The sequence below is a fragment of the Symphalangus syndactylus genome, chromosome 15 (assembly GCF_028878055.3).
Source record: "Symphalangus syndactylus isolate Jambi chromosome 15, NHGRI_mSymSyn1-v2.1_pri, whole genome shotgun sequence".
Lineage (NCBI taxonomy): Eukaryota > Metazoa > Chordata > Mammalia > Primates > Hylobatidae > Symphalangus > Symphalangus syndactylus.
Genome location: NC_072437.2, coordinates 7,454,681 through 7,741,377, shown reverse-complemented (window position 1 = coordinate 7,741,377; position 286,697 = coordinate 7,454,681). Strand labels below are relative to the sequence as shown.

Here is a 286,697-nt window from a genome sequence, read left to right as displayed (position 1 = left end):
ACCTAAAACTGGGCAAGTCTTTGCTCTTTCCTAATGATTTTATTTAACTACTAAATCTCTAATATTTGGTAGATTTTGTTTTTTTAAAACTTAGAAGATATGAAGAATTCCATATAACGATCCTAAATGTGCCAGGTGTGGTGGCTCACACCTGTAATCCCAGCGCTTTGGGAGACTGAGGCGGGCAGATCACAAGGTCAGGAGATCGAGACCATCCTGGCCAACATGGTGAAACCTTGTCTCTACTAAAAATACAAAAGAAATTAGGCGTGGTGGCATGCGCCTATAATCCCAGTTACTTGGGAGGCTGTGGCAGGAGAATTGCTTGAACCCAGGAGGCAGAGGTTGCAGTGAGCCGAGATCGCGCCATCGCACCCAGCCTGGGCAACAAGAGCAAAACTCCATCTCAAAAAAAAAAATCCTAAATGTTAGTAACAGTCACAAATTTATCATGCCTAACACTTTTATCTTGGCTTATGGAATGGGGCCAAAGCTAACATACACAGAGTGAAAGGAAAGCAGAGAAGGAGGAAGGGAGAAGAGGGCAGAGGGAGGTTGGAGGGAGAGAGGCTGCTCTGCTCTCTTGATTGATATCAATAATTGGTTTCTGCTTTCTTCATCCCAAATTGGTGCTCTAACTCTCCTATTCTAGAACCAAGAGCTAGAACAGAGACTGTTAACACTGTCCACTTCCTCTGTTCAAATTTAGTCCTCCCTGGGATCCTATAGCAGTTTTCCAGTCAAAAAATGTGTTAATGTTGAACTAATAGAATCGCTATTTCCAGTGAGAAAACAATCCAGTCAAATTCAAATGCTTTGCTCCCATTTGACCTACCAGTCTCTTATTAGGTTTCATTCTAATCTTTAGAGTCTTGTATTATGGCTTTTTGTTTTCAATTCATGCATTCTTTTTATATTTCCAAGGTTTTCTTTTGTTATCTTTTAGTTTGAGAAACTATCTTCAAATATTCACCAACAAACTTGATTGTTTTGTTGTTGAGACAGGGTCTCACTCTGTCATCCAGGCTGGAGTGCAGTGGTGTCATCACAGCTCACTGCAGCCTTGACCTCCCAGACTCGAGTAATCCTCCCACCTCAGCCTCCTGAGTAGCTGGGACTACAGGCATACGCCACCATACCCAGCTCACGTTTTAATTTTTTGTAGAGATGAGGTCTTGCCATGTTGCCCAGACTAGTCTCGGACTCCTGGGCTCAAGCAACCCACCCACCTCAGACTCCCAAAGTGCTGTAATTACAGAAGTGAGCTACCATGCCTGGCCCAAATTTATTTTTATTTCATTGGCAAAAATAAGTTTTTTCCTGCTCCTAAGATAATAAACGTGCACAGAAAAATTTGGAAACCACAAAAAATACCTAAAGGATAAAAGTCAGGAGACAGCCCTGGTAATGGGTTAGTGCTGTCTGCCCAGTCTCTCTCCATCGCGTGTGTGCATACACTTGTGATTGCACTACACATGATATTTTATAACCTCCCTTTTCACTCAATATCATATCTCATATTTTTCTGTGTCATCAAAAAGGCTAACCCTTGGCTATTAAAGGCCTCCTAATACCCCACCCATCAAGTGGATGTGCTGCTCTTTATGGGATTAATTTCCCTCTTCAAACATGACATCCGGCTTGTCTTTACATTTTTAAATTTTTCACTATTACATATAAAGAAAGTGAAAGCCATTCTAAAAGCAGCTTGGGGCCGGGCATGGTGGCTTATGCCTGTAATCCCAGCACTTTGGAAGGCCGAGGCGGGCAGATCACTTGAGGTCAGGAGTTTGAGACCAGCCTGGCCAACATGGTGAAACCCTGTTTCTACTAAAAATACAAAAAAATTAGCCGGGCATGGTGGCAGCCACCTGTAATCCCAGCTACTTGGGAGGCTGAGGCAGGAGAATCACTTGAACCCTGGAGGCAGAGGCTGAAGTGAGCCAAGATGGCACCACTGCACTCCAGCCTGGGTGACAGAGCGAGACTCTGTCTTAAATGATAATGATAATAATAATAACAACAACAACAACAGCTTGGGACCCAAACCATTGGCTGAAGTCCACCTGTAAAGCCATGAATTTGGAGTAGACGATCACACAGGGTCTTTATCCCAGTCTTTCCGTGGAGCCGAGGCTGTCTGTCAGCCACCTCTTCAGAAGTCGGAATGCCTGTAGAGCCCTTAGTCCACGTGTCAGCTGCGCCTCCGTCTTCTGCCTCCACTTTGTCCTCCACCATTTGACCAGGCAGTGCTGGGAAGCAAGGAGGGGACCAGGCTGGAGGCTTAAGTCCTGGCGCAGCTGTCAACTGTCAGTGCGGCCACTGCAAAGCGATGTAAATGTCCCAGAATGGGGCAGCTGGTCGGTAAGACAATGTCACAGAGGCCTGGGAAGAGGAATGCACTGGATAAGACGCTGCGTCACTGAACTCTTATTCACAGCCCTGAGCATCCACCTTTGATTATATTCATAGCCTTGAGGAAGAGCTGGAGATGAGGCACCTTTCCTCACGGAACAGCCGACACAGATATTACAGCCTGGCTTTGGGCGTCAGGAGACGGGCTCAGAGACATCAAGTGCTCTGCCCAAGATCACACAGCAGTGAGTGGCTGAGCAGATGCTTTGTAATGGCGGCTACAATCACCAAGACGGACTGAATTTCAAAGCCTCTATTTAAACAATGATGAGCTACAAAATGCATTCTTACTTCTTAGGTTAACACTTTACTAATAAATTAGGAGATAAAAAGTCGATATAAAATGTATAAAAAATCTTCACCAGATGACTTCCACCGTGTCAGGAAGCTGCTATTTCTGTTACGTTTTACGGTTCTCTTCCCCAAATCCCTGGCGTGTTGCCTGGAAATTCGCGATTTTCTGTAACTCTTCATCTAGCTCCTAGGATTTCGTTTGAAATTCCTGCCACAGTCAGAAACATTTTGGAAGACAGCATTTGAACATTTGATGCAGAAAAAACACACTCCTGGTTACCAGCAAGATCGCTGTGTGGAATGAGGCACTTGAGAAAATCTACATTTGGCTCTGAATTGTCTCAACCTGTTTCTTTTCTCCTGGGAAACAGAAGAGCGGAAACGCGCCCTCTCCTTCCCTCAGTCTGAGGCTTGTGCCCGCCAGGCCCTTCCCGACTCCGCCCATGCCACGGGCTGCCCCACCCACCCCGGCAGCCTGAGGGGAAGCGGCGGCGCCGCCCGCGCGGGTCCGTCCCTGAGGCGGCCTGGTGCTGCCCCCTGGCGTCCAGCGGTAATCGCAAACGATTTCAGAGACTAAATCTACTAAGAATAACTGTCAGATCAGTAGGAGGGTTCTCCTAGTTCTACAAATGAGTCTATTTGATCGTGGTCCACAATCCTTGCCTGACTGAAAAAGGCGGTTTTCAGAATGCGGACGAGGTCGTTCCACCCTGTCACGAGCGAGAGAACGTTGGAGGCTGCAAGGTGCCCTGCAAAGCCCTTCAGAAAGTCCTGGTGAAATCCCAGTGCCAGAGACGACTCCGAGAGAGATACTGCTTTGGACTTCCGTGTTCCAATCCTCAAAGTAGATTTAACTTGCAGGATTTTGAGAGGTTTAAAAAATACCTGGCAAGCATCTAAAAATGGCAGCAGTAAAAGAGGTTATGGAATTTTTATTAGTAGATTTCAATATATGAACTTTTTCAAGATTTTATGAATAAGATCAATAGAGAGATTCACTTTAGCATACTGAGTCTGTTTTTAAGTGAACCTTAATTTAGCATTATACATATGTCAGGATTGCATTATTTTATATATTAAAAATTAATCCAAGATTAATGGGAAAATAGAGAATCTAAATGTATCCAATTATTTCAATAGTAGTACTTAATAAACAAAGGTCTGGCTGTAGAGATTTATTGATTCAGCAAACAGAGATGGTCTCATCTCCATAGCACAAGAAACCCTGTGCATCACAAATGAGTATCACGGGTATAAAGTAAAATTTCTAGTAGCCATTTTTTAAAAGTGTAAAATTAATTAATGAAGATTGTTTTATCTTGTATCTTACTTTCCAACCAGTAACGTTATGGCTTCAGAGCCACAATTCCTAAATTTGAATCCAAGACTGGCCTCTAGGCAAACACCTCTCAGATGCTGGATGGTGCCTTTGAAATAGACACGTGTTATATAACCCAGTGTGCACAGAGGCCTCATGCCCACAAACTATTGCTACCTGGGAATGTCAGATAGTCCTGCCTGCCACTGTCACCCCAGAACTGTATGACTTGTTTCTTCTCCTATGGCCTTGACTCTTGGCTCTCGACTCTGGTATTCACTTGGCCCTGGTGTCATCCATACTAACATGTTGTATATAAGATGCATGTGTACAGTGAGTTTTTATTTTTCTAGTTACAAAATGAATAGATGCTTATTAAAATGTTGCACCTTGCTGCTATCTGAACTAGACCAGATTAGCCTTGCAAGGCTCTGAAAACCAAATTGTTACTGGAATTACAGGTCACAAAAATAGGCCAGATCCTATACACTGAACCTAAACAAAGCTACTGTCTGTTAAAAATCAGAAACTTAAATAGGATCAAGAGTCTTGGCATAATATTCAAAGTGTGCAGGATACAAGCAAATATTGCTTGTCACAACAAGAAGCAGGAGAAACACAACTTGAATAAGAAAAGACAATCAGTTGACACCACAGTAAAATAAATCAGATGGTGGAGTTATAAGATGCTCAAAGCAGCCACAACAATGCTTCAACAAACAATTATGAAATCAGTTGAAATAAATGAACAAATAGGAAACTTAGCAAAATGAGAAGTTATTTTAAAAGGACCAAGTAGAAATTATAAAACTGAAAAGTAAAATAACAGAAATTAAAACATGCTAAATGAGCTTAATAGCAGAATGGAGACGAAAGAGTTTAGACCCAGTGAATGTGAAGACCGAGCAGTAACGTTTACGCTCTCTGAACAACAGAAAGAAGATGGACTAAAAAAAATGAACAGAGCCTCAGGGTCTGTGGGGCAGTAAGAAAAGATCTAACATTCACAGCATTACAGTTCCATAGGAAAGGAGAGTGTGGGAATGAAAAGAAATTATAGCTGAAAATTTCCAGATTTGGCAAAAGACATAAATCTACAGATTCAGGAAACTGAGAGAATACCAGTTAGGATAAACTCCCCACAAATTCACACCAAGACACATCAGAATAAAACCTTTTCAAAGACAAAGAAGCAAGCTTAGAAATCTGAAACCATGGAGTCCAGGAGGAAAGCAGCTGAAAGAAAAAGACTGTCGGCTGCAAATCCGAGACCTGGCAAAATGAGTCTTCAGGAGTAAAAGGGAAATAAAGACATTCTCAGACAAAGGAAAACTAACAGAAATGGGCTGAAAGAAACCCGCTGAACATAAAGAAAATGTTAAAAGAAGACCAAAAATTGACTGGGCACAGTGGCTCACACATGTAATCCCAGCACTTTGGGAGGCTGAAGCGGGTGGACACCTGAGGTCAGGAGTTCGAGATCAGCCTGGCCAACATGGGAAACCCTGTCTCTACTAAAAATACAAAAATTAGCCAGGTGTGGTGGTGTGCACCTATAGTCCCGACTAGTCGTGAGGCTGAGGCAGAAGAATCGCTTGAACCCGGGAGGCAGAGCTTGCAGTGAGCCAAGATTTTCCCACTATACTCCAGCCTGGGCAACAAGAGCGAAACTCAGTCTCAAAAAAAAAGAAGACCAAAAATTTCATCAAAAAGAGAAGAGCAATAAAACTATTCTTTTTTTTTTTTTTGAGATGGAGTTTCGCTCTTGTTGCCCAGGCTGGAGTGCAATGGAACGATCTCAGCTCACCGCAACCTCCACCTCCTGGGTTCAAGCAATTCTCCTGCCTCAGCCACCCAAGTAGCTGCGATTAAAGGCATGCACAACCATGCCTGGCTAATTTTGTATTTTTTAGTAGAGATGAGGTTTCTCCATGTTGATCAGTCTGGTCTCGAACTCCTGACCTCAGTTGATCCGCCTGCCTCAGCCTCCCAAAGTGCTGGGATTATAGGCATGAGGCACCGTGCCCGACCAATAAACTATTCTTTATCTCATAAGTTTCTTAAATAATATTTTATGGTTAAAGCAAAAAAAAAATAACAACCAAAAACAAAAACAAAACATAACCCCAGCCTGGCCAACATGGTGAAACCCCGTATCTACTAAAAGAAAAACACACAAAAATTAGCCAGGCATGGTGGCACCCACCTGTAATCCCAGCTACTCAGGAGGCTAAGGCAGAATTGCTTGAACCCAGCAGGTAGAGGTTGCAGTAAGCCAAGATCGCGTGCCACTGCACTCCAGCCTGGGCAACAGAAGAGACTCTGTCAAACAAACAAACAAATAAAAACATAACCCCATCTCGTGTGGTGTACAATGTATGTAAAGTAAAAACTTGAGACAATCGTATTTTAAAAGTGGGTAGGGTAGGGCCTAACACAAGCAGCATTTCAAGTCTTGACCTGAAGTGGTGAAACGTTAATACGGTAGCCTGAGATAATTTATTTATGTGCACTACAGCACCTAGAGCAAGTGCTAGAAAAATTACACAAAGTGATATACTGAAGAACTGTTATAGATCAATTCAGATATATTTCCAAAAAAAAAGTTCAAATGATTCAAGGCAGAAAAGAGAAACAAAGGAATAAGAAACAGAAAAAACAGACACAAATAATAAAATGGCAGACTTAAGGCCTAACATATCAATAATTACCTCAAATGTAAATGACGTAAATATACCAATTAAAAAAAGATTAGCAAGCAGGAGAAAAAACACAACTCAATTATATGCTGTCTATAAAAAGCTCACTTCAAATATAATGATTTACTATATTAGTCCATTTTCACACTGCTATAGAGATACTACTCAAGACTGGGTAAATTATAAATAAAAGAGGTTTAATTGACTCACAGTTCCATATGGCTGGGGAGGCCTCAGGAAACTTACAATCCTGGTGGAAGGCGAAGCAGGCACCTTCTTCACAAGGCAGCAGGAGAGAGAAAAAGAGCCCAGGGGAACTGCCATTTATACAACCATCAGATCTCGTGAGAACTCACTCACTATGGCAAGAACAGCATGGGGGAAACTGCCCCCATGACCCAGTCGCTTCCCACCAGGTCCCTCCCTCAACACCCGGGGATTACAATTCAATATGAGATTTGGGTGGGGACACAAAGCCTAACCATATCAAAAGGCATAGGGATACTGAAGTAATAGAATGGAAAAAGATATATCATACAAACATTAATTTAAAAAAAACAGGAGTACCTTCATTACTTTCAGATAAAGTAGACTTCAGAGCAAAGAAAATTACTAGGGACAAGAAGAGAAATTGCATAACAATAAAAGGATTAATCCACCAAGAAGAAGTAGTAATCCTAAATCTGCGGGCACCAAAAACCCAGTGCTTCAAAATACAGAAAACAACAACTGACAGAGCTGGAAAGAGAAATAGCCACATCCAAAATAGTTGGGGGTTTCAACATCCAATTCATTGAAATAAATAGAACTATGAGACAGAAAATCAGCAAGGGTATGGAAGAACGAAGTAACACCATCAACCAGCAGGGTCTAGCTGACATTTTTCAAACACTGCATCCAACAGCAGCAGAATACACATTATTTTCAAACATCATTCCTGCCAATCACCAGGATACAGTAATGTAGGTCACAAAACCAACCCTAATAAATGTAATAGAATTTAAATCATACAGAGTATGTTCTCTGACCATAAAGGAATCAAACTAGAAATCTAAGACAATAGGAAAATCTCCAGCATGTGGAAACTAAACAACATACTGCTAAATAATTCATGGGCCAAAAGAAGTCATAAAAGAAAATCTGAAAATACATAAACTTGTAAGACAATGAAAATACAACATACCAAAATGTGTGGGATGTAATAAAGCAGAGCTAACAGAGACCTCGACAGCTCTAAATGTTTACATTAGAAAAGACGACAAGTGTCAAATCCATAATGTAGGTTCCCAATTCAAGAAGCTAGGAAAAGAAGGAAATAATAATAAAAGCAGAAACTAGTACAACTGAAAACAGAAAAAGTAGAGAAAATGAATGTGTTACAAAGTTAGTTCTTTGAAAAAGTCAGTAAAATTGATAAACCTCTGAGGAAGATAGGAAAGATAAAGAGGACAGAAATCACCATCAGGTATAAAACAGCAAGGATCAGCCGGGTGCAGTGGCTCACATCTGAAATTCCAGCATTTTGGGAGGCCGAGGCAGGCGGATCATTTGAGTTCAGGAGTTCAAGACCAGCCTGGGTGATATGGCAAAATCCCGTCTGTACAAAAAGTGTAAAAATTAGCCCCTTGTGGTGGCACACACCTATAGTCCCAGCTACTTGGGAGGCTGAGGCGGGAGGATTGCTTGAACCTAGGAGGCAGAGGCTGCAGTGAGCCGAGATTGCACCACTGCACTCCGGCCTAGGCAACAGAGCGAGACTCTGTCTCAAAAATAAATAAATAAATAAATAAACAAACAAATAAAACAGCAAATATAACTGCAGATCCTGCGGCCGTTAAGGATAAAAAGGGATTACTATGAACATACCTACAACTTACACTCGTGCATGTGGCAACTTCGAGGGATTAATCAAATCGTTAATCCTTGAAGAGATGCAAATGAAAACTGGTTCTTTTTTTTTTTTTTGAAACGGAGTCTCGCTGTCGCCCAGGCTGGAGTGCAGTGGCGCGATCCCCGCTCACTGCAGGCTCCGCGCCCCAGGGTTCACGCCATTCTCCTGCCTCAGCCTCCCAAGTGCTGGGACTACAGGCGCCCGCCACCTCGCCCGGCTAATTTTTTTTTTTTTGTATTTTTAGTAGAGACGGGGTTTCACCGTGTCAGCCAGGATGGTCTCGATCTCCTGACCTCGTGATCCGCCTGCCTCGGCCTCCCGAAGTGCTGGGATTACAGGCATGAGCCACCGCGCCCGGCCGCAAATGAAAACTGAAGTGTGATGCGACTTGACACTAAAATGACCAACACAGAAAAGATGATAATATCAGTTAGCAAAGGGTGTGGAGCAGCTGGACCCTCTCCTGCCATTGGGATTGTATCATAAAATGGTGCAGTTACTTAGAAAATGTGTCACATTTCTTATACAGCAAAACATACACCAATCTTATGACCCAGCAACTCTCTTAGAGAAATGAAAGTATACGCCCACAAAAAAAAACTTTACAACAGTGTTTAGAGCAGTTTTATTTACAATAGCCTCAACAGAAAGCAATATCCATCAACAAGAGAACAGACACACAAAGTGTGGTGTGATCATACAATGGAACTCTATTCGGCAATTGAAAAAAGAAAGAACTATTGGAGCATAAAAATGTAGGATGAATCTCAGAAACGTTATGTTGAACAAAAGAAGCTAGAAACACTCAGAACTTTGGGGGGCCAAGCGGGGTGGATCACCTGAGGTCAGGAGTTCGAGACCAGCCTGACCAACATGGAGAAACCCCATCTCTACTAAAAATACAAAATTAGCCGGGCATGGTGGTGCATGCCTGTAATCCCCTCCAGCTACTGGGGAGGCTGAGGCAAGAGAATCGCTTGAACCCAGGACGCGGAGGTTGCATTGAGCCGAGGTTGTGCCATTGCACTCCAGCCTAGGCAACAAGAGTGAAACTCCGTCTCAAAAAAAAAAAAAAATGAGCCAGAAACAATCGTGTGTTATTGCCTTTATGTGAAGTTGAAAAGACACAAATCTAATCAACAGTGATAGGAATCAGAACCGTGGATGCTCATGTCCTGAAGAGGTTGGGCCTGACCAAAATGAAGCACGTGGGAGTTTCTTGACTGACGGAAAAGTTCTATATCTTTTTGTTTGTTCATTCAAGTCAGGGTCTGGCTGTATCACCCAGGCTGGAGTGCAGTGGCCCCATCTTGGCTCACCACAACCTCCATCTCCTGAGCTCAAGAAATCCTCCCACCTCAGCCTCCCAAGTAGCTGGGACTATAGGCACGCACCATCATGCCTGGCTAATGTATTGTATTTTTTTTGTAGAGAAGGGGTTTCACCATGTTGCCCAGGCTGGTCTCAAACTCCTAAGCTCAAGCGATCCTCCCACCTCAGCCTCCCAAAGTGCTAGGATTGCAGGTATGAGCTGCCACACCCAGCCACGTATCTTGGCTGCAGTGCTGGTTACCTGGGGACACACATGTGTCAAAACCACTGAATAGGACACTAAAGCTCCGTGCATATCACTGTATGCAAATTTTACCTCACTAAAGCAAGTGCATGCACTTAAAAACAAACATTTAAATGTTTTATTGGCCAGGCTCAGTGGCTCACGCCTGTAATCCCAGCACTTTGGGAGGCCAAGGCGGGCGGATCACTTGAGGTCAGTAGTTTGAGACCAGCCTGACCAACATGGTGAAACTCCGTCTCTACTAAAATAGAAAAATTAGCTAGGCGTGGTGGCGCATGCATGTAATCCCAGCTACTTAGGAGGCTAAGGGAGGAGAATCGCTTGAACCCGGGAAGCAGAGGTAGTAGTGAGCTGAGATTGCGCCACTGCACTCCAGCCTGGGTGACAGAGCAAGACTCCATCTCAAAAATAATAATAATAATAGATAAATGTATTATTAAATAAATTCTTAAAGAGAATCCTTATATGGTATATATAAATATTTCCTTTAAGATTAGGAATAAAATGAAGATGCTTTGTTGATTGCATGGCCCTGAAAGCCCTGTTGCAAACTTTAGGTAAGTAAGAGGTGAAGTATTCAAATAAATAAACACAATTATAAATATGTTTGTGGCCATTAGTCCTTTTTCAGAGTGGCCTTGCTTGGGGTTCTGTGTATGGAGGCATATGGTGGGCTCGGACCTCTGCTCCTATGCCAGACAGTCACAGTGAAGGGTGCACATAAATTAAATAGCCAGAAAGGGTCCCTCAGATTTACCTTTATCACTTAGAATCCTGCCATCTCTTAACACGCAGTTACATGTTCCTTTCTATATATTAAAAAATGTCTCAAGATGCTTCAAAGCAGAAGGAAAGTTGTCTTCTATTTTCGGTCAGCTGAGTGGTAGCTGGCCCAAGGTATGTCCTTCCTGTCCACCTCAAGTTCCTTTTAGCATCTGGTTGAGATGAAGAGAAAATAGTCCTCTGATAGTAAATCAATATCTAAGCAGGATAGAAAGAGTGTTTTATATCAAGTTTCCATAATGCCACTGTTGGGTATGCAATAATGCTTAAAAATGATGCTGCTGCCCCTGCCAACAATAGACTCAAAAGTACAATTTTGGCAAAACAAATAAAATGATGGTTACAAAAATGATTTTCTTTTAAGGTGATCTCATAGGACACAACATTTGAGAAGCAAGGGCAGATTTCTTGCAAAGCTTGTAGAATCTGTGGGAGATGGTTGAGAAGTTAAAACGTGGAAGGAACTAAAAGATGCTGGAGAGGAACAGAAACTTCCTGTGTGCCCACTGATTGCAGGCACTTTACATAAATCACCTTCAAAGTCATCCCGAGCTGTGCTCACCCGTGCGTGGACCCAGCACTCCCAATTCCGGCTGTGCAACTCCCAGCAGTGCTCTCTAAAAGACCATCAAGATCTCTGCAGGTTGAACTCAAGGCAGGTGTTTTTGAGAACTCCTCAAAGGCTTTGAATCCAAGGTTTCATCTCCTGGGGTCGCAGAGACCCACCTGCTATCTCAGCCCTGGGTCCGCCCCAGCTTTGAGCTCCCACCCCTGCTCCTTTTCTTCTTTATGGAGCTTGTTCTTGACCACCTGTGCATCTCTGTTCTTCCTCCTGATCTCTGAATCATGTCGCACTAAGGAAGAACCTAAATGCTTCTTCTTTATGTGCACCTGCTGTGTGGCGCCCCAAGATATCACATTTGGGCCGTGTAGAGGACACCTCGCCCCACCCCGGCCCCAGTGGGCCCTGTCTCCAACCTCCCCTCAATTTTTTTTTTTTTTGAGACAGTCTCACTCTGTTGTCACCCAGGCTAGAGTGCAATGATGCCACCTGCACTCACTGCAACCTCCACATCCCAGGTTCAAGTGATCCTCCTGCCTCGGCCTCCTGAGTAGCTGGGATTACAGGCATGTACCACTACGCCTGGCTAATTTTTGTATTTTTAGTACACACGGGGTTACCACGCATTCCTAGCCCTGATTCCTTCCATATCCCTTCAAAGAGCTGCTCTGCTGGCCTGTCCGAGGTCACCGTAAGCTCCTCCGTGCCCGGTCAAAAGTCTGTGTTGGATTTTTATCCTACCTGAGCTCTCCCCAGCACTGGACAATGACCGCTTTGGAAGCTCTCTGTTCTTGGTGTCAGGAACACCACTCTTTCCTGGTTGTATAAAACTAATTGACGAATGGTTCCTCCTGTTGACTATCCCTTAAATGGCAGGTTTCCAGGCTTCCATCGGGGCACTGTTTGGCTTCTGTGTATCTTCATCCCTCCGACCTGCTGGTGATCTGGATGCTGGGTAATTATCCACCAAGTCTGTGGGCTGCTCCCAGGGGTGCTAACCCCACTCCCTTTGCCCCACCAGCCTCCTAGGCTGGGTGGACCTTGGCAGCCGGAGGGAGCCCTCAGGAAGGAGCCCAGGTACTTGCAGCAGCGGCCCTCGGTGGGTGTGCCCGGGGCAAGGCAGGGCAGTGAAGGCAGCCTCAGCACAGAACCTCACCACTCTCGTGTGATTCATCCACTTGACTCTGAGCTCCTTGAGGGTGGAGGCCATGCTTTATTAATACCTGTCTCACAGCATCGATATATTGCCATTCAATAAATGTTTGCTATGAATAAGTAAATGAAGGCTTATTAAATGTGAGTCAAAAGGCACTTAGGGGAAAGACCTTCAGTGAATCATAAATATTCAGAGATGGGGCCAAATAGGAGGGATTCTTCAGCATTTTACAAGGCTAAGAAAAGATACTTTTACTCCCTAAGTTTGGCTTTTGTGAAATAACACAAGTGATGTGTGATATTCATGTGTTTGGCATAAAACCAATAACTTGCAAATGGCTATTTCTTCCCATTGAAAAGAGCGTCGACCTGTCAGATGCATGCAGTTTCCATGCAGTTGGTGGCCAGCCCCTCTTTGCAGGGCACAGAGTTATCGCCGCAGTCACTCACAGTCACCCCAGCTCCGGGTGCTGGGATCTTACAATCACGGTACAAACACTACATTCGGGAGTGACCCAGCCCCTCTTTGCAGGGCACAGAGTTATCGCCGCGGTCACTCACAGTCACCCTAGCTCCGGGTGCTGGGATCTTGCAGTCACGGTACAAACACCACATTCGGGAGTGATCCAGTGGTGCCAGAGCTGACAGCAGATGGTTAAAAGTCCCAGCTGTCCTCAAGGGTATTTTGTCTCCATCAACAACTAATTTATTTAATCCTTTTAATTCTTCCTGTTATTAATTATAGCATTAGGAGTTTCATTAATTTACTTATTATAAAAGCTCAATGCTTTCTTTGAAAAGTAGTGGATTTGCCTCTTCCAAATTAAAGAGAGGTCCCCCAAGTGCTGGGATCTGGGTTTGGTGACGAGCCTGAGGTCCTCCTGACTCTACAGAACTCAATGTTGCCTTCAAAGGCTTCCTATTTTAATCCATCTCTCGTCGACTTTTCTTCCCCCAGAAATGACCATTGCAATTGGCCGTCTGGCAATGTTTTTCTCGCTTCCTCCGTGCCTGGAGGTGCGTGCCTGGAACTGCTCCTGGCACCTCCGCAGGGGACGTACCTTGGTTTGGCCTGGAGTATGACAACGAGCACTAAGCTCTGACCACTGCTTTGCACTCCAAATTCCTTCCTAAAGGACCTGGCAACAGTGGCATCTGTAGACCATCAGCCTTGCTAAGAGGCCACCCTGACCCCGGGAACTGTGGCTCGCTCTGGCAAGGCTAGCAAACTTTCTTATCTTAACTAACACATGGTAAAGTCAAAAGTGGGACATTCCTTTCTGTTGATCCCAAGTTTTAGACAAAGCCTTGCTCCTTCAAACAATTTCGAAATTAAGAATCTCAGAATCCACCTAGGACCTGGAAGTCCCTACTTCAAGACTTCCTGCCTTTTTGGCCAAGCCAACGCATAACCTCCATGTGTCGATCTGCGACTTTGCCTGTAAGGGTCACACGTCCTGGAAATGTGTGAGGCAGTTACAAGCTGTCCACCTTGGGAGCACTGGATCAGGATTCTAGAGCTTGTGTTTCCCTGGGCTGCAGTCACTTATACTGGCTGAGAATAAACCTCTTTAAGTATTTTGCAGAGTTTGGTTTTTCCATTGACACGTAAGTGTGGTATTGTGTCTTTAATACCGCTTTGGATGGCCTAAAGCATTTTGTTCTTGCTGTGCTCATAGATTGGTGTTTAAAAGACATCAGATACAAAGTATTTTCGATAATTTAAATTACCTGCCACAACACATGCAAACAGATTACATCTGAGATCCAGCCAAGCCCATCCACTCAGTTTTCTAGATGCAGAAAACCCTCTTTATTTCAGGTCACACAAGCACAGGACTAGGAGGAACCTGGGCGATGCCCTGATTCCTTTTCTTCCCTTCAGGCAGGACCCAATTAACTGACCCAACACAGGTAGAAACCAATTCTGTCATTAAAGACCTTTAGGGAAGGTGGTTCCATCTTCTTCCCCTGTAATCAATTCTTACTGCAACGTAAGACCTGAATACATCAAACCTATCAGGAAGAATCGTCTCTGCCAGAAGCTCTCTCCCCAAGGGACTCCAAGAGGAATCCCATGGTTTATGGCCCCTCATTCTTCACCAGGTCAAGGTGCAGAGCCTCTCTCTCCCATGAGCTGGGAGGCGGCTTTGTCAGTCCAGAGGCCGGGGGTTCACGCCTGGTGGCTGGAGTTCCACTGTCTGTCTGTCTTTGTTGGGAGGTGCCTGTCTGGCTGCAGACGGGGCTGAATGTGGACACCAGTCCTGCTCCAAATGCGGGCTGCTCTCTCGGGCTTCAAGATGAAGGTGAACGCAGCAAGACCTAGGGCACCCCCTCCCTCCAGGGCCCAGTGACCCATCCAGAGCTGAAACAGATCAGAAGAGAAGGAAAGAGCAGGAGACCCCTGGCCAGGTCACAGCAGAGCTCCCTGGGAGATAGAGGTCCCTGTCCTGCAGACAGCATTGACCCTTGGACTCTGCTGGGCTAGAAGACAGCCTGCCTGAGACCTGGACACATGCCACACCCACGCCCACTGAGACTCTAGCCCAGAAGCCGCCACTCAGTGCCCGTTCACTGTCTTCCCCGGACATAATCGTCCCAGTGCCTCAGCCTTTCCACAGGGGAGAAATTCATGGAGAGGTCCTCTTTCACAGGACGTGCTATAGTGTGGGGTCACCCATGAGTCCATGAACTAGCCCAGCCCCCAGCACCACGCTTCTCCCCACCCCTCATTACAAACTCTATTCTTTTTGCAAATTCTCTTGGTAGAGACCCATTGCATCTCTACTAAGACATAAACTCAAGAACTGTCTAATCAGCCAGTAAATAATTTCTGAGTTCCTACCCCGTGCTAACTCAGGCCTTGAGAGGAAGCTAACGAGACGCTGAGCCCTGGGAGGGTCCCCTTGAAGCTCTTGACCTGTGCTCCCTCTTGGGGGCCTGGACACAGTGACGTCATCCCAAGCTGCACAGAGACAGCAAGTGGCAGCCACAACAGGAGGGCAAGTGGCATCTCCCTGGACCCAGCCACCCCTGGCCTCTCGGCCCTTGGCAATGAGAAGAGCAAGGGGCCTGAGGCCGGATGCCGGTCGGCAGAAGTCCAAGTTCACCACATTCTAGCTGTTTCATCCTGGGGGAGTTCCTCAATCTTCCTGAACTTGAGTATCCTTACCTATAAAGTTTTGTGTCTCAAAGTTGGGACAAATTCTTTTTGTTTGTTTGTTTTGAGATGGAGTCTCACTCACTCTCACTCTGTTGCCCAGGCTGGAGGGTAGTGGAGAGATCTCGTCTCACTGCACACTCTGCCACGCGGGTTCAAGCAATTCTCGTGCCTCAGCCACCCGAGTAGCTGGGATTACAGGCACCTGCCATCACGCCTGGCAAGTTTTTGTATTTTGAGTAGAGACAGGGTTTCGCTACGTTGGCCAGGCTGATCTTGAACTCCTGACCTCAAGTGACTCGCCTGCCTCGGCCTCCCAAAGTGCTGGGATTACAGGCGTGAGCCACCGCGCCTGGCCGGTTGTGATACATTCTAATGGTTTCTACTGTTATCATTCCTAAGATTCCTTTTGACTCTGGTTGGCACCTGGGGACTCGGCCACTTTGGGCAGAATGCTGGGTTCATCCTGCTGTGCACGCTTCCACCACCAGCCCCTGTTTTTCCTAAACCATGAACGTTTGGGGTTTAGGAAATGGAATAAATTAAAATTCATATATATTCTGTTCTGTCTATATTTTTATGAGATACATTGTAAGGGATACATTTACATTAACGATTCTGTATTCTTTATTGCTGAAAGGTGAAGAATAAAGATTCTCTTCTATTTTAGAATGCACAGGTAGGCATGTCTTGTGTACCAAATTTAAGTATATTACGTATGCCAACCTACTTGATTGCCGATCTCCTGACAATCCGGTGAGGTAGGCATTATTATTATCCCCACTTTAAAGATGAGGAAGAGGCCCACGTGCGGCAGGAGAATAGGGAATGAGGGTAACCAAGGGATAAGGCAGAAGCAAAAGAACAGCAGGTGCAGCCAGTTCTGGGAAGGATCAGGCAGCACTCAGGCCACAGCCTCCCTCCTGAAATAACGAGACTGTCTCCACTTCAGCCTCTGATTGGCCATGAGCTGCCTCCACTTCAGCCTCTGATTGGTCGTGGGCCAATAGGATGTAGCCAATTGGAAGCCTCTATAGGGCACCTGGGGTTGTTACCAAATTCTTTTAGCTTAATAACATCCCTCACGGGGGACTCTGGAGCCGCTGGCGCAAGTTCCCTCCCACTCGGTGGAAGTACTTTTGCTTCAATAAATCTGTGCTTTTGTTGCTTCTTCTTTCGTTGCTTCATTCTTTTGCTGCTTTGTTTGTGCGTTTTGTTCAATTCTTTGTTCAACGTGCCAAGAACCTGGACAGTTCGCAGTTGAGACCCTTCATTTGGTGACGAATGGATGTTGAGTGAGTGCTCAAGCTCAGACAGCTGCCTAACAAGGTTCTCGAAGTCCCCCCCCCACACACACACCTTTTTTTTTTTTCCTGTATAGATAACTAAATGAGAGACAGAGGACTGTGCTGTATTCTCCAAGGCCCAGGAGGGCTAGTGCAGAGTGCCATGCTTCTTTCCAATGCAAATTTGAAAAACCTCAGTGCACCGGGGGTCACCTGCACGGCCACCTTAGGAGTGAGTGTTGTTGTGGCACGGCCTGCACTCACGACTAGGTTTATCATCAAGAACCTGGCGGGCTGCCTCTAAAGAGAGGGTTACCTGCCTATGGGGCCCATGTACGTCTTTCCACTGTAGCTAGACAAGTCCCGAATTCAAATGACGATTACGCATGTTAAAAGCTTGGACTAGGCCGGGTGCGGTGCCTCACGCCTGTAATCTCAGCACTTTCGGAGGCCAAGGCGGGCAGATCACCTGAGGACGGGAGTTCGAGACCAGCCTACCAACATGGATAAACCCCATCTCTACTAAAAATACAAAATTAGCCGGTTGTGGTGGCACATGCGTGTTATCCCAGCTACTTGGAAGGTTGAGGCAGGAGAATCGCTTGAACCCGGGAGGCAGAGGTTGCTGTGAGCCAAGATTGCGCCATTGCACTCCAGCCTGGGCAATAAGAGTGAAATTCCGTCAAAAAAAAAAAAAGCTTGGACTAGTTATAAAGTCAACACTTATTTTTGCAATGAAAAGACATTTCCTGGCAGAGACCAGCCTGAGCAACATAGGGAGACCCCATCTCTACAAAAAAAATATGCAGACAAAAAATTAGCCGGCCAGGCACAGTGGCTCACGCCCGTAATCCCAGCACTTTGGGAGGCCAAGACAGGTGGATCACCAGAGGTTAGGAGTTCGAGACCAGCCTGACCAACATGGTGAAACCCTATCTCTACTGAAAATACAAAAAAATTAGTCAGGCATGGTGGCACATGCCTGTAATACCAGCTACTTGGGAGGCTGAGGCAGGAGAATCACTTGAATCTGGGAGGTGGAGGTTGCAATGAGCCGAGATGGCGCCACTGCACTCCAGCCTGAGCAACAGAGCAAGACTCCATCTTAAAAAAAAAAAAAAAAAAAAAAGTGGACCAGGGAAGCACAAAACGTGCCAATGTATGAGTACTTTAGATAAACCCAAGCAACTCATCTATTATGAAGAATGCTGTCAATTCGGATTTTATTGATTGTATAGTTTCGTCTTATTTGATTTGTTGTAAATATAAAGAGTTCATACATAATTTCATACTTAGGTATAGTTAAGTCATAGCATAATTTTAAAATACTTTGTTGAAAATATAAAGCCATAGAAATATTTTTTTCAAATGGGATCCATTTATTTCTCAAGTTCAACACAAAGTAATAAAAATAGCTTACATATATGTTAATGTTTGTTGGCTCTAATCTATCTGGGGGGGGCTAACAAACTTCAAATTTTTTATTGCTGAATGTGTTAATACTTCCTTTGTCTCAAAGGTTCTGCCGGCTACAAATTGAGTGATGACTGCAAGTTAATTTCTAGAGCTTACTCTACTCACATATCATGCTGAGATAACACCAACATCACGGGGAATCTGTGAGCACTTAGTTTATGACGTGTGTGACTGCACCCTGTAGACTCCTAGCATAATGAGATTTATCGGTGTATGTTCATGTGTGTGTATGTGTATTTTTACTGAATTTATTCACATTAAACTTAGCTACAGACTTCAGGCAGCTCTCTAGCCTTCCTTTTCTGAAATTAGGTAAACGAGTATTATTAATCCACTAATCATTACATTTTCCTAAGATATATCTTTTATTTTCAAACTTAAAACTCAAATATTTTCTTTTATCAGTCTTTCGATGAAAGCTCTCTGTATGCATGAGAACAGTAATTGCCTTCCGGACTTTTCCTCACTTTAGTATGTATTTCTCAAGTTCGGCAACGAAAAGAATATATAGATTTCCAGGTGCAGAGATAGGCAGGAAGACGCGTTCTGCTGTTTCCAGCGTCCTTCCTGATACAGCACAGCAATATTTGCTGATGTTTTTGTTGACCGCAGCCGTACCCTGGGTTTGGATTTCATCTGCCTGTGCTGGGACACTCCACCTGGAGGCTTCTCTTAACCGAAGACCCATCCTCTCTGGAGGGAGGCCTCCCATCGCTGCCACCTGCCTCCCCACGCTGTCCCCGTGTCCTTCCCATCACACGCCTTTATTCCCCTCACCCAGTTCCTGTCACCAGGTCCCTCCGTTCTCCCTGCCGAGGTCCTGGCCCACCCTTTCCTTTCTGTATCTGCTGCCAGACCCCAGGTCCTCCACACATTCATTCAAAAGGTTTATTTAGGGACTATATATGCCAGGCCCTCTGCTGGGGTGGGAGCCGGGACGAGCACTCACCATAGACCCTGTCCCCAGGGAATCCATACGTCAGGCACAATTGTGACAGGTCCTGAACAACAGGACAACTGGTATACTGGGTGAGCCAAGGAGCCACAAGCTGGGCCAGGAGGAGGTGCTCCTGGTCTGCTTCGTTCAAAGAATCCTTCCCAGAAAAGTGGGTGCCTAACGGAGGATGTTAATGATGAGTATTAGGAACGATCGAGGAAGAGAAGGTAGAGAGGAGAAAATACACACAGACGGGTGATCCATTCCCCCTCACCTGATCTGCAAAACTGAGCTAATCATTGCTCTTACCTGGTGAGGTTGTTGTGAGAATTAAATCTAATGGAAAAATACGTGCAAAGTGTTTGACACCCGACACGGAGGAGGCACCCATACCTGTTGGCTGTTATTATCATTCAGACTGTACAGTCTTTTGGGGAAAAGAAGACATACAATATGAGAAGTTTTTCAGGGATAAAAATATCTAAATAACACACTAACCTTCTCCTGGGCAAAGGGCTGAGGTGAGCATTCTGCCTGCAGCTTCTCTCCATGTTATTCCTCCACTAATTTACAACAATCAGCCGCCCACAGCCGCCCGCATTACCCGCATCCCTGCTGGGCCCTGCGGACTGCTGGACGCTTTGCACGTGTGGTTTTGAATCCTGCCATCATCTGTGAGGCATATGTCATATTTCCACTCGTGGATAAAGAAATTAAACCTCACTTTGATAAGGAGCTGCCCCATCTCATAGGTATCTGGGCTAAGATTTGAACCCCGCCCGTCTGCCTGCGAGCACAGGCTCCACCAGCAGTGACCTGGGCTAAGATTTGAACCCCGGCCCGTCTGGCTGTGAACACAGGCTCCACCAGCACAGTGAGCACACATGGGAAGCCGTTCTTCATCACCCGCCTCCTCCAGGAATAGCTCAGGAGGACGTCTCTTGGGTTCTTCAGCCATTTATGAAAGTGTTCAACCAACTGGTCACAGAAATGTCTGGGCAGGGACCCCTTGGGATGGCAGAACCATGGCTCTGTCAGAAGTGGGCCAGACTATTCTGAGGATAGTCTGTTATCAGGAGTTCACGTGGGTACCAGGCACTCCTTGGAAAGATGTGATGGGAAGGGCACTTCTTTCCAGAAGCCCAGTTGAACCATGGGTAGCACATCAGACAAACCCAAATCGGGGTACTTTCTTCAAAACACAGAATGGTCCAGGTCATGACAGACAAGGAAAGGCCGAGGACTCGTCACAGACCGGAAGACGCTAGAGAGACAGGATTTCCACATGCAGTAGGCACCTTGGAGGGGATTCTAGGACAGAAAGGGGGCCTTCGTGGAAAAACGGGTGAGGTCAGTGAAGTGTGGAGGGTAAAAGCAGCAATGTGTGTGGAAGCTCCGTTTCCTCTTGTGTTTCCGGGGCGCCTATGCATGGCCCCGTCTGGACGACCCGAGGGGCCTGGCCTATGGGGAAGGTGCAGGACATGTGCCGGTGCCTCACGCAGCAGCACTTGTTCCTGGAATGGAGGCACCACTCAGGGGTCAGCTCAGAGCACCGGCTCAGTCCTGCGGCCAGCGCTGCTGTGAAGTCCTTAGAAAAGCTTGGCAGTCGTCCGTTCATTGCCAGCCAGTGAGAAAGCGTCAGCTGAGAGTGTTGTCTCACTGTCTTGCACGACTGTGCACCCGGCTTTGCAGCTCAGACACACTGTGGGGGGTGCCACTGCCTGGGATCTACTTGCACCTCCCAATTTACGCGGAGGGAGTCATTCCACTTAGAGCCCGAGGCTGGGGAGGGCAAGTGGCATTTGGGTTGTAAAGACTGAATGCCTACTGTGTTTGGAGCAAAGCAGTGAGCCCCCAAGTCACAGCCCCTGGTGTGGACAGAAACGCCATCGATGGGAACCCCTGAGTATCTTCAGGGTTCAGAAGAGGGAAGAGCAGCTGGACTTTGTAGACCTGGGAAACCTCATGGAGAAAGTGGAGTGTTCAGGGTTATTCCAGTAGGGAGAGAGAAGGGAGGAACACCAGGCAGGATGAACACATTGTGGCCATAGCGGGCTTGGGGAGCAAGGCACGGAGGTGCTGTTCCTTTGTTTAGCCCACATGTTGAACCTACTCTGTCCGATGCTATGCTGGGTGACTTGCATAATAGTGAACATGCAATCAATACATGTCTCTGGCTAGCTGGACATGTAGTTCAAGGAATCAGAAAGACAGTCAACAAGTAAACAACATTGTAGCTACAAATTGTGGGGAATAAAAACATGAGGGAAGTAATCCCAAGAAGAATAATGGGGCCTCCCTGTGGCACTGGGCAGTTGGCCGTCTGAGAGCTGAAAGGGGAACAGAAACCAGCCAAGTGGAGCTGGTAGAAGGTCACTGCAGGTGCACTGGCCTCCTCTGTGGCCCTGCCCCAACCTCCCGAGTCCCACCTCGTGTTCTCATCCTTACCCTGGTGGTCAGTGTCACACAGCTCCTCTCTGCAGCCCTCGCTTTTCTCTGGGGAATTCCTGATGCAGGGGGGAGGATCCCCGGGCTGGACACATGAGGGCATCAACACTCCCTGTGGCAATGCTTGGACATGAGGGAATAGGGGCCCAGGAGTAACGGGACTCCTCCCGCCCCACTGCATGGTGGACAGGGCTCCCCTGAGGCCTGTCACCAACAGTGGTGGCCAGCCTGGCAGCACACGCCTAATTTGTCCTTCCTCCCTGCTGGCTCCACGCTTCCCGGTCTCCCTCTCCTGCCCCCAGCCTCCCTTCCCAAATCAACCACTCTCACACAGGCCCTTGTCTCCAGCTCTGCTGTCTGGGGGAACCCAGAGGTGGCCTGAAAAATGCATCCTCAGGATGGGTTTGAGAGCTCACTGCTGATGGTACGGGAAGTGGTGTTTTAGTCAGCCCAGGTTAGTATGATACAAACACCACCTGGGAGGCTCAATTTCTCTCTCACCGTCCTGGAGATGGGGAAATCTAAGATCAAGGTGCTGGCAGATTTACTTTGTGATCAGGGCTCTCTTCCTGGTTTGCAGGCAGCCACCTTCTTTCTGTATCCTCACATGGCAGGCAGAGAGAGAGAGAGAGAGAAAACACAGTGCTCTATCTTCCTCTGCTTATAAGGAAAGGAGCCCCACCATTGTGATCGCACCTAAACCTACATAATGCCCAAAGGCTCACCTCCAAATGCCCTCATGCTGGGGGTTAGGGCTTCAGCATGGGAGGTTTGGAGGGACACACACACTCAGTCCATAGCAGGTGGTGACACACAGGAACATGCAGCTGAGGCTCATACTGTGACCCTCCCGGAGGTGCTCAGGGTGAGGTGCAGGTGGAAAGAAATGCGTTAGCTTCCTCGGTCACTGTGGTATTGAACGGAATGGAGGAAATGACTCTGTAAAGACCGTGGAGTTGGCTGACTTTAGACGCCCCTAAGAAAGGAAACAATGGGCTTGGCAAGCCAACCTCAGCTCAAGGCTCCCTGTGAAAGCCAGAAAGTTCCAAAGGCAGTGTTGACAGAGGCCTCTGCCTCCTGCGGCTGCTTGGGAAGCTGCAGAAGGTCAGGCCCAAGGGCTGATTGAAGAGTAGCAGAGCTAAAAGAAAACAGAACTTACAGCCTTGACATATCTCCTGTGCCAAGTCAGGGCCCTGTGATGAGCAGCCCCCTGCGACATGGGAAGAAACACCTGCTGTCCACGGCCTGAGGCTCTTGAATGCCTGATACCCCTGAACCCCCAGAGTGGGCAGAACAGCTCCCTCCTCCTGCTAGAGGAGGCAGACGGGAGTGAACACGGAACCTGCAAGTCTGTGTCTCACATGAACACTCTCCAGAGTGTCCACTCCAGAGAAGGAACTTAGCCCCGGGTTACAATATGATGTGTGTGCCTCCCTCAAATGTATATGTGGAAATCCTGACCCCTCAGGGAGTGGTACCAGGAGGTGGGGTCTCTGGGAGGCTAATCCCATGCTCCACCCTCATGCATGGGATTAGCATCTTTTTTTTTTTTTTTTTTTTTTGAGAGACAGTCTCACTCTGTCACTCAGGCAGGAGTGCAATGGCGCCATCTCGGCTCACTGCAACCTCTGCCTCCCAGGTTCAGGTGATTCACCTGCCTCAGTCTCCTGAGTAGCTGGGATTACAGGCACCTGCCATGATGCCCAGCTAATTGTTTTGTATTTTTAGTAGAGACGGAGTTTCAACACTTTGGCCAGGCTGGTCTCAAAGTCTTGACCTCAGGTGATCTGCCCACCTTGGCCTCCAAAGTGCTGGGATTACAGGCCTGAGCCACCGTGCCCGGCCAGATTAGCATCTTTAGAAAAGATGTGCCAGGGGCTTGGGGTGCCCGCCCGCCACTTGAGGCTCTGCAGGAGGCACGGTCTGTGAATCTGCCGGCACCTTGGTCTTGAACTCCCCAGCCTTCAGATCCAAGCAACACATTCTTGTCTATAAATTACACCATCAATGACATTTGCTTATAGCAGCCCAATCGTGCCAAGCTGACCAGGAAGACAGAATGAGCTGTGGGTGTCGGCAGGCCCCTCTCAGCACTGGTGCCTTCTGGGCCGGTGATGGCGCAGCAGGGTTTGGGGGGAGGCGGGTGCAGACCCACACAGGGGCTCCCTGTCACCCATTCTACTCCTGGTTCTGCCCACAGCGCCCGACCCTGATGTGGCGTCTCCACTGAGGGAACAGCAGGCTGTGCACGTATTGATCACCTGGGAAGAGGTGGCTGTCTGCACTAGAGTCGCCTCCACTCTGTGTAGAAGGGAGGCTGCTCTGCTAGGTGATGGGCAGTCACAGCAACACCAGGGACTTTGAGAGAACCCGCCCAGCTTACAGGCATGAGGCTCCTCAGACGGAGGCTGCCCTGAGGGAGGCTGGGACAGCGCTGGGGAATCCGGGTCACTGGAAGTTGTGTGTATGTGTGTGTGTGTGTGTGTGTGTGTGTGTGTGTGAGAGAGAGAGAGAGACAGGGTCTTGTTCTGTCAGTGAGGCTGGAGTGCAGTGGCACGATCACAGCTCATTGCAGCCTCAACCTCCTGGACTCAAGCAATCCTCCCACCTCATCCTCTTGAGAAGCCGGGACCACAGGCACACGCTACCATACCCAGCTAATTTAAAAAAAAAATTTTTTTTTTTTTAGAGATGGGGTCTTGCTGTGTTGCCCAGGCTGGTTGAAAACTCCTAGCCTCAAGCAGCCTCCTGCCTTGGCCTCCCAAAGTGCTGGGATGACAGGTGTGAGCGACCATGCTCAGTGGAATTTTGCTTAATTGCTTTTTTCAACTAAGCAAAAACTGATTGAATTGGCCACCATCAGATGCACATGAAAGAAACACTAAAGGGAGTATTTGCTGCAGAGGGAAAATGATCCCAAATAGAATCCCAGTGATAAAGGAATAAATCGACAACTTCCAGTGACCCGGATTCCCCAGCACTGCCCCAGCCTCGCTCAGGGCTGCCTTCCTCTGAGGGGCCTCATGCCTGTAAGCTGGGCGGGTTCTCTCAAGGCCCTGGTGCTGCTGTGACTGCCCATCACTTAGCAGAATCTAAATAAAAATAATTGTATAATGAATCTAATAACTGTATAGTGAATCTAAATAAAAATAATTGTATAAAATTAACAATACATTATTTTTAAACATACAGAAAATTAAAATTCATGAATCTGATATCATGTAGGTCTGGGTGGGGTGTTCTATGGGGAAAAGAGCTCTAGGGCCCTTGCATTGCCTCAGAAGGGGAAAGGTGCTCTCTCACTTCTATTAGAGCTTAATAAGTCAAGGATACATGCCATAAACTGTAGGCTGACCACTAAAAATAGCAAAAGAATGTCTAACTAATAAACTACTAGGAAGAAATGTGTGATAAAAATTTCTTAAGAGCTGGGCACTGTGGCTCACGCCTGTAGTCCCAGCACTTTGGGAGGCTGAGGCAGGCGGTCACCTGTGGTCAGGAGTTCGAGACCAGCCTGGCCAACATGGTGAAACCCCGTCTCTACTGAAATGACAAAAATTAGCCAGGTGTGGTGGTGGGCACTTGTAATCCCAGCTACTCAGGAGGCTGAGGTGGGAGAATCGCTTGAACCTGGGAGGCAGAGGTTGCAGTGAGCTAAGATCACACCGCTGCACTCCATCCTGGGCGACAGAGCAAGACTCCATCTCAAAAAAAAAAAGTTATTAATGAAAAGGTAATCAATAAAAGAGAAAAGGGGATGGCAGAGGAAATGTGAAAAATAGTAAGCAAATAGTAAACTGATAGATTTAAACCCAACAGCTTCTATAATTACACAGAATGTAAAATAGCTAACTATACTGATTTAAAAAATAAAGATTAACACGGAACAACAACAAAAAAAACCCAAACCATAACAATTGGGTGTTTCCTAGAAGATGAAATATACCATAAAAATTATGTACTAAAAATAAAAGAATGAGAAAAAATATATGATGCAAACACCATCTCTACAGGAATGGCGGTGTAGTTACTCCAATATCAGACAAGTAGACCTTACAGCAAGAAGGTTTACTAGAAATAAAGTGGAGTGTGATGAGAAAAGTGCAAATTAACAGGGGAGCTGCAGCTCTTCTAAATTTGCATGTGGCCAATAAGAAAGTCTCAAAAGTTATAAAGCATAATTGAAAGACACGAAAAGAGAATTGGACCAACTGACAATCATAATGAGGACCAACTGACAATCTTAATGATCTTCCGGTGGCTGAGGAGCATAAAGAGGAAATGGAATATTCCTCTTCCGGTGGCCGATGGAACACGTTGACCCCCTCCCTCCTCCCCTCCCGCAAAAAGACTAATTGTGTGGCAGATTTAAACAATCTCAGGAACATAAGTAAGCAAGTATAGAATATTGTACCCAATAGCTATGAAATACACATTCTTTTAAAGGTCCTTTGAACAGCTCTAAAGCAAGTCATGGTTCAAAGCAGTGCAATGACACAAAGTAGATACTCTTTTTTTTTTTCTGAGACGGAGTCACGCTCTGTCACCCAGACTGGAGGGCAGTGGCGTATCTCGGCTCACTTCAACCTCTGCTTCCCAGTTCAAGCAATTCTCCTGCCTCAGCCTCCCAGGTAGCTGGGATTATAGGCGCCTGCCACCATGCCTGGCTAATTTTGTATTTTTAGTAGAGGCGGGGTTTCACCATGTTGGCCAGGTTGGTCTTGAACTCCTGACCTCAGGTGACTTGCTCGCCTCGGCCTCCCAAAGTGCTGGGATTACAGGCGTAAGCCACCATCTCTGGCTGAAGTATATACTCTTTAACCTCAGGTTTAAGCCAGTGTTTCTCCATCCTTTTTCATTATTATTCTAAGGATAAAAATTACACTTAATTTAATTAGTTTAGATTAAATTAAATTTCTAATGAGAGAAATGGGATACTAATGAATAGGATTTTGTCAAAGTTGAGCTTCAGAGGGCAAAATGTAATACTGAAGGATTTTTTTGGTCCCTGAATAACCATTTTTTACCACTTCAGTGATGATGTCACCACTAAACCCTGCCCGACTGAGACTGCATGGTTTAAATGAAATAAAAATCCCCAAATATTCTGAAATTAAGTAATATTTTAATTGTTCATGGCTAAGAAAAAAATTTTGGAAATTTAAAATATTTCAACTAAATGAAAATAAAAATAAGGCTTTTTGAAACTTGCGGCATGCAATTAAAGCTAGACTTAAAAAAAACTACATAAATGTAAATGCATACTTTAAAGAAGGCAGAAAGCCTAAGAGGTATCTAAGTATCTATCTACCTTCAGAAGTTAGGGCTGGGCGCGGGGGCTCACGCCTGTCATTCCAGTACTTTGGGAGGTCAAGGTGGGCTGATCACAAGAGGTCAGGAGTTCAAGACCAGCCTGGCCAAGATGGTGAAACCATGTCTCTACTAAAAATACAAAAATTAGCCAGGCATGGTAGCAGGCACCTGTAATCCCAGCTACTTGGGAGGCTGACGCAGGAGAATCGCTTGAACCTAGGAGGCGGAGGTTGCCGTGAGCTGAGATTACGCCATTGCACTCCAGCTTGGGCAACAAAGCAAGGCTCCATCTCAAAAAAAGCTAAGAGGGGAAAGGAGATGAAACATAAGAAAATATGAAAAAAGTAATGATAAGAGCAGAAACTATTGATGTGGGGAAAAATAAAGAGAACCAACTAGGTAAAAACTTATTTCTTTGAAGAATTTTTAAAACCCAGACAATTGGCAAGATTGATAAACATAAATTTAAAAAGCTACACAGACTACCAATATCAGAAATGAAAAATGAAACATCACCGCAGCTCTTACACGTACAACAACAATAACAAAATTTATTTTGAACTGTTTTATGCAAGTACTTTCACATCTTAGATGAAATGGACAAATTATTTGAAAAACACAATTTACCCCAACAGAGGCAAGAAGATATAGAAAATCTGAATAGTCTTTTTCTATTAAGGAAATTGGCATCCATAATTTTAGAACTTTTCACAAAACAAAATCCAAACCTATATGCCTCTCCAGTGAATTCTTCCACAACTTTAAGGAAACACAGTGGTCTCACATGTGCTGATGGAGAGAGAAGAAAGACGAGGAAAGTGCACCAACTCGTTTTTGGAACCAGGATAGCCTTCATACCAAACTTCTAAACACATTGCCAGAAGTAAAACTTACAGACCAACACCCCTTATTTTTTTTTTTTTTTTTGAGTCGGAGTCTTGCTCTGTCACCCAGGCTGGAGTGCAGTGGCGCAGTCTCGGCTCACTGCAAACTCCGCCTCCCGGGTTCACGCCATTCTCCTGCCTCAACCTCTCGGAGTAGCTGGGACTACAGGCGCCCGCCACCATGCCCGGCTAATTTTTTGTATTTTTAGTAGAGACGAGGTTTCACTGTGGTCTCGATCTCCTGACCTCGTGATCCACCCGCCTCGGCCTCCCAAAGTGCTGGGATTACAAGCGTGAGCCACCGCGCCCGGCCACCAACACCCCTTATAAACACAGATGTAAAAATCATATTAAGAATAGCAAACAGGTGGCCGGGTGCAGTGGCTCACGCTTGTAATCCCAGCACTTTGGGAGGCCGAGGCGGGCGGATCACGAGGTCAGGAGATCGAGACCACGGTGAAACCCCGTCTCTACTAAAAATAAAATACAAAAAATTAGCCGGGCGTGGTGGCGGGCGCCTGTAGTCCCAGCTACTCAGAGAGGCTGAGGCAGGAGAATGGCGTGAACCCGGGAGGCGGAGCTTGCAGTGAGCAGAGATTGCGCCACTGCACTCCAGCCTGGGCGACAGAGTGAGACTCTGTCTCAAAAAAAAAAAAAAAAAAAAATAGCAAACCGGCTGGGCATGGTGCCTCACGCCTGTAATCCCAGCACTTTGGGAGGCCGAGGTGGGCAGATCACAAGGTCAGGAGTTCGAGACCAGCCTGACCAACATGGTGAAACCCCATCTCTACTAAAAATACAAAAATTAGCCAGGCATGGTGGCACATGCCTGTAATCCCAGCTACTCAGGAGGCTGAGGCAGGAGAATCGCTTGAATCTAGGAGGCGGAGGTTGCAGTGAGCCGAGATCGTGATGGAGACTCCATCTCAAAAAAAAAAAAGAATGACAAACTATGTGTAGTAATTCTAATTAAAATGATGATACATTATGACCAAATATAATTAATCCCAGGAATGCAAAATTAGTCAATGTTAGAAAATCCATCAATATAACTCAGGACAGTAGCAGAACACAGGAGCAAAATGTGTGACAATCTCCAAAGATGCACAAAACATAAAATTCAACATCCATTCATGATCAAAGTTCTCAGCAATTAATATGGCAACACTTTAAATCTGAAAAATATAATTTACAGAACAACTACAACAAGCTTTCTACTTAATCACACAACAGTAAACAGTGTTACCCTGAGATCAGAACAGAAAGCAGGTTTACTGTTACCACTTATGCTCTCGCCTTTTAACTGGAGTTCTAGACAGAGAATGAAAGCAAATAATAATAATAATAATAATAATAATAATATATTAAGGATTGGAAATGAGGATATAAAACTGTTTTTACTCATGGAAAAAATTATTTTATATGTAAAAAAGTTAAATACAGATGAAGATGTCTACAGGTCAATATTCAAAAATAAACTGTGGGTTGGGCGCAGTGGCTCACGCCTGTAATCCCAGCACTTTGGGAGGCCGATGCAGGAGGACCACTTGAGGTCAGGAGTTCAAGACCAGCCTGGCCAAAATGGCAAAACCCTGTCTTTAATAAAAATTCAAAAATTAGCCGGGCGTGGTGGTGCACTCCTGTAATTCCAGCTACTCGGGAGGCTGAGGCAGGAGAATTGCTTGAACCTGGGAGGCAGAGGTTGCAGTGAGCTGTTATTGCACCACTGCACTCCAGCCTGGGTGACAGAGTGAGACTCTATCGCAAAAAACAATAACAATAAATAAATAAACAAACAAACAAACTATGAAGATCTGTCTCTAGTGATGATCAAGTAAGCTCCTGTCAAGCCAATCCTCTTGCAGAAAGTACTATAAACTCAAGACAAAGTTAAAAAAAAAAAAAATCAACTACCTGGTCAGGCACAGTGGCTCACACCTGCAATCCCAGCACTTTGGGAGGCTGAGGCTGGGGTATTGTTTGAGCTTAGGAGTTCGAGACCAGCCTGGGCAACACAAGACCCCATCTCCACCAAAAATTAAAAATTAGCCAGGCGTGGTGGCACGAGCCTGTGGTTCCAGCTACTCAGGAGGGTGAGGTGGGAGGATCTCTTGAGCCTGGGAAACGGAAGTTGCAGTGAGCCGAGACTGTACCAGTGTACTCCAAGCTGGGTGATAGAGCGAGACCCTGTATCAAGAAAAAAGAAATAAAAATTCAACTACCTGAAGAATGACTCAAAAGAAGACAAATTCTAGAGGGAAATTGACACTTAGAAAAAGGAAACAGCTGCCCAGTATGTTAGTTTGCTGGGGCTTTCATAACAAAGTCCCACAGGCTGTGTAGCTTAAACAATAGATATTTACTTTCTCACAGTTCTAGAGCCTGGAAGTCCAAGGTCAAGGTGCTAACAGGACTGGTTCCTTCTGAGGCCTCTCCCCTTGGTTTGTAGACAGCTGTCTTCTCCCTGCGTCCTCACCTTGTCTTCCCTCTGTACATGATATAGTGAGGAACAATTATTCAAAGAACAGCTAACTCCTCATCAGAAACAGCAAGGCCAGAGGAGAGTGGAATAATACTTTTTTTTTTTTTTTTTTGACAGAATTTAGCTTTGTTGCCCAGGGTGGAGTGCATTGGCGCTATCTTAGGTCACTGCAATCTCTGCCTCCCGGGTTCAAGTGATTCTCCTGCCTCAGCCTCCCGAGTAGCTGGGACTACAGGTGCCCACCACCACGCCCAGCTAATTTTTGTACTTTTAGTAGAGATGGAATTTGCACCATGTTGGCCAGGCTGGTCTTGAACTCCCGACCTCAGGTAATCTGCCCGCCTCAGCCTCCCAAAGTGCAGGGATTACAGGCGTGAGCCACGGTGACCAGCCTTAAGTATTAATTATTAAACACTTGAATTAAAAGGCAAACATTATCAGAGTGGATTTCAGAATGCAAAGCTCACTGTATGCTGTCCTCAGGAGCTCCCCTTCAGATATAAAGAGTGGGCTAGGAACCAGTGATGACGAAGGATGTACCATACAAATAATTAGCGTGAGAATGCTAGACTATCAGCTGTCCCAATCTCAGTAGACTTCAAGGCAGAGAATTAAGAGAAACAAAGACACATTTCAGGCTGGGCGCGGTGGCTCACGCTTGTAATCCCAGCACTTTGGGAGGCCGAGGTGGGCGGATCACGAGGTCAGGAGATCGAGACCACAGTGAAACCCCGTCTCTACTAAAAATACAAAAAATTAGCTGGGCGTGGTGGCGGGCGCCTGTAGTCGCAGCTACTCGGAGAGGCTGAGGCAGGAGAATGGCGTGAACCCGGGAGGCGGAGCTTGCAGTGAGCCGAGATCGGGCCACTGCACTCCAGCCTGGGTGACAGAGCAAGACTCCGTCTCAAAAAAAAAAAAAAAAACAAAGACACATTTCATAATGTTTGAGGAAAAAAAATTCTGTTTTTCTCTACTCTTACAGAACGTTACTGAAACCAAACAGGGAGTTTTTCCCCCATACCAACCAACCTCCAGTGCTCCAGACACCAATGCAACGTCCTAAAACTCAGTCATGGCATTACTTGGAGCTAGTGGGACCCCATGGGTTGAGGGCTCAGTCCTGCAAGACTGCCTCTTCAGACACCAGTTTCAAGCAGTGGGTCCCCAAGTGAGTCCCACTTCTGCCCAATGTAGCTACATATTAGGGGCTCCCACGAACCCCTCTTTAGGTTTCATAGTTTGCTGAGAGCTCACAGCACTCAGGGAAACACTTACGTTCACTGATGTATTATAAAGACTATGGATGAACTCTCAGATGAAGAAAGTTGACAGTGCAGGAGCTGGAGTGCACCCCCAACAACCCCACCTGCCAGCATGTGGGGGTGCTCACCAAACCGGAAGCTCTCCGAACCTCCTAGTTGAGGATTTCACAGAGGTCTCGTCATGTGGGCGTCATCAGTTATGAGCTCCATCTCCAGCACCCCCGGGGGGTTGGAGCTGAGAGTTCCAGGCTTCTCATGACGGCTCGGTCTTTCTGGTGACCAGCCCCCCTCCCACAGGCCACCAAGAGTAAGAGTCACCTCATTAGAACAAAAGGTGCTCCTGTCACTCCAGAAATTCCAAGGAGTGGAATTCCAGAAATGCCAGGAACTGGGGACAAAGACCAAATATATATTTCTTGTTATTTCACAATATTACATCTCAAATTAACTTGGCAAATGAGGCAGAAATGTGAAAACTCGTGCCTTGGTCACTAGAAATGGAACCTGGAGGAAACGATGAGAGAGAAAGTGCAACTGTGTATCTTTTAGACAGATGTTTCTCCTTGATACATCACAATTCAGCCCAGAGCCTTGAAACTTCTTGCTCAGAAACTTGCAACCTTATAGAAAATCTGCAAGAAAAGCACAAAGAATATCCAACCCTTTCCCCGATTCATCTACTGTTAACATTTTGCCCTATTTGCTTTAGCATTTGTTTTGCTCTCTCATCTGATATATAGGTATATAAAATGTGTAAATATATACATAAAAAAGAATAAAATATCCTATATAAATATATATTTTCCCCTAAGTTATTTGAGAATAAATTGCATACATTGTGGTGGCCTCTAAATACTTTATTTAGCCTCTAAACATTTACCTTCTAAATATTTCAGTGTCTTTCCTAAAACCAAAGGCATTCTCTAACATAACCACAGCACAGCTATCAATGTCAGTAAATTTAACATTGATAAAATATTTTTATCTAATCTACTGCCTGTGTTCCAGGTTCACCACAGACTGATAATGTTCTCCAGTGTCTTCTTTCCCCCAGCACAGGATCTATTCTAGGATCATAGATGGCTTTTAATTTTCTTGTTTTTTAATCCTCAGCCTTCCTGTCTTTGATGGCATCAGTGCCATGTTTGCTTTAATGATAATACAGGATGCGTTTATGGCATTGGAGCTACTCCTCTGGTGAGAAGAGGAGAGCCAGAGTCAGGGACTTCTAGGGTGGGGCGGGCACCCCCCCCAACTCTCTCCAACCCAGCAGAGCACCAAGCATCAACAGCCCTCACCTGGGACCCCTCCCCTAACTCTTTCTTGAATCCATTACAGGACCTGCAGGGCAGACGGCCTGCAGTCACAAGGTGTGTATCTCGTCTCATGCAGGGCAGCCTGTCCCTTGCTCCCACTTTCTGCCCACAGGTGTCAGAGGAAGGGAGGAAAAGAAAGAGGACTTCTGGGACCCCAAGACCCCACCCCAGGCTTAGAGGAGGCAGGAGGCAGCAATGCCATTCTTGATAGCAAAGGCATCCTGGATGTCAGAGAAACAGAAAGACGGGCTCTGATAACAGGAGACTCCCTCACGTTCTCCCGTCCTACAGCCACGTGTGCTCCCACCCTGACAAAGGTTCGTGGAGCTCAGACTCCAATCCTCGGCTTATCTGAAACAGTCAGAGAGAACTGTGAGCGATCTGCCAGAGGAAAACATTCAAAACCAGTTTTTAGGTGGTATTTAAGTTATTTCAGGCTATCTGAACTCTGGGCTAAACCCAGTTATTTCAGAATTTGAAAATCTTCAAAGGAACAAAAGAAATCCCTAGAGGCATTATAGATAATTATAATAAAACATGAGTGACATTTTTAATTGCAAAATTGCTCAAGAAATAGCATCTTCAAAATGGGAATTGATCTACAGCTGATACTGACTATCGCCTGTGGCTGGTTCCAAATTAGATTCTGCCCCTGACGTTTTTCCGATGGAAAAATCAACATCTCTTTCAAAGATCTTATCTTGTGTTTTCCTTAATTGAGCATCTAAATGATTTGCCCCTTCCAGTGGGTTCTTTTTCTGTCTTCATTCACCAGCGGGTTTCCATTTCTATTCTGCAGCGCTGCTTGCTAGCAGTTTCTGTCAAGCCAGTGCTCAAAGTTTGTCAATTACTCGTGCAAATGAGCTTGGTTGCCAATCCAGAATTAGAAGAACTGGGTTTCCCTTTTTATTTCAAGATGGTGCTAGAGTGCAGGGAAAACCAGCTGTGTCCGTCAGAACGCTTTCAGCTGCAAGGGACAGAGAACCTCACGAGGGGAGCTCAGCCAGTCGGGAGAACGGGTCACTTCAAGTCGCAAGTCCGGGGGGAGTGCAGGTCTGGGGACCCTGAGGAATTCAGGGGCCACAGACACCACAATTCTTCCCTGTCTCTGCTGTAGAATCCAGGCTCCCTCCTCCAAGGGGTGCAGCTGAGATCAGCCCCACCGCTCCCAGCTGCAGGACTAGCAAGGGCTTCATCTTTAGGTCCCGTCCCCTCCAGGGAGGATGGGGGATGACAGCCAATGCCCTCAGGTGTGCTCCATGGCCAGGACACTGCCCCAACACAGGCCATTCTTTTGATGACCCTGAGAGTGTGCACGATGACTGACTCCCGTGTTACAGAGGAGGAGCCAGGAGCACGGAGACGTCAGGAGTCATCCAAGACCACGCAGCCCGGGAGCCAGGATCTGCTCTGCCTGCGCTTTGCACCGACAGCCCTCGCTGTCGGCACCTCACGGGGTTGTCTGGGTCCCGGGGTTTGCATGAGTAACACGCAGGGCAGGCACGTGGTAATGTTATCCACTGCCAGCTACCAGTTTTCCGAGCACTGTCCCATTTCTTTCCTGGTTCCCTGCTTGTCCCCATGTGGCACCTGGGGGCCAAAGGCAAATCTGGGGGTGTACATGACACGGGCTTGGGTGGGAACTCCGCCCGCAGACACACCCACCCTCCTGACGCCCACGTCTGCTCTAGGGCGAGGCCCTGGCTTCCATCGGGTCCACGACAGGCAGGGCTTGAGGTGTCATTATTTCAGCCCACAGCCCAACGTGCTTCTGTCAGTCGGCGGTTTTTACTCCAGCGAGCAGCATCGCCCTTAAAAAGGTGGCAGAAACATGGGAGACAGGTGGGAGGAGGGCAACAGAGCCACCGTCTGCTGCCGTCACCCATGCACAGCGGCTCTGCCACCTGGCAGTCGAGGCCATGCAAGATTCTGCAGAAAAAGCCCATGGCCATGGGGAGGAGGAGTGGGCACAGGAGCCCACGGAAGAGGCCGGGCAGGGGGGAAGGAGGAGTGTGAGGCCCAGGCCATTCTCTTTCCCACTTTGGTGCTGGCAGACGGATCCGAGGAGCTGCTGCCGGAGCGGCCTCCAGGCCGCCGAGAAGAATTCCTCGGAGGTTTTGCAAAGCCAGGGTTTCCTTCACGCAGTGCCACCGTCAGAGGCGTTCGAGCCAGAGCACCTCCATCTTGAGTGAGGCTGGAAAATGAGGCTGGGCCTTGCTGGGCTACGCTCTTAGGACGTCAGGCATTCCGAGCCTCTAGATGTTTACGGTTCAGGGAACAAATTAACAACGTTTACTAAACAGACCCAGACTTGGGAGTGTCCAGATATCCCCATATCTGGAGAACAAAGGCATTCCTAACTTTGTTTTAATGCGAATATCTATTCTTGTAAAATATAGGAATTAAGAAAGTTAATCCTTTATCACAAACCCTTGCAGCAGAGCACATCTCCCCATATATACAAGCATTTTCCCAGGGTGGACGCGTCCCTCCTCTTACTTTCCGGAACATTCTCCTCTGTCTGTGGAGCAGCTGCACGTTCACCACTTTGCTTTCTTAAGAAACTTGCTTTTACTTTGCACTGTGGACTTGCCCTGAATTCTTTCTCACGCAAGACCCAAGAACCCTCTCTTGGGGTCTGGATTGGGTCCCCTGTCCTGTAACATATTTCTGGCAACCACAGAAGGGACGATAGTGCAGAATCCCTGACCTAATGGCCACCTTAGGGTACGTGGTGGGTCCTATAACACCCCTGCCTGCCCCACTGGCCACCTCTGCTGCAGGGGGCTTCAGCTGCCACCTCATGGCAGAAAACGTCTCGCTGTGGAAACGAGGTGAGTTCTGCAGGAACCAGGAAGATTTGATTTGATTGCAGTGGTGAAGACAGAAACGGTCAAAGCTGACTCTGGCACAGGACAGGCTGCCGAGGACGAGGTCGATCGCGTGTGCACCTTGACCTTTCCTGTGCCCTTGCCCTGCCCAGCCCAGCACGATCTGGCCTACATTCTACACAGACAGCAAATGAGGGCCTGAGTCTTCATGTCTTTCCCCTGGAGCTATGCTTCCCTCCTGGGAAGCTTTCAAAGCAAACTGGCTGGGACTCCACTCTCAGGTTTGATTCCGTCACCTGGGGTGTGGCCCCATCATGGTGCTTCCGACAAGTTCCCAGGTGACGAGGTGAAGCCAGCTGCAAAGCTCTGCTCTAGGTCTTTCTTTTGCAGTTTGGAGTAGAAGCATCAACAACTCAGTTAAGCACCAATTCAATGACCCCCTATTTAGTACCTGGCATATTATGTACTGGGCATGGGACTTGGTTATTTTGCCCCAGGTAATTACAGGGTACAGTCCGGGCTGAGAGCCACTTCCCTGGGGATACACACATCCAGCCCCTGCCTAGGAGGTGTTCCTGGTGGATCTACCTCTTCCGTCAAGTTTACTGCTAAGGGGAGGGATGATTTTTATAGAGAAGGGAGAGTTTTGAAAATGCCAAGTCTCTTAGCTCAGTGTCCGTGCCAGACCCCGCCCTGCTCCAACAGCCCTAGGGCCCCTCTTTCCTGTTCCCTTCAGCCTCTGTTCTTGCTTTGTTGCTGAATCAGCACAGCATAAAAGTGTCATCACATCAACTAGCATCTCCTCGATGCCATGGCCGTGTAGGTAGGCAGTGGCTTCTGTCCCACCAGCCACATGGCCACAGTCATCCAGTTGCCCAGGAGGGGAAGGTGAGTGTAGCATTGCTGTCACCACCCTCAGCAGCCTCTCACACCATGTCCTGTGACTCAACCCGCATAGCCCTCCCCTCCCAGTGCCCCATCTGGAAATGTAACTCATCTGCCTCTCAAGGGGCTAAAAATCTGGTAAGTTAATTTCCTTTTAAGATATAATTGGATTGATAAAGCTTAGTACAGTTACCGTCTTAGAGATGCCTCTATTCTGTTGGCCATAGTACCTCCATGTTGAAAGCGTGAAGATTCTGCAGTGCACATTGGGAGAGAATTCCCCACAGGTCTCTCAAATTGCTGCATGTCTTGCAGGCAAGGCACTAACTGCCTTTGTCCAAAGCTGTCTTTTCTAGAATGACTATATAGCAAACAGCCTTGAAAGATACAGATAGTTTCTCTCTGGAGCAAAGGGTAAGCATGTTTCCTGCCTATGATAAAAGATTTGTATCTTCTGAGCTCAGGGTTTCTCTCTGTAATGCACCTGCTCTGTGTGGGGGCACCCACCTGTGCCCATCCACTTCCAGTACCCCATGGCACTGGAAGACAAGAGGAACTGCCGTAAAGATGCAGATGCCTGTGCTGCCTGTGCCACGAGTGACAGGCTTTTGTCTCTGACCTCGGAATCTCATGCCTCCTACAGAATCTGTGAAACTGGCAGGCTGATGTATTAGCTCACAAGTGGTGAAATCTCAGCTTTTCACAGTTTTTGGCACTATGTTTATACGGTGGATAATTACACAGCTGTCAAAATGAATGCGCTGCAGTGAGACACAACATGGTAAAACTTAGCAATGCAATAGGAAGGCAAAAAATAGTCTAAAACCACTACAGAAAGCACAGTACCACGTTAGCAAAGTTAAGCACGTCTATATTCACACGCTTTTTAGGAATACACATGGAGGCAAAACTATCTTTTAAAAAGTGAAAGTGGGGGAGCAGCGACATGGGATTTAGGATGATGGTCACCTGGGGGTGAAGAGCTAGGGGACGGTGCGGGAGCATGGGATGAGGTGGAGCCTTGTGGTTTAAGGTAGGTTACAGCCAAAATCCTGGCTTTTGTTTGGGTTATAGACACTCCATCCACATTATCAAAATAAAACTAGTAGCTCACCGTATTGGCCAATGAATGAAACTGTATATGTGAAGCAAGGATTATTATTAATTTAGTTTGTTTACCTGAAAATAGTTAGATAAGAATGGACAGATAAATAGATTAAATAAATAAATGCATGGATGAATAGACAGATGGATGGATACATAAACAACAGACAAAAAGCTTGGCTGAAAACCTTCTTGAGGAAGTTTCTTACTCAGGAACTCTTAACCTTTCTTACCTTCCTTAATCTAAAGACGAAATGAGACATCTTATCCGGAATATTGGTTTAGAGGACTGAGTATCAACGCCACGTGGCAGCGCTTTTTTTTTTTTTTTTTTGCATAAACACCTGTGATAGCACTTTCTTACACTGCGGAGCCCAGAGACATCGTTCAAGCCCACCAGTCTGGGCGTGGTGAACTTTGCTGTATGTTCAGGGAGACCCAGCCACAGCATTGAGGGAATTTCTAGAAAAACTCATCAGCTGACCTCTTTGCCTGGCTCCCTGAAGTCCCAAAGAGGCTGAGAGACCCTGGGAACAACCGGCATTGCGGGTTTCTCCCTTAGGGCACTCGCGGGCCTGGGCACAGCACGATGGGGAACGCAGGTGCCGCCCACCCAGGCAGCAATTCCAGGCCTGCACGGCCGTGCACTCTGCCCCCAGGTGGTGCTCTTGGGATCTGGCCCACATGGCGGGGTCCTTTGGCTCAGCTTGTTCTGGGCCCCCAGAGCATGCACTGCCTGTGCCAATGTCCCCCTGACAGGGATGTCAGTTTACAGACTTTTCTAGGCCTCTAAGCTTGAGATAAATCTTACAAGTTAATTTCCTTGAAAGACAGAACTGCTGTGGGTGAAGAAAGGCTTGTATGGCCTGAGCCAGGAATGAGGTGTGTAATTTAAAATTACTTCATGGCTGGGCATGATGGCTCACGCCTATAATCCCAACACTTGGGGAACCTGAGGCAAGCAGATCACCTGAGGTCAGGAATTCAAGACCAGCCTGGGCAACATGGTGAATGAAACCCCGTCTCTACTAAAAATACAAAAATTAGCCGGGCATGGTGGCGCATGCCTATAATCCCAGCTACTCAGGAGGCTGACGCAGGAGAATTGCTTAAACCCGGGATGTAGAGGTTGCAGTGAGCCAAGATTGCACCACTGCACTCCAACCTGGGCAACAGAGCAAGACTCTGTTAAAAAATAAATAAAATAAAATAAAATCAGTTCCTAGAAAATGAAATATCAACCATTGAAATGTGGAGTTTCTGAGGCTACGCAGCCCAGGCCCCGGCTGGAGATTTGTGCTAATAAGCCTCGCGACCCCGGGCACAGCCCAGCTTTATCACCTTCCCTGTGGGTCAGATGCGGAGGCGGCAGCCAGTCTCCAAGGCTGCTGCCAGTGCCGAGATGCCGTCATTCCTGCTTCCGCATCACGCCCTGGTCCTCACTGCAGGTGTCCGTTTCGCAGGCCCCTGAAAGAGGAACTGGAAGATAAGGATTCTATTTCAGGCATGATGGCCACTCTCTGATCCAGCAAGGGCACATAGCTCCTTTGAGGCTGTTGTTTTTCATCCGAGGCCTTCGGTTCACGATGCCCATCACGCCTCCAGTCCAGGAGGATTCATTAGACAATGTCTGTGAAGGGCTGACCTCATCAAGGGAAAGTGCTATATGAATCTGAGGCATTAAAAATAGAAGTGAAGCCAGAAGATGTTTAATCTCAAGGGTAAACGTTTCCTGTGCTGCTCGATAAACCGCTTGTGTTCAAAGAGGAGCAGGCAGCATACTGCAAGGAGGAGGACAGCGTCTACACGGGAATGAAAGCTGGCCAGCCCATCAGGCGCTGGAAGAAAAGGCACCCCCGTGCTTACAGGCCCACTGATGACGAGAGGGGCTGTCCTGGGGCCCACATAAGCAGGAGGTGAACGGCATCCCAGTGCATTGCTCGGCGTTTCCATGAGGCGTCAAGGCAACCCTAAGCGGTGGACGTGCCCCGCAATGGGAAGGCGGGGATGGGGCCCTAACCTTTCCCTGGACCTTGGGCAAGCACTTCCTGCCTCTGAGTCCCGTCTTGGAGAGGAGGGCTGGCCATACACTTTCCAGTTCGCACGAAGGCCTCTAAGTCCCGTCTTGGAGAGGAGGGCTGGCCATACATACACTTTTCAGTTTGCACGAAGGCCTACGATGCCTTTGCTGCATGAATTCCATCAAAGCCATCCCTGCCTGAGAGGCGTCGGAGCACCGTGGCCAAGAACCCAGATCCTGGAGCCTTGGTTCAAATCTCAGTTCTGTCACTTAATATTTCCCCCAATATTTTGTTACGAAAAAATTTAAACACAGAAAAGCTGCCAGAATGGCTCAGTGAGCACCTGCCCACCGCCACCTGCCCGCCACCCACTCCTACATGCTAGCAATGGACATTTTATCACATCTGCCTGTATGTCCAATGCTCTGTCCACCAACCCATCTTGCTTTCAGGTATTTCAAATAAACTTTAGGCCAGGCAGCCTTCCTATCAGGAAGACCGAGGCGTTGGCCTCCCATGGCTGCTCCAGCAACGTCTCCAAACCAACAAACAACTCTGCCCAAGAGCAACCAGAGTCGTGTGGATTTCACTTTACAAGTAAGATGCCAGATTAGGGAGAAGGATTACAAATGGGTAGGAAAGCCAGGGATGGTCCCCGTGTGCCTGAGTGCTGTCACTAAACAGCAGCGGGCATCGTGATTCCGATGGCCACATCAGAGCCCTTCTGAGCACCAGGCAGGCGGCATGTCCAACACTCCCGCACCCACCAACAGATGACTTGGAAAGACTGGGCTTTTCCTGAAATATCTGTACCAAGAAGTCATCTGCTAATAGTTTTCTTTGTCAGACTCTCTGTTTTCAATGTTTCATCATGAGCAATCTCAGCTTTAGAGGAAGTCTGGAGAAAAATAACCCATTGCCCACACCTAACTATTTATTTTTATATTTATTTATTTATTTATTTATTTGCTGGGCCACTTCATGAGACCTCATGTGGTTCACCCTTGGCAACCTCAACATGTCTCTGAAAAACAAAGATGTTCTCCTGCACAGTCAAAGTACCATTCTTACACCTAAGAAAGTTAGTAATGATTCCTTAATACCATCTCCTATCGTGTCCAAATTCAGAATGTCCCCATTGTCCCCACGTGCCTTGTATTACAGAACCAGTCAAAGATCATGCATTATATTTTGTTTTTCTGTCTCTATTGCCTCTTTATTTTATTTTATTTTATTTTATTTTATTTTATTTTATTTTATTTTATTTTATTTTGTTGAGACACAGTCACACTCTGTTGCCCAGACTGGAGTGCAGTGGTGCAATCTTGGCTCACTGCAACCTCCGCCTCCCGGGTTCAAGCAATTCTGCTGCCTCAGCCTCCTGAGTAGCTGGGATTACAGGCATCCGCCACCAGGCTCAGCTAATTTTTTGTATTTTTAGTAGAGATGAGGTTTCACCATGTTGGCCAGGATGGTCTCGAACTCCTGACCTCGAGTGATCCGCCCACCTCAGCCTACCAAAGTGCTGGGATTACAGGCATTAGCCACCACGCCTTGCCTCTATTGCCTCTTTTAGTCTAGAATATCCTCCCAAATCCTTCTCCCCGTTTCTTGTCACAGTGCTGGCTTCCTGCAGAGGCCAGGCCGGTTTTCTTGTAGAAGGTCCAGTGTTCCAGGTTTATGCAATTTCTTCCTTGTTACCCTTTATCTCATGCCCTGTATTTCCCAGATACTAAAAATCATCTGCTGGTTTTAATTTCTAGAGTTGGATACAAAAGCATGTTTTTCTTTTTATTTTTTAATATTTGAAGGTTTTTCTCTCTCCAGGAGGAAATTCAGGTAAGGTTAAGCAAGGAAAATGAGCAGATAAATAGAAACAAGGTTTATGAGGTAATTTACCTGTTTTTTTTTTTTCTGAGACAGAGTCTTGCTCTGTCGCCCAGGCTGGAGTGCAGTGGTGCAATCTCGGCTCACTGCAAGCTCCGCCTCCCGGGTTCACGCCATTCTCCTGCCTCAGCCTCTCTGAGTAGCTGGGACTACAGGCGCCCGCCACCACGCCCGGCTAATTTTTTTGTATTTTTAGTAGAGACGGGGTTTCACCGTGGTCTCGATCTCCTGACCTCGTGATCCGCCCACCTCGGCCTCCCAAAGTGCTGGGATTACAAGCGTGTGCCACCACGCCTGGCCTAATTTACCTGTTTACGGAAGCTAAGACTCAAATTATCCCTCTAGTTTTCTTTAGGGTACGTTTTCCCCTTATTGAAACAAGTGTGATCTCAGTTATCCCACAAAAAATTATTCTCAGGTTTAACTCAGAGCACACAGACACCGTGTTTCCCTCTATGGCTGTGAATCAGCTGCTAGTTCTGGCTGGAGGAACAACAAGAGCAGTGATAAGCTCAATGCTGGTTCCTGTAACTTTTCTACCTGACATAGGAGAGAGTCATTGTTGTTCTTTTTTTTTTTTTTTTGAGACTGAGTCTTACTCTGTCCCCCAGGCCAGAGTGCAGTAGCACTATCTCCGTTCACTGCAAACTCCACCTCCCAGGTTCAAGCAATTCTTCTGCCTCAGCTTCCAGAGTAGCTGGGATTACAGGCGCCTGCCACCACGCCTGGCTAACTTTTATATTTTTAGTAGAGACAGGGTTTCACCATGTTGGCCAGGCTGGTCTCGAACTCCTGACCTTGTGATCCGCCCGCCTCAGCCTTCGAAGTGCTGGGACTACAGGCATAAGCTACCTCGCCTGGCCTGTTGTTCTTTTAGAATGATTCTGCTTCCTCGTTATTTTTTGACTTCTGGACCCTTAACACAACTGAAAAAGGACACAATTAGTAGGAGCTGAAAATCTCCAGGGCTGTGACGGCAGCGCAGTCATTTCCCAAGTCAGAGATTTTCCCCCACTGGGTTCCCATGAGTGAGGAAAAATAGTTCATTTTATTTTATTTTATTTTATATTTTGTATTTTATTTTATTTCATTTTATTTTTATTTTGTTTTGTTTTATTTTATTTTATTTTATTTTGATTTGAGATGGAGTCTTGCTCTGTCACCCAGGCTGGAGTACAATGGCGTGATCTTGGCTCACTGCGACCTCCACCTCCCAGGTTCAAGCAAGTCTCCTGCCTCAGCCTCCCAAGTAGCTAGGATTACAGGCACCCACCACCACACCCAGCTAATTTTTGTATTTTTTTTTTTTTTTTTTTTTTTTTTTTTTTGAGACGGAGTCTCGCTCTGTCGCCCAGGCTGGAGTGCAGTGGCGCGATCTCGGCTCACTGCAAGCTCCGCCTCCCGGGTTCCCGCCATTCTCCTGCCTCAGCCTCTCCGAGTAGCTGGGACTACAGGCGCCCGCCACCACGCCTGGCTAATTTTTTTTTTGTATTTTTAGTAGAGACGGGGTTTCACCGTGGTCTCGATCTCCTGACCTCGTGATCCGCCCGCCTCAGCCTCCCAAAGTGCTGGGATTACAAGCGTGAGCCACCGCACCCGGCTAATTTTTGTATTTTTAATAGAGACAGGGTTTTACCATGTTGGCCAGGCTGGTCTCGAACTCCTGACCTCAGGTGATCCACCCACCTCGGCCTCCCAAACTGTTGGTGGCGTGAGCCACCATACCTGACCTAGAAAAATAATTTACTCTTTAAATTTGATTGGATTTTAACAAAAGTATGTTCATGCCTCCTCAATACATCTTCTATGAGAACTGCATACAGACGTTCATCTGTTCACAAGAAACTTTAGTAAATTATTTAAATGTTACTGTGCCCTCCCTGGATTGGACTTTGGAATTTGCCCTTCATTAACACAATACAGTCTGACATGGGGCTAAAATGTAAACACTGTCTCTATTTTAAAATAAGTGAACCTACTTAAAATTAGCAAAATGGAACCCTGTTAGGCTGTGAAAATGAAGTGCCCAGTTGGACGTCAGGCAAGTGCGGCCTCCCCATCGTCTGACCGTCCACCAGTCTCCCTGGAGTGGCGGCCGCTGCGTCTGACCCTGACTCAGATGTTAGTTGACTCCAGAGTGTCCCAAGTTTGCCGGCTTCCTGTGCAAGGTTAGCATGAGACAGGCAGGCAGCCAGGAACGCACCTGCAACAGATGCCCATCGGATGGAGTTTCTCTCCCGGCTTCCCTGCCCTGCTCCTGGAGTCTCCCAGGTCCTAGGCCCTCACTGCCTGAGGCCACAGCCCTGAGTACGCATCAGCTTTTCCTCCCTGAGCTGTGCCAGGGCCCTGAGCCCACCTCATACCCCCAGGATCCCATCCCTGTCCTCTGGCTTCAGGCTAGAAAGATGGCGGTGTCAGTGGCCCCTAAAATGGTCATGTCCACTAGAAGGTGTGAATGTGACTTTATTTGGAAATAGGGTCTTTGTGGGCTGGGCGCAGTGGCTCACACCTGTAATCCCAGAACTTTGGGAGGCCAAGGTAGGTGGATGACGAGGTCAAGAGATGGAGACCATCCTGGCCAACATGGTGAAACCCCATCTCTACTAAAAACACAAAAATTAGCTGGGCGTGGTGGCCTGCACCTATAGTCCCAGCTACTCAGGAGGCTGAGGCAGGAGAATCACTTGAACCTGGGAGGCAGAGGTTGCAGTGAGTCGAGATCACGCCACTGCACTCCAGCCTGGTGACAGCGCGAGACTCCGTCTCAAAAAAAAAAAAAAAGGAAATAGGGTCTTCGTGGGTGGAATCAAGTTAAGGTGAGGTCACACTGAAGTAGGGTGAGCTCGGATGCAACCACTAGTGTCCTTAAAGGAAGGAAATTGGGCCGGGTACAGTGCCTGTAATCCCAGCACTTTGGGAGGCCGAGGCAGGTGGATCACCTGAGTTAAGGAGTTCGAGACCAGCCTGGCCAAAATGGCGAAACCCCATCTCTACTAAAAATACAGAAATTAGCCTGGTGTGGTGGCAGGCGCCTGTGATCCCAGCTACTGAGGAGGCTGAGGCACAAGAATGGCTTAAACCCAGGAAGCGGAGGTTGCAGTAAGGTGAGATGGTGCCACCGCATTCCAGCCTGGGTGACAGAGCGAGACTCCATATCAAAAAAAAAAAAGAAGAAGGAAATCTGAACACAGACACACACACACACACACAGGGGAGACCAGCAAGTGACGATCAAGGCAGAGGCTGAAGCGATGTGTCCACCAACCAGAGGACACCGAGGATGGTGAGGACGTCTGGCAGCCAGCAGGGGCTGGGAGAGGGGTGAAGGGTCTTCCCCAGAGCCTGCCAAGGGGGCATGTTTCTGCCTACACCTTGACCTTGGGCATTCGGTCCCCAGAACAGTGAGAGAACGCACTTGTGTTGTGTACACTATGCAGTGTGTGACACTTTGTTACAGCAGTCCTAGGACGTGAACACAGGAGGCGTCAGTGACTGGCCAGGGTGTCCTTTCGAAGAAGGTTTTAAAGCAGGACAGTGTCTCAGCTCAGGAGGAAACATCTAAAATTGTGAAGGCATCGGATCAGCTACTCAGCAGGAAGAAATCATATCTCAGAATGCAAGAGGAGAATTTGAGAAAACTGCTTTGATCTGCAGGTTTTGAAGGAACCCTGGGCATTCTGATGTCACTTTTCTGAGCAATTGTGCTCAAGGCGACTATGTAGACATGGGAAGGCATAACTCTCTCTTTCTAAGCACGGCTGGTAACAGACACCCCTGATTAGACAACCCGATTGTTCCTCATCCCAGGCCTCCCCCTTTTCCTGCCGAGGAGATGCTGGCCAGGAAGAGGCGAATTCACTCAATAATTCAGCAAAATAACTCGATGACTTTTTTTTTTTTTTTTTTTGAGACAGAATCTCACTCTGTCGCCCAGGCTGGAGTGCAATGGTGCCAGCTCGGCTCACTGCAACCTCCACTGCCTCCCAGGTCGAAGTGATTCTCCTGCCTCAGCCTCCTGAGTAGCTGGGACTCCAGGAGCCTGTCACCATGCCTGGCTAATTTTTGTATTTTTAGTAGAGACAGGGTTTCACCATGTTGGCCAGGCTGGTCTCAAACTCCTGACCTCGGGCGATCTGCCCACCTTGGCCTCCCAAAGTGATTTAAAAAGGAAACATTCCCTCCTCACTTTCATCTCTTTGTTCACATACTAATTCTGAGAAACGCAGCCATTGCACTTTGAGACTAATTATTCCATTTCTTACAATCTTTAACCAACACTCTGACAAATTGTTAATTTAAGAAGAATTTGCAAAGGAAGTAACCCTGCTATGTTTTTTAAAAGGCAGACACGAAAAGAGTGTGTGAAAGTGTCTCTTACTGTAACCTTCCCTGGAAGGGTAAGCCTTTTAAAATCACAGCCTAACAAACCTGAATTCTGCATCCAGAACTTCAGCTTTCTGTGGTGTGTGACCATATAATACAAGCTGCATATTGTGGTGACCTACCAGTTTGGGTTGAATTAAATATTGAAAGCAAACTCCAGAAATATCTAAAAGGAAACACACCAGCAATATTGTATTGATTGTGCTAGGCTGCTTAATAATTAATTCCCTCACCTCGGTTTTTGAATGTCGTTCTGTTTATGCCTCAGTACCAAAAACAACTGAGAAAGTGGCCGCAGCTCCGGCCTTCATCTGCTATTGCAAATTCGGAGCAGGGTGCTAGTGGGGGTGGGGAGTAAAGAGAACGGGCTCTTTCTTTGTGTGTCCACTTCATAGGAACCCAGGCAAGAGTACTCAAGCAGACCTCTGCTTAAAGCAAAAACAGACCGGAGTTGTTTTCCCCTTAATACGGTGACCATCCCCAGGTTTAGCAGAGAGAGAATCTAAACAATAACCCTTGCAAACACAGCAAGGATACCGACAAAATGCTGGAAAGCTCAGCTGTAGAGTTTTAGTCGTGGCCAAGTTTAGGTGGCCTTGCTTCAACCTGATCAGGGTTTTGAATGCCATCGGGGGGAAGACGCGAGTCTGCTCATGTGGTGCCCAAACCAGAAATGCCAGTGTCATGTCCGCATTCCCGCTTCTTTGGAGAAGGGACCTGTCTCACACATCCAGCCAGAGCTTCTGAGCTGGAGATGAAGCCCTGCGAAAGAGAAGCCCTGGTTTGTAATCACACCAAACTTGGGCAAGGAGGCTGGAGGAGGTCGGTTCTATGTCTGGGGTGGGGCCTTGCTTAATTCTTTTTTTGTTTGTTTTTTTTTGAGATGGAGTTCCGCTCTTTCACCCAGGCTGGAGTGCAATGGCACCATCTCGGCTCACTGCAACCTCCACCTCCTGAGTTCCAGTGATTCTTCTGTCTCAGCCTCCCAAGTAGCTGGGATTACAGGCATGTGCCACCATGCCCGGCTAATTTTTGTATTTTTTAGTAGAGACAGGGTTTCACCATGTTGGCCAGGCTTATCTCAAACTCATGACCTCATGATCCACTTGCCTCAGCCTCGCAGAGTACTGGGATTACAGGCGTGAGCCACCGTGCCAGGCCTCCTTGCTTAATTCTTAAAAGGCCTGATCGAGTTACGGATTTAACAACTGAATTAGTGAAAATAATCTTACTGGAAGGATTTTGCCAACAGGAAGAGTTTGGGATTGTTCATGGGCATTTTTTGTTTTGTTTTATTTTCCTCATCACATACAAAGCCTTCCTCATTCCACCCACGGGTGGGAGAGGGACGGGTCTTTTCCTGACCAGGTTGTCAGGGCTCACGGAGGGCACACAGACCCTTCGGTCAGCTCCTACCTGCAGCCGGGAGCGGTACTGAGCGCCCAGCTTCAGGTTTCATGGATCTCGAGATGATCCCGACAGGTGCAGCAGCAGGGGCCCAAGCAGGGTGGTGACTGCCCTGGGAGGCTCGGATAAAGCCAGCAGCACAGGAAAGCATAGAAGGGGGAGGTTTGTAAAGCAAGGGTGATGGTGAGGGGAGGTGACCACATGGAGCCTGGGGCCGGGCCAGGCAGGAGAAAGAGGGCCTCATTCTGTTTTTCTAACTTTTGTTAGTTTCAGGTTTTAAGTACTGTGAGTATTCAAATTTGGGCTCCTTGCATTACCTGGTTTATGCAAGTAGAATGTAGAATACTGTGCATCAGGCCAAAAGACCAATGAAAGCAACATTTCCTACATTCATTCTTTTTTTTGAGACAGAGTCTCACTCTGTCGCTCAGGCTGTAGTGCAGTAGCGTGCTCTCGGCTCACTGCAACCTCTGCCTCCCGGGTTCAAGCACTTCTCCCCCCTCAGTCTCCCGAGTAGCTGGGATTACAGGTACGTGCCACCACGCCTGGCTAATTTTTGTATTTTTAGTAGAAATGGGGTTTCACCATGTTAGTCAGGCTGGTCTCGAATTCCTGGCCTCACGTGATCCACCTGCCTCAGCCTCACAAAGTGCTGGGATTACAGGAGTGAGCCACCACACCTGGCCTCATCCATTCATTCATTCGTCCATTTAATCCATATTTCTCAAGCACCATCTAAGATCCGGGCCCTGTACTGGGCCCTGGGTGTGTGGGAAGCTCCGCACAGAGCTGCGCTGAGTCCGGTCCTTCCCGGGGCCCCCTCTGGGATTGGTCAGCGCTGCCTCCGACGCGATGCTGTCTCATCGGCGCACCTCCGAGCACACACTGGGTTCTCTTGGCTTTGTGCTGGGAGTCCCGTCATTTGGTAACTGACATTGATAACTCGCGTAGGCACCCGAGACTCTACTTCACTGGCTGACATCGCTGATCTAAAATTGGGCGCGCGCCCACTCACTCCCGAGACCGCCCAGTTCCTAATCTTGCTGCAATTCCGCGAGAGGCCGTTTGGTCTGGGGCAAGGTGGCCTCTGGGTAGCCAGCCTCCACTTCAGCACAGCGTCTGCGAGGTTCAGAAATGCTCACTTCTCTCCAGAAGGCAGGGTGGGTCCTTGCCACGGTGGGACCCCTCCATCTGACGCTAAGAACTGCAGCGGTGGTGTCTCCTCTTGGCCCTTACGTGCCGTGTCCCCAGGGGCCTTCTGTTTCCCACCCAGGCACTAGACAGATCCTGCCCTCCTTCTCCTTCTGCCCACACCTAGAGGCCACACCCAGCCCTGGCCCCGTCCCCGCTCCCAGAAGCAGATCCAGTATCACACTCAGGAATGAGAAATTTTTACGGAAGATTAAGGGGCCGGGAACTCACCCTCTCTTCATGCAGCAGAAGGTAACCTGATTCCTCCTGGGCAGTTGTGTTCCCCTCCTAAGTTCTCTCATTTTGCTCATCCCCACAGTCTCTATGTAAAGCACTGACCTCTGTCTCCCTCGTTGTGAACCATTTACCTCTGAGCTCAGCTTCTGGGCTCCATTCAGCCAAACAAAAGTCACGCTGATACTCGGACCATCTGTGGTACTTCAAGGTTGCCCCTCGATGGTCTCAGCCTCCACACCCCTTCCCATCACAAGATGATGGAAATATTTTTTCAACTAACAAAATATAAGCAAACAGGCCGGGCACGGTGGCTCTCACCTGTAATGCCAGCACTTTGGGAGGCCGAGGCAGGCAGATCACATGAGGTCAGGAATTTGAGACCAGCCTGGCCAACATGGTGAAACCTTGTCTCTATTAAAAATACAAAAATTAGCCAGGCATGGTGGCGGGCGCCTGTAATCCCAGCTGCCCTGGAGGCTGAGGCAGGAGAATTGCTTGAACCCAGGAGGTGGAGGTTGCAGTGAGCCAAGATTGTGCCACTGCACTCCAGACTGGGCAACAGAGAGAGGCTCTGTCTCAATAATAATAATAATAAGCAAACAAAAATGTCCTGGCTGGAATGCTATTGCGAAGGAAACATGTTCTCCTTGACATGGGTGGGTAAGGCTTGTCCTGTGACCTAGCCTTGCACCCTTGGGTCACTGACTCTCCCTGGGCCTCAGTTTTCCCAGCTATACAAGGAAGGGATTGGCCTCATAGTCTCAAGTTATAACTGGATCTGGAGCAACCAGGGACCACCATGGGAGAAGCGTCACTTACAGAGAGAGACACAATGGCCACCTCTTCCCAAACGGAGTCATGGAACTGTCTTCGGACCTGTTAGCTGAATAGTCCTCATTCTCTGCATCATCTGGCTAGAGATGTCTAGAAAGAGACAGAATTCCAGTTGTGTGCTAGGTGCCATAAAGAGACCCCTGCACAGGTGGCTGAGGGGTTGCCATTCCGTCTCCCTGCAGGGCACTGACTTTCACACTAACAGTGTCAACTCACCGACAACCCTAGGTGATTCTCCAGAAGTTCACGGCCAGCTCTCTGTTCTCACTGCACAGAACCAATGCCTGTTCCCTTTTCCTCTAGCTCTGCCATTGTTTCTAAGTCACGTGCTGGTCCATCGAGCTCCCTGCATTTTAATGGTTGTTTTTCTGTTTCTTTGAGAGTGGAGGTTGCAAGAGAAGGCTGGTGTACAGCTTAGCAGGGGACAAGACCGAGCCCATGAATGCCGCTGCTGTGCTAAAGCTTCCACACAGATCTTCTCTGGGCAAAGCCAGAACCTCATGCCTGTCAAACAAGTCAAAAGGGGTTTCTCTAAAAGCTTTGAAATGCAAGACTGATTCAAGGTAGAACTCAAAAATAACAATGACAACAGCTCCCGAAAGGGCCCAGTCTCTATCTAAAGCCGTGGTCAGCTTGTCCATCACTCCAGAGCATGTAAGCATGCACAACACTGCCCCGTGATCCCAGGCCCTATAAGCAAGGAAGGCGCTACCCTTGAGGGAGGAGCTGTGTGTTAATTCCCATTTTAAAGCAAGTAGAAACCCAGGAAGGTAGAGTGATGTGCAGAAGAGAATCCTGTAGGTCAGAGACTGAGAGGTGCTGGGTCACACAACAAACCCAGGTTTCACCCTGTGCTCTGCCCATCCCCAGGCCCTGGGACACAAACGTCATAAAATACTCATGCACTTCCCGGGGCTCAGTGTAAACGGCGCACTCTTGGCAAACCTGATTTTAACACTTGTCAAGCAGATAAGGCCTTGAGAAAATTTAGAAGAACAATGATTGGCATTTTGCCACTTAAAACCTTAAATGAACTCCCACTTTAAGACGTCAGCCTTTGAAGTTTATTATCAGGCAGCCTCTTCCACTGGAAAGCTTCTCTGTTGCACTGAGGTCTCAGGCTTCACGTGCTGTACAAGAAAAGCACAGCTATTGTGCAAGGAGAATGAGAGGAGCAAAAATGAATAAGAATCTGCTGCAAAATGCCCTCCTGATACTCATGTCTTATTCGTGAATGTGCCTCATCAACATTGAGACCACAAGGAAATTTGTACTATAAGTAGAAATTCTAGAGAAAGTGGCTAACTTAAATTTTCTTACTTTAACCAGCTCTTGATGAATAATGCATAATATACAAGATGCTTACCAAGTTTGACTCAGAAAATGAGAAAGTAAATTTACTGAAATAAGAAGGGGAGAAAAAAAACTCCAAATTATTCAAGGACTTGAGATCTACAATAACAACAAAATATGACAAGCACTTTAAAAAAACTGACCAAGAGAAATTCCTCTCCTTAGTCATTTAGTCTACATGGAAAAAATCATCGTCATTTATGGAGAAGTTTATTTAATAAAATAGGCTGGCTGTGTGTAAAACACCCTCTTGTCCTTGGTTCCTGTCAGCAAAACAAAAATTCAACTTCTGCCTAACACCAGATGCCTAGAGGGACTGCAGTTTCCCTTCTGGCTGTCTGACAACATTGAACAGACAAAATCCTCCTTTAAGAAACAGTCAGAGAACTTTTAAGAGTCTGTCAGGCCAAAGAAGTTCTGCTTCAAAAATTAAAGATCTGCAATTCTATTAGGACAAAAGGGAGCTTGGGAGTTCCCATGGGAAAGATTCCATGTCTAGTCTGCAGAGCATCAGGCTTTGATGGGAAACTGGAACACTCAGCGCCATCTCCCCCACCAGGAGACAGCCACGGACAGAGGTCACCTGCTCCTGCAGCTGTCGTGGCCACTGGCAGGTCTCAGCAGCTCTCATGGTCCCTCAGTCCTGGGGGTACCTGGGCATGAGAGGACAGGGACTCAGACTGGAAGAGAGAGATGCCAATAAAAAGGAGAGAGTCAGATCCAAGTGACAGAGAGAGACAGAAAAGAGAGCGACTCGCCAACACCAGCACACTGAGGGCCCTTTGTGAACCCCAGATATCTGAGACAGACAGCTCTCAGTTAATTTAGAAAGTTTATTTTGCCAAAGTTAAGGATTAGTGCCCGTGACTCAGTCTCAGGAAGTCCTGGCATGTGCTCAAGGTGGTTGGGGCACAGCTTGGTTTTATACATTTTAGGGAGACATAACACATCAATCAACATGTGTGAGATGTATGTTGGTTCCGTCCAGAAAGGCGGGACAGCCTGAAGCAGGGAGGGGGCTTCCAGGTCATAGGTAGGTAAGAGACAAAAGGTTGCATTCTTTTGAGACTCTCATCAGCCTTTCCAATTTCAGCCATCAGATATGCATCTATGTTAGTGAGCGGAGGGCGGGTTTGAGTTCTGTCTGTCCTTTGTCCACAGGGAAATTCCTTATGAGGGAGGTATGTCACTTTTTTTTCTTTCTTTCTTTTTTTTTTTTTTTTAATCTTAGTAGCTTCCTTTTTAAGGAATAGAATGGGATGCAGCTTTGCCCTAAGCAGTTCTCAGCTTGACTTTTCCCTTTGGCTTACTGATTTTGGGGTGCCAAGATTTATTTTCTTTTCACACCTTTCACGGCAATCCTGCTCTGTCTGCAGAGATGACAGAAAGCTGCCCTCAAGCGGGACCCAGCCCCTTTCCATTATAGACGCAGAGAACTGAGGCCCAACACAGTCCCAGCACCCAGCCCCCTTTCCATTACAAACTCAGAGAACTGAGGCCTAACACAGTCCCTCGGCTGCAGAAGAGAAAGAAAATGAGAAAACCAGGAAGAGCAAGAAAAGGAGGAACAGGAAAGGGAGTTTATCAGTTTCAAATAACACTGTTTAATGAAGCAATTTTTAACTCATTTTTATTTTATTAAGTTGAACCTAATTCAATGTTTTATGTTGAACCATATGAAATAGCCATTTTTGCCAGTAAAACTGGAGAATTTCATGTAGTTCCACTTGACGTATCGTTGGTGGGAGTCAATTCTGACTTGATATATCGTTGGTGGGGGTCAGTTCTGACTTGATATATCGTTGGTGGGGGTCAATTCTGACTTGATATATCGTTGGTGGGGGTCAGTTCTGACTTGATGTATCATTGGTGGGAGTCAATTCTGACTTGATATATCGTTGGTGGGAGTCAATTCTGACTTGACATATCATTGGTGGGGGTCAGTTCTGACTTGATATACCGTTGGTGGGAGTCAGTTCTGACTTGATATATCGTTGATGGGAGTCAGTTCTGACTTGATATATCGTTGGTGGGGGTCAGTTCTGACTTGATGTATCGTTGGTGGGGGTCAGTTCTGACTTGATGTATCGTTGGTGAGGGTCAGTTCTGACTTGATGTATCGTTGGTGGGGGTCAGTTCTGACTTGATGTATTGTTGGTGGGGGTCAGTTCTGACTTGATGTATCGTTGGTGGGGGTCAGTTATGACTTGATATATCGTTGGTGGGAGTCAGTTCTGACTTGGACCCACATGTTTAGACCCTCTGGGTCAGGAATTCACAGACTTTTTCAAATTACCAAATTCAGGAATGAAAGAGTGGATGACACTGTTGACCAACCTTACGGAAACAGAAAGGGATGTGATGGAGATTGCTAGGAGAACTGTGTGCCAATAAAGTAGGTAACTAAGAGGAAATGGAAATTTTTATAATAATAAAAGCTACTGAAATGAACTCAAGAAGAAATAGAAAATCTGAATACACCTATAACAAGTAAAGAGACTTAATTAGTAATTTTAAATTTTCCTACAAAGAAAAGCCCAGGCCCAGATAGAAGTAATACCAAAACTTCACAAACTCTTCCAAAAAATAGAAGACCACTTCTAAGGAACACCTCCTAATTCACTGTATGAGGTCAGTATTACCCCAATACCAAAAGCAGGCTAAGACTGTGATCACAAGAAAACTACCTCAATGAATATAAATGCAGCCGGGCGTGGTGGCTCATCCTGTAGTCCCAGTACTTTGGGAGGCTGAGACGGGTGGATTTTCTAAGGTCAGGAGTTCAAGACCAGCCTGGTCTCTACAAAAAAATTGCACCTCCTTATGAGATAAGGATCACACCACTCAGAAGGGAGGACATAAGTGCCACAATATGATTCTTTATCTTTGACTCTACGTTGCTTTAGTTCACCTTCATTATGACTTAAAACATATGTTAAGGGTTGGAGTTGATGGTATCTTTTTAGTTGCATGTATTATTTATTGACCAGAGGTCTTCGGACATGGCTGAATCAAGATGTCCCCCTTGGGCTGTCTACTTGGGGATACAGAGCAAGAATAATTTGGATTTTGGGAAAGGTAGGACTCAATCCCAGACCCGGGATTCCTTTGTCCAAGATATTTAGGTTATAAAAAAAGTGATTTGCAGGCCAGGCGCGGTGGCTAATGCCTGTAATCCCAGAACTTTGGCAGGCCGAGGTGAGCAGATTGCCTGAGATCAGGAGTTTGAGACCAGCCTGGCCAACATGGAGAAACCCCATCTCTACTAAAAATACAAAAATTAGCCAGGCGTGGTGGCGACACCTGTAATCTCAGCTACTGGGGAGGCTGAGGCAGAAGAATCGCTTGAACCCAGGAGGCAGAATTTGCAGTGAGCCAAGATGGCACCATTGCACTCCAGCCTGGGTGACAGAATGAGACTCCGTCTCAAAATAATAATAATAATAATATTGATAATGCAATTTGCTTTGCTTTTTCTTTTACATTGGCTAATTACAAGACACATCAAGAAGGCACTTGAGCACAATTAACTGGGGGATGAGGGAGAGGGAAGGCCGGAGGCAGACAGAGCTGTAGTGATGATCCTGTGGGTTGAGCCGTACAGTCTAGACTGGCACGAGGGCGTGCACACGGATCTCCTCTCCTGGCTTGCAATCCCACCGGCCTCGCACCGCTGTAAGGTGCTGTCTTCAAGATTATTATAAATAGCAGCGCTGAGGGACTGCACGACCAAGGACCTGGATGTACTCAGTGTGATTGATTACAATGTGATGTGATTACAAAAACTTAACGTTTCAGCCGGGTGCGGTGGCTCACACCTGTAACCCCAGCACTTAGGGAGGCCAAGGCGGGTGGATCACCTGAGGTCAGGAGCTCAAAACTGGCCTGGCCCACATGGTGAAACCCCATCTCTACTAAAAATATAAAATTAGCCAGGCATGGTGGCACATGCCTGTAATCCCAGGTACTTGGGAGGCTGAGGCAGGAGAATCGCTTGAACCCAGGAGGTGGAGGCTTCACTGAGCCAAGATCACATCATTGCACTCAACCCTGGGCAACAGTGAGACTCTGTCTCAAGAAAAAAAAAGTAACATTTCTTAGCATAAAGAAAAAAGAGAATACTTCAAGGAAAAAGACAAGTATCAAACTGCAAAAAAAATTTGCAAACATATGACAAGAGGCTAATTTACTGATGCAACAAATTTTACAAAAGAGAAAACCACAGTAGTAAAACTGTCTGAATATGCATCCAGAAATAAACAAAATGGCCAATTGACCAACTTCACCATGAATCTGAGAAATGTCAATTTAAACAGTGATGAAATATTTCACACCTATTTGATTAGGCCCTCAGCATTGGAGAGACAGGGAGGTGAATCAGGAACTCTCCTTTGCTGCTGGGGGAGAATAAATTGGTGGAATCTTTTGGGGAGAAATTTGACTTTATAAATCAAAATCATCTATTAAGATGCACACTTTTAAGATGGAGATTCCACTTAAGACTTCACCCTGAGACAATGGTGATCTGTATGGACAAAGGTTCACTCTGGCATATTTTGCAATAACCAAAAATGAATACAATATGGACATCTGACTGGAGAGATGAATATGATAGAGCAATATAATTCAATATGGGTTTTATTTTTTATTTTTATTTTTATTTATTTATTTTTGAGATGTAGTTTCACTCTTGTTGCCCAGGCTGGAGTGCAATGGCGTGATCTCGGCTCACTTTAACCTCCGCCTCCTGGGTTCAAGCAATTCTCCTGCCTCAGCCTCCCGAGTAGCCGGGATTACAGGCAAGAGGGGGCCGCCATCTTGAATATTATTGGCACAACTGCCCGCATCTATGTCTGCAGCTCGATTTCACAGGCTGCTCTTTGTTAGGAAAATGATTTGGGGCTGATTTTCATTAAAAGGAAAACCGTACCGAGGACTTCCACACCCTTACTATCTGCCTAATTTCTTCTTAACTCCTGTATCAACAGTAGACTATGAAAAGATAAATTTATTTAAAACATTTTTCTAAAATCAAACAAAGCTTTTCTACACTAATTGTAGTAAATTATTCTCAAAAAGACCCAAAAGCATCAATGTCAGTGGAAATAACTTTTTGTTTTCCTAGGACATGCAGTATTTGGGGCTGTGGGGTGGGCTGCTTGATCCATTTGGCCAGCAACAGTTTTCCTTTATTCATTGGCACTGAAATTGTGCAGTTGTACTTTCTGCTTCTACCCACCCTAGCTTTATCTCAGATCTTGAGGTCAGATCAGCCACTGGGCTGGGAGTGTTTAGCAGTGATAAATAAATGCTTAGTAAACAAGGCACCCACATCAGGCCCCCAGGCAGGAGGCATCTGTCTCCTAGGTTCTTTGCTTTATTCCACTGCTGTGGGATTCTCCCAAGGAGAAACGTTCTCTCAGATGATTGTGACCTTTTCTTGTGGTAATTCCTCTCCCTCTCATCTCCTGTCCACCTGGAGCTAGGAGGGGTTTTGGCTGCAGGGAGGTATCAGGTCCTCCTATGCTACTAAAAAAAAAAAAAAAAGGCAGAGTTTGGGAGGCTGAGGCAGGCAGATCACCTGATGTCAGGAGTTTGAGACCAGCCTGGCCAATATGGTGAAACCCTGTCTGTACTAAAAATACAAAAAATTAGATTAGCCGGGTGTGGTGGCAGGCACCTGTAATCCCAGCTACTTGGGAGGTTGAGGCAGGAAAATTGCTTGAACCAGGAGGCGGAGGTTGCAGTGAGCCGAGATAGCGCCACTGCCCTCCAGCCTGGGCGACAGAGTGAGACTCCATTTCAAATAAATAAATAAATAGAGCAGGACTCAATTACAAATCCGAAAAGTGCTGGTGCTCTCAGACAACAGTGGAGGAAATTACCTCTCAATTCTCCTTTAAGGCAAACGGGTCTTTTCAAGGTCAGGAAGAGCAAATGCGTCTCCACTCAAAGGTGAGATTCAGAGCTGCCAGTGGCTGGGGCCCCATCTGCAGCCTTCCCTGAGCTCCCCTGTGAATGCTGTGGGGATTGTTCAGACAGAGATCACTGAACACCTACTGAGCGCCAGGCGCCTTGAGGAGCACGTCACTGAACACCTACTGAGCGCCAGGCGCCTTGAGGAGCACGTCACTGAACACCTACTGAGTGCCAGGTGTCTTGAGGAGCACGTCACTGAACACCTACTGAGTGCCAGGTGTCTTGAGGAGCACGTCACTGAACACCTACTGAGTGCCAGGTGTCTTGAGGAGCACATCACTGAACACCTACTGAGTGCCAGGTGTCTTGAGGAGCACTTTCCACCGATTTTGTCCCTAATGGCAGAGCCACTGTGGGACTCAAGGTCATAGAATTCTCTTCATCACACAGACAAGGACATGGAGGGTGGAGATGGCCGAGGGTGGCTGCGGGCATCTTATCAGGAAGGAGTCTGCCTGGGACCCCACTCAGGGCTCACACCCACACACACACTCTTCATGCCTGGGACCCACAGAGGGCACACATACACACACACACACACACACAAACACACACACATCCTCCACCCGATTCTTCTGCCTCCAGGATTCTGTCTGGGGCTGAGACCCAGGTAGTGGCCAGCACCAGGTGTCCTTCTGAAGCAGCCAGTACGGAGACCCAAGACAAGGCCCTGGGGCCTCCTTCCTGGTGGGGCCTCCTTCCTGGTGGGACCTCCTTCCTGGTGGGGCCTCCTTCCTGGTGGGACCTCCTTCCTCATGGGGCCTCCTTCCTGGTGGGACCTCCTTCCTCATGGGACCTCCTTCCTGGTGGGACCTCCTTCCGAATGGGGCCTCCTTCCTGGTGGGACCTCCTTCCTCATGGGTCCTCCTTCCTGGTGGGACCTCCTTCCTAGTGGGGCCTCCTTCCTGGTGGGACCTCCTTCCTCATGGGTCCTCCTTCCTGGTGGGACCTCCTTCCTGGTAGGGCCTCCTTCCTCATGGGTCCTCCTTCCTGGTGGGGCCTCCTTCCTGGTGAGACCTCCTTCCTCATGGGTCCTCCTTCCTGGTGGGGCCTCCTTCCTGGTGGGACCTCCTTCCTCATGGGTCCTCCTTCCTCATGGGTCCTCCTTCCTCATGAGTCCTCCTTCCTGGTGGGACCTCCTTCCTGATGGGGCCTCCTTCCTGGTGGAGCCCGTGGGGAGGAGGTGGGGACGGGACTCCCCCTCCTAAGGAGTCTGTCTGCCATGTGCATAGAGACACCTGACACCAGGGTCACAAAGGACCCGCCTTCCCCTTAGCGCCAAACTGAGGGGTTCCCAGAAGGATGGAACTTGCGGTGTTAAAACCAGGAATGTCCCGGGGAGGTGGGAGTGAGCCCAGAACCCAGGCTTTTGCTAGAGCCCCCAAGTTGCAGGGCAGTGGCCTGGACTATCTCACCAGCTGGAGGGACACTGCCCCCTGCCAATGGCGGCACTGCTCATTTCCAGTCACCGCAGTCAGCTAAGATTCATCCTACCCGCCTAGGGGCCAGGCCTCAAACCCACGTCATCTGGGGTGTCTGCAGCTGTCAGCGTCTTGGAATGTGCACTCGCAGGGCTCACACGCTGAGCGAACTTGGCTGTATGATTAGAGCCGCGGGCTTCTGTGTGAAGATTTAATTTCACTTGTTAAATAATTTACAGCTCTGGCAGGCAGCTGAAGAAGTTTCGTTTGCAAATGCCAGTGTTTTTAGCTTAGCTTTTTCCCTCAAAACTCTTGAGTTTGAAAGAATAAACTTAAAAAGGATACGTTTCCAGGCTTTCTTCTCCCTTCATTGAATGGTGTTTCTTCACGTAGCTTGAGGAAATGGCTTGGAGTCAGGTGCAGGAAATAAAGTGAAACTTAGACACTCACAGCCATATTGGCAAGAATGAGAGACAGACAGAGAGGAAGGTGGGAAGAAAGGAAGGCACGTAGAAACCTAGGTTTGTGTTATATGTGTGCACACACATGTGTAACCCTCTAGTACATAACGGGAATATGGAGGAGATATAGGGACCCCCTGTGAGACGCTGCACCAGTTTGAGACGATACATTGTGTATTTGGAAATAGAGAACACGCTATGAGTTGTATCTACGTGCTATTTTGTTTATTTGTTGTTGTTTTTCCCTGTCAGCAGCAGAATATGTGATATTTTGTCTAAACGTGACTATGTCCACATGTGACAGGCCTGAGGGGAAGCGTGGTGTTTCTAACCTGCCTCTCCCTCTTCACTCCCTGCCCCACCTCCTGCCCCTCCCTGTCTGCCAGACCCTTCCCAGGCCTCTTAGGCAGAACGTGGTGGCCAGCAGAGGAAAAGGGGAAAACAGGATTCCAGAACAGTCATGCCAACTCTTTCAGACAAACACATGTTGTTAATACCAGCTTCCCTAACTTAAAATAAATTCATACATATCATCTACCCTCACAGACAGTTTTCAAAAATCTCTGTAGCGCCCAGACTGAAACAGAAAATAGAAGCCAAGATAAACCAAAGATCACAGGGATCCCCGAACCTCTCCAGTGCAGGGATGACCCTCCCCGGGGTCGGAAATTCCCAGGTAACTTTTGACTCTCCAGAAACTTAACTACTGATAGCCTCCTGCTGACCGAGAGTCAATTAACACATATTTTATACGTTATATGTACTCTATGTTATATGTACTCTATTGTATTGTTACAATAATTGTTACAATATTGTATTATACGTTATATGTACTCTATTGTATTGTTACAATAAAGTAAGCTAGAGAAAATAAATGTCATTAAGAAACTCAGAAGAAAGAGAAAATGCATTTATAGGACTGTACTGCACTTGTGGATGCCATAAGTTAACTTTCTTTATAAGATGAATCGTCCATCTGAAATAGCGGCAACCAAAGCTGCAGACCTCGATCTACAGTACATACCAAGCATTTCCACTTTTTCCTGTTCTGTCGTGACCTTTTCTGCTTCTTGGGGGCACTTCCAGCATCACCAGTGGCACTTCGTATGGGTCCTATGGTGCTATTCAAACAAGATAAATACGTGAGAACTGCAAGAGGTCACTTTTTCCTACTGAATGCAATTTACTGAAGAGACGCCTGTTCACGTGGAGATGATTAGCGTCACACAGAGTTTTAAGGGATTCCTCAGGATGCTCACGCTCACCATGACAGCTACAGGAGGTGGCTGCAAAGTCATTGCAGTAGCACAGTACTCACTACAGTTAATTTTTATTTTATTATTATTATTTTTTTTGACACAGAGTCTCGCTCTGTCGCCCAGGCTGGAGTGCAGTGGCGCGATCTCGGCTCACTGCAAGCTCCTCCTCCTGGGTTCTTGCCTTTCTCCTGCCTCAGCCTCCAGAGTAGCTGGGACGACAGGCGGCTTCCACCACGCCCGGCTAATTTTTTTGTATTTTTAATAGAGACGGAGTTTCACCATGTTAGCCAGGATGGTCTCAATCTCCTGACCTTGTGATCCGCCCGCCTCGGCCTCCCAAAGTGCTGGGATTACAGGTGTGAGCCACCGAGCCCGACACTCACTACAGTTAATTTTATGCAGTTATGACATCACGCTGCATCTTTTTTTGTTTTTGTTTTGTTTTGTTTTGTTTTGAGATGGAGTCTTGCTCTGTCGCCCAGGCTGGAGGGCAATGGCGCAATCTCAGCTCACTGCAGCCTCCGCCTTCTGGGTTCAAGCAATTCTCTTGCCTCAGCCCACCAAGTAGCTGGGATTACAGGCGTGCACTACCACGCCTGGCTAATTTTTGCATTTTTAGTAAAGACGGAGTTTCACCATGTTGGCCAGGCTGGTCTCAAACTCCTTGCCTCAGGTGATCCACTCCCCTTGGCCTCCCAAAGTGTCAAGATTACAAGCATGAGCCACCGCGCCTGGCCTCACACTGCATCTTCATATTGGTTTACATTTCTCTCAACTGTGAGTGGCACCATGTACAGTCTGTGTGTGTATTCGTTTTCATAAATTTTAACTTTTTATAATCATTTGTGTATATTTTATTTTGGCAAATAATAAAATGGACTGGTATCTACATATATTTTATGTATTCATGAGCTATCTAACCTTTTCTTAATTTTTTTTTTTTTTTTTTTTTTGAGACGGAGTCTCGCTCTGTCACCCAGGCTGGAGTGCAGTGGCGCGATCTCGGCTCACTGCAAGCTCCGCCTCCCGGGTTCACGCCATTCTCCTGCCTCAGCCTCTCCGAGTAGCTGGGACTACAGGCGCCCGCCACCACGCCCGGCTAATTTTTTGTATTTTTAGTAGAGACGGGGTTTCACCTTGGTCTCGATCTCCTGACCTCGTGATCCGCCCGCCTCGGCCTCCCAAAGTGCTGGGATTACAAGCGTGAGCCACCGTGCCCGGCCCCTTTTCTTAATTTTTAAAACATTTCTAGGCTACACATTTTATCTGCAAGTTTTTGCAAATTCTTGCCCATCTCCAAAGTTTTCCAGTACATTTATTGAAAAAAATCTGTGTGTAAGTGGACACATGCAGTTCAAACCTGTGTTGCTCGAAGTCACCTGTAGTAGTTTTGATTTTTATTTATTTTGGATTTCTAATCATTATTTTTATTTTTAATTGATAGAATAATTGTACGTATTTATGGGGTGCAATATGATTTTTTTAACGGAAAGCAAGTTTATTAATAAAGAAATTAAAGAGTGGCTACTCCATCGACAGAGCAGACATGATATGATATTTTGATACATGTACACATTGTGTAATGATCAAATCAGAGTAATTAGCATATTTATGACCTTAAATTCTTATCATTTTTTATGATGGGAACATACAAAATCCTGTCTTCTAGCTAGTTTGAGATATATAATACCTTATTATTGATTATATTCAACCTACCATGCAATAGGACACCAGAATTTATACTTTCGATCTAATTGTAACTTTGTACCCATTGACCAATCTCTCCCTATTTCCCCTTACTAACACCCTCCCCAGCCCCTGGTAACTGCTATCCTACTCTCTACTTCTACGAGATCAGGATTTTTAGGTTTCACAGACGAGTGAGACACGGGGTATTTGGCTTTCTGTGTCTGGCTTACTTCACTTAACATAATGTCCTCCAGGTTCATCTATGTTATTGTAACTAACAGGATTTCGTTCTTTTTATGGCTGTATAGTACTCCATTGTATTTATATACCACATTTTCTTTATCCATGCATCTGTTGTTGGATACTTAGGTTGATTCCATATCTTGGCTTTTGTGAATAGTGCTGCAATAAACATTGGAGAGTAGTCATCTCTTAGACATACTGATTTCATTTCCTTTGGATAGATACCCAGAAATGGGATTGCTGGATTATATGGTAATTCTATTTTTAATTTTTTGAGGAGTCTCTGTACTGTTTTCCATAATGGCTATACATTCCCACCAGCAATGCACAAGAGTTCCTTTTTCTCCACATCCTCGTCAACACTTATTATCTCTTGTCTTTCCAATAATAGCCATTCTAACAGGAATGAGGTAATGTCTTATTGTATTTTGATTTGCATTTCCCTGATGATTAGTAATGTTGAGTATTTTTTCACATGCATGTTGGCCATTTTTATGTTTTCTTTTGAAAAATGTCTGTTAAGGTCTTTTGCCCATTTTTACAACTGATTTTTTTTTTTTTTTTTTTTTTTTTTTTTTTGCTGTTGAGTTGTTTGAGCTCCTTATATATTCTGGATATTCATCACTTGTCAGATAGTCATTTGCAAATATATTCTCCCATTCTATATGCTGTCTTCACTCTGCTGATTGTTTCCTTTGTTGTACAGACACTTTTTAGTTTGATGTAATCAAAATTGTCTATTTTTGCTTTTGTTGCCTATGCTTTTGAGTCTTTTTTTTTTTCTTTTTTTTTTTGAGACAGAGTCTCACTCTGTTGCCCTAGCTGGAGTGCAGTGGCATGATCTCGGCTCACTGCAACCTCTGTTTCCTGGGTTCAAGCGATTTTCCTGCCTCAGCCTCCTAAGTAGCTGGGACTATAGGTGCGTGCCACCACGCCTGGCTAATTTTTTGTATTTTTATTAGAGACAGGGTTTCACTCTGTTAGCCAGGATGGTCTCGATCTCCTGACTGCATGATCTGCCCGTCTTAGCCTCCCAAAGTGCTGGGATTACAGGCGTGAGCCACTGTGCCCAGTGCTTTTGAGTCTTATTCAAAAAAAATCCTTGCCTAGTCTAGTGTCATTAAGTATTTCTTCTATGTTTTCTTCTAATCATTTCATAGTTTTCTGTCTTACATTTAAGTCTTTAATCCATTTTGAGTTGATTTTTGTATATAGTGAAAAATAGGTGTCCAGTTTCATTCTTTGGCCTATGGGCATCCAATTTTCCCAGCACCATGGATTGAAAAGGCTATCTTTTCCTTAATGTGTGTTTGAGCATCTTTGGTCTGAGTGTTTGTTTTTATATCAATATCCTGCCATTTTGTTTACTACAGCTTCGTAGTATATTTCAAAGTCAGGTAGTGTGATGCCTCCAGCTTTATTTCTATTAACACAGGATCACTTTGGCTATTCTGGGTATTTTATGAATGTGAACTTTAGAATTTTTTTTCTGTGAAAAATGTCATTGGCATAGGAATTGTATTGAATCTGTGTATCACTTTGGGTAGTATGGACATTTTAATAATATTAATTCTTCTAATCCATAAATACAAGATATCTTTCCATTTATTTGTGTAAACTTCTATATTTTTCGCCAATGTTTTATAGTTTTCAGCATACAGATCTTTTACCTCCTTGGTTACATTTATTCCTAGGTATCTTTTTTTTTTTTGGTAGCTATTATGAATGGGATTGTTTTCTTGATTTCTTTTTCAGATACTTTGCTGTTAGTGTACAGAAGCACTACTGATTTGTTTAGGTTAATTTTGTAAACTGCAACTTTACTAAATGTGTTTATTAGTTCGTGTTTTGATAGAGTCCTCAGGGAAATATATCAGTAATTGTGTTGCCTGCAAACAGGAACACTTGAGTAAGATCAGAAGCAATACTGTGCAAGAAGTGGAGAAAAAGGGTACAGTGGTACAAAGGGCTACTAGAATTTTTTAAAACTCTGTATAGTTTGCATTTTTAAGTCACGCAAAAATGCTTTCTGTTTAGGACGGGCACAATGGCTCATGCTTGTAATCCCAGCACTTTGGGAGGCCAAGGCGGGCAGATCTCTTGAGGTCAGGAGTTCGAGATCAGCCTGACCTATATGCGGAAACCCTGTCTCTACTAAAAATATAAAAATTAGCTGGGCATGGTGGTGTGCGTCTGTGATCCCAGCTACTCAGGAGGCTGAGGCTGGAGAATTGCTTGAACCCGGGAGGTGGAGGTTGCAGTGAGCTCAAATCATGCCACTGCACTCCAGTCTGGGTGACAGAGCCAGACTCCATCTTAACAAAAAACAAACAAACAAACATGCAGGCCAGGTGCGGTGGCTCACACCTGTAATCCCAGTACTTTGGGAGGCCGAGGCAGGTGGATCACGAAGTCAGGAGTTTGAGACCAGCCTGGCCAACATGGTGAAACCCTGTCTCTACTAAAAATACAAAAAAAAATTAGCTGGGCATGGTGGCGCATGCCTCTAGTCCCAGCTACTCAGAAGGCTGAGGCAGGAGAATCACTTGAACCCAGGAGGTGGAGGTTGCGGTGAGCCAAGATCACGTCACTGCACTCCAGCCTGGGCAACAAGAGCAAAACTCCGTCTCAGAAAAAAAAAAAAAAAAAAAAAAAAAAAAAAAGCTTTGTGTGTATATGTAAACTGGATAAGGTCTAGACTCAGAGAATTATAAGGTGCCTCTGCTGCTGCATGAAAGTCCTGGGTGACACCGAAGACACCTAAATGAAAGCCAGCATCCCTGGCGCCACTCACTAAATGCCCTTAGACTACTGACAACAGAAATGCCTCGGTATGTTTCCAAAATGCCCCCGGGAGGTGCCACCACCTCTGTTGAGAAGACTGACATCTGAGGGTGGAGAATTACTACTGTGAGAAGGAAAACAAAAGGTGTGTCCTTGAATGAGCTGCTGCAGTGTCCAGTGTCTCATAGGGTCCCAAGTGTGTGACCCACCAAAGAGAAAGTGATGGGATATGTATGAGTCGATCTCGTCAATGTCCCCACCTTGAAAAGTACAATCCAACGTTGGAACCACTTCCCACCAGCCTTTCGCTTCTTTCTCCTCAGCTGGGAAAAGAGGGTGGCATAAATCAGTGAGCCCAGGCCAACAGCGTGCCCATCTCATCCCAGACAGCTTAAACTTGGCTGCTCACAGCACCATCCACTCCAGTGGCAGCAGCATTACCCAGACACGTTTTAGAACCATGGAATATCAGGCTCTGCCCCAGACCCACTGAATTGGAATCTGTGTTTGCACAACATCTCCTGGTGATTCTGTACACGTGGAAGCGTGAGAAGCACTGCCTTAGAAGATTCAGATGAGGAGCTACCTTCCTCCTGTGGCAGATGGAGTGAACCCTGATCATCGTTGCTCAAGACGTCCCGGCAGTTAACAAATAGGATGCTCTGTTGCATCCCACATCTGGTGGGTTCTCCCTGATAACAAGGCTGAGCGAAGCTCCATCCCAAACGGAATGGCCAGGTGTGGTTCTGCATGCATTCTGGCCACTCGCAGCTGGGGCGTCCTCAGGGGTGTGATGCTTACGTGAACACGGATGTGCTCCTCACTCTGCACATCCTTGGCCTGCAGGAACTTGGTGAACCTGCATCGTTGGCAGAGCTGTGCGTGCACCACCCCCCTCCAGGTTGGGCTGGGTTGCAGGCTGCTCCCTTTCCCTGCACGGGGCCATGCTCTGCACTCAGCACTTCTCCTGGAAGCCTCACCAAGCCTGGGTCTGCTGCAGCAGGTGCTTCTCTGGTGGCTTCTGCATCACAGGGTCCCCCTGTGATTCTCCTCCACTGTCTACTGCTGAGTTAAGGGAAGAAATATTTCTCAATTCTTTCTTCCCAGGTTTGATGTTTCTTCCTGATGTTTGCACTTTACCAGCTGTCCTGGTCAGATGAAGCAAGTATCAAGGCACTAATAAAAGGGTTGTGCTTTATCCTTAAAATTATAATTACAAGTCCCACATATTTTCTTTTTCAGCCTTTACCAAATAAGTTTTCGGCTTTTACCAAGTAAGTTTTCCCCGTATGCTCACCATTCGATGTTCCAGTGCTTCCCTAGTGGCAGATGTAACCCAGGTATCATCTATGGTCTCCCTGCCCTTTGAAATTGCTGAGAAAACTTGGCTCAACCCTCTCTCTTGCTGTTTCCTTCTCCAGATTCAGTAAAGCTCTGACAACTGAGTAAATAAAACAAGGCAGCTTGTGTATGTGGGTGTGAGAGGAAGTGTGTGAGTGAATGCAGGCCTGTGTGCAAGTGCAGTCATGAGTGTGTGGGAGTGTGTAAGGATGTGTGTGTCCACGTGTGAGTGTGTGGGAGTGTGTAAGGATGTGTGTGTCCACGTGTGAGTGTGTGGGAGTGTGCAAGGATGTGTGTGTCCACGTGTGAGTGTGTGGGAGTGTGTAAGGATGTGTGTGTCCACGTGTGAGTGTGTGGGAGTGTGTAAGGATGTGTGTGTCCACGTGTGAGTGTGTGGGAGTGTGTAAGGATGTGTGTGTCCACGTGTGAATGTGTGGGAGTGCGTAAGGATGTGTGTGTGTCCGTGTGTGTGGGAGTGTGTAAGGATGTGTGTGTCCACGTGTGAGTGTGTGGGAGTGTGTAAGGATGTGTGTGTCCACGTGTGAGTGTGTAAGGATGTGTGTGTCCATGTGTGAGTGTGTGGGAGTGCATAAGGATGTGTGTGAGTGTGCAGGAGTGCATAAGGATGTGTGTGAGTGTGCAGGAGTGCATAAGGATGTGTGTGTCCACGTGTGTGTGGGAGTGTGTAAGGATGTGTGTCCATGTGTGAGTGTGTGGGAGTGCATAAGGATGTGTGTGTCCATGTGAGTGTGTGGGAATGTGTAAGGATGTGTGTGTCCACGTGTGAGTGTGTAAGGATGTTTGTGTCCATGTGTGAGTGTCTGGGAGTGTGTAAGGATGTGTGTGTGAGTGTGCGGGAGTGTGTAAGGATGTGTGTGTGTCTGTGCATGTGTGGGAGTGCATGAGGATGTGTGTGCCCATGTGTGAGTGTGTGGGTGTGAGGATGTGTGTGTGCCCATGGGAGTGCACGAAGATGTGTGTGTGTCCGTGTGTGTGGGGGAGTGCGTGAGGATGTGTATGTGTGTCAGTGTGTGAGTGTGCAGGAATGAGGATGTCTGTGTCCATGTGCAAGTGTGTGGGAGTGTGTAAGGGTGTGTCTGTGTCCATGTATGTGTGGGAGTAAGAATGTGTGTGTCCGTGTGAGTGTGTGGGAGTGTGTAAGGATGTGTGTGTCCATGTGTGAGTTTGTGGGAGTGTGTAAGGGTGTGTGTGTCCACGTGTGAGTGTGTGAGTGTGTAAGGATGTGTGTGTCCACGTGTGAGTGTGTGGGAGTGTGTAAGGATATGTGTGTCCACGTGTGAGTGTGTGGGAGTGTGTAAGGATATGTGTGTCCATGTGTGGATGTGTGGGAGTGTGTAAGGATGTGTGTGTCCATGTGTGGATGTGTGGGAGTGTGTAAGGATGTGTGTGTCCATGTGTGGAAGACAGCTTCAGGAGTGAGCTGGGGCCGTCTCAGCCAACCGCGACAGGTTTCCTCTGCTCCCGATGGTCTAGGGTGGACTGGATCACATCAGTTTGCTCCCCTAAATCTACTCTCCATATTTTCCCCACCATTTTCTCTATGAAAAACATTAGCAGAGCCCCTGGCTCCCCGGCAACCTTCCGGGTTTGGCTAGTGAAGGCCCCTGCAGCAGCCGGGAGCCAAGAGGAGTTGGGGTAGGGCCGTTGCTGACCCCTCCTCTGCTGGGGCTCCTCCCTCCCTCCAACGCCCAGGGACCATCCTCCCTGCCTGCTCCTGCACACTGGCGGGTCCGAACAGTCTCCTCCCAGCCATAGGGTCGCACATTAGCTCTTGCTTTTTTCCTTAACTTCTGTCCTACCTTCATTGGTATCTTGATTGCTCTATCTTCAAATTACGCAGTTTGACATCTGCTTTCTGTCTGATGACCCAGTTCTGACCAATGGGAAAATGGGAGATTCTGCAGGGGATGCTGAGAAAGATGTTATTTTCTTTTTTCTTTTTTGAGACAGAGTCTTGCTCTGTCGCCCAGGCTGGAGTGCAGTGGCACAATCTCTGCTCACTGCGATGTCCGCCTCCCGCGCTCAAGTGATTCTCCTGCCTCCGCCTCCCAAGTAGTTGGAATTACAGGCACCCGCCACCACGCCCGGCTAATTTTTTGTATTTTTAGTAGAGACGAGGTTTCACCATGTTGTCCAGGCTGGTCTCAAACTCCTGACCTCGTGATCCACCTGCCTCGGCCTCCCAAAGTGCTGGGATTACAGGCGTGAGCCACTGCGCCCGGCCAAAGATGTCATTTTCATCTCCCCAAAAAGCCAGTGCCGTGGGAAGAAGGCCCCTCCAGCCACCCCTCCTCCTGCCTTGAACAAGGCCATTCTGGACCTGATGCTGAGAACTTCAGCAGGCATCTTGCAGCTGCTCAAGGACGGCAGAGCAGAAAAATGCAAACGCCCCACTTCTCACTGACATATCCGAGCCATTGCACCAAAGCTGAAACTGCTCACCACCAGTTTTTGTTCATCCAAGATAATTAAATGTGTATTGTTTAGGCCACTGTCCGACGGGTACCCGGTCATGCGCAGCTGTATGTGTCATAAGGGACACACGACTAAGAATCTGAACGGCAGGGAGTTCATATCCCCAATGTTGGTGTCTAGCAAAATCTACAAAGAGGGGCTTCCGGCGGGGCACAGTGGCTCATGCCTGTAATCCCAGCACTTTGGGAGGCCGAGGTGGGTGGATCCCCCGAGCTCAGGAGTTCGAGACTCGCCTGGCCAACATAGTGAAACCCCATCTCTACTAAAAATACAAAATTAGCCGGGTATAGTGGCACATGCCTGTCATTTCAGCTACTCGGGAGGCTGAAGTGGGAGAATTGCTTAACCTAGGAAGCAGAGGTTGCAGTGAGCTGAGATCACGCCATTGCACTCCAGCCTGGGTGATAGGGCAAGACTCCGACTCAAAAAAACAAGCAAACAAACAAGAAAACAAAGAGGGGCTTCCCGGGGCACAGTGCAAGTGCAGAGGCAGCGTCTACACCGGTGGCAATCAACCCCGCGCCTTCCTGATCTGGACGGCCAAGTGAGTCCTGCGAACACTGGTCTGGTCTGCACTCCGCAGCAGCATTTGCACGCTGTCACCTGCAGTCACTGGGTTCGAGCCTGTTCCCCAGCTGCCGAGGGCCCACTCTGCGCAGTCTCTTCTGCCTCCGCCTCCTCCATCGGGATTTGCCGTTTCCGTCTCACTGTCCTTCAGCCTGGGACTGGCCCCCGCCTTTCAGCTGTTCACATCTGGGGTCGCAGGAAGGGCTACCTGACAGAGCAGCTATGTGCGCCCAGCCTCTGCCCCTCCCTCTCCATCTTGGGAACACATTTAATTCCTTTCCACATGCAGAGCAGTCCAGCAATCATCTTTGGTTGCCTGGATATATTCTTGGGTCTCACCCTACCTCAAGAAGCTCATCAAAGTATTTCCTCTGAAAAAAATACATTCTTCCAAAGAAGAATTTTAGTAAATAAGACTTTTCTCCATCTTGTTATGTATTTCTCAGTTATTATACATTGTGATCAGTTCATGTATGACTCAAATTTTTTAAATGTGTATTTCCAAATAAGTGAGTTTACAGAAAAGACAGAAGCTTAGGCCACAAGAACGGCACACGCTGGCTCCCGGTCCTTCCACGGCTGTGCCCTACCCATACCGCCAACGTCCCGGGGCCCCATCTCCAGCTCGCCATTGCTGGCTTCTTCCTTCCTCTCCTCCTCTCCCATGACTGCTGGCTGTAGGGACCACTGAGAGGCTGATGGTTTTATAAAGACCACTGAATGAGATGAAGGACAGGACAGGGCTTTGGGCACCTCTACGCATCCTCACTGTTATTTATAGGCCTCATGGAAGTGTATTTCCCCAAGTAGCCTTGATCGCTGTCTGCATTCAACTGTAAAATCAAGAATATCAAGGTTGGAAGGAGCCATAAAGATCCTATTACCTGGCTCTCCTAGGTTAAGTTGCCTTCTGAGACATTCCCACACAGTCATCTTCCTGATACTGAATGTCTCTGCAGAAAACAACTCAAGACCTGCCAGGCAGCCCATTCCATTTAATCTGCTTTGCCTATTGGAAAGTTTCTTTCTTTCTCTCTTTCTCTCTCTCTCTCTTTCTCTCTTTCTTTCTTTCTCGCTTTCTCTTTCTTTCTCTTTCTTTTTCTCTCTCTTTCTTTCTCTCTTTTTCTTTCTTTCTTTTTCTTTCTTTTCTTTCTTTCTTTTCTTTCTCTGTCTCTCCTCTCTCTCTTTCTTTCTTGAGTAGTAAAGTGCAGTAGTGAGAATGAGAAAGAGTAGAACAACGAGCTGGATCTGTAACTGACTGTGAACACTCAGTTGAGATAACTCACCACCTTCAGACCAGCCTGAAAGTTCTTTCCTACAATGAGTCAAAACGTGCTCCAAACAGTTCTGCCAATGACCCCTCAAGCAAAACTTCTTTCTTTTTTTTTTTTTTTTTTTTGGACCAGTGGGATGGCAAAAGTGAGATGAACTAATATTAACATGTCAGTTGGTTTCCTTAAAATTGGTTCAACGTGTTCTCAACTTGGACATAACAAAATTCCAGCGATGAGGCTCATCAGTGTCTCTAAGCCCTGGCGATGCTACCTAGGACACCCCGAGCCTGATTCTGATTGAGGCTGTGATTTGGCCTCTGCAGTGGGCACGCCATGGGAGAGGAAACCATCCCAACATCTGGCTCAGGTCTGCGAGCTCGTTCATACCTAGGAGATCACTGAAAGCCAAACTTTCCCAGCCTAAACGCTACCCACATTCTGGACCAGACGGTCTCTGTTGCAGGGAAAACAGTCCTGCGTGTCACGAGACATTCAGCAGCATTCCTGGCCCCTGCCCGCCGGCTGCCAGAGCACTCTCCCTCGTCCCAGGTCACAAGATCAAAAGTGTCCCAGATACTGCTAATGTCCCCTGGGGGACAAAGTTAGCCCCAGGTGAGAGCCACTGGTGTGGGCTGTGTACACGGCCTCCTTTGGTCTCTGTTTAGTGCCTTTAGTGATCCCTCTTAAAGAGAATATGCTACCAAGGATCTTAGCTGAACTTCTTAGGGGAGAGCCAGATATTGTTACACTGAGACCATGAATTCTTTTTCATTACATAAAGAAAACTGACTAAGGCGCCGGGCACGGTGGCTCACGCCTGTAATCCCAGCACTTTGGGAGGCCGAGGTGGGCAGATCACAAGGTCAGGGGATCGAGACCATCCTGGCTAACACGGTGAAACCCCATCTCTACTAAAAATACAAAAAATTAGCCGGGCGTGGTGGTGGGCGCCTGTAGTCCCAGCTACTTGGGAGGCTAAAGAAGGAGAATGGCGTGAACCTGGGAGGCGGAGCTTGCAGTGAGCCGAGACTGCACCACTGCACTCCAGCCTGGGCAACAGAGCAAGACTCCATCTCAAAAAAAAAAAAAAAAGAAAACTGACCAAGGAAAAATGTGTATTTTTCTTCCTCTATTTCAATTAAGATTGTCCACTGTGTTGCACATGGGCTTAGCTCCTATTTGTTTGGCTATTAGTGTAGTAGTTCTGCTATTTTTTTGTGATTTTTCTCAACCAACATGAGGACACCTTTGAAGGAGTAACAACGTCACAGTTTCCATTTGAAGCTTGAGGTTAGAGGACACTTAAAATCAGGTTTGATCAACAGCATAATAATGATTAAAAAGTCATTTTTGGTTTCTTAAAAGGCTATTGGAACAATTTATCATAGCCAGTCAGATAGTCAATATAAACAAGACTTACTGGAGAAAAATAATCACTAGTGTAGGTAATACAAATTTAATTGATTTACATTTATTACTAAAAATGAATGTATAATTTGTCAGAGTTAAATATTTATAGCCCCAATTTTAAAAAACTGATCTCTATGCTTTGTACTTGTAAACTAAACTGCAAGGTATACTCAGCATTGTTTGAAATGATGCCTGAAAAGCAGCTGCATGTGACCTAGTATAATAGGTGATGGCGAAGGTTTTCTATTTTCCTAATTTTATTGTTGTTTTTAAATTTTAAACTTAATTTTTACCTATACATATTTTCTTTTCAGTTTATTTAAAAATGGCTTACTGTAAATTTAATGTGTGAGTGTTAAGTAGAGACTTTAACTGTGTAGCCTTGGAGCTGCGGCATTTCCACATGGAGAGAGAAGTTGGAAAATAATATTTGCAATTAAAGTGTATTCCACGTGCCAGGGAATTTCCTACAGTCACTTCACTTTCTGTATAGATCCCATTTTACCAGAAGGAAGCAGAGATTCAAAAAAAGTTAAGTAATTTGCCTTCAAAACCCATAGACAACGTCTACAACAGAACTAAGTGACAAACTATTTCCACGTGCCCCAAAATGTGAGCAGGTGAGAATAGTCACCAACAACTAAAAAGCCCTCCTAGTATCAGCATCTGTGTCCAAAACCAGGGGACACCTCGCGGTCTCGAGAGCGGAGGAGGCCTCAGGCAGCCGGGGTACGGCCTGAAAGGCACAGTGCAGCACACAGAACAGAAGTACAAACCAGCATGGGGGCTGCAGACTCCAATTTTACTAAGAGACTGCAGTTGGCCCTTGGTAAACTCTGGAGGGGCAAGGTGCCTGGAGCCCGTAAACGACTGAAAGGTTCCTTCCTGAGCAGAGCTCTGTTCTGGGGGAAAAGTGCAGAGATCAGAAGCAAATCAAGCAGGATGGAGACACTAAGAGCAAAGGGAAAGAAAGCCCAGACCACAGTGATGGAGAACAGAGGAGGCTCATCTCAGAAAGTACGAGGCCATCTTTTCATTCACTTTGTGGACACAATAGAAGTAACAGAAGATGAACCTCTCTGCCAGCAAGTTATATAACTTAGGTAAAATGAGCCAGTTCCTAGAAAAACAGAAACTGCTAAAAGAGACTCAAAAAGAAATGGAAAATCAAGTAGACTAACAACAAATAGAGGTTTAATTAGTAATTAAAACTTTTCTGCAAAGAAAAGCCCAGGCCCACATGGCTTAACTTGTAAATTCTACCAAACATTTGAAGAAGAAGAATACCAAACCTTCACAAATTCTTTCAAAAAGAAAGAAAAATAGAAGAGGAAGAAACACATTCTAACTCATCCAATGAGGTCAGTATCATCCTAACACCAAAATCAGACTGACTTGTGACCAAAGGAAGAGAAAACTACAGGCCAATATCCTCATTGAGTATCAATGCAAAATCCTCAAAAAAATACTAGCAAACCAAATCCAGCAACATCGAAAAAAGATTATACAACACAGCCGAGTGGGATTTATCTCAAGAATGCAAGGGCAGTTCAATAGGCAAAAATCAACATAACACAACACTTCCAAAGAGTACGGGACAAAAACCACGTGGTCATCTCAGTAGGCACAGAAAAAGCAGTTGAGAAAATCCAACACCCCTTCAGAATAAAGCACCTAAAAAAATGGGAATAGAAGAGAACTTCCTCAGCCTGGTAAGGGGCATCTACAGAAAAGCCACAGTTACAGACAAGAATCTGAATGCTTTCCCTGTAGCTTAGGAGCAGAAGGAGGAGGTCTGCTCTCCTGTTTTTATTTAATGTTGTAATGGAGGCTCTAGATAAAACAGTTAGTACAGAAGAAGAGAACGAAAGACAGAAAGCGAGAAAGAAAGGCAAGGTCTCCATGCTGGAAATGAAGAAGTGAAATTATCTCTTTCTGAAATTTCATAAGAACAGTGCAGACCGAGGCAGGGTGGGCACAGTATAAGTGGAGCAGGGTTGGCCAGGAGCTGATAATGATGGATGCACTTTTCCTCTAATTTTTTATATGCTTAAAATTTTATGCAAACTTTGGCCAGGTGCGGTGGCTCACACCTGTAGTCCCAGCACTTTGGGAGGCCAAGGCAGATCACCTGAGGTCAGGAGTTCGAGATCAGCCTGGCCAACATGGCAAAACCCTGTCTCTACTAAAAATACAAAAATTAGTCCAGCATGGTGGTGCATAACACCTGTAATCCCAGCTACCTGGGAGGCTAAGGCAGGAGAATCGCTTGAACCTGGGAGGCAGAGGTTGCAGTAAGCCGAGATCATGCCACTGCACTCCAGTCTGGGCAACGGAGTGAGATTCTGTCTCAAAAAAAACAAAAACAAAAACAAAATTTTATGTAACTTAAAAAAAATTTAATATTGGAAGATGTTTTTCAAGGAATAATACACATTATCAGAAAATTCAGAGATTTCTAAATTAAAAGAGAAACCATGCCACCTTTTCCTTGTTCTTTTTGAGGCAGGTTAGACCCAGTTCATGATTGGGGTCTAAAGCTATTGGTTAATTTTACACAAATCAGAACCCATTAGCTTTTCATTTAATCCAAGTCTATCACAAAACATCTAGTGAAATATTTACTTATTTTATTTTATTAATAGGGAAAAACCCAACAGCCCATGCCCATAACCAACAGGCATGTAGAGATGTCAGTTGTTGCCACTGTTTTCCCCGTCATTCTTCCTTACGGAACATGAATAATTCACAAATCCAGTCCCTCTCCTCTTCCCCTAATTAACCTGTAATTAACCCAATGAATTCTTTAAGAACTCGGTTCCGATGTCACTCTCCTGGGGATTGGCTTACCAGCGCTTCCTGGCTGGGTCTCAAGCCTCTGCCACACGTAGGAGGCTCCGTCACTTTTCCCCAGCGTCTAACTCAGGGGGTTGCCGCAGGCTCCTTCGTAAGATCAGGGGGCTGCGGCGGGGCTCCCTCACCGGCCTGTGTCTGTCCTTACTCTGCCAAGGGCTGTGCCTGGCACACACAGGACGGGGGATGAGCCTGGCAGGGCTGAGTGAGAAGATGTGAGAAGGGACAGATGAACAGGCAAACGAACTCACGTGTTGTCACTCGCCAATGCCTTGCCCGTCGTTACTGTATACCACACAATATACAAAAAGGAAGTTTTCATGTTTTTCAGTATCTTCTCAATACCTTTATAAAGTACATCAAACTTAGCCATTTACACTTATTTATTTGGTTCATGATCCCTCTGTTTTTAATCTTTTAATATTTCCGTGTACTCGATAGGATACTTCCCTTTGATCATTTTATATGTTTATCCAAGTAAAATTCTAGGCCAGGCGTGGTGGCTCACACCTGTAATCCCAGCACTTTGGGAGGCTGAGGCAGGCCGATTACCTGAGGTCGGGAGTTTGAGACCAGCCTAACATGGTGAAACCCCATCTCTACTAAAAATACAAAAATTAGCCAGGCATGGTGGTGGGTTCCTGTAATTCCAACTACTCAGGAGGCTGAGGCAGGAGAATCTCTTGAACCCAAGACCGTGCCATTGCACTGCAGCCTGGGTGACAGAGTGAGACTCCGTGTCAAAAAAAAAAAAAGTAAAATTATACTTGGCCAGAACTATTATTAGGTTTTATTTAATGTCATGGTTTAATTAATTAATTTAACTGACCCCTTCCAAAAGGAAGCTTATTAAAACATTTAATAGCACCTTAAAGAAAATCCTCACTTGTTGTATTTATTTTGTTAAATTGGTTTGAATTTAAGAAATCCTCATTGAAGCTTTACTTCACTTACAGAATGTCAGTAAATTTACCAGGAGAAACACTTGTACTGTCATTATGTGAGTGAGCCCCAGAAGATGAGGGTGCTTCATAATTAATGCCTCCAGCTCTTAACATATGCAGCCATCTGTGCTCTCCCCCACGCAGTCTGCCGGTTTGTTAATAATGTATTCGCGTTTGTCTGTAGCCCATACGAGTTGTATGACAGGAGAGATCAGAAAACACAACCCATTTCACGTAGTCTAAGTTGCCAGTCGGGTGTGGAGAACAGGTCAGGCTGGAAGTCCCGAGGATCCCAGTCTCCATCCAGCTCACCTTGCTTTGAAGACAGCGCCACCACTGTCCCAGCTCCCAGTGACATGAGAGTGGATGGGGTCACCCTGGCTCCTGCCTGGGCGCCCTCGTTCTTCCCCGGTCTCTGCTGCATTTCTTGGATAATTCATTCTCCATCCAGGCTCCTGTCAGAGAAGGCCCTGGTGCTGTCATTGCCAAGTTTTTTCTTTTCTTTTCTTTTCTTTTTTGTGAGACAGAGTCTTGCTCTGTTGCCCAGGCTGGAGTGTAGTGGCACGATCTAGGCTCACTGCAACCTCCGCCTTATGGGTTCAAGCGATTCTCCTGCCTCAGCCTCCCAAGTAGCTGAGATTACAGGCACACACCACCATGCCCAGCTCATTTTGTATTTTTAGTAGAGACGGGGTTTCACCATGTTGGCCAGGCTGGTCTTGAACTCCTGACTTCAGGTGATCCGCCCACCTCGGCCTCCCAAAGTGCTGGGATTACAGGTGTGAGCCACCGCACCCAGCCCCCTGAATGTAGTCTTAATAGATTAACAGTCCTCGTTCCCAGCTCAGATAGGAGAGCCGTAAGACCGGTTCCAAGTTGCCCTGTGCTGTGAGGAGGAGCCGTGATTGCTCCACTGAGGCTTGTGAGACGACCTTGGAGTGGGGAGGGTTAGAGAGCAGGCCAAGGGTTGTCCGGTCACAGTAGGAAGTGAAGTTGGCATGATTCCAGTTGCCATCAACTCCCTGCTGGGATGTAATCTGCATGCAGGTTGGAGTCATCAGAAACCAGAACATTCTCTGACAGAAAACAGGGAAAGCACAGAGCACCCGTCTTGTTGACAGCGCTGTCCGGGGCTCGCTCCTAAAGAGGCTGTGAGATCCAGGGGTGCGTGTGATCTTCTGGCTGGGGAGGTACCAAGGCCAAGGACCCCGACACCTGTGCAGAACCAGGTACTCCCTGTCCAGGCTTGGTGCACTGGAGGGAATGAAAATAAAGAACCTCTTAACATTTAGTTGGAGAAATAATAAAATATCGTTTTCCATAGTCAAACAGAATAGGAAGAAACAACAGCAAACGCTTCTCTGACACAGTTCCGAGAGCCTTGTGTATAGGAATTCATGCAATCCCACAGTCATCCAATGAGGCGAGGACTGTCACTGTCCCTGCTTCACAGACAAGGGGCCGAGGGCTCCTCTAGCTTTCCCATACCTCACAGCTGGTACGTGCAAACCCAGTGCTTGAGCCCCAGCAGTGTGGCTCGGGTCAGCGGCACTGACCCATGTCCAAGTCGTTATGTGCACAACGGATGCTACAGATGTTTATGAGACACACGCGGTGGTGGCTGTTATACATTATCACTGGAGAGCTGAATCCATCAGGGGCCCCCGATTATAAAATACAATTATTTTATAATTGTATTATAGCAAACTGAAACAAATCATGCTATTGCTTTTTTTTTTTTACGGAGACAGAGTCTCACTGTCGCCCAGGCTGGAGTGCAGTGGTGCAATCTTGGCTCACTGCAACCTCCGCCTCCTGGGTTCAAGCGATTCTCCTGCCTCAGCCTCCCGAGTAGCTGGGACTACAGGCGCCTGCCACCACGCCAGCTGATTTTTGTATTTTTAGTAGAGATGGGGTTTCATCATGTTGGCCAGGCTGGTCTCAAACTCCTGACCTCAGGTGATCTGCCCATCTTGGCCTCCCAAAGTGCTGGGATTACAGGTGTGAGCTACTGTGCCTGGCCAAATCATCCTATCTTAAGAGTCAGAGGGAATTAACTGAAAGGATACAGAAGCTCACAGAATTGAAGGAAGCCAGAAAGCCAGGATTAGAAATGGCTCCGAAAATTACCAAGAGAGGTGGAGGGGCTGAAGCCGCAGGCAAGTCTGGCTGAGTCTGAGCTGCAAACATTCCTTTAGGTCCCCGGTCCAAGAATAACATCCATGAGCTTTGGTCCAACACCACGCACTGGCTGTCCCAGGGAACAGCAAGAGGAGCCTCTCTCCTCACATTCCTTGTAGTCAAAGACCGTACCTTGCCCGTTCCACATCAAATGATCCCCTCCCGTATCAGGTCCCAAAGGGGGTGCATGAGGAAGAGCCGCTCACCTGAAGCAGTAAGGGGCGAGTGGCTGTTGGAACGATCCTCCATCTGAGGCCATGCACAGTGGCACCTCCAGGAGGGAGAGCAAGGCTGCAGAGGCAGGCATGGGTGCCTGCTGGGAAAAATGGAAGCCCAGAAACCATCCCACGTTCCCCAGCAGGCCCCACCAAGAGGAGGAAGCTGAGTCCAGCCTCCACAGGCAGAGGGAACGTGATACACAGTTGACGTGTCGGGGGAGCAGCTGGGGTGAACAGGGAGGGCATGGAAGACACCAAGAGACATGTCCCAGTGCCCCACAGCCTGGGGGGCTCACACCTGCAACAGGGATGACTGTCAGGGTGGGGCTTTGCCAAAAACGGTGGCGACGTGAACGTCCCTCCACCGAAGGAATTCACAAAAGCAGTGCAAGAGGCCATCACAGCATCAAAGAATTAGTTCTAGCACTCTCTCTAGCAGAGAAGGCCACACCATGTGCCACAGGATACCTGTCTTTGTTTCTTTTTTTTCTTTTGAGATGGAGTCTTTCTTTCGTTCTTTCTATTTCTTTCTCTCTCTTTCTCCTTTTTGAGATGGAATTTCTTTCTTTCTTTTTCTTTCTTTCTTTCCTTTCTCTCTCTTTCTCTTTCTCCTGGAGATGGAATTTCTTTCTTTCTTTCTTTTCTTTCTTTTTTCTTTTTCCTTTTTGAGATGGAGTTTCCTTCCTTCCTTCCTTCTTTTTTGAGACAGAGTCTCGCTCTGTCGCTCAGGCTGGAGTGCAGTGGTGCAATCTTGACTCACTGCAACCTCCGCCTCCCGGGTTCGAGCGATTCTCCTGTCTCAGCCTCTCGAGTAGCTGGGATTACAGGCACCCGCCACCATGCCCAGCTCATTTTTGTATTTTTAGTACAGATGGGGTTTTGCCATGTTGCCCAGGCTAGTCTCAAACTCCTGAGCTCAGGTGATCTGCCCGCCTTGGCCTCCCAAAGTGCTGGGATTACAGGCGTGAGCCACTGAGCCCGACCCCTGTATTAGTTTCTTTTTGCTGTATAGCAAATGATTCCAGGCTTAGGTGCTTAAAACCACACACATTTCTCACTCTTCGTTTCCATGGGTCAAGAGTCTGCGTGTGACCAGCTGGGTCCTCTGATCGGGGCCTCACGAGGCTGAAGTCAAGGTGCTGCTGGGACCAGGTGCTCATCCGAAGGTCAAGGTCACCTTCAAGCTTACTGGCTGTTGGCAGCATCCAGGTCCTTGTGCTTGTGGGACTGAGGCCCCTGTTTCCTGCTGCTGCCTGCTGGGAACTGCTCTCAGTTACTGGAGGCCCCTCTGCTCCCTCTCATGTGGCGCCCCACAAAGCAGGGTGGTTTGCTCCCTCAAGGCCCACAGGAGCACATCTCTGCAGCCTCGAATTGCTCTAACTTTCCCTATCCTTTATCCAGGTCCACCCAAGATAACCTTCCCTTTGACTAGCTCAAAGTTGACTGATTAGGGATCTTAATATGCAGAATTCCTTCATATTTACAAGAGAACGCAGCCTGATCAGGGGAGAGACATCAGGCTCCGCTCCCACCGAGAAGAGGGGACTGCATGGAGCCCCCGAGCATGGGGTGGGAATGTTGTGAGCCCCATCAGAACTGTGCCTCCCGAAGTCCCGGAGACAGAGGCGGTTCAGGAACGAGGGCAGTGCTGCAGCACTGAGTCTACAGGGTGGATGAGGTTTGCCCAGCACGGGAGGAAGATGTTCCAGGAGGATGAGACAGCAATGCTGAGAAAGGAAGGAAATCCAGGTAAATATGTAGAGGTTGGCCACATTATGATACACTGTGACAACCAGTTGGAGAAGTTTGTATTTCATGCTATAAAAAGCAACCAAATCTAGTTAATATACCCTAAGTTGGGTAATAGGATCAGATTCTTTACAGTAAGGCTTACAAAAGTAAAATTATTTTATAATTGTATTATAGCAAACAACAGGGTTTAAAAATGGTCCCTTAAAAATGAGCCTTAAAAATAAGCAGCCACTTAATACTCATTTGGGCCCGAAAGCCACAAAGCTATTGACATTTTCTTTCTGCTGAGGAAGTCTTGGTGGTATCGATTCTCATACAGCAGAGATCAAGACGAACATCTTGTACCTCCTCTTCCCCACCTGCCTCTAAACCAAACGCTCGTCTGATGACATTGTCATGAGGCCTTCTTGCCCTCAGCAGCTTCCTACTGTGCCCTGGGTGTGGGCGTCCAGTGCCAATAAATGGAGGAAAATGGGCAGACAGGGAGAGGTGGGAGGAAAGGAAGGGGGGAGGGAGGGAGGTGGAGAAAGGCAAGTTTAAGGGGAAAGTGGGGCATCCGGTCACGCTAAGGTCACGTTAAGGTTCACGGAGTGTCAAGAGGTTCCCAGCCCTGCCCGCCGCTGACGGCAGCTCACACGGCCTCACCAGCGTTGCATCAGTCACAGTTCCAAGTCCTCAGGAATAACAACAAGAAGAAGAGTTATTATTTTTTATTTTCCCATTGTAATTTATATGGAATTCTGAACAATGGAAAATCAGAGCCCAAACAGGTGACAAAGAAGTTCATTAAGGGCCCTGCGAACCTGAGAGCACATCCAGAATCCCTCTCGCACTTCCATTTGTGAAAGACACGACCTCTGGCCAGTCTCCCGCAGACACTCCCCATTCCCCATCACGCGATGTGATGTACTCACTGCGACCGCAGGCCTGTTCCTGCTTCCCATCACTTCACCCGTCCTGTTCAGCAGATGCTCCCCTTGAAGAGCTGGAAAAAACTGGTGTTTAGGAAAGGCCTTGAAGATAGAAATGAATGCAAATGCTGTTATTATTATTAATAATATTTCAAAGTGGGCACATGGAATTCGATGACATTTTAATTGTTTGATTTTATTGGACAGGGGGCAAAAGACTTTCTTTTTATCTTCAAAGCCTGAAGGCACGTCAGGTGCACAGACTGCAGTAGGGTTTGCTCTGGGTGTTGGGTTCTGGCTGACCATGTTTGCTCTAAAGCTCATTTCTTACGGCTTCTGAAAGTAGACTGAAGAAAGCACTCCCCACCGTAGCCTCCGTGGTGCACAGATTTCTCCAGGCATTTGCTTTTCATGTGAGATGTCACACTAACCCAAGCACTATAATTTTACTACCTCCTGCTAAGCTAGTCCAGAGACTGATCATTTCTATCCACAATTGGCAAGCCTCCCTTCCTTTATATTTCAGATTGAAGAGCAGGAGAAAAATTTCAGAAGATGGTTTATAGTGGAAAGGTACTGGTTTAAACTTAACCTACTTGCTATTTGAAACAAGTTCTTTTAGTTAAAGTGAAATTCTCTGTGTAAAATATCATTTTAAGAAATTTTCATAATGCATTTTGCTTTTTTAAAGTCTTGTATTTAGTAAAATGCAAAAAGTCTAGTCCTTCTGAAGATTCCCTTATCACACCTCCTCCCACACCCACTTGTGCTCACGCCCCCAATCCAAAGGTTCGTGGGGATACTTTATCTAATTTTGTTGTCAATGTGATTCATAGGTTTTTGGTTTTGTTACCTAGTTGCTCTGTTTTAATTTTGGGATTTAGCAAGATTAAACACTATGCCACCACCACCTTTCACTTTGAACATTCTGAAGACAAATATTTCCTACCTGTGACTAACATACCCAGCCAAATTATCCATCACTATAAGGTCAGAAAAATATTTTAACTGTTGATGTTTCATGCACCCTTTCCCAGGAAGCTACTAGAGAATACATTCCACTAAATTAAACCGATAAATCAAGGAGAAAGACGTCATGGAATGCAGAAAATAAGGGCTTATGAGAGAAGTGGAGGGAATTCCTGATACCTGTGTAGTACAGCCGGAGTATAGAAGTACACAGCAAGTTTAGAAAGTCACCATCAGATTGCGGCAGGATGCCAAAGGGTGACAGGAGGATGTCTCCAGAAAAAAAATAGAATGGCGCCAACAAATACGAGTGTATGGCTGTGAACGAGTAGAAAGTGTACAGAAAGCTAAGAAAATGAGGCCGGGCACAGTGGCTCACACCTGTAATCCCAGCACTTTGGGAGGCCGAGGCAGGAGGATCACTTGAAGTTAGGAGTTCGAGACCAGCCTGGCCAACATGGTGAAACCCCGTCTCTACTAAAAATACAAAAATTAACTGGGCGTGGTGGTGGGCACCTGTAACCCCAGCTACTCGGGAGGCTGCGGCAGAAGAATCGTTTAAACCAGGGAGGTGGAGGTTGTCGTGAGCTGAGATGGCGCCACTGCACGCCAGCCTGGACAACAAAGCGAGACTCTGTATCAAAAAAAAAAAGAAAGAAAGAAAGCTAAGAAAATGAAAGATGGAGGCAATGATTATCTTCAAGGATAAAAGGTGGTATAAGAAAGAATATGCAGTGAGAATGCATGAGCAACACAGGGGCGGCGGGATGCAGCTATGATCATGTAATCGTGTTACTGTCATAGGCAGGGATTGAATGGAGACCGGTGTGGCCTCTGTGGGGACACGTGCAGTAGAGCAAGGTAGAGGTAGGAGCATGAATGAGCTAAATATTTATCTTCCTATGTAACTGGTGCTATTGAAATTTTCAGCACAAATATAAGCACATAATTTGGAAATACGGACACAATAAAGGTAGAGGAACAAAGAGCTTTGAGTGATTGTCTGCAGGGGGTCCGGAGTGGGCGATGAAAGGACATCAGGTTATTCTTACAGGCTGGGTAGCACTATTTTCTTTTAAAACTACGCAAATGCGGCCAGGTGCGGTGGCTCATGCCTATAATCTCAGCACTTTGAGAGCCCGAGGCGTGTGGATTACCTGAGGTCAGGAGTTCGAGGCCAGCCTGACAACATGGTGAAACTCTGTCTCTACTAAAAATACAAAAATTAGCCGGTTGTGGTGGCACGTGCCTGTAATCCCAGCTACTCGGGAGGCTGAGGCAGGAGAATCACTTAAACCCAGGAGGTTGCAGTGAGTTGAGATCACACCACTGCATTCCAGCCTGAGCGACAGAGCAAGACTCCATCTCAAAAAAAAAAAAAAAAAAATGCATTTATTTGGCTAAAATTAAAATAAAGTTTTTACAAAGTTTCATTGTAATACGGAAAATAAACTCTTGGTGTCCCCTTGTAGGATTACACAGGAGAAAACCAACCATTCGATGCCTTTCTTCTTCCATTCCCAACCAGAAGGTTGTTTCTGACCCATTGAAATATTGCCTACAAAGAAGACGGGAGCCTCCTGCAGCAGTCTGGAGTGATCTGAGAGCTGAACCAAGGTTTGAGGCCCATCTCCAGGTGGTCCTGAATATCCGTGCATCCTGGGACCTTGTTACGATGAACTCACCAGAGGCGAGGTTCTGGGTTGCTCAATGCAGAGACTCTTACCCGGGGTGTCAGCCTCTGAAAGATACACGTGCCTGGGCCTCTTCCCTGAAGATGGGCCCGGCAGTTCTGGAGGGAGGCGCCTGTGATGAGCCGCTGATCCGAGCTCGGGCTGCGTCATGGGACCAGCCACAAGGTTGCCTGACCTAGAAAGGTCACAGGAGTGCCTCAGGGAGACAGTAGCAGTTATAGCTGCGAGGTGGGGGCCGGGGAGGGCTCCAAGCTGTGGCTGCAATTTGAAAACTGTGTGGAACCTCAGCGGGAATGTGAGCTATCAGGAACCTGCCGCTGGACTACGGTGACCAGGGGAACACGGGTTCTGTGCCTCCGATGGAGGGACCAAGCGGAAAGGAAAAGCCTTGCTAAGCAGACTGTGCGCTGGGCAGCCTGCTGGCCACTTTATGCAGATTCTGTCATTCAGCTGGCGTCTCTCTGCTCCCTGATACTAACCACACCCCCAGACCATCTTCCCTCCAGCTGGGGAAACATGCCACAGAGCCCTTTACCTTCCAGAGCCTCAGCCCATCTGGCTCTCCTCATCACCCTGGGCGAGGCCTATCACTCCCGTTTCATGCTCGAAGGCAGTGAGGTGGGTGCCAGGCTCCCCTCTCCCGCATGGTGCCAGCGTCTCAGGTTGGACCAAGCCCAAGCCCAAGCCCGTCTGTCCTTGGTCCATGCACTTCTCAACCCAGCCTTGCCTCTCGACACCTTCCACTGGACAGTGAGCCGCAGCAATGCTTAATAAAAGGCGAGTGGGGGGACATGTGGAGTGGGAGGCCTCTCTCCCGGACCTGCTTAAACCTCTCTCCATTTTTCCCAGACTGATGCTGCCAAGTGTGGAGGAACAGCAGGGGTGGGCGATGCCCTCCTCCCCTCCTGCATCTGCCCTGCTCACTGCAGCAAAGGGTGGGCGGGCCAGGGTCACAGGAGAGGTGTCCCGGAGGCAAGACCAGTGCTCGTAGGTGTCAGGAGTCATCGAGTGGTGGGGAAATGCAGGGCCCTGGGACCTACGCCGGGAGGCACTGCCATCCTGCTTTCCACATCCACGGGAGGGTGGCAGGGCAGGACCTGGAGGAAGAGGTGGACCTGGGCCAGGGCCTTCCCTGGACAAGGCGGGGAAAGCCAAGGAGACCCAGCCGGACGGGTGAGAGGAATGCGCTTGGGGAAGGTGGTCCCTAGTGCCCGGCCTCAGGCAAAGTCTTTTTCTGTGGATCCAAGAAGTAGGTGGCATGATTGTGCCATTTGCAGACAGGCAAGCAGGGGCCTCGGCAGGCTGAGGCATTGCTGCAGGATGCAACGTGCCCTCCCCTGACTGCAGAGCCGATGTTCTCAATTCCCTCTTGTTCCATCTTAGCAAGATGGGCCTTGGAGGGAAGTGGGGGAGTGAGGGAGAAGCAGGTGTGTGCCAGAGACCACCGACACCCACTGTGGGTCCCAGCTGTCCTGAGGTGGGTCAGCCCAGCGGACCGCAGGGACCGGGCTGGGAATGGCTATGATTAGGGGACAGGTGATCCAGCCACAAGCCTGTGGTGGCCTTGGGATCCAGCTGACCTGGGGGTGATTCCTGCCTTCACTTTCAAGCAGTAGGATTTTGGACTTAGGTTTCCTCATCAGAAAAACCGGAGCAGTGGAGCCCACCACTCATGTTGCCGTCCGTTTACAGAAGTGCACAGAGGTGGGTGTGAGATTCCTGGCACATAGCCAGGTCTCCAGCGCCAGCTTCTGTCTCCTCCTTAAAGTTATCTAAGCTGAAGCATGCACCAGTGCAGCCTGTATCACGACATTCAACGTGGTGAGGCTGTGGGCTGCCAACACAACTACGGCAGCATCAGAGTTTTTCTTCACGTGTGTTACTAAGGCAGAAATTGGTCTCGCCGATGTTGTTTTGTTTTTGTTGTTGTTTGGAGACAGGGTCTTGCTCTGTGGCCCAGGCTGGAGTGTAGTGGCATGATCACAGCTCACTGCAGCCTCAACCTTCCAGGCTCAGGTGATCCTCCCACCTCAGCCTGCTGCGTAGCTGGCACCACAGGTGTGAGCGACCACACCCAGCTAATTTTTTTTTTTTTTTTTTTTTGTAGAGACCAGGGTCTTCCTATGCTGCCTAGGCTGGTTTCGAATTCCTGGGTTCAAGTGTTCTGCCTGCCTCGGCCTTGCAAAGCGCTGGGATTTCAGATGTGAGCTACCGTGACTGGCTGGTTTTTTGTTTGTTTATTTTGTTTGTTTTTTTGAGACAGAGTCTCACTCTGTTGTCCAGGCTGGAGTGCAGTGGGGTGATCTCGGCTCACTGCAACCTCTGCCTCTCAGGTTCAAAGGGATTCTCACGCCTCAGCCTCCTGAGTAGCCGGGATTACAGGCACCTGCCACCACACCCGGCTAATATATATACATACACTTTTAGTAGAGACGGGGTTTCATTATGTTGGTCGGGCTGGTCTTGAACTCCTGACTGGTTCTAAGAGCTTTCTTCTTCATGAGCTCTGTCTTCTGAAATGGAACTCAGAATAATTGAACATTAACATAAAGTTATCTCTGGTTCTGGAAACACTATTTTTTAATTTTAATTTGGTAAAATATACATAACATACAATTTGCCATTTTAACCATTTTAAGTGCACAGTTCAGTGGCATGAAGTATTAGACACTCACACTGTTGGACAAGCACCGCCATCCATTCCAGGACTTTTACATCATCCCAAACTGAAACCCTGTGCCCGTCGAATCCTCCCTTACCCCAGCCCCTGTCAAGCCCCATTCTATCACACTTTCTGTCTCCATGGATTTTACCTCTCTGGGGATCTCATATCAGTGGAATCTTACAATATTTGCCCCTTGAGTCTGGCTTCACTTAGCAGCATATATTCAAAACCATTACATTTTTTTCATACTTTTTTGGCTTTTTGAGTAGACTGAGATAATTTCCAGTTATCTAAGAATATTTAAGTATTCTTATAAGTTACAATAGATGAAAAATATTTTAAGGGAAACCATTTTATCTTTCTGTTTAAAAAAGTAAAGGGGTGGCCGGGCGCGGTGGCTCACGCCTGTAATCCCAGCACTTTGGGAGGCCGAGGCACGTGGATCACGGGGTCAGTAATTCAAGACCAGCCTGGCCAACATGGTGAAACCTGTCTCTACTAAAAAAAAAAAATACAAAAATTAGCCAGGTGTGGTGGCAGGTGCCTGTAATCCCAGCTACTTGGGAGGTTGAGGCAGGAAAATTGCTTGAACCTGGGAGGCAGAGGTTGCAGTGAGCCGAGATCGTGTCATTGCACTCCAGCCTGGGGACAGAGCAAGACTGGGAAAAAAAAAAAAAAAAAAAGCAAAGGGGTGAGTTTTCAGTTTTCTAGAAAGTAAACAGTTTAGTTTTACCTTTAAAAGTAAAAAGTTTGGTTTTCATAAATTGAACATTCATTAAAGTGATGTTATGTAATATCTAAGCAACTTGCTTGAGCAAAGGTACAAATTACTTTGAATAATGCTAAATGTCTAATTATCATCCACCTCTTATTTCAGATACCTTATCATCTTTACTTTGTTGGAGAGGAGCTGTAATAATCTATATTAAAGTTACTGTTCAGACAGATGATTCCAACAAATTGCTTTCATTACTTTATTGGTAATTTTAAGCACTATAGAACTTAGTTGTTTTTTTCTGGAAGAAAACTGGAATTAAAATCACTGATCCTTTAGAGAAATAAAACAAAGGAGAAGGGAGTATACAAAATAAATAAGAAAAGAATTCTTAGCATACTTTCCTGTATTCTCACTGAGAAATAAAAAGTAAATAGGACATTGAGAAGCAAAATTAATCCTGATTAGGCTCGCTTTGGGACAAGCAACCACTTTGCATGATTCACTGTCAGGTGTGAAACGGAGCCAATGATTGCTTTGTCGAGGAGAAAAGACCTGGAGGCCATGGAGGCCACAGCTTATCCAGCCTCACTCCCGACCTGCATCTGAACACATGAAGGAGGAAACTTTTAGAAGAAAAAGACTTCAAGTGACAGAGGAGACAAAAGTCTCAAAGGTGCAGAATTCAAGAACTCATTGAGTCTCAGGATGGGTGTGAAAGTAACAAATATGAGATCCCGTGACAACTAAACCCAGGCATGTCCAGGAGTCCCAGGATGCGGTGAAAGTTTTCTCCACGGAGCTCACACCAGCATTGTCTGGAAGATTAAATGTTGTTATGCTTTGAGATTGGCACTCATGCCATTCACATTTTTTTATTAAGAAGTACAATGAAATTTAACTTATTCCATTTTTGACACCAATGTAATTACCAAATTAAACTAGATTTTCAAAAATAATCAGAGGCCCTGCCCCACAAACTCCTCCTGGGCACGGGGAGAAGTGGGGCCAGCCAGTAGTGACTCCCTCCTGGGTGCTGATCCACCATGCTGACTTCAGACCGGCGCCAGTCCCCTGAGCGCCTCCCAATTCCTATGTGATTTCCTGTCCCTAGTGTAGGAACATGTCGGCCTTGATGTGATCACACAAATCATAGGCCATGACACATCTACCACTCTTGCCTGTTCCGAAGGGCTGCCTTCAGTTGTCTTGCAAAGAGCACTTATACCTCTTCCCTACGGCACAGGAGCCCTGGGTCTGGGGTGACAGGGGCAGAGACCTACCTGTCCTCCAGCCACCCAAGACCATGCTTCTGTCTGTAAGTTCCCCCAATAAAACACCCTTTACTGACAAATTTCATTGGTCTGGCTTATTGTTTGGTTTCTCAGCTCCTTCGGCATTTGGGGGCTGTGTTGAATATGTGGCCCTTTCCCGGAACAGGAGACAATGTTCTACGTCACGTTCCAGGACAAATGGCCTGGCAGAGCATGGCAGAGGATTTCAGGGGGCGTTTGAGCAGGACCTCACTCTCTGCAGCTCTCCTTCCCGGTGACAGGAGTCATGTGGGATGGATGGCCTTGCACAGGGCACTTTTCACTCTGCGAGTGCTCACACCTTACGCTCTTCATTTTGTTAATGCTCATTGGCTAAAACAGCAGCTTATGAGGTTTCGAACAGAGATTCTTATGAGCTCATAAGAATTAGATTCTTTCAGCATCTGTTGAGCACCACGCTTTGCCTGAGGAGGGAAAGGTTGATAACTGATGATAACTGATCATCCAACAGGTTCACGTTCAGGTGGGAGACAGACACTGAGATGAATGAGTCTGAAACCTGCTACACTGGGAGCTTTTACAAAAGCTTAGACCTCACTCCAAACCAACTGGGTCAAAGTGTCTGGGAGAAACCCTGCCTGGGAAGTGCTATTTTATTAGTATTATTATTTGAGACAGTCTCACTCTGTCACCCAGGCTGCAGTGCAGTGGCATGATCAGAACTCATTGCAGCCTCAACCTCCCGGGCTCAAGCAATCCTCCTACCTCAGCTTCCAGAGTAGCTGGGACTACAGGTGTGGGCCACCATGCCCAGCTAATTTTATTTTTTTGTGTTTTTTTGTAGAGATGGGGTCTTGCTATGTTGTCTAATCGTCCCACCTTGGCCTCTCAAAGTGCTGGAAATATAGGCGTGAGCCACCACGCTCAGCCTGGGTAAGTGCTATTGGTTAAAAAAAAAATCCCTAAGTGAGTTTAATCTATAACTGGGGTTGAGAAATCCTGCTGTGGAAAAATAACTAAGCTTTACTAAGTGGTGCCATTAGGAATGCTAAGCGGGGAAGTGATTAATTATAACCGAGCCGGAACCCAGGCAGGTGTAGGGAGAGATGGCATCTGAGAGTGACTAAGAGGGGCCAAACATGGGGTGGGGCAGACGATTCCAGACCAAGGGACCAGGGAGGTTAGAGAATGGCCTGCGGAGGGGCAGAAAGTGACGTTTCTGCCATTGAAGAACTCTAGGGGCTGGGTGCAGCGGCTCATACCTGTAATCCCAGCACTTTGAGAGGCTGAGGCAGGTGGATCACCTGAGGTCAGGAGTTCAAGACCAGCCTGGGCAACATGGCGAAACCCCATCTCTACCACAAATTCAAAAATTAGCCAGGTGTGGTGGTGGGTGCCTGTAATCCCAGCTGCTGAGGAGGCTGAGGCAGTAGAATCGCTTGAACCTGGGGGTCAGAGGTTGTGATGAGCCAGGATTGCACCATTGCACTCCAGCCTGGGAGACGGAGCGAGACTCTGTTTCAAAGGAAAAAAAAAAAGAACTTTAGGACCAATCCCTGGGGAGATGGTCACCTAGGTAATTCTGGACCTGTGGGGATAGCGACTCAAGACACGTGTGTACAGCATGGGCCAGTAACTTGGAGGAGCAAGGCTGTTTGCCCTTGGAGGCCCAGCTTGAGTCAGTACCCTCAGGTAATAGCTCTTTCTAGCACCAAAATGACATTCATTAATAATTCACACTTCCTGGTTGTGTCTAAAGCAGTTAGCTCTGGCTTTAGGTTTGTCGGTGCAATAATTCTTTTGAACTGTCTTTACAGGAAGACTTCTTGCCCCACTCCCTTATTTCCCCCCAGTTTTTTTCACTTGGGGCCAATGAATCCAAGATTTCTTTGGAAAGAAAGGTGGAGGGAGGAATGCAGGATGGGTGTTTATGAGTCTGTGTGTAGCTGAGGGTGTGGCCAGGGTGTCACCTGAAGCACCCATTTGCAAACCTACAATTTCAATTCTTGGGGTTGGCCTCCTAGCTGTTGCCTCCTCCTCATTCATCCCATCCCTCCAGCACTGTGAAGCAGCTGTGCTCGCAGTGGGTCGGGGGTTGGTCCTGGTTACTTGAGGCAAAGACAATTTCATTCCCCTTGGACACTTACTAGTTTGGTGATGTGCACTGACCTCTGGCCTAAGCCGATCATCTCAGGGACTCTGCTACTCGCGTGACAGACTGGCCAGGAGTGGGCACGTGACTTACCTGGTCCATCACTGTGAAGTCTCTCCTTTTGCTTGGATGTGAAGGAAGAAACTTGTAGGCCCTGGAGTTTCTGGCAGTCATTTCACTTTTGAACTCACTGTGAGGGGCACCAACACATTACGTTATCGTTTAGTCAGTCTATGGTAGATCATTTCCAAAGATAATCCCCCATAAATTCTCTGTATGATAATCCCTCATAAGGATTAGGAGTTCTCATAATCCCTCATAAGGATCCCTGTCTGTACATGGGATCCTCCCATCAAGGAGTGAAATCTATGTCCTTATCCCTTGAATCTAGGCTGGCCTTGGAATTTACATTCGCCAATAGAAAATGGTAGACGTCGTATTCTCGGACTTCCAAACCCAGGCCTTACAGGCTGTATAGTGTCCACATTGACCCTCCTGAGCTGCCATGTAAAAAACTCAGGCTAGACCACTGAATGATGAGAAGCCAGAGAGAGAGAGAGACAGCAAGGCCGGCTTGCCCCCAGTGTTTTATCGCCCCAGCTGAGATCCCAGCTATGTGACTAGAGCCAAAGGAACCTTCCAGCCCCTGCAGCTGCAGGACAATCCCAGCCAACACCAGGTGCAGCAGAAGCACCATCTCGCCGATTCCGCAGGGTCCTGAGAAACGGTAACCCACTCACTGTTGTTTCAGCTCCTGCAATCGCGGTCACTCATGACACAGCCAAAAATACCTGACGCACAGGGTGTCTTAGTCTGCTCAGGCTGCTGAAACAAAATCCTTTAGGTGGCTATTCATATACACAGACGTTTGCTTCCCACAGTTCTGAAGGCTGAGAAATCCAAGATCAAGGTCCCAGCAGATCTGGCGTCTGAGAAAAGTTCTCTGCCTCACAGAAGGCCTCTTCTAAGCGTCTTCATATGGCAGAAAGGGCAAGCAGGCTCCCAAAAACCTCAGTTTTAAAGGGCATTAATCCCATTCCTAATCACCTCCCAAGGCCACCACCTCTCAATATTTGGGATTAGGGATTAGGTATTTGGGATTAGGTTTCCACATGTGAATTTGGGAGGACACTTTCAGACCATAGCACAGGGTGAGTTGGACTTTGTTTTTTAATAGTCCTGATTTTTTTTTCTTAGATTTACTGTGAAGATGCTGACATGTGTTAGACAGAAAATCCAGCTCATGTGGTTTAAACAAAGACGTCTCTCATAGCAGGAAATTCCAGGTGAGGACAGCAGGATTTTGGTGAATTGCCTGATTGTGCCACCAAGGACTCTTGCTCTTCTCATCTTCCCAGGCGGCCACCCCAGGGTGAAGATGCTCTTCCAGCCACCTTCTCTCGTGGGTGCAAAGGGCTGCAGAGCACCAGGCATTGCATCCAGACAGGGAATGCAACATCCACCAGGGAAAAAGGAGCATTTCCGCTTTATGCTCCTGTAGGAGTGAGAAAACCTTTGCCAGACAACCCCCAGCAGGCTTCCTGTTGGGACTCATTGACTTGAGCTTGTTTGAAGCCAATCGTTGGAAATAGAAATGGAGTTACCAGGATTTGCTCAAGAGACAGAGTTTACCCTTAGCCGCACAGAGAGTGGATACCTGAACCAGCAAGGATAGAGAGGGCATGGCTGCTGCATTGGCAACCAAGAGTATTCACAACAGAATGAAAAACAATTCACATTTACCACTGAATAAAGCAGACACTCCTGACAGACAGGCAGCCTTGATCTAGTGCCTTATACAACCTCTGATTGCACCTCGACCCCAATCCCACAGTCACCATTTACAAGGTAGAAGCTTAGTCAAAATCTGGCTCCAGCAGTCAGCATTCTTGCAGGAAACTGAAGGTGTTCTTGGGAGGGGATTGGGAAGCGAGTTTGACGAAGGACTGTTTGTTGCGGTGGGATCACGGTTCAAGGATCCTTCAAAGGGTGCTGCTACTTAGGGACCAGCAACAATGGCAGACTGACATGTCTTGCCCTAAGAGGCCTGGGGGCGGGGAGAAGCTCTATTCGTAGAGCCTGGAGGAGTTATGCAATGGAAAGGGCACCCAGGAAGAATTGTAGCCACAGAAGGAAACCAACACTGGCGGGTGTGGGGCCAGGCCAGGAAGGAGGGGGCGGAGGCCCCTGCCTCTCTCCTACCTGGTCCGCAGCAGGTGTCCCTGTGGGTGAAGATCCACTGAGGGGGACCACAGCTTCCTGAGCACAGGGCAGGCCACAGCAGGACAGGCTGGGATGGAAAATGAAGAATCGGTGCTTTAGCCCACAAGAAATGGGAGCCGTTTAGTCACAATGATTAGTGTTCACTAGTACTCATTTCTTTTCGTCTAAAAGGTGGCCAACACCATCTCTCTTCCACAAGCACTCGGGAGAACATTCATACTCAATTGCATTTACCTAAGACCCAGACGGGGCAGCGCTCTCCACAGGCCACCAAAAGGTGTTGCCTGTTTGGTTTCATCAGTGATTATCTGTGGCAGCAAGACAGGAAGTTGGAAACCAAGTACCTCAATTAAGTCAAGGCTGACCGTGGAATTAGAGAACAAGTGTTTGTTACCCCGGCCAGGTCACCCAGGGGAGAACAGAGGCATTCTCTGGGATTGAAATGGTGCTGTTTGTGTGGTAGAGTTCTCAGTCCAGTTCAAAGCCAGCAGCATTAAGGACATGCCACCGCGAGCTGGAGACCAGGCGGAGCTGGAGACCAGGCGGAGCTGATCTCCTCTGTGGTTCACCAGCCCCTCAGGCCACCTAAGTGTCTTCTGCTGTCGCAGCTTTGGGGACGGAGGGCCAGAGGGGTTTCGGAACCAGGGGCCTCTGGTCTGCACCCTCCCCTCCCACTGACAGGCTGGCAGCCCGGGGCAGCACCTGAGGAGCGTCCCTGTGTCTCTCCACCTGCAGAGCAGGAAAAGCCTGCGGGTCGGTGGCGCCACGCTGGGGCGAGACCCAGCTTCGGCTTAGGAGATCTCCCACCCAGCCGGACTCCCGCTCTCTCCCCGCGGCCCCCTCCCACACTCCCACCTCGCCCCGCGATCTCACTGCCCCATCGAGGCTTCCGGGCGGAGGAGAAAAGTTTTCCGACAGGAACCTGGGAAGGAAGCCCTGGGACCCTGGCTGAAACTCCGGGTTCCCCCAGTGCCGAGTCCCTTCCCTGCCGCGCCCCGCGCCTGCGCCCCGGGAGGCGGAAGCAACAGGGGGTTCCTCCCCGCGGCCTCTGACCTCTGCCCTCTGCCCCCCAGGGTCTGGGGCCCGGGCCGAGGCGCGAGGGGGCAGGGCTGGCGCGCGGGTGCGAGCGCGGGTGTGGGCGCGGGGCGGGCGGGGGCTGCGGCCGCGGGGCGCATGCTCACTTGCGCCGGTGACGTGCGCACCCGGAGAAGGGGCAGGAGCCAGCGGGGCCCGGAGGCTCCAGAGGGCGGCGGGCCGGGGAGGAGGAGACTCGGGAGGAGCAGAGCGCAGGCTCCGCCGCGGCCGGGGTGCTCCAGCCGAGCCCAGCCGAGCGGGCGGACCGACGGGGAGAGAGAAGGCGCCAGAGCGCGCGCGCGGCCCCGAGCAGCAGCCTTGCCGCCAGTGGAGCAGCTGCCGACGCGCGGGGCCGCGGACCCAGCATTTGCCGGCCGGGCCGGGCATGAGCGCGGAGGGGCCGCGGCCGCCCCCTGCGCCGCCCGGCGCGCCGAGGCCGTGACCGGAGCGGGGGGCGCGGCCGCACTAGTACCCCGGAGCCCATGGGCGCGGCGAGCCGGGCGCGGGGGCGCTGAACGGCGGAGCGGGAGCGGCCGGAGGAGCCATGGACTGCAGCCTCGTGCGGACGCTCGTGCACAGATACGTGAGTGCTCCCGGGGCGGGCTGGGGGACCCGGGGACCAGACAGACGCGGGCCGGCCGGTCCAGCCCCGGGGTCCCGGTAGGGCTCCGATGTCTGGGACGCTGACCGCCCCCGGAGGCGAGCGGGATGCCGGAGAGGGGCCTCGGAGTTGACACCCTGGGGCTTCCGACGGGGTCTAGGTGGGCACAGCGCGGGGCCCCCGCCCCGGGCCGCCACCTGCTCCCTGGCCGCGGCCGCCTCGCGCCCCCTTCCAGCCCGCAGCGCCCTGGGGGTCCCTCGGAGAGGCTGGCTGGGGTTCGAGCCGTCCTGGCGGACCGGGCGCCCGGAGAGAGCCAACTTGGACCCCGCCGGGGCCCGGGTCCGGGGAGGGACCTTCAGATGCGGCTTCCGCGCTGCCGTGTCTGTAAGATTAAGGGATTGGGAGGAAGCGTTACACTTCTGCAGAAAAAGGTAGCAATTGTGTTTGTTCTTTAACACCCTTGGGGGATTCAGAAGCAGAGTTTGGAATCTTTTTATTTTTTACCTTAAAGTAACCAATTAGATCAGAAGTCTGGGGTCTTCTTGCGTTCCTTTGGAATCTGCTCCTTCAGTGATAAGCAAGTGAAGAGCTCAGGAGGGAAGACTCGGAAGGGGAAAAGTTGATTTTGTTTTACACCAGAGGAGGGGGAAACCGGCATCCCTGGCGTTAGGTGTAAAAAGGGGTGTGTGGCCGGGCGCGGTGGCTCACGCCTGTAATCCCAGCACTTTGGGAGGCCGAGGCGGGCGGATCACAAGGTCAGGAGTTTGAGACCAGCCTGACCGACGTGGTGAAACCCCGTCTGTACTAAAAAATACAAAAATTAGCCGGGCGTGGTGGTGGGCGCCTGTGATCCCAGCCACTCAGGAGGCTGAGGCAGGAGAATCACTTGAACCCGGGAAGCGGAGGTTGCAGTGAGTCGAGATCGAGCCACTGTACTCCAACCTGGGTAACAGAGCGAGACTCCGTCTCAAAAAAAAAAAAAAAGGGTGTTTGTGTGTGTGTGTGTGTGTGTGTGTGTGTGTGTGTGTGTAGGAGAGGAAGAAAACTGACCCAAGCACAGCGTTTCCTGCCACTGTCTTGCACAAGAGGCTTCATTGTTCCATAGAGGCTAGCGGTCAATGGTCAGTCACAGGTTCGAGAAGTCGCATGCACCGGGTTTGATACTAGAGAGGGCAGCATTATGGGAACTTTGTTCTTTCCTGGCATAGGAATTACCTCAGGCCGCCTTTCATATTTATGAGCTTTCTTTAAATAGGAGACCTTGGCCAAAGATAGGTTTCTTTTCAGTGGGGGCTGCCAGGTCAGTGCTTTCCTCCGGATTTATTTTTTAACCAAAAACCTCGGAGAGTCAAGGAGACTTGAGTGCACCTTGCGTTGTTTCCTGATCTCGGGGAAGCCTTAGGAAGGTCAGCCTGATTTACTTAAGTGGAGAGATCTCACCCGTGGTGATTCTGATGATTCCGATGCTAGATCTTGAAAGGCTTGGCTCCAGGAGCCTTGTGTTACTCCCTCACTGGTGCTCGAGCCCCCAGTTCAAATCCTAATGCGAGTGGTAAACCTGTGTTTCACTGTGGTAACGTTATAGAAGACCCAATCGCAGTGACTGTAGGTAACCTGCTGTGTAAGAGAAATGCTTTATTGGGCGGAAGCTTCTGTTCTCAGTTGTGTCGCTCGGAAGTGTGGGTCCCTAGACAACTTATTTTCCTGCTTTGTTTCCTTCGAGCGAAATGGAAGAGGGAAGGGACTAACATTCACTTTACATGTGCCCGCGGTGTTCCCAGTTCATTCCGTTCCCTTCTAACACTCAGTGTTAAAAAGGAGGGTCACGTTGTGGGGCTAATGTGCAGCCTCTTTCCATAGAAATGAGAGATGGATGGGCCAGCTCAGCTTGCCCTCTGGAGAATCCCCCCTTCCCAGCCAGTTCCTGACCCCTTCATCTTGGGAGGGGGACAGACAGACGTCCAGTTTTGATGCTTGACTCCCTTTCTCCAGGCCTTCAGCTGTTTTCTGTTATATAGATCTATATAAGTGTTTGCATAGCTTGCATTTTTAATTCCCCTTTGCTGTATTATTACGCCTATGGCATCACATTTTGTTTTAATTTAAGGGGTAAATATTCTTTAGTGAACTTTTCCAGCGTATACGTTATTGGATAACGTCTCGGGAATACAAGTTGTGGGATAATGTTATTTCTGTTTTTCTCATTCCGCATGTGTTTTTTGCAGTGTATTCATCTGGCTACCTCACCCATATTTACACACAAAGCCATTCATCTCTATCATTTTAAGTTCATGTCTCTGGTATTAAACTAATTTGACTTTTTCCAGAAAGAGTCATGATCTGTTTTCTTGTAATTTCATTATCATCCACTATGTAGGACTAAATTATATTTCCTTTTGCTACAGAAAAGAGAGTCTGGGATTGAATACTCACATTTCCTCATGGTTTCCTTATGTGACTTACTTTATTAAAAAGGATAGATAAATAGACCCTGTTCCTTCTTGGTGTTCACATAGTCAGAATTCCTGGGACAAAGAGAGCTTTCCAGCTCCTTCTGATGTGTGAGGGTGGCTAAAAGATAAAGAAGTCCTTGGAAAACATTGCTGTAGGCATTTTATTGTGGGTTAGCTCTGGAGAGATAGCAGAGGCAAATGAGTGAGAGAAGTGATGAAGGTTAGGCCAGGGTAGCCAGGGTACTCCACACTGTGCGTTACTGGTGGTTTGGGTGTTTGGATGGACAGGAGCCATGCAGAGATACTTTGTATTTGTAAATGGTGCCGTGTTTCTATACCACGAGGAAGTGCTTGTGCTTATGGGGTAGTGTATGCTCCCTGGGGTGATGTATGTGCTCTGGGGGGCACGGGGAAAAGCGTGTGTGCGTGGGGTAGTGTATGCTCCCTGGGGTGATGTATGTGCTGTGGGGGGCATAGGGGAGAGCATGTGTGCCATGGGGTGGTGTATGCTCTATGGGGTGGTGTATGTGCTGTGGGTGCAGGGGGGGTGGGGGGAGCGCGTGTGTGCCCTGGGATAATGTATGCTCCCTGGGGTGATGTATGTGCTCTGGGGGGCGCTGGGGAAAGCGTGTGTGCCGTGGGGTAGTGTATGCTCCCTAGGGTAATGTATGTGCTGTGGGGGGCGTGAGGTGGTGTATGCTCTATGGGGTGATGTATGTGCTGTGGGTGCGGGGGGGAGGGGATGAGGTGGAGAGCGTGTGTGCTGTGGGGTGGTGTATGCTCCATGGGGTGGTGTATGTGCTGTGGGAGCCGTGGGGTACGGGTATGCTGTGGACTGACGTATGTATTGTGGAGTAGTGTATGTGCTGTGGGGTAGCATATGAGCCATGGGGTAGTGCATGTGCCATGCGGTAGTTTGACCTCCATGATGTAACACTTTAAAAGCACTTTTAGGCCAGGTGCGGTGGCTTATGCCTGTAATCCCAGCACTTTGGGAGGCCGAGGCGGGTGCATCACCTGACATCAGTAGTTCAAGACCAACCTGGCCAACATGGTGAAACCCCGTCTCTACTAAAAATACAAAAAATTAGCCGGGTGTGGTGGCGGGTGCCTGTAATCCCAGCTACTCAGAAGGCTGAGGCAGGAGACTTGCTTGAGCCCAGAAGGCGGAGGTTGCAGTGAGCTGAGATCACACCATTGCACTCCAGCCTGGGCAACGGGAGCGAAACTTGTCTCAAAATAAATAAGAGTATTTTTAACAGTGTGGATGGAGAGCTAGTTCCATTTCCTCTTCAGAGTTGTAAGGTGGGCAACACCGATTCAGGTAGTTTAAGTTCCGAGAGAAACCAGGGCAGCCTCAGCGGGTAGCTTGGATACCTTTCTTAGATACTCTCTGGGCAGTGGCCTGAATGCTGAGTGGGAGCCTCCCTGCCCTTCTTAGCCATGTGGCCTTGGGCAAGTGGCGTAATTCCCTCTGCCTCAGTTTTCTCCTCTGAGGGTAAGAGCAGTACTCATAGCTATTGTGAGGGCTGAATGAGGTAATCTGGGTGGAGAGCCAAGAATGGGGAAGCTCTCAGTCCATTTGTCATGCCTGGCTGTTAACATAGCTGAGTCCCTGGGTAGGGTTGGCTGGGGAGAGAGCAAATCGGTGGCCTGCCAGTTCTGTTGCTCAGCTACCTGTGGGTCCCGGCCTGCTGGCATCGGGGGTCACAGGAGAGGTAAACCGGGCACCCTGACACTGAGCATGGTGTGGAGCTCAGGTAGGATTCAGAAAGCTATACAACACCGTGGTAAAATGGCCCTCGATCTCTGTAAGGCTGAGCATCCTGGCCTGGGCAGGACGCTTCCCCTCCCTCTTCCCTTCCATGCCTCCATGTAGGGCATTTGCTTTTTCTTCAGAGTTCTGTGGGTCAAGAACTCAGTCTTGTTATGGTCCTATAATCCTTTTTCAATGATTCAGCCCAGATATTCCTTGTTAGTTTTGTTCTTTTGCCTGTCAAAGCTTCTGCTTGTTTCTACCTTACCATTCTTGCTTCTTAACGTATTTCTAACCTTCTAAGATAGAAAACATTGAAAGATCTGAAGGCTTTCCTTGCTGACAGTGGATAATTACTTTCAACACAAACTGTTACAAGTTTTTTCTAAGAGAAGAATAAACATTTTTGCTTCCCAAGAACTTCAAGCAGTGCTATATTAGAGTGTTAAACCTTCTAGAAAGTCCAGCTATTTATATGCATGCATACATATCTGCTTCTTTTATTTATTACCTAATGGTGTGTAATGCGAACATCAGTGTTCAACTGTGAGGTTGCCCCTTCTGAAAGACAGACTTATTTATTTAACTCAGTTATGCCAGCCCCTGTTTTAAAACTTTAGAAATGCCACATAATTTTGGAGTTTCTTTTCCTAATCCGGGATTAGACGATCCGGTGGGGCCTTGCTGTTGTTCAGCTGGAGTCTACACCACGGGAGCACTAAGTTAAGCTGCTTTAGCTGCCAAGGTCTTCAGGTATTTGAAATAAGTGAATCCTGAGGCATGGAATCCAAGTCTAATAATCTGTCTCCAGCAGTGTGGTGGCAAGCCTGCAGTACAGACTCGTAAAATGTTCATAATTAACAAGTGTTTAACCAGGCAGCTCATCACACGAGTTCACCAAGCACCCTTGTCTCCAGGGCCTTATGTCTTCCACCTGGACATTCTAAAGCCGTCTGCCTAGATGCATAATTTCACAAAGGTTGAATCATTTCCATTGCTTTTTGGAGCCCTGTTGAATATCTGCTTATTAGGAACAAGCACCTTGAGGTGCTTTTATTTCTTGCCAGGGAGTGAATTTAATAACCTAGGGGGAGAAAAGTTTATATTATTAGGTTTGGCTATAGTCAGTTAAATTTCTAGGGATGAGAACACTGTCTTCAGTTTACCATTAGTTAAAATTGTGTTGAATCCATGAACAAAAATACATAGTTGCTTAACTACACATGAAATCCTCTATTTACAGATGTATTAAACCCTGAAACCCAAAATACAAATTGTTCTTTGGTGCTTGGAGCATATGTTCAATAGAAACAGGGTTAATAAAAGATTCTCAAGTCCCAGACTTATAAATGTTTTTTTAACCAAGTTAAATGCCGATAAAAATGCTATTTGTTTGCAATGAAAATCAATAGCAAGCAAGTTTTACAGCAGTAGAAATTCAAGAAGATCAGATAAGGGATGATTTTCTCTTTCACTTGGGTATTACTATCTGAGAAGAACAAAATAGTACATCCCAGAGGTGACGAGGTTAGGCGTCTGACAGACCCACATTCAAGTTCCGTCTCGGCTGCCGGCTGTGCGGCCTTGGCAAGTTGGTTGTCCCCTGTACGCTTGGTGCCCCATCTGAAAGGTGGCGACTATGATGGTGCCCACCTGGTGGGTCTGTGCAGTGACGGGAGAGGTCACGGCGCTCGTGCACGCTGGGTGCCCAGTGCACGGGGCGTCTTTGTTGCGCGCATGGATCTGTGGCTGCGTCGCCGTCCATGCTTCTGGGCTTCCTAAGGAGACTGCGTCTCACCTTGGGCTTTCCGGAACCTTCTCCCCACCCTCCTCTTCACGTGGAGAGTTGGTGACCCTGCTCCGCTCTCCCAGGGAGAGCGGTGGTCACTGGCGGGAACGCCCCTGCCACGCCCAGCAGCCTTTCTGCCTCTGCCCTTGCCTCCTCCGGTTGGGGCGAGTGACCCGTTCTGCCGAAGTCCAGTCCCGTGTGTGCTCCGGCCCCATCTCTCGCCCTCTCTCTTTTTTTTTTTTTTTTTTTTTGAGACGGAGTCTCGCTCTGTCCCCCAGGCTGGAGTGCAGTGGTGCGATCTCAGCTCATTGCAAGCTCCGCCTCGCAGGTTCATGCCATTCTCCTGCCTCAGCCTCCCGAGCAGCTGGGACTACAGGCGCCCGCCACCACGCCCGGCTAATTTTTTGTATTTTTAGTAGAGACGGGGTTTCACCGTGTTAGCCAGGATGGTCTCGATCTCCTGACCTTGTGATCCGCCCTCCTCGGCCTCCCAAAGTGCTGGGATTACAGGCTTCAGCCACCGCACCCGGCCCTCTCTCCCTCTCTGAGTGACACTGTCTGCCCTGCTGCTCGCCGTCCTGCAGATGGGCACCATTTTAGACCCCACATTTCCCACCTGTCACCCTGCTCATTTTTTGACTTCCAGCTACCGTTTTTTTTAGCAGGTTGCACCGTGTAGCTGACCCGACCTTCCTTCCTTCTGTCTCTTCTGTGCCTACCGTGAGGGGTTCCATTACCAAGGTCTCCATCGCCCCCAGGCCCACCTCCCTCGGGCCTCTCTCTGCCCTTGCCCTCAACCTCAGTGACTCCGTCGGGCTTATGTGATCCCAGCTGCAGTTAGCGAGTGCCCCTGTGTGCTCAGAGACACGCCAGTGAGCCAGGCAGGACGGAGACCCAAGTCCCATCCCTCTGGGGCCCCCTTGGAATTGGGGGAGGCGAACAGGAAACCACCACAGTGAGTGTTGGGGTACACCGCATGCGATGGTGCTGAGAAAAAGAGAGTGGGGTTGGGGGCAGTGCATGCGCAGGCTGGCGGGTAGATGAGGCGGGTGGACGAGGCGTGGGGGGCAGTGCATGCGCAGGCTGGCGGGTGGATGAGGCCGGTGGACGAGACGTGTGGGGCAGTGCGTGTGCAGGGGGTGGCGGGGTGGACGAGGTGAGGGGGCAGTGCGTGCGCAGGGTGACGGGTGGATGAGGCGAGGGCCTGGCCAGGTGGGTGCTTGCGTGTCCAGCCTGAGGGGCGGCCCACGCAGCAGCCTCTGGGAGCCCTGGGGCCTTCCGTGGGCCGCTTGCTGCGGCCTCCTGCGGGCTGGCCGCCCTCTGGCGGGCTCCCGTGCTGGCCTCTGCCTTCCTCAGGGCCACGCTGGGCTCCTAGTGGCCTTTCTTCCCTCTCCATCAACACCCTCGTCCCAGGAAGAGGCGTCCACTGCCTGCTACACGCCACTCAGCCGTGTTCATTTCCATGTTCTAGCGTCACCCGTGTGCCTAGAACGTTCCTGGCACAGAAAAGCCACGCAGAAAACAGCTGCTGGGCCAACACCGAGGCCCCAAGTCATTAGTGTTGATCACAGTGATGAAGAGGTTGCCCTTGGCGATTCGGAAGGGAATTCAGGGATAGCAGCGGCAGTGCCCTGTCCCAAGAGCCTGGTGTCCAGAGCCAGAGTTCTGAGGGCCTCCTCATAGTTTTAAAACTATTTATTTTATATTTTATATTTTATTTTTTATTTTTGAGGCGGTCTCACTCCGTTGCTTAGGCTGGAGTGCAGTGGCTTGATCTCGGCTCACTGCAACCTCTGCCTCCCAGGTGCAAGGAGTTCTCCTGCCTCAGACTCCTGAGTAGCTGGGATTTGTGCCACCATGCCCAGCTAATTTTTGTATTTTTTTTTTTTTAAGTAGAGATGAGGTTTCATCGTGTTGGCCAGGCTGGTCTCGAACTCCTGACCTCAGATGATCCGCCCACCTCCACCTCCCAAAGTGCTGGGATTGCAGGCGTGTGCCACCATGCCCAGCCCTAAAACTACTTTTATTTTAAAACGATGAGTTATTGAGAACTAGACTTTGATCCCTGGAAACAATATGCCAACCTCTGGCATGCAGGACCTTTGCTTTCCAGGCAGGCATTTCCCAATTTTGTTAGATTCTCGAGGGAGCCCCTGCCCCTACTAAAGTTAAGACTCCTGTCCTGGGACAGGCAGGCGACTGCTCCTCTGATGTGGCTGCAGGGGCGCGCTCAGCGGCCTCAATACAGTTTGAACTTCTTGCTAACATTTGAAGACAGAGGACTGCACATACATTCCCACATTTCCCCACTTTTTTGGAAGTCCGGTGACTCCTGGCCTGCTGGTTCCCTGAGGACCGCTTCTGCTGGAGCAACGGCCACTTGGGGAGGGTCAGTGCTCTCCACTGGCCTGAGTTGCTGGGCCCATCACTGCTGTGTCGAAGCCTGAGACCACCCCACCCCGTCCCAAGGAGGACGCAGGCTTTTCTGGTTTGGTTGAGACTTGCAGAGGCTGAAGATAACTGCTGGGTTGTTTTTGCAAGTTACCTAATGGTGCCTTAGCTGCCGCGTGCTCTTGTCCCATGTGCGTTTGTTTGTAATTGACCACAGCTGTAATTGCAGCAGAGCCGGAGAGCTTTCTCCTTATTACATACCCTGAGAAGGAAGCCCTGGCAGCCGGACCTAAGAGGATGATGTGGCTCACTCATGCAGGGATGCTGGGACGTCAGGCTGGGAGTCAAGAGATGGAATTTTAGGCTTTCTCTGCTACCTTCACCTTTGTAACCAGGGCTGATGCCAGATCAAACCATGTGAACCCTTTGGGCAGATTAATCATTAGTTGCCTCTTTAAACCAATCTTTTATTTATTTATATTTATTTATATATTTTTGAAACAAGGTCTCACTCTGTCACCCAGGCTAGAGTGAGTGCAGTGGCGCTATCTCGGCTCAGTGCAGCCTCCACTTCTTGGGTTCAAATGATTCTTGTTCCTCAGCCTTCCAAGTAGCTTGGATTACAGGTGCCTCCCACCACGCCTGGCTCATTATTTTATTTGTAGTTTTAGTAGAGACCAGGTTTTGCCATGTTGGCCAGGCTGGTCTCGAACTCCTGACCTCAAATGATCCGCCCACCTCGGCCTCCCAAAGTACTGGGATTACAGGTGTGAGCCGCTGTGCCTGGTCTTTAAACCAATCCTTTAAATATCGTTCTCCGTTTTCAAAGTAGAGTGGGAAGAAACTGATATTTCTATGAATAAAGATTGTGTAAGTTGTTCTTTCAGATGTGATTTGTGTTCACATTCAGAAATTTGTTACATATTTTCACTTATTTGCAAGTGGCTTTTCTTACAGTTTTTCCGTCACTCAACTCACATGAGTTAGTTATTCTCAAGGATAAAGACCTCTTAGATGAATATATTTTCAAATTCTTACTCTGAATGTGTTTGAGTAACCACCCTCTACCCTGTTTGGCAAAATGTTTCCCATTTTTCTGTGGTTTTTATTTTATTTTTTGTGGCTTTCAGAACCAGACCACTTCTTGGAAGGCATATTAGAAGTTTGCAATTGAGACGATAAAATAAGTCACGTTTTCCTGGGAGGTGGTATCACGTCACACATCATTTGGTATCAAAATTTCCCCCGGCTGTGGCTGCAGAGTTGAAGGACATCAGCTGACTGCACTTGGGGTTGGTGGTCCGTTGTGAACTCTGCACAGTACAGTGTGTGTGCCTTACGTGCAAACATTTTAACAAAGACAGGTTGCCGCGGGCAAGAAGGGTTTTAACTTCTGTTCGTGTTACTTCTGCTGAGTTGGAAGGAGCACATTTCACAGATGATGTCATTGCTGGAGGCCGAGCCTGCCAGCACCTTATCCGCGTGTGCTTTGGCTGGACGATGGTCTACACTGGGCCCCTGTGCAGCCTCCTGCCGGGGAGCCTGTGTCCCACCTGGCTCTGCTCTGAGCCATTCATGTCGCCTCCAGAGGCAGCTGTAAAATGAAACTCATGGCCTTTGCTGTCTCTCCTGTCCTGGGTGGTGAGGATCAAATGAACCTTTATTAATGGACATGAAAATAACCTTGTAATTTCATACAGTGAAATTACACTTTTCATATGCTTTTCAATGTAACACATTGTAAAGTGCTGTAAAAATATCTCAGGAAACGGCTGCCAATTTTTGTCACATCTCATGTGACAAAGGTAATTTTTTTTTTTTTTGGCTTGGAAAGGGAACGAAAATAAGATCATTTTTCCTGGTAGGAAGATAAAAGATTTTAAAGAGAAGGTTTGTTACATGTGAAAAAAACGATTTGATCAAAGGCATAATTGGTTGAATTATGCATTCAACAAGGATGGAAATTACACGTTCAACAAAGATGCCGGCGTGTGCAGCCTGGCAAGGCGTCTCTGTCCTTAGTGTGCCAACCCCCAATACAGGAAGAGCAGGAGAGGCTGGCATGAGAGGCACCCGTGGTCTGTGCTGTGGGCACCTCTGGGTGGCAGCCTGGGACAGACAGGTCCTGCTCCAGAGAGAGAAGGGGCTGCCGTCTGACATGTCTGGGAGACCGGGTCCTTCCTTCCCCAAGGGTTGTATCCACAGCCCCTCTTGGTCCTCACGGCAGCCCTGTGAAGGAGCACCGTGCCATCCTGTGACAGGGCAGCCAGGTCTCATTGGCACTGGGTGCTGAGGGTGGTGGGTGGGCGCAGGCCTTTCTGCCTGACTCTGACCTTGTTCTCCCCGGCATGGTCTGCACCCTGTGAAGGATGAGCGAACGCCCTCCTGGCCCAGTTCAGCCTCAGGTTGTGCCTGTTGTCCCCACATCATTAATAATTATCCATAGTGTCCCCTTCACTCGCAGAAGCATCCGAGCTTAGACAGCAAGTTCCACGGCCACTCCACCCTGTGGTCCCGAACCCAGGGCCCGCAACTCCCTCCATGTGCCCCGTTCTGCTTGTCACCCGCCTCGCCCTGAGGAGCCCCCAGCTGCTTCAGGACTTGTCCCTGTGCCACACATCCAGGGCAGTTGTTCACTAGCATCCCCACTGCCCCTGAATCCATCCCCGTGTGCGTGGGCTTGGACCTGCTTCTCCCGCCCGCTTATCTTTGTATCTCTGAGTAGTGAGACTTCCACGTTAGCACTGTGGGGAAGAGGATGGGCTTGGCTCAGCCGCTGAGAGATCAGCCGACCCCAAGTTGCTGCAGCCCTTTCAGGAGGACGTTGGGGGGCAGGAGTGGCTGGCGGCCACCGGAGAATGGGAGTGGCACCCGAATATGTGGAATACACAGAAATTCGAGTCCACCTGTGGCCGTCTCCTCGGTCCTTTCTACCGTGATTTCTCCGTGTCCCCTGCAACAGCGACCCATCCCAGCCAGGAGAGGAGAACTCTGGGAGGTTGCCTGGTAGTTACAGGTGCGTTAAATATTGTTGCTGCATGCTCATCAGTTAGGCTCAGGCACAGCTACTAACTTCCAGGCATCTCGGCAGTGTCTGGCGTTTGGCAGTTAAGCTGTGTTTAGTTTTGACTCAAAGATTAAAAGGTTATAGAATACAGGAATAATCTTCTACCCTTTGAGGGAAAACTTGCCAAGTTCGCCTGACCTTTGAAATGCCGAGAATCCCAGAGATGTTGAAGGAAGTGCCCAGAGGAAGATCTGGTCCACGATATTCAGCACACTGATTTATTTCCTATAAAAAGTTATCTGTCAGGGCCAGGCGCGGTGGCTCACGCCTGTAATCTCAGCACTTTGGGAGGCCGAGGCGGGTGGATCACCTGAGGTCAGGAGTTCGAGACCAGCCTGGCCAACGTGGAGAAATCCTGTCTCTACTACAAATACAAAAATTAGCCGGGCATCGTGGGGGGGCACCTGTAATCACACCTACTCGGGAGGCTGAGGCAGTAGAATCGCTTGAACCCAGTAGGCAGAGGTTGCAGTGAGCCGAGGTCGCGCCTTTGCTCTCCAGCCTGGGCAACAGAGTGAGATTCCGTCTCAAAAAAAAAAAAAAAAAAAGAAACCACTGTAAGTACAGACACCGTGGCAACCACATGGAGGCCCCCTGCCCCACCCCCGGCGTGTTCCAGCGGGAAGCAGAGCCTCGGAAGTCGTGCACGCGGGGTACCTGGTGGTGTCTCCCTCTGCCCTCAGGCGGCCAAGCCTCGGGCCCGATGTGCCAGGGAGGGTTCTTGTGTTCTGCGGGCTCCTTGTCCCTTCTGTCTGCTGTGTTGTGCGTGCATCTCTCTGGGTGGCCTTGGCCGGGCTTCTCTCTCTGTGAGACAGGCTCATCTCTCAGGGCTTTCTTCGTCCTGCTGATACCTATCCCCTCTCAGGTCCACTTGGTTTCAAAAGCGATAACTAAACTTGTCTGACACGTGTGCATGAGAGCAAGGCGGCCAGAGGCGTGGGTCTGAGGGCTTTGCTGGAAGATCGGGCAGTGTGTGTGTGTCTCGCAGTGCCCCCGCCTCGGTGGTTCAGGGCCTTGCTGTCTTCCGGCTTTTTCCCAGTGTCTCACCAGCAAAGTGAGTTTATGAAGTGAGAATCATGTGAACACACGGGCTTGATGATTGAGAAAGCAGATGCTAAGAATGTGACTACGGAATGAATAATTTTCATTATGAAAAACTGATATATTGTTTACGACATGATTCTGTGAGACGCTTGTTGCTGAGGTTACAAACTTAAATGGTTTTATTGTTATTTAAGCACCTAGCAACTTAGCGTGGAGCTGAACCAGGTACTGCCTGTGTCTCAGAGAGCTCAGCCGCTGTAACAGTACTGCAGGATGCATGGTTTATGCAACAGAAATTTATTTCTTGTAGCTCTTGAGGCTGGAAATCAGATCAGGGTGTCCGCATGGTGAGGGGCCCTCCCAGAGGGGGAGAGAGCTCTCCCTCTTCCTCCTTGTAACCACACACCAATCCTGTCTGATTAGGACACAGACCTCATGACCTCATCTAATCTTAAGTACCTCGTAAAAGCCCAATCTTCAGGTCCAATCACATCAGGGGTTAGGGCTTCAATATGAGATGTTTGAGGGGATCACAGTTCAGCCCACAGCAGTGTCCTGGTGACCGAGGCACTATTTAGATGGCGAATATTCAGACGGATGGGAAATGGCAAAGAGGATAGTCAGAAAAACACATTACGCCTTGTCTGTTGCTTTATGAAATAGATGACAGAAGCATGTTCCACGAAGTCTGGAAAGACACAACATAATTACTTAGTGAGAATGGGTTATTTTTTAAGTTGTGGAACGAAGTTAGGTAATTTGACCCTTAGATGTAACAGACCGCAGTTCCCGTGGTTGGTTCAGATCTAAGGTTCTGTGTATTTATATCTTCTTCTTTTTGCTTTTTTTTTTTCCCCTGGAGAAGGCTGGTAGGGGAGAGGCGGTTGGTATTAAAACAATGCTATAACGTATTGTTTTGGTTTTTGCATTACAATCCAAACACACAGCATCTGGCTTATTGACAAGACAGATGTTAGGGTTTACATCACAAAACGGGATTGGGCCTGTCTGCTCAGTAAACTCGGAGGCTGCTGGATCATGATCTAGTTCTTCCAGTAAATGGAATTGCTTTTTGGAGCCTGTACTCTGTTCACCTGCATGTGTGGAGGATGTCTTACCTTTGACAAAATTGGACTGTGCTAGTTAGAAGCTGCACTTGAAATGCAAGTTAGAACAACAGGGCACGTTGGTCCCTGCTCTCCAAGGCAGGGGAATCACGGGATGGCTCCAGTGCCACACCACCCACACATCAGCCACCATGTGGGTTCCCAAGGCAAGCAGTGAGGTCCCAAGCCAGCTGTCGTCCAACTTTCTGGGTTAGTGTCTTTTTAAATAATCAAAGGTCTTTACCATCCATTAAGTACCTGCCCAGTTGTCGTATACACAACTCAATAGGTCATGACTCCTCTCAGCTGATAGTTAGGGTGGCCTCTTGTGATTGTTGGAAAAATTCTGGGTACTTTGCACTCTCTTTGACTGAAAATGCAAGGCCAAGTGGCTCCAGCACTCAGCAGAAACCATAAATGGTTTTGATGCTCTTGGGAGCCCAAGGCCACAGTGGCTGCTCTGCCCCCGGGTTGTCTTATCTGGAAATGTCTGTGGGAGGCGAGGCTCTGACTGCGGTGCGCGGCTCAGGTTTGTGTCTGGGGCCCCTGAGAGTCTGAGATGGGCTGGGGGGTCCCCTCCCTCTGTACCTGCTCACATAGAGGAGCAGCTCATCCATTTCCTTCCTTCTTTCTGGCTTTGTTGCTCACCATTGCCTGGGAAGGAAGCGGCTGCCTAAATAATTAAATAATCTCCTGCTTCAGAGAAAAGAGGATTTCCTCCAACCTATTTTCAGCAGAGGATTAGGGACAATGAAGTCCTGCCAGTAGAATGCCATCTAGATTTTGGTGTGGTTTTCCAAGGTCTCAGACTGCCCACGAAGACGTGGAAATGGCTTTCAGACCTCAGCGGGACCCCTGGTGTGGGGGACGGGAGGTTTGCAGGTGAACGGACCACAGCTTCTCCTCCACTTTCCCATAAAGTGCCTCATACGCATGTGGAACAACCGGCATCTCTTCTCTCTAGAAAGTGCAGGAGGTGACGTGATTTCACTCAGATAAATGGAGACAAACCATTAAGATATTAGGTAACCATCAAGTATACATACACGTGCTTTTTTGTTTTCAGTAATAAACGACTTTGGTATAAATCTGAAAGCAATGCACATACAAAGAAAGCTGGAGCAACTGTCATGATGGCTGGAGTTTCCTTTTGTCCTCATTTCTGATAAAACGGTGAAACTCCTTTCACCATTTCTCTGATGTAACGTGGAAATAAAATGTGCAGGCCCTCGGCAGCGAATGACACGTAGAGAAGGAAACCCTGGGATTCTTTTTTTTTTTTTTTTGAGACGGAGTCTCGCTCTGTCGCCCAGGCTGGAGTGCAGTGGCACAATCTCGGCTCACTGCAAGCTCCGCCTCCCGGGTTCATGCCATTCTCCTGCCTCAGCCTCTCCGAGTAGCTGGGACTACAGGCGCCCGCCACCACGCTCGGCTAATTTTTTGTATTTTTAGTAGAGACGGGGTTTCACCGTGTTAGCCAGGATGGTCTCGATCTCCTGACCTCGTGATCCACCCGCCTCGGCCTCCCAAAGTGCTAGGATTACAAGCGTGAGCCACTGCGCCCGGCCACCCTGGGATTCTTTAGGGAAGGGTGTGTGATGTCCTCAGCACACGTGGGTGCTCAGAGGGCAACCCTGGGATTCTTTAGGGAAGGGTGTGTGATGTCCTCAGCACACATGGGTGCTCAGCAGTTGATGTTCATCCCGCATGCACTGAGCAGCTGCTGTATGTGCTGAAGATTCTGTGGGGAGCAAGAGATACAGGCACCCTGGCTCTGCTGGAGACTGGGCAAGGATGGAAGGGACATGGCACGTAGCACACCCGCTGTGAGGAGGCGCCAAGAACAAAATGAGAAGGGAAGGGTGTCGGGGAGGGGGCACGGAGGATGGGAAGCCGGCAGGGGCCATCAGAGGACAGCTCTAGGCAGAGGAAGCCCCCCAGGAGGGGTGAGCAGAGGCCTAGTCTGAGACCTAAGCAGGTGTTGACTGCCCCTTTAGTTTTCTTGCTCAAAATACAGAATATATGCGTTGCTTTTCACTAGTGTTTTAAGCTTGTTTAATATTATACGGCCAAAGGAGGAAAATGTTACATAGTAGGTAAATTTGGATGATTTTTAACATTATAAAGATGTATTGCTTTATTGAACGAATATACAATAAATTGATTTATAGGTAATTTTTTTATTGTGGCAAAACGTACATAAACTTTACCATCTTGTCCATTATGAAGCGTACAGTTCCGTGGCGTTAAATACACTCAGTGCTGTGTGATCATCACCGCCATGTACTTCCAGATCTTTTTCATTATTCCCAAACTGAAACTGATTAGGCGCAATTTTAAGTAATTTCTGCTATCGTGTAGCTTGCTTTTTGGGCAACACTCTTTTTTTTCGTCAGTGAAAAAGATCTTAACAGGTGAAGAGAAGACATTGAAACACAAGTGCTAGTTACATTTAAATGCAGGATGGACCGAGATAGGAGGATTTTTCTTTTAAGTAATTGGCCATAGTAAAAGGTAAAAAGGTAAAAACTTGAATGTGAGGACTCATTTGCACTTTATATTTTGCTTAATATGCTGAGAGCGGCAAGAGAGGAGGATCTGGTGTTTCATCTTAGAGCAAATAATACTTGATAGTAAGAGACAGAAAGCCATAAAAGCGTGATGTTCGGCAGGCAGGACATTTAAATTATACAGTTCATAATGATGTTAGTTGAATGGTGTTACATGGTTCCATGGCTTTTTCCTAAGTGTGTTTATAAGAAATTGGAACGAGGATGTTTTCTGTGGCATTTTCTTCCAGGAGCTCGGTTCTGCTAATTGCTTGGTTTGAATAAGTGCTCTTTTTCCAGTTGGTCCATAACATTTCTTTTACTATCTAAGAAATTGTGAAGAAATAGATTGATTAATTTGAAAATTACATTTGGGAGTATTTTCCTGTAAAATTGTTGGTTCTGTGAAAAACAATTCCTGTTATTCTCTAAATACGATATGAGAATTTTTTTTGTTCTTATATTGAAATAGCTCTTTGATTTCCTAAATTGCTGTGTTGCTTTTTAAAGGACGGCATGGTTTCAAAAGCTATTAGGTTGGTGCAAACGTGTTTGCGGTTTTTGCATTGTTGAAATTTGCTGTTGGATATTGGAATACGCTCTTAAATCAGTGTGGTTATGCCACACATCATTTTAATGTGCATTTCTCACTTTATGTTTTTTTTGCGACTGACATTACTTGCCGTTTATTTTATATTTATTTTAGACTGTGGAAAAGATGTTAGACAAAAAGCAAATTTGAGCGATTTTCTTATTCGAGTTAAGAATGGGTTGTAAAGCAGTGGAGACAACTCGCAACATCAGCACCGCATTGGGCCCAGGAACCGCCGGGAACCACTGAACGAGTGTACAGAGCAGTGGGGTGTCAGCACCGCATTGGGCCCAGGAGCCACTAAACAAGGGTACGGAGCAGTGGGGGGTCAACACCGTATTGGGCCCAGGAGCCGCCGGGAACCGCTGAATGAGGGTACAGAGCAGTGGGGGGTCAAGAAGTTTTACAGGCTGGGTGCAGTGGCACACACCTGTAATCCCAGCACGTTGGGAGGCCGAGGCAGGCGGATCACCTGAGGTCAGGAGTTTGAGACCAGCCTGGCCAACATGGTGAAACCTCGTCTCTACCAAAAATACATAATTAGCTCAGTGTGGTGGCGCACGCCTGTAATCCCAGTTACTCAAGAGGCCGAGGCAGGAGACTCGCTTGAACCCAGGAGGCAGAGGTTGCAGTGAGCTAAGATCATACCATTGCTCTCCAGCCTGGGCAATAAGAGTGAAACTCTGTCTCAAAAAAAAAAAAAAAAAAAAAAGTTTTGCAGAGAGACGAGAGCCTTGAAGGTGAGGAGCGTAGTGGCCGGCCTTCGGAAGTTGACGACGACCAACTGAGAGCAATCATTGAAGCCGATCCTCTTACAACTACACGAGAAGCTGCTGAAGAACTCAACGTCGCCATTCTACAGTCGATCGGCATTTGACGCAAATTAAAAAGGTGAAAAAGCTGGGTAAGTGGGTGCTTCGTGAGCTGAGTGAGAATCAAAAAAATTGTGATTTTGAAGTATCATCTCTTACTCTACACAACAAAAACCATTTCTCGATCAGATTGTGATGTGCACCGAAAAGTGGATCTTATATGACAACCAGTGACAGCCAGCTCAGTGGTTGGACCGAGAAGCTCCAAAGCACTTCCCAAAGCCAAACTTGCACCAAAAAAAGGTCCTGGTCACTGTCTGGTGGTCTGTGCCAGTCTGATCCACTACAGCTTTCTGAATCTCCACAAAACCATTACATCTGAGAAGTATGCTCAACAAATCCATGAGATGCTTTGAAAACTACAGCGTCTGCAGCTGGCATTGGTCAACAGGAAGGGCCCAATTCTTCTCCACGACAACGCCCGACCACACGTCACACAACCAACACTTCAAAAGTGGAAAAATTGGGCTGCGAAGTTTTGCCTCATCTGCCATATTCACCTGGCCTCTCACCAACCAACTACCACTTCTTCAAGCATCTCGACAACTTTTTGCAGGGAAAATGCTTCCACAGCCAGCAGGATGCAGAAAATGCTTTCCAAGAGTTTGTCGAATTCCAAAGCCTGGATTTTTATGCTACAGGAATAAACAAACTTATTGCTCATTGGCAAAAATATGTTGATTGTAATGGTTCCTATTTTGGTTAATAAAGATGTGTTTGAGCCTAGTTATAATGATTTAAAATTCACGGTCCGAAACCGTAATTACCTTTGTACCAACCTAAGTCCCCTTATTATTAGTAAGAAACTTAATAGTAAAATGGAGTAATTATATATTTTAGATCATTAGACTCATTTAAAAACCACAGGTATAGCATGAAATTGACGAGGAACCCTATTTGGCAGACAATCTTTGCAGTTGACAGAAAAGTAAAACTTAAAAGGAATATTAATGGCTTTTCCTTAGCACCCTCACTCACAATTTTAGTTGATTAAAAAATGGGTTGACATTGATTTCTATCAACATGTCACCCTTGCAAACCTCAGAGTGACTGCGTCCGATGGACAGTTTCTCTCACAGCGGCTTCCCTGGCTGTCACTCAGATGTGGCCTCTCACTGTGGGCCGCATGTGGGCTGCGTGTGGCCCTGTGAGTCGGTCCCACCCCTGCCCCACAAGCCTGTAGCTTTGGTCATCTTCCAGCGAGTGGCTCTCCCGCCTGTGTTTTGAACTCATGGAGGGGGAGGGGGAGTTTGTGCAGAGAATCTAGGATCATGTGCATCTGATTTTATTTTTTTAATGGGCCTGGCCAAGGAAGAAAGAATGATTTGGTTCCTGTCTTGACTTGAAGACCCTCTGGGCCAGGCACACGTTCCAGGGTAGACTCCAGGAGGGATGGGTGTGATGTGTCCATAGGGATCCAGGCGGGAAGGGGAGTGCTGGGAAGCAGGTCTGGGAGGGGGAATTGGGTGTCCCCAGCCAGCCCGTCTCAGGGGCCCATGTGGGACTCTTGGCCAGGCCTCTGTGCTTCTCCTGGCTGCATCTTCAGGACTAAGCTCTGATTTGTGTTTTTTTTAACTTACCCAAATTCCTTTCTAAAGGGTCTGGGGAGTCATGCCCTACAAATCATAAATTCTCATCAGTGGGTTTTATTTAACCCTGTATATCATGACTTACTTTCCAATCTGACTCTGGCATAACAAGAAAGAAAATCAAAATGTTTTACTCCAAAATATATTTCCTTGTCGTACCTTGAAATTGCCCTGCAAGGTCACTTGTGGGAAAAATCCACATTCTGTAGAGAATCCTCTTCCCCCTTTGTTTTCCTTCTTTCCCTTCCAGGTCCAGGAAATAATCAACTAAGATCCAGGCACCCTTTTAAGTCTGATAAAAAACAATTTACAACCTGCCCTCTCAAGTCTGCTATCTAAGAGCTTCCTCTGCACACTGAAACTTGGTATCCACAGTCCCTTATCTTAACCCGAACATTTCCTTTCTATCATCCCAGGTCTTCAGATAAACTCAACCAGTTGTCAACCAGAAGATGTTTAAATTTACCTATAGCCTGGAAGCCCCTCGCTTTGAGTTGTCGCACCTTTCTGAACCAAACCAATGTATTTCTTAAATGTATTTGATTGAAGTCTCATGCCTCCCTAAAATGTATAAAACCAAGCTGCGCCCCGACCACCTTGGACACATGTTCTCAGGACCTCCTGAGGGTTGTGTCACTCATATTTGGCTCACAATAAATCTCTTCAGATATTTTACAGAGTTTGACTCTTGTCAACTGTCTGCAAATAGGAGCTGCCCTCATGAGGGCATAGCACAGGTGGGCCGCGCTGCTTCCTGCTGCTCAGCAGCCCTGCTGATGCTGCCTGTGTCCCGCAGCTGAGAGCAAGGGTCTCAACAGCACGGGTCCTCCGCCTGCACTCTGCCCTGGAGCTGGGCATCAGCCATGGTGTCAGGCGGCCACTCAGCATCCACACTCCCTCAGCGTCATGGGGAGGCCGGCTGCGGTCGGGAATCACGAGTGTTATCCATGTGGTCCTCTCTTTGCAGATGTGTGTGTGGCCGTGGTGTTTAAGTTGTGTCTGTCTGCCTTGGGGGCCCTTTGGAAAGGCTCTTTCTCGCAAAGAATGCGTCCTGTTCGCAAAGCCAGCTCATGCCTCCAAGTGTAAACTCAAAACCCAATTAGCCCCTAAGCAAGTGGCCCACACTGTGTGTGACTCGCAAAATCAGCTTTTCCCGACAGGATGTGATAAATGGGGCTGTAGCAGGGCAGGGCCACTCCCCAGCAAACAAGCGCCCCAGGTTTTCCCTTCTCCTATACCACTGCCCTGGAAGAGTTCTACCCATGAGGGCCCTCGGAGCCATCTCGACTAGAATGTTAAGAGTAAGGAAGGAGCCCGCGGGAGAAGACAGGGCTCCAGGAGGCGGCGGAGGCCTCTGTGGTGGCCAAGCAGGCCCCTCTGTGGTGGCCAAGCAGGCCCTGCAGGGCTGAGCTTCTGGGTTTTCCTGGGCCTGGGCTGCCATCTGGTTCCAGGGAGTGACTGTAACACTCCCAGCAGAGCTGCTGTTTCACGGGGAGGGCGTTCACAGGTGGTGAGCGTGGACAGTGAGGGGAAGACCAGTTCCAGTGTTTGGCAAATGCTGATAATAATGAAAATCATTTTAAAAATCATAGCAGGACAGACAAGTCACAGCTCTGGTTGGTCTTCACCTCCTGTCACTGTCTCATCCCTGCAGGGAGAGAAGGTTCGCCTCCCTGGGGCTCTCTCAGCCCGTGTCATGTGATGGGGCACTAGTCATGGTGTGGGAGGTTTCAGACCAGAGGGCACGGTCCCTGCCAACCACCCGGAGCCACCCACCCACCGCTGTTTAAAGCAGGGACTCGGTTCTCAAAGTGCCGGGGTCAGAGGTCACCAGAGGCTGCTGAAATCAGATAGGGTTGGAGGGCTGGCATGTTCGTATTTGGGGGAAGGAGGCAGGATCCCAGGGGATCCCGTCCTGCGTGCTGACACTTTACCACGAGGCAGCCGGGCCACATGCAGCTCTTCTGACTTTTCGTCATGCTTCCTGAGCCAGAGCCATTTAAAAAAAATATGCTGAAATTTAAAAGGTAGTATTCACTCTAAAATTTTGTCGCTTAAAAAAGTGACTTGAAGTATTCAGCAGGAAAATTGTCCCAAATTACTTGTTAAAAATAAAAGCTTGGCCAGGTGTGGTGACCCACACCTGTGGTCCCAGCTCCTTGAGAGGCCGAGGTGGGAGGATCAGATCGCTTGAGCCCAGGAGTTTGAAGCCAGCCTGGGCAACATAGCAAGACCCCATCTCTGATACATACGTAAATAAAATAAAAGTTAAAACTCAAAGGGGAGGAACCTGAGATCCAATTTTAAATCCACCTGATGAGGAAAAAAAAAAAAGGAAGCAGTCCAGGGACGTCACCGTAAACAGGCACCGCATCTACCAGCGGTCAGGAGTCAGGGCTCAGGGCTCTGGACCGGGCAAGACTCTGTTTTGCTTCCATTTTTGAAGCTGCTGGAAGTCCTGGCTGTTCAGAATTCCAGGCTTGAATTTCTAGTGTTCCCGGGACTGGGAAACAGCCCGGATGTGTGGAGTAAGAGGCAGCTCTTGGATTGCTGTGAACGTAGGGAAGCAAGGCTCTGCATCCTCTCCCAGCCTCTCTGCCTTCTGAATACAGCCCAGGAACCTGGATGACTCATTTTCTGGAGCACATAGATAAGGAGAGGGTGGAGGGGAGAGGCCTTAGTTAATTAACATTCCTAGGAGTCTGAGGCTCCCTTTCCCAGCCCTGTTGTCTGGGTAGCAACGTGCTGAACCCAGAGTGAGGACAGCTGGCTGCAGTGTCAGGGGCAGGACCTTTTATCGATGAGTTTAAAAAACAAAGCAGAAGCTGCCAGGTGCCTCCTTCGCATGTTGGCTCCCACGTGTCTTCCCCGTTCTCCCTCCCCACCCTGAGTGACACACGCTATGCTGCTTGAAAATAGCGCAGATGCATTTTGCTTCCCAGTGACACGTGGCCGGTAGTTCCCCAGGAGTAAACAATGTGGTCGTGCCCACGGGGGAAGAGCAGCTTAATTAGGCTCCCACCCCCACATGCAAAACGCTTCCTCCATGGTTAGAATTTGCTGGGGCTGAGGGAGTCAGGGCTGGTTTTCTGCAGCCGCCTTGGAGCTAGGCAGTGTCATTTAAATGACCCTCAAAGCCTTACCTGGATGTCTTCATTGTGCCACACCAACCTTTATCCGAGCTCACTGGGCCCCACAGTGTGGCTAATAGTGAGGGACTGGGGGTGGGGGATCATGAGGTGAGGGACAGCAACCCCTTCCTGTCCTTGTCTAGGCCTCTGAGACAGGCCCAAAGGACAGGCTCTTCTCTCTACTGTGGGTGACAGTCCTGGCTGGTCAGCTAGCACAGCCCCTCGCCTCCCTGCGCAGAGCCCCTCTCGCTGGACCGGCGTCAGTGCCCCACGGAGACTGGAAACCTGTTTCCAAGGTGTGGCTCTCTGGCTGGACCAAAATCGGTGAGGTGAGGGCCAGTTCCAGCCAGGGTGCCACCTCTGCCTTTTCTTATGTCCACTGGAAAAGATAAAGAGGGTGTTTGTCATCCCCTGTCTTTTGGGACTCGGGGTTCAGCACAGGCCGGGGGAGGTTGTGTCTCTAGTGTTTGCTGAGCACAAAGCGTATGAAATTGGGTAACACCTCAGAGGTGAGGGCTTGCTTTTTATAGCAGCCACGCTGGAACTCAGTGTCTGAGGAGACCTAGAGTGTTTGTTTGAATGTTTGAAAGAGACGGATCTGGTTAATGTGAGCAGAGGCTTGGAAATTTAGAGCACGCTCAACTGTATTTCAGTAGACTTACGACAGCAGCTACACATCCATCCGTTTTAGCATTCTCAGAGTATTCTAAAACATGGAGGGCCGGGCGCGGTGGCTCACACCTGGAATCCCAGCACTTTGGGAGGCTGAGGCAGGTGGATCACAAGGTCAGGAGTTCAAGACTGGCCTGGCCAACATAGTGAAATCTCTTCGCTACTAAAAATACAAAAATTTGCTGGGCATGGTGGTGGGCGTCTGTAATCCCAGCTACTCAGGAGGCCAAGACAGGAGAATTGCTTGAACCTGGGAGGCGGAGGTTGCAGTGAGCCAAGATCATGCCATTGCAATTTAGCCTGGGTGACAGAGCAAGACTCCGTCTCTAAAAAAAAATAAATAAAAACATGGAGTTCACAAAGTGGCATGAATAATCATGAAACGAAGTGACTTCAAAGTGTAATGGTTCTCACGCATGTAAGAATTCATGTTATTAAACAAATATAAATAAAAAATTGTGCACTGCATAAGTGACAGATAATTTTGTAGCATTTGTTAAAGTGCCATCATAGCCGCCTGTGAAAGAGGTCTCAGTAGGTGTCTGATTCTTGTTTAATGCCACAGCTTCTGAGACTCCATTTGTTTCAGGCAGAGTGGACGTTTCACTCGAGGTTTAATTTGCAGGAAGATCACATTCTGGCCATTTAATCTTCTGATGACAGCTAACTGTTGATAAGGATGAAATGAAACCAGACATCGGTTTGCATGTGTCCAGTTGAGGGGAAAAAGGCCGAGGATGCTGTCAGGACGCAGGCAGGCAACCTGTTTAGAGTGGGGAGGAGCAGTTCAGAGGGTGTAGCTTCCATTCCTGGCCCCAGCCTCCCTTCCACTCCCCCCACCCCTGATCCCATGCCTCCCTTCCACTGCCCCCACCCCTGGCCCCAGCCTCCCTTCCACTCCCCTGACCCCTGGTCCCAGCCTCCCTTCCACTCCCCCCACCCCTGATCCCACACCTCCCTTCCACTCCCCCGACCCCTGATGCCATGCCTCCCTTTCACTGCCCCCACCCCTGGTCCCAGCCTCTGTTCCACTCCCCCCACCCCTGATCCCACGCCTCCCTTCCACTCCTCCCACCTGTCTTCCATTCCTGGCCCCACGTCTCCCTTCCACTCCTCCCAGCTGTCTTGCACCCACTCTCTTTCCCCTCATTTCTCTTTTCCTTCCTCGATTAGCTCGCCTTTCCCTTGACCTCCCGCTGCCGCTCCAGCCGTGTTCTCTGTCTCCTGGTCTGGGGTGTTGTGCCGCAGCCACAGGACCCCACTGTGGGAACCCACATCTCTGCAGGGAAATGTTTGCGGTGACTTTGTGTGTGGCTGGCTCGTCAGGGAACGGTGTGGAGGAGACCTGAAGGACAGCCCTTCCCCATCCCTTTCTCCCTCCTCATTCCCCCCAACCCCGCCCAGCTCTGGGCCTCCCCAGGGCTGAGGAGAGGTGGCCGGCTCCACTCCTGACCTGGAGGCCCATCTGGCTTCTGGCTCCAGCCCCCTCTGCTGCCTTCTTTGTTTATCTGTGATGGAATACGCATTCTGTGTGATGAGACTGTTATGGAGACGCAAGAGAACGTGAAGGTGAAGCCTCCTGACCTCGGGGTGGAGGGGTGGGGTACTGAGAGCCGGTTGCCACCTTGGCTTCTGACAGGTCGGTGAGGCCACTGTGGATCAGGCTTTTAAGGTCGTGGGAAAATACACATAACAAACGTGCAACATCTTATCTAGATTTATGTGCACAGTTCAGTGCTTTAGCATGTTCACCTTGTGTCACCATCACCACTGACCCCCCCCACCCAGAACTTTCACTTCTTCCCAAACTGAAACTCTGTCCCCCTTAAATTCTCTCCTCCCTTCCCCCTTCCCTTAGACCCTGGCAGCCCCCATTCAACTTTCTGTCTCTAGGTATTTGTCACCTCAAATGAATGACTCACACAGGATTTGTCCTTTTGTGACCAGCTCATTTCACTCAGCACAAAGTCCGAAAGGGTCCCCGTGCTGTAGCCTGTATGACTCCGCCATTCCTTTGCATGGATATACCACATTTTGCTCACACATTCACCTGTTGAAGGACACTTGGGTTGTTTCCTGCGGCAGCTTTTCCTGACACAAAGCTTCCCAAAAGGACTAGCCCCCTCAGGTGCCCCAAACTCGATTGCAGAAGACTGTGCTGTCACCTGCCTACTTCTACAGAGAGGCACCAACCTGGGGTGACATGTGCACTCTTGGCTTTGTAGTGTCCTGGCCCATCCCCCCCACCTGGCCAATCGCCTACACCTGGCACACCTCTCCACATCTGGCTGATCCCCCCACACCTGGCCCGTCCCCCACACCTGGCCCATCCCCCACACCTGGCCGATCCCTGCCCTTCACCTGGCTGAGGCCCCCCCTCCACCTGCCTAATCCTCCCCACCTGGCCGATCCTCCCTACCTGGCTGATCCCCCCCACCTGGCCACACTGCCGCTCCTCCCCAGAGAGTTGTCCTTCTGTATTTACAGTTGATTAAAATCTTCCTTTCTCTGGGAATTCTTTACAGATTAATCTTCTTCCAAAGACAACCCTAGCCTGTGCCTTTTCAGCAGTTGTGCTGTTTTGCAGGACGAATTCGCTGCTGTTTCTGTGTTGCTCTGGGAACATTCCCAAGTGGCTTCGGCTTGGAGCCCTGTTGCTCACACCTCTGGGGACCGGGGAAGGTGTTTGCCAGAGAGAGACAGAGTGTGTGGCCTTGAGGGCACTTTCTCCTTAGAAATCCCATTCCTTTCCCCTTCTCCCACTAAGGGCTCTCTGTGGGACGGCAGTGGCTGGGTGTGGAATTGGGTTTTGCTTTGCTTTCTCTCCCCAGCAGCTCTGGGCAGGCTGGCTCTGTGGGGGCCTGGGGGTGGCTCCTGCCTGGACTTTGAGTATTGAGAGGCTTGGAGCTCATTCTCAGCGGAGTTCCCGGTGGCCGCTATGTCTTCTGAGCCTGGTCCTCTGGCCTTCTGCAGATGCTGGGAGCCACAGCACCCAGTGATAGACCTTTTTCTAGAGCTCCCATGAGAAGCATCCACCGTGGTGGGGCCTGAGCAAGTCCCTAGGCCCCAGGCATTCCCTGTCTGGTGGGAAGTGGGGGCTTTAGCAAGTCGCATCTCTCTCTGCCCCTCCTGGTGAGCTCTGCTCTGACAGCTGTGGGAACCCGTGGGAATGCCCGCCTAGGTGCGTGTGGCCTGGCGTCTACCCAGATTCACTTCCTAGTTTTTCACTTCACGTGGCCCAGACACTCAGAAGGAACCACAAACCCAGTGGTCTATGGTGGCTCTAGGGGCCTGTGGGGGCCACCACCTCTAGTCTCCTGGCAGGCATCCCCTCCACTTCTGGGAGGACAGGAGCCGGGACGGAGGGGGCAAGGAGGCCTCCTTGGACTGGGGCGCTCCACCTTCCACCGTGCTGGTCTTCACGCAGGGCCAGAGCCTGGCTCGGGGCTGGGTTTGCACCGAGCCAGGTCCTGACTCTCGCCCATGTCTTGGGCATGTCCATGGGGCTGGGCTGCTGGGGAGGGTGTGAGAGCAGGTTCCTCCCCAGGTCTCAGCCAGTGACAGGGCCCATCCTGGACTTGGGGGCTCTGTGTGAGTGGGGCAGTGGCAGCTCCTGCAGGGCCTAGGTGGGGTGTGGGTAGGTCGGGGAGTCTGCTGGCCTCCCAGCCTCCCTCAATTTCTGCATTCTAAAGATGGCTATGTGCAAAATAGAGGTGAAATGTTGGAGCAGTACCGGATCAGGTGGACACCCGGGAGCTGGAGGCCCATGCACCTGCACTTTCCCTGGGACAGGCAGAGGCTCCTGGTGTCTACCCACAGACACAGACCCACCGGCCTGCAGGGCCTATAGAGGCCATCGTTGGCCCTGGTGACGAGTGGGGGACATGAGCATGTTCTGAAATGAGGGGAGGCTTCTGTTGTGACCTTGACCAGGAAGAGAAAGGGAAACCAGGAGGAGAGCAGACACGCTTCCGCCTCGAGGACGGCATTTGTTCAAGTGTAAAGAACGGAACGATGGGGACAAAATTTAAAATGCAAATATGGTCTCTTTTATTTGTAATAAAAGGCTGCTGGAAAGTAGGTGCAGGAGTGGCCCAAGTTAGCATAATACTTTTTCTCCTAATCACATCCAACTTGTTTTTCTATTCTTATTTCAGAACATGCCCCCCCCCCACCCCCCGCCAGCCCAGGAGAGGCTCCTAGACTGAGCTGCATTACCTCCAAGCTGAGAGGGTTGGTCAAGAGGGTGTGTCGGATTCTTTTGAAAACACATTTTAGAAAGCACCCTTTTAACAACTGAACATGATTTGGTTGAAAATAAACTTCCCCAGGTACTCTTGTGGTACATGTTTATGATTTTGATGCTTCTGGTCTGAATGTACAACCTTCACATTGTACATTACAAACACTACTGTCAAGTTTACAGGTTTTCATTTCATTTGCTAATTCATTTTCCACTTCTCTGCACTGCTCGTAAATCAGGCAAACCTGATAAACTGTCTAAACATATGATGATATTGAATTGATTAAGTTATGGTGGTCGGTGACAAAACAGTACATGTTGTGTGATGCCATTCCAAAAAAGTTTCAAACACATACCTGTGCATTAGAAATGATTGCCACATGGCCGGGCACGGTGGCTCACGCCTGTAACCCCAGCACTTTGGGAGACCGAGGCGGGTGGATCACCTGAGGTCAGGAGTTTGAGACCAGCCTGACCAACGTGGTGAAAACCCATCTCTACTAAAAATACAAAAATTAGCTGAGCGTGGTGGTGCATGCCTGTAATCCCAGCTACTCAGGAGCTGAGTCAGGAGAATCACTTGAACCCGGGAGGCAGAGGTTGAGGAGCCGAGATTGCACCACTGCACTGCAGCCTGAGTGACGAGGGAAACTCCATCTCAAAAAAAAAAATAAATAATAAATAAATAATTGCCACCGCCCCCTGCCCTCCACCCCGCCAAGGCGTGAATGGGAGTTGTCTCTCCCCCTTTGCTGTGTGAGTCTTTTTGCTTGAATTTATTTTGCTTTTCTGTAAAGAACACTCATTGCTTTTACCATTGGATAAAAAGCATAAAAACAATATAAACATTAAAAGCACTTGGATTTTTTTGAAGCTTTAACAATTTTAAATTTCTTTTCAAGTGACAGTGTTCAACTCAGCTTTTTGTTTGTGCTCATGAAATTTTATTTGTTAGCCAGCCAAAACCGAGTGTTTCCAGTTAAATTTGCAACTCTTCTGCCGGTTCCAAACACAGCCTAAGCAAGAAGACAACTGTGCTGCCTGCCGTGAGTTTCATGTGAAATGCCCCCAGAGGGCAGCTGCCTCCGCTGGGGGTCCTCCCTCCGAGGTGTGTGCGGTGGGGATGGGAACCCGCAGAGGCGGCACCAGCTACTTGCCACTTAGGTTCTTATAACTGCCCTCGAGAGATTTTCACTGGGTCCTGGATCCCTGGGTTTGGAGTAAACACTTAGCAGTCGGACCAGGGTGGGCTTGCAGGCTGCACTTTTTTTTTTTTTTTTTTTTGAGACTGAGTTTCATTCTTGTCACCCAGGCTGGAGTGCAATAGCACAATCTTGGCTCACTGCAACCTCCGCCTTCCGGGTTCAAGTGATTCTCCTGACTCGGCTCCTGAGTAGCTGGGATTACAGGCATGCACCACCACCTCTTGCCTCATCTTCCTGAGTAGCTGGGATTACAGTTGCATGCCACCATTCCCAGCTAATTTTTTTTTTTTGTATTTTTAGTAGAGACACAGTTTTACCATGTTGGTCAGGCTGGTCTCAAACGTCTGACCTCAGGCTATCCACCTGCCTTGGCCTCCCAAAGTGCCGGGATTACAGGCGTGAGCCACTGCGCCCAGCCTGCTTTTAAAATAGGACGTAGAGATTGAGGGAGGGTTAGGATTTCGACGATGGCTTTAACAGAAGAAGAGAAGATGCTGAAAGTCTGGCTTATTTGAACTGTGTGTGTGTGTGACTTTGAATTGCGTCAAATGCCATCTCAGTGAACAGTTGGGGGGCCCTCAGGATGCCCTGTGACGTGCAGGTGTGACTTTGAATTGCGTCAGAGACCGTCTTGGTGAACCATCAGGGGCCCTCAGGACACCCTGTGACGCGCAGGCAGGAAATTACGATGGTGTGTCTCAGGTCTGCACACTGCACCAGAGGCAACAGAAAAGCAAGTCAATATACAAAGACTCATGCCTCGCATGCCTTTTGTTATATTCTCACGTAATCTTCTGTTCATGACTTTGTTTTGAAACACTTTTAAAGTGTAACATTAATTAACTTGTAGGCTGTGGGAATAATCCCATTTGCCGAATCAAAATAATGTATCCTTGATTCCAACTGTCAGAAGACAAAATTACAAAACATTTAGTTATAGATCTGATTGGATTTTATTTACAATTCCTTAACGGGGCAGCCTCCATTCTACATCATGAGAGCTCCCACTGGGCAGTGGCAGAACAGTATGTTTTGTAAGGTGGAAGCAAGGAAACAGAATAAGAAAAAAGCTGATGGTGAACTTCAGGTTACTTCTTTGTAGAGGGTAAAGCAGAGGGGACTTTGTTACTCGCTGACTCAGGTCAACGGAATCTCCTGTTTTTGAGAAAAACTGGTCTGTTTTGGGACCTGTCACTTCTGTAAAGTTCCACTTTGGTGACGTGGCATTGAGCAGAAGCAACTCCATTCCTATTTGGTCTGGTCTGTTGGGGCCTAGTGCTGGAGCTCAGTCCAAAACAGCCTCCCATAATTTAAAAAAAGTATTTCCATTTCATTTCTGGAAATTCAGCCTAAGAAAGTCACAGCCCAAGTGTCCACAATCATATCAGAATGTTCTTTGCAGCAGTATCTGTTGTAGCAGTGAAAACATCTCAAGTCTGTGGATAAGGGATTGATTAAATACATTAATGACCATTCTGTTAATGGAAAGACCAAAGTCTGTAAACTATTTTAAAGAGGTGTATTCTGAGCCCGTCTGAGTGACCGTGGGCTGGGGAAACAGAGTCTGAGAAGGTGTGCCTGAGGCAGTCAGATCACAGTTTGGGTTTATATATTTTAGGGAGACAGGACTCACAGGCAAAGACACAAATTGGTGCATGGAAGGTATACATTGCTTTAGCCCAGAAAGGTGGGACTTCTTGAAACAAGTGTCACAGGCCATAGGTGGAGTTGGAGATTCTTCAATGTGCAGTTGCTTAAAGCAGTAAAGCTTTGTTTAAAGCCTGGAGCCAGTGGGAGTGTTTAGATGAGGAAACCCACGCCTGATGCGCGGGGTCAGGGTTACCTGTGGGGTGCGTTCACCTTCGTCTGCTGTGGCCGTGGGTCCTATGAGCCTGGGTTGAGGCAAAGAGGTTGTGGAGACCGGGGCTTTATCACGTAGATGAAGCCTCCGGGTAGAGTCTGTTTTTTTTTTTTTTTTTTTTTTTTTGAGACAGAGTCTTGCTCTGTTGCCAGGCTGGAGTGCAGTGGTGTGATCTCAGCTCACTGCAGCCTCTGCCTCCCAGGTTCAAGCGATTCTCCTGCCTCAGCCCCCTGAGTAGCTGGGACTACAGGTTTGCGCCCAGCTAATTTTTGTATTTTTCGTAGAGATGGGGTTTCACCATGTTGGCCAGGCTGGTCTCGGTCTCTTAACCTTGTGATCCACCCACCTTGGCCTCTCAAAGTGCTGAGATTAGTCTTCTGTGATCTCTACTTTGACATCAGTACCTAAACTCCAAATGGGAGGGGCCAGGCGTGTTCAACCTCCCTTATGTCGTGGCCGAGAGTTCAGTTTTGAAGGTGCCTCTGGGGTTCCTTTGGCCAAGAGGGGTCCGTTGTGTTAGTGGGGGCCAAGCTGGAATTTGGCTCTTGAAGTCAGAAGGTGAACCACAGGCCACTCCGCCGCCTCTAGGAGCTGCCGCCGCCAGCTGAACGCTACAGTTGCTGATCGGGAACAGGTGTGTGTAAGGCCAGTCCTCTGTCCAGTCAGAAGTGGAAGGGTCTGGGTTGTAAATCAGAGTTAGGACGGGGCCAATTGCTCCTCTCGTTACGGAGTTTAGCAAGAGTGTGTTTTTTTCTTGTAGCCTTAGGAATTTAGGAGGTTGCCGGAACCCTCTGCCCCGTAGGTAACTTTTGTTTCCTTAGTATTAGGGTCCATCGTAGTCAAGAAAACTGTTTTGGTCTCTTAGATCACAAATGTTACAGGAAAGAAGCAGGAAGGAAGGCTGAAAAGAGAAAATGTACCTTTGCTCACTAAGCACACAAGAGGCTTTGTTCTCTCGCGTGTGCATTTGGATATGTTGAGGGAAGCCGGGTGCTCCAGGTGGGGCCCAGAGGTGGTGTCACCCTGGCAGCACACCGCAGCGATCACTGCTGAAGACACGGAAACAGCTTCCCGTGTTCTTGGACTTGACATCAAAGACGGAACGGGGATGTGGCCTGGGAGCGAGGAACGTGAAAGCCAGGAGTGGGGAAGTGGGAGAGTCCCACAAGACAGTAGAAGGGCCTGGGGTGAGTCCCGGGGTCAGTCATGGGACGCTGGTGCTCCCTCTCCCCGGCGGCTGGGCTTCCCAGGGTCATGAACCTGTCTCCTGCTCGCCTCTTCTGGCCCCCAGCGAATGACGTTGCATATAACTGCTTTTTTAGAGTGTTAGGAAAAAGGCTGTTTCCCAAATTCAGATTAGTATGAGCAAAAAGAAGGAGACCACATAGGAGCCAGGATGTGAGGGCAGCCAGGAGGTGCACCAGGCTGTCAGCACCACAGCCGCTGGAAGTGCAAAGCCCAGGCTGTGGCGGACAAGGGGAGGCCGGCACACTGCCCACCGTGGGAGCTGTGGGGTCATTTTAGTTTAAATATCCTGGGGCCATGTAACCCTGCAATCTGGAGGACGCTACAGTTTGCAGAAACCAAACTCTGTATCAATGAAGGGTCAAACTCAGAATATTTGAGGAGAATTATTCTGAGCCAAGTATGAGTGACCGTGGCCTGTGACACAGTGCTCAGGAGTCCTAAGAACATGCGCCAGGGTGGTAGGGGCACAGCTTGGTTTTATACATTTTAGGGAGACATGAGACATCAATCATTGTACAATGGTTTTGCCCAGAAATGCAGGACAACTCTAAGTGGGCCGGGGGTAGGGGGACCGGGGGGCGGGGGGAGAGGGTTTACAGGTTATAGGTAGATTTAAATTTTTTCTCATGGGCGGTTGGTTGAAAGACTTATCAGTAGAAAGGAATGTCTGGGTTGGGGTAAAGAGGTTGTGGAGACCAGGGCTTTATCAGGGTAGTGGGTTTCAGAGAGAATGAATAGACTGTAAATGTTTCTCATCGGACTTAAGGTCTGTGCCACCGTTTGTGCTGGTCAGCCTTTCCTGAGTTCCAAAAGGAAGGAGGGGGTGACGAGGCATCTGAGTCCCATCAGGGCCGGAAGCAGGTTTTCAGGATAACTTTGGAGTGCCCTTGGCGGAGAGGAGGGCTCCATTCAGATGGGTGGGAGCCCTTTGAATTTTATTTGTGGTTTACATGTGTAAAATACTTTAGAAAGATTTATTCTGAGACAATATGAGTGACTGTGGCTTGGAAAAACACAAACCTGAGAAGCATCGAGGAGGTGGTCCAAGGTGGTCGGGCTGGTTGGATGTTATACATTTCAGGGAGGCAGGAGTCATAGGAAAGATGTGAATCAACGCGTGGAGGGTCGACGTGGCTCAGCCGGAAAGGCAGAATGACTTGAAGTAAAGTAGGCGGATTCAGAAATGCTTTACTTTTTTCTTTTTAAGTATTTTTTTTCAGAGATTCTTTAATTTGCAGTTGATTAAAGGAGTAAGGTTCTATCTAAAACTTGGAGTCAACAGAAAGGAATGTTTAAGATAAGCAGGTCCTGTCAGAGTCAGCCGCAGGGTCAAAGAGCCCTGTTTAGCAGGACCGATGCCCGCAGGCAGGACTTAACCCTCATCTGGAATGGCCCTGGGCCCTGTTTATAATTTGACATCTTAGTGCCACAGAATCTGTTTTTTTTCTTCGATCCTGTGAGCCTGGGTTGACGTAAAGAGGTTGTGGAGACCAGGGCTTTATCACGCAGATGATGTCTTATTGCCACAGAGTTCCCCACCCCCGCCCGCCCCCACTCTTGTCATTCAGGCTGGAGTGCAGTGGCGCGATCTCGGATCACTGCAACCTCCGCCTGCCGGGTTCAAGCTATTCTCCTGCTTCAGCCTCTTGAGTAGCTGGGATTACAGGCACACACCACCACACCTGACTAACTTTTGTATTTTAGTAGAGACGGGGGTCTCAAACTCCTAACCTCAGGTGATCCGCCTGCCTTGTCCTCCCCAAGTGCTGGGATTACAGGCGTGAGCCACCACGCCTGGCCAGAGTGTATTCTGTTTGTTTTACGATCTCTGTTTTGATGTTAATGCTGGTCAGTTGTGTCTAAACTCCAAAAGGGAGGGGGGTAGAAGGAGGTATGTCTAACCTCTGTCATGGCTGGGAGCTCAGTTTCTAGGATTTTTCTGGGGTTCCCTTGGCCAAGAGGGGATCCATTCAGTCGGTGGGGCTTAGGATTTTATTTTTTGTTTGCAAGTTGAATGTCTAGGCAGCTGACTGAAGGTTATTTGATGAAGCCAAATGCCTGGATGCCCCCAAAGTGTGCATATCTGGTCCTCTGTCTCTCCTGAAACCCGGAGGCCCTCAGGGTCTGTGGATTCCCGGGAACGCTCGTGTCACACGGGCTCGGGTAGCATGTGCGGGGACATACCACTTAATGTACGTACAAGCCTGTCGTGTGGCGCAGTTGATCTCAATTTTTAAATAAAGAAGATGAGGCATCGCCCCCTCCATGGTCCCTGCCGACACCTCTCACCAGCACCCACTGCCTGGGTGTGGACCAGCCCCCATCGCCCCCTTCGCCCCCTTCTCCCCCATCGCTGCCTTCGCTCCCTTTGCCCCCATCAGCGCCATTGCCCCATTCCGACGCTGCATGCCCTGAGTTCATGTGGACCCCGCAGGTTACGGGCTCTGTCTCCCAAGATGGCCTGCTTCAGACACAGCCACAAGTCTCAGGGGCCACCCACAGTTCTGAGCACCTGCCATAAACGTCAGGGAGGGCCCTGTGACTCAGGGTTGACGATTTACTGGAAGGACTCACGGAACTCAGGAGGTCACTGTGTTGAGGACAAGGGGCTTATGATGTGTGGGAGCAATGCGAGGGGTCCACTGGGAGCCCCCTGTCCCCGTGGAGCTGTCACGTGGCCCTCCCTCCTCCAGAACCGTGTATGTGCGGCAGCCAGGAATCGTGCACCCAGAGTTTCATCAGAGTCTCATCACTGCTTGGAGGTCTCATCACTGCACCAGGGTCTCATCACACTATTGGCCAAGAGATTGAGCTCAGTCTCTAGTGCTTCCCTTCTCCCCACAGGTCAGAGGTTAGGCTGGGGATGGAAGCTGCAGCCCTGTCCTGGGATGAGGCCGGCCCCCCCAGGAAGCTGTTTGGGGCCCACCTCGAGTCTCCTCATTAGCATAAACTCAGGTGTGGTCCACAGGGGCTTTTGGTGAGCAACAGAAACACTCCTGTCATGTGGAAAATTCCAAGGCTTTTGAAGCATGCCGGGCACTGGAACAGAGGTCAGGTATGTTCCTCATTCCACCACGGAGCCAGGGTCTGACCCAAGTGTTTCTGTTTCCAAAGGTGATCTGCCTTCCTCTGGGACCCTGCGGCCATGCCTGTGGTCCCCTGTGTGGGCTGAGCTGTAGCCTGGGGCCTGGTCCCCATGTCATTTTCTTCTCCCTTGGGGTAGATTGTCTGTGGGCCTGGTGTGGGACCAATAGCTGATAGCCGACGCCTCTTTCAGTAGGTTGCTGGCCATGCATACCTGGGGGAAGACTTGAACTCCAGCCCTCCCTCAACCCTGTTCTGAGTCACAAGAGACACTGCAAACCCCCCTTGTGGGAGCTGACTCAGGCTCGGGCTGGGCTCCAGGCAGTGGGGTGGGGACAGACAGGTAAACCTGTGATCATGATACGATGTGGACCTCCCATGGCCAAGGTGAATCCCAAATGCTTTGGGAACAGAGTGACCAAAAGAAGACCCCTGGGGAGCGGACGAGGTGCAGGCAGAGGCATCACCCCCCCCCGCCGCTCTCTCTGCTCTCAGCCCTCACCAGCCCACTGCTTGGGCATGCACCAGCCACCTTCACCCCCATCACCTGGCCCCTGCCACCTGGATTTCTCACGCTCTGCCTTCACTCACCTCTCCCTGCACCAGCCAGGAGTGACAGGCTGCATCTGCACGCGGCTGGCTCTACCTGGGTGCCCAGGAGTGACTGGCACAAGTGTGTGCTCACTGTGCTTAATGCCTCTGACGACCAAGTGTGGGGAGCTTTTTTCGTGTGTAATAATGAAATAGCTCAGATGTAAGCAGAACAGAGGCACCAGCCCTCCCATGCCCCAGCCAGTGAGTGTGTGGCTACAGCTGTGGCTGCAAAGTCCCCATCCCTGGAGCTCCTTGGACAGGAGAAGCTTCTATTTGTGGAGGATGACTAAGGACAACGTCCATGAGGGTGGCCTGTTGGTTACAGGAGGCTGAGGTTTGGAGCGGATCCTTGCGTGCAGGTGAGAATGATAGAAATGGGGGAAGGAGGCCGAGAGAGACTCAGGAGCCCCTCCCCGGCAGCTGAGGTGACCAGGGTGCCCTTGAAGGACGCCCTCAGAGCAAGGTGCTGGGGAGGGGGCGGGAAGCGGTGGCCCTGGGGCCTGCTCACTGCACCTCTGTGCCAAGCAAGCTTTGTGCTTTTAGTTTTCACCCACTCTGCTTCTGTAAACGCAGCTGGTGTCTAGGGAGTCACAATCGGTCCTTAAAAAGAGGAGGCTTCTCTGAAGGGAATAGTGCGTATCACCAGGAGGTGAATGCTGGGGATGGGGCATGGCGTGTGTGCAGGGAGGGGCCGGGGGCATAGCGCATGTGCGGGGAGAGGGGCCGGGGGGCACAGTCTTCATGCAGGGAGAGGGGCCAGGGGGCACAGTGTGCATGCAAAGAGAAGGCCCAGGGGGCACTGCATGCGTGCAGGGAGAGGAGCCAGGGAGGAAGCACGTGCGTGCAGGGAGAGGGGCCAGAGGGCACAGTCTGTGTGCAGGGAGAGAGGCCGGGAGGCACAGCGTGCATGCAAAGAGAAGGCCTGGGGGGCACTGCATGCGTGCAGGGAGAGGGACTGTGGGGAAACACAGTCTGCATGCAGGGAGAGGGGCTATGGGGTACCATCTGTGTGAAGGGAGAAGGGCCAGGGGGCAAATGATAGGTGTTGGGGGACAGGCCTGAAGACAGTTGTACTTCCAAGAGCTTTTCCCGGCAGATTCCCAGATCTGCAGGCGAATGAGGTAAAGGAGCCCACGGAGGCCGTCCGGATGGCAGCTCCTGACCATCTCCACCTGTGCTGCTGCCATGTCCTCTCCAGCCGGGGGTGCTGCAGATGCTGGGGGACAGAAGACAGCCAATCAAATGCCTGGCTTTGCAAACTGGAGAAGTCCATTACTTTTGCAATTTGAAGGGCTCACAGGAGCAGAAAATTAATGGTGAAGAGTGTTATAAAATTATTGGATACAGTGCCTTAACTTGTAAACTTCAAGCTGAAAGTGTTTGTGACATGAGAAAGGTACAAGCAGAATAAAAAATGCACCACCTAATGCTACTGTAGGTCCTCTGAGTAAATAATTGTAAAGACATCTTCCTTGGGACATGGCTAATAGGGAAAAATCTCGTAGAAAACTTTGGGGACATTGCACATTTTTTGTCTAATATACAGCTTTACAATTCTTTCATAGCTTCTGTGAATTTCTTACTATAACTTGGGGTTGTAGGTAATGGTAAATCTGAACGCTGCTGCTGCTGCTTTTTTTTTTTTTTTCTTGAGACAGATTTTTGCTCTGTCGCCCAGGCTGGAGTGCAGCGGCACAGTCTGGGCTCACCGCAACCTCCGCCTCCCAGGGTCAAGCAATTCTTCTGCCTCTGTCTCCTAAGTAGCTGGGATTACAGGCATGTGCCACCATGCCTGGCTAACTTTGTATTTTTAGGAGAGATGGGGTTTCACCATGTTGGCCAGGCTGGTCTCAAACTCCTGACCTCAGGTGATCTGCACTCCTTGGCCTCCCAAAGTGCTGGGATTACAGGCGTGAGTCACCGTGCCCTACTGAATGCTGTTTCTAGTGATAACTTGCTGCTCTATTTTTAGCAAGTTTAACTGCTATATTACTTTCTTCAACCAGTAATTACTGAGAATCTGCTATAGGCAGTTTCTGGAAACACAGGAAACAAAGCAAATAACAGAAATAAGAATTGTTTTTTTCCTGGTAGGAATTTAAAATCTAGTGGGAGCAGCAGTCTCTTTCCAAAAAAAAAAAAAAAAAAAAAAAACTGATAAATGCCACAGGTGACTCTAGAGAACACTGCTTTTGTTCTTTGCACATGAGGGAACCAGGCTGCCTGAGGTGGAGGGGCACCACCCACTGTGCAGGGCCCGCACAACAGGCCCCATTTGGCAGGCAGAGGTAGTCCCTGCCCATTTTCTTGAGGGCTGGTGGCTGCCTGGGAAATTCACCTGACACCAGATTGAAATGCAAATCGGCTTTCATCTGTTTCTGGAGCTAAACGCTGGCTGCGTGCAGCCTGCCACGCAGCTCGGGGACTCTGGCGCTGGGCGAGGAACTCGGCTCCAGGTGCATCTTGTTAAAGGCTGAGCCCCATTTGTCACATGTGTTGCAGAAGCGAATTCTCTGTGTAACTCAGAACTCAGAGTGAATGAGAGATCGATCCATGTAGGGTTCCAGCAAGGGCCGTGTCTGGTGAGCAGGGGAAAAACAACCCTTTTTTGTAGACCAGGGGCTGGCAACCTTTTTCTGAAAAGGGCAGATAGTGAATGTTGTAGGCTTATGGGACATTGAGGTCTGCGCACCTGCTCACATCTGCCATCGTAGCAGGAAACAGGCCACAGAGAAAATGGAATGAGGGAGTGTGGCTGGTGCCAGTTAACTTTATTTACAAAGCCAGTCACTGACTCTTACCCAGATAACTGGACTGCTGGACCCAACATGGAGGGGCCGTGAGACTGTGCAGACTGCCTCCCTGTGTTACCTGTATGTACCGCGTTGTCAGTATCCACGCATGGAGGGGCCGTGAGACTGCGGACTGCCTCCCTGTGTTACCTGTATGTACCGCCTTATTAGTATCTACGGAGCTTTAACTACAAATATTCCGTGATCACTTACCTCTGCTGTTCCTCTTCTCCTTTTCTATCTTGAAATAGTTATGGACTGATTGGATTTATTGAATGGATATACAAACAGTTCAAAATTCAAAGCTAAGAGAAGAATACACAGTGGCTGCTGCCCTCTGCTAGCGGCTTCCCTCCTGGGTGTGGCCCACTGCAAACTCCACCGCGGCCCGTGTGCGTGTGACAAGCAAATGCAGTGACCGGAGGCTTGACTAAAGCAGGTTTTCACATTGGCGACATTTAGGATGGTTAGTTTTTTAACACATTTAAAGCAAAGGCTTTGTTCTCTGTTCAGAGTCCAGGAAAGGATCCTGACATCTTAAGAATCTGAGTGACAAAATCGGTGAACCTGAGTGAAAATTTAGAATGGGAAGGCATTTCTGTTAGCGTATCATCCCGGGTGCTCCTGGACGCAGGACTCTCCACACGTCTGGTTGGTGGTCCGCTCATTTCTGATTGAGCCTGACCTTATGACAGGCCACCTTGTTAACAATTGGATGTCGTTTTTATCACTGTTTACTACGTTTGCTTTCCCACCCCTGCTGTTTCCATGGATTTATCCGACTGTGCCCACTGAGGCAGCACAGTTCCCCCGCCTCAGCATATGGGCCCGGAGTATCTAACAGGTCCGAGTGTGAACGGTGTCACAAGGCACTGAGGCAGCACACTCCCCACCTCGGCATTGCGGACCTGGAGTATGTAACATGTCCAAGTGTGAGCAGTGTCAGAATGCATTGCCACAGCGTTGCTGCTATTTTTAGTGTCCTGCTATCTTTAGCTGATGGAGTCAGGCCACGGTGAGGCCAGCAGGCCGCTGAATCTCATGGAGGCTTCAGAAGTTGTGACGCTGGCCCCTTGGCTTGTGGGAAAGCTGTGAGAAAAAAACGCGCAAACTGTTACTGTTGTCAGTGATTAATCTGATTGGAATCAAACGGGGAATGGTTGTTACTTTTAAATGGCTCCTGACAATGGTTTGGCCAGGGCTTAGACCTAACAGTAATACTTACTCCTCCAATAGCCAAAGCTTGAATTTAGGAAAATGGGCAGCATAATTTTTAGTTATAGATTTGGGAGCTGGGAGGGTGCAGACTCTCATCTCTGTGTCCATGCTAAGTGCAGCTTCTGATGGTGGTGGAGGGCGAGTTTCTTCATGGGACGTAAAACAGCCCGTGGGAACCCTTCGCAGCGGCCCACATAGACCACGGACCACGTGGGAGCCGTGGGGCTGGTGACCGGGAAGGGGGCATCCTGCAGTCACCTGGCAAGGCCAACCTCGGAGGAGTCCAGTCTGCTAGGACACGGCAGCCGCAGAGCTTCTGTACCGGAGGCGATGCTGTTTTCTTTATTTGCGTGGATCTGTGAAGCCTCATGGAGGCCAGAGGACGTGCATTGATGAGGGAAGGTGAGGCTGGCAAATTCCTGGCATGGAACAGTTTGTTCTCAAAGAGCCAGCTGAGCCCACAGCAGTTTGTAATCTGGAACCTCGTGGCTGGCATGTGATGTGAGGATCTCCCCCGCTGATGCGTGAATAACTCCTGAAACATCCCTCTTCTCTAGTAACACGGTGCTAGGCATGGGACGCACAGCCGCTTCCCAGGAAACCCCACGGCGTGAGCACTGGGTGCCTGTGCAGGTGCGAGAGGGCGGGGCTCCAGTGCGGAGTCTGCGCAGGGCCTCCTGGTGAAATTGTGCCCTTCGGGACACACTGCTGGGTCCGGTCACATGAGCCCAGCATGGCAGATCGTGTTATTTGTAAATGAACCTTAAAAGGTGAGGTTTTTAGGCTTTCAGATATTTGGGGGGAAAGGGTAGAAAACCTGCCCCCAGGGGGCCTGAATGAATCAAGTCACGCTGCTGAGCAGGGAGGATTTTCAGAATTAGATGCTGCTGTGACGGCAGTGGGTCGGGGGCGGGGTGGGAGGAAGCGTGTCTTCAGGCAGCACTTTCGCATGGGACAGGTGTTCTTTCCGTAGACAGTCTATTTATTTATTTATTTTTTGAGACAGCGTCTCGCTCAGTTACCCAGGCTGGAGTGCTGTGGCACGATCTCTGCTCACTTGAACCTCTGCCTCCCAGGCTCAAGTGCTTCTCCTGCCTCAACCTCCTGAGTAGCTGGGATTACAGGTGCCCGCCACCACACCCAGATAATTTTCGTATTTGTAGTAGAGACGGTTTTACCATGTTGGCCAGGCTGTTCTCGAACTCCTGACCTCCAGTGATCCACCCTCCTTAGCCTCCAAAGCGCTCCAGTGATCCGCCCGCCTTGGCCTCCCAAAGTGCTGGGATTACAGGCGTGAGCTACTGTACCCGGCCTCCTATACAGTCTTTCTTAGATAAAACATGAAGGGTTAGCTTTGTTACTAAAGAAAACAGATTAGCTTTCTTACTAAAGAAAACAGAAATGCCATCTAAGCAGAAATAGAAACTAAGTATCAGAACTCCCAGCGATGACTGCGCCACACGCTTCATTCCCAGTCCATTCCCAGCCAGGAGTCCACAGCCCAAGTCTCATTCCAGCCAGCTGAGGTTCTGTAGTTGATAATCAATTGCACGGCACTCACCAGTTTTCTGTTTTATTTATGAGTAAAGTTTTAAGTGTGACGATGTAAGTGAAAATTCAAGAGTGGGAATTGGATATGCATCCCAGCAGGTACTGCTGTCCCCAAGGAAGGTGCGGGAGGAGACAGTGGGTGTCACTCATGTTCATGGCTGTCCCACAAGGCCTATCACGTCCTATCCTGTGAGACATACAACAACCTATGCTACAAACATATCACATCCTATCCTTCAAAAAATATCCCATCTTGCCCTGTGAGACTTTAGGAGCAGGTGCAGAAGTGCAGGTAAGGGCAAAGGCAGGTGAGGAAGGTAGCAGTGGCCTGAGGGGTGCTTGGGACAGTGGGAGTCCCAGCAGTATGTGGGGAAAACCTACTAGATGGTGGAGAAATCGGGGTGGGGGGACAGGTGGCCCACGTTCCAGCGTGGGAAGGCATGGTGCACGGGCACTGGCCTCCCCAGGTGAGACAGTGGCCTGCGGCGGCGTCCTGCGCACACCTGCACCTACGGTGTTGTGCAGTGAATAAAAGGCTCCAGCGTGAGTTCGGTCCTGTTGGGAAGTCTGTCGGGGGTTTTAGGGACATAACTGCATCCCAAGCAGCTCCTCCATTCAGGGCCCATGACAGTCTGGAGTCTGAGGAGCCACAGACCACCTTCTGGTTCATCCATTGCACTCAGAGGTGGGCAACTTTAAACGTTTCTAAATTAAAGTCTGACTTACTGTAGAATAGAATGAAAACTTTGCACAAAAATGTAAGAATATGTACAAAAACAGGCCGGGCACGGTGGCTCAAGCCTGTAATCCCAGCACTTTGGGAGGCCGAGGCGGGTGGATCACGAGGTCAGGAGATCGAGACCATCCTGGCTAACACGGTGAAACCCCGTCTCTACTAAAAATACAAAAAAAAATTAGCCGGGCGTGTTGGCAGGCGCCTGTAGTCCCAGCTACTTGGGAGGCTGAGGCAGGAGAATGGCGTGAACCCAGGAGGCGGAGCTTGCAGTGAGCCGAGATCGCGCCACTGCACTCCAGCCTGGGGGACAGAGCAAGACTCCGTCTCAAAAAAAAAAAAAAAAAAAGAATATGTACAAAAACAGAAAGAAATAATGTGTTGTAGTGGGTGATTAGAGGTCCTGAGACAGTGAATCTCTCTCTGCCCGTCCTCTTCTTTCTCACTCCCTGCTTCCCTCTCTCTCCGGCTGTCTCTTCCCAGCTGCATCTCCCTCCATCTGTCTCTCTCCAGTTCTTTCTCCAGCTCCATCTCTCTGCAGCTCCATCTCTCTGCAGCTCCATCTCTCTCCAGCTGCATCTCTCTCCATCTGTCTCTCTCCAGCTCTGTCTCTCTCCTGCACCATCTCTCTCCTGCTCCATCTCTCTCCAGCTGCATCTCTCTCCATTTTCTTTTCTGGCCTTTGTGGTTAAACTTAAGAATAAAAGCACTTACAAATTTATTTTATGACCATATCTGCCTCTAGTTTGTTTGTTTATTTATTTTGAGACAGAATCTCGCTTTGTTGCTCAGGCTGGAGTGGAGTGGTGCGATCTCGGCTCACTGCAACCTCCCCCTCCCAGGTTCAAGCGATTCTCATGCCTCATCCTCCCGAGTATCTGGGACTGCAGGCGCATGCCACCATGCCTGGCTAGTTTTTGTATTTTCAGTCGAGATGGGGTTTCGCCATATTGGCCAGGCTGGTCTCGAACTCCTGACATCAGGTGATCCACCTGCCTTGGCCTCCCAAGGTGCTGTGATTACAGGTGTGAGTCACTGCACCCGGCCGGCTTCTGTCTCTAGTTTAATTAGTACTTATGTTTTATTTAGGTGGCAGGTGTTGAATTACAGTTTTGATTAAAACCCTTCTATTTTAGAGTTGGAGCACAGGTTTACAAGTTATATAAAGATTTCTGTACATGTTTTTCTTCTAAAAATACATTGCATTGTTAAATTGGGCATTAGAAGCACAATGATACATTTCTTAAAGAATTAACTATACAGGCAAACACTATTAATATTTAACAAGGCATCTGTTTTTCTCCTTGTCCATGCACTTCCCCACAAAAGCAGAGAGAAGCTGAATATGGCTTGGGGGCATACGGCGCGGGGCACAGCATCTCCGCTTTACTTAAAAATGAGTGGTGGGTGGAGGATTCAGGCACACTGAACGTGCAGGGCACACACAGGATCCTGCTGTGCAGATGCAGGATCCGCAGTGGAGACAGGATGAATAGGACTGTAGAGCTTGTTTGAGGCAGAGATTCTAGGCAAGAATGCGAAAGCCTCAGGTGTTAAGTTTCACTGTTTTTACTAACACTGGATATTAATATAAAACAGCTTCGACATATTTTCATTTGTATTTCACGTCTTGATGGTTAAGAGTTGAGCTGTTGAGCTTAGTTTCATTGTTGACCGGCTTTCTGCGGAAAAGCTAACAGGTTGAATGGTTTGTTAAATCTCGAACCTTCGAGGTGGGCCCACATTATCACATTAAACTCACAAATGTGGATCACAAGTGAAGGAATATTGCACAGAATTTTTTTTCCTTTCCTTATAAAATGCATTAGTCTATGCAAATAGAGACGACTTTAGGGGAAAAAAAATCATATATTTAAAATATATTAAGTCTATCCTATATTTGGTTTCTGTTTTGTCTGAGAGCTCCAGAAATTCCTTGCTGACATTGTCCAAGTCAGTGGACAGCCAAATCTCATTTTTCTGACTCAATTCTGTGATTCTTGTCTTCAGAGCTGCTTGGATTATTTAGCAGTGGTTCTCTCTTTCCTTTTCTTTCCAGTCTTAAATTAGCAGTTCTATGTTTCACTGATCGGTCATTTGTTAAACAAAAACTCATTGAGTTTCTATTAATACCATTAAACCAGGCTTTTGTGTTACTTAGTTATCGAGAAAATGATTTCATCCGGGTTAATGAGCTAAAGTGGCATGGTAGACAGTGAGCCACCAGGAGAGTGGGTGCTCCTGAGCTTCACTAACTGTGCTGCTTCCAGCTGATAATGAGGTTTTATTTGAGAAACTAAGCCCTCTGGACGTGGCCTCCCAGCAGGATGGACATGCGAGTTTAGCTATTCCCCTGCTTGGCTTTTAATTGGTGCTGGGATGAGGCAGGTGCAGGGCACGGGTGAGGGGCAGGGAAAGAACCTTGAAATACTTGAGAAAAGGGCCTTTCCTGCAACTTGGTTAAGAAACCGTTGTAATCACAATAATATTGGACTGAAAGAGGTTGATCTTCATGGAATTTTAGTAACCCGAAGTTTAAGACAGGAGTGAAATTTCTTGTCTTTATTTCTAATTTGCAAACTGGAAAAGTGAGTCTGGGCAGAAATTGGGCTTCCAGTGCCTGTCGGTGACCTCAGCCATCAACCGCCGTGGAACCGCAGGCTGCCCGGAGAGTCAAACTCTGACTGTATTGGACTCAAAAAATAAATATCAGTGACAAATGCACACTTTGAAAATGTAACCCAATGCTTTCACACTCCTCTGTACTTTTCATAAATTAGTGGTTTTCAAAGTGGATAACAATATGAATATTTCTCTTTTTCAGTGATACTGTTTTTCTTGACACCACAAAACTATCCTATACCCTGTACTTGGCTCACCTGCCCTCATAGCCGCACGTGGGGGGAATGGTGGGGTGGCAGGTGCCTCCTCCTGAGGCAGCAACCCCAAAAGGTAAGCATGGTTCTTCCCACGCCCCCATTTCCAGCAGGCCATGTCAGCGGTAGGACCATGGATACTGACTGGCAAAGGGGAGTGCCAGGAGACAGAGAAGACGGCTGCCCGCTGGGGCTTCTAGTCTCCCTTCCAGGAAGGATTTGAAGTAGCTGACACAATTAAATGCAACATAAAAGAGGACTTTTTTTAAAAAAAAGAAAAAAACTGAGAAAAATGTTAGCAGACGTCTGGGATGGATTTAGCTGCGCGTTTTCTGGCAGTGAAGGTAAAAAAGGAAATCTCCATCTGGGTCTAATAAAAGGCACTCCATAGATACACTGGGGAAAATAAACTTTTTCATTCAAGGGAGAATTAATTATAGAAGGACACTGGGAAATCTAAATACCATAAACGGGTTTTGCTAACGTTTCAAGAATGTTGAGATTAAATTTTTTTCCGTTAAATAAAAAGTTGATTTCTGCGAGTGCCCCGAAAGCCCGGCATTGCATGGCAGCCTAGCGAGACAGCCTTCCGTGTGGCTGATGGAGGCTGTTTCTGATTACCTGAGCTCACACAAGGGCAGCAATTACAGAACCCATAGCAGTGATTTCTATGGGTTTGTCAACAGAACTTCTTCTCAAAGCATTTTATTTGTATAAATTTATAAATTCTAAGTCTTAACATTACTTAGTATGAATTCAGTGAAAAAGTAAGACTTTAGCGAACACAAAATCTGCAGCGAGAGGTTATGCTGCTTGCTGGAGTCAATCTGTTCATTTCCAGGTTCCGTTTTGGTTGCATTGTGTAGTGGAAACCTTCACTCGTGCAGATAAGAAGTCCTAAGTGGTCACAGGGCTTAGAACCCTGCACCGTGCATCCTCAAATAGCTCCAGAACCTTGACAGAGGCATTACGGAGTTGAACTCACCAGCCATTGCGTGATTCATCTAACATCGCTTACATTTCTCAGTGTAAAGTTAAGCAGCGCACCAAACCTTTCAGCAGTCGCTAAGTTGGGCTCAGCACTAAGGGGCACCTGACTTCTCCGAGGTGCATCCAAGTCCCATGGTCCGTGTGCTCCTCTGTGCCTCCGTGTGCGCATGCTCTGGTGTCGGGCCACCTCCCGCAGACCTCTGTCTGCGCATGCCCAGAGCCTGTGCAGGGCCTCCGTGTGCGCATGCCCAGAGCAGGTGCAGGGCCTCCTCCCGTGCCTTTGTGTTCGCGTGCCCAGAGCAGGTGCAGAGTCCCTTTGACCTTGCTCAAGGAGCGCACAGGTGTGGACCATGGTGCCAGGATGTGGGTTGTGAGGGTGGCATGGACAGAGGGTGAGAACTCGAGCCCTGATCCAACCACACTGTTTGAACTTGACCCTATCGCTTAGCACGTTTTATCTTTGGCATGTTATCTATTTTTTCTTAGCTTTGGTTTGCTTGTCTCTAAAACGGGGATTATATGGCACCTTCATGGGAATCGCATGGTGATCAATAAGAAACCCGTATAGAGCTGCTAAATAGTGTCTGACACATAGGAACACACAAAATCATCTAACTTTATAGGAAAAGATGTTATCACTGTGTTTTCTGGGGTGGCCTGGAGCTTTCCGCCTGCGGTAGCATCTCAGCAACAAAGCGTTATCTTACATGTGCTTCACGTTCTAGAATATAAGGGGCCTGAGCCACTGATGCTGTTCAGCCAGGAGCACCAGGTGAAAGAGAAGAGAGCTGCTGATGAGAAGTCCTGATCTTTCTCCTCCCAGTTAAATTAAAATGTGTGTTGTTTCCAGCATGCCAGAATCATATATGTAATACAATTGAGTGTGCAGGTTTTCTATATTGAGTACATTTTGGAAATCTGTCCCCTGGTGGCATGCATCTAATGCACTGTCCATTTTAGGCAGAGATGACAATAAATATATTACTAAACTTACATTAAGACTAAAATTAAAATTAAACTAGATTTAAATTAAATCTTTTGTGCTTCAAAGGACGCCATTATGAAATTGAAAAGAAAATCCACAGGACGGGAGAGATGATGGGCAGAGCACAGGTCTGATCAGGGATTTGTATCCGAGGCAGTGTTGGAAGGCTGTGGAGCTGTTGGAACCCATATGTGCCTCTGGTGGGAGCATTCAAAACCATTTCAGAAAACTGTTTGGCAGTTTCCAGTAAATATAGGCTACTGGAAACAACCCAAATGTCTATCAACAGTAGAAAAAACAAAAATCGTGAAATGTTCACATTAAATAAAATGAACAAACAACATGGGTGACTTTTGACAGCCTAAACAAGGAAAAGAAGCCAGACAGGAAGAGTACATTATAAGATTCATTGATGTGAGGTTCAAAGCTGGGCACTCCTGGGGGATGGAGGCAGAGGTCAAAGTGGATGAGACCTTGGCAGGTGGGAGGGCCTGCAGTCACAGAAGGGGCTTCTCAGATGCTGCCGATTTTGTATTTCTTGGCCCTGATGACAGTGGTTACCCAGGTGAAGGCTGAGCCACACACCCAGGGCAGGTTAGGCACTTTGTGAGCAAGTTATCCTTTGGTGAAATGTTCGTTAAAACAGATCATGAGTCATGTAGCATTAAATATTACAGGGAAACCTCCAGAAGGGATGGGCTTCCAGGGAGGGTTTGGCAAGGGCCAGCTATGCTGAGCTGTCATGGGCATAAAGACCTGAAAGAGAGGAGGGAAGCAGCTGGGCTGAGGAACAGCACGGATAGAGGCCCCAAGACAGGACTCATCTTGGCTGTGTCTGAGGAGCCATCAGACAGGGAGGTCACCGAGGGCCTCATCTACCTTCTCTTTTTATCTGAGTGGATGGAAACCTTGGAGGGTTTTGAGAAGAGTACGAAATGAGCGGGCTGTAAGGTTACATGGTCACTCTGGTTTGTATTGAGAATAACTGCAGTGGGCTCAGCAGGGAGCTCAGGTGGAAGCAGCTCCGTGTCTTGGATTAACAAACACAGGTTTGCTGCCAGTGCTACAGTGGTCAGCCTGGTCCTTTGCCTCCATAACTGGCCTCTCTGCTTTTTCATGGTGCAGGGAAATGCTGCTTCCGGAAGCCCATTCATAGTCTCCTTTGTGGCCTGGAATTGACCTGTGAAGAGTTCACAGGTCCTCTCCCTCAGCCCTTTTACTTTTTTCTGAACCCAAGCTGTGGTCAGAAGCCCTCAACGCTCACATATCTGTTCAGCGCCGGCTTCCCAAAGCTCTTTGCCTGGGGTTGAAATAGCTCCAACTTGGGCTGGGCGCAGTGGCTTACACCTGTAATCCTAGCACTTTGGGAGGCTGAGGCAGGCAGATCATTTGAGGTCAGAAGTTTGAGACCAGCCTGGCCAACATGGTGAAACCCCGTCTCTACTAAAAATACAAAAATTAGCCAGGTGTGTTGGTGGGTGCCTGTAATCCCAGCTACTTGGGAGCCTGAGGCAGGAGAATTGCTTGCACCCAAGAAGTGGAGGTTGCAGTGAATTGAGATCACGCCACGGCAGTCCAACCTGGACGACAAGAGTGAAACACTGTCTCGAAAAGAAAAGAAAAGAAATAGCTCCAACTTAAAGTGTTAGCGACTCAGAAAAGTATTTACCCCTCTGCTCATAGAGTATTGAACGAACCTAAGATTATTGCCGTAATTTACTGCAAATAGGAAAAGAAATGTGAGCTGGGGACATTTTGCTTGTTTCTTCTCACCAAGGCAGTGTTTGCAGATAAGCCGACTGGCTTCATGCAGTGCAGAGCTCCTTTAAGCATTGTGGGACAGGTGGATCTGCCAAGCGGGAGCTTTCTGTGCCGGCCCAAGGCAATGTGGCTCAGTTCTAGCCTCTCTGACCCTATTCTGCTGCCAGCATGCCCCCCACCCACCTGCCTCCACCTCACCCTTCCCCTCCCCCAGGTCCCAGCTGTCAGCCATGGTGTTTTGCTCACTGTGGGATGACTGCTCCCATAGAGGCTGTTTCTCCTACCCTGCCCCTACAGAGCCTCCCTTCTCGTGTCCCACCGTGAGTCTAGGTTGGCCCATGCAGTTCTGGGGCCTGCTTGTATGTCTTCTTCCCCTTGTGAAACAGCAGATTCCTTGGGGTAGGAAGTGGCATCTCACCTGTCTCACTCCATGGAGCCTAGCAGAGGACTAAGTATACTGCAGATACTTAGGAGTTACTTTATTGAGTTGACTTCAGAAAACACAGGGACGAATCATGGTGACCTTGGATTAGGCGATCTTTTCTTAGATATGGTATAAAAAGCATAAGCAACCAAAGAAAAAGATAGATAAATTGGACTAGATTAAAATTAAAAACTTTTGTTCCTCAAAGGACACTATTATGAAAGTGAAAAGAAAATCCACAGGATGGGAGAGAAGATGGGCAGAGCGTGGCTCTGGTCAGGTATTTGCATCCAGAAGACACAAAGAACTCTGTCAACTCATAACAAAATGATGCACTAATCTAACCATGGGCAAAGGATTTTAATTGGTATTTTACCGAGGAAGAATACAAAGGGCCAGCCAATGAATGAAAAGATGGTCAACATTATTTGCATTTATTTACATTAGAGAGATGCAAATAAAAACTTTCTGCTTCATACCCACTAAGAGGGCTGTAATAAAAAAGACAGACAATGAAGAGCTGTTAAGGAGGATGTGGAGGAGTTGGAAGTCTTGTGCATTGCTGGTGGGAATGTAAAATGGTGAAGCTGCTCCGGAAACACTTTGGCAGTTCCTCGAAATACAGGAATATGAAGAGTTACCAATATGCCCTGCAATTCCACGCCTAAGTATGTCCTCAAAAGCATTGAAAACATGCGTCCACACAGAAACTTTTACACAAATGTTCTTGTGTTCTTGGCAGCATTATTCATCGTAGTCAAAGAGTGGAAGCCTCTCAAATGCCCATCAATAGATGAATGGGTAAACAAAATGTGATTTATCCTTACAATGGAGTATTATTCAGCCACAAAAAGGAACGAAGTACTGATTTATGTACACCATGAATGAACTTTGAAAGCACGATGCTAAGTGAAGGAAGCTAGAAATAAAAGGCCACACGTTGTATGATTCTATTTGTGTGACATGTCCAGAACTGGCAAATCTGTAGGGACAGAAAGTAGATTAATGGTTGGCAGGGGCTGGGGGAGGGGGCATGGGAGCGACTGTTTGTAGGTCTTGTGCCTTCTTGGGGTGATGAAAATGCTCTAGAATTAGATGGTGGTGACGATTGTGCAACTCTGTAAATGAACTAAAAACCACTGAATTGTACATCGTAAAGGGTGAATTTTATAGCATGTGAATTGTCTCTCTATATGTAGATAGCCATATCTGTATCTATATATATATATTTTTTTGAGACGGAGTCTCGCTCTGTTGCCCAGGCTGGAGTGGAATGGCGCCATCTCAGCTCATTGCAACCTCCACCTCCCAGGTTCAAGTGATTCTCCTGCCTCAGCCTCCTGAGTAGCTGGGATTATAGACACGCCACCACACCCGGCTAATTTTGTATTTTTAGTAGAGATGGGGTTTCGCCATGTTGGCCAGGCTGGTCTTGAACTCCTGACCTCAGGTGATCCATCCACCTCAGCCTCCCAAAGTGCTGGGATTCCAGGCGTGAGCCACTGTCCCGGCCCGAATCTTTCTTAAGTTGTGTCTGGCCTTTGGCAGAAATAGCCACAAAGCCAAGGTAGGAACGTTTTCCTCTTCAAGTGATGATGGCATCCAATAACCTTTTAGAGGGAGGTTTTAAAATGCAACATAGCCCAGGGCTCCAGAGAAAGACCTACACGGAGAAGAGAGGGCTTTGTAGCTCTCAGTAGACAAGGCGCGCTGCCCAGGGAGCTCGGTTTTCACTGTAACTGGGTTGCACTGTTGCCACCGGTCTCCTCCCCACAGATCCCATGGGAGGACTTCCTGTTGTGTAACATCCAGAGAAGCTTCTGGAAGCCTGGGGAGCTCTGGCTGTGCAGGAAAGATCCAGCCGTTTTGTTGCAGAAGGCACTCGCCGTCAGGGTCCCGTGTCGTTGACCCACCCACTTCCGCTGCTCACGTCATGCTGCGCCCAGCGTTATTCAGGGTGGAATTTCAGTCGTCAAAAATGGATTTGGGAGCATTTTAAAATAGTGCGTTTTCAGAATTTTTGTGGTTGTCTGCGAACCAAACAAGCAAGGCATGGCACGGGTCTGAATCACTTACGTGGGCTTTGTTTGCTTGTTTAGGTCAGTGTTTCTGATACTTTATATTTCTCATATAAAGCCAAAGAAAGCCACAAAGAGATTTAAGGTATGGGTGGAAGTACTCCGTTTGCTGTGTCTGTGTTTCCACAGAGCTTTATGTTTTTTTAGGAGGGTGGGGACTGGGGAGGTGAGGGACAGGGAGCTCTAGTCTGGAGGGTTGAGCAGCCACACTGGGGGTGGAGAAGGTGGCCTGGTCCCTGCGGGGCTGTGGGGCAGATGAACTCTCTGGGGGCCCCTGTCATGGTGGAGGGCAGAGAACAGTGGTCCAGCACCATTTCCCTGGCCTCGTCTGCTCCAGGCTGCCCATTGCACCAGGAGGCACTAGTCAACTGGGGCAGGCCATAGCCTCCCTGTGGGCTGGAGACTCCGTCCCTGTGCTGATCTGGGACAGGTGGGCTGCAGGGAGACTCAGGGCCCCGTGCTCCTTAGTGCTTTGTTCCCGCCAAGCCACCTCTCTCTCTGCCCATGTTCAGTGCAGGCCGGCTGTTTTTGTTTGTGGCTCTCTCTGCGCTGGTTTCCATCTGCCACTGTGCATCAGGGCCTTTAATGTTTTACCAGGTATTTTCAGCCTCACAGTGACTGTTCTGGGTCCAGGGGAGAAAAGAGTGCTCCACTCCCTATGGAGGTGTACTTCCCTTCCCCCAAAGATTGCTCCCCTTCCCCAGAGCACTCCCCTTCCTCCATAGACTGCTCCCCTTCCCCACGGAGGAGTGCTCCCCCTCCCCCGGAAGAGTGCTCCCCCTCCCCTCGGAGGAGTGCTCCCCCTCCCCCACGGAGGAGTGCACCCCCTCCCCCCCGGAAGAGTGCTCCCCTTCCCCACGGAGGAGTGCTCCCCCTCCCCCGGAAGAGTGCTCCCCTCCCCCGGAAGAGTGCTCCCCCTCCCCCGGAAGAGTGCTCCCCCTCCCCTCGGAGGAGTGCTCCCCCTCCCCACGGAGGAGTGCTCCCCCTCCCCCATGGAGGAGTGCACCCCCTCCCCCCCGGAAGAGTGCTCCCCCTCCCCACAGTGTGCTTTTCTCACGTGTCCTGAGTATGGGTGGTGCAGGGTGAATGCATTGTCCGCAGGGAGCAGCCACCCCTGAAGGCAAACACGAGCACTAATTCCTGATCTAGATGATGTCAGGTTGAAAGGAGGTTTTTAAAATAAGTGCATGCTCATTTGGAGATGGCTGCTGCCTGGCCTGACGTTGCATGGGAAACACAGCTTCGGAACCCTCAGGGGGTCAGGGGGATGCCGCGTGTGGAAGGGGGTGCTGTGCTGTCACCTCCTATGTTGAGTTGCACCCGAGACACTAGCGTCTGTGCTGCTCAGCACGTGGGTCCCATGGAGGAGTCCCTGCAGGCACTGGTCTCTGCAGGAGACTGGGGTGTGAGCACGCAGTGTCACAGGTCGTGTGTGGGGGGCCTTATAACAGGTGCTGTCTGATTTTATAGTCTGGATGTTCGAGTAAACTTGACGTTAGCATTAATTACAGGCACTGGACGACCAAAAGTGAGGAAAGGGAAAACCTGAGAATTTGCTCAACTGTGTAAAAATGAAGCCACTTACGATAATTCTGCGAAGCTACCGCTTATGCCAGCTGTGGAGCGTAACATCAGCTTCCTGAGGCAGTCTCAGCCTGCTCCATTTTATTTCACTTAGATGGTATCCCTGACGTGTGACGGCCGGCCTTCGCCCCGTGCCTCCCCGCAGTGCGGCTGAATCTCAGGAGGCTCGGACACATGTGCTCAAACTGAAGGTCAGAAAGAGCATTTTCCATTCTGACCCCTGACGATGGCGAGACTTTCTGCAGATAGACACCTGTTTTTCCTTGTTGTGTACATGGGCAGAGGGGCGAGGCGCTCACTCAAGAATTTCCTAGAGGTCTGATACAGAATTCACCCCGTGAATCCAGTTAGGTTTCTAAGCGTCAGTAGCACAGTGTATGGCAGCACATGTGCCGGCAGACCTCACTGTGCAGAGGGTTCTATGGAGAGGCGAAGTCGTTAGCCTGCTGTGACTTCTCTGGGGAAGATTCAGACTGGCAGACAGTTGTTCCAGTGCCCTCATCCTTGGTCTGCTTACTGCCTGTGATGAATGCATGTGTTTTGTGAGATGTCTGCCACATGGGTGGGAACCGTGTATTTTCACCGTCGTGAAAAAAATACGGCTCTATTCAATAGCATTGCTGGAAAATAGAATGGGCTGAGGGAGGTTTTTAAGGGTGTGGTCATTAGGCAGATGTTGCAGGTTCCTGCTACAGTGTGTGATGACCTGTGCAGATGTTGTAGGTTCCTGCTAGCACTGACGGCATAGGCAGGTGTTGTAGGTTCCTGCTAGATTGTGATAACCTGTGCAGATGTTGTAGGTTCCTGCTAGCACTGACGGCATAGGCAGGTGTTGTAGGTTCCTGCTAGACTGTGATAACCTGTGCGGATGTTGCAGGTTCCTGCTAGCACTGACGGCATAGGCAGATGTTGTAGGTTCCTGCTAGAGTTGATGGCTTAGGCAGATGTAGGTTCCTTTGAGCTCAGGACTGTAACACAGTAAGCTTAAGGTAACCTATACAAACAGCTCCTCAGTTTCTTCAACTGGGAAATGAAAATCACAGCAATGTCCATTTCAAACGATGGTGAGTTTTAAATGTGATCATACATCTTGGAGTCTTAAAATAGTACGTGGCACACAGTAATTGATCAGTAAATGTGGGGATTTTACTGATGGGGTAATTGGGCACTGGATAGCTAAGACTTACTAGTTTTGAGATAAGTTAGTAGCATAATAATAATAACTATTACTATTATTTGAGACGGAGTCTCACTCTGTTGCTGAGGCTGGAGTGCAGTGGTGCCATCTCAGCTCACTGCAGCCTCTGCCTCCTGGGTTCAAGCAATTCTCCTGCCTCAGCCTCCCAAGTAGCTGAGATTACAGGTGCCCGCTACCACACCTGGCTAATTTTTGTATTTTTAGTAGAGACAGGGTTTCACCATGTTGGCCAGGCTGGTCTTGAACTTCTGACCTCAGGTGATTCACCCACCTTGGCTTCCCAAAGTGCAGGGATTACAGGCATGAGCCACCACCCCGGCCCATAATTAGAATTAGAATGTAGCTGTTTAAAATTTTATCCCAGCGTTTTAAAGTATGTTTAGAGTATTATTACCATCCAAATAAATATGCATTCTTTTATTCAGTTGGTAATCATGTGAATGTTTAATGAGTACTAAGCACTTACTGTGTACCCTAGTATGAAGAGAATAAGAGGATGCACAATAAATAATACATCCCCTAATCAGAGACAGTTTCAAATTTTAGTGTATAATTTGTAGGTGTTCCTACTCACAGCTATATATTAGAATCATATGAGAATGAGTGAGGAAGGCCAAAAAAACAAAAGGATCGAGAAGCATAAAACAAAAAGGTTAGGAGCTCTGAGAGGCAGGACCCAGGCTTGGTATTATTCTGTTTTAAATAATTTTCTAAAGTTTTGAATTGTAAAAAAAGCATGCATGGAACTGACCATCATAGCCATGTTAAGTGTACAGTTCAGCAGTATTGAGCACATCCACATTGTCCTGCAGCGGAACTCCAGAAATTCTTCGTCTTGCAAAACTCAGCCTCTGGGCTGTTAAACTAGGTGTCCCCACCTCCCCTCCCCCAGGCCCTGGTGACCACCATTCGGCTTTCTCTGTCTGTGATTTTGGCCACTTTAGATACGTCATTTCAGTGGACTCATCCCGTGTCTGTCTTTCTGTGGTGGAATCACGTTCTGTTGTGCGTTTTCCATTCACCTGTGGATGGACTCTTGGGCGTCCGCCGTAGGCCGTTGTGAATGCTGGCGGCGGTGATTGTGAATGCTGCGGTGCTGATCGTGTGCTGACGTCTCTTCCACATACTGAGTTCATTTCTTTGGGATGCGCGCCCAGAGGTGGCACTGCTGGATCCTGTGCTGGGTCCTACCTATGTTTAATTCTCTGAGGAACCTCCGTGCTGTCTCCATAGCAGCCGCGTCGTTTCACACTTGCACCAGCAGTGCACAGGGTTCCAGTTCCCCACGTCCTCACCGGATAACTGGGATTCCAGTTCCCCACGTCCTCACCGGATAACTGGGGTTCCGGCTCCCCACGTCCTCGCCGGGTAACTGGGGTTCCGGCTCCCCACGTCCTCGCCAGATAAATGGGGTTCCAGTTCCCCACGTCCTCACCGGCATGGCACTTGGCGCTGTCTAGTGTTTTGGTAGCAGCCATCCTGCTCCGTGTAAGTAGTATCTCATTGTGGGGTTTTGTTGTTGTTTTTCAGAGACAGCATCTTGCTCTGTTACCCAGGCTGGAGTGCAGTGGCACGACCATAGCTCACTGCAGCTTCGACCTCCTGGGCTCAAGCTATCCTCCCACCTCAGTCTCCCCAGTAGCTGGGATCACAGGCATGCACCACCATGCCTGGCTAATTAAAAAAAAAAAAAGACAACTTTTTTCGGAGAGGGAGGTCTCATTAGGTTGCTCAGGCTGGTATTGAACTCAAGTGATCCTCCTACGTTGACCTCCCAAAGTGCTGGGATTACAGCTGTGAGCTGCCGTGCCTGGCCTCATTGTGGTTTTAATTTGCATTTCTCGTGACTAGTGATACAGAGCACTTTTCACCTCCTTATTAGACCTTCTCGCTACGAATGTCTGTTCAGGTTCTTTGCCTATTTTAAAATCGGGTAATTTTTTTCTGTCATTGGCTTGCATTGGCATAGTTTTTTTTTAAACTTCCTAAGTGGTACTGATGTGTGGCCAGGGTGAAAACCTCTGGTCTAGGTGTGGAACAGGTAGAGGGACCCCAGGTGTGACCGAGATGATGAGTAGGAGCTGTAACATGCAGGGTGTGCAGAAGGTGGTAGGGATCACCCATCCGCTCCAGAGGGATAGATTGTTGAGATGAGATGAACACTACACTTGTGGACATGCAGACGTCTTGCAAACAAGTGGGGTCAGGATGTGGTGCTCAGGCGCAGCCTCAGGGCCAGGGTGGATTCGGGAGCGTGAGGGAAGGGACTCTTTGCTGGGAAGAAAAGTAGGTATTGAAGGAGGTGGAGGCAAAACAGTCCCTGCACCTCTCCACCTGCAGACTCAGCTGCCGCCACCACAGCCTCCCGGAGCTCGGCGTCCACGGGTAAGGACCTCCCTCAGCATGTGGGCAACACGTCTTCAGCCAGCGTGCCAAGAAACTGCAAAGGCAAAATAGTGTTTTTGGCAGTGTTTCAAAGAAACAGAGAGTGCATTGTGTGCACATTCAATAGCCCTACTGTAGCTTTTCAGCAAATTACAAAAAGTAACACAGGGCCTGGTATGGTGGCTCATGCTTGTAATCTCTGCACTTTGGGAGGCCGAGGCAGGCAGATCACTTGAGGTCAGGAGTTCGAGACCAGCCTGGCCAACATGGGGAAACCCCATCTCTACTAAAAATACAAAAATTAGCCAGGCATTGTGGTGCACGCCTGTAATCCCAGCTACTCGGGAGGCCGAGGCAGGGGAATTGCTTGAACCTGGGAGGCGGAGGTTGCAGTGTTCCGAGATCATGCCATTGCACTCCAGCCTGAGGGACAGAGTAAGACTCTGTCTCAAAAAAAAAAAAAAAAAAAAAAAAAAAACAAAAACGAAGGAACACAGGATTGTATGCAGAAAGAAAGGGTAAGGCAAAATTGAAGGGATGGGATGAATTTGAGCATCCTTCATCCCAAAATCCAAAATCCAAAATGCTCAAAAATCTGAAACTTTTCAAGCACCAGCATGATGCCACAAGTGGAAAATTCCATTCATAAGCTGTTGACACAAACTTGCATGCATAAAATTATTTAAAATATTGTATAAAATTACCATCAGGCTATGTGTATGAGGTGTGTGTGAAACACAAATGAATTTTGTGTTTAGATTTGGGTCTCATCCCAAGGTATCTCATGATGCATATGCAAATATCCCAAAATCTGAAGCACATCTGGTCCCAAGCATTTTGGATAAGGGCTACTCAACCTGTATTTATAGACTGAAGCTAGAAGGCATTTGTGGGACTCTCAAACCAAGATGGGTCTTCATTACCTTCCAACTTTGGTGATCATGTAGTAGACATATTTATTCTGAGAAATGATCATAAATATAAATGCATTTCTTTTATTTCTTTTTATTGAGATGGGGTCTTGCTCTGTTGTGCAGGCTGGAGAGCAATAGCATGATCTCAGCTTACTGCAGCCTCCGCCTCCTGGGCTCAAGCAATCCTTGCATCTCAGCCTCCAGAGTAGCTGAGACTGCAGGTATGCACCACCACACCCAGCCAATTTTTGTATTTTTTGTAGAGACAGGGTTCTGCTATGTCACCCAGGCTGGTGTCAAACTCCTGGACTCATGCGATCCATTTGCCTCAGCCCCCAAAAGTGCTGGGATTACAAGCGTGAGCCACCACGCCTGGCCTGAATGCAATTTTTACATTATAGTCGTTTATGCTTCTTCCTGTTAACCCAAAATAAGCAATTGTGGTTTTTTGCTAGCCAGCTACAGAGATAATGTAAAAAATGTTTTAAAACCATATTATCAAGCAGAAAATGGTGCTTGTAGATCAATATCTTCAATAGTTGCCTATTAAAATTTCAGTATGTGGCGGCTCTAACTACTGGAGGAGCGTCGAGGTCATGCCAGTGTCCTTAACAGTCGTGTTTGTTAAAGACAGCCACTGCCGCCCTTTGCGGCTGTGTGCCTCACCTCTTCCACGTCACAGAGCACACACAGAATGACACCATTTGAGCCACGCACTGGGTCACGGGTGGGCTGGGCGTCAGGATGTCCACAGCTGGAGTGACCTACAGAGCCCAGCTCTGATGGGGCCCCAGGGCGGGTGACTGCAGCGTCCCCAGCGGCCTCCCTGGCGTGCCACAGCATGAGGCTATCTGCTCTGGTGGATGCTGTGGGCCATGGATGCACCTCCACCTCCGCCCAGTGCAGCCGGTCTTGCTCCCTAAGCCGCCAGGCTCTGTGCCGAACTCAAGCAGCAGCCAAGTGGAGAGAGCTGGAATGTGTCATCCCTGGCCCCAGCCTTCCATTTCTGATGCCACACTTAAAAGAATACAGGACACTTTTATTTCGTAGCATTCTAACTTTTATTTTAAAAGTCTTTCACTATTGAATGACTTTCCTGAATTAACTACATTCTCAAAAATATTCCCAGCATTGGTCAAAGGCTTAAGGAATTTTTTACGAGAAGTTGCAACTTGTTGAGTATTAAAAGTCCTACAGATAAAAATAAGCAAAGGAGATTTACAGAAGTCAAAAAAGAAGAAAAGACACAGATATGCTTTGGGGAAAGTACTGAACCTAGATATTAATCAGAGAAAGCTGGGAACGTTGATTCCTAGGAAGGTGGATACTGTGTTAGGAAGAGAAAGGGAAGGAAGAGTCTCCGTCTTCCCACGTGGGGACACGTGTGCTGAAGGATGCGGGGTTGAATCCCCCTTCAACCTCTCGTGAATTTCTCAGTCTTTCAGTCCACTTTGCTCACTAGTGTTGAGTGCACTAGGTTTTCTTTTGGGAGAATGACAAGGCCTCCTTTGAGTTTGGGCAAGGGTGGAAGTGGAAGCTGCCTATTTGGGAGAGATGACTTCTGACCTCTTCTGGGCTACATAGCTTCCCCCCGCCTTTTTATAACAAATAGAATTGTTATTATAATTACCGTCATCGTGATATTTTTATTTATCACTATCCTCTCCATCAAACATTTATAGAGCAATTAATTCTGTGCCATTCTAACTTCATCGGTGTAATGTCATCATGAGGTACAATAGCATTATTATTCCCACTTTACGGATGGGAATTGAGGCGTGACACATAGATGGCTGCCCACTGCGGAGGAGTTGAACCTTGGCGGTGGGGCCGCAGGGTCTCTCCGCTCCCTGTGGGACGGCCCTTTTCTCACTGTTCTGAGCAGGGCTGTTCCTTTCCCAGCAAGATGGTCACCGGTGTAAACGCACCTTCGCGTCCTTCCATGGACGTTTGTAGAGGTGGAGGTATTGTGTCGAAAGGCATGTGTCTTGGTATTGTTTGTTTACTGCTAAATTGCCACAGTACGTTTTTCTTCCATGAACAGCCTGCGAATACACCCTGCCATTTGTTTATTGGGTGTTCATTTTTTTCCTCTTGACTTGTGAGAGCTCTTTTTATATTAAATAAATTAGCCCTCGCCAGGTACAGTGTGGCTCACGCCTGTAATCCCAGCATTTTGGGAGGCTGAGTTGGGTGGATTGTTTGAGGGCAGGAATTTGAGACCAGCCTGGCCAACATGGTGAAACCCCTTCTCTACTAAAAATACAAAAATTAGCCGGATGTGGCGATGCGCACCTGTAATCCCAGCTACTAAGGAGGCTGAGGCATGAGAATCACTTGAACCTGGAAGGTGGAGGTTGCAGTGAGCCGAGATCGCACCACTGCACTCCAGCCTGGGTGACAGTGAGGCTCCATCTCCAAAAAAAAAACAACAAAAAAAAAAACAGACATTGGCCCTTTGACTAATACGCATACTGCACATAATCCCCCCACCTTTTTTTGAGACAGGGTCTTACTCTGTCACGCAGGCTGGAGTGCAGTGCTGTGATCCCACCTCACTGCAGCCTGGTTCCAGTGATTCTCCCGCCTCAGAGTGCTGGGACACAGGCATCAGCCACTGTGACTGGCCTCCCAATTTTTTGTTTGTCATTTGACATTATGGTATACACATACACACGCGCGTGCGTGTGCACGCACACGTGTGTGTAAATACACAAATATATATGTCATTGCATCTTTGTAAATAACGATGTGGCCAAATCGTTCATCTTTTCCTGACGCCTGGAGTGTCACATGCTTTTAAGGGACTCCTTCCCTCTTTCCACAGGTATAAGCCCTTCAGGAATTGGTCTAGTATTGGTCATTCATTTGTTAGGAAATTTAGGATGTTTCCTTTCTTAGGGCCTCTTACTGTAAACCCTGTGTCTGATTATGTCATAAATGGCCTGCCTCATTTCAAGGTGAGGGGAAGTCTGGCAGCAGAGAAGTCACAACAGTAACGGCGGCCATGTCAGGTGGGGATGTGCACGGAGAAGAAAATGGGGCAGGATAGTGGGGCTCAGGGGGCCAGGAGGAGGGCAGCCGTTTTCTGTGCTGCAGTCAGGGAGGCCTCCTGCGAGGACGTGTTTGAGCACAGGATTGACACGCAGCGCCCTTCCCGAAGCCTCCTGGGTTCCCGGGGGTGGGGAGTGCAGCTCAGGAGAATCCTCCCGGTGGGCACCCCTGTGTGGAGCGGGCACTCCTGTGCCTGGTGGGCATCCCTGTGCAGAGCGGGCACCCCTGTGCCTGGTGGGCATCCCTGTGCGGAGCGGGCACCCCTGTGCCTGGTGGGCATCCCTGTGCAGAGCGGGCACCCCTGTGCCTGGTGGGCATCCCTGTGCGGAGCGGGCACCCCTGTGCCCGGTGGGCATCCCTGTGTGGAGCGGGCACCCCTGTGCCCGGTGGGCATCCCTGTGCGGAGCGGGCACCCCTGTGCCCGGTGGGCATCCCTGTGCAGAGCGGGCACCCCTGTGCCCGGTGGGTGCCCCTGTGCGGAGCGGGCACCCCTGTGCCCGGTGGGCGCCCCTGTGCGGAGCGGGCACCCCTGTGCCCGGTGGGCGCCCCTGTGTGGAGCGGGCTGTGAGTGACGGGGGCTCCTCTGTCTGTCCCCACCCCCAGCCTCCCGCCATTGTCTTCAGCACTGAATATGCGTCCGTCTGACGGGTTGTGTATTTCTATGTGAGAAAATTAATGAGGAATTTTACTGAGAGTTGTTCTGACCATACAAACTGAATTGCCCTCTCAATGGAATGAACCACACATTTCTACAAAACAAAATACCGTAATGTAGTTTAATAGCCCGGAATAGCAGTAGAATGCTAAGAATTTACTTTCCATCATCGATAACCACAGTGTCCTTGCTGGCCATCCTACAATTGCTAAAGAGAATGTAGTTGTGAATGTAGCATCGAGACTTTCCGGGAAAGTCGGCCAGGATGCACCCACCTGGGAGTGGCTTCCACCTGGCCTCCAGCAGCTGCTGAAGGAGCCGTGTCCTTTGGAGTTAATGGAAGGACTGGCTGTGTATTCAATCACATATGCTACGTGGTCTGCACATCCTGCCCACAGGGGAGTTAACAGGCCATCTTAGCGTCTTTCACTCTAAGTCTTGGGGCAGGAGGTAGAAGTCAGTGACATCAGGCCCAGGGTAAATGAGCTAGTGTTCTCGATGATATATACGGTGGCTTACGGTTACCCCAGCCCGGACTGTTTTCTCTTACTCTGTCCCTCAGTCCCTGCGTACCTGCGTGTTATGTGGACGGCATGCGCGTGTCTGCACAGCTGCGTGATGTTCCCCTGTGGACTCAACCCTCCCCGCCCCTGGCCACCCCCCGTTATGGACAGCTGGGCTCCAATCTTCTGCTTTTTTAAATAGTGCTGCAGACGCCTTGTGAGTACCTCAGCTATATTTCTGCGAGGACAGCTTTGGGATCACTTTGGAGAAGGGAGATTTCTGAGAAGGGGGTGCGTTTGCTCCGTCAGTGCCGTAAGAGGATGCCTGTTCTCCACCTACCTCGCTAGCAGCCTGCGCTGCCCGGCTTCCCAGCTTCTGGGCCTGCCTCCCGCTGCTGGATGAGATGCCACGTCCCATTGTGGTTTTATCTTGTACTTCTCCTGCTAACAGGCAGGTTGAGAATCTTTTTATGTGTTTAAGTCCATTTGCCATTCTTTTCTCTTTTTTGAAAAAGAACAGCTTGTTTATATCTTTTGCCCATCTTTCATTTGGGTTATGTCTTGAGGAGCTCTTTATATATTTCTTTATTCTTGATATTTTTGTGTGCCTGATGCCTGACATATTTATTATTAATAATAATGGAGCAATAAAGTGAGTCACATAAAAAAATAATGGAGACAGTAATTCCCAAGCTAAGAGACACATAAATTATTTAACTGCAGTCAAACAGGCTTATGTTAGAGGCGCTTTTTCCAAAATCCAATGTAGAGTTATTTGAATTTAAAAACATGCTGAGGAATTAGAGAAAGAAGCCATCTATGTTCTTCCTGGGGCATCATTTGAGCTCATTATGTGGACACAGCTGCCTCTGAAGCTGGTTCTGCCACACGCCTGACAGGGGCAGATCACAGCCTGACCTTGGCCAGGCAGCATCCCGGGTGTTGCTCTCTCACCGTGGTCCCCGGTGTTTCGGGATCGAGGAGGGGTCCGGCTTCACTCTCTTCAGCGCCTGGGCCTTCATCCTGAGCCGCTGTTGGAGCCACGGTCCCTGCTGCTGAGATGTGAGAAAGGCCCGCCCTGGGGTCTGGGAAATTTATTTTCTCGCAGAAGGCAGAGAAGGCCCTGGAATAACAGGGCCGGGTTCTCACTGGCGGGACTGTTCACCTCTGCGATCTGCCCCTTAGTGCCTCGGCTGGTTCTTGGTCTTTGGAGACCTGGTCCCCAGTCCTACCTCTGCATGCCCTTCCAGATAATGTTCACCATGTTTGGGGCGTATGAGCATGCTCCTCGCATTCACTGTCACCCGGGCATCCCTCCCAGCGGCCCTGTGAGGCAGGCGCCACCCCACAGCCCTGCTCTCCCGCCGAGGAAACTGAGAACTGGGCTAATTTACCTGCCGAAGCTGCATGCTTGGGAAGTGGTGCTTAGAGCCAGGCGGGACTCACTGCAGCCACTGTGCTCCACGCTGGCCCCCCGCCGCCGAGAGGCAGAACTTCCAGAGCGGGCTCTCAGGCCACCTTCAGGGCCTCCTGGAGAGGTTGAGCCCCAGACTCCCAGGAAGCTGTTCCCCCACGCTCTGTACTCCACTCCCAGGTGGGCCCATCGCCTCCAAAGCCTGTGGGTCTCATTGGCCGGAATGTCTCACACTGCAGGGCACCTGGCCACCCAGGGGCGTGTCACAAATGTGGGCGGGGGGCGGGGCTCCACCCCACAAGCCTGCTCAGGAGGCCTCTCCACGATCCACAGTCGGCCACCTGTCCATGGAGCTCCGGGAATGTTGACCCGACCCCACTGCAGGGCTTCCCTAGCCCTCCTAGACACCCTGCACCTGCCCCTCCCGAGCACGTGTGCCTGACCTGCTCCGCGGTGGGCGCAGAGCTCCTGCCGAGGGCTGGATGGCACAGACCCGGGCTTCGTGGCTTTTGCAGTGCCGGCTGTGCCCTAGTAGCCGGGGCAGCCGTCCTCAGTCCACGGCTTGGGAGGGCCACTGTGGGCCGACGAAACGCGACTGTGGACGAGGAAACTGTAGTTTCCGAACATGTTCACGTGTCCCCAGACAGTTACTTTTCTTTTGATTTTTTTCAACCATTTAAGGCTGTAAAAGCATTCTCAGTTCACGGACCACACAGACAGGCTGCAGGCTGCACATGGACTGGGGGCCGGTCTGTGGGCCCCCGCTTCACAGGTCGCTGGGTTTTGGCGTCCTCTGCTCTCCATTGCACAGTCCCACCCTCTCCTCAGATCCTAGAACTCCGCCCAGCTTGGACAGTCTCTCTCCACCTAGAGACCGGTTTTCTGCTTCTCATCTGTGTCCCTTGTAGCAATCACCCACATGGCGCTTGCCACAGGACGGCCCCGAACTGCCTATGGGATCACTCCAGGTCCTCTCGGAGCCTCCGTTTCTTGCCTGTAAAATTGACACAAGAAGCGCCTTCCCTGCAGGACTGTGGCCAAGGTTAGCCAGAACCGTTTCCAGTCATGGAACCATCACTCAGAGCAGCTCCTAGAACCATTTCCAATCACGGATCATCACTCAGAGCAGCTCCTAGAACTATTTCCAGTCACGGAAGCATCACTCAGAGCAGCTCCCAGAACCATTTCCAATCATGGAACCATCACTCAGAGCGGCTCCCAGAACCATTTCCAGTCACGGAAGCATCACTCAGAGCAGCTTCTAGAACCATTTACAATCACGGAAGTATCACTCAGAGCAGCTCCCAGAACCATTTACAATCACGGAAGCGTCACTCAGAGCAGCTTCTAGAACCATTTCTAGTCACGGAAGCATCAATCAGAGCAGCTTCTAGAACCATTTCCAATCATGGAACCATCACTCAGAGCGGCTCCCAGAACCATTTCCAGTCACGGAAGCATCACTCAGAGCAGCTTCTAGAACCATTTCCAATCATGGAACCATCACTCAGAGCAGCTCCCAGAACCATTTCCAGTCACGGAACCATCACTCAGAGCAGCTCCCAGAACCATTTCCAGTCACGGAACCATCACTCAGAGCAGCTTCTAGAACCATTTCCAATCATGGAACCATCACTCAGAGCAGCTCCCAGAACCATTTCCAGTCATGGAACCATCACTCAGAGCAGCTTCTAGAACCATTTCCAGTCATGGAACCATCACTCAGAGCAGCTCCCAGAACCATTTCCAGTCACGGAAGCGTCACTCAGAGCAGCTTCTAGAACCATTTCCAATCATGGAACCATCACTCAGAGCAGCTTCTAGAACCATTTCCAGTCATGGAACCATCACTCAGAGCAGCTCCCGGAACCATTTCCAGTCACGGAAACATCACTCAGAGCAGCTTCTGGAACTATTTTCAGTCACAGAACCATCACTCAGCACGGCTCCCAGAACCATTTCCAGTCACAGAAGCGTCACTCAGAGCAGCTTCTAGAACCATTTCCAGTCACGGAATCATCACTCAGAGCAGCTTCTAGAACCATTTCCAGTCACAGAAGCGTCACTCAGAGCAGCTTCTAGAACCATTTCCAGTCACAGAACCATCACTCAGAGCGGCTCCCAGAACCATTTCCAGTCACAGAAGCATCACTCAGAGCAGCTTCTAGAACTATTTCCAGTCACGGAAGCGTCACTCAGAGCAGCTCCCAGAATCATTTCCAGTCACGGAAGCATCACTCAGAGCGGCTCCCAGAACCATTTCCAGTCACGGAAGTGTCACTCAGAGCAGCTCCTAGAAGCATTTCCAATCATGGAAGTGTCAACTCAGAGCGGCTCCTAGAACCATTTCCAGTCATGGAAGCATTACTTAGAGCAGCGTAAATTCCTTAGCAACCCTGGTGTTGACATATGTTGATTATAATGATATCCTTACAACATTAAACTACAAAGCCGAAACCAAAATACATATTAAATAAAATTTAGCCTGTGAAACAGATTAGATTCCAGGCAGGGCCTACGATTCTGGCTGGCTGTGCAAATGGACCTCTGACCCCAAATGACTAAGGGACATGTCCATCGTTGCGGTGCCTTCAGGAAAGGGGAAAGTGTTTTTCCTGGCAGTTCTTTCTCTCTAGACCCTGGAGGCCACCTCTCTCACCTGCACGTTGGGCTGCAGGATCAGGGTCCCCTTCCAGTCCAGGAGAGGCCCTTGTATCTGCCTTCTGCTCAGAGCATGTGTGCCTGTTGAGTCTGACCACTCACCGGGGTGCTTTCTTGGTAACGGGGTCCCTATCACTAGACCTTACCTCCCAGGGTCTAGCAGATGGCGGGGCGAGTGGGGGACGGCACGAAAAACAGCAGACACGATTTCAGACTGCTGGTGGCGGTTGAGCTCAGGTGGGCCTCACCTGGAGAGCCTGGACGATGTCAGAGGTGCTTCTTGGCTGGTGGCCAAGGCTTCCCAGATGCCTCTTTGCCTTTCTTCTGGGGCATGGCCCTCTGCACCCCAGGGCAGCCTGTGTGGTGTCTGACGATTTCCACAGTAGCCAGAGCAGCTTGTGGCAGCTGGGGCCTGCTCCCAGCATGGGGCCTGCTCCCAACATGGGGCCTGCTCCCAGTGCAGTGCCTGCTCCCAGCACATCCACTACATCTAGTATTTATTTATTTTTTGAGACAGAGTCTTGCTCTCTCGCCCAAGCTGGAGTGCAGTGGCGCAGTCTCGGCTCACTGCAAGCTCCGCCGCGTGGGTTCACACCATTCTCCTGTCTCAGCCTCCCGAGTAGCTGGGACTACAGGCGCCCGCCACCACACCCGGCTAATTTTTTGTATTTTTAGTAGAGACGGGGTTTCACCGTGTTAGCCAGGATGGTCTCGATCTCCTGACCTTGTGATCCGCCCGCCTCAGCCTCCCAAAGTGCTGGGATTACAGGCATGAGCCACTGCGCCCGGCCTGCTAGTTGAAATTGTTACATACCAGTTACATCGTTTACAAAATGATCATATTTTAAGAATTAGCTTTATGTGGATTTATTCCGCATTGATGTGAGCACCTACTGTACATGAGATAGCATGCTAAGTGCTTTTTATTTATTTAGGCAAAAGATAAAAAGTTACTGCTGCCACGATCTGAAGTGTTACTGGTGGAGCTATACAAGCTCTTGGATTTAGGGAGTTCAGCCTACGAGAACGGCTGCCTGTGACAGAAAGCAGGGGCGAGCGTCCGGGAACAGAGCTATGCTCATGGCAAAACAAAGACGTGCTGTGTTTCTGGCCTTTGTGTTCTCTCCGGTGGTGAATAAACATAGGAAGCTTTCATCTTCAGAGTAAACAGAAATTCCAAACCCATTTCACGCAGCTTTTTCTAGAAGGCAATGTGTTTAATCCACTTGTTTTCCGAGTCTCTTACTGTCATCATGACTTCCTCTTATGTCTGTGTTAATTACTGTCACAGGTATTTGCGAAAACTACAACGTCTGTTCAGGTCAAGACTAGCTTCTCTGTTTTTTCACATTTTACTTGGTGTTTCCACAACTGGGTTGTTATTTTTAGACCTCTGCAGAGGAGAACTGTTTTGAGTTGGGAAAAGTGGGAGGTCCCCTCACGGAGGTGGACAGGACGCCCACTCCTTTCCCAGGCTGGCCTCCTTGTCTCACCCCACGAGGGAAGGGCCAGGGGCACGGACCAGCAGGCCAGTCGTTCAGTGTTCAGGAATTTCAGGAGACATTGTTAAACATTAAATTATATAAACAATTAAGTTGTATTAAAAACAAAAGTCTTTAAAATACCTACTCAGAACGTCTTTCTTCCCGATTGTCTTGCTGAGTGTTTCGCTGCAGTCCGTGCTTCTGAGGATGGCGTCGTGTGTGTGCGGCAGAAAGGCGGGGTTCTGGCAAGGGTGAGAGGCCGCAGGTCTGCACACTGTGTTAGGGGAGCCAGGGGCCAGCGTGGTTGGGTTCCCAGAGAGCTGTTTCTGAACTTCCAGAAGCTTCCAGGGAGTCCACGCCACATGCACGAGTGCAGGACACATGCTACTCAGGTTCCATCCAAGTCTCAGCCTTTGTTTTTACACTAAAGACCTTTTTGTCACTGTTTTTGAGACAGAGTCTTGCTTTGTCGCCAGGCTGGAGTGCAGTGGCACGATCTCGGCTCATTGCAACCTCCACTTCCCAGGTTCAAGCAATTCTCCTGCCTCAGCCTCCCAACTAGCTGGGATTACAGGCACATGCCACTGTGCCTGGCTAATTTTTGTATTTTTAGTAGAGACAGGGTTTCACCATGTTGGCCAGGCTGGTCTTGAACTCCTGACCTCAGGTGATCCACCCACCCCTGCCTCCCAAAGTGCTGGGATTACAGGCGTGAGCCACCATGCCTGGCCACTAAAGACATTTGAAATAAGAAGAAGGGATCAGTAAACATTTCACGTTTCTTTTTTTTTTTTTTTTTTTTTTTTGAGACAGAGTCTCGCTCTGTCGCCCAGGCTGGAGTGCAATGGCACAATCTTGGCTTACTGCAAGTTCCACCTCCCGGGTTCATGCCATTCTCCTGTCTCAGCCTCCCGAGTAGCTGGGACTACAGGCACCCGCCACCACGCCCGGCTAATTTTTTGTATTTTTAGTAGAGACGGGGTTTCATCGTATTAGCCAGGATGGTCTCGATTTCCTGACCTCATGATCCGCCCATCTCGGCCTCCCAAAGTGCTGGGATTACTGGCGTGAGCCACTGCGCCCCGCCTGCATTTCTTAAATCTATCTTGCTAGCTCCTCTCGCACTTGAAATCAAACACTCCAGCAACTAACACTTGTGAAGTATTTTTCAATTTTCATACGCAGTTATATTATCTCAGAACGGTTCATTACCGTGGGGTGTGTGCTCTTCATAAATGCAAACTGACTCAGAAGCAGCCGTCAGCCAAAAAATTGGCTTTAGAATGTACAGTTTTGTAGTCTTCATTTTTTACGTTACATTTTCAGTTAAGATGTGAAAATCATTGAACCAATTCATTTAATAAAAAGTTGAGTAACGTTTATATTTTGTCACTTCCGTGGGTAAACATAACACCAAATACTTCACTTGTAAAAACAGCAATGTGTGTAGGGTATAGAAATTCATCCGTTCCCCACGTGGTGTCCGCTCTCATCCTGGGTGAGGGCTCAGACAGAGGATTTGCTGCAGAAACACTCGTGCCTGCAGCAAAGGAAGCGCTTAGAGCAGGAGGAGGCTGGGGGAGCTCTGGGCAACTCTAGGTGGATGAGGCCACATCCTTCAGCCCTCTGGAGAGGCTTTTCCTGTTGCGTGCTGGGGTTTAAACCTGGATCTGTCTTGCTCTGAAGCAGAGGCTCTCACCTGGGAGCAGTCTTGTTCCAGCCACCCACAACACACTTGGCAGAGTCTAGAGACTTTTGACCGTCATGACGGTGGGGGTTGCTCCCGAGACCCTGCTCTGAAGACTTCCTAACGTGCGTGCTCTTTCAACAACAGCGCGTGGACATGTTTTTAACCTGAGCGATGTAACAAAGAAATTCAGCCAGCTGTGACGATGACTTTTCAGTTTTACATTAACAGTTCATTGAACTTATACGCCAATAAAACTTCTCTGTCACCGTGAAGGGCTCAGCAAATGTACTTTCATTTATTGATGCAGAAATTGGAGATTGGTACTCTTTATCGTCTGCTTACTGTGTCAAGGATGTTTCCAGGATGATCTAGAAGGTTTTCAGTGCCTGTTTTGTAAACTTTTAATTTTTTTAACAGAACTATTTTATTTTTTTCCTATTTTGCCAAGAAGACAGAATGAAGTCAATTCTGAAATGGCAAATTCTTCTGTTTATAAAATGTTATAAACATTTTATAACCAGATAATCACGTTAATTTTTGTAAACGCCCTTGGATAGGTTATTCGCTTAGAGAACTATTGTGCCCTTCTTGGTAACAAGTTATGCATTTTTCATGTGAGTTGCTTTCACTTAAAAAAAAAAAAGTGCGTACAACAGAAAACACAACCTTGTCCAATCGATATGCTGAGCTAATTCCTGTCATCATTAACTGGATGGGAACCACAGGAAGCCGTCTGTCAATATGCCTCAGGGTGGCAGATGCAGCTTGGGGCTTAAAGGAAGAGAAATAGAAAGATTTGACTCTTTTGAAGAGCAGAGTGTCATCCCCGAGCCGGATTCTGTTTAACATCTTATAAACAAAACGTGAGTCGTTTCATTTCTCAGTCTTCCATGTAAGCAATCCAGAAAGTGGCAATAAAAGTGACTTTTCTTGTTTTTCTCTATTCAAAATTCATAGTAGTACAGTTGAGGGGGCACCTCGCTGTGAGTTTCATGCCTCCCTTCGTCCAGGGGGGCGGCTGTGTCCTGGGTGCTGTGTGTATAGGGCCCCCGCCAAGCCCAGTGTGGGTGGCAGAGATGCATCCAGAAGCCCCCAGTAAGTTTAGCATTACCCACTCGGCTGGGGACTACGGAAGAAGAGTTCCTGGTGATTTCAGTAAAAAAGATGTTTTACATACCAGATAGAAACGTGCTCAAATGATATCAACATGATTTGGGTTGGGTTCTTAAGTTGTTCTTTTAATGTTCTTTTTAAAAAAGACTTGATCTCAATATAAACAAACTTGCCTAATTTTTTTCAGCTAGTTCACACAGACATTCAGTATACGTTCATAAGCTGGTCCTGTTCCCTCTTCTTGCTCAGAGGCTGGAAGAACTTCCCATGCACCAGGTCATGTTTGCGTAAATATAGTTACACTGTATTACGTAAATATAGTTACCAGCGCAGTTGTTAACAGTTCTGCCAATAGATTATTGCTTTGATCTGAGTTTGATAATCAAACTGAGATTTAAAACACAGTGGCCCAGGAAGGATCAAAGGTAACTGTAACGATGCATTCCTTATTCCTTCAGTCCACAGGTCTTTTTAGATGTTGTTGGGAGGTGGAGTGGGGATGATGACCCCTTAGCCACAGTTTCCCTTTCTGTGGTTTCAGTTACTCGAGGTCAATTGAGGTATGAAAATACTAACAGGAAAATTCTAGAAATAAACATTTCCCAAGTTTTAACTTGCGCACCCTTTTGGGGAGCGTGGTGAAATCTGGCGCCTTCTGCTCGCTCCCTCCCGGGACTGAACCCTCCCTTCGTCTAGCGTCTCCAGGCTGCGGATGCTCCCCACCCCTCTCATGGCCTCTGGGTTATCAGATTCACGGTCCAGGGGTCGCAGTGCTTGTGTTCAAGGAACCCTCATTTCACTTCATCATGGCCCCAAAGCACAAGAGCAGTGAGGCAGGCAACGAGGGTACACCTAAGAGAAGCCGGAAGGTGCTCCTTTAAGTGAAAAGTGAAAGTTCTCGACTTAATAAGGAAAAAGAAAATGGTACGTTCACCAATCTCGGGAGACATTGTCATGTTGCCCAGATCTCCAGTCAGGTGGAATCTTCTCACTGTGAAACTGGGAACAGCATATTGTTATAATTGTTCTATTTTATTATTAGTTATTGTTAATCTCTTACTGTGCCTAATTTATAAGTTAAATTTTACCAGGGGTGTGTGCATGGGGAAAACATTGTGTACATAGGATTTGGTACTCTCTTGATTTCAGGAATCCCCTGGGGTCTTGGAAGCACCCCTGAGGATAAAGGGGACATCGTGTACATAGGTTTGGGTACCATCTCGGATTCAGGAATCCCCTGGGGTCTTGGAGGTACCCCTAATGATAAGGGGGATGCTGCACCCACACCATTGCACACCTTAGTCTGCCGCTCGTCAGCTGGTGTGGCCCCGGCTGGAACACTGTGGCTCATTCTAGCTGTGCTTTTAGAAAAGCCTTGAGACGCACCTGCTCGGCCAGGTTGCACAGTGAACCTGCAGCAGGGGTGGGGCCTCCACAGGGACATTTTGGCCTAGCGGGTAGCAGCTGCCCCAGGCTTACAGGCTGAGTGGCATACTCACCTCCTCCCTACTGGAGTCACCTGCCTCACCCTGTGGGTGTTTGAGTTCGTGACCTTGATGGAAGATAGAAAGCAGCAGGAAAGACAGTCCCTGTTATCAAGGCATTGTAACCTAAGGTCATGGAGACGTGCTTATGAAGTATATGTGTGTTTTAAGTGTGTGGGAAACCTTCACAGGGCAGCTGACTGCAGACCCCCCAACCCCTCCTCCTCCTCTGCCCCAGCTCGGGGTGGGCTTCTGGGCTGGATCCTGCTGGCCTCCTATCACAGCGAGGTTGGAATCTGTACTGTGGAGACTGTGGCATTTCTGCATCATTCCTGATGCCCGATGCTGAGATTAGGAAATCGGTCTCTGAAGCTGAGAGGCAGTTTCTCAGAGTATGAGTTGTGACCTGAAAGGCCGCTGTCGGAAAGACAGCAGCAGCCTGCAGGCCTTCGTGAGAACCGTCTGTACGGGCCCCCGAGACTGCTGTGCGCCGCATGCAACAATCAGTTGTTGACAGGAGGTGTCTTCAGTCCCGGCCGTGGTTCGGAGGAGACCACGATAAACTCCTTCAGGATACTGCTCCATCATTTTCCTCACCCGAAGATAAGAGCCAGCTACAGATGGGTGTGTTGGGTGTGACACAGGCTGGAAATGTGCAGGAGTGGTGCATTTTTCTTCCCCTTAACTCCCGTGTCCTTGCGGTAAAATTCCATTGCTGTAAAGTCATGACCTCCAAACCCAGTTACGCTCAGCTAAGTTCCATGGAATAATTTCATTCAAGATCGTAAAACGTAAAACATCACAAGCAGAAAGTGTCTGTTTACAAATGCTCACGGTATGATGGGCAGCCCTCCAGGAGTGGTGTGGAGGCCGGGGCACTCAGTCACATGTGTGCCGGGGGCACAGGCCTTCCTCGCTGTGTGCAGCTCCTGAGCTCTGAGTGAGGCAGGCGGTGGCAGTGACCCATCCTTACCTGGTAACTTCTTAGGGGCAAAGAATAAAACCATTCTTCAGTTTGCCCCGTTTTATGCCTATAATTTCAAAAAGCATTTGACAGACGCAGAAAAGCGCATCCACGAGCTGCCCTGCGCGGTGGCTGAGTGCCTGTGTCCAGGGAGTTGAGTATAAAGATCTTCTTCCCTTGTGATAATTTCTATGCCTGCATGTCTTACCATGCCTGATTATAGCAAATCCCAGGTACACGTTATACCAACAGCTATTACGTTGCAAACTGAAAACAAAATTCTAAGCCCCCAACCAACGGAATGGACCTGCCTCTTGGCCAAGGGGACCCCAAGGAAACGGGAAAGGCAAGTTCAGGCTCTGATGGGAAGAGGGGCTCGGACAGGCCTCATCCCACCCTCCTCCCTTTGGACCAGCAGTGACATTAAAACAGAGACCTGAGACTGACAAAACAGACTCTTTGTACCAGTAAGAGACCAGTTTCCAATGTGACTCTAGTGTACCCCTCACATGACCGATAGCAGGCCCTGAGAGAAATTATCTTACCTCAAAATACATTTCATTGACATATTTTGAAGTGGCCCCTCACAGCTGTCTCTTGTGGGGGAAATGTGCGTTCTGTAGAGAATCCCCTTCCCTTTCCAGCTCTTTTCTGGAGAGTCTGAACACTTGTAAGCTCTGCTAAGAGACACTCACCATCTCTTCTCTCTGGAGCCTGCTACCTGGAGGCATCCTCTACATGGAGGAACCTTGGCTTCCACGACCTCCTCCTCTTAACTTCACACTGACTTCAGCTCTTCATGCCGAGCTTCACTCTTTCAAGCAGTCGCCAGTCAGGAAATATTTGAATCCACCTGTGACCTGGAGGCTCCCCCACCCCCTGCTTGGAGATGTTGCACCTTCCCAGGCCGGACCAACGCCACCTTCCATGTGTTGGTTTATGTCTTTGCCTATCGCTTCTGTCTTCCTAAAATGTGTCAAATCAAGCTGTGCCCCAACCACCTTGAGCACATGTTCTCAAGACCACCTGGGGCCATGTCACAGGCCATGGTTTTAACTTTGGCAAAATAAACCCCTAAATTGATTGAGACCCATTTCAGGTACTTTTTGGTATAAACGTTAAGTTGCAGAAAGAGATTACATGTTTTGTTTGGAGTGTTACCAGGAGTTGTTACGATCTTGGAAAGTCACAGCTTGCAGTAGCCCTCTTTGGCCGTAGCCTCCCGTAAAATTGGGAGTATCTGTGTGGGGTGACAGAACCCCAACCCCAGGCATCCCGGCACGATGGTGCCTCTGCATTCACGGTGACATTGCTCCTGGACACTTCGCCTCTGACGTCTTCAGGGCCCCGGCCTATTCCTTACAGGCTCATGCTTGAGTGTTTATCATGACTTAGCTTCCTTCTGTCCTTCTTCATGGACAGTGCACTGTAGTGGTTTGTAGAAGTTACTGGTGCAGGTAGCCCTGTTCCTTACGTTTCGTGGTGTGGGGACATTAGGAATATTTGTTTCCTGATAGAGGGGCTCCCGGGTCTGTCAGGGTTAGAAGCCCTCCTGGTGATGAGCAGAACAGGGCAGTGAGAACTCTGGAAGGCCTAGGCCTGGGCTGAGCTCCCAACCTGCCGCCCATCCAGACAGAGTCCCAGGTGCGGCCTGTGGGCTGTGACTGCTGCAGGGACGGCATTAAAGGAGCCGAAGAGGCCCGGGAAGCCCAGGAAGCTGGTGACGTGCCCCCCGCATCAGGCTGCGCATCAAGTCACACATTCAAAGGGTTTGTGTCCCCTTGATGGGCTCGTCTGCCTGGGGCTGGGGTGGCAGTGGGCTGGAAGTGCAGAGTCCTGTGTTCACACTGGATGGCTACTGAGGTGAATGGGACCCAGGCACGTTTTCTTATGGAATGTGCACAGCCTGGTTGCTTATCCCGGAAGATCAATAATAGTGATCGCCCTCTGACCACAGGCCAACCTCTTTCCTTAGCTCAGGGCGCTACCAGTCTGGGCTGGTAGAAGCCCCGACACCTGCCTCACTCAGATCCCTGGAGGAGGATCCTATGGGCACTGGGGCAAGGCGGGGACATCTCGGCGGCCTCCCTACTGCGCACTTTTCTTGCAAGTCCTTCGAACGGCACCTGCTCCTTAGCTGCTGCCTGGCGACTTTGAGGGTTTCAGTAAGATGGGGTGAGTGCTTCCCAGCCAGCAAAGTGCCTTGACAGTGGCTGGCTTTCCGCCCGGCTCTGGAAGCTTCTCCCCCTGGGCCTTCCGGTCTCATGTCTGGACACAGACAGGAGAGGTGAGGAGGAGCTGCAGGGGCGGCCCGGGCAGTCCGTGTGACCTGGAGGCCTGGCGAGTTGTTCTGACAGCCAGGCACGTCCTCGGGGAGGCCTCTGAGGATGCTGGGAACCCCAGGCCCGCCCTGCCTTGTTTTCCAGTCCTGGCCTGGGGGTTCGTGGTCTCGTTGGTGCAGCCGCCTCCGGGCAGGCCCTGCCTCTGCTCCCTTCCCCTCACTCCATCCGATTCGGCCCCGTTTCCTTGTCCACTCCACGTTCTTCTGAGCATGTCTCTGGGACACGGTTAAGATTAAGAAGTGGCCTCTGAGCGAGGGAGAACGTACTGAAATTGCCTAAGTGAACTTCAAACACAGGAAGAAGCGTTCAGTCAATGTTCATGGTGAGAACGAGGGTTGATCTTTTGAACAAGTCACAGGTTTGAGAGAGACCTAAGAACCATTCAATCTGAAAGCTAGATTCACTTTGAACAAAACATCTCAGGTGGTAAATACTCCAGTTAGGTGTGGGGAAATGTCTCTGAGTACGAAAGCTCTGACCGACCGGAGCCTGCTGCCGTGGATCTGAAAGATGCTCATGAACAATTCTCGCTGCGGAGCTTCATAAACCAACAATACAAACGATTTTCTGTAACGAACTCCCGTAAAGCAGCCACTCCCCTCACAGTGCTGAGCAGGCATAACCGCCAGAGTCCTCCCTGTTCTGAAGCCGCAGCTTCCATGCAGGCCGGTGTCCGGTGTTGATCCTTGAGCTGACCACAGGCAGTTTTAGTCCACGAGTGTGGATTCTTGGGATACGGTCGGGGTCAGATCCCCCTGTCACGGGTTGTAGAAATTGACGCAGCATTTTCCCATGTGCCCACCTGCTTGAGGAAGGAACGGTGGTGGGGACAGATTTCTTATTCTTCCGATGTGCCCACCTGCTTGAGGAAGGAGCAGTGGTGGAGACGGATTTCTTATTCTTCCAATGTGCCCACCTGCTTGAGGAAGGAATGGTGGTGGGGACGGATTTCTTATTCTTCCCATGTGCCCACCTGCTTGAGGAAGGAACGGTGGTGGGGACGGATTTCTTATTCTTCCCATGTGCCCACCTGCTTGAGGAAGGAGCAGTGGTGGTGGGGACAGATTTCTTATTCTTCTGATGTGCCCACCTGCTTGAGGAAGGAGCAGTGGTGGAGACGGACTTCTTCTTCTTCAGACGAGGCGATCTCTGCCTCTCCGTGCAAGGTTGTCCAACCTGCCTTATTTTGTTGTTTTTCTGTTTTGTTTTGTTTTAGGCTTTTAGCAGTCTGAAGCCATGGTTTTTCATTTCTGTCTCTAGTAATAAGCAGAAGAGGGATGAGGAAGGGGCTTTGCTGGCCCAACCAGAAACAAAAAGTAAGAACCCATAACTGTATTCTGTCCCTTGGACACCCGTGCTGGAGGGAGAAGCCCGTCACCCAGAGGCTGTCACAGGGCATTCCTGGGACCCTCTTTTTCCCAGACTCTCCTCCCTACAGAGCTGCATCCAGAAGGGGCGCCCCGGCTGAATCTCTGTTGCAGCCTCAGGTCAGCGACTGCCCTGGCATGTCTTCTGGGGTCAGGGTCCTTGCAGGGCTGCTGTCACATGCTTGCATCAGTCTCCCTGTAAGGGAAGGGGAAGAGGGAGGGTTTCCCTCACTGGCTCCCGCCCACCCCACAGGATGGGGCAGAACACCTGCGGGAGTCGCCTCTTCCCTCCACGTTCACTGTGCTGAAAGCTGAAGCAGGTGGCCAGTTCTGCAGGAGACAGGCTTTGAACATGGAATCCTGTGAGGAGGATATGGGGGTGCTGGGGCCCCCGTGGGAAGGTGGGGAGGATGTGGGGGTGCTGGGGCCCCTGTGGGAAGGTGGGGAGGATGTGGGGGTATTGGGGGCCCCTATGGGAAGGTGGAGAGGCTGTGGGGGTGTTGGGGACCCCTGTGGGAAGGCAGGAAGGATGTGGGGGTGCTGTTGGGAGCCTGGCTATTTGCCTAACCACAGAATATCTGTGACTGTCTGATCATCTGCACGTAACTGACTTTTGAAAGGTGTGTGTGACTCTTTTCTCTTATTCTGAAGAGAGGACATTCTTCTGATATCCGGTCTCATCATAAAAAGTTGCTACCTTTACTTTCCCCACTTGGCCAATGATATCAGTAGCCACGCTGCAAACTCTGAAATCTCTCAGAGCTCTAGTCTAGGACTCCACAGCGTGAGTGCATCTGTGGCAGTGGGCTTGACTTGAGGCTCATCCTTGTCACCTGCTCGGTGGCAGTGCCTGTGTGAAGATCCCCCACAGCACTCAGGTGTGGCTCGTGGACTTGTGGTTTCGCTGCTGGCTGGGGAAGCCCATCCGGCTCCTCACTTCCCCGCCAAGTGCTGGTCACAGAAATGCCCTTCTCTGGTCACTGCTCTCTGGCCTGGCTTGGTGGTGGCTTTGGTGGCAGCCCCGTCACCCCTGGGATCCGTGTCTTCCTGTTTCTTTCGTTTCTCCTAAAGGTTTCCCAAGTGCCTATTTGCTTCTGGGAATTCCCTCTCTGCCTTGCTCCTACTCCTGATAGCCGTCGTTCCTTTTATTCCGGCCTCCCAAGACTGTGTGGAGCCCGGCCACTGCCAGGGCGGCCCTATGATGAGCTACACGGGATACAAGAGGCGGCCCCAGGCACCCGCCTCCACCTCCACCAGCAGCGTCTTCGCTTTCACTTCTGCCCCCTGCAGCCTCTTCCTCTGTGGAATTGGCGTCTGCCACTGGCTGTGGGGCAACCTCAGTCTCTCCAGCGGACGCTGCACCATCCCTATGGTGGAGTCTCAGCTTTGGGGATCCAGGGTGCCTGCCGGATTTCAGGCAGTGCATTCGCAGACTGTCGCCAGCTGAACCGCCGCAGCGTCTGGAGTTATTCTGTGTATGCTGTTATCCAATTTGCCCGTATTTTCACTAAACAGCAGGCTGTAATTACTGACTTGCAGTCCTGCAGTTGTCTTCACTAGATATGTGTTCAATATTTTGGAGATATGCCTACAATGCATTTGTTGTCCCGGCCAGTGGCTCGTGACCCTCTGCATTTGGAAGGTATATAATTTCCGCTGCTTAAAAGGCAACACGTATACTAACATGTTTGTTTGTGAATTGGGATATGCTTGCTTAGTTTTCTGGCTACTTCATCTTTAGAAGTAGGGACTCAGTCATGGGGAATAAACGCAGTGACCCCTCGGTGTTCCTGCTGGGCTCATGGGTGATGCAGTGTTTTCCGGTGGCTTGGGAAGAATCTGGAGGTCAGGTGCTGGGGCTTGAGTGTCTCTTCTGCAGGTTGGTTTCGCCTGGTCCTCAGGGCGGAGTTGCTGCTCATCGTCATGCTGGGCCTGTTTTCCGATTCCTGGCGCTCTCTCGCCTTCACCTGCAGTTCACTTGCGAGGGGCAGTGGAGGCTGCACTGTGACGTTAGTAACTGTGAAGGCGTGACCCACGGTGGAAAGTTGGTTATGTCTGTGATTGATGGGGAGGTGTTTATGGTCAGGGGTGGAACTGCTTTGGGGGCAGGTTTGCAAGTCGGGAGACGGGAGCAATGACAGGGCCCCATGGGCTGCCCCCCAGCTCCTCCTCCCAGGCTCCTACCCTTCCCCACGCTCGGCTTCCCCCGCTTGCCTTTCTCTTCTTGAGTCAGCACCACCACTCACACCCCCAAGTGTGTGCCAGGGCTGAGCTCCAAACCGGGCACAGGACCTCCTGGCCCCACGGCATGCCTGCAGCCCCGCCCTCCTCTCTGAGGCTGAGAGGCACAGCAGGCGCAGCACAGCCTCGGCCCTGAGGCTCCCAGGACAGTTGTCCCAGCCAGTGGCTTGTGACCCTCTGCCCGCTGCGTTTGGGGGTGAACTGAAGGAACCCGTGACCCGGGTCCCTGGCAGCTGTGGCCTCTTTGCTGCGCTTCCTCTTTGGCCAGAGCCAAAACCAGGTTCTCTTCTGCACACTGGAGCAGGGACCTTGGCCTCAAACTCTAACACCTGAGTTTATAGTTCTCCCAGCTTCCCCAGAGCCGGCCCATAGCTCAGTCATGTGAACCTCGACACCACTCTGGTTTTCCAGGTGAGATGAGCCTCAGTTACAGGCAGAAACACGTGGCCATGAGGAATGCACCGGCCTAAGTGGAAGGGGAGGCTGCCGATTTCTAGCACTGATTTGCAGAGGGATGGGTGAGCCTGCCCAGTGCCCTGTGGTGAAGAGGCATCTCTGTCCCGACAGAAGCACCGTGAAGGCACCGTGCTGAGGCCAACTTCGGAGCCTCGGGGAAGCCAGATCTGTCTGATCGCCTCCCAGCACGTTCCATGCCATCCCACGTGGCTGTAAACGGACGCACATTAACCACGGCTGCTGCTTCACAAGCAGCCTGGTCAGAAACGTACTCCTGTCAAAAATGGAGGGTGAATCGCATGAAATCAGCGTTATGTTTGCTCCTGCTGCATTTCAGGAGTCCCGCGGAGTCTGTTCCGACTGCACCCCCGATCCTGGGCGTGTTGTGGGCTCCAAGCGATGCTTTGATCGCCAGCCGTTTTCCTGTGTCTCCTGGGTGGGGACTCTTAGGAAGCTCTGTGTTTCTTCCCACTGCTGCAAACCATCAGAATTAGGCAATCCACAGTAGGCCAAGAATGATTTGGGGTGAGAATTTATATTTTTATTTCAGTTCGGGACCCAGTAAACTATGGTCTAGGTCCGCTGACACCCCACATTTCCCAGGTCAACTGTGTTTCCAGATCAAAGTGCTTCTGTGGATCATTGTGACCCAAGTGATTTTGTGTGAAATATATTTTCATGGCAGGAAAATGCCACTGAGAGCCTTGAAAATACCTGAGATTTGTTTGGGGAAAAAAAAGAAAAAAGGAAGGAGAGAAATCCAGTCGTTACCATGAGTGTGATGAGAGTGGGGAGAACCAGTGGAGCTTCTGATCCTGCCCCAGCAGATGCCAGTGGCTCGGACCAAGGAGGACAGAGGGATGGGCGTGGCCACGTGAAGCCTCACCCCAGACCCCAGACCCTGCTCGCATGCCGGGACGAAGGTGGGAGAGAACTGCACATCTCAGCACGGCAGTGGAAACGCGGTCCACCTACGGAGGGCTTGTTTGCATTTATTACACCCGAGCAAGGCCCGCACGCCCACTGGAGGGGCCAGGGTGCCCCCGGGAGCCACTGAGAGACGGGGGAGGCACAGGCTCCACGCGCCACTTCCCTGGACTGCGAGGAGGCGGGGATGACGAGTCAGGAGGAAGCCTATTTTTAGAAACGCTTAAGTGCCCACGATCTTCTGACCATCAAACAAGAAACGTTGCTGTTTGAAGCTATAAACAGACAGCAGAACAAGAAGTCACTGTGTCACTGGATACCTGTACATTTGAATACCGGCCATTAGGGAGAATCACCCTGTAAACATTGATCCAGTGATTGAGGCTGGTCGGCTTGTTTCTGTTCTGCCCCGCGGTGTAATTCAGCTAATAGGTTTTGTTTGTCTCAGCTGAAATGTGAAACTTCCATTAGGTGTCTAACCTTGGCTAAAAGTGGTTTTCAGCCTATTTTTAAAAAATCTCCTTTGTCCCTGCATGCGTTCTAACCCCATTCTAACCTGACTCTGGCAGCCACAACCCAGACCCTAACAGAGTTGATGGTGAGGTTGGTGAAGGCGTGACCCATGGTGGAAAGTTGGTTATTTCGGGTAATCCAGCGATTTTCTGATTGAACTTTGAATGCGGAAACATGTTGCCCTTACTTGGGCAACGAGGGGAGGAAAGGCGTGCGCCAGACAGAGACACCTTGGAATCCCACCCAGCCTGGATGTGTCTGCTGGGTTCTGGGACGGGTGCAGGTGACTGTATTTGCCCTGGTGGGAGGAGTTGCCCCCTTGGTTAAATCTGGAGGACACAGCTGCATGGTGCTTGCCCTCAGCTGTTTCTCTCTTCTTACTGTGAGAACAATCTCTTTTTTTTCTAGTTTCTCTTTTCTTAGGCAATACTCCTTTGGAAACTTACTGGGCTCACTTTTACCCACTATGAGACGTTACCTGTCATGAGTAGTGCAAAGTTAGAGATAACCAGGTCCACATGCGCTTGTGTCTTTCCGTAGTGTGAGGCCTTTGTTGACGTTATTTCAGTCACAAAAGCCGGGAACTGCTGGTGCTTCCCGTCACCCGGGTAGTCCCGGCCACGGGCACGCAGGCTCAAGCCACTACTCACATCAGTCAGTGTTGTAAACCATAGTAATAGTATACCTAATCAATACATAAATGTTATAAACACTCCACAACAAACACAGTAACATTTAACCTCAAGAGAAAAAGGGAGGTAGGAGGGAATGTTAATGAACCAGTCCGGTGGGGAGTGAAGCAGACACCAGGAGCCCTGGCCTGGGCAGGGTGGTCCGTGGTCTTGCGAGGAGGACTCAGGTGGCAGAGCCTGCGGGGCAGATGCCAAGTTCTTATCACAAGTGACTGCGAGGCGGCGGCTGAGGCAGAGTCCTCCCATGAGAACTGAGTGCTTTTTGTATCCTTACCTGGTTGGATACTGTCTTATTTTTTTTGTTGTTTATTAAGCAAATCACCTTATCATTGTTGGCAAAGTGCCCTATGAAATGTAAAACAAAGTCTTTTTCTAAGATGGAGTTTATTATGTCAACAGTGCTCTACATACTATATATAAAAACTAAACTTTAAAAATGTTGCTTACATGAAAATTGAGAGAAGCGTACGTTTGTGCAGAAGATGGGCAGGTAGAAGGTTCCAGCAGTGAGGGGTGCTGAGCTGGAGCGGCCTCAGAGGGGCCGTGTGGCTGGAAGCAGGGCAGTAAGCAGTGCTCAGCCCGTCGCGAGTGTGTAGGAAGAGAGCTTTGTTGAAATATAACTTACATATCATAAAATCACCCACTTAAACAATTTGATGATTTTTATTATATTTACCGAGCTACACAACATCACCACAATCTAATTTTAAAACATTTTCATCACCCTCAAATGAAACCCCATGCCCAGTACCAGGCCTCCCAAGTGCTTGTCATTACCCTGAACTGAAACCCCGTCCCCAGTACCAGGTGCTCCCAAGCCCTGTCCCCAGCTCCCGTCCCGTCACGCCCCAGCCCAGTCCTGGGCAGCCGCTAATCCACCGTCTGTCGCCTGCAGATTTGCCCGTGTGGACACTTCTTGTGGATGGAGTCAAGCAGCCTGGGGCTTTGCGACTGGCTCTGCCACTTGGTGGGGTTGCCCTGCATTTCCCTGGTGACTAAGGATGCTCTGCGTCCTCTCCTGGGCATGTTGGCCATTTGCAGGTCTCTAGAGAAATTCCACCTTATCTTTCTATTTTTGAGTTTGAATCGTTCTGTATATATTCCAGGTACAATCTCTTAATTGTTTATGATTGGCGTCTGATCACGGATGCTCCGTATAGGGAACGGCTCTGCCATGAAAGCCCAAGAACCCTGCACGTGTCCACGTGGGCTGTAAAGGGAAGGCCTGGCCCACGGTGATCTCTGTCTGGGCGGAACTCGGGAGCCTCCTAGAGCCCCGAGGGCTGTGGCCTGTGAGGTGCTGCCCTAGGCCATGGCCCATCCATCTCCCTCCCCAGAGGGTGCCATGAGGCCGTTTCTCATCGCCTCTGGGTTCTGATGAGCTGTGGCGCCTCCTGCCCTGCCCTGCCCCACCATCGACGCCCCCAGAACAGAGTGCAGGCTGTAAACCGCTTAGTGGTGGCCTGGATTGGCCTGCAACAGTTTGCATGGTGTCACCCTGCCCTTCTGTTTTCATGTATTTTCATTTATTTGCTGCTTAATCTGAGCAAAGGAAACACCGCCTCTCTCTGTCTCGACCAAACCCACCATGCCTTTCTCTTCCCACGGGAGAGTCTTGCTTTCCCGAGCTGTGAGGGTCCCAAGCCGATGCCGGGCATTCAGCCGGTGACCAGGAGTCCTTCCCCACTCTCCCTGCCCTCTGAAAGAGCAAACGAAGGGAATCCTTGAACCTCTGGAAAGCTGTAGCCCTTTTGTAAATGTGCCACCCTGTGGCGGATGGGGGTCCCAGGAAAGGCCCAGGGCTTTGTCTGCAGAAACAGCTTTTTTCCTGTGCTCTTTTGGGTAACTGGTCCTTCCTCAACACTGTCGATAGCAGCCGTGGCGCTGGGCTCCATGCAGCCTGCAGCGGGACACAGTGTTTTTAGTCGTGGTGCCCTCTGTGTGGCAGCCGCCAACGCCCCGCGTGCGTGAGTGGCGATCTGCGTCTGTGGGTGACGCGCATCACGGGGTGTGGAGAGGTGCACCTGTGTGGGATTTCCACGCCACCTCCACCCTCCACCCCACCTCGTGCCTTCCCAGGGAAGTCCTGCCTGTGCCTCTGCTGCCTTGGGAAGAGAAGGGGTCCCGGAGGGACTCACAGAGTGGTCGAAGGCATTAAAAAACCTCAGCTCCTCGAACCCAGTGCCTGCTGCCTCGCTGCTTCCCGTCCATCTCTCAAGGGGAACTAGGAATTCCCTCCTGTGTCTGGAGGAGAGAGAACCTGGCTAAGCATTGTGGCCGAAGGTTGCAGCCTTCTAGGAAATGTCCAATACAAAGGATAGACCGCAGGCTATTTTGATTTTACTCGTTTTTTAACAGAACTTTTATGAAAGCAAATTTTACTTGGGGCTGGTGCTAGGATTTTTCTTTACTTGTAAAATCAGCTGACGCCTCCCAGGTTTCGTAAGTCATCGGTTCTAAACTGGAAGCCAGGTGTCTTACATCAAAGCTTCCGGTATCTCCAGTTGCAGAAATTAGAAGAGGGTGGTTGAGGACCATGTCTTCCTGGGTGACGCCCTTGAGAAGATGTCAAGCCTGGGCCGTGTTTATTATATTTGGAGAAATGGGAGATGATGATACTTTAGAAGAACATAGATCCCATTCCAGTAACTATTTTAATCAGGGACTCTCAGGGGAGGGTGAGATTCCAACTTACAAATTGCAAATGTGCGATGTGCTGCACCCACTCACAAAAGACGTGTACCAGATCACAGTTGCAGCTCATTTTGAGGTAAAGCAGCCCTGAAAGGCGTGCAGAACCAGAGCAGGGGACCAGACTGAGCAGACAAGGGAGGCTCCGCCTTCCTGTGTTTGCACGCACAGCCCGGACTGCATGGTTACTTACAATGCATTTCTCATCCCAGGTCACAGTCTCAGAGTGTGAGAGCCCTGGGTCTCTGGGTCAGGTCTGAATGAACACTCTTTCCTTTGGGCCTTTTCTATCGCTGCCCTGTGTGTGTCAGACTGGCTAAGCAACACACACGTCTGCTGGCATCGGTGAAAAGCGCCGTTGGCATGTGAGGCTGTGTGTGTGAGCAGCCCCTCCCACCTTCCCCCGTCACGGGAGCTGCAGAGTTGCAAGACCCTAGGGAATGAAGGCTTTGCTGTTCGGTGTGTCCCACTTCCTCAGGGTAGGCGGCAAGGCCAGCAGGCTGCAGAGTTGCAAGACCCTAGGGAATGGAGGCTTTGCTGTTCGGTGTGTCCCACTCCCTCAGGGTAGGCGGCAAGGCCAGCAGGCTGCAGTGTGTGCCTCGGATGTGGCATCTGAGGGACAGCGAGTGGGTTGCCCGCGGGGGTCTTGCTTGCACTGGCTTAGAGAGCTAACAGCGTTTGGTGTGACTCAGTTTATCAGTCTTTCCCTGCTTTGAGGCAGGCCCTTGACGTGCAGGTGAAGTACCCGTGGTCTGGCCGCGTAGCTTCTAGGTGTTTCTTCTTCCAGTGGGGTTGGCAGACCACGGCGTGAAGCTCTGCTGTGAAGATGCTGCAGACAGTACCCCTCTCTGCTGAAGGGCTCGTTATCCGCCTCTGCCTTAGCCGCGTCCTCTTCCTTCCTGCCACACAGTGGGAGGCATGGGATGCACACAGGCGGGCTTCCACGGTCGGGGGGCCGCTGACAGGAGGAGCCCCTCCCGGCGGCTTCAGGGTGCTTTTGGCCCAGCAGCTTGGGGCCTCCAGGACATGCCTCCTCTAAAAGGGTGTTAGGTAACTGCAGTTTTCTCCTCTCCTACTTACCCATTGCCAGAATTTTTAAAAAGAAGGAGGTGAATACTTTCAAATGACTTATGTAAAAAATCTATATTTTAAATTTATTTCTGTAAGAAAAAAATTGGTTGGTACAAATATAGCAAAAATGTTAACATTTGTGAAATCTGGGTGATTTATTTCCTTACTCCAGTTTTCTGCATGTTTGAATTATTTCATAATGCCCCCCTCCGCCTGTGAGTGGGCGTATCTGGAGCGGTGTCATCCTTCCTGAAGAGGGACAGTGGCTGAGCCACTTGTGACCAGGGAAGCCCAGCCCACACCTCCATGGCCCTGGCGCAGGGTGGGTGCGACTTAGTTCACGACAGCCTAGTTTCTGCCCCCAGTGCCAACTTGGGGTCAGCCAGAGAACAGCAAATACGCCCCTGTCCCCTTCTCCCCTTGCCAGCCCCACAGGATGCTGCACCTCCCGGGCGTGAGCGCATGCCCGTCAGGCCCACAGCTGCCCTCCCAGCCCTCTTCCCTGGACTCCTTCCCGCCTCCCTGGCCTGGCTGGAGTCCCTGGGAGCCCGTGGAGGCAGCTGACCTGCAGGCTCGGAGTCCGTGGCTGCTGCTGCTTGTTCGGTGGCCGTCGTTTATTTCCACGGGGATTCATGTTGACATCCGTTGCTCGTCCTGAAGTGAGCCCGTCTGCGTGAAGGCACGCCTTGGGGCTGCTGAGTCGGCCACATCCTTGACAGTTCCCCACAGCCCCTCTCGTGTGTCCTGAGTGTGAGCAAAAGTGCAGGGCCGATCCCAGACCCTCCTTCCATCCCCGGACTGGGCGCATTGGAGCAAATTCCTCCATGCTGCCTGCTCCGTTCTCTCCCTTGCCCTGTTCCTTTCCAAGCTTTATTAACAGGGAAATGCGGGGAGTGTCACAGGGCCAGTGAGGCCGGTGCTGCCCCTCAAAAGGCAGGTGTCTGTGCTGCGTGACACTGAACGCTGCCTAAACCATCTGGATGATTGATCGGGTGTGAGTTTGCACGCTGTGCTCCGGCCACGTAACGATGGTTCTGGGTTTGGTGTCGCGCTCTGTCAAATGGGAAGCAATAGTAAATTCTATTTTATTTATTTTTTTGAGACAGAGTCTCACTCTGTCATCCAGGCTGAAATGCAGTGGACTATCCTGGCTCACTGCAACCTCCACCTCCCGGGTTCAAGCCATTCTCCTTGCCTCAGCCTCCCAAGTAGCTGGGACTACAGGCATGTGCCACCACTCCTGCCTAATTTTTGTATTTTTAGTAGAGACGAGGTTTTGCCATATTGGCCAGGCTGGTCTCAAACTCCTGACCTGAGGTGATCCACCCACCTTGGCCTCCGAAAGTGCTGGGATTACAGGCTTGAGCCCCCACGACTGGCCGAGATGACCTGTCGGGTGAGAGGCTCCAGCACCTGGCCTGGGATTAATATCTGACCAAATGCTGTGGTGCACACTGAGAGTGTCGCATGGTGGATCTTCTGAAACGCAGCATCTCGCCCCTTGAGCCTCTCTGCACCACGGGTTTAGAGTTCATGCTCCTGTGGCAGGGGCCATGGGGTGTTTGCTCCTTGGGGTGTTTTTTGCCTCAGGGGTGTTTGCTCCTTGGGGAAATTTTCCTCAACCACTGAACACAAGTGCTGGGCACCTGTCAGAAAGCCACACTGCCAGGCATGTGCACAAAGACTGTGATTTCAGGCAGCAGTGGATCAATCCCAAATGTCAAAACTATCTTTAAAAAAATAACTAAGGCTGGGCATGGTGGCTCACGCCTGTAATCCCAGCACTTTGGGATGCCGAGGTGGGCAAATCACCTGAGGTCAGGAGTTCGAGACCAGCCTGGCCAACATGGTGAAACCCAGTCTCTACTCAAAATACAAAAATTAGCCAGGTGTGGTGGCACACACCTGTAATCCCAGCTACTTGGGAGGCTGAGGCAGGAGAATGGCTTGAACCCGGGAGGCGGAGGTTGCAGTGTGCCGAGACCACGTCATTGCACTCCAGCCTGGGGGACAAGAGCAAGACTTCGTCTCAAAAAAACTAATAATAATAATAACATAATAATTAAGGGAAGGAGCCACAGAGGCTGCCCAGTAGCTGCATTGATGTAATTTGTGGTGACATTTTCTCTGAGGCTCCTGTGCTATGCGGTTACAGCTGCCCCTCTGTGAAGCCCCCACCTGCTGGAAGATGGGCGGGAAGGCGGCCAGGACGCTGTGCAGTGCCGTGTCCTGAGCACACATATTAGGAGAAGGGACGTAAGACTTCCTCCCCCATGGGCTCCATGCAGCCGAGAAGCCCTGCTGCCCCCTCCCCCACGCTTCCCACACGCCGCTCACCGTGCCTTTCTCCCCCAACTCCAGATGTGGAATTCCTCTCGGAGGTGCTCTCATGGCACCCTGCACAGAGAGGCCTGGGCCTGGCCCGGAAGAAGGCACAGCCCATGTGCGGGCGCCTCTGTCTGGAAGGCATGCTGCGGTCCATTTTCCTGTTTCCCCAACCCTGTGGCACTCCTTCCTGTTCCTTCTTCTACAGCCTTCCGTGTGAGCCGTGGAAATGAGACAGACGGGCATGTTTAGCATCATACCACACATACCTTTTGCAAAAATGTATTTTTTAGCCACCAGGTGAGCAGCTAATGTGGTGGACAGAAAGCTCACCGGAGGCCCCGAGGCCTCGCAGCCTCCACGTGCCTCTCATCAGTGTGTGAGGTGCAGTAGGCAGAGGTTTGCTGAGCTGAGTGGCTCTGTGAGGGTGGTGGTCCAGGTCAGCGGCTTTGAAAGCCCCGGCACACTCCAGCTCCCATGCAGTTATGCTGTGTAAGAAATGGCAACAGGGCCAAAACCTTGTAACTCTTTTCAGAGTTGCACTGAGGTAGCTAGAAATACATTCTAAGTTGAGGTAATTTGGGGCATGGTGGCATGCCTGCAATCTCAGCGCTTTGGGAGGCTGCACAGGGAGTATTGCTTGAGCCCAGGAGTTCAAGGCTACGGTGCACTGTAGTTGTCTCTGTGAACAGCTGCTGGAGTGAGTAGCCGCTGGAGTGAGGAGTAGCCGCTGGAGTGAGGAGTAGCTGCTGGAGTGAGGAGTAGCTGCTGGAGTGAGTAGCCGCTGGAGTGAGGAGTAGCTGCTGGAGTGAGGAGTAGCTGCTGGAGTGAGTAGCCGCTGGAGTGAGGAGTAGCTGCTGTGCTTCAGCCGGGACAGCGCAGCAATACCCCATCTCTAAAAAAAGGAATTATTGTTTCAAAGTAAATAGTTTTCACTTCCTCGGAGATTTTCAGGAAGAGCTTTATATCTAAGTTTCTAGAATTTACACGGAAGACTGAAACAGAGAAGCACTTCTGACATCTAGGAATGACTTTTCCTGCCGGGCGCGGTAGCTCACGCCTGTCATCTCAGCACCTTGGGAGGCTGAGGCGGGTGGATCACCCGAGGTCAGGAGTTCGAGGCTAGCCTAGCCAACACATCATTTCTACTAAAAATACAAAATTAGCTGGACGTGGTGGTGCTTGCCTGTAATCCCAGCTACTAGGGAGGCTGAGGCGGGAGAATTGCTTAAACCTGGAAGCGGAGGTTGCAGTGAGCTGAGATTTTGCCATTGCACTCCAGCCTGGGCGATGAGAGCAAAACTCTGTCTCCTTAAAAAGAAAAAAAAAAGAATGACTTTTTCCTCTAAGGTAGTAAAGAAAATCGCTTGAGTCATTAAAGCATTAAACCAAAGGCAAGCTGAAAATCAGAGCAAGTTTGATGGTGGTAGTTGTACGGATGAGTGATATCTCTTGATGCCAAGATGACTGTTAGGTTTCTAGAATGAGAAAGTGTGGAAATGATCTCGTGTGCAAACCATGCATGCCTTTCATTTGGCAAAAACATTTCTACTGAGGTATAATTCACATACCATAAAACCCTCCCTTTTAAAGCATGCAATCCGTTGGTTCCAACTGGAAAATATTCAGAGTCGTGCACCCACCACTACCTTCCAACCCAGAAGGTTTTCATCCCCCGGGCAGAGGCCATCGGCAGCCATTCGCCCAGCCCCCGGCAGCCCCCGTCTCTGCATTCGCCTTTTCTGGGCATTTCCTCAGAATGGACTCACAACACGGTGTTCACGTGCAAACACGTGTGCAAACACAAGTGCTTCACGTGCAAACACGGTGTTGCTTCACACGGGGGATGCTTTCTGGCCCCACACGTGTTGGTGTGGGCGTCGGCGCTTCCTTCCTTTCCGTGTATCCCTTCATCAGTGGACGCGTTTGGAGGCTGCCACCTTTGTCTTCCATGAACAGCGCAGCTGTGAACCTTCTCGCTGAATTTTTTGTGCCCCACCAGGAGTCGCTCGAGATGTTTCCCTTGGTTGGTTTGTGTCCTGTGGTCAGTCCCATCAGCACAGGGTAGATTTTTACTTCAGCTGGAACTTGATGCCCGCCCTCCAGGGGACATGCCACGTGGCTTTCTCGAGGCAGTTTGGACAATGGGTTGTTAATGAGTCATTAGGAAACCTGTTACTTGACATAGACAGTTTGGTGCCTGGTTTCAGCTTTGCTTTGCTGATGGAAGCCTCTGGCCGTGGGTGGGTTCTGCTGGGAGGAGTTGCACGGGGCTGGCTGAGCTGTGTTGCTGATCCTGTCTGGGAACGCGGAGAGAGAGAGGCTGGAGTCTCCATCCTCCTGCCCTGGAGAGCTTCCGGACTACCCATGTCTTTACTCTGAATCCTGAAAACAGCCCCGTGTGGTGTGACCCCGTCTTTTGTTTGTTTGTTTTTTTGAGACGGAGCCTCACTCTGTCATCCAAGCTGGAGAGCAGAGGCGGCATTTTGTCACTGCAGCCTCCACCTCCGGGTTCAAGTGATTCTCCTGCCTCAGCCTCCCAAGTAGCTAGGACTACAGGTGCCCACATGCCCGGCTAATTTTTTTTTTTTTTTTTTTTAGTAGAGGTGGAGTTTCACCGTGTTAGCCAGGATGGTCTTGAACTCCCGGCCTCAAGCGATCCACCTGCCTTGGCCTCCCAAAGTGCTAGGATTATAGGCATGAGCCACCGTGCCCAGCAGGGACCCTGTTTTGTCTATGCCCCCGTTTATGCACAGCATGTCTGGCCCTGGATTCAAGACTGGTGAGGTTCAGAAGTTACATGATTGAGGCTCCTGAGTTTGTTTTCATTGCTAACTGTACAGAGAACCAGAATCTTAGGGCTGGAAGGACCACGAAAGTTGGGCGTCCTAATCCCTTCGTGTCGCTGCTGACGACATTTGACAGAGACACGTGGTGTGAGGCAGCCGCAGCCACAGAGCCAGTGAGCAGCAGGGACTGGGTGTCCTGTCCCCAGGCCACCGTTTGTGACTGTCTGTATCCTCTGGGGGTCCAGGATGTTTTCGGCTCTGTTCCTTTTGGGCAGTTTAGTCTTCCTGGAATTTGAACATTTGCGGGCTGCTCTGTGTGTGGAGTAGCCGTTCTTTTATTCATTTACTTTCTTAATAAACTTGCTTTCACTTTGCAAAAAAAAAAAAAAAAAAGAATTTGAACATTTGTGGAGAATACAACACAAAGAGCTCCCTTTGGTTTGAAGTGTGAACCCGAAGAGACACTTATGTTTCCGACCTTCCTAATGCCCTGGGTGAGGCCGTCTAAGTGACCTCATGGCCTCAGGTCCTTTGCTGTTCCAATGTGGTGTCTTTTACGCTGACGAGGCCGTCAGGCAGGGTAGCCCACTTGCCAGGCAACGCCCGCTGCATGTTGGCAGGCAGCCTGTTTTCTGATGCCATGGCACAGACAAAAATAGTCATTCCTACTTGTGTCGGTTTAAACGCCACTACACTGTTGGGCTGTATCTGAGTTGTTTTTGATGTAATTATTTAATGATAAACATCTGCTCGCCGGCGTTGAGACTATGGAGTGGACTTCGTCCATTCATCCTGATCGTTCCTCCATGAGACAGGGTCCCTTCGTTGCTGGCTGGAAGCGGCCGGCAAGCGTGGGCTCGCTGTGGCGTGGGCAGTGCCACACGGCTCCAGGGAAGCGTTCAGCTTTCCAAACCAGTGTCTGGGCTCGTGGCCACTCCTGAAATTCAGCTGCTGTCTTTGAAGATTAGAAGAAAGTTTCTAGGATTTTCACTTTTGTATTAAAAGATATCTATATGCTTTTCTCTCTTTTTCTGGTTCACTTATATCTTATTCAGTGCAATTTCCTGATTGCACGAGAATGAGAAGCATCTGTTTGGCTATGTTCTGTGAAAACAAAGAAGCCAGGGACTTTTCTTAGCCTTTATAGGCAGCAGTTTATTTATGAAGCTCTTAGGACGCTTTTAAAGTCCACATCCCTTTGGTTTGTTGGCTTCACCACAAAACAGAGACAGCAGGGAAGGCCCCCGTCAGGCAGGGAGACCCATCCCGGAGAAGGAGGGCCCGTCCTCGTGGGGAGGGGCAGCCAGGCTGTGGCATGGTCAGGGCAGTGGAGGCTGTGCTGCCCACCTGGGTTTGAGTCTAGGTTGGTGGCTACTGCATGGCCAGCAGGCTCGCGGGGAGGCCACGACCCAAGGTCGCGCTGAGGAAAACTGCATCTGGCTCATTTGAGGGTGGAGTGTTCCTCCCTGGCCTGGTGGCTGCCTTGTGTACGTCTGTCCCCAGGACCGTGGAAGCCTCGGCTCCCCGTGGAAACACTGGTTCACAGTCTCAGCCGAACATCTCTGAAAACACAGTTGGGGCACACGGGGACTGCTGTGGTCTCTTTCCTTTATTTTACTTAGACTTTTCTGCAAAGCTGAGCCCTAATAAAAGAAATTGCAGGTGAATTACCAGTGGAATTTATTAAAGCAAATGTGCAGACATTCACACAGCTCCTGTCGGGGACGTTCTGGGTGGGACAGTGTGGAAAGACTTCCTCTGAGAGTTTGATAGAGGAGCAGAGGAGCTGATGACATAAACAAGTCCAGAAACAGCCCCATGAGGTTTATAAACGAGAGCACCATACAGACAGGACTCTGGACTGTTCAGGCCCTGCCTGCCTTTTTTGGCTTTAAAGAATGAGAGTTCCCTGAAGCACCGAGGGGCAGCCCACACGGAGAGGAGGTGGCCTCGAGCGTTTACAAGTGTCTGTGCTGGGCCGGGCCCTTGGCCGTTTTCGGTTGCCGTTGCGTCATTTCACGCTCCAGTACCCTGAGAAAGTGCTGGCGTCCCCCTCATGGGTGAGAATCTCAGTGGGAAACTATCCCCATGCCTACGGCGAGGAGTGGCCCAGCAGCCAAGCGTCAGGCCTTCGAAGGCAGTGTCCCCTCGTCCTTCCCGTCCCATCGCACCAGCGTTACCCTCATGGAGGAGGCTTCCGTATTCTCTTCAGCTGTGTTTCTCATGCCCCAGAAAGGCTAATGTCTTGTAGTTCCTTCAGAGAACTGGGGCATGGGATGAGAGCCACACGCTAACGCACCGTATTCCGAGGTGGGCCCGGGGCCATGTGCTGGGGCTGTGTATTCTGAGGTGGGCCCGGGGCCACGGCCAGGGCTGCGTATTCAGATGTGGCGTTTGGATTTCCCGTTACGAGCTAAGGTATTTTTGTGGTTTTAGTGCTGACATCAAATGGCCCGCCTGAGTGTTGTTGAAATATTTCTTGTCAGACCTGTTTCCTTAACTCCTCCAAGTACCGTGTTCTGAGTACTACAGAGATGCTCAGGCCCGAGCGAGTCATCTTTGCAGGAGAGCCTCCGTGCTCCTGAGCAGACACCCAGCAGGGTTGAGCGACCCTTATGCATCTGCAGATGCAGGGCCAGTGACCCCACAGTGGGGCAAGAACCTGGAGGGTTCTTGGCTTTGCCCAGGAAAGAATTCAAGGGCAAGCAGGAGGTGGAAGAAAACAGCTTTATTGGAGAGGCAGGGCTACAGCTCCCTGACTGCCCCTGCAGAGCGGGGCCGCCCCATAGGCGGAGAGGAGTAGCTCAGGGCAGATTTAATTGCATGCAGATTAAGGGGTGGTTTATGCAGAAATTTCTAGGAGAAGGATGTAACTTGTAGGCGATCGGGTCATTGCCATGGAAAGGGGCGGCAGCTCCTGGCTGTTGCCATGGCAATGGTAAACTGACAGTCACACCGCGGGCACGTCTTATGGAAAGCTGCCTCTGCCCCAGCCCTGTTTTCACTAGTCCTCAATCTGGTCAGGTGTCCAAGCCCCATCTCTGGAGTCAAGTCCTGCCTTCTACCCTGATATCATAGTTTTTCTTTCGTCTTCTATTGAAGACCTTTCCCAACATCACTGTCTCTTCTGTTTTGGAGGCCTTACGATTTGGCCACACGTTCTGTTCTTTTTTTTTTTTTTTTTTTTTTTTTTGAGACGGAGTCTCGCTCTGTCGCCCAGGCTGGAGTGCAGTGGTGCTATCTCAGCTCACTGCAAGCTCCGCCTCCCGGGTTCATGCCATTCTCCTGCCTCAGCCTCCCGAGTAGCTGGGACTACAGGCGCCTGCCACCACGCCCGGCTAATTTTTTGTATTTTTTAGTAGAGACGGGGTTTCACCATGTTAGCCAGGATGGTCTCGATCTCCTGACCTCGTGATCCACCCGTCTCGGCCTCCCAAAGTGCTGGGATTACAGGTGTGAGCCACTGCGCCCGGCCGCGTTCTGTTCTTATGTACACGCCCTGAGCTGTTTCCACTGGCAGTCAGCTTTGGAGTTCACTGTGTGGCTCTCACAGGAGCACAGACCCTCCTGGTGCTCACCAGAAGACCTTGGCCCATGAGGGCTGCGTAAGACAGGGTGGCTCGGGCCTGGGGTGCTGGGTCCCAGGTCTCCCTGCAGCCCTGAACGATGTTCTCAGCAGCAGGTACAGGTCTTCATTCCGATGAACGTGCCTCAAGGCAACACTCTGGGCAAGAGCCTTTGATGCGGGTTCTGAGGCAGCTGCCTAACACTGCTCTCCTTTCCACAGTGTGCAGGAGAAGAGAATTGGGTGGACAGCAGGACCATCTACGTGGGACACAGGGAGCCACCTCCGGGCACAGAGGCCTACATCCCACAGAGATACCCAGACAACAGGATCGTCTCGTCCAAGGTAACTTGGCTTGGGTCTGAGTGTCCATGATGTGTCTAAAAAGCAGCTGCCGGGGGGTGTTAGTGCTTCTCGGTTTCAAAGACCAGCTCTGCTCCTGGCCCTGCTGTCACGGCCACCAGCCACCCCCAGCAAGGGCTTCAGATCAGGACCTCACCGAGGGCGCTGCTCTCTCCCTCCCGGTGACTGCCCACAGAAGGCTTTCCACCTGCCCAGGGCTCACAGTGCAGTGTCTCCATTCTCGGGTGACCATGTCACAGAGGCAGTGCGGGTCTGAAGTCCAGGATCCAAACCCCACCCAGGTCCCACTTCTGAGGCGTCTGGCCATGTGCTTGTCATGGGCCACCCTGGCTAGAGTCTAAGCACTGGTAAGGTAGAAACGATACCAGCCACCCTGGAGAAAGAGCCGACAAATGCAGGCTGGACAGCAAAACCCAGGGGGAAATCTTTGAGCTTGTTCACGAGGTGCAGCCCAGGCGAAGTGTAGGAAGCACGAGCAGAGTGCCGCGGTCTAAACGAAGCGCGTTTCTCTCCATGGACTGGAGCGTGGAAGTGCACACACATTTCCCATGTTCAGAGAGTGACCTGGAAACGGGTCTTAAGAATAAGGTGGAAATGTAGCTGCAGCCATTAAACACGGGGTAAACTGTGCTTTCCAGGTAATGCAGAACCTGTGTGCCTGTGTTCAGACTCCATTTATCTTCACTGTCCTTCAAAATGGATGAGCTAAACACAGGCACATGCATGGACGGGCTGCACATGGGGATGCGTGTGGCGGCCCACCATTCACACGTGTGTCCTCACATGTAGACGCACTTAATTTACATCAGGTGTCCTGCCATGTAAACTCCTGTGGAGACCTACTTAATTCACACCAGGCGTGCTGATGTGTAGACCCCTGTGGAGACCTACTTAATTCATACTGGGTTTCCTGATGTGTAGACCCCCTGTGGAGACCTTCTTAATTCACACCAAGTGTCCTGATGTGTAGACCCCTGTGAAGACCCACTTAATTCACACTGGGTTTCCTGATGTGTAGACCCCTGTGGAGACCTACTTAATTCACACCGGATGTCCTGATGTGTAGACCCCTGTGGAGACCTACTTAATTCACACCAGGCGTCCTGATGTATAGACCCCTGTGGAGACCTACTTAATTCACACCAGGCGTCCTGATGTGAAGACCCCTGTGGAGACCTACTTAATTCACACCAGGCGTCCTGATGTGTAGACGCCTGTGGAGACCTATTTAATTCACACCCGGCATCCTGACGTGTAGACCCCTGTGGAGACCTATTTAATTCACACCCGGCATCCTGATGTGGAGACCCCTGTGGAGACCTACTTAATTCACACCCGGTTTCCTGATGTGTGGACCCCTGTGGAGACCTACTTAATTCACACCGGGTGTCCTGATGTGGAGACCCCTGTGAGACCTACTTAATTCACACCGGGTGTCCTGACGTGTAGACCCCTGTGGAGACCTACTTAATTCACACCGGGTGTCCTGACGTGTAGACCCCTGTGGAGACCTACTTAATTCACACCGGGTGTCCTGACGTGTAGACCCCTGTGGAGACCTACTTAATTCACACCGGGTGTCCTGACGTGTAGACCCCTGTGGAGACCTACTTAATTCACACCGGGTGTCCTGACGTGTAGACCCCTGTGGAGACCTACTTAATTCACACCGGGTGTCCTGATGTGTAGACCCCTGTGGAGACCTACTTAATTCACACCGGATGTCCTGATGTGTAGACCCCTGTGGAGACCTACTTAATTCACACTCAAGCATCCTGGCATGTCAACCCTGTGGTTCTTAATTATTTATGTGCTCTTGAAGAGTTGCACATTTTTAAAGAATATTTTACAACAGAAAAGGTCACCTTTTCAAAGCCTTTTTTATGGGATTATTTAATTTGTAACTACAGGATTACAAAAAATTTTAATAGCTTTAACCTCTAGAAACAGGACATATAAATGCTGAAAAACAAAGTCCCAACCAGATAAGTGCTGTGGGTGGTTTCCTAGTCATCATTCATGGAAGGAGAAATGTACTGATGAGAAATCACATCCAAAATATTGTCTCTGCAATGGTAACTTACAAAGTTGTAAAGTCGACGGAGCTCACTGAAGATGGTTTCCAAGCTCATGTGTACTTCACCTACCCCCCACCCTCCAGCCCAAAACGAATCCCAAACGTATTTCTTAGAACTCAGCCTGCGCGGCCCAGAGGTACAGAGAGGCAGGAAGCACCCAGGTGTCCACATGCGGTGCCATTGTGGACTTGTAGGGCAGGATTCCAGGATACGGGTGATGGGCGTGTGGAACCGCGACGCCCCCTGTACAGTGTGGCTCATCTGAGCCGGATGGGGGCCATGAAGGCATCACGCAGCCCGCCACCTGGGAGCTGGCTTCTCCCTTCCTGGGGCAGAGCTTGCCCGACAGCCCCATGTGCCTGCTTCTCCCTGCAGATGAGGGTGTCGTGTGGGGCCACGGGGAAAAAACCAGCAGCAGCGGCAGAGCTTGGTCCAGGCGTCAGAGGAGGGTCCTGGTCCCCCTGGCTGGGGCTGGCGGGAAGCCGCACTTCCTGTGATTGCCCATGGCAGTTTTGGAGGAGATAACAGAGCACGGCGATTTCTGCCTCCCACTCCTGACTCCTTTGCTGTATCATTCGAGTTTTATCCTTTTCCTACTGTCCGTTTCGAACGTCCCTGCAGGCAGTGGCCTTGGTGGCTTCGCACCACCCGGCCCTGCTCCCTGGCTCTGCGCTACCCTGTCTCCCCCTGGGCTGGGCCCCTCCTCTCCGCCGCTCCCTGTGGAACTGGAGCCCCGTGAGGTCTCTTCAGTTTCTGATCCGGGAAGCCCTGTGGTGGGCAGGTTGTCAGGATAGGTTTTGTGGGCTTATTGCTGGTTTCCAGGGCCTTTGAGAAGCCGTAAGTCTCCTTCCTACCAGGAAGCACTCACTCAGGAACGCACAGACCAGGGTCAACAGGCTCTCAGGAGCGCCGTCCAGCGCAGGTGGAAGGTGCGGCGGGGCCAGGAGAGCACTTGGCCGCCTTTCATCTCAGCCTCCGAGGACAGAAGGGAGCTCTCAAATCCGCCCATGCATTGAGATCTTCGCTCTTCACAGAGGTGGGATTAGTGGCTTAGTCTCAGTTTCAAGTGGATGAGGTTGTGTAATTTCAAGGGAAAATTACGTCCGGCATAACCTCTTTTGCTAATGGAACTCAGGAAGGAAAGGCCCTCAGAAAGGCTGGAGTCTGGAATCTAGGCAGGTAGCTGGCCTGACAGTAACCTTGATCCAGATAAACCAAAGTGGAATTCTCGAGCCTGGAATTGAGGACTCGCAATTGTTTTCATTTAACAGCTCAGGATGTGTGAAAAAAAATGCTGTTTAATTTGTAAGACATAAGTTTACAACTGATTTTGGAGAATACATTTGCGATCATGTATCTATGTTTTCCTGGGGTGGTGGAGGAAATGATTTCTACCTAAAAAAAAGAAATGCTAGTAGTTAAGACTTTTTAAGTGCCACAGAAGCTTGTTCTCAGCAAGTTTGCTTTTATGAAATCAAAGGATGAAAGCCTTTGTCATGGAAGAAGTTGTAATAGGGGATGAAAATGCCGTCAGATTATTTTTAACTTCTCATCTGTTTGACAGAAGTGCAGTTACTGGTGATCGGTGATGATAGAGTTGTTTCCATCTTAGGGGAGAGACTTTGGGCAGTGTCACAACCCGAAATGACAGCCCAGCACGCCCCATTCCCTGCTTCCTGTGTTGTGCAGAGCTCCCCCAGGCCTGCTTGCACCCCCCACGTGGGGAATCCTGAACTCCAGAAAGTGATGGATCACTGCGTGCCTCCTTTTCCAGATTTGTGCTTTGGGGCACAGAATTCACATGGTTCCCAGCTTTGCCCACAGGAGGCTACAGAATTAAATCTTGGCTTGGTCTATACTGTCCCTCCATGCCTTCAAGAAAGTTGAATCCTTCTGGTAATTCGGGAGGAAAAATTCCCTCTGCAATTCGTAGGTATAGCCAGTGTTTTCATGACTTATATTTGTATAAATGATTTCCATGTTTATTATATCATGTAATCTCTAAAACAACCCTGTGAGCCCACCAATACTCATTATTCCCAATGTTTTCATGAAGAAGCTGAGGCTTAGAGCTCAGTCATGTGCCTGAGGCCACAGAAGAGGATATGGCCCCTGTAGTCTGGCGCTGGGCTTGGACTTCCTTCCGCAGAGCCGGGGCCCTTTTCTTTTCATTTTTGAGACAGAGTCTCTATCTGCGCCCAGGCTGGAGTGCAGTGGCACGATCCTGGCTCACTGCAACCTCCACCTCCCGGGTTTAAGTGATTCTCCTGCCGCAGCCTCCCAAGTAGCTGGAACTACAGGTGCCCACCACCACACCCAGCTAATTTTTATGTTTTTAGCAAAGATGGGGTTTTGCCATTGTTGGCCAGGCTGGTCCTGAACTCCTGACCTCAGGTTATTCGCCCACCTCAGCCTCCCAAAGTGCTGGGTTTACAGACGTGAGTCACCATGCCCGTCCAGGGGTGCTTTTCTTAACAGCCCCTCTGGGTGCTCACAAATTTCCAGCATCAGTAATCCACCGTCCTGGCATAATTTTCTGTGTTTTGCATCCCTGCCTCCCGGTCATAAATGAAAGAGTGACTTCAGTTCCATGCGAGTGGCTCGTTGTTCCAAGCAGATGGGTGTCCGGTGTCCCCGCCGTTCTCAGGACTGTCAGGTGGGCCCCGTGGTGCTGGAGCCGTGTTCAGGTAAACACTAGTTGAGGCTTCAGACAGCTTGCAGGTGCTCCTGCGGGCGCCTGGGCTGCTGGCAGAGGACAGTGCCCCGGGTTTGTCTCGCCAGAGGCAGGCCAGGTGAGGCCGTGCTCTTCCCTGTCTGCACACCACACTGCTGGCGAGTAACACAAAACCAGAGACTGGCTTCCACAAGGGACAGGAGGGAGGCGGAAACATGAGGCTCAGACACTAGTGAGGCGTTTCAGCTCAGGGCCAAAATCTGAGCCACGGCAGCTGTGGACTCTGGCTATGGCGTCTGTCATACAAGTGAGAAATGAAAAGAATGACTGTGCCATGTCATTCAGCAAAATGCATGGTGTCTTTGGAGGTGAAGAGAGGTGCCAAGCGCCACTCGGTTTTCCCAGATTTCCTGTAGGAGGAAAAACACTTGGTTCTATGCTGTGGCTTTCATGCCAGGAGTTCCCAGGATTGAGGACATCTACTGATTGTATCACAGTTGAAGGGCCCAGTGTTACTTTACATTGTGTCCCCAGGCAAATATTTATATTTTTACAATTCAACAACGATGAGCAAAGGATAACTGGCCACCATTGTCAGCTTTCTCGCTCTAATGTGTGGAATAAAACGCTCATTTCAGTTTATTTTATCCCGATGGTACTGCTATGTCAGTGCAGTCATGACCATTTAAATGAGTTAATTGGGATTTCACTTGTTAGATATCACCAGGAATTAATAACCCTCCTTTTGACAATAGTAATAGTCAGCAGTAATAACTTACTCTGTGAAATGTAGAGATTACACCGCATCATGGGGCTCGACTGCAGCCCTCAGTGCCTGATTAGAATAAAGCAATTGAGGCCAGGCACAGTTTGGGAGGCCGAGGCAGGTGGATCACGAGGTCAGGAGTTCTAGACCAGCCTGACCAACCTGGTCAAACCCTGTCTCTACCAAAAAATAAAAAATTAGCTGGGCGTGGTGGTGGGTGCCTGTATTCCTAGCTACTCGGGAGGTTGAGGCAGGAAAATCGCTTGAACCCAGGAGGCAGAGGTTGCAGTGAGCCGAGATTGTGCCAACGCACTCCAGCCTGGGTGACAGACAGAGTAAGACCCTGTCTGAAGAAAAGAAAAAAAAAAAAAAGAATAAAGCAATCGTGCAGGTGGTTTCAAATTCCAAAGCTGTACAGTCACATTCAAAATGGCAAGGGCCGGCCAGGTGCGGTGGCTCATGCCTATAATTCCAGCACTCTGGGAGGCCGAGGCAGGTGGATCAGCTGAAGTCAGGAGTTCAAGATCAGCCTGGGCAACATGGTGAAATCCCGTCTCTACTAAAAATACAAAAATTAGCCGGGCATCGTGGTGGGGCGCCTGTAATCCCAGCTACTCGGGAGGCTGAGGCATGAGAATCGCTTGAACCTGGGAGGCAGAGGTTGCAGTGAGTCGAGATGGCGCCACTGCACTCCAGCCTGGGTGACAGAGTGAGACTTCATCTCAAAATAAATTATGGCAAGTCCATGAGTTTGCACAGCCTTCCAGGCCTGATGGAAGTAGATCTGCATGTTTGGAAGGATTGCAGATCATATTTTATCTCATAAATATTACCAAAACTTCCTCGTGTAACATGGGAACTTTCAAAACCATAGAGAGGAGCATTGTAAATCTCTGTGGCTCATCTCCACTGTCAGGGTTCCCAGCTTGTGGCCAGCCTGTTGCATCTGCACCTTCACTTTAGTTCCAAGGGTCCTTTAGAAGGAATCCTGGACAGCGTGTGCTTTTCATCTGAAAGTACTTCAGTAAATGAAAGGTGGAATTTTAAGTAGACTCTTTTTTCATTAATGTGACTTTGTTACTGAATGATGTATTATAGAAATTTGTGGAAACGTTTAATTATAATAAATTTTTTGGCTTGGGTGCTGGAAAGCAAGACTGGCCTCACACGGGTGGGCTAAGGTATTTCTTTAATGCGTGCTTTTAAAAGTTGATGGAGAGTAACTGACTTTTTCATTATGGCCTATTTGAGACAAAATATATCTTTCTCAAATATTTAAAAAGATCGATCACATGTATAATGTTTGCCAAGTTGTATACACAAGAAAACTAGAGCTCAGAATCATTAAATAATTTGCTGAAGTTTACATGGTTTTTAAATGGCAGGGCCAGGATCGAATGTGGGGACTGACTCTGAAGTCTGTATGTTTCATAATATGCTAAAGAGTAAATATTTCCAGAATTTCATAGAGTACCTAAATTATCTTGAGGTGGGGTTAGTAAATTGAGAATTAAGATTGTGGTTTTTGTAAAGGAAGAAAGTGCCTATACTTTTATTGGCAATCTGGAGTTTTTGCTTTTTTTCTGAATGAGAAACAAAAGGAATGAAGAGCTAGCCATGTGTTCTGTACTCTGTCTCAGTTGGTATGGCCACTTTTCCGTCCTGAGCTCTTGCCTTTTGGTTCTCAATTTGGTTGCATTCCCTTAAGAAAAGCTAGTATGGCAGGCAGAAGCATGGCCTCCCACAGATGTCCACATCCTGATCCCCAGAACCTCTGACTGTGTCACTGGCTGTGACCAGGGAATCAAGATTGCCAAACGGCTGACATAAAAATAGGGAGGTGATTATAGAACTATTCATGTGGCCAAAAGTAACCACAGAGGCACTCGTAAGTGGAAGAGGGAGGCCGAACAGAGACGGTCGGAGTCACGACTGGCTTCAGAGGTTGAAGGGGACCAAAGGATACAGGCAGCCTCTGCAGGAAGCAGGAAAAGGCAAGAAAAGTTTCTCCCTGGAGCCTCCAGGAAGGAACCAGCCCTGCTGATACTTTAATTTTAACCCAGTGAAACCCATTCCAAACTTCTGACCTCCAGAACAGTAAGATAATAAATTTGCATTGTTTTAAGTCACAAAGTGGAATTTGTTATAGCAGCATAAGAAACTCATACACCTGTCCTGACTACTTTGGGAGTTTATAATACAGACTGTACGGAGATTGACGCGGTGTCAGAGGACCCGTGACCTTGAGACATGCCCATAGAATCATACACCTGCTCTAGCCACATCGGGGATTTATAATACAGACTGTACAGAGATTGACGCAGTGTCAATGCACCTGCAAGCTTGAGACATGCCCATAGAATTATACCCCTGGCTTAGCCACATTGGGGATTTACAATACAGACTGTACAGAGATTGATGTGGTGTCAAAGCACCTGTGAGCTTGAGACATGCCCACAGAATCATACTCCTGCCCTAGCCACATCGGGGATTTATAATATAGGCTGCTCAGAGACTGATGTGGTGTGCAAAGGACCTGTGACCTTGAGACATGTCCGTAGAAACTTTCCAAACTGAAGAGCAAAGAGGAAAAAAAGAATGAAGAAACAGAACTGTGGACAATTACAATAGGTGAAGCAGGCCAGGCACGGCGGCTCACGCCTGTAATCCTAGCACTTTGGGAGGCTAAGGTGGGCAGATCACCTGAGGTCAGGAGTTTGAGACAAGCCGAGCTAACATGGTGAAACCCCGACTGTACTGAAAATACAAAACATAAAAAAGTTTTTTTTAAAATTAGCCAGGCGTAGTGGCAGGTGCTTGTAATCCCAGCTACTTGGGAGGCTGAGGCACAAGAATCCCTTGAAGCTGGGAGGCAGAGGTTGCAGTGAGCCAAGATAGCACCACTGCACTCCACCCTGGGCAGCCAGAGTGAAAACTCCATCTCAAAAAAAAAAAAAAAGGTAAAGCATATATGCATAATGAAAAAACCAAAAGAAGAGAGAAGAAATATCTTCAGTAAAAGTGGCTATTTCCAAAATTAATGGCAGATGCCAAACTGTAGATTCAGGAAGCTCAGAGATAGAATACAAAGGCAGAATAAATTTTTTTAAAAGGGTACACCTAGACATATCACATTTAAATTGCAGAAAATTGGACTCAGAAAAAATCTTGAAAGAAGCCAGAGGAAGAGAACATTTTACCTGCTGGGAAACAAGGGTAAGAATTACATCAAACTTTCTTCCAGAAACCATCTAAGGAAGAAAAGAATAATGTAAAATATTGGAAGTGTTGAAAGAAAAAGCCAGCAACCCAGAATTCCGTATCTCATAAAATTATCCTTCATACATGAAGGAGAAATAAAGACTTTTTCAGACAAACAAAAGTTGAGGAAATTCATCGCCAGTAGACCTCCCTTGCAAGAAATGTTAAAAGAAGTTCTTCAGAAAGAAGGAACATTATATAGGTCAGAAATTCAGATCTACTTAGGAGAGAACAGAGCATTAAAGTGTGAGTTTTTTTGTGCTGTTACAACAGAATACCACAGACTGGGTAATTTATAGAGAAGAGACATTGATTTCCCCCACAGTTCTAGAGTCTGGGAAGTCCAATATCAAGACACTGGCAGGTTTGGTGTCTGGTGAGGGCCCCGTCTCTGCTTCTAAGATGGCTCCTTAAGCACTGCATCCCCTGGAAGGGAGGAAGGCTGTGTCCTTATGTGGCAGAAGGCAAAAGGGCAAAGGGGCAAACTCCCTCTGCCAAGCCCTTTTATACAGGCACCTAATCCCATTCATGAGGGAGGAGCCCACATGGCGGAATCACCTCTTGAAGGCCGCACCTCCTGGGACCGTGACTAGTTGTCACATTGGCAACACTTGAATTTTGGAGGGGACACATTCAAACCATAGCAAGAAGGAGTAAGTGAAGGTAGTACAATTAAATATTTTGCTTTGTTGTTGTTTTTTATTTCTTTAAGAGATGTGATCTCACCATGTTGCCCAGGCAGGTTTAGAACTTCTGGGCTCAAGTGATCCACTGCCTTAGCCTCCTGAAGTGCTAGGATTACAGGCCACAGCACCCAGCTTGTTTTTTGTGTTCTTAATTGGTCTAACAGAGAGTACTTTATTCAGAATGATAATAGCACTTATTCAGTGGTGATTGCTCAGGGATGAATGAAATGTATGACAGAAGTGTCCTGTGGGGGGCAGGAGAAGGAACTGGGCGTGCTGTTGCGAGGACTCTGCACCACACACAGTGCGGGTTATGTGAGAGTGGGCATATATGGTGGCCTCTAGCGCAACCACTAAGTAATTAAAAAAAAAAAAAAAAGTATAGTTGATATTCTAAGACAGGAGAGAAAACAGTCAGATAAAATGCTCAATTAAAACTCAAGAAGGCAGGAAAAGAGTAGAAGTCACAAAAGAAACAAAGACTATGAAGAAAGGAACAAAAGTCGGTTACAAATATGGTAAATATTAATTTAGCTATATTAATAATCACTTTAAGTGTGAATTGTCTAAATAAACCAAATACAGAAACTGTCAGAATAGAAAAAACAAGACCTAACCATATGTTGTGTGCAGGAAAGCCACTTTAAATATAAAAACACGGGTTAAAGAGATAGAGGAAGATGTACCATGCTACTACTACTCAAAGGGACACAAGATTAGCTATATTAATTTCAGACAAAGCAGACTTCAGAACAAGAGAAGTTACCAGGGATAAAGAGGGGCATTGCTGAACAACAAAGAGGTCAGTTCTCCAAGACAACATAACAATTCTTAATGTCTCTGTAACAACAGAGGGTCAAAATATGTGAGGAAAAAAGGATAGAACTGGAAAGAGAAAGAAAATCCACTGTTTTATTTGGACACTTCATCACCTCTGTCCACAGGCAGAAAATCAGTAAGGACACAGTTGAACTGAACAGCACCATCAGTCCCTTGGACCTAATGGACATGTATGTCATGCATGCCCTTGTGAAGGGAGTCCACCAATAGGCTTTGTGTGAACAACAAGGCTGTTTATTCACTTGGGTGCAAGTGGGCTGAGTCTGAGAAAGGAGTCAGCAAAGGGAGATGGAGGTGGGGCAGTTCTATAGGATTTGCGTAGGTAGTGGAAAATTACAGTTAAAGGTGGTTATCCCTTGTGAGCAGGGGCGGGGGTCACAAGGTGCAGGGTGGGGGGTCATGAGACTCATTTTCCGGGGGGGAATATCACAAGGTCTGTTGATTAGTTGCGGTGAGGCAGGAACAAATCACAATGGTGGAATGTCATCTTTTGTGGTTCTTCAGTTTCTCCAGGCCATCTGGATGTATACGTGCAGGTCACAGGGGTTATGATGGCTTAGCTTGGGCTCAGAGGCCTGACAATTTATAAAATACTTCATTCAACAATAGCAGACCACACACTCTTCTCAAGTTCACATGGAACATTTGCCATGACAGATCACATTCTGGGCCATAAAATACACCTTAGCACATTTTCAAAAAATAGAAGTCATACCAAGTACTCTTTCAGACCGCAGTAGAATTAAACTAGAAATAAATAAATAACAAAGTTAACTGGAAAATCCCAAAATGTTTGGAGATTAAACAAAACACTACTAAATAACACATGAATCAAAGAAGTCTTAAGAGGCATAAAAATATTTTAAGCTAAACAAAAATTAAAATATAACTTATCAAATCTTGTGGGATGCAGGAAAAGCAGTGCTTAGAGGGAAATTTGTAGTATTGACTACATAGATTAGAAAAGAAGAAAGATCCAAAATCAACAAGCTTCAACATTAGGAAACTTAAAAAAAAAAAAAAAAAAACAATAAACATTAGAACAGAAATTAATGAAACTGAAAACAGGAAATCAGAGGAAATTTTAAACATCAAAAGCTGGTTCTTTGAAAAAAATCAATAAAATCAATAAACCTTTAGCCAGGCTAAACGAGGGAAAAAGAAAAGAGACACAAATTCCAAACATCAGAAATAAAAGAGGGGCATCACTACTGGTAACATGGCTAATAAAAAGATTAAAAGGAATATTATGAACAGCCCTACACCCATAAACTTGGTAACTTCGATAAAATTGACCAGTTTCTTGAAAAACACTATCTACCAAAACTCAAGGAGAAATATAATCTAGGTGGGCCTACATCAATTAAAGAAATGGAATCAATAATTAATAATCTTCCAAAACGGAAAGCACAAGACTCAGATGTTTTCACTGGTGAATTCTACCAGACATTTAAGGAAAAAAAAAAAAAATCAATTCTCTACAATCTCTTCCAGGTAATAGAAGCAGAAGGAACACTTTCTAATTCATTCTATGAGGCCAGCATTACCCTAAAACCAAAACCAGAAAAAGATGCTACCAGAAAGACGATATCACAGACCAATATTTCTCATGAACATAGAAGCAACAATTCTCAATAAAATATGAGCAAATCGAATTCAACAATGTATAAAAAGAATTATACACCATGACCAAGTGGGTTTATCCTAGGTATGCAAGGCTAATCCAACATTTGAAAATCGACTAATATAACCCATAATATTTACAGGCTAAAAAAGAAAACTTACATGATTATATCAATAGGTGCAGAAAAAGAATTTGACAAAATTCACTACCCACTCATGTATTGCAGCAAACTAAGAACAGAGGGGAATTTCCTCAGCTTCATAAAGAGCATCTACAAAAAGCCCTACAGCTGACATCATACTTAATGGTGAAAAACTAGATGATTTCACCCTAAGTTTGGGAAAAAGGCAAAAAATCCCTCATCACTGTTCCTATTCAGCATTGTACTGGAAATCCTAGCTAATACAGTAAGAGTAGAAATGGGAATAAAAGGCGTACAGATTGGGAAGGAAGGAATAAGACTATCTTTGTTCACAAGTGGTATGATTGTCCATGCAGAAAATCCCAAAGAACCAACAATAACAAAAAAACTTCTGGATGTTACAGGCGATTATAGCATGGTTGCAGGATTGAAAAATTAATCACTATCCTATATGCCAGCAACGAACAATTGGAATTTGAAATTTAAAACAACGCTATTTATGTTTATCCCCCACCCAGCAAATTACATAGGTATAAATCTAACAAGAATGTACAAGGTCTAGGTAAGGAAAACGACAAAATTGTAATGAAATCAAAGAAGACTTAAGTCAATGGAAAGATGTTCCATGTTCATGGATGGGAAACTCTATGTTTTTAAGATATCAGTTCTTCCCACTTTGACCTATAGATTCAATACAATCCTAATCAAATTCCCAGCAAATTACTTTGTAGATATCAACAAACTGATTCTACATTTATATGGAAAGGCAAAAGACCCAGAATAGCCTCACGGTATTGAAGAACCAAGTTGGAGAACTGACACTAGCCAACTTTAGGACTTAGTGTAAAACTATAGTAATCAAGACAGTTGCTGAAAGAACAGACACATAGCGGCCGGGTGCGGTGGCTCATGCCTGTAATCCCAGCACTTTGGGAGGCCAAGGCGGGCAGATCACAAGGTCAGGAGATCGAGACCATCCTGGCTAACATGGTGAAACCCTGTCTCTACTAAAAATACAAAAAAAATTAACTGGGCGTGGTGGTGGGTGCCTGTAGTCCCAGCTACTCTGGAGGCTGAGGCAGGAGAATGGCATGAACCCAGGAGGCAGAGCTTGCAGTGAACTGAGATCGTACCATTGCACTCCAGCCTGGGTGACAGAGCAAGACTCCATCTCAAAACAAAAAAAAAGAATAGACAAATAGATCAATGAAACATCATAGAGAGCCTGGGAGTAGATCCACCCAGTAAATCCACCCAGATAGTCAACCCATTCACCCAGAGAGTCAACCCATCTACTCAGATCGTCAACCCATCTTTGACAAAGGAGCAAAGGCAATTCAGGGCAGACAGAAAAGCACTATTTCTTTTCAACAAATAGTGCTAGAAAAACTGGACATGAAAAAAAAAAAAAAAAAAAAAACCCAGCAACAGTGACTCTAGACAGGGATCATACACCATTCAAGAAAATTAACTCAAAATGAGTCATAGACCTAAATGTAAAATGTATAATAATGAAACTCGTAGAAATGTAGAAGAAAGTCTAGGTGACCTTGGGTTTGGCAACAAGTTTTTGGATAACACCAAAAACACTATTCGTGAAAGGAAAATTGATAAGTTGGACTTCGTGAAGATTAAAAACTTGAGCTTTGCAAAATACAGTTAAGAGAATTAAAATAAGAGACGCTGACTGGGAGAATAGGTTTGCAAAACACATATCTGATAAAAACCTGGTATCAAACAACACGTGGAAAATAAGGGTGTTTGGATGGGTAGGGTGGGATGACCTAGGCAGGACCTGGAAAGTTAGTTTCTTTTTTAAAACTCCAGAGACTCTCCTGGAGCTCCCCTTCCCCTTTTTATTACAGTCAACCTGAGAAGGGAACTGAAAATACGGCCATAGTTGTCATGAACTGGGGGGAGCCACTACTCTGTTTTTACCCTCATTAAGGAACTTTATTATGAAAGGTAGAATCACTTTGTAAATGTGAATTAGAATAGAAAATGGAAATTCCTTATATATACTCTAAGCCACTGGAAACTTGAGGCAGAGAAGTTTTAAAAGACACACATGGATTTCCTCTGAAATATTTGTAAACACCAAATTCAGAATATGTTGGTTAGTTTAGGACCGTACCAGGCTTTAGCTGTTACATTGAATTGTAAATAACTTATGTTCATGAGCCTGGAATTAAAGAAGTTCTTGGTATGAGAATTTGACAACTACTTCTGGCTTCCAGGAGCCAGAACCCACCTCGGAATGGGATTTTGAAATAAGCACCGTTGAAGAGACACACAGATGGCAGAGGCCGCAGCACAGGCTGTGAGACCTTCTTCAGGTTTCGGTAGACTGTCTTCATTACGGCGTAAAAACATGTCAGATGAAATTTCAGAAACTATTTCCAAACTCAGTGAAGGTTCGTGACATCTGGGACGTTGTTGTTTTCAACACAGAAGTTGAATGAAACTGCTACAGAAGCAAAATGAGAAGTGTGGAGAGGAGACGCTGTGGTGGCTGGGCATTCCCCCTCCTTCCTCTCCTTCCCCTCCTTTTCTTCCTTCCTTTCCCTCCTTCCCCTCCCTCCCCTCCCTCCCCTCCCCTCCCTGCACTCCCTCCTCTCCCTCCCCTCCCTCCTCTCCCTGTCCTCCTTCCCCTCCCTGCCCTCCCCTCCCTGCACTCCCTCCTCTCCCTCCCCTCCTCCCCTCCTTCCCTCGTTCCCCTCCTTCCCTCCTTCCCCTCCCTCCCCTCCTTCCCTCCTTCCTCTCCCTCCCCTCCCTGCCCTCCTTCCCTCATTCCCCTCCTTCCCCTCCTTCCCTCTTTCCCCTCCTTCCCTCCTTCCCCTCCTTCCCTCCTTCCTCTCCCTCCCCTCCCTGCCCTCCTTCCCTCATTCCCCTCCTTCCCCTCCTTCCCCTCCTTCCCTCCTTCCTCTCCCTCCCCTCCCTGCCTTCCTTCCCCTCCCTGCCTTCCTTCCCCTCCCTCCCCTCCTTCCTCTCCTTCCCCTCCTTTCCCTCCTTCCCCTCCTTCCTCTCCTTCCCCTCCTTCCTCTCCTTCCCCTCCTTCCTCTCCCTCCCCTCCCTGCCCTCCTTCCCTCATTCCCCTCCTTCCCTCCCTCTCCCTCCCCTCCCTGCCTTCCTTTCCCTCCCTCCCCCTCCCCTCCCTGCCTTCCTTTCCCTCCCTCCCCTCCTTCCCTCCTTCCTCTCCCTCCCCTCCCTGCCTTCCTTTCCCTCCCTCCCCTCCTCCCCCTCCTTCCCCTCCTCCCCCTCCTCCCCCTCCTCCCCCTTCTTCCTTCCTTCCCTCCTTCCCCTCCTTCCCCTCCTTCCTCTCCTTCCCCTCCTTTTCCTCCTTCCCCTCTTTCCTCTCCTTCCCCTCCTTCCTCTCCTTCCCCTCCTTCCCCTCCTTCCCCTCCTTCCCCTCCTTCCCCTCCTTCCCCTCCTTTTCCTCCTTCCCCTCCTTTCCCTCCCTGCCCTCCTTCCCCTCCTTTTCCTCCTTTCTTCCCCTCCTTCCTTCCTTCCCTCCTTTCCTCCTTCCCCTCCCTCCCCCCTTCACCTCCCTCCCCCCCATCCCCTCTCTGCCCTCCTTCCCCTCCTTTTCCTCCTTTCTTCCCTTCCTTTCCTCATTCCCTTCCTTCCCTCATTCTCTCCCTTCCCCCATCCCCTCCCTCCCCCCTATCCCCTCCCTGCCCTCCTTCCCCTCCTTTTCCTGTCCTTCCCCCTGAGGCCTCAAAGCCCTGTGCCTGAGCTGTGGACAAGAAACCCGGCTGCCTCAGAAGCTGCGTGGGGCTGGGTGAAGGCTTCCCTTCAGCTCGCTGTCATCGCCTGTCGTGCTGTCACTCGGAGGAGAGATCATGCAGAAATTACTGAAGTAAAATGCTAATGTGTTAATGATCACAGGTTTACGTTTTATAAGAGACATCTTAATAATCAAACTATTGTTGAGCTACCTTGCGTTTTATCTTGAATTCTCCGGAGTTAGGTAATTTACGCACGTGTTTCAGAGTACACACTTTGTTGCAGCCGTCTTAGCTGTCAGCAGACACTCCAAATTATGAATTATGAGTTTTATGTCTAAAGCTAAACATTTTGTACTGTAAAATCCAGTGCTACTTACTATACCCTAGAGTAACACTACGACAGTAAAATCTGATCTAAATGTTGGATGTTTGTTTTTCTTTTATGCAGTACACATTTTGGAACTTTATACCCAAGAATTTATTTGAACAATTCAGAAGAGTAGCCAACTTTTATTTCCTTATCATATTTCTGGTGCAGGTAAGGCCGGTCATTGTTTTCCATCTCATCACATATAAATCTAAATAAGTGACATTTTATTCTCAGGTAACTGCCACACAGCTAATGAAAGAGCAAGGATGTGGTGCCCCTCACCTACGATTAATTTATTTATTTTCTTAAAGAAGGACAAAACGTGTTGGTTCTGTGAGATCCACACAAACTAAAGCACACAAGACGCCACTTTGGGTTTAAGTTGGTGACAGCCTTTCCTGCCCCTTTCCTTCTAGTACCAGAGGGGAAATCAGAGCTTTGTCATCTTTTGGACAAGTTCACCGCCAGGCTATGCATTGTTACACTTACTTTACTCTTCCTAAGTGTGCGTGGATGCTCTAAAGAACATCCAGGCCGGGCGCAGTGACTCACGCCTGTAATCCCAGCACTCTGGGAGGATCACGACGTCAAGAGATAGGGACCATCCTGGCCAACATGGCCAAACCCCGTCTCTACTAAAAATACAAAAATTAGCCGGGTGTGGTGGTGCATGCCTGTAGTCCCAGCTACGCAGGAGGCTGAGGCAGGAGAATCGCTTGAACCCAGGAGTGGGAGTTTGCAGCGAGCCGAGATTGTGCCACTACACTCCAGCCTGGCAACAGAGTGAGACTCCGTCTCAAAAAAAAAAAAAAAAATCTCAAGACGGTACACGTGAAAAGAGTTTAAAGAAAAGAAAAAAGAGTGAAAAAATATCTCGGGGTATGAGTTAGGGAGCAATGTGCCAGATGTGTTTTAAGAACAGTACTCTAATTTTTCTAAGTCATACAAAATACTATTGAAGGGCTTTAAAATATTTTCCAACATTAAATTATTCAAATCATATAATTAAAATGTGACACTGAGGCCAAGGGGCGAATTAACTAACACAAGGCATGCCCCGACTTCACACTGAGTCTGCCACTCTCGGTGGTTTCCTTGAGCGTGTTCCTTAATCCAAAAAAGGTGCCCTCGTTTTAACGGTCGGTGAAATAGGATGATTGACTTGCTATCTCCCGTGGTGGGCAGTCGGGTGCCAGCAAAGGGCTTTAAATAAGTCAAAGCGAATGGCAAGTGTTGGCTCAGGTCAAACTAACCTGCCTGAAGTCACTCATTTGCGTTTTTGCAGATGATTTTACAATTCTCTCTTTCTGCAGTTGATTATTGATACACCCACAAGTCCAGTGACAAGCGGACTTCCACTCTTCTTTGTCATTACTGTGACGGCTATCAAACAGGTAAGCATTTTACAGACGAAAAAGAAGCAATCGTTATCTTTGCCATGTGAATTGCCTTTCATTCAAAGCGAGGTAATTGGTTTGTTTTAGCTAGTTCACAGAAAATTCAACCAAGTTCTAGAAATTCATCTTTGTAACTGCGTTAGATTGATACTTGAAGCAAAATAAGAGATGTTATATAATTTAGTTGCTAGTCTGGCGCCATGTGAGTTCAAGAAGAAATCTATGGTTTTCACATCCGAAATCACCCAGAGATGATCTGATCACATGAGTCACTTAACCTTTCCGTATCCTCGACTGTCTTGACCACCACAGAACATGCTCTTTATGGACTCCAGCAAATGGGATGCTGGTTTTTTTTTGTTTGTTTGTTTCTGTTTTTGCTTTTTTTTCATAGCCCCAGTAAATAAGGCCAGTGACTAACATGGAGAAGAATACATCTCAGTTTTACTCTCCATGTATCCATTTTATCACCTCCAGATTCCCCGTACACATGTTCAGTCACTCCCCATTTTCTCCTCCCCGTCCCTGGCAAAGACTCATGTTTCTGTCGCCGTAGAGTCGCCTATTCTAAATGTCTCGTACTTACGGCGCGTGGGCGGTGTTTTGTGACTGGCACTTTCACTTAGCATGATGCTTCCAAGGTTTCTCCGCATCTGAGCAGGCATCAGTGCTTCATTCCGTCTGATGAATGAGTCATGGTCCACTGTGCATACCTGGCATTTTGTGTATCGCATCCTCTGTGGATGGACATTTGGGGTGTTTCCACTCTTTGGCTGTTGTGAATAATGCTGCTGAGAACATTTGTGTTTCACACCCAGCAGATTGGCTTTCAGATGTGAAAGGCTGGAGAGGGCGTGGCGAGGGAGGCACCACGGGCTGCCAGCAGGAGCTTGGCGGAGCCACCAAGCATAGCAGTTGGCAACATCTGACACAGGCAGAGATGTAGACACACAGGGTCCAGTGCAGATGCTAAACATGCAGCTGTACAGTCAGTACATGGGGCCTGTGTGTCTTCACTAGGCCAGAGCCGGCCGTGCCTACCGGGATACGTGAACCAGGATATTCATGGTGGCCGTCATTGGTTAGCAAAGGACTCGGGCAACCCGGTGTCCTCCGGTAAGGAAATGGACAGCTCCACCGCGGTGCATGGCAGAACACAGCACAGTAACCAAACGAACTGTGCTGCCTGGAAAACAGAACATGAGGGAAACTCATGCTTCCCAAGGACGCGCTGTCTGTGACTCAGGCAGTTTAACTCCTACCTGGGATAAGGCCTCACTTCACGTCGGGGGCAGGCTCTTGCAAACTTCGACTTTAAGCAAAACGATGGGTTTTCTCATCAATTTCACAAGGAAATGTTGAAGGAAACCATGTTACTCGGGGACCTACCATGTGTCCTCAGGCCTAAAGTCGCAGTTTCCAGGAACCCATCGTGGAGATTAGGTGAGGGCGTCCCGTGCTGTCTGTGACACATCTGTGTGGTAGGAGCAGAGGCTGCAGACAGGAAGGAGACCCCTGAGCCTCTCAAGGGGAGCAGAGAGAAGGGGCGCGGGGGTGCAGAACAAGGAGCTGAGGCTCTGTGGCTCTGTCGTTCCTAGCCCGGCCCCGGGAGGCAGGCGCAGCACTGTTCTTCAGCGTCCTCTGCTCTGCATTTGTTAAGGATTCCATCCCTCCCAGGACCCCACTGAGCAGGAAACTCCTGAGGACTCCAGGAGCGTCCTGGAGGAGAGGAGAGGAGAACGTGGCGTAGGGAGGGCAGCTCTGAAGACGCATCTGGGCCAGAGAGGCAGCGGCGGGGAAGCCCGAGCCCCCGTGAATGCAGAGGCTGCCTCTCTACACTGTGCAGACCATGGTCCCAGACAACATGTGGTGTCCTCGGCCCGGCTGTGCCCCATCCCTGGCTGTGTCCCCTCCCATCGGCCTGGCTTTGTCCCCTCCCATCCCAGGGCAGTGGGCGGGCATTGTTGGGGATGTTAAGAGGGGTCAGGGCAAGGCAGCGAATGAACAGAACTGCAGGTCTGGGCCCCATCACCAGCACCCCTGCCCCTGCCCGGAGGGGTCTCTTCCTCTCCCGCGTGTCCTGCTACCCAGCCTTCACTCTGGGGGCAGCCTCGTTTCCCCCACTGCTGGTCTGGATCTGTGTGTGCCAGAGCCCCCCCGCCCCCTCGGCCTTCCTCCACTACTGACCTCCTTGTCTCTCTTCCTTGGGAACCGCGCCGCTGTCTGCAGCCGGGACTTCCCAAATGGCCTCCCCACACTGTGGCTCCAGCAGGGATGTTTTGCTGGGGTCTCCATGCTCCCGACCCCTCCTCGCTTGCCTCGGAAAGCCCCCTGCACTCACAGAGGCCTCCCTGATTTTCTCTTAGGTTCCTGCCTTTCTTTTCACACCATCTTCCCACTGTCTCACCTGGGCACTGACGGGCATCTTACTGTACCTGGCTCTGCCACCGCCATCACCCGGGTCCTGCCAGAGCGGCCTTTCCCTGTGGCGCCCAGCCTCCCCTGCCGTGTGCAGGACCCGTCCGATCAGCCTGTCACATGCATGGGCCTCCACGTGTCCCTCCCATCCCAGCCAGGCTGGCCAATGGGCAGTGCCAGCCCCCGGGGGCTCCCTCACCGCTGGGCATTCCTGGGCACCTCCTCTTTGGCGTCTTCCCGCAGCCTGGGCGCTGGGCTTCTCGGGGATCCTGGGTGTCTCTCACCTGCATTGAACTTGCAGTTATTTCTGTTTCTTCTCCACCAATCCTGAGAGCAGCAGCTCTGGGGACAAGGTCTTTCGTCTGTGGGTCCCTGGTGCCTGGCATTTGCTGAGCATGCAGTTGGTGCTAAATAAGTGTGTTTAATGAACCCAGGAATCATCTACCCACTGCCACCTTCCAGGAAGACTGTTCTTCAGTTTCCCCAGAAAGAGGGTATTTCAGCGGTTTGGGAGGAATCTCTGAAAAGCAATCAGATGCCACAGTGTCACTTAGTGATGGTCACGGCTGCAGAAAGCTCGCACGTTCGGATATCCATGCATCCCAGGCTTCTTCATTCTCCAGAAGCTGGAGGTTTTGGGTTACTTGTTTATGCTCCCTTTGGAAAAGATTCTCAGTCACAGGGCCACTGATGCCGCCACGTGGCCCATAGGGAGGAGGCCCCCAGTGAGTCTCTTGCCCTACAGGCTCTCTCAACCTACGTGCAGCGGGCCCGTGGCATAGGCTTCCTGCCGCCATCCTGCGTGGTTGTGTTGTGTGTGGCAGAGCTGTGTTCCCAATCTCGACACTCATTAGATGTGGTGGATGCCTGTAGGCCCCTGGTGTGCAGTCTCTCACATACTGGGGATTGTTACTGAGAACGGCATTCCCCATCCTTATCTAAGGCACCTGCACCCGGCAACGCCAAACACAAAGGCACGTTTGTCATCCCAAGAATTGTCTGCGTGCAGCATCTCCTATTGTCGCTTCTTTCAAGATACCACCTGACTGTCCAACCAGAGGGTGTGCCTTGGTAGTTGGAATCGGAGGGCGCGTGTCTGTGCCTGTCGAAGGCATGCAGGTCCGGCAGCGCGGCCGGGGTCGGGGTTAGCTCAGGCTGCTTTTCAGCACGATGCCTGCACGTGCACAGGAGTCACGATGGGATGTTTCCCGCGTGGGTTACTCAGACGCGGAAACGCACAGAGAACCTTAAGGCTGCTGTGGGTGTCACAGAGTGAGCCGGCGTTTCACCGAGAGTCTGGGCTGCCAGATCTCATAACACTCAGTTTTTAATGAAAGAGAAGAATGGCCAGTGGGGGCTTTTCCAAGCAGAAGATTGACACTCAGCGGGTGGAAATGTAACTGGCCGCACGTCTTGAGGGCTTTTCGGTGGGGATGTGAAGAGCCTGGAAGGCTTGCTCATCATTTCATTCAGACACTTCTTTTTTGGGAATTTATCCTAAGGCCATGTCATGAATAGGCACAGAAAGTACAGTTAGATAGTACTTATACAGACTTCGATGAGCATCTTGATCCAATGTCTTTGAAGTTCTACAACTGCAAACATTTAAAGCAGCTCGCATTGCCATGGGAACATGCCGATGCTCTGTCAAGGATACAAAGAATAGTGTGTGTAGTGCATCCTGATTTTGAAAAAATACACCCCCACAGGCTTGGATTATGCTTAGACATAATTAAACACAAGCCTTCGGTCTCTCCCTCCCTTTTTCCCTCCCTCTCTCCCCGCTTCCTCTCTCCCTTCTTTCCCTCCTTTTTTTAGGGTTATGAAGACTGGCTTCGACATAAAGCGGACAATGCCATGAACCAGTGTCCTGTTCATTTCATTCAGCACGGGAAGCTCGTTCGGAAGCAAAGTCGAAAGCTGCGAGTAAGTGACGCCTGACACATTTACGCTGGTGAAGGCCAGTAACAGTTTAAAAAGTAAGTTTTACCCAGGTGCGGTGGCTCACGCCTCCAGTCCTAGCTACTCAGGAGGCTGAGGCAGGAGGATCGCTGAGTCTGGGAGTCGGAGGCCACTCAGGAGGCTTCACCATGCCTGTGAATAGCCACTGCTCTCCAGCCTGGGCAACCGAGAAAGGCCACGTCTCTTAAAACATTTTTAAAATACAAATAATAAATGTTTTTAAGTTTTTATTTTCTTTGGCAAAACAGACTGAGATGTTTTTTATTGGGTGTAGGCCCAAGCTCCCTACTACTTTTTTTTTCTTTACCTTTGATTTTTATTTGTTTGTGTTTAATAGACTTTTTAAAGCAGTTTTAGGTTCACAGCAGAATTGGGTAGATGTACCCACTGCCCCCCTAACACACACACACACACAGCCTCCCTCTGCCAGCGTCCATTGCCAGGATTGGTGGAATTTAAAATCATTATCACTGCCCCCCTCTCCACACACAGCCTCCCCATCACCAGCATCCCACACCAGGATTGGTGGAATTTAAAATTATGGGAACACACAAACCAATCAAGACAGGGGAAGATCAGAAACACTTGTTTCTAAAATTTGTTTTGGAATAAAGTATAATAAAATCATATCAATATAAACTCAACTAGGTGGAAATTTATGAAAATTGGAACAGAAAACCTCATTGAAGTGCATTTTTAAAAAAAAGTATTTATTTTTTTAGAGACAGAGTCTTGCTCTGTCACCCAGGCTGGAGTGCAATGGCACAACCTCAGCTCACTGCAACCTCCACCCCCAAGTTCAAGCGATTCTCCTGTCTCAGCCTCCCTAGTAGCTGGGATTACAGGTGCCTGCCACCACACCCAGCTAATTTTTGCATTTTTAGTAGAGACGGGGTCTTAACAAAATGTTGGCCAGGCTGGTCTCGATCTCCTGACCTTGTGATCCGCCTGCCTCGGCCTCTCAAAGTGCTGGGATTACAGGCATGAGCCACCGCATCCGGCCAAACAATTTGTTTTTTATTGATGTATAATAGTTGTACGTAGTTGGGGGTCCATGTGATATTTTGATGCCTGCACACCAATGTGTGATGATGAAGTCAGGGTAACTGGGATGTCCGTCACCCCAAACATTGATTGTTTCTTCGTGTTGGGACTATTACAATTCTTCTTGAAGGCTGCATTTTAAATCTGTTTCAAATGAATTGTTAGTGTAACTAATATCTCAGTATATTTTAAAATGTGTTTAAATTATTTAAATGAGATAGTTTCAAACTTGTACTAGTCATTTGGAAGCACCTTTATAGGTAGAAACCATGAGTGTGGTTTTTCACGTTTGTGTCGAGGTAGCGGTCAGCAGCCTGCTCCAGTCCCCCATCTGACGTGGATCTAGGTGCCAGGCCCACACCGGCCCCTTCCTGCCCCCACTGGTCCTCGTGCACCCTGCCTGGCTCTTTCCAACTCCCACGCTTCCCTCCCTCCTGCAGCCCCACTGCCTCCCCTGGCTGTTTTCCCAGCTGAGCCGTAGGAGGTTTGGTGAGGGAGGCAGGGAGCACTCCACTGGGTCCCGTGCATGTGGAGAGCCAGGCGCGTTCCAGAAGCCTTGAGGGAGGGCCTCCAAGCAGCCCAGCCAGCCTGGGCTCAGTGAACCTCTCCAGACAAGGCCGCAGCCCCTCCCTGTCCAGTGGGACGGGACCCCAGGAGGCGCTCAGAGGCCCTTCAGAGGAGCCAGCATCAACCACTAGCCCCCCACCGCTCACCTTGCTCTCACTGTTCTGTGTATCACGCACATCACCAAATGTACTTTTAAGCGTTTAAACATTTTTACTTATAAATGTGCTATCCAGGTGTTTAAATGCTTCTGAGACAGCTTTTTCCTTCAGTGAGTTCAGGTGAGGGATGTTTCCCTAGAGGTCAGGGGTTCAGAGAGCTGATGGCTCCGGCCTGGGGAACAGCCGCGAGCTCCATGCCTGTGTCAGCAGGCATCCAGTCCCAGGCCTTCAACGCCATTTCTTTTAACAATTATATTTCCCTTGCAAAGCCTTCATACTTGTAGCTAAACATCTTTCTTAAGAAATAGACCTAAACAGTGTCTGCCCGCAGAAAATTGAATTTTTAATGTATCGGTCTCCTGTGGGAAATGCCAGCTCTGTATCCTGTGTGTCATAACCAAGAGGATGCCAAACAGGCTACTCAGGACAAGAAAGAAAAGACCAGGCTTTTCCTACAACAGCAGACATCCAGCTTCCTTCGGTCGTAATGGCTTAGGCCTTTGATAGTGCAAGAGCATCCTAGAAAAGCAATCCTTTAATTAGTTTTTCTTTTTTGATTAAACTTTTTATTTCGAGGTAATTACAGGGTCATATGTGGTTGTAAGAAATAAAACAGAGGCATCCTGTGTTCCCTTTGCCCCAATGTGCTGCCCAGCTCTAAGATTTTGTCATTTCAAGGATGTGATATAAAGAGAATCCTGCAGCCTGTGACCTTTTGGGGTTGGCTGTTTTCAGGCAGTCTAATTCCCTCGGGATTCACGAAGTCTGTGCACCAGCCGATCCTTCGCTTGTATTGCTGAGGAGCGTTCCATGATGTGGACATACTGCAGTTTCACCATTCACACATTGAAGGGCTTTTCGATTTTTCTAGTTTGGGGCTGTTATCAAGAAAGCTGCTATGAGTATTTGTGTGCAAGTTTTCTTGTGAATTTAGTTTTCATTTCTTTTGCATAAAAGCTCCAGAGTTCAATTGCTGGGTCATCTAGCATATCCACGTTTGGTTTTGAAAGGAACTGCCAAACGGTTTTCCAGCATGGCCATCCCATTTCATTCCTACCCATGATGTTGCCAGCATCTTCACCAGCACTGGGTGTTACTGCTGTTCCTGTTCGGTGCAGCTTAAACGTGTCCCCGATGGCTCTGTGGGACATCTTTTCATGCTCGTTTGACATCTGTGTATCCTCGTCAGTAAAAATAACTCTTCATGTCTTTTATCCATTTTTCTAGCTGGATTCTTTGAGCTTCTTTTTACTGTTAAATGTTGAGAGGTCATATAGTCTAGATAGCAATACTTTGTCAGATATATGATTTTTAATACTCAGCAGGATATTTCACAAAGCAAGCGTTTTTAATTTTGTTCAAGTCCAATTTCTTGATTTTTTTTTCTTTTTTTAGAATTATTATTTCTTTTGAGACAGTCTTGCTCTTGTTGCCCAGGCTGGAGTGCAGTGGTGCAATCTTGGCTCACTGCCACCTCCACCTCCCAGGTTCAAGCTATTCTCCTGCCTCAGCCTCCCAAGTAGCTGGGATTACAGGCGTGCACCACCATGCCTGTCTAATTTTTTAGTGTTAGTAGAGATGGGGTTTCACCATTTTGCCCAGGCTGGTTTCGAACTGCTGGCCTCAAGTGATCTGCCTGCCTCGGCCTCCCAAAGTGCTGGGATTACAGGCGTGAGCCACCGCGCCCGGCCGATTTTTTTTTTTTTCTTTTGAGGACTGTACATTCAGTGTCCTGAAGGAAGCATTCTTTGCCTGGTCCTTTCTTTTTCTTTGCCTGGACTTTCTCCCATGTTTCTTTCTAAAAGTGTTATAGTTTCATGTTTTACATTTAAGTTCATGATCCATTTTGAGATGATTTTTGTATAAGGTGTGAGGTTTCAGTCAGGTTTGTTTCTGTCCTTATTATTTTGCCCATGGCTGTCCTGTCGCCCCTGCACCAGGGGATGGCTGGCTGTCCCTCTTCCACAGAGTGGCGCTTGCACTCTGTCCCAGTCAGTTAAACACATTTGCGTGGGTCTGTTTCTGGTTCCCTGGTCTGTCCCATTGGTCTCCATGCCCATGCCCACCAATCCCACACTGTTGGTCACTGTAGCTATCCCAGAAGCCCGGACACTGGGGATACGTATTCCTTCCCCTCAATCTTCTTTTTCAAGGTTGTTTTAGCTATTCTAGAGCCTGTGCCTTCCCATATAAATTTTAGAATTAGCTCATTTATATCTAAAAATCCTTGCTGGGATTTTGATAGGGATTTTACTAAACCCATAGGTCCATTTGGGAAGAGTAATCCTCTGATTTTAAAGTCTCACAAATTCGCAGTGTGCTGTGACCATCATGTAGTGGGACAGAGACCTCTGTTTGCAGTGTAGACAGAAGCAGGTGACGCCCTGATCCTGGCATGCCTCCCGAGTGGCAGCGAGACTGGCCGGAGCCCCACAGCGACTCACTCAAGGGTTCTGATGATCATTTACCCTTCAGACACACAGTCCAGGCCACTGAGATGCCTTCCTCACCCTTCAGACACACAGCCCAGGTCACTGAGATGCCTTCCACACCCTTCAGACACACAGCCCAGGCCACTGAGATGCCTTCCTCACTGATGAAATAAAATGGATACAGATACAAACTAGACCATGACCTTTAATTAAAAACCCACATGATGAACTTTCTGTGATTGATTTTTCTTTAGTTTTTGAAACATTGTTGCCACTTTTGCTTTATTTGTCCTCATGCTTTGATGATCTGGGCAGTGCCTTGGTTCTGTTGATCAGGAAGCTCTCAGAACTCGAGTACCTGGTTCATAAAACGCCTAGATTTAGATCAAAGCTTCTCACAGGAGTGCTTCCCACTTGGCCACGCTCACAGAACACTCCAACTCGTCGTCTTGGTCTGAATCAAAGACAACCTTGTTACAGGTGTTTGTCTATGTTTTTGCTGTGGAAGTTAGAACATTGAAACCTGACCTGGTCTTTCCTTGGTCCCAGCAGAATGTCTGGCAAGAGTCTTTTCTGGAACCATGTCCGCATCCCCGTGTCTTCCTGTGAATAGATGAACAGCTTGAGGGAAGCGGTCCCACAGGACGGGCAAGCTTTCACGAGGGGTTTTCCATTGACCGTCCTTTCTGCTTTGTCCTGTAGGTTGGGGACATTGTCATGGTCAAGGAGGACGAGACCTTTCCCTGCGACTTGATCTTCCTTTCCAGCAACCGGGGAGATGGGACGTGCCACGTCACCACCGCCAGCTTGGATGGAGAATCCAGCCATAAAGTAAGGGGCCTTTTCATTAGACTCCGGGGCAGGATCTTCCTGTCCTGCTTTGGACTGTGCCCATGTGGCCACAGAAACTAACATCCTGTTTGAAAAGTCAGCATTTTGAGTGTGTCCCGTGAAAACCCAGGGAGTTACACCAGCCAAGTTTTTCTTCACTTTTCCTTCCTCCTATTTTGCACTTTCTTCTTTTTCCTTTTTAAAAATAAATTGTATTGTGTATATTTGAGGCATATATTATGATGTTATAAGATACATATTTTTATAGTGAAATTGTTATTAGAGTGCAACAAATTAACACACCCACATCTCACTGATTTCCTATTCTCTCCCCTGGCACCCGTGCATTAGCAGCCATAACCTACTTGATGCAGCAAAACCCTGAGCCCAACACGCTCTTGTCCACTCAGTGCAGCAAAAACTCTTGAGCCCAACACGCTCTTGTCCACTCAGTGCAGCAAAAACTCTGAGCCCAACACGCTCTTGTCCACTCAGTGCAGCAAAAACTCTGAGCCCAACACGCTCTTGTCCACTTAGTGCAGCAAAAACTCTTGAGCCCAACACGCTCTTGTCCACTTAGTGCAGCAAAAACTCTTGAGCCCAACACGCTCTTGTCCACTCAGTGCAGCAAAAACTCTTGAGCCCAACACGCTCTTGTCCACTCAGTGCAGCAAAAACTCTTGAGCCCAACACGCTCTTGTCCACTCAGTGCAGCAAAAACTCTTGAGCCCAACACGCTCTTGTCCACTCAGTGCAGCAAAAACTCTTGAGCCCAACACGCTCTTGTCCACTCAGTGCAGCAAAAACTCTTGAGCCCAACATGCTCTTGTCCACTCAGTGCAGCAGAAACGCTGAGCCCAGCACGCTGTTGTCTGCTCTAGTCCTCGTGTTGTGTGTTGGGTCTTTGGACAGTTCATCCTAAATAATGCTATCTTGTGTTTTTTGACCTACACCTCCCCATTTCCTTTCTACTTTTTCTTTCCAGTCTCAATGTCTGTAACAACCAGTTACCTCAGGTTAACAAAAATAACTTCAGCGTTAGCCTGTGTCAATTAGCTAATGTACCAAATTCAGGATTTAATGAATAGATTGTTGGAATTTTAAGCATTTTCATTTTATTAGTTAAAATTAGTGTGAAAACTGGCCTAGAATTATGTGAAAAGTCACACACAATTCTAGATTTTGCCTGTTACTTCAATGAGTGTCTTTTTGTGAATGTATCTTAATCAGGATTTTCTGAAATTACTACATAAGTAATTTCCTGCACTCAGTATAAAATTCTGCACAGGCAGTTGATGCTACAAGAATTTTAATTGTCAATCATACAAGAAAAGATATAGCACCATTAATTTTAAGATTCTTATTATTTAAAAAATCTGGAAGTTTCTAAGGAGTTTATGAAAGTGAGCATAGCTCAGTGGATTCAACTAAGTCATCAGCTCACAAAAGTGCAACTCTAAAATGGTATTTAGGTAATACGTATGGATATAGGCCATTTCTACTATGAGATAGAGATATTTTCTTTACAAAATCACTGAAGGATATGCTAGTCTTTCATAGATAATTCATGATATGTATCATGAATTGATAAATGAAAAACCTATGGATCTTCTTCAGTTAAATTAGCTTCCACATTTTCTGTGTAGCGTATCCCAGGAGAATGAACACGCTAACATAATAGATTGTCAGCAGCTTCTGGGGGGTCGGAATCCCTGGGTGATTCAGGTATTCATTGTAAGCAGCTGCTGGTCCCTCTGGAACCTGGGAGGAGGTTAAGGTTCCGTCCACCCAGAGACCTTGTGAGCCCTTCACACTCTGCAGCCAGTGGCTGCCTTTACACCCCTTCCCTGCAGACTGTGGCTGGTCAGGCTCAGACGAGTCCCAGCCATGCTAGTGAACAGATGCTGTGGGTCTCCAGATACACCACGTTTGTCCAGATGAAATGTTGTAGCAGTTGTGGAAGATGTTAAAACAGCTATTGCACTTTGACCTTTTGTGGCTTTGCAGTTTGCATTATAGTTTTGTGTTCTCTCATGTCATTTTTGTGCATTTTGTTTAGCTTGAGGGACTGGAATTATTTGAGCCCTTTCCTTAAAAGCAGAGTAGGGGTGTGGGAAGGGTCCACCCGACCTCTGTTGGGATCCCGTGGGGCTCACGTGACTGCACAGGTTTGTTCACTTCTCTGGACTCTTCGCATTGTGAAATGGGGACAACCCTATCTCTCAGGGGCTCTTATGAGGATATAATTAGAAAATTCCCACTGAATTTAGAAAATAAGCACCCCCTGATTTGTACGCTTGGTGATGGAGCGGTGATCGTTTCCCCCTGACCCCCGTTTGTGCGCTTGGTAACGGAACAGTGACTGTTGGTGCGCTTGGTGACGGGGCGGTGACCGTTGGTGCGCTTGGTGACGGGGCGGTGACTGTTGGTGCGCTTGGTGACGGGGCGGTGACTGTTGGTGCGCTTGGTGACGGGGCGGTGACTGTTGGTGCCCTTGGTGATGGAACAGTGACGATTTCTGCACTTGGTGACATGGCAGTGACCGTTTGTATGCTTGGTGACAGAACGGTGACCGTTTCTGCGCTTGGTGACACGGCGGTGACCATTCATGCTCTTGGTGACAGGGCAGTGACCGTTGGTGCACTTGGTGATCGGGCAGTGACCGTTGGTGCGCTTGGTGACGGGGCAGTGACCGTTGGTGCACTTGGTGATCGGGCAGTGACCGTTGGTGCGCTTGGTGACGGGGCAGTGACCGTTGGTGCGCTTGGTGAGGGAACGGTGACCATTGGTGCGCTTGGTGACGGAGCGGTGACCGTGTCCCCCGATTTGTGTACTTGGTGGTGATGCAGTGATTGTTTCTCCCGTTTGTTGTGACTCCTGTGTTTTATTTGTCCAATACTCTTCCACTAGAAAGAAACACAGGAAGGGATTCAGAGACGCTGTTGCCTCTTCACAGATCCCTGGGCACAAGTTTCTCCTCTCTCTTCCCAAGGCACGGCTGGTGCAGCCCTCAGCCCACCTGCTGGTGCTCACAGATGCTCCTGAGGTCACCAGGCCTCAAAATGTGCTCTGAGAGCAGCAGCATCAGCATCACTGGGCACCATATTATAAGTGCAGTTCTCAGGCCCTCCCTAGACCTACTGCATCAGAAACTCTAGGGCTGAGCCCAGGAATCAGGTGCTTCAGAAGCTCTGGGTAAAACTGACATTCACGCAGGCTTGAGGAGCCCCCCCAGCCCAGGCCACGTGAACAGTTAAGTAGAAGGCGTGTGCCACCCAACAGCAATGGGCACAGGCAGGTTGTTGCCGAGAAGTGGAAATGAAGTGAAGTGATCCTGTGACCACTCCCCGTAAACAACAGGGCGTTCTGTAAAAGGAAAGGGATATTTCAGGGCCTGGATTTGTTTCCTAATTAATAGCTACTACTATGACAGATAAATCAGTGTCCACACTTGAAGAATTCGAGCATTGCTATCTGTCCTGTTTTAAGTGGAGGACACTGGCTAAGAATGGAAGGATGAGAATTTTCTGGCACCTGATAGATGCAGGAATAACAGCAGTACCTTGTCTTTCTGTAACTATTAAACATTTACAAACTCATAGGGTCAGCCAGGCTTTGTAATCACTTGGTTGGAGGCACCAACGTCTGGGTTTGTGTTGGCCGTTTTGGCGGTGAGCTCACATGTCTTGTGCATTTGTAGACGCATTACGCGGTCCAGGACACCAAAGGCTTCCACACGGAGGAGGATATCGGCGGACTTCACGCCACCATCGAGTGTGAGCAGCCCCAGCCCGACCTCTACAAGTAAGCCCGGGCTTCGGGTTCTTTAGAAACAGTTTTTTACGCCCTCAACGTTGCCCTTGCTTTTTCACCCCAAGTCGTCCAGCCATGTGGTGGTTTGGAAATAGAATGTAAATCACTGCTTAAAGATTAAGACTGAGTCAAAAATACATTACTTATTTATTCTCATAGACTCGTACCACTCAGATTTGTAGCTTTTTATACAAATATTTGAAGTGGCTTAATGGAACTATATTTGCGGGAAAAAAAAAAGAATAAGTTGTCTTTATTTTATGGAAGACATTTGTAAACTGTGGGTTAAGGAAGATCACCGAAGCCATGGGCTGATCAGAACAGAAAGTACAACAAACGAAGGGGCTGGAGCGCAGCTGGTTTAGCCACACGTGGAGCGGGCCGGGTGCAGACGTGTGGCTCACAGCGGCCTCCTCTGTGGAGACAGGAAGGCAGGCAGGCCAGGCGCGCACTTCCGGGGGGCCGCTGGGCGCGTCCAGTCAGTAACGTGGCTTTTCTGTCACCAGGTTTGTGGGTCGCATCAACGTTTACAGTGACCTGAATGACCCCGTGGTGAGGTGAGTGCCTCTGCGGACGCCTTGGCCACGGTCATCTCCCTTGTTGCGTTAGAAATGGATTCTTTGACGGACGACGGTTTCCACGGCGGCTGCTCTAGTAGATTTGGAAGGTGGAGTTCCACTTTCCCGCAGGGCCGGGTTCCACTCTTGTCTCTGGTTTGTCTCAGGCACACACCTGAGAATGTTGACAAGTTAGTGATGCTCGTGAAACAAGTTTTCGCACAAGACTCTGCCGAAAGGGTCGTCTCACAGGCCGGGAGGCGTCAGGGTCCCATGGAACAGTTTCAAAGTGAAGGGCAGAGTACAGCTTCCCTGTGAGAAATGCCCACTCATGATTCGGGTGCTGATTTGTCTTCAGATATGAAGTTGAAAGACTTCTAATTTGGAGGCCATTTTTGGGACTCTGTTCATCCACTCGCCATCATTACTGGGGTGCATTACTGGCTCAAGGCCTATCTGAGGCTCACGCCTACCTGAGAAGGTGGAATCGGTAGCCATGGCAAGGCTGGGGCAGCTCACGGTCGGCTGCTGTGCCTTCCCGTTCACCAGCATGGACTCAGCGGCAGTCACATCGCATACCCACGAGGAAACAGTGACCCTCAGACGCCTCATCTATGGCCCTGAGGCAGCCTCAGCTGAGAGCCAGCCTGTGCTGAGCCCAGCTCTGAGCAACGCCCACCTCCCAGGCCTAGGGATATTTTCTCTGACATTATTTCAAGATCTAGCATTTGTTGCTGACGAGATATTTGAATGTCACAGTTTAGGGAATTGGCTTTCACTAGGTTTAAAAGTTGCATCTTCTTCATAAACTCCACTTGTTAGGGAAATGATTTTTCTTCCATTGTAAGCACTCTCCAAGTTGTTGATGTCTTGGTAGGTACAGCATTGTGTGTTAAACAACACATCTCCCAGACACAGAAACACACTCACTGGGAAACTACTGCAAAGTGAATAGTTCCTGAAATGCTTAGCTCCTTGTAAGTCTCCAGGAGTTACTGTTTTAAGAAAACCATTTGTGCACTTCTTAGCATGTGTTTGTCATCATTACCCATCAGCAGGCTAGGAGGTGCTTTTGAGATCTGATAGTGGCCTTGCCTTGGTTTGCCTACATATATAGTGTTCTAAAGGCAAATTCCTCCTTACTTTGGAGAAATCACTTGTATTTCTGTGTGAAGTGAGAATTAATTTGTGTTTGAATAGACTTAGGCTTATTCATATTACCTATGGGATGAATCCAAAATAGTAAACATTGCAGGCTTTTCATCTTTATAGTTAGACCACGTTTATTGCTGAGCAACTTGGGACAATAATCGCTAATGTATTTTGCATTTTGATACTAACTCTAGTTTCACTTTTATTTTATATATTTTATTTTATTTTATTGGAGACAGTCTCGCTCTGTGACCAGTCTGGAGTGCAGTGGCACTATCTCAGCTCACTGCAGCCTCCACCTCCCGGGTTCAAGCAATTCTCCTGCCTCGGCTTCCTGACTAGCTAGGATTACAGGCGTGTGCCACCACGCCCAGCTAATTTTTGTATTTTTAGTAGAGATGGGGTTTTGCCATGTTGGCCAAGCTAGTCTCAAAACTCCTGGCCTCAGGGGATCCACCCACCTCGGCCTCCCAGAGTATTGGGATTATAGGCATGAAGCACCGCGCCTGGCCTAGTTTCCCTTTTAAATATTTATGCTATTCCATAGACTTTTAATATTTAGATTATCGAAGATGTTTGTAAATTTGTGATGTGGACAGTTAAGAATTACACACCCAAATTCTCAATCCATTCAGAGTGACATTTCTTCTTCCTTCTGTCCTAACTAGAAGCAAAGTACTTTTCCAAGTAAATTATTTTTAGACCTCCCTGAGTCACCTTTTTAAAAACGCCATTTGTTTTCATAAATACTTGGCAGGAATTATTATAAGTGTGTTGCAAACAGAAGCTAACAGTCCTTATAACACAGCCAGACAGCCCATATGCAGCCTGGGAGCTCCATCTTTAGTGATTGCCGGGGAGGACGCGCGTGGAGCTCTCAGCCACAGCCTGGGGTAGACACCTCTCCCTCTGGGCAGCCCCACTCTGCCTGTCTTCAGCCGGATGCAGTTCTGAGGTCTGTCGACCAAATATACTGCATGCATTTTACATTCATAATATTCAGTAGGTTCTTAACTTTCCATGATAGAGGACAGTAAATACAATGATAAATGAAAAGCAAACTTCAGCAAACACTTTTGACCCTTTACCCTCTGAAGCAATCCTTTGGATGTTATCAATAGCAAAATTTATAAATTTGAATCTTGGTGCTTATTTCTCCCTTACTACTTAGGAAATGAGAAGAGATTATTTTTCCATCAGCAAGGAACCCTGTTATATCAAGAATATAAGCCCTGATGGCAGAGACCCTGCTGGCTGCTCACTGTGGCTTCAGTGCACAAAGCGGGGCTTGTTCCTCCATGTGTGAGATTTTTAAGTTCTTTGGCTGTTGTTTGTTTTCCCCCAAAGCAGCCGTGCATGGATTGTCCCAGATTTACAGGTCCCCCCATTCAGAGGAGCTTTGCAGTGTGGCTACCAGTGTTTCTAATGGCCAGATAGAGTATCAGCCTTTGTCTCCAGGAATAAGACTGTGTTTCATGGGACTCCCCGAATCTCACTGAGGATGTAATAGAAACAATTGAGGCTGGGCGTGGGGATGCCCAACTGTAAGCTCAGCACTTTGGGAGGCCAAAGCTCAAGGATCACCTGAGCCCAGGAGGTCAAGGCTGCAATGAGCTATGATCATGCCCCCAGCCTGGGCAACAGAGTGAGCCCCTGTTGCCAAAAAAAAAAAAAAAAAAGGAAACAGTTGAAGGTTGAGTGACTTTTATTTTATTTCACATCCACCCCTCTTTAGCCTTTCCAGAACATTCTGGAACCTTCCAGTGCAGCTGTTTTCAACCTGAGGCTTGTTAGGAGAGGGCTGCTGGGCCCCACCCCAGGGTTTCAGGTTCTGACTCGGTAGGCCTGGGACGATCTTCCTGACTAGTGTGATGTTCCTGACTGGCTCCAGATGCTGCTGACGGCACTGGTGGGGCCACCGCAGGGACCCCTGCACTAGAAGTCTCTCGGGGAGTGTTGCTGAGGCTGTCGGGCGCAGCTCAGTGGGTCTGGGCGGGGCCTGAGGTCCTGCATGCGCCAACGGGAGGCCCTTGCCGCTACTCCTGGAGCCATGTGTTTGTCCCCCAAAGATAAGACCATATCTGTTCACATGGACCGGGGCTGACTTAATCATCTGAATATAAGCAAACCGCCGTATATGCCATCTCCTCTGAAAATGAGATCTGTTGAGCAAACAAGCGGGTTTCGCGTCTGCATCTTGCCCCCCACCCTGCCCACTTGCCTTCGTGTCTGCATCATTTCTGATCATCGTATCTTTACAGGCCCTTAGGATCGGAAAACTTGCTGCTTAGAGGAGCTACACTGAAGAACACTGAGAAAATCTTTGGTAAATATTTAATTAATTATTAACCATTGCCCCTAACATTAAGGATGCATGAAGCAAAGTTAAAACCCGCAGTGGAACCCGAGAGCATTTCTTGGCGCCTTGAGGTGCTGGAGGCTTTCTGGCCGCACAAGTTCTGCCCCACTGAGATTTGATCAGTGAATAAGTGCAGTCCTGAAGCAGCAGCATCCGAGAATACGGCTTACGGATTAAGGCCTCTAGTTTTGGATTCAGAAACAGAACGTTGCATCCGTGAAGGAATTTATGAAATTTAGTTGTGCAGGAAATGTTTTTCATGTCTGCGTTTCTTGGCTAGGATCTCCCATTTCTTGTGGGTTATTGTCTGTTTTAATTGAGGTAACTTTTAGAAGTATACAAGTGTGCCCCACTGTCAGAAAATGCTGTGCAGCTGTCCCTCAGTGTCCTTGGGGGACTGGTTCCAGGACGCCTGCGGATGCCAAAATCCACGGATGCCCAAGGCCTCTATTTGTGTGTAGCCTACACATGTCCGCCCGTGTAGTTCACATCATCTTAGATTACTTCTGATACCTGGCACGATGTAAATACCCTCTACTGCTTTTATCATCTGTATTTTGTATCATTGTATTGTTATTTTTATTGGGGATTTTTTTCAAATATTTTCCATCCCCAGTTGGTAGAACCTGCAGATTCAGAACTCGTGGACATGGCGGGCCCAGTGTATATTAAGATATGAACTTTTAAAAAATGAAGCATAGATTGCTTCCTATGCATGAAGAAGGGTCTTTATCCTAAGGAATCACGTGCTAGTGTTATGTGGCTATGGACACTAGCTTGTGAAATTATAAATAGGATTCGCTTTACCCAAGAATTGATTTTCCCCGCAGCTGTGTGTAACTCACCGTAAGGCAAGATACACTTGCGCCCTGGTCATCACTCTTGCTCTTCCTCTCTGTAGGTGTGGCTATTTACACGGGCATGGAAACCAAGATGGCATTAAATTATCAATCAAAATCTCAGAAGCGATCTGCCGTGGAAAAGTAAGGCTCCCTGCCCCATCGCTGGATGCGCATGAGAACCTGCAACTTGAAAGTGTCATTACCCGCTGTAGAAATGGAAGTAGCTTCCTCTTGGCCTTATTGGCAGTTCCTTTGCCACTATACAGCATCTTAGTAACTGCAGAGCTGACCATTCAGATGGACTTTCTTATTTTGTGGTGAGGTGGATGGCCACACCCCTACTTCCTGCTCTTTCTAACGCCTGATACCAGGTTCACGACACTGCCTCTTACGGATGCCCTGATGTTCCAGTTCTGAAATCAGTTCAGTGTCCAACAGCTCCTCCCACCATTTCATGAAAAACTCCAAATGGGCTTACTTTTAACTCTGGGATTTGATCGAAACCACGCATCCTCTGCTATGGTTTTACAAACGAAAGCATTAGAATCATCTTTTCATTAAACAGTAAAGTCCTGATGATAAATATGTCGGAATGGTAGCTGAATTTGTGCTGGAAAAGAAAGGCTTCTTCCTGAGGTCTGCTAAGACCTTAGTTAAGGATCTGTGCTTTTCCTGTACTGAGGACACTTCCTTTCAGAGTTACTTACTTTTCTCCCCCTCCTTTCCTCCCTCCCTCTCTTCGTTCCTCTCCTTTCCTTCCTTCCTCTACAGTGGTGGGTAGTCACTAAGTTTTGAACTAATTTGTTGATGCTTAATGGTAGAAATTGATTTCTGGATGTTCTTTTCAATGACGGAAGTCCAGGCAGTGCAGAAGCATGGTCCGCAGTGTGGCTGTGAGCAGCCCTCTTTCTCCTGCCCGTGGCACTTTCCCCCGTCTCGGTTCTTACCTTTGGCCTCTAGAAGTACATGCCAGGGACCATGGCATGGACGCAAGTACAGAGGACCCACTGTGGCACGTTGAGGGCAAACGCATCACCGTGCCCTTCCTGTTCTGTTTCTTCATGAGGTGTCATCTTGATATCTGTGAGAAGGAAGTGCAGAGCTCATTTCCTCAGGGACCAGTGATCCCCTCTGTCCTTTTGTTTTAGATCGATGAATGCGTTCCTCGTTGTGTATCTCTGCATTCTGATCAGCAAAGCCTTGATAAACACTGCGCTGAAATACGTGTGGCAGAGTGAGCCCTTTCGGGATGAGCCGTGGTATAATCAGAAAACGGAGTCGGAAAGGCAGAGGAATCTGGTATGGAGAATCACTGCCCTTGTATGATCCGAGGTGACCTGTGGGCCATTATTACGAAAATGTGGTGCAAGAAAAAGATGACGGTGAATTTACTGTAGGCAAAAAGCAGCCTTGATTGATTCAATCTCTGTGATAGATGCATTCACTGAAATTTAAAGTCTCAGTGGACACCAGCTGCTCCTGCCATCTTTGGATCTGGAAAGGTACAGGTTCCCACAGTGAAATCATCAGGACAATACCTTAAATACTTGCACTGTGTCCTTTGTTTAGAGGGTGCTGAGAAAATGCTTGCTAATGATTAAGAGATAAATGGCACATATTTGTGGTAAATACTTGAAAAAAAGGGTCTGCTCCCAGTCCAGAGCAGGGCCATGTGCAAACCCAGACCCGTGTCCACTGAGCCTAGAGTAGGGCTGTGTGCAAACCCAGACCTGTGTGCACTGACCTTAGAACAGGGCTGTGTGCAAACCCAGACCTGTGTGCACTGACCTTAGAACAGGGCTGTGTGCAAACCCAGACCTGTGTGCACTGACCTTAGAACAGGGCTGTGTGCAAACCCAGACCTGTGTGCACTGACCTTAGAACAGGGCTGTGTGCAAACCCAGACCTGTGTGCACTGACCTTAGAACAGGGCTGTGTGCAAACCCAGACCCATGTTCCCTCTGTCCACTGCAGGGCCATGTACAAACCCAGACCCATATCCACTGAGCCTAGAGCAGGGCCGTGTGCAAACCCAGACCCGTGTCCACTGAGCCTGGAGCAGGGCCGTGTGCAAACCCAGACCCTGTCCACTGAGCCTAGAGCGGGGCCGTGTGCAAACCCAGACCTGTGTCGACTGAGCCTAGAGTAGGGCTGTGTGCAAACCCAGACCTGTGTGCACTGACCTTAGAACAGGGCTGTGTGCAAACCCAGACCCATGTTCCCTCTGTCCACTGCAGGGCCATGTACAAACCCAGACCCATATCCACTGAACCTAGAGCAGGGCCGTGTGCAAACCCAGACCTGTCCAGAGCAGGGCCATGTGCAAACTCAGACCCGTGTCCACTGAGCCTGGAGCAGGGCCGTGTGCAAACCCAGACCCTGTCCACTGAGCCTAGAGCGGGGCCGTGTGCAAACCCAGACCTGTGTCCACTGAGCCTAGAGCGGGGCCGTGTGCAAACCCAGACCCTGTCCACTGAGCCTAGAGCGGGGCCATGTGCAAACCCAAACCTGTGTCCCCTCCGTCCAGAGCGGGGCTATCTCTGCATCATCTGTCCTTCCCCCATAACTAACATGGCCCCACAGATCAGGATAAAAGTATACTGAAAAGTCATTTCACCAGGCTTAGTTTTTACATCTGTAGGTTGTTACCAAGTATGTTTTGTTATAAGAGACAAAAAGATCACATGAATATACAAAAGTAAAATTGCCGCTGGTGTCTGGTCGGCGTGTCTCCTGTCATTGGCACGTGCTTGTCTTAACTCGTGATTTAATCTCCACTTGCTGGCAGGACAGCCCCACAGCTCAGCCCCTGGACCCGGCAGGTCCTGGCTCAGAGACCAGGTGACCCAGTGGCTCCCCCCCACTCATAGTCCTTGTGTTTGGACTCTGAAATCTTGTATTTAGTAGTAGCACTCATATGACTTATGCCTAAGCCTGAGGTGTTAGAGCAGCATGCTGGAGCCCGGCTGTCCCTCCTGGCGGAGGCGCTGACCTGCACCTTCTGCTTTTGCAGTTCCTCAAGGCATTCACGGACTTCCTGGCCTTCATGGTCCTCTTTAACTACATCATCCCCGTGTCCATGTACGTCACAGTCGAGATGCAGAAGTTCCTCGGCTCTTACTTCATCACCTGGGACGAAGACATGTTTGACGAGGAGACTGGCGAGGGGCCTCTGGTGAACACGTCGGACCTCAATGAAGAACTGGGACAGGTTGGTGTCTCCTGAGTCATCTGCTGTGATTTATTAACATCTGGGTGAGTCTGCTTCACGTTCCTCAGGTCCTATGCGTGTCATCCGAGCGTGGCTGTCCCTGTAGCTGGCGTAAGACAGCAGCAGGATTGTTTTGAACCCTATTTATGAAACAGTCGGCAGTGCTGTTACATTTACAACAGATGCAGAATTACCTGCACTTGCTGACTCCTGGAAACTCACCTGGAGCTTCCTGGGCAGAACTCTTTTTGTGTGCAGGTGTGAGTCAAGGCTGGTGGGTAAAAGTGGCTTTGCCAGCCTTGCACTCTGCTTCTGCACCTGATATTCAAGTCTCATAGCGAGCTGGGTATTTTCACCTTAAAGATGAACCAACCAGAGTTTCAGTGACTTGGTGGATTGCAAAGAATTCAAACGCCTCCATTCAGATCCTGCTGCTGCATGATGGCTGCGGGAGCTTAGGCTTCACCGCCACACCTCGAGTGTCTCAGTCTGTGAAATGGAGATGATAACAGATGCTGGCCTTACGGATTGGGTTGCGGATTAAATGAGATAATGGACATAAGGTGCACAGCACAGAGTCTGGTATGACCACCGCCCTGCCACCGCACCACCGGGAGGCACACACCAGACCTGCTGGCTTGGGAAGGGAGCTAGGGAAAGACCCATTCCCTGGGTTTCCCCAGCCTAGAGCGGTGACCTTCCCTACCTTCCCAGCCTTAACATTGCAGAGTGCAGGGTTGCCAGAGCAGGTACCGGTAAAGGGTAATTGGACTTTTCAGAAGAAATAGCGATTTTAAGGGATATTTTAGCAAACAAGGCCACTTTAGACAGGTAGCTGAAATCCATCTGGCTCCCAGATGACAGCCTGTAAATAGACTTAGACTCCGGCAGATACAGAGGCCTCTGTCTGTCTCCTGTGAGGAAGGCCAACAAATGGAAGGATCATGTTCCATGTTTGATGAGTTTGACTTTTGAATGTGTTCCTCCAGCATATCCCATACTCCTCACAGTGCTTTATTGTTTCAGTCAGCAATGCGCAAACTATAATTTAGTTGCTCAGTAGTCAGGTATTTTTACCTAGGAATATTCTATCTCCTTTGCAACAATAGATGGTACATTTTGTGAGCTTCTGATAAATTCTTTGGGAAAGAACTTTTTTCTGTAACAAGGAAAGTGCCCAGCAGTGTTGAGTGTGGGGGAAAGTGCCCAGCAGTGTAGAGTAGGGGGGAAAGCGCCCAGCAGTGTTGAGTGGGGGGAAAGAACCCAGCAGCATTGAGTGCCGGGGAAAGCGCCCAGCAGCGTTGAGTACGGGGGTAAGCGCCCAGCAGCGTTGAGTTGAGTGGGGAGAAAGCGCCCAGCAGTGTTGAGTGGGGGGAAGTGCCCAGCAGCGTTGAGTGGGGGGAAGCGCCCAGCAGTGTTGAGTGGGGGGAAGCGCCCAGCAGTGTTGAGTGGGGGGAAGCGCCCAGCAGCGTTGAGTGGGGGAAAGCGCCCAGCAGCGTTGAGTACAGGGGAAAGCGCCCAGCAGTGTTGAGTGGGGAGAAAGTGCCCAGCAGTGTTGAGTGGGGGGAAGCGCCCAGCTCTGTTGAGTATGGAGGAAAGCGCCCAGAGGTGTTGAGTGCAGGGGAAAGCGCCCAGCAGTGTTGAGTGGGGGGAAAGCGCCCGGCAGTGTTGAGTGGGGGGAAAGCGCCCGGCAGTGTTGAGTGGGGGGAAAGTGCCCGGCAGTGTTGAGTAGGGGGAAGCGCCCGACGGTGTTGAGTGGGGGGAAAGCGCCCGGCGGTGTTGAGTATGGAGGAAAGCGCCCAGAGGTGTTGAGTGGGAGGAAAGTGCCCAGAGGTGTTGAGTGGGAGGAAAGTGCCCAGAGGTGTTGAGTGGGAGGAAAGTGCCCAGAGGTGTTGAGTGGGAGGAAAGTGCCCAGAGGTGTTGAGTGGGAGGAAAGCGCCCAGAAGTGTTGAGTGGGGGGAAAGTGCCTGGCAGTGTTGAGTGGGGTGAAAGCGCCCGGCAGTGTTGAGTGGGGGGAAAGCGCCCAGCAGTGTTGAGTGGGGAGAAAGCGCCCAGCAGTGTGGAGTGGGGGGAAAGCGCCCAGCGGTGTTGAGTGCAGGGGAAAGCGCCCAGCAGCATTGAGTACGGCAGATTTCTTCTCTGCCCTCTTCGATACATCTCCCTGGAGTCCTGCAAAACAGAATTTGATTTCTGTTGTTCTGTCCTGACCAAAATCAGGCTCCAGCCTGGAGGCTGACCTCCTCGTACACAAAGAATTGTGTACTGTTGCTCACGGGGGACACACTGAGGTCAAGACAGGTGGACAAGCCCGAAAGGCAGGTTCATCTGACGGCATCTCCATGGGTAAACGCCTGCGCCCGCCATCACTGTGCAGTACGATAACATGACTTCTTTTGTATGTGAAATATTCACCCACCAGTCAAGCGTCTGTGTCCACAACAGAAACAACCATCTGCCATGGAGATCCTGTGCCAGAAGTGCTTTGTGCACCTTCTCTGTGTCCTGTGTGCACTTTGTGCACCTTCTCTGTGTCCTTTGTGCTCAGTGCCATTGCCCCTGTCCCGTGGAGATCCTGTGTCAAACAGTTTGTGCACCTTCTCTGTATCCTGTGTGCTCAGTACCATTGCCCTGTTTCTCAAATGACAAACTGAGTCAGGAGCAGGCAGTGCCCCGTTCTGCGATGCAGTGCTGCCTCCCAAGCACGAGTGCCTTGGAACACAAATCCTGCTTCAGGCCAAGTTGAGCAGGCAGGCGTGCGTTGTAGTGAGGGCCATCTTTTGTTCCGAGAGCTGAGGGTGGTGGCAGCATTGACCAGCACTGGGCTTAGGGTTGCCTGTCCCACCACCAGAAAAGAAAATTGCAGGCCAGGACCCCTGATGAACAAAGTTGCAAAAATCTTAACAAAACACTAGCAAACCAATTCAGTAGCATACAAAAGGATCATACCCCACCTGTGGGATGCCAGGGTGGCTCAACGTGTACAAATCAGTAAGTGTAGTGCATTATATCAGCAAAATGAAGGACAAAACCATATGATTATCTGTGATGCAGAAAAGGCATTCGACAAAATTCAGCATCCTTTCATAACATCTCTCAACAAATTTTAGGTATAGAGGAATGTACCTCAACTCAATAAAGGCCATAAATGAGAAACCCACAGCTGGCAATGGAGAAAAGCTGAAAGTTTTTCTTCGCACACAATGGAGAAAAGGTGAAAGCTTTTCCTCTGAGATCAGAAAGAAGACAAGGCTGCACACATTCACCCCTTCTGTTTAGCATAGCACTGGAAGCTGTAGCCAGAGCAGTGAGGCAAGAAAAAGAAAAGGCATTCGTATAGGAAAGGAAGAGGTGAAATTGTGTGCTGATGACACAATCTTATATATAGAAAAGCCTAAAGACTCCACCAAAAAGCTTTTAGAACTAATCAACAAATTCACTAAATTTGCAGTATACAAAATCAACACCCAAAATCAGTAGTGATTCTACATACCAGACAAGAAACTGTTTGAAAAAGCAATTAAAGACTTTAACAAACGTATTTAATAGTAACAAAGCAAACAATCTTATCTCCGCATCCCGAGTTAACAGAACTGACTGGATTTGTGTCCAGAGGTTTTAAGCTTTTGTTTTCATATTCTTAAAACTGGGATAGTAACACAGTTGATGTGTTAATCACAGTTGAAGATTAAATGAGGCGCTGCCCAGTGGCTGGCACACCCTGAGTGCTCAGTAAAGGTCTTTTATAATTAATTTTTATTATTGTTCATTTTCATGGTCATTTTTCCTAGAAATACGCCACCTATTTAGTTATAGCTAAACAGGATGATAAACCAAACCTCTTAACATTTGTTATTTCATTCTTATCCATTTTACCCTTTTAAAAATATTTTTAGGGCCAGGCACAGCGGCTCGTGCCTATAATCCCAACGCTTTGGGAGGCCAAGGTGGGTGGATCGCCTAAGGTCAGAAGTTCAAGACCAGCCTGGCCAACATGGCGAAACCCCATCTCTACTAAAAATACAAAAATTAGCCAGACGTGGTGGCAGGTGCCTGTAATCCCAGCTACTCAGGTGGCTGAGGCATGACAATTGCTTGAACCTGGGAGATGGAGGTTGCAGTGAGCCGAGATCACACCACTGCACTCCAGTCTGGGCAACAGGGTGAGATTCCATCTCAAAAAAAAGAAATAAAAATAAAAATGCTTTTGGGATTGAATAAGCGTTTATTCTAAGTTACTTCAAAGTCCTGTTTAAGAAGGGTACACAGGTTGAATATCCCTTATCCAAAATGCTTGGGAAGAAGCGTCCCCGTGGACACGCCCAAGCTCAGTCTCAAGATGCTGCCGCGCATTCCAGAACCCCCACCTTCAGTTATTCACGATAAACGTGTCACCCGTGAGCTTATCTAAAATCAGAGTTTAAGATGGGTTGTATCTTTAACACATATCAGTTTTCTCCGAGATTTGTTTTGTCCTTATTTGCTTGAATTTTACCTTCTCAACCTTACATGGAATTGTGGGTTTTGACCTCCAAGACTGTATAGAGTAAGTTCGTCCTCTCCGTAGCCTTGGTTTTTTATTGTTGTTGTTAAGATTCGGGACGACCCACTCACATTCTGTCTTCCCAAACAAACGGAGCCCTGGCCCCACCCATGTCTCTGTCCCGGGGAATGGGACTGCGAGACCATACTCTGTTTTGCTCCCAACCCAGAGAAGGTGTCCCAAGGCCTCCCCACCCATCCTCCTGAAACACCTGCCAGGACTGCAGGGTCCTGTTGGACACTGGGAAGGAGGATGAGGCGGGAGTGTGGCTCAGCCCGGTGAGGTGGTCTGTCTGGGGGAAAACCTTTAGAAATCCACCGCCTATTCAAGTCACAGTGGGAGCTGGGGAGGAAACACGGCTGCTGTGTGTCTGAGTCGGAGACGTGCGGGCCTCCCTCAGAGCGTCCTGACTTGCTGTACCCTGCCCGCAGGTGGAGTACATCTTCACAGACAAGACCGGCACCCTCACGGAAAACAACATGGAGTTCAAGGAGTGCTGCATCGAAGGCCACGTCTACGTGCCCCACGTCATCTGCAACGGGCAGGTCCTCCCAGAGTCCTCAGGAATCGACATGATTGACTCGTCCCCCAGCGTCAACGGGAGGGTAGGTGGCAGCCCCCGCGCCGTCCAAGTGTGTGAGTGAGTGGGCGGCTGTGCATGCTGAGTCCACCCCTTTTCACTCGAGTGTCCAGGAAAGTCCAGGCCCTCTCTACAGACCTCAGTGGGAGGAATGGTCAGAAGGTGCGATGTGTGTAGTGTCCCGTTAGGACACATCTGCTCGGTGATACCCGTGTTAGAATTGGTTATGAAAACCATAGAAGGAGGGCAAACACACATGCATGCACCCAGACACCATGTGCACACACGGACACACATGCTCATATGCAAACACACGCACTCTCACACACACCCAGATACCGTGTGCAGACACATGCGCACATGCTCACACGCAGACACCTACACTCACATGCCCAGACACCGTGTGCACACATACACACATGCGCACACGCTCACACGAAGACACACACTTTCACACTCCCTGACACCATGTGTCTAACACGCTCACATGCAGACACACACGTACTCTCACGCCCAGATACCGTGTGCACACACAGACTCGCTCACATGCAGACACACGCATGCACTCTCACACACGCCCCAAGTGCTGTGGCTCCAGATCTCAGCATCTCTGGGCAGGGCTGGAGTCCCAGGCCGACACTGTTCCCGAATTTCCCCACATGCAGGACAGCCTTGGGGATCAGGTCCCAGCTGGCTGTGAAAGCCGCACACAGGGCAGCCTCGGGGATCAGGTCCCAGCTGGCTGTGGCCCTGAGCACATCACTTCACCTTCCTAAACGCTGATTCTGCAGCTGCAGGTGCAGGATAATAGCTCCAACTTCTTAGGGGGTTTCAGGGTGAATGTTACAATGTGAGTCAACAGCAGGAGCGCCACAGGTCACGTCTAGTCTAACACACGCTTCGGTTAGGAGAACGTCCCCATCGCGCGGCACCAGGGCAGAGGCACAGCCAGGGTCCAGGGTGTTTGTGAATGTCTGTGTTCGCGGCACCGTGTGACTCAGTCTCCCTTCCTGTACGCTAGCGGTCATTTGCCATTTCTGAGCACATGTGAAGCCTCTGTGGTTTCTAAAAGTGTCGGTGCTGAAGAACACACGCCCGTTTCAGTCTTCATCGCCCGTCAATCTCAGTTATAAAACAGAGTGCTTGAGAATAATGGAAAGCTGTAATTCCATCCCACTGTATAACCCCTCACCGCCCACAAGCTGCCTTCGTGGCTGCGGGGACCCCCCCCGTCCCCCCTGCTTCTTGTTTTCTCTCTGCGCCTGTTTCCCTCTATCTTCAGTGGACGCACCGTGATTTGGGGGTTCTGGGAACTGCTATTTTATAGGAGCGCGAGGAGCTGTTTTTCCGGGCCCTCTGTCTCTGCCACACCGTCCAGGTGAAACACGATGACAGCGTAGACGGCCCCAGGAAATCGCCGGACGGGGGGAAATCCTGTGTGTACATCTCATCCTCGCCCGACGAGGTGGCGCTGGTCGAAGGTGTCCAGAGGTACGTCGCAGGCCAAGGGTCTGCCTGGGTTTCCTGATGTGACTCAGCCCCACCGCAGCCCCAGTCAGGGACTTGCACCTAGAGGCGTCCTCAGCCACACCCTGTGCCCTCCACACTGAGCTCTGCTGCCTTTATGCCCAGGTTCTCTGGACCCCCGTCCCTGTATGAGCCCCTCCCACCATGATAAGCAGCGTCTGGTCCCCGGCGCCTGAGTCTTCATCTCTGACTTTGCGTGGGTGGCTTTTCCTCCTGAGGTCTGCAGTAAGTTAGAGGTCATTCCCAATAACCACAGGCTTCGAAATATGGAAACAGTCCTTCCTGTAACACAAATCTCCCTCCTGCGTCTCAGAAAACTGAAGTGCAGAGGCCCAGCGGCCTTCCCAGAGCCACAGCCTGGGCTGGGCAGAGCAGAGCTGGTGCGGGACCTCTCACTGCCCACCCTTTAAGCAAACGCTTGGAAAAATACTTTAAACATTCCAGATACATTGCATAATTTCAACTCAGGGAAGTCGTTTTCAAATCCACCCAGCTCGTGACTTCTGTAATACTGAATCTCCCCTCCCCAAAAGTGATAAAGGAACACTGCCTTCAGGGACTGAGTATGGTGAGAATCATGTTCGCGCTTCTCACCTAATTACAGCCATGTTTTTGTCGCTGCTAAACTAATGTGTTTTCTCCATGCAATTTGAGTAGCAGCACAGATACGTCAACAGTATCACCGGGACCTTTCGTTCCATGCCTAAAGCCACACATGCGTAGGTGAGGCTTCTTGGAGCTGGGTTTCTCTCTCCTTGGAACACAAGTGCCCAGGAATGCCACTGCCTTCATCACAGGTGTTAGAAGTCAGGTCCGGCTGCCCCACCCACCTTTGAGACTCCTCCCCGCCCTGAAGCTTTTCCTCCAGCCGCTGCTCCCACCTGGGCTGGCCAGAGGCCTCCACTCCCATCCCCCTGGTGTCGCGAAGCACATCTGTCTCCCGGGTCCTCTGCTGGCCTCTTGCATCCCAAAGCCATGCTCTGTCTCCGCCATCCCAGCGGCTCCCACAAGGCCATGAAGGTCACTGTCCCCCAGGCGTGCAGGAGGAGGCATCTTACAGATGGGTGCACCCACGTGCTGGCTGAAGGCCTGCGCTGGGCCTTGGTTCCCCGTCAGTGACTCAAGGGGCTTGGTCTGGGGGTAACAGCCTCTCAGGGTCCCTCTCCCTCTGGCATCATGTTCTCTGCTCAACAACAACAAAGTCCACAAATCAATGAGCAAAGGTGTCATCGAAGCAAGGATTGCAGGCCATGTGCCCGCCACGCTCTTCTGGAGAACAATACCGACAAGAATGTGCCTCACTGCTGTGTGTCAGGGAGGGTTGGGTTAGGTAGAAATTCTGTTGCTCTTGGAAGATTTTTTGAGATGGTGCATAAGTTCATTATGATAATCTCCTAACTTTATAATGCAGTTTATAATCTCTATTTAACTGAAAGTATTTTGTTTTTGAAAAGAACGCTTTACCAAAATATAAAGCAAATGCTCTATGAAAGAGGAACATCAGAATCTCAGATTCACCCCGAGGTTTCCCTTCTCACTGCAGACTTGGCTTTACCTACCTGAGGCTGAAGGACAATTACATGGAGATATTAAACAGGGAGAACCACATAGAAAGGTATGTGCACCTCACCCTCACATGTGAAAGGACTAAAGAATAAAGAGTGTCCTTTATAAGGTTCTGCGTGTGAGGGAAAAGACAAGTTCTCTATGTTCTCCCACAATTCGCTTCCTCTCCTTCCCAGTGGCACCCCAGGAATGTCACCAGAATGTTCTGGAGAAGTGCTGGACACTTAGAGAAGGGCTTGGGTGCAGCCACAGGGCTGCTTCCCCTGGATAGTTTTCCTTGGAGATGTAAATTGGAGTTCAGTGAAGAAAAGTTCACCGTCAAATATGTTTTGGGTTAAGCCACCTAAAGTCAGATTTTACTGCAGGCCGTGTTCTGACCTCTCCAGGCTCCTTTGCCTCCACGAGGGGAGTGAGCAGCCACCCCTGGTGTGGCCATGAGTCCCGCAGGGAGGAACACTGGCTCATGTGCCGGGAGCACAGCGTCCTGTCGAAAACAGTTTGCACAGTACACTTTTCAGTCACCAGTTTGATGTTGGATTGTTTTACTTTTCATATCTTTAAAATTCTTCCCATTTTTTAGGGACTGTCTCTGTCCCAAATTGCATGTCCCTGAGACAAGTGACCCATCTTGAGATCTGACTCAGGAGAGTGGGTGGTGGTGTCCCCTTTATCAATAAGCACGAATGTGCAGTCACGGTTCCAGCAAAGACACAAGATCTGGTGGTGATGGCCTCAAAACACCTGGATTTTAAAATTTCATTCTTAGGGAAAATAAACTCCCCAGTGGAAGAGAAAGGACAAACCCCTTGACTCGGCGGGGCTCCTGGGCCCTCCGCTGGCACCGGCTGCGCCCTCTCCACAGCACCCTGGGCTTCCTGGGGGCCGGGGTGACCTGGGCCCTCCGCTGGCACTGACTGTGCCCTCCCCACAGCATCCTGGGCTTCCCAGGGGCTGCAACTCACTGCCGTTGAGGCTCCGGGTTTGCAGCCGTGAAGGTGGTGAGGTCATGGCCTAGATGAGAGCTCCCGTCAGGGCTCTGCCAAGGGACCGCTGGCTCTGAGCTGGGCTGGCACTGCGGCCAGAACCCCTCCGCAGCTTCCTGCTGAGTCCAAGGCCCTGAGGAGGCTGAGAGGCAGCAGCAGGGGCTGCCAAACACTTCCGATGCTCCAGACGCCACACAGGTTTTCTGAGCCTTCCGGTAACAGGACAGCACCAGCCAAAATGCCAGTGTCCTTTGCGTTTTCCATAGTTTTGATCTCTTAGGGTAACGCCAGTTCACTGACAAGGATCCAAGCTCTGACACAACTTTGAGTCTCTGTTCAGCAGTGTTTAGGGAGGGAGTCAGTGCATAGGGAACACAGCCTGCTTGGCAGAATCTGAGCCCGTGCCCTGGGTAGGGTGGAGACGTGGTGAGGAGCCGGTGCCGCAGGTGCCACGGGGCCCAGACTCTGCCCCACTGGGTACACCTGCCGCGTCCTTCAAATCCAGGCCTCTCAGAGCGTCCGTGGGAGGACGCCCCTCACCCAGCAGCCCTCGGTGTGTCCCCTGAGGAAGGGCCAGGGCTGCCCCAGCCATTCTGCTGTGGAGAGCTCCACAGTTACCAGATGGAATCACATGAGGACCCACGTGGACGGTGTGACCTTCTGCATTTCTCTTTCAGGTTTGAATTGCTGGAAATTTTGAGTTTTGACTCAGTTAGAAGGAGAATGAGTGTAATTGTAAAATCTGCTACAGGTAAAATTTCTTTTTCTTTTGATTTATTAAGTTATACACAGTGGTTGTGTTTTATTCTGACGACTAAATTGTATAGGAGCTTTAAGGATTTAGGGTTTAAGAATGATTTATTCTTTTTTTTAAAAACTATAGACAGATCCTCTCAAAATACTAATTTTTTATTTTTAAAAAGTGAAACATCTCTGGAATGCTGAGGAGGGAGTCCTGGGCTAAATATCTGGCACCCTTGCTCTGTCCATCTTTTAGTGTCGAGTTGGGGCCACTTTACTGTTGAAAATTGCTTAACTCCATTTATGAATGTTCCCCTGCCCATCCCTATCCCCCACCTGCTTTTCTCCATGCAGAGCTAAATGACATAAAATGTTTTTAAATAACTATTTTCAAGGAAAAGGTAATGTGGGTTTGCAAATATATCTATAATAATGTTCAAATTGCAAAGAGAGCTTTGTTGATTGGCAGTTGCCGTAACAGTGTGTCTGTGAGAACAGCACACTCAGTCTGTGCTCTGGAATGCTGGGATGAGCTGTGGCGGGGCACAGTCAGAGCCCTGTGGCCGCCGTGATGTTTTGGTGACCCGCACGGGTGGGCACTCTCCTGGTCCTCCCACTCTGACCTGTGGCTGCCCATCCCGGACGATTCCCTCTGCAGGCCAGATGGATGCATCTGTGGTCCCCTGACCTCCCTGCGAGGTGCTCTCCCAGGCACTTTGCATCCCCTGTGCACAGGTGAATGACCTCGTCTCCCCTCACCCTCACCAGGTCACGACACATGCCACAGGTCACTCAACACTGCAGCCCCTCAGGCTCCCGCCCACAGTGCTGAGGTTCGAAGGTGTGGGCTCCCCTGGTTGTTTGCCCTGGACAGGCAGGGCCCATGGGCTCCGTCTGCAGGGGCCACCCCTTTGCATGGCCATCGCGTCCTAAGAGCTCCCACCTGCCGGCGCTGAGCTTCTCCCAGTGCCTCCTCTGAGACTCTCACCCACCTTCATCGCCAGGCTGTCCCCAAGTGTCCCCAGAGGGCAGTGCCCACAGCCCCCACAGTGGCCTCGTTCCCTGCTGCCTGCTGTGGGCTTTCCCATAGGAAGGACCTTTCATCCATCTGTCCTTTCCATGGACGGCTCAGGAAACCTCTCCCAGCCCTCAGCCCCACAGCAGCGTGCGGGACGGTGCGCTGTGGTGGGGCCGTCCGTCCATCTGCGGCCGCTGGCAGCCTGCATGCATCCTGAACGCAGAACCGACACTCTTCTCAGCAACACGCTCACGTCACGCCACCCTCCGCCAAGTGCTCCCAAATCCTGTGCCTTTCAGAGCACTCCACGCAGCGTCGGAGCAGGGCTTCATCAAGAGCTGTGGGATCTCACTCTTCATGGTTTCCTAAAACCAGACAATCCCAGGCTGCATTTAGCTCTTTAGAAAGATGCCTGGCAAACAACCAAACAGCCACTTCCCGGAACCAGACAGACTCCAGGCTGGAGAGCTTCATGCCAGCATTTTCCTAAGACGTGCCGAATTTCATTTTAACACAGACAAGACAGAGCAGGGCCATCATCAGTGCCGTCGGGCACCCTTCGGATCAGGACCGCGGTGCCTAACTTCCTAAGACCCGGAAGGAGCTGTAGGGGAAGGCGGTGTGGCTCTCGGTGATGCCCTGTGAGTCATAGCGACTCTGGGGTTGGCAACAGCCTCAGGAGGGTGCCATGGCTGCTCTGGGGGAGTGCCGCCTGCCTCCGCTGATTCCTCAGACACAGTCCTGCTGCATCACACAGCATCACCTCTGAGACACGCCATCAAATGTGGGATGAATCCAGGCTCCACGGTGAGACGTCCACTGATGGTCATAGGATGAGGAACAATCTGTGTGTGAATGTTGCCAGGACCCCCACGAAGAGCTTCTGCCAGCCGGACCATGGGATCAGCAGGACAGAGTCTGAGAACAGGTTCAGATGTGCGAGACTTCTGTGTGTCGGAGCCCGTCCCCCCCAGCTCGGATGAGGCGCAATCCTGAGAGTCTCAGCCACTCGGAGTTATCTGGGATAAATGCATCCTGGGTAGGAAGTTGCTGGTCCATCCCGTCACGTGGTTTTCCCCATAGAAGCCGAATCTAGCTGTTGAGCCGTGGCTGGAACATGCTGCCCGTGACCTGCAGGGCTGACCACGGTGCCCAAGAAGGCAAGCATCAGCCACCCCGGAGCCGCCTCTGCCGCACACTCACCCTGGAGCTGGCCCTGCCACACGCTCACAAAGGGTCTTTGCTGCATCCTGAATGCCGGAGACCTCAGGGCTCATGTTGTGGGCCATGCCATGGAATCTTTGTAAATAACTTCTGTTACTATCAAAAGGCTGAAGAGCCACTGGATCACTCGAAGAATCCGGGTTGGAGGCATTTGTGCCATGAGAATATCCCCATCCACACCGGGACGCCTGTGGACCTCCTAGGGCCTCTCCAAGGAACTGAGAGCTTGCAGGAGAGACTGCCCTGCCGTCTGAAGCCAGCCACTCATCAGTTACTTTTAAGAGAAGTTTGAATATGTAATTAAGCAAGGTGTTCTGTAAGTAGTAGTCATCCCTGGAGAGGCTCACTAATTGCACTGGAGTTCTGCCTGCTGGGCGGGGAGACCTGCAGCCAGCTCACAGCTCATGTTTCCGCCTGGGCTCAGCCCTGTCGGGGGATGCGGCTGTCAGAGCCGGATCTCACTGTTGTGGGGCTGAGCAGCCCCAACAGGCGCCTCCCATGATGTCCGCAGGACGCTTTTTTATATGTCTGTACCTCGGTCATGTGTGCTTTCCTGGGATTCTCCACGGTGGAATTTTGAGGAAGGACTTCGGAAGTCACAGGCTACTCGGCTGCATCAGGCCTTCCCTTTCAAAGGCAGATGTGAAGTCTTTCTCTTGTGGGGGATCCTGCGGATGCTTACTGCACCCAAGGTATTATGTACGTAGTACACAGAACACCGACTCGAAAGAAGAAAAGGAGAGTACATAAGCATATTCATCTATGAAAAAGAAAAGCAAGCAGAAAAGACAAAACAGAAGAAGGAAAGTCCTAACAGTGCACCCTCCTGGAGCTCCTCCAGGAGCTGCTTCCTCGATGTCCTGTTTTCCAGCCATTTCGGGGACATTTGCTGTCATGCCTGGCTTTCCATGTCCTTGAGCTCGTCTGTGAGACACAATGAGAGACCCCCCACCATGGGCTCAAACTGTGGTTCTGTAGCCCTTTCTCTTCTCCAAATGGCAGTAAGCCCTTCTTGGTCCCAGAGGGGACAGCCACCAACCATGGCTGCACCTGCGACACAACCCAGCTGCCTTGGGGACAGGATCCTGTGTGTTCGGTCTTGTCACCTACATGTGTACGGTCTTCAGTTGCTCATTGTAGATTAACTTTTGCTCTGTCCTCTGGGTTTTTTTATTCCAAGGCTGTTCCCCACCACATCTTCAGGCTGAAGGTGTCCTGTGTCTTACAGTGGAATTCACAAGCTGAGACCGTGGGAAAGTTAAGCCATTCACATGCTCTTGGCATGAGTTGTGAGCCATGAAACACAAATTTTCTAGTAAAAAATGTGCTGTTGTTCAAGAATGCATCATTATGTCATCTGGACCACAGTTCTCATTCTAAACTGTATCTGATGAAACAACAGCATTGGCTGGAAACCGTGGGAGTCAGGAAACGGCTCTGACATCGGTTGGGTGGTTTAACCCCCAGGCCCTGCTTTTCTATGCTAAGCAACTGAGACTCTGTGGTCACACCTCTGCGGTTCTGCAGAGGCCCTCCGGGGTCCAACTCCCAGCCTCAGCCTGCTCACTCCCCTGTCCCCACCATCCCCTACCTGCTCACTCTCCTGTACCGCCCAGCCTCAGCCTCCCCACTCTCCCATCCCCTCCAGCCTCAACCTCCCCACTCTCCCATCCCCTCCAGCCTCAACCTCCCCACCCTCCCATCCCCTCCAGCCTCAACCTCCCCACTCTCCCGTCCCCTCCAGCCTCAGCCTCCCCACTCTCCCATCTCCCCCAGCTTCAGCCTCCCTACTCTCCCATCCCCTCCAGCCTCAGCCTCCCCACTCTCCCATCCCCTCCAGCCTCAGCCTCCCCAGTCTCCTGTCCCCTCCAGCCTCAGCCTCCCCACTCTCCTGTGCCCTCCAGCCTCAGCCTCCCCACTCTCCCGTGCCCTCCAGCCTCAGCCTCCCCACTCTCCTGTGCCCTCCAGCCTCAGCCTCCGTCCTCTCCCATGCCCTCCAGCCTTTGCTCGGCACTGGTTTGCTCCATGTATTGGCAACACCTGTGTCACCAGGTGCCATCCTCTCTGGCTGCAGGTTGGCAGTCACCTCGGCCACGTGAGCGTCAAGTGTAGCTGTGTTCCCACAGCTTCCCTGTTGGTGTCTCAGGACAGATCTGGGAAGGAAGGCAAGGCGGACCCTGTTCCTGCTCCTGAGTGCTTGTCTAAGCTCCAGGCCTTGGATCCGGGTAGTCAGCCCAGGAGCGTCCCCTCCCCGTGTCCCTCCCACCACCCGCCTGGGGACCACTGCCTGCCCACCCTGGGGCCCTCTGGATTTGGTCCCCAGTAGACTTCCCGAGGGCCCTCAGTATCTGGGGGTCTCAGGGCTCTGCCCCACCAGGACCTGGGCATGGAGCTTCCTACGCGTGCTGCTCAGGCTGCTGTGGTGCTTCTCCCACCCTGCCATCGCCGCGATGGAGGACCGTGGCGTTGCCCTGCGCCCAGGCACAAACCAGCTGCCTGGCAGAGTGCCACGTGGCTTTGCAGACCAGGGGATGCTTCAGGTGCAAAGAGGGCTCTGTGTGTCGGGAGCAGGTCACATCGCAGCAGAACTGTCGTGGCCTTTGCTGTGTGCTGCAGTGCCTGGAAGAGAAACTCGCTTTATCTGAGGCCTGAGAAGCCTGCGTTCACAGCACAAGTATGTCCACAGCAATCGCAGTGTTACTGGACACATGGGGAAAAATGACGCACACGTTTCCCATGACTCTTCCAAGTTCAGAGGTGGCCCGGCTGCCTTGCTCTGCATGAGGACAAATGACTCTCCGAAGGGGCTTTGTGTTCACCTTCCAGCATTTCAGAAACCGGGACCCCCTTTGGGTCACCCCAATCCCCGTCCCGAGGGCATTTTATCCCCTTTCGTGTCTTTCCCAGAGAAAAAACAGAGTCCCGGAGCCAAGTTCTTTTCCTCGTTGCTGCCTTTCCTGTGAAATTTCTAGGGTTGTAGGAATAAAACGAGGCTTTGGAGGTAATCTGTAGGTTTTATTTTTTTCCTGAATGGACGTGTTAACTGGTCCATTAAAATCTTCTTTAAAAAGATTTCCACACTGCTATCCCTGTTTTTTGTTTTTTAATAATGGCATAATTTAAAAAATAATCTAGTCTTCCTCATATTGTGATTAAACTCCTCGTTTTTCTCATTTTGTAGGAGAAATTTATCTGTTTTGCAAAGGAGCAGATTCGTCGATATTCCCCAGAGTGATAGAAGGCAAAGTTGACCAGATCCGAGCCAGAGTGGAGCGTAACGCAGTGGTGAGAGCCGGGCTGGGGAGGGCCTGGCGGCAGTCAGCTCCCCTGCTGTCAGGAAGGAATTCCGTGTTCCACAAGTTCCTGGCTGGGAATGGCGCATTGTATCCCTTGGGGAATGTTTAGAAATCAGCTGGGCCAGAGGCAGATAGACGGGCAGCCTCGGCCGGCACCGACCCCAAGGGGCCTCCGATACCCAGCCAGGCACAGGCCGTCTCCTCCCCAGCCTTGCACAGGGTTTTATTTTCGGGTGGATGCCAGGTTGGTTGATTGATGTTTTGGGGAGTCAGAATTAGCACGTTTGTGGTTATTGTATTGGAGCAAAAAAGTCTTTGTCTTGACGTTTCTAGTGATTTGTTTCAAAACAAATCAGCACTTTCGTTTTCTGTTGTGACATCACCTGTTTGGGTTTCTTTCCCCATCTGGGTCTTAAGCTTGTATGATAAGGTTTCTTTCCACCACTTGTTGTATAGCACCGCCCAGCAGCCCGCACACCTGAGCCTCCGACTCCATGGGTCCGGCTTTCTGTCTTTGGGGCTGCTGCGGTAGGGGGCCGGCCTGAGTGTCTCTCACAGCAGGGCCTCCCCTCCCCATCAGACGCACTGAAGCCGGGCAACACGTGGCTGGGTGGACACGCTCCTTCCTGTCAGACACCTTAACTCCAGGTGATGCGTGGCTGGGTGGACATGCTCCCCCTTGTGAGATGCCCTAATGCCGAGCGACGCATTGCTGGGTGGATGTGCTCCCTCCCTTCAGATGTCCTAATGCTGAGTGATGCATGGCTGGGTGCACGTGCTCCCTCCTGTGAGACACCTTAACGCCAGGTGATGCATGGCTGGGTGGATGCGCTCCCTCCTGTCAGACACCCTAAAGCTGGGTGACTTGTGGCTGGGTGGATGCACTCCCTTCTGTGAGATACCCTAAAGCAGGACTATGCGTGGCTGGGGTGGACGCACTCCCTCCTGTCAGACGTCCTAAAGCTGGGTGACACATGGCTGGGTGAACGCGTTCCCTCCCATCAGATGTCCTAACGCTGGGTGATGCGTGGCTGGGTGGACGCACTCCCTCTGCTCCCTGCGTGGCTGCTTTGTCCCACGGCGTCTGCACCCTTCTCCCCACGCCACCCTGGGGCTTTCTCCCTCACTCCAGCCCAGGGCAGCCCCTCCTCTCACACCGTCTTTATCATCTTTTCATGAAAAAGAAACAGTAACTGACAGGCTGTCCTCCCAGAGGTCCAAAATGACACTGGCCAGAATGGCTACGCACTGGGAAACAAGACTTCCAAGGCTAGCTCTGCACCAAGGAAGGCAGAGCCAAGAGAACCTTGGACTAGAGGTCATGGTACTCAGCGCTGCCTTCACTGACCATTTATGAATAAAGCAACGTTTGTCCTCGCTGTCAGTCGCAACGCGTGATTACTGTAGATGTTAGAACATTAAGAATTCCTGCTGACGGACAGGAGCCCTTTCACTCGCGAGCCCGTGCTTGCAGCAGCCAGGGCGGCTCTGAACTTTGTGGAAGGCTGTCAATGTGCGGGTCATTCATCTTTATGTTGCTATTAAAACAACTCCTAGTGCTACAAAGTAGCTGCGTTGGGACCAACAGGAATCCATAAATCAGCAGCAGGTTAAGGATTGTTGAACTTCTCCGTGAGGGATCTGGAAAATATATCACTGACTTCCACCAGCCACAGAGCGGCAGGGTGGAAGCCCAGCGGGTTCCTCCGAGCAGCACAAGCATGCTGCACATCGATGCACAAGGAGCCTCAGTACAGGGGCGTGTGGGGACTCCTGAGGGGGCAGCTCCATCTGCAGCTCGCTTTCCAACAGCGCGAGGCTGTGCTTTGCTGTGATGTGGTCGCCGTGCGACACTGAGCTCACAGTGGCTACAGGTCACAGGTGACTGGTCCTTCATGGAGGGTCTTCATGGCCTGAGTCCCAGATCTATCTTCCACCTGCTAGATCCCCACTGCTGCTGTCCGGGAGAGTAGGCGCATGGATTATGTGAATCGTGATGATTTTAAAGTCCATTTGCTGCTTGTTTCAAAAAGCTTCTTGAGATGTAATTGCCATACACTGATCTATACATATTTAAAATGCGAGAGCAGCAAGGGCGTTGACACACAAACACACACGTGGAGGCTTTGCCTGTTGGGAAGGGGATGTATCCCTCACCCTAGAGACTGTCTTGCGCCCTCATACTCCCATCCCTGCCAACTCCCACTCGCTGCAGACCACCGCACCACTTGCCGTCACTGCAGATTCGTGCCCACCTTCTGGAGCTTCCTATCAGCAGAATCACAAAAGGTGGCTGTTGTATCCGGCGTCTTTCATTCCCATAACTGCTGAGACTTGGCTATGTGGGCCTGTTCATTTCTGTTGTGATGAACAGCAGCACTCGTTCAGATGCCAAGCACTAGCAGTACTCGTTCAGTGGCCAAGCACTAGCAGTACTAGTCCAAGTGCCGGGCACTAGCGGTACTAGTCCAAGTGCCGGGCACTAGCGGTACTAACCAGTCCAGTTGCCGGGCAATAGCGGTGCTAACCAGTTTAGTTACCAGGCACTAGCAGTACTATGCAGGCCAGTTGCCAGGCACTAGCAGTACTAACCAGTCCAGTTGCCAGCAGTAACGGTACTAACCACTCCAGTTGCCGGCACTAGCGGTACTAACCAGTCCAGTTACCAGGCACTAGTGGTACTATTCAGTCCAGTTGCCAGGCACTAGTGGTACTAACCAGTCCAGTTGCCAGGCACTAGCGGTACTAACCAGTCCAGTTGCCGGGCACTGGCAATACTAGTCCAGTTACTGGGTGCTAGCAGTACTAACCAGTCTAGTTGCCAGACACTAGTGGTACTAGTCCAGTTGCTGGGTGCTAGTGGTACTAACCAGTCCAGTTGCTGGGCACTAGCGGTACTAACCAGTTTAGTTACCAGGCACTAGTGGTACTACTCAGTCCAGTTGCCAGGCACTAGTAGTACTAACCAGTCCAGTTGCCAGCACTAACAGTACTAACCATTGCAGTTGTCAGCACTAGCGGTACTAACTAGTCCAATTACCAGGCACTAGCGGTACTAACCAGTCCAGTTACCAGGCACTAGCAGTACTAACCAGTCCAGTTGCTGGCACTAGCGGTACTAACCAGTCCAGTTACCAGGCACTAGCAGTACTAACCAGTCCAGTTGCTGGCACTAGCGGTACTAACCAGTCCAGTTACCAGGCACTAGCAGTACTAACCAGTCCAGTTGCTGTCACTAGCGGTACTAACCAGTCCAGTTACCAGGCACTAGCAGTACTAACCAGTCCAGTTGCTGGCACTAGCGGTACTAACCAGTCCAGTTACCAGGCACTAGCAGTACTAACCAGTCCAGTTGCCGGCTCTAGCAGCACTAGTTCATTTGCCGGGCACTTGCAGTGCCAGTTCTTTCTACGGATGGACCAGTTTCTTGATTCTTCCGCCTGTTGGTAGACATTGGGTTGTTTGCAGTTTGGGCTGTTGTGGAAGCAGCTGCTGCGGGCCCCCTGCTGTGCGTGTCTGGGGCTGAGCCAATGTGTCCTTTTCTCCTGGGGACCCTCCTGTCACAGCGTCTTCATTTCTCTTTCCACAGCTTCCCTTTTCTGGCTGCTTTTGAGGTGTTTCGTGATGGGATGCCTTGGTGGAGTGATGCTGTGTTTCTTTGCTCAGCAGTCTTGAGCATCTTAGATCTGTGGGGTTTCATCAAGTTTAAAAGTTTTCAGCAATTATTCTACAGATATTTTTCTTGCCCGCTCCCTTCCAGCAGTTCCGGGGCCCGTGTACTCGACCGCCGGATGTTGTCTCACCACTTACGAAGGCTTTTCCCTTTAAGGTTTTCCACGTTGCGTTAGAGACAGTTTCTGTTGCCACGTCACGAGTCTTTCCTGTGCAGCGTCTAACCTGTCAGTGCCCCACACAGGACACCCCTCTCCTCAAACATTGGAGTTTTCGTGTCTAGAAATTCCACCAGCGTGGTTTTGTATCCTCATGCCCCTACTTAACATGGGGCGTGTGTGATAACAATTGCGGTGACTGTTTAAATCCTCCTCGCTAACTGCACCCCTGCTGCCAGCTCTGGGCCAGCCACAGTGGTTGCACAGTCCCCTTGTTTGGGGCAGGGACAGCGCCCCTGTGTGATGGTGGCCTGTGGCCAGATGCCTGCCTGTGAGCTTTGTTAGATGCTGGGTATCGTGGTCCTCCTGGAGGTCTTAAATCTTGTTCTGGGGTGCGGCTGAGTTCCTGGGAACAGTGTTCCTTTCAGGCCATGTCTTCGTGATGTCCAGCAGACCCACAGCAGTGCCTGCTCTGGGTGGTGCTCCCTGGCCTGCCAGGCCCTGAGCACTGTGCCTGGTGAGTGGCCATGCCTCCTGGCAGCAGGCTGTCCCACCCTTCTCCTAATGGTTTGTTCCTGGCCTCCAGGAGCTTCCTCACAGTTGCAGGTGCTTGAGGGGCCGTCCACAGCCTCTGGCATCCACTCCGTCCTAGGAACTCTGGTGCTTCTTCCCTTGACACCCAGGTTTGCCCCATAACTCAGGGAATTTACTGGCTCCGGCTACGTTCCCCTGCCCGAGCCTCGGCCTGGAAGCTCTCCAGGTAGTCAGCTGGGCACTTTCAGGGCCCCCGCAGTTGGCAGCATTTTATTTTGAAATAATTATAGATTTAGGGGAAGTTAAAATAAGTAGAAAGACAGTCCAGAGGGGCCTGTGTGTCCTTCGAGTCCAATTTATTTCTCCTTTCGCTGGCTGTGCTTGCTGTCATGTCGAAAAAACTGCTATGAAATCCAAGATGATGAAGATTTGCCACCGCTGTGTTTTTTTCTATAAGTTTTCTAGTTTTAGCTCTTAAATTTAGGAGTGTAATCCATGTTTGGCTAATTTTTGCGTCTTTCGTAAAGTGAGGGTCCTACTTTATTTCCCTGCGTGCAGTTATCCAGTTTTCCCAGCACCATTTGGTGAAGACTTCCCTCTCCCACTGAGTGATATTGACACTCTTGCTGAAAAGCATTTGATTACTTACCTGGAGGTTTATTTCTGGGCTCTCTGTTCCATCCCATTTTCTCTATGTCTGTCTTTATCCCAGTTCCCACTGTTTTGATTACTGTCAGTTTCTAGCAGGCTTTGAAACCAGGATGCGTGAGTCTTTCAACTTTGTTCTTCTGTTATAAAATGGTTTGGCTGTTCTGAGCCTCTTGAGATTTAATAGGAATTTTAGGATGGGCTTTTTCATTTGTGCAGAAAATGCCACTGGGGGCCAGGTACGGTGGCTCATACTTGTAATTCCAGCACTTTGGGAGGCTGAGACAGAAGGATCACTTGAGGCCAGAAGTTTGAGACCAGCCTGGGAAACATAGCGAGACCCTGTCTCTACAAAACATACAAAGGGAGAATCAGCCAGGGGTGGAGGCACACATCTGTGGTCCTAGCTACTAGGCAGGATGAGATGGAAGGATCGCTTGAGCACAGAAGTTTAAAGCAGCAGTGAGCCGTGATGGCACCACTGCACGTTTCTATGGGCAACTGAGTAAGACCCTGTCTCAAAAAAAGAAATGGAGGAAGAGCGGGAGGGAAGAGCCATTGGGATGTTGATAGGATTTCATTTAATCAGTAGATCACTTTGGGTAGTGTTGTCATCCTAACAATTCATGAACATGGGATATCTTTCCATTTATTTAGGTATTTTATAATTTCTTTCAGCAAACTTTGGTATTTTTCAGCCTCGAGTCTTTCACCTCCTTGGTTAAATTTATTCATAAGTATTTTACTCTTGTTGATGCTATTGTAAGTGGAATTATTTTTTAATTTCCTTTCCATATTGTTCATTGGTAGTGTATATAAATGCCACTAGTTTTCGTGTGTTGACTTTGTACCCTGAGTCTTTGCTGAATTCAGTTAGCGGGGAGCACATTCTTCATGGTCTTCTAGATATAGGATTATGTCATCTGCAAATAGGCCTTAGAAAGGCATCCTTTCTAATGTGGAAACTTTCTTTTTCTCTTTATAGCCTGATCCTCTCACTTAGAGCATCTAATACTCTGTTGAATAGAAGTGGCAAAAGCAGGCATCCCCGTCTTGTTCCTGATCCTAGGGAAAAGCTTTCAGTCCTTCACCATGGAGGGTGATGTTAGCTGTAGGTTTTCCTTTTCTTTTTTTTTTTTTTTTTTTTTTTCGGAGATAAAGTTTTGCTCTTGTCACCCAGGCTGGAGTGCAATGGCACAATCTTGGCTCACTGCAACCTCTGCCTCCTGGGTTCAAGCCATTCTCTTGCCTCAGCCTCCCGAGTAGCTGGGATTATAGGCATGCACCACCACGCCTGGCTAATTTTTGTATTTTTAGTAGAGATTTTTGTATTTTTAGAGAGATTTTGTATTTTTAGTAGAGTTTCACCACATTGGCCAGTCTGGTCTTGAATTCCTGACCTCAGGCGATCCGCCCACCTCGGCCTCCCAAAGCACTGGGATCACAGGCGTGAGCCATCGTGCCCTGCTGGTTTTTTCACTTAAGTGGTTTTTACCACGTTGAGGTTTCTTCTCTCCCCAGTTTATTAAGTGGTTTTATCACCAAAAGGTGCTGGATTTTTTTCAGATGCCTTTCTGCATCAGTTGAGATGATCATGTGGGATTTATGTCATGTATTGCATTGACTTTCATATGTTGACTCACTTTTGCATTCCTGGAATAAACCCCACTTGGTCGTGGTGTATGATCCTTTCAGTGTGCCATTGGATTCAGTTTGCTAGTATTTTGTTGAGCATATCTGCATCTATATTTCTAAGGGATATTGTTCTACAGTTTTCTTGTAGGGTATTTATCTGGCTTTGTTTTATGTGCTGTGTGCAGGGTTTTTGTAGTACTTAGCAGGAGGAATAGAGAAAAGTATTTCTATTCTGTGTTACCACAAGAGAAAGTCCCTCATTGACTTTTAAAAGCAGAAACGTATTTATTTCCAAAAGCTTCTGCTTACCACTCACAGCAACCTAAGTTCTGGGACCATTTTGGGTTATTATCCTGTAAAGCCATTTTCTTGTTATGCAATTTTTCTGGTTTCGGACTGAAGCTATATATCTTGTATGTTTTATTGCCTCTTAGGAAAAGTCAGAGAATTCATTCTGCAATTCGCATTTATGTCTCCAATCTCTAACTTGATCAACAGGTACACAAAAGATCTAATTTCAACCACTTACTTATTCAGCAAAAGTTGTTGAGTTTTGGCTGTGTGCCAGGGATTCAGTGATGAAGTCAGACACAGCGCCCACAGCCAGAGAACCCAGTGCCTAACAATAGAGGCAAACCCGTGAGCAGAAAGCTGCAAGGTCGTGTGCTCAGCAGGAGGTGAGGCTGGGGCGGCTGAGCAGTGTCTGTTCAGTGCTGCTTTCCTCTGAGATGGGTCCACTGGCTTCTCACTTATTCTTGACCAGGAGACAATATCTGGAGGATGGGAAGGAAGGAGTTCCAGAATGTTCCTGGAGAACAGGACTCAGGCACACATAGACCGTGTCTTGTGTTCTGACTTCTTCAACTCCCCCTTTCCCAACTTCCGGCTTTTGAGAGTTCAAGGGCCATGAGAGCCATTGACCCAGTGGCAATTCTGTCCCTCACATGAGTTAAGAGGTCCAGAACTAGTGATAAATATGAGCCTTCCCTGAGAGTTAGGGGACGCTTCGTCTCATATAATGGAAAACATTGAATTCTTAAAAACCAGCATTCTGCCGGATTTTAAAATGGTTATTTGGGAGGATTATGGTTCTTTTACTATTATCAGTAGGGCTGGGGCTGAAGGAGCAGGGAAAACGGAAGGGGAACACCCTAGATGATCAGGTGAACCTCTGTGACGGTTGCGCTCAGCAGCCTTGGCTGACTGAATGAAGGGGTTCATCTGTAAACCGCCCCCTGTGTGGCCGCTTCAGCCTCTGCCCCCGTTCCTTGTGTCTTGCTGGTGGCGGCTGCATTCTCTCTGTATGGTGATATCCAGAACGATGATCACAGTAAGGAATTTGTGATTCTTAATTTCTTATGTTCCTGTGCAACCAATGATTTTGGTAAATAACCTGGCAGGTTTCTTTCGTTGTGAAAGAACAACCTACCTTACAAACTTCCCGCATAAAACATGTTTACTTTAGAAATATCACTTGATATTGCCCCTAAAATTACAAATGATTATACTTAAAAAAAGGTTAAATTTAACTCTGCATTTGTCAAAATAAAGGAACAAAGTTTATCTTTTGATAGATGACCCTGATTTCTGTTACTTATCTCCAGGCTTTCTAGTCTGAAAATGCTGTGATGCATAATGATTCTTGGTATTTAATGTGGACTTAAATAATTCACTTGTTGATGACTTACTCCTTTCAAGAGTTGGTTGGGTTATACTCTTTCTTTCTTTGTTTACTTAGTACTGTAAGTTTTGAAAGGGTTACAATTCCTGGGTTAGTTAATCTAATGAGAGAAGGGATACTGGGAAGGCCGTGGAGTGTAATATTTCAGCAAGTGACACCTTGAATTCGTGCTAAACGCTGCATTGTGTTCTGCAGGAGGGGCTCCGAACTTTGTGTGTTGCTTATAAAAGGCTGATCCAAGAAGAATATGAAGGCATTTGTAAACTGCTGCAGGCTGCCAAAGTGGCCCTTCAAGATCGAGAGAAAAAGTTAGCAGAAGCCTATGAGCAAATAGAGAAAGATCTTACTCTGCTTGGTGCTACGGCTGTGGAGGACCGGTAAAGTAAACGCACGCATCCCGTCCTGAGAGGCAGACTGGGATGTGGGCCGACGGCCCAGGGTGTGTGAGGGCGAGTGGATGGGAGGCCGACGGGGCATGTTTGCTGCTCAGGGAGAGGCTAGGTGTCTTGCTACATGCTAGAGTCATGTCAGGAAGATCATGCCTGGGGGATATTTTGTTGTCCATGAATAAGATGCCTGAAAGCACACTTTCCTAGGAAGTAGTGAAAATAGCTTTGTCATATCATATTATGAACAGGCAAGATAGAAGGGCTCTTACAAATTCTTTCTTTTTTTTTTTTTAAAGGGTGGCATCTTGCTGTGTTGCCCAGGCTGGAGTGCAGTGGCACCATCACAACTCACTGCAGTCTCAAACTCCTAGGCTCAAGCTGTCCTCCCTTCTTAGCCTCCTGAGAAGCTAGAACTTCAAGCATATACCACCATGCCTGGCTAATTTTTTATATTTTTTGTAGAGATAGGATCTCACTATGTTGCCCAGGCTAGTCTCAAATTCCTGGCCTCAAGCAGTCCTCCCACTGCAGCCTCTGGAAGTGCTGGAATTGCAGGCATGAGCAGACATGGCTGACTGTAATTACTCTTTAGAATGGAATCAACAACCAACTCTGTTCCTAAACTTGTTGCTAGTTCTTTCCAAACACTGGTGTTAACTTCTTAGATCATTACATACTCAGTGTGTTTATCATTACTTGAAAAAACTTAATGAAGTAGAAAATTACAAAAACTAATAATCATCATAACCGGCAAAATTACCAATTACAGATTTTCAGGTACCTCTAAGGCAAGAGCTGCCAGTGTGCCCCAGCTCCACAATGGGGACTGAAAGTTGTTTGAGGCTGAGGCCACTAAGAAACAGTCGTCTGGTCCACATGGTGCCTTCAGAGCTGAGTGAAAGGCATGGATTTCAGTGGTTTGTAGGAATGGAAGAAAGAAAAAAAAATGCCCCAATTGATGAGAATGAAGCAGAAACTTCAGAAAGTTCACTGAGAGTTTATCTCCTAGAAGAGGTTAAAAGCATCAAGTTTGAAAGTCTTTAAGATCCATTTCGGTCCAAAACTGAAATCCTCATCACTAACCCTGCATTTTCTGAGCGTGTGGAACAAATATTCCTTGAGTTCTCGATCTGAATAGAGTATTAGGCCAAGCGGGAAGTTTTGGTTTGGTGGTTTTGTGTTTTGTTTTGTTTTGAAGTCACGCTCCCCTGTTCAGTCCAGAGTAAGCACACAGAGCACCGTGTAAAGAACGCGACTTGCACGCAGGCTTCAGAGCGCAGGGCCACAGCTGCCGAAAGGCTTTGCTGCTGGTGCTGCTGGGAGCTGGGGCCTTGCTCTAGTGGCCAGTCACTCACCTGCTGACTGTCCAGGAGAAGAGGGGTGTCCGTAGGTGGTGTTTACCTGGGGAGCAGCTGGGTCGACCTTTAGAGGCCGTGGTGGAGGAGCGTGGGGATGCCTCTGGCAGAGCAGATGGGACAGAGCCCCTGGGGCGGGGGGCAGGTTAACTTGACCGGATTGGGAATGCAGGAGAGTGGAGAGTTACTTCCTGCTGGGGGGTCTCAGTGGCTTCGAAGTGATGATGCTTGCTTATCAATTATTTCCTTAAAATCTCCAGTCAGCAAGTGCAAAACATCTCTGAGCCTCAGCTTCCTTTTGAATCGAATTATAGGGCCAGGCTCAGTGGAGCACGCTTGTAAACAGGGCCAGACCCGGTGGAGCACTCTTGTAATCCCAGCACTTTGGGAGGCTGATGCAGTAGGATTGATTAAGGCCAGGAGTTTGAGCCCAGTCTGGGCAACATAGTGAGATCCCATCTCTTGCATTCTTTTTTAATTAGTCAAGCATGGTAGCAGGCACCTGTTGTCCTAGCTACTTGGGAGGCTGAGGAGGGAGGGTCGCTTGAGCCCAGGAGTTGGAGGCTCTAGTGAGCTGAGATCATACCACTGTACCCTAGCTTGGGCGACATAACAAGGCGTTCTCTCGCTCTCGTGCTCGCTGTCTTTCTCTCTCTCTCTATATATATATATGCACACACACATATATACACACACACACATATATACATACACACACATAAAATTACAAGCATTTTTTCCATTTATAGAATACTATGATTGTCTGATCTTGAGACTTTTAGCTAGGAAGTTCTTCCCAAAACCTAACCAGATCATTCCAGTTAGAATTTAAATCCATTCCTTTCATACTTTCTAGAAGCATGGCACGTTACTTCACACGAAAGTAAAGTCTAAAACCTAGAAAAAAATGCAGGCCCCAAAATGAGGCAAACATAGTTTGACCCCAGATCTTCCAAGGAGAGGGAAGTGGCCTGACTGGTGTCAGAAGAGCCACTTACCCCCGGATACCTTCTGTAGCGTCTGCAGGCTTTGGGTTTTCCATATGTAAATGAGTGTGATGCTAACGTCCTTCCTTGTGACATCGTGGTAAGCATGAAAGATTGCACATAGGAAGTGTCACATGGGCCTGGCATGTGGCAAGCCCATGGTACCTGTTGGCCATGGAATCACTAGGGTTATTCTCAGTATTTTATATTATTTAGAGATACCTGGACCCCAAGTGGGTTCTAAGTGACAAACTTAGAACAGTTTATACAAAACAAAAGACAATGAATATTGCTGACCACCTTGAGTCCAGATCCCATCTTTCCATGGTTGAGACATTTTTGCTGGTGGTTATAACTTCCTGAAACCCTCCCCAGGTAGTGAGTCCCACCTACACACAAAACTGCCAGGCTTGTCAGACGTCAGTGACACAAGACAGCCCTTCTCAAAAGTTTGATCCATGTTTATCTCTCTGCTGTTATGAAGTGTTTCGCTGTGAAACACTAGTTCAGACCTTCAGAAGCTGCTTCAGTACTTTGTGGTGAGATCATGAGCCACAGTGTGGAGTGTTTTGATTTTGAGGGGCTACGATATTTTGACAGCTTTGCAAGTTTCTGCAGTTCCTTATTTGGATTTCCTGGGTCAGCACTGACTTTTCTCTATGCTGTGTTTGGTTTTGCCTCCCTCAGGCTGCAGGAGAAAGCTGCGGACACCATCGAGGCCCTGCAGAAGGCCGGGATCAAGGTCTGGGTTCTCACGGGAGACAAGATGGAGACGGCCGCGGCCACGTGCTACGCCTGCAAGCTCTTCCGCAGGAACACGCAGCTGCTGGAGCTGACCACCAAGAGGATCGAGGAGCAGAGCCTGCACGACGTCCTGTTCGAGCTGAGCAAGACGGTCCTGCGCCACAGCGGGAGCCTGACCAGAGACAACTTCTCCGGGTAGGCAGCGCGTCCCCGCCCCCGCCCCCACACTCCCGCAAATGGGGCTTCAGACCCAGTGGCCTTCACCTGCAAGTCGAGGAACCTCATTGTCTCTACTGGGAGTTCAGTTCTCCCCTGGGGCATTAATGCCAGCTTCTTAGAGGTCAGGTGAACACTGGGAACAAAACGGGCTGTTTTTTCCAGCAATTGTGACGTGTCTTTTTCACATGTGTGTGTATGTGTGTATGTTCAGTTTCACACTGCCGGCTAACAGATGCAAAAGGACATGATTGATAAAATATTTTGAGTGGGATAATTCTCATCTGCTTCTGAGACTTAGGGGCTCTGCTTCAGGCACCTTCAAGCGTCTGCTGGAGGAAGTGGAGATATTAATAATGCATGGTTGTTCGTCTAAGACAAAGCAGTACATGCCCAAGAGTTGTTTTTTTCCCAAGAATATTCAGTAGTTTATTCAGATACATTTTATCGACGCTGTCCTTACTGGTGTTAGATGCATTATCTGAGATTAGATGTTATTTGAATCATTTCAGTTTCATTCATGTAGATAAAGCGAAAGCAGCTCTCTAATTTACACAAATGTTAAGTTATTCATAAATAGCACAGATAATTCCCTCTACCTGATCTGCAATCTGCAGAACTCCTTTTAGGGATTAGAGGTTTGTTTTTTTTTTTGTTTTTTGTTTTTGAGATGGAGCCTCACTCTGTCGCCCAGGCTGGAGTGCAGTGATCTTGGCTCACTGCAATCTCCGCCTCCCAGGTTCAAACAATTCTCCTGCCTCAGCTTCCCAAGTAGCTGAGATTGAAAGTGCTCACCTTTTAATAGAGACGGGGTTTCACCATGTTGGCCAGGCTGGTCTTGAACTCCTGACCTCAGGTGATCCACCCGCCTTGGCCTCCCAAAGTGCTAGGATTACAGGTGTGAGCCACCGCATCCAGCCTCCTTGTCATTTTGAAACCCAGCAAGGAGGAGATTATGACCACGTTCTTTCCAACTTAGGTCATCCAGGCAGAAACCCAAGGACTTAGTTGTAAAGACTGTGACCAAGAAGGTTGAGAATAAAGACTGACCAAGCTCTTAGACCACAAGATGGACGCCTTCCTGTTGTTTCAAAAGTACAGGGACTTAAGGAGTCCACAAGGAGAGCGTGCACCTGCTTTACCTAAAATAAGAATGTTTCATAAAATACACTCTTAAATGTTGAGAAAGGTGTTATGTTCAATACTATAAAAATTGTATTGGTAAAACAAGAAACACTAGTTTCTTAATCCCATGGATTTGTAGCATCTGTCGATATCCAAAAAAATACAGTCTTCTAAAATCTATAGATTCAGTGATTGAGCCATCTTTCTGACTCGCGCACTCTAACAGACTTTCAACAGATATGCAGGACTACGGTTTAATTATCGACGGAGCTGCTCTGTCTCTGATAATGAAGCCTCGAGAAGACGGGAGTTCCGGCAACTACAGGGAGCTCTTCCTGGAAATCTGCCGGAGCTGCAGCGCGGTGCTCTGCTGCCGCATGGCGCCCTTGCAGAAGGCCCAGGTGCTGCCACCCATCCTCGACAGCTGGTGGTCAGGGCGTCTGAAACACTGAACACCGTCCGTTAGGTCTCACCACCTCGGATTGTTAAAAAAATCTAGCAGGGTACCACCTGTTAAAAATAGAAGCAACTGTGATAGAGAGATAGAGATTTAAAACACAGATCTTGTTTTGCTTGTCGGGCCAGTCTCGCTCATTAGTGGGTGTTGACCAGTCAGACGTATGACCCTTCCAGATGCAGCGGCCAGGACAGCTGCCCTGGCTGACTCCTGTTAAAAAAAAAAAAAAAAAAAAAGCTATCTCAGTCACTCCTGAGAATCTACACTAAAGGTGTAAGAGAAGGGAGCTGACATTATTGGGCACCTAATGTGTGCCTCCTACAGATACGAACGCATTTAGCCTCAGAATAACCCTCTCAGATGAATAAGGGCATCAGCTTTACAAATTGGAATAATTTGCCGAAAAGGCTGCAGTTGGGAAATGCCATGAGGATTCAACTTGTCTTGTCCATCAAACTCCAAATGTCTCACACGGCCATGTTGTGGGAAACACACACCTGCACACCTGAAGTTTTTTCTTAAATGGTGTTAAAAGCACTATGGAATATACATGTAAACATGGACGTCTTTCTGATACCAGGAAGCCTAGAAAAGTTCCGACTTTGTTATACCACATTTTAGATATGGTAGACCAATTTCTCTTGAACTGTTCATGAATAACTCCATAATTGGCCAGAGCAACCCAATGGTTAAGGTAAAATACGTCTCACACAAACTCTGGAAACCAAGCAGCTGAAAAGTTGAGGCTTTTATGCATGTGAGTGCACTAATCTGTCAATTTCATTAAAAACCCAGAACCGGGGTCCTCAGAATGACAAGTTGAGCCTAGAGCATTCACAGACCTTCCATGTGAGGAAGACAGTTGGATGTCCTCCTCTCCCTCACATGTGTCACTGCACATAAACCTTACAGAATTACTTCCCGAACGGAGCAGCAACTAAGGGTTTGCCATTTGCTCTTCATGTATTCCATAGTACTTTTTTGAGTTCTCAACTGGCTTTTGAAACGTTTCATACAAATTAACTTGTGTTTCAGTTTCCTATCTTGAAACAAGAAGGCACCCACATGTTTCCCCCCATCTCTTCAGTCTTATAGCTTGAACTGTTTCAGGCACATAGATGGCGGGGGAAAAAGACTATAAAGAAATTGGCTAAAAACTTGGAAATTATTTTTACATAAAATTGTCATATTTGATTTTGCACATGTTACAAATTTGAAAATTAAAATAGCATTAGGAATAGTTTATTTTTAGAAATAGATGCTTTATACCAAATAGCTTGAAGTACCTTGGAATAGTGATCTCTTCTAACAGAATGCAGGGTTCACATTTGCTCCCGTATATTTAAATATGTTTTCCCAGTATTTACACATTTTTCCATATATTTAAATAGATGAATATAACAATAACCACAAACTACTTCATATATCTCACATCTCCACCACCAAAGTTTGTCTACCAGCCTTTTCCAGCTCACGTCATTTTAATCATACCTCGTTTCTTTTACTTTATTTTGTTTTGCTTTCAATATGAAAAAGGTTTTATCCTTTATGGAGAAAACAGACAGAGGATTGTAAATTAGCTCTAAGTAGATAATTTTTTTATTTGCCTAGGCTAACTTTTCATCTTTGTTATTTCTGCCTAGCGAATGAATAACCTGTTCAGAAGTGAAACAGAAGATAAATTCCGCATTTCTTTCTTTTGCAGATTGTTAAATTAATCAAACTTTCAAAGGAGCACCCAATCACGTTAGCAATTGGGGATGGTGCAAACGATGTCAGCATGATTCTGGAAGCACACGTGGGCATAGGTGAGCTTCGTCCTTGCTGCTGGCACGTCCTGGTGGCCAGGTCACCCCTCCACTAGACAAAGGCCCATGGCAGCATGCAGGTGCATTCAAGACACCCCCGTCACCACCCTCGTGTGTGACCGGGAAGGCTCGTGATGATGGTTTCATCCGTTCTTCTCCCCGTCCCTGCCCTGTGCGTGGTATACACAAAGCGTTTCTTCAGCTCCTTCACCTCCGTCTTCTAGGTGTCATCGGCAAGGAAGGCCGCCAGGCTGCCAGGAACAGCGACTATGCAATCCCAAAGTTTAAGCATTTGAAGAAGATGCTGCTTGTTCACGGGCATTTTTATTACATTAGGATATCTGAGCTCGTGCAGTACTTCTTTTATAAGGTAGGAGGATCGCCGCTCCCCCTCACGGTGTCAGCAGCAGGTCACGCACAGGGTGGCACGACCCTTGTCTGAGCCACTTGATGCCACAAGAGGTCATTGATCTCCAAGTAGCAACTGTCAGAAAGGAAGGGGTAAATCTGATTGCAGTCATCTCCCGCTTAGCCGCGGCTTTGCTTTTTACAGTTTCTATTACCTACAGCCAGCCCATGCCCAAAAATATCAAATGGAAAATTGCAGAAATAAACAGTTCCTAAGTTTTAAATTGCATGCCATTCCGAGCAGCGTGATGAAGTCTCATGCCGTCCTGCTGTCACCTTCCCGGGATGTGGCTTGTCCCTTTGTCCAGTGTGCTGATGCTGTGTGTACACTACCTGCCCCTCAGTCACTCTGTAGCTGTCTTGGTGACGAGGTTGACAGATCACAAGAAGAAGAAGGGTGAATACGACACAATAATATATTTTAAGAGGAGGAGGGAGAGACCAAATTCATGTAACTTAGATTATGGTATATTATTATAGTTATTCTATGTTTTATTGTTACTCTCTTAGTGCACCTGCTTTATAAATTAAACCGTATCATGGGTGTGTATGTGTAGGAACACACATACCCATCTACAGCGTAGACAGGGTTCAGGATCATCCACAGATTCTGCATCCCCCCGGGGTCTGGGAATGTACCCCTGAGAATGAGGAGGGCCTGCCGTGCCATGGGAGGAGACCCCCAGCCCTTTCCTCCCCTCCACAGAATTGAGTGTGGAACCAGTGAGAACCTTTCAGGTGGAAATGTTTGAGGAGGGATATTTTAGAATTCGTTATTCACTGTGCAGTTCAATTCTTTCCGTTTATACTGATACCTGCATTGCCTTCTTGTTTCTCTTGGAGTTAACAAATTTCCCCTGTACGTTGTCTGTCCTGAGTGGCCAAAACGTGGTCACATGTGCATTTCAGTTGCCCCTGAAATAAAAGAAAGCTTTCTAGAACCCATTAGTGCTGTTCGGCTGCACGCTGGGCGCACGTGGATCCCTCCTCCCGCATGGGGTGGGCCACGTTGGTAGGTGGCGGCTGCCTCCCTCTGTCCTGTCACCGAACTAACAGTTCTGCCTTGCCTTTCAGAACGTCTGCTTCATCTTCCCTCAGTTTTTATACCAGTTCTTCTGTGGGTTTTCACAACAGGTCAGTCCTAGGGTCTTCAGGGACAGGCCGTCTGAGCCTTCTTTTCCTTCCCCCAGTGGGTGGCTGCCATGGGGAGAGGAGACTTGGGAATGAGCAGCACTCCCTGGCACCACGAGGAAGGCAGGGTGCCCAGCAGCAAGTGGGGGTGAAGGGTCAGGCAGGGGTGAAGAGTCAGGTATGTTGGGGGGCGGGCACGGAGCTGAGGAGTTGCCATCCTGGAGGCCGCTTGTTCCATGACTTCTGAAATTGCTGTGGCCCTGAGATGCGGGCCAGTGATGATGTGGTCTCCTCGGGGCCCAGCAGTGCCGGGCTGGGCGTCCTGATGCTACTGCAAGAATTAACTCCAACTCGAGGTCCTTGTGGACATGGGCCACCCCAGTGCCTGGCACGTTAACACATGCAATGTGCTCGTAGGGGAAGAAGACAGTTCCCATTTGGGAGGGGTGAAGGTTTCCCCGAGCATCTGCCCTAGATGGACACCTCCTTCTGTCACGTGTGTGCTCAGTGGTTGGCGGGCGAACTGTCTTCGTGGGAAGTGACTGGGACCAGAGTCACTGAAGCTTGAAGATGGCAATCAGAATTGCAAATGTTTTTTATGACTTTTTTCCTTTTTTTTTTTTTTCTTGAAGTTTGTGCTGATAGAATGGGATGAGTCAGTGTTAGGCTTTTTTGCCAGCTGTGACTTTCATCCTGAAATCACAGTTGATATCACAGACCCTAGTTTATATCGTTAAGCTTTGAAAAGTGCTCTGGTCTTTCTATGCATTTCAGAAAGAAAATACATTTAATCAAAAGATCCAAAAAGTTTGTAACAGTGCACTGAGGTGCCGCTCCCTTGTGACTTTCCTCTTACAGACTTTGTACGACACTGCATATCTGACCCTCTACAACATCAGCTTCACCTCCCTGCCAATCCTCCTGTACAGCCTCATGGAGCAGCATGTTGGCATCGACGTGCTCAAGAGAGACCCAACCCTGTACAGGTACCATCCTCCAAACAGCCTCTCCTGAGAGCAGAGAGAATAACTAGGCAGCACTCTGGCAGTTCCTTCCAGTAGCCACCTGGCAGACCCCAGTTAAGGGCCAGAAGCATTTGGCATCTGCTGATACTCTTGCTTGGTCAGGAGCTTGTTTAAACCGGAAGCAACATAGTTCAAATGGAGATTCTTCAAGTCTTGCTGGATGGTTTACGCTGCATTTGGAACGTCTGTGTGGAGCCAGTTTGCACTTTCCTGTGCTTTCTGACAGTCCTGAGGGAGCCGGGGTACAAGTGTCTTCCTCGTTGTGACCCTAGGGAATCTGTGGCCTAAGTTATCCTTTAAAACCATGTGTGTTCTATTCAGTGAGAAAAAAGAAAAATTAACAGCTCTGATTTCAGGGTGTCTTTTCTCCCAAAAAGTTATTTTTTTTAATAATATGGAAGAGATATTTTTCTGCTTCAGAAATGCCCCGCAAGGTCTATGGCAGATTCAGCATGTTACTGTTTTCCATGGTCTTTTAAATTGTATTAGCCCATTTTCATCCTGCTGCGAAGACATACCTGAGACTGGGTAATTTATGAAGGAAGGAGGTTTAATGGACTCACAGTTCCGCATGGCTGGGGAGGCCTCACAATCATGGCGGAAGGCATGAGGAGCAAAGGCACGTCTTACATGGTGGCAGACAGGAGAGCGTGTGCAGGAGAACTTTCCTTTGTAAAACCGTCAGATATGGTGAGACGTAGTCACTATTGTGAGAACAACATGGGAAAAACCGCCCCCATGACTCAATCACTGCCCATCAGGTCCCTCCCATGACACGTGGGGATCATGGGAGCTACAATTCAAGATGAGATTTGGGTGGGGACACAGCCAACCCTATCATAAATTAAAATTTTATTTTTCAGATAATTTCACATCCATATGCAGTTGTAAGAAATAATAGATTCCGTGGGCTCTGATCCCATGTCCCTTAATGGTGACACGCAAGAAACTGCAGTCCAGCATCACATCCAGTGTATTGATGTTGGTGCCGTTCACCCGTTCCCTTATTCAGATCACCCAGCTTTCCCTGCACTCATGTACGTGTGTGTACATGACACGTGTATGTGTGTGTTCAGTTCTGTGCAGTCTTCTCACGTGCTTGTTTCCTGCATCCACCACCATAGCCAAGACCACTCACTTCCCTGCCTGGGATTCACAGGAATCCATGCATCGGCCTCACTGCCCTCATCAGAATATTTAGCCATTCTGTGGGATCTTGAGGGCTTGGATCCAAAAATAATCACTGTAGGTGATTAAGGACAACGATAAAAAGGCAAACTTCTGAGTTTGTTTTACATCTTTAATAATTGGGAATAAATCTAAGAAAACGGGAGAAGATACACTGTTCTAGACATGTGTCTGAAAGGAATCCTGCAAATTCTGTCTTACTGAACAGGCGTAAGGTGTCACGTCAGGCATAAGGTGTCACGTCAGGCGTAAGGTGTCACGTCAGGCGTAAGGTGTCACAGCAGGTGTAAGGTGTCACGTCAGGCGTAAGGTGTCACGTCAGGCGTAAGGTGTCACAGCAGGCATAAGGTGTCACGTCAGGCGTAAGGTGTCACAAGCTCAGTGAATGTCAGGTGTGAGCCTTGTGTTCTCTGTTCTTTACTTTCACAAGCAGCAGCGTGTGGCAGCATCTCTGCCTATGACGATATTGCAGTGAATATGAGAGAGAAAATATCTGAGCAAAAGTTAGCCAAAGACACGAGTGGGTAGTGAAATGCTGGTTGTGACGAACATGCCACATTTGTGGCCAGAGCACAAACTTGATGTTTACTGGCTGCACACATCTTATCCCATGAAGACAACGTCCAGGGATGGCCACCCCAGAGCCCGGGGGAGGTGCCGGGCCCTGATTCTCCAAGACACACGCTGTGCACCTTTCTCCTCACACAGGGACGTCGCCAAGAATGCCCTGCTGCGCTGGCGCGTGTTCATCTACTGGACGCTCCTGGGACTGTTTGACGCGCTGGTGTTCTTCTTTGGTGCTTATTTCGTGTTTGAAAATACAACTGTGACAAGCAATGGGCAGGTCAGTACGGAGCTTGATCGCGCTGACTTAGCTGCTTAGGAATAAACCCTCCCAAGCCCATATGATGATTTTGCCAAAGCAGAATTCAATGCAGCCCATGCAGCTTCCCAGCGGGGGGTCGATCACCACATGCGCAGTAATTCAGTGCAGCCCATGCAGCTTCCCAGCGGGGGGTCGATCACCACATGTGCAGTAATTCAGTGCAGCCCCCGCAGCTTCCCAGGGGGGTCGATTACCACATGCGCAGTAATTCAGTGCAGCCCATGCAGCTTCCCAGCGGGGTCCATCACCACATGCGCAGTAATTCAGTGCAGCCCATGCAGCTTCCCAGCGGGGGGTCGATCACCACATGCGTGGTAAATCAGTGCAGCCCATGCAGCTTCCCAGTGGGGGGTCGATCACCACATGCGCAGTAATTCAGTGCAGCCCATGCAGCTTCCCAGCGGGGTCCATCACCACATGCGCAGTAATTCAGTGCAGCCCATGCAGCTTCCCAGCGGGGGGTCGATCACCACATGGGTGGTAATTCAGTGCAGCCCATGCAGCTTCCCAGTGGGGGGTCGATCACCACATGCGCAGTAATTCAGTGCAGCCCATGCAGCTTCCCAGCGGGGGGTCGATCACGACATGCGCAGTAATTCAGTGCAGCCCATGCAGCTTCCCAGCGGGGGGTCGATCACCACATGTGCAGTAATTCAGTGCAGCCCCCGCAGCTTCCCAGGGGGGTCGATTACCACATGCGCAGTAATTCAGTGCAGCCCATGCAGCTTCCCAGTGGGGGGTCGATCACCACATGCGCAGTAATTCAGTGCAGCCCATGCAGCTTCCCAGTGGGGGGGTCGATCACCACATGCGCAGTAATTCAGTGCAGCCCATGCAGCTTCCCAGCGGGGTCCATCACCACATGTGTGTAGCTCTGGGTTGCTTTAAAGATCACATTACCTGAGTGTTCAGTGTTGCTGTAAGGAAATGTCCTGCTGAGGGTTTTTTTTGGTTTTTTTTGTTGTTGTTGTTGAGACGGAGTCTCGCTCTGTCACCCAGGCTGGAGTGCAGTGGCGCAATCTTGGCTCACTGCAAGCTCCGCCTCCCGGGTTCACGCCATTCTCCTGCCTCAGCTTCCCAAGTAGCTGGGACTACAGGCGCCCGCCACCACGCCCGGCTGACTTTCTGTATTTTTAGTAGAGACGGGGTTTTACCGTGTTAGCCAGGGTGGTCTCGATCTCCTGACCTCAGGTGATCTGCCCGCCTCGGCTTCCCAAAGTGCTGCGATTACAGGCGTGAGCCACCGTGCATGGCCGGCCTGCTGAGGTTTTCAGACTTTATCTCTGTAACTTACAGTTCACCATCAGCTCGTTACCTAGTGGTACAATTATACCATTTAGACATTGCGTTTTTGATGTGGGAATGAATTCCACGTTGAGCCCGTGTTAGATTTCCCCGAGCACCATACTTAGTCGGCTTCCTCTGCGATTAATACATTTGTAGTTTTCTAGCGGGCATTCACTCTCTGGTTGTTTGCCTCACCCCTGGGGGTTTGTTTTATTCGTATCTTGCTTTTTTCTTTTTGCCACTGGCGTCCCTTCCCACCCTCAGGTAATGACTACCAACACACATATGGTAAGACAATCGTGGGTTTGTCATTTCTCTGTGTTTTTGGAGTGCATTACAAATGAAATATTTCTCGAAAATATTTTCAAACGTGACTTCCTGTGTGCTTTGTCGGTAGAAACGCTGTTAGCTGCTGCTGCCCTACGCACCCCGGAGCTAGCTCTGTGTTAGAAGGGTGTGTGCGCCTCCTGACGCACATCCTTGCCGTGTTCCCTCGGTTTCCATGTCACGGTGGCCCATTGAGTCAAGGATGTTTTCCGAATTGACTGGATTCATGGGAGCTTCCCTCGACTTTAAGTTAAAGGCAGCACAGGCATGTGTGGGAGGCCCGGTGGGACCCTGTGCTTCCTGAGAGAGCCACAGCAGGCATTCAGTAGATGTCAGAGGCCATCCCTGCTTAAATGCCTCAGGTATTTAGCCGTACAAGCAAACACCAGTGCTGACCTCGGAGAAAGTCCCTCTTCAGCAGCCCCTTCTGGGTGACTTCTAAACAGAAATCGGCTTCGTTCCTTGTTTAGCCTGACCTCTCTCTCCCTGTGTGTTTGTCCCTCAGACTGCTGGGTTCAAACACAAAAGTCCTGCTCTGTGTCCTGTGCACCGTTTACCTGCTTTAGTCATTTTCGTTTATCTTTACTAAACACTGCTGTTATCCTTCGTCATAACTTAAATCAATTTTTACCAGGTCGATCTTGAGAATCCATTCAAATATTATTTCACTGTTTTAAAAGCTTTAAGTTTTCTAGCATTTATTCTTTGTCTTCGTTTATTTTAATTGAATAATTCCTGAATGCCACCAGGCCATGAATGTCATCAAATAGAGCTACCTGTTGATTCTTTTGTATCTTTTATGAGATTTTCCTCCGGGTTGGGCTTACGTAAGCATCTTGCGTAGCCCTTAAAGAGAACTAAGAGGTAGTGTCCTGAGCACTGAGATTCCAGGCTCCTGGCGGCTGCTGATGGCGATAGCAAGTCCCCTTTTTCCCGCACTTGATTTTCCAGTTTTCTCTCACAAACACCATCCTGGTTCACTACAACCACCCTTTCAGCTGGACATTCAGATCATGTGAAAGCTGAGGAAAGAGAAGTGCGGACAGACTAGACACTCTGTGCAGGGTCAGCTCCCGAGGGGCAGGTCCTGGGTCACACCCAGACGTCCGGCACCAGACTTCATGGTGTTGCCCGGTGCAGCCTCTGGGTTGTTCCAGTTCTGAATTTCAGCATGAATGTGAAGGTGCCTCCCAAGAGCCCCCAGAGATGGACTTCAGGGGCGAGGACACGGGCGCCACTGTCCTAGAAGGGCTGCCCGGCTGTGCTCCTGAATGAGGTGCTGGCAACGCAGTGCCAGGGGCTTCTCTCAGCCTTCCTGGTAGGGTCTCTGCAGCATCTCCGCCTTCTCGGATCCCTGGAGCCCTGGCGTGTCCCCAGCCAGCTGCACCTGGTGGTCAGTGGGCACTGTAGCTCTGCTGCCTTCCTGGGATCCAAGGGTTTCTACTAGCTCCTGTTTCCTGGTCTCTTCCGGCTGTACCCTCCAGCCCCTGGCTACGTCCTGGAAGGTACCTTGAGCCCCCACGGAACCCGCGTTCAGCCCTGGGGTGATGCCAGCACTCAGGGAACTTGGGGGCAGTCCTAGTGGCTGACAGCCCTCTTGGTCCTTATTTAGCAATTTGGGGTTGGGGTGCTCACCCCTGAGAATTTCCCTTCCAACCAAGATATTCCCAATGGGGTTACAGTCCAGAAGCCCCCTGGGATTGATTGTTCTTGGGTGAGAGCTACTTTGTTTTAAAGAACTAAATTATTCTACAGAAATGTCTATAGATCCTGTGTAGGATTGGGGGAACAATAGAATTATGGACATCTCTTTCAAAAGTTCACCAATGGAGCATTTTCTGCACTGACATCGTAAGCCATAGTAACTTCTCATTTTGATGCCACAATGAGAATGCAAAGACAACAGTTATTTGTTGAACAGCAAGACATTCCTAAGTGAACGGTTAAAAGCTTGGAATGTGCTTTGATAGACGTAGGATGCAGTAAGAACAGCTGAAACACGAGCGGTCCACGTATGGGTGAGGTGGGAGGCGGAGGGATCTGCACAGGGAGGGGAAGCAGTGGATGCCACTTGTGACCATGACCTTGAGAAGGCGCAAGTAAGTTATGCTGGCCGTGGGGTGTTTTTATACATCAGAGTTAAATGGGTCTTGTCTGAGGGCTTTTTTGAGCAGAAAGCTTCTATAGGAATACTCATTCTCAAAGGAGGGAGGAAGTGGGGGCATGGGGCTTAGCCTGCAGTGGTGGAGGCTGGCCAGCCCCAGAGGCAGATCTGCTGAAGGAGTCAGGCTTTCGCGCCGGTCATGTTCTTGGCTCAGGTGTGTCTGTTGCATGAGGACAGGGTTCTGCAGAAATCAGAAACAGGAGCTTCACTGGGGATGGCGTTGATGTCACTTGGGAAAAAAGGGTCCCTGTGAACAGCCCTTTGAGAAAGGAGATTGGTGTCCCAGGGATGCCTGCCACCCCGAGAATCCGATGGAAATAACGACCAGCAATTGTGATAACAAACTATCCGCACATGTTAGTCCATTTTCACATGGCTTTAAAGAGCTACCTGAGACAGGGTGATTTAGGAAGAAAAGAGGTTGAATCGACCCACAGTTCTGCAGGCTGCACAGGAAACATGGCTGGGGAGGCCTCAGGAAACTTACAGTCATGGCAGAAGGCAAAGGGGAAGCAGGGACCTTCTTCACAAGGCTGCAGGAGAGAGAGAGAGCAAAGGGGAAAACGCTACACACTTGGAAACAACCAGATCTCATGAGAACTCACTCGCCCACCGTCACGAGATCTGCAAGGAGGACGTCCATGATTCAGTCACCTCCCACCAGGCTCTCCCTCCAACACATGGGAATTATAATTTGAGATGAGATTTGGGTGAGGACACAAAGCCAAACCACATCACGGCAGTTCACCTGGGGGCCCCACTTCAGGCCACCAAGGGAATAAGAGGGCTTTCCAGAGATGCGTTTCAGGATAGCTTCCAGAGGACGTGGACACAGGTCAGTAATGGGTCAGCGTTTCTCAGGGGCCCTGCCCAAGATGCCTGATTCTGGATTCACGATAGCTGTGCTTTGTTCCTCACCTATAAAGCTTACAGCTGTGGCCCATGTGCTCTGCAGGACCAGGCATCCTGAGGCCTGACTCCTCATCCCAGCTCTGCCATGACCCCCTAAACCCAGGGAGCCCCAGCTGGGAGCTTTTAGAAAGGCAGCTTCTCGGCTCACAGCAGGGAGAGGGGACAGTGAGGAGGCCGTGTGAGTTGACTGCAGTTATCACCTGTGGCGCTGTTGGTGACACACACTGCTTCACAGGGCACCCTTTTTTTCATGTCTTGCTGCCATCTAACTTTTTCAGAGTTCTGTGTTGGGAGGCGAGGCCTGGGGGAGGAAGAGGAGAGCTGGGCAGTGTGAGGGGCTTTTCCTTCAGGCCCAGCCGATGTGGTTGTCTGAGTACAAAGCCGCCCTCACCTGCTGTGGAGGCACCACTTGGCTGAAAGCGTTAGCTTCCAGTTACAGCACAGCAGCCTCCTGCTCCCTAGCACCTTGCTGGCCACAGGAGCTTGTAGGCTGCTGCCAAGCCACAGCTGTTCCTAGAGGCATGATATTTTCCTGCCCCAGAAGTTAAGCCATGAAGAGACGGCGCTTTTTGGTGAGTGCGAAACAGGCTTCTCACCCGGGCTCTGCTGACACTGGGGTCAGACGTACATCCTCATGGGCCACTGTCCTGTGCACTCAGCAGCCCCTCCACCCCCCATCCAAAGCTAGCAGACCCCACGCCCTACAAATGTCTCCTCCACTGCCAGGTGTCCCTGGGGGCAAGGCTGCCCCGGCCGAGAACCACAAGCGTGTGTGGATCTGAGTGACATTGTAGGCCCGGCATTTCCATACCAGAAGGAAGAGGCCCACTTTTGATCACGACGAGGAAGTGAGGGAAAACCTGAAGGATGTGTTGATGGGGGCCCCTAAGAAGCCGGTGTTCACTACAAAAGGTCCTAACACTTTTTTCTAGAATCTACAAGTAAGATGTTATCCCACTGACCATGTCGGAGGACTGTAGCCCACACCCTCACCTCAGCTGAATCAAGGGGTATGGTGATAGGTATATTGTTTTGGTTGAAAATGCATTCTGAAGAACAGCCATTTGTATTCCAGCTTTTTAATTTTTTTTTTTTTTTTTTTTCTGAGAGGGAGTCTTTGCTCTGTCGCCCAGGCTGGAGTGCAGTGGCATGATGTCTGCTCACTGCAACCTTCGCCTCCTGGGCTCAAGCAATTCTGCCTTGGCCTCCCTAGTGGCTGGGATTACAGGCATGTGCCACTACGCCCTGCTAATTTTTGTATTCTTAGTAGAGATGGGGTTTCACCATGTTGGCCAAGCTGGTCTCAAACTCTTGACCTCGTGATCCGCCCACCTCAGCCTCCCAAAGTGCTGGGATTACAGGTGTGAGTCACCACACCCAGCCCACTTTTTAATTCTTTATAAAATAAAATTCCCTGCAAGGTGCAGTTCACGGAATCCGACAAACTAGAAATTGGGCCACAGCACAGGAGCGTCCGGAAGGAAAGCGGGTTCTCCCGGACAAGTTTCCAGTCGGGGGTTTTCCCCAAGGCAGGGGGTCTGGGCAGCAGCCCTTTCTGGCCTGTGCCCCGTGCGGTAGAGAGGTGCGCTGTCCTCAGGGGTCGGGCGCGTGGTCCTCAGGGTCCTCGGGTCGGGCACGCGGTCCTCAGGGGTCGGGTGCGGTGTCCTCGGGTCGGGCGTGCTGTCCTCACGGGTCGGGCACGGTGTCCTCGGGTCGGGCGCACTGTCCTCACGGGTTGGGTGCAGTGTCCTCAGGTGTCAGACGTGCTGTCCTCACGGATCAGGCGCGCTGTCCTCAGGGTCCTTAGATGTCGGGCACGCTGTCCTCACGGGTCAGGCAAGGGGTCCTCAGGGGTCAGGCGTGGTGTCCTCGGGTCGGGCGCGGTGTCCTCAGGGGTCAGACGTGCTGTCCTCGGGGTCCTCAGAGGTCGGGCGCGCTGTCCTCAGGGTCCTCAGGGGTCGGGCGTGCGGTCCTCACGGGTTGGGTGTGTGGTCCTCAAAGGTCTGTCTGTGTCTGGGCTGCATTGCCAGCTGGCAGCTCCTGGGTCCCACTGACCCCTCCTCCACGGCCACCTGGGCGTGACTGCTGGCGGATCTGTGGTTCTGGCCGCACGCGGGGCAGCCTCTGTCCAGCCCTGTCCTGTCTGCTGGCTTGTCTTCTCTGTCCTGAGGGAGGTTCCCCAAGGGAAGCCCCCAGGCTTCCCCCTCTGCGTGGGTGCCTGGGGTGTTTCCCCTGATCATTTACTGGCAGAACGTTCCCACGGCTGTTCTTCAACAGCAGGCAGGAGTCTGAGCTGAGTTCAGAAGGGAACAGACACAATCTATGAGTTTGTTCCTGAAACCCGTGGAATGTAGCTGTGTAATCAGGCAACCGTCTCTTCTACATAAAACACAAAACAGAAAAAGGAGGTTCACATGTACCCGAGTTTGCATTATGGATATTTAAATGCCAGCTGTGAGGGAGTTTTTGTGCTCAGTCTGAGACCTTGGGACCGACGTCTGTGGTGGCTGAGAGCATTGAGCAGGAGCAGTGTCAAGAGGGAGCAGCAAGTTCCAGATAGGTGGGCTCTGAGCGCATCACCAAGCCACAGAACTGCAGCCGGGAAATGGGGGCGTCCTGCCGTGCTCTGGGGGCTGCTGCATCTTCTTTTATGTGATAATAAGAAAATACAGTGCTTATATCTTTGGGGTTTGAAGTGTTGGCATGCAAGAAAAATGAGGTGTATTTTCTAAAACTCTTGATTGTGAAGGAGAAAAAAAAAATACATAAAAACGAGATGACTTGGACTATTTTCCCCAAACAGATATTTGGAAACTGGACATTTGGGACGCTGGTATTCACTGTGATGGTGTTCACAGTCACACTAAAGGTAAGTGGTCTCGTGCTCACATTCCTCCCCCAGCCACAGTGAACCCCTGCAGTGTAGGCCTCATGTGCTCTGAGCTCTCTGAATTATAACTCCATACTGAGGCTGGAAGCCACTCTGCACCCAGCCTTGGCTGGCTCCTGGGGCACCCCCGGGCATCCTCATCCTGCTGTTTAGACAAGTAATGCACAACCACTCAGCACACCCAGCCACCCCGCGTGCAAACCTCAGAGCTACACCGCAGGTAACCTCGGGAGCAAGCTGCTGCTTCGTGAAAGAATTCAGGCTAGAATTCTTTTCAGTGGCAAGTAGCCCTCCCCTTAGCACCATCAAAATACACTTTAATTGAAACAAATTAATGTATTTTGAAAAATTTCACTCTTTAAAGTCCAGTGAAATTCTATATAGAATATATCATTATGAAATCTCAAAACCTATCAGACTGAGTCTTAAAAAGTGATATCAAAACATTCCTAAGGTGATTTTCTTAGACAGTGATATAAACAACACCTGATTCTAAAGTAACTTTCTGGCCAGGCACTGTGGCTCATGCCTGTAATCCCAGCACTTTGGGAGGCCAAGGTGGGTGGATCACCTGAGATTAGCAGTTCGAGACCAGCCTGGCAAACATGCCGAAACCGTCTTTACTAAAAAAACAAAAAGTAGCTGGGCGTGGTTGCACGCACCTATAATCCCAGCTACTTGGGAGGCTGAGGCACGAGAATCACTTGAACCCGGGAGGTTGCAGTGAGCCAAGATCCAACTACTGCACTGGGCAGTACTACTGTGTGGGGTGTGGCTTTGTCTTCCTGAGTGGTGTGAGGTGTGGCTTTGTCTCCTGAGTGGTGTGAGGTGTGGCTTTGTCTCCTGACAAAGAAAATTTTAAAAAGTAACTTTCTTCGGTAGAGACATAAAGAACACCTTAATCTGAATGACTTTCTTCAGTGGTGATATAAACAACACCTTGGTCTGTGGCCCCGATGCTAACATCTGGGAAATGCATCCATGGCTCCCTTCCCCAGGACCCAGGGCTGTGGCGTCCCCACATTCTTCCTCTCCATGGGCAGTGTGAGGTGTGGCTTTGTCTCCCGAGTGGTGTGAGGTGTGGCTTTGTCTTCCTGAGTGGTGTGAGGTGTGGCTTTGTCTTCCTGAGCGGTGTGAGCTGTGGCTTTGTCTCCTGAGCGGTGTGAGCTGTGGCTTTGTCTTCCTGAATGGTGTGGGGTGTGGCTTTGTCTTCCTGAGTGGTGTGGGGTGTGGCTTTGTCTTCCTGAGTGGTGTGGGGTGTGGCTTTGTCTTCCTGAGCGGTGTGAGGTGTGGCTTTGTCTCCTGAGTGGTGTGGGGTGTGGCTTTGTCTCCTGAGCGGTGTGAGGTGTGGCTTTGTCTCCTGAGTGGTGTGGGGTGTGGCTTTGTCTCCTGAGCGGTGTGAGGTGTGGCTTTGTCTCCTGAGTGGTGTGAGGTGTGGCTTTGTCTCCTGAGCGGTGTGAGCTGTGGCTTTGTCTTCCTGAATGGTGTGGGGTGTGGCTTTGTCTTCCTGAGTGGTGTGGGGTGTGGCTTTGTCTCCTGAGCGGTGTGAGGTGTGGCTTTGTCTCCTGAGTGGTGTGGGGTGTGGCTTTGTCTTCCTGAGTGGTGTGGGGTGTGGCTTTGTCTTCCTGAGCGGTGTGAGGTGTGGCTTTGTCTTCCTGAGCGGTGTGAGGTGTGGCTTTGTCTTCCTGAGCGGTGTGAGCTGTGGCTTTGTCTTCCTGAATGGTGTGGGGTGTGGCTTTGTCTTCCTGAGTGGTGTGGGGTGTGGCTTTGTCTTCCTGAGCGGTGTGAGGTGTGGCTTTGTCTCCTGAGTGGTGTGGGGTGTGGCTTTGTCTCCTGAGCGGTGTGAGGTGTGGCTTTGTCTCCTGAGTGGTGTGGGGTGTGGCTTTGTCTCCTGAGCGGTGTGAGGTGTGGCTTTGTCTCCTGAGTGGTGTGAGGTGTGGCTTTGTCTCCTGAGCGGTGTGAGCTGTGGCTTTGTCTTCCTGAGTGGTGTGAGGTGTGGCTTTGTCTCCTGAGCGGTGTGAGGTGTGGCTTTGTCTCCTGAGTGGTGTGGGGTGTGGCTTTGTCTCCTGAGTGGTGTGGGGTGTGGCTTTGTCTTCCTGAGTGGTGTGAGGTGTGGCTTTGTCTCCTGAGCGGTGTGAGGTGTGGCTCTGTCTGCTGAGCGGCGTGAGGTGTGGCTTTGTCTCCTGAGCGGTGTGAGGTGTGGCTCTGTCTGCTGAGCGGCGTGAGGTGTGGCTTTGTCTTCCTGAGCCGTTTTGTGTGGGCATTGAGTCGTCATTGCTGGGTCTTATGTTTGGTTTAGTTTTTCATCACTCCCCTGGCTGTCTGTCCCGCCCATCACGATCATTCTGACTGCTCAGATGACACCGTTAACTGCCCTTTTTTTTCCCTTTTAGCTTGCATTAGACACACACTACTGGACTTGGATCAACCATTTTGTCATCTGGGGGTCACTGCTGTTCTATGTCGTCTTTTCGCTTCTCTGGGGAGGAGTGATCTGGTAAATATCTAATAAGTAGCTGATAATCTGATAAACATCATGTGATTGTTATTTTTTTATCAAGGGTTGAAGACATATTTTCTGTGCAGCCTCGTTGGTTGGGGCAAGTGTTTGTTGAATACCTGCTGTGTGCTGGGTGTCATGTGGGGTCCTGGGATACAGTCAGGGGCAAGACACGGGGGGGGGGTCCCTGCTCCTATGACTTGCACCTTCAGGGGGAGAAAGATGCTAACTGATAACAGTTTGTGATGAGTTATACGGAGGAACAGACCAGGTTCTACACCAGGGGACCTATGTCCGATTGAAAGGCCAGAGATGACTTTTCAGAAACAGTCATTTGGAACCTGGAAGAAGAGCACCGTCATCACAGCAAGTCCCAGCTGGTAACCGCCTCCCACAACGAGGCACCGGCCAGGCATTCGACAGGCCCCATCTCACTCCATCCTCACACCCCACAGCAAGACGGGGCCCAGGCATGGTGGGGCTGGACCTTGCCCGCAGCAGCTTGACTCCTGGGGGAGGCTCTGGTTCGGGGGAGAGCAGCAGGCACGCAGGCCCGGGCAGGAGGAGGTCCTCGGTGAGTGGGAGCCGTGGCCAGCGGAGAGGGGCCCGGACCAGGCTGCAGAGCAGGCATGGCGGCCTCCTGGACCGCCAGCCGTGAGGATCCTGGCTTGAGGCTGTCATGGTCAGTTGAGGCAGGGCACAGCAGAGTTGAGTGGCTCCTTTAAAAACCCCACGGTGGCTGCGTGTGGAGCTGGTGAGAGCGATATAGGCAGGGTGGTCAGTCCAGAGACTGTCGCTGTAAGCCAGGAAACGACACTGAGTGGTGGGCCCAGGACCAGGTCCCAATCTCAGCCCCAGCGCAGCAGCCTCTGCCACAGCCCTCTGCAGACCTGGGGTCAGTCGCCGGCCTAGGGAAAGCCAGCAACCTGCTCGGGATCCTTCAGGGACCCTGACCTGGGCGGGATTCTCAGCTCAGGAAATGTCCCTCCGATTCTCTCGTTCAGCCAGCGGCCCCTGGTGGCCCCAGGTTGCATTACACGGTCTCAGAGATGAGACCCGAGCTTGGAGGATGTCAGTCACCCTGCCAGCCCCAGAGAACCCTGCTTCTTAGCTCTAGAGAGCTCAGCCATTCTAGCAGCCCTGAAGGTCGTGGCTCTGTAAGAGGAAGATTCCATCCCAAAACCTCTCTGACCAGCTCCTGGGCCCGTCAGCCTTGGTAGAACCACGGCCTCTCACATTGTTTCCTAAAACATTGACCCCGCGTCTCTGATGTGCTGGGAGCTCACCGTGTCACCACCGCTTGGTGATGAGACCCCATCCTCCTGCCCGCTGCCAGCACCGCATGGGTGCCCCCAGCCCCGTCCCAGGTCTGCCAGCAGCTCCGTGTCCCTCCCGTTGCCCACCATGCCCTGCTCCTGTTTCCCTCCTGTTGTCCACACACCAGTTTCACTGTGCTTCCTGGAGGTGGGGCTCTATCTCTCTGTCTCTGCCACCGTCCATTGTGCCTGGGATGTGAAAGGCGATCAGGAAACGTTACCGGAAGGCTCGTATAGACGTGGACCTGTGGACTCGGGCTGGCTGCGGGTCACCGGTCCCTGCATCCTTGCCAGCCTCCCTCATGGAGCCTGACGCAGACGTCTTTGAATTATCCTCTTTCTGGGGAGAGAATTAATTGCTTGCTCTGTATTGACGGCCAGTGCTTGGCACGTCCATCCCATCCGAGACTTCAAGATAGAAAAACATCCCTCTTTCAATCCCTTTGGTTTTTTTTTTTTTTTTTTTTTTTTGCTTCTGTGAAACTGAACTTCAGAGACTTCTATGTCCCCTTTGAGATGACTTCATATAATTCCTTCTCCCGTTCCTCTTACCCCAGCATTACCGGGAGGTTCAGCGTTCATTTTTTATATGATAAATTCAGAGCAGGCTCTGTGGCTTGCCAAGCAACTCTCACTGACCAAAGTGTAAACTCCCTGAACAAACGGCCTCTCCAGTGAGTAGAGAGGCCGGCCCCAGAGAGAACGTGCCTCACCAGCGGCTTCTCTTCCCTGCTCCTCAGGCCGTTCCTCAACTACCAGAGGATGTACTACGTGTTCATCCAGATGCTGTCCAGCGGGCCCGCCTGGCTGGCCATCGTGCTGCTGGTGACCGTCAGCCTCCTTCCCGATGTCCTCAAGAAAGTCCTGTGCCGGCAGCTGTGGCCAACAGCAACAGAGAGAGTCCAGGTACAGAGCGTCCCCAGCCAGGGTGGGGGTGCCTCAGGGCCCTGGCCTTAGGATTGGGAGATGACCATTTTGAAAGGCAGTGTGAAAGGTTTGGATTTCGTAAAATGTGATCAGTTCAAGTATCACTAATGAGTTTCCTAATGATGCATGATGTTAAACATTAGGTGAATTTGCAATGACCAATGTTTAATTTTATGTTTAAACCTAAACAGTCATCTGAAATAAGACACAAATAAGAGAAAAAAGACTGATACAAAAGGCAAATTATTTCATGTAAATGCAAACCTTTTTTAAAATTAATCATTACTTTAAAAGGTTAAATTACATAATTTTTAAGGATGGTAAATTTGGCTGGAAACGGTAGCATCTGTATCAGGAAATGCTGGTATTGATGGAGCTGCTTATTTTACACACTCCCAAGTTTTAGCCACAAGCAGAATTCTGGGTCCGGGGAAGACGTGACGATGCCAAGTGCCCCCCCAGGTGCAGGGTTCGGCAGGTGTGAGGACTCGGCCCCCAGTCCCCCATCCTTCTCAGCACCTGGGCCCTGGCTTCAAGCTCAACCCTAAATCAGAGGCAGTGACCACGTCCCCCCTCTGCTGCTTTACCGGGAAGCCTGCCTGTCCTTGGAGGGCCACTGCACCTGTCACGGTCCCTCGGGACTCTATTAACAATGCAGGTTTTCAAGTTTCATCCCCGAAATTTCTAACACTCCGTGAGGTGGGGCCCTGGACTGGGCAGTGCTGAAGCCCGGTAGGGAAACGAGGGGTGGGGGGCCCCCGGCAGTGGCCATTCCTGCAGGGTGTGAGGCTGCCCAGGACGGACACAGCGGAGCAGGTGGGAGGAAGATGGGCAGCGAGTGGGGGCCGGGGCCCCAGCCCTGACTCACTCCCGCAGCTCAGACACCTGGGGGCTGGCTCCCAGCGGTGCTGCTGTGCTGGGAGGGAAGACAGGTCGCCCTCCCTCGGGGGGCACAGCCTCACCCACCACCCACCTCCAACCACCAGAATGGGACCCTGGCTTGAGAGTTTTCTTGGGACATTGGTACCGATTTAAAATGTTGAAACCGATGCCACCAGTTCCCGGCACTCCCTCCTTCATGCCTCCTGCCACAGTTTGTAAAATCAGAGCGAGCAAAACTCGTGGTGAAGAGACCCCCTGTCAGCACAGTGAAAATGTCCACACACAGCCCCACTGACTCGGGGGCCACGGGCGGGAGCTCCACTGACTTGAGGACCACGGGCAGGAGAAACGCAGCAGAACGTGCAAGTCAGCTGCTTATAAGAGGGTCCCATTGAGGGGCCTCTGTGCAGGGAGGGGAGCCAGTGGGAGCAGGAGCCAGGGCCCAGGTTGAGACTCCATGGCCCCCAGTGCTTCCGGGGAAACTCACTGGCCCCAAGCAGCCACTGCCCAGCCCTGCCTGTGGCCCAAGCAGCAGCTGTCCAGTGGTGGTTTTCTCTAAGCGCGGTCCTTGGTTCCTGAGCTGTTCAGCCATGCAGTTCCACCGCGGGCACAAGTGTTTAAGACAGGGCTCTGTGCACGGGACATGTGTTCATAACCATATCCCATACATGGGGACACGGCAGACACGCACGTCACGAGGACACCAGGCACAGAGGAGATAGCAGGGCTGTGGGTCTGACCCCGAGAGAGAGCAGGTACAGCTTGGGGTGTCCACTGGGCCCCCAGCTGTGGTCGCAGTGGTGTGGCTTGGGGTTTACGAGAGTCTCGGCCCCACCTGGCCCCTGGGTGCGTGTGGCTGCAGAGGTGCTTGGTCAGAGATGCCTGAGCAGGCAGGAGTTGAACTCGGGGGGGTTAGGAGGGCCTCTCCCCGCAGGAGTCTGGGCTCTTCCATGCAGCCTCCAGAGTCGGGGCTGCCGAGGGCCACGCCCCCGGATGCGTCTGACAACAGGCCCTCTGCTCTGCGGCTCATCTCCAGGATGGGCGAGTCTCAGGGGCACTTTGGGAATGCCAGTGAGGACCCTCCCCATCCCACCCTTTGTTTAGAAGCCCCTGTTTTGCAGTGGGTCTCTGCGTCCCATAAGAGCCCCGGGAACCCTTATGAACAGCCACACAGCAGGACCTGCAGGAGGCATAAAGCAGAGGGTGGGAGGGGCTGGCGGGTCACGGCGGGGGGCACCAGCGTCCGCCCAGAGTGGCCAGAAGAACGTGCACGTGGTGGCGAGCCTCTGACTAACTCAGCTCTGTCTCTTGTTTCTCTTTCCTTCCTGTTTCCTTCCGTCTTCCGACCGCTTTGCCTAAATCCTCACACCTTGTTCACACACCCCTGTGTGCGTGGCCGCTGACCTCGGGACTAAGACTAAGAGCCAGTGCCTTTCTGTCGAGCAGTCAACCATCTTTATGCTTTCTCAGACTTCCAGCAGCCTGAGTTTCTGACGGAACAAGGTGATGCTCCTCTGCCTTCCACACGCTTGGGATGGTAGACACGGGGCAGCAGGGCCATGCCCGTCACCAGAGCCCCGAGTCCACGTGCTTTGATGCAGCATCCACCAGGCGCTGGGTACAGCAGCCCCACGTCGGGAAGTCCCGCCACCACTTACACCTTCTCGTGCACAGACTGATCATGGGCTGTGCTTTCCATCAGTCACAGTTAACCAGGGTTTCTCCCTCAGCATCCGTGCAGCCTCAGAACCCACCTGTGAGGGTTCAGACACAGCTGACAGCGGAGAGCCAGCCACATGACCCCTCACACAGGTGTCAGAGGGGTTCCTAAGCAGGAAGGTGTGAGAGTTTGCAATTCACAGGTCATTCAGGCACTGAGCTCACACACCCTCCCTTCTGCAGCCTGTAGAGCGGATCACAAGGCCCCCTCCATCACACACCCACTTCTGTGCCCATTCTGCAGCTGGAAAGACTGAGGGCAGCTAGGATAACATGGTTTGCTCAAGACCCACACACATTTCAGAAAAGGGGAGCCAGGCTGAGCCACACAACTGGAGACAAAGGGGACAGAAGTGTTTGGTGTCAGATGTTTGACCAAATTCCCTTTTTACTGTTTTTTAAATGAAGACCTCATTGTTTTTCAAAAAAGCCTTCTATTAATAATTTGCTTTAAAAATGACGACCTTGGCCTATCTGGGCAACGTAGAGGTGTTCACGCACCATTTTCCCACGGTGGTGTCTGTGGTCAGAGCCGAGATTGCAGGGGCCTGCGCGCCGTCCTGAAGTCGCGTTCTGTCTTTCAGCCGTGTGCTCCTGCACCAAATACCGCATTCACGCATGCCTCCAAATTAATGATGCTTTGAAAATGCATACTTGGTATTACTGTTTTACCAAATGCAGCTTAGAAAAATGCCTGAGGCAGAAAAAGCCTTTTTTCCCTTTAATAACATCATCTTTTATATATTTTAAACATGATTTTTAACTGACAAAATGGTCCTTTTTTAAGTCCAAGCAATTAATCAGAATCAAAATTTTTCTAATTTAGTGTCATCAGAATTTGTTAGATTAAATTGCAGAATTTCATCTCACCATTTCTGTACTTGAAAACATTTAGGATGAAATCATTAGGAACATTTTAATAACTCATGAGGGGTCCTTAAGAAACCAATTAAAGCATGCCAACTCTGAGCTAAAAATAAGCATTCTACCTATTGATGTAGTTTGTTGAGAGCTGATTTGCTTCTGAGCATGTGCAGAAGCTGAGCCCGGCTGCGTAGAGACAGTGGCACGGAGTTTCTCCTGCCCCCTGCGAGGCCTTGGGCCCTGGCATGACCCCCGCAGACAGGGCCGGCGTCCGCACTTGAACACAAAGCGCCTGCAGCCAGCACGTGCCCGGTGCACACAGGAACACGCCGTGGCGCTGAGACCACCTGCGTTCTGCAAAACTTTGGAGGAATAAACATGTCACTAGTCCTCACATGGGGCATGTGTTACTTCCGGTGGATGGCTTTCTTTTAACCTGTTCCTACGGAAAAGAGAAGCATCACAGGCCTCAGATGCATATATTATATATGTGCGATTCGCACATATATGCCCGTGCTGGCATCTCTGCATATCTGCATGCAGTTCACTTCTCCATCACTGTCCCCGGGAAGGGTGGCAGCCTCATCCTTTGTTTCCTGCTTCTCCTCACCTGGGCGTTTGCCCATTCAGACGAGCAATTCTGCAATTCCAAGCCTGCAGTTCTTCAGCTCCTGTGCTTCCCTTATTCCTTGAATAAGGCTGGGCTACAAGATCTCAGTGGAGTTCTGTGAGCACGCTGGCCTCAGGACACTCCGTCGCAGGGCCCTGGTAGAGCGGTTCCTGGAGCTCGCTGTCTGCCGTGGAAGTGGACATGTGGCTGAACGTGTGGCGTCAGGATTGCAGAGGTGCCTGGTAGACCTTCCAGCCGAGGGACCTCGGACCCTCTGCCTCCCGCAGGTGCCATGGCCCGTCCCGGAGCCTGTCACTGTCTCATTTCTGGGCTTGGGCTCCTCATGGGAGCGGCCCTGCTGGGACAGTGTTTTCCCAAGAGGCCCCGAGCCCTTGCCCTGGCAGCTCCGTGACACCCCATGCAGACTCCAACAGGGGCTTCGAGCCTCTTTCTGCTGGGGTCCCACGGATGGTGCAGGCAGAGGCCAGAGCACTCCCGGTGCTCGCAGGCACCGGCTCAGCAGCCCCGCGTGGCCCACATCGCTCAGTATCTTTCCTCGCCTTGCAGAGGGGCGTGAAGCACAAGGCTGCAGTCCAGGCCGCACAGAGCAGCGACGGGCCCCTCCTGAAGGACCTCCTACGGCGGCCAAGGCGCAGTTAGCTCCATGCTAGGTAACTGTGCGGCTGCTGGATGCCGCCCGTGTGCTGTTGACTGTCAGACCCGTTTTTCCTCCAAAGTTTTGCTGTGCTGTGCTGTGCTGTCTTTGATAACAAAGGTTCATGGTGAAAAAGAGCAGCCCTCTTTACATACACATGCATTTGCTGTCCCAGGTAAGTAACACACCTGAGCATGCTGTGCACACACACGTGTGCACACTCACCCCGCACGCATGGCACACAGCCTGACCAGATCCAGCATCGTCAGATACAGGCTCACGATCCTGGTCTTTCGGGGAAAACAGCTTCACTTAAAAGGCCTGTCTGGAAGGAGCCTGCTTTGAAATCAAACATGATTATTGCATGGTTTGTGTGGAACCAGGGCCCAGGCAGGTGGGAGTGTGGGTCTTCTGTGTGCCAGCCGGAGCACATAGCTTGTCGCCTCTCCGACAGCCATGGAGGCCATGAAGACACCTGCTCCTGCCAGCATTTCCGCCGCTGCCCCCTGGTCTAAAAGTGGGCTGACCTGGGGACGGCCCCTCATCAGACAGATGCGTGCTGCCGGCCTCCTGCCGCTGCCCTCGCTGGGCAGACCTGCAGGGCCCGTGCACGTCCAGGGCCCCAATGGGCTGTCAGAAGCCATGCAGGCCCCATCCGTATGGTGACACCCAAGGCAACATGCCAAGGGGACGCAAGCTGGGCACGTCCAGTACTACATCAGCCCGGTCCCAGTGAGGTGGGGCCTGCCTTCTCTGGGGCAGTGAGTTCGCCTTTTGTGGTCTCTGGGTACCAGTATGGCGTTCAAGCTCACTGCATAGGAAGCCAGGTACAGGGAGGAAGCTCGTAGGTTTCCCGTCCATGGCCTGTATCCCTGGGGCCCCTGGGTTCTTCCCTGGGATGGTGGGACAGGGGGCGGTCACTCTGTTGGTACCAAAAAGGAGAGGCCCTCATTCCTAGACAGAAACCCCTTGCCTCCATATGGCTTCTCCGGTGGGGTGGATCCCGCCTGGCCTGCCCTGAGGACGAGGCCGTGTCCTGAGTTGAGTCTAGCAGTTCCTGCAGGAGGCGATGGTAGTGAGTGCACCCCAGAGTGGCTCAGGTCACCCCAGGCAGCCCCGTGGGGACCCCTGAGACTGACCGTGTGTCTCGTTCTCTCAGCAGAATGGGTGCACACAGCCTCGGGACTGCGACTCAGAATTCACCCCTCTTGCCTCTCTGCAGAGCCCAGGCTACCAGAGCACCTGTCCCTCGGCCGCCTGGTACAGCTCCCGCTCTCAGCAGGTGACACTCGCGGCCTGGAAGGAGAAGGTTTCCACGGAGCCCCCACCCACCCTCGGCGGTTCCCATCACCGCTGCAGTTCCAAACTGAGTCACAGCTGCCCTGGGTCCCGTGTGGGAATGCTCGTGTGATGGATGGTCCTAAGCCTGTGGAGACTGTGCACGTGCCTCTTCCTGGCCCCCCCAGCAGGCAAGGAGAGGGGTCACAGGCCTTGCCCTCGAGCGTGGCACGCTGGCCGCCTGGACCCAGCACTGCGGTTGTTGAGCCACACTGGTGGCCTCCGGGCATTCAGCTCAACGCAGGAGGGACATTCTGCTGGCCCACCCTGCGCACCGTCAGGCAGAGGCCGCTCCCCCAGGCCCGTGTCTTCGCCCACCTGCCGTCATCGGCCTTTGCTGTCACTGGGAGAGAAGAGCCATCCAGGGACCCATGGCTGCTGTTTCCTGCTTGCGCGGCCGCCACCCATGCCCTCCACAGGGCGAGGTAGAGCCGTGGCGGTGCATCCTTCACTCAACAACCCTCCAATCCTCATGCTGTGGGAAGGGCCGGGTCACTCAGATGCCATCGTCCCCGCGGATGCACGGCCGTACCCTGCTCATCTGGGAGCGGTTTCCCTGCGGTTACGTCCGAGCCCGCCTGCCCTGTGTGTCGGGGCTGGCTGTTTCCGTCTCCCCATCACCGGCCGCCCTGTGGAGAAGGCAGTGCCACGTGGGAGGACAAGGCCACGCCGGCAGCTTCCAGCCCTGCAGCAGAAGTGCCAGGATGTCCATTGGCCACTCGCAGGGCACGGAGCCGTCAGTCCACTGTTACGGGAGAATGTTGATTTCATGGGTGTGAGGGCCGGGAGACAGATATTTGGCTGTGATGAGCAGACATCCCCTGTCCTCGTGGAGGGGTCAACACCAAGGTGGTGTTCGTGCACCAGAACCTGTCTTGGGCTGATGGGGGCGGCCCACAGGACACGGGTGGATCCCAACAGGCAGCACCGCACCTCCACCCGCCTCCCACGCTGCAGCTTCGCCCGTCAGTCAGGCTCTGCGTCCCCACGTTCCCTCATCCCCACATCCCCTCGTCCCCACGTCCCCTCATCCCGTCACCATATCCCTTCATCCCGTCACCTCGTCCCCACATCCCTTCATCACCTCTTCCCCATGTCCACTCGTCCCCACGTCCCCTCGTCCCCAGGTCCCCTCGTCTCCACGTCCCCTTGTCACCTCATCCCCACGTCCCCACGCAGGGCTCTCCTTCGTCTTAGGATCTGTCCAGCGCTGCTCTGGGTGGGTTAGCAACCTGAGGGCTGCTGTGATAGGAAGTCCCTGTTGCTCTCTGTACTGGCATTTCTATTTCTAGAAATAATCTTTGACGTAGCCTTAATGGTCCTTAAAGAAGACATTTCAGTGTGAGATTCAGACTTCAGACGCTGAAACTGCTGCCTTTCAGGAAAGCACCACCAATGCTGGAGGAGGAGCCAGCCCTCACGCCCGCCCGGCGCCACGCTGCGAAACGGGGCTCCAGCAAGTGAAACCCAGAGGGTGTTTCCGAGGTGCTCGACAGTAGGTATTTTTGGAAGCTCAAATTTAACCATTTGATTGTATAATCTTTTACCTATAAAATATTTATTCGAACCAGAGGATAAATCAGTGGCAAGAACAGTGAACACAGTGGTTGGGATAAAATAAGGTGACAAATAAACACCACACCAAAGATGAGGGTAGTGAGCAACTGGCTTGAGCAGACAGAAGGGGGAAGACTCTGCTCTGTCCCGAGGGGCAAGCTGCAGGCGTCCCCAGGGCCACCCTGCCCTGAGGTCCTTGTGTGGCCGCCCTGGCTTGGCAGCCCTGCCCACGCTACCCCCGCAAACAATGGCGTGTGCATTTTTACAGCCCTTTTTAAGAACCCAATATGGGCATAAATGTAATACCTGTAGCGGGGGCAGATTCTCTGTATGTTCAGTTAACAAATTATTTGTAATGTATTTTTTTAGAAATCTTAAAATTGCCTTTGCACTGAAGTATTTTCATAGCTGTTTATATCTCTTTTATTCATTTATTTAACATATTGTCTAATTTTAAAAATAGGTTTTTAAAGCTTTCATTTTTAAGTTTATGAAATTTTGGCCACTTTACATTTAGATTCTGGTGAGAGTTTTGACTGAATGTTCCAATCGCTGATGAATGTGAATTTTCAGATTTGATTTTATTCGCTACACACACTCCTTTCTTGGTATTTCTGGTGGCAGTGATCAGTTGAACATCATATTTAAGGCACGATAACTTGCTACACTTTTTCTTTACAATTTGTTGCAATTTTATCTGCTTTCTATGTTTCATTGTTAATTGCCATCCTTCAGCCTTAAAAATAGAAGATTCTCACGTGAAGGTTTAGTAAGTTGGGTCCCAGCTCTGCCTGTGTGGAGATAGCCACCATGTACCTCTGACGACAAGTCTTAGTGTGAAAGTCACTAAACTTTTACACACTCCCAAACGTCTTTTTAAAAATTGCTTGGGAAATTATTAAATGAATGTGCCTGATCATTTGAAATAGACAAGGGGCACGAGATAGGAAAGGACGAGCAGATCCTCAGTGAATGACGTGGCAGGGTCTTCATGCAATTTTCCACCTCACAGTAGTTAGTATTTACTTGCCTTAAACTAACTTTGAAGCAAGTAATGTCAACTTTGAGCACTTTGTTGAGTTTTGAAAAATCTTATTTGCTGCTGCACAGGTTAATAAATTATCAATTTGTAATTCAGCATGTTGGTCAGAGACACGGTCACTGATTCACACCCAATCCCTGCCACAGACCGTCTCAAACACGCACAGCGGGCCTGCTGCATGATTCACACCCAGTCCCTGCCACACACTGTCTGAGACACGCACAGTGGGCCTGCTGCATGATTCACAGCCAGTCCCTGCCACAGGCTGTCTGAGACACGCACAGTGGGCCTGCTGCATGACTCACAGCCAGTCCCTGCCACAGACTGTCTGAGACACGCACAGTGGGCCTGCTGCATGATTCACACCCAGTCCCTGCCACAGACCGTCTCAGACACGCACAGTAGGCCTGCTGCATGATTCACACCCAGTCCCTGCCACAGACCGTCTCAGACACGCACAGTGGGCCTGCTGCATGTGTGTTCCCTGGCTTTTAGCGCCACGCTCACTCATAGCCATGTCCACATGGGGGCTTGCACACAGGAACACACGCATACATATGTACATGCACACACCACAAACATGCAAGCTCCTGCACACATGCATGCATACAAACGTGTACACAAGTGTGAGCTACACGCATACACACATGCACACATGTGTACATCAAAGCGTGTGACCTACAGACATGCAGTACATGCACATGTGTACACATACCACAGACGCGTGTGCACGGTCCCACACACAGTGCATATGCACATACCATGAACAGTGTAAGTTCCTACACGGACGTGTGATACACACATGCATGTACAGGTAAGCACACATGTGCAAGCTCCTAGAGGCTTGCTCTCACGTGTGTGCACACCAGAAAGACGTATGAGCTTCTCCTGCACACATGCATACACACACATGCACACGTACATTCACTACAAACACGTGCAGGCTCCTGCACACATGCACATTCATGTGTACACACACCACAAATAAGTTCCCAGACATGTAAACACACGTGCACACACCATACACATGTGAGCTCCCACACGTACACACAGATGCACATGTACACACCCCAAACACGCACAGGTTCCTACACATGCACACACGTGTGTACACCACAAACATGAGTTCCCAGACATGTAAACTCGTGTGCACACCATACATACTAGCTCCCACACATTTACACATGCACATGTACACACCACAAACACATGTGCAGGCTTCTGCACACATGAATACATACACACACATATACACACACGTGCCACAAACAAGTGCACACTGTCCTGGTGTCCTGCACTGCATCCTGCCTCCTTCCTGAGGGCCCCTGTGACGGGCCTCTGGACGGGCGTGGGAAGGTGGGGCTGCCTGGCCCCTAGCCCATGCCTCCCTGGGATGAAGAGTCCCCCTCCTGGCAGAATGTCTGGGCTTTGCAGAGCAGGCCCCAGGGGTGAAGTCGCAGCTCCACTTATACCAGCTGCTCTGTGAGCAACGCTTGGTGCCCTGGGCAAGGCCTTTTCCCCTTTAGGGAGGTCCAGCCTCGCAAGCTGAAACCTCCCCTCGGCTCAGCCCTATACCAGGCAGCCACAACAGGACTGGCCACACCCACGCCGCACCTCATCCCTGCACGCGTCAGGGAGCACGGCCAGCCTTCTGCCACGAGCCAGCTGGGAAGGGCCGCGGCCTCCTAAAGCCCCAATCAACCCAGCCTGTGTCTGAGCGGACAGGGCGAACAAGCAGGCCACACCGTCTCGAGGGAGGAGGCCAGATGCAGCCAGCTTCTCCGGCAGGGTGACCATCCGCTCGGCTTGCTGAGGGTTTAAACAGATGTTTAGACAGGCTGTGGTGACTCCGAGTTGAGCCTTGTCCAGGGGTCTGGTGCCGTAGCAGGAAACCTCCAGCCTCGTCCTTCAAACCACTCAGCTCATATGTTTTGCACTGACTAGTATTGAATAATGCAACCACTTTTATTTAATGTTAATATTATTTATTTGATAACTCAGTGTCTAACAGCTCGATATGCAGGTCCTTGCATCCTACATTTCTTTAGGAAGTTACCCATTTGTAACTTTAAAAACAGGAAAAATATCAGTTGGCAAATGCAATCTTTTTTTTTTTTTAAGCTAAAGGTGGGTGAACTGGAATGAAAATCTTTCTGATATTGTGTCTCTAAGCAGCCTTGATGGGATGTGTTAGAAGTGTCATGAAAGTGTGATTCTACTTTTGCAGAAAAAATCTAAAGATCAATTTATATAGCTTTATTTTTTACTTTATCAAAGTATACAGAATTTTAATATGCATATATTGTGTCTGACTTAAAATTATAATGTCTGCGTTACCATTTAAAATGTCTATTCATTATGTAATGTAATAAAAGAAGGTCTTCAAAAATCTATTTAACATGAATAGTATCCATAGTTGTCATCATCATAAATACTGGAGTTTATTTTTAAATTATTAAACATAGTAGGTGCATTAACATAAATCAGTCTCCACACAGTAACATTTAACTCAATTCATTTAATCTGCTTTGAAAAATTAAATTGTGAATTAAACCAAATCTAACATTTCTGTAAAGTTTATTTTGTATGCTCCTGTTTTTAACTTTTATTTCTGTAGATAAACTGACTTGATAATATTATATTGGACTTTTCTCTAGATTATCTAAGCAGGAGACCTGAATCTGCTTGCAATAAAGAATAAAAATCTGCTTCAGTTTCTTTATAAAGAAAATCACACAAGTGGTGTGTACATTTTTTGCTCTTAGAAACTGGACAGTCAACACTTCGCAGCATGCTTCTGTGCGGGATGAAGGTGGCAAGCCCAGTGGGTGGTGTAGGCCCTCCCTGGCTGTCTCGGCCGCCACCCCCTGCAGGGATACCAGGTGTGCCAGGTGCGGGGCCCTGGTGCTGACCGCCCTGGACGCCAGCGCCTGCACAGAACCGGAAACTCACCACTGGGTTTCCCAACCTTCTGGTCCGTCCCCACCACGAGCTCCTCCCTGACCTCCGTCAAGCCCCTGCCTGCCACCTCGTGCTTGGGGTCTAGGTGCCCCCTTTCCATCCCAATTTTGACCAAACCCCAGGCTCCTCCAGGCCCTTCAGCCTCCTGGGCTCTGTTGGCTGAACCCAGCCTTTCCAACTCTGAAGTAGAGGGCATTTGCCCCCTGCCACTCCCAGCCCTGGCAGAATTCTGAGTGCTGCCACGGAGCCCCCAGAATGTCCCCTGGCCTTGGAGACCATGGCCTTGTCCCAACCCTGACCTCACCCTCTCTCGAGTCCCCACCCAGCCCGGACGTGTCATACTCTGCAGTTTTGTGTCTTGTCTGGAAACACCAACTTCAAAAACAAGCCACCACCAGGTCCCAACTCCTGGGATCCCAGCTCCATTGGGGCACCCGGAGAGGGGCCTTGGGGTGGATCCTAGAGCATCCCTGGTGGCTGGTGCCTGAGTCCTGCCTGGCCACATCTCCTCTCCCTGCTCACCCACCTGCTGCCCACGGAGCCTCAGCTCAGGGCCATGTGGGAAACACTCTGGGAGGGGACAGAGGGCCCCTGGCTTGCAGGCTGGAATTCTAAACATAGGACTTTTTCTGGCTCCTGAACGCCACAAAGTCGGGCTACTTTTCACGGGCAGC

The 286,697-nt window shown here is 49.2% G+C and overlaps 1 protein-coding gene and 1 long non-coding RNA gene across 10 annotated transcripts; one reads left to right on the top strand and one right to left on the bottom strand.

Moving 5' to 3' along the window:
- Positions 1-30,285: 30,285 nt before the first annotated feature.
- LOC129464079 (uncharacterized) lies at positions 30,286-32,378 on the bottom strand. Its single transcript, XR_008651422.2, has 3 exons — positions 32,070-32,378; positions 30,561-30,685; positions 30,286-30,384 (listed from the first exon to the last, which is right to left on the bottom strand). It is a non-coding gene; the product is annotated as an uncharacterized lncRNA (long non-coding RNA).
- A 61,742-nt stretch (positions 32,379-94,120) lies between these two features.
- On the top strand, positions 94,121-285,793 carry ATP11A (ATPase phospholipid transporting 11A). Of its 9 annotated transcripts, none has more exons than XM_055244927.2 (30): positions 94,121-94,522; positions 187,499-187,621; positions 203,887-203,976; positions 205,122-205,202; positions 209,442-209,549; positions 214,489-214,617; positions 218,318-218,421; positions 218,937-218,987; positions 222,401-222,465; positions 223,400-223,481; positions 224,489-224,639; positions 226,354-226,551; positions 231,523-231,696; positions 232,999-233,162; positions 234,742-234,813; positions 236,425-236,498; positions 241,912-242,015; positions 250,550-250,731; positions 253,772-254,023; positions 255,396-255,570; positions 257,332-257,434; positions 257,659-257,804; positions 258,917-258,976; positions 259,832-259,959; positions 261,895-262,030; positions 269,566-269,631; positions 272,046-272,149; positions 274,209-274,374; positions 279,038-279,141; positions 280,348-280,424. In XM_055244927.2, the coding sequence occupies exons 1-29, from the start codon at positions 94,484-94,486 to the stop codon at positions 279,128-279,130; spliced, it is 3,420 nt and encodes a 1,139-aa protein (XP_055100902.1). In that variant the 5' UTR covers positions 94,121-94,483; the 3' UTR covers positions 279,131-279,141; positions 280,348-280,424. The 9 variants fall into 9 exon arrangements, with proteins under 9 accessions (XP_055100902.1, XP_055100900.1, XP_055100899.1 ...); XM_055244930.2 differs by lacking the exon at positions 279,038-279,141 and adding an exon at positions 276,694-276,780 and having other exon boundaries at positions 94,122-94,522; positions 280,348-280,479; XM_055244929.2 differs by lacking the exon at positions 279,038-279,141 and adding an exon at positions 276,694-276,780 and having other exon boundaries at positions 94,122-94,522; positions 280,288-280,376.
- Positions 285,794-286,697: the final 904 nt, after the last annotated feature.

Bases quoted from the DNA above. Each gene is read 5' to 3' on its own strand.
- ATP11A (XM_055244924.2), top strand. From the start codon at position 94,484: ATGGACTGCAGCCTCGTGCGGACGCTCGTGCACAGATAC. The intron at 205,203-209,441 runs GTAAGCATTTTA...TCCTTTTTTTAG, and splicing joins CTGTGACGGCTATCAAACAG to GGTTATGAAGACTGGCTTCG. The intron at 218,422-218,936 runs GTAAGCCCGGGC...TTCTGTCACCAG, and splicing joins CCCCAGCCCGACCTCTACAA to GTTTGTGGGTCGCATCAACG.